Here is a 288,358-nt window from a genome sequence, read left to right as displayed (position 1 = left end):
TATTCAGATCTTTCACTTATTTTTCAATTGGGTTATATATTTTCTTAATATTCAGTTGTTTGAGTTGCTTATATATTTTGGATATCAACCCTTTTTCTGATGTTGAACTCATAGAATTAGGCAGTAGAATGATGGTTACTAGGGGCAGGGGATGGGGGAGTTGAGATAATGTTGGTCAAAGGATACAAAATTTCAGGTGGATAGAATAAATAAGTTCAAGAGACCTATTGCACAGCTGTGTGCAACTATAGTTAATAACAGTGTATTATATGGTTGAAAACTGCTAAGATAGTATTTTCAAGTGTTCTCACCACACAAAAATGATGAGTATGTGCAGTAGTGAATATGTTAATTAGCTCAATTTTGCTATTCCACAATGTATACATATTTCAAAACATTTTGTACATGACAATATATACAATTTTTGTAAATTTAAAAAAAATGGCAGAGAAAAGGCAAATTTGCTCTCACCCTTCGAGCTGGGACATCCAACTTCTTTTGCCCCAGACAACATCAGCTTACCCGGTTCTTGGTGTGCCATCATTTTTTTTTTTTTTTTGGTAGAGATGGGGTGCCATGTTGCCCAGGCTGGCCTCAAACTCCTGAGCTCAAGCAATTTGCCCATCTCATCCTCCCAAAGTGCTGGGATTACAGGTGTGAGCTATCACACCTGTCCTTAGCTGTTCTTTATAATAAAAAATGTGCAACATTTTTCTCCACCTAGTAGTATTATTTTTTTTCTTTCACCAAATTCCCTGTGATAATTGTGGAGTTGGTAGACATCTTAGGGTCTTTTAACAACTCTGGGTAATTTAGATAAACATTTTGTAGTTAATCTTTTCATTTTTATTTTTTGTCTTATGCTTCAGAGGGAGAGTCAAGGGGCCAAGGGGCCAGTGATTATTTCATTGTTTTTGCTTGTTATTGTTGTCTACTTACTTGCTTACTTGCTATGCTTACCTATAGCAAAGTTTAATCCATTCATAATATTCAACTTTTAAAGTTAGAAAAATTACATATAGGCAATCTATTCCCTCTGTTTCCTGCATCCCCTCACCTCTGCACATTTACTTGCAGGTGTTTTTTCCTTAAGGAGAGTCAAATATTTTAACCAGGGTTGTAAGTATACTGCCCAGCCCGTTGCCATGGGGATGATTATGTAATTCACACCAGGCTACTTTGGGTGGTCATAGAAAGTTAAAACTGGAACTAGGAAAAACCAAGTTTCTGGATTTCAAAACTAGAAATATGTCGAGTTTATGCTTACAGTCTCATGAAGAAATCTTTGGTGAGGGAATTAAATTAGCATAGAGAACTTAGGACAAATGGGAGACAAATTTATAGAATCTTAATTGCATTTTATTTTGTTTTTAACAATCATTGAAGTTCCTTTATCCCCTGCTATGTTTCTTTGTGTTGCCTAAACTGGTTCAGATTGTGTTTCTGTGTCTCGTAATCAAAAGAGAGTCCTGGACCTTACCCTTAGACATTGAATTTATTCTTTTACAGTCACCCATACCATAAGCATTCAAGATTTCTATTGTCCAACTGGAAAAGCCAAGAAAGAAAAAATGTCAATGACAATCTCAGTGTCATTGGAGAATAAAACACTGTGGAGTTTTATTTTCATGTAAATTCTTGTGATAAAAAATAAAATATAGAGTGAAAAATCAAGTTTAGTAAGTGTGTTTTCACTTTCTATTCTTTCTGGCCAGCAAATTGATTACTTTGTATTGTTTCTAAAATACTTATAAGCATAAATCCTAATTAAGAGTGTAGCTCTTTTATTGCTATGTTTAATTAAATGTAATGATTTATTGAAATCGTGACACCGTATCCCTGCTCTTATTTAATTCCAAATGGCAGAGTACACTAGATTGCAAGTATTTCTGCAACTGCCAAAGGATAGTGGTTATTTTTTACTACTTTGACTAGTACTTTGATTGCTGCTGCTTTAATCAAGCTTCCCATCTACCTAAATCAGCTATTACATACTTAAGAATTGAACATTTTATACAAAACACTGTGGCTGTATTTTTATATGACTATATAGAGAATTAGAGACATATCATATAGTAGCAGCTCTCACAGTTGAACAACTTCAAAATCATGATCCATCTTAAATAATTGCAAGGATTACATAGAATAATGGATATTTTATGTGCTTACAATTGGCTGGTATTGCACTCCAGTCTCCTTTTAACTTTCCAGCATAAATAGCTGGTAAGGTGGTAACAAACAAATGTGTTTTTAATATCTAAACTGTCAAAGTAAAACCCCAAGCTTAACAACCTCAGAGACACCCAAATGACATGGCTCTAAACATTCAGCAGAGTGAAAGCTTGAAGAGGGATTGAATCAATCAGGACAGGTTATAGGCTTTAGTAATGAATGATCCAAAATTCTCAATAGCTTAAAATAATAAAGATTTATTTTGCACCCATGGTACAAGAAGGATACCACATTACACATCAGAATAACAAAAGAGCACATTGGAGTATAATACCAAGGGTTGGAAAGGACGTAAGGGGAGGGAAACTTCACACTCTACTCTCAGGAGTATTAATTGTTAAAGCTATGGTAGAAAGCAGTCTGGCATTATTTATTGAAATTAAATGCGGCTTTTGCTCTGTGGTTCAGCCAATTGCCAAAGAAAGTCTCCCAAAACCTACAAGAATGCACTAATAATTTTGAATAATAGGAAGGGAATAATATTTAGAGCATAATACTCTTTGTATATATTAAAGCACTTATTCCACAAATACACTATATCTACATATATATATAAGTATCTGTATGAAACTGTGTATTATAGTTCTTATAGGAGGACAGGAAATAGAAGTGATAATGAAAGGATATGAGCAAATTTAAACATAAATATAAAATGTCCAGTGCTGGACTCACGATTTTTCAAAAGTGCTATGAATTGAGGAATAAAATTCACTAAATTGTTTTACCTGATATTAAATCCAAATTTTAAATAAGATGGGGAAGAAAGTGTCAAAATAATACCTACAAACATTTGTGGTTTTTTTTAACCATTTTTGGTCCATTGTGGCCAAAGTTTACGGGAGTTCTGTAGTTCTGGATATAGCCATCGTTGGCCAATATATTATCTGCACCAAGGGAATTCATTAATCCATTTAATAATCAGCAATTTCATTTTTACTTTCTGTTAGTCACCAGGATACAAAAATGAATAGAATTGTTACTTTTCCCTTATTATGCAGGGATAACATAACTCATGGAAAAAAAAGAAAATATGATAATAAATGATCAAAAAACCATAATGTGATATAGTAAACAATAAAATATCAGATTAGGATGTGGTAAGAGACAAATAGAAAATTTAGAAATTGGGAAATTGTGGTTGCAGTGCAGATGTGTATACATTCAGGTACAAAGAACTTACTTCCATTGCTTGTGACTTAGCTACTTTTCCATCAATCCATTTCTAAATAATTTCTTGTGTTTGCATTTTTAATTTTAATGTGGAAAATAAGCGAATACGTACAATTAAAATTCAATATAAACGTACAAAAACAGTAGTCTATGTGTTCCTGGCAGTTCTTCTTTAGACACATACACATACTTACCATACACACATACACACACATACATCTTACATGCATTACACAGTTTTATAAAACTCTATTTTTAATTTAATGTATCACAAATATTCTTACATCATAATCTCACCTCTTAAAAAGCATTATTTTTTGAATTGTAAAGACATTTGATTCACAATGACTTTTTTTGACAGCTGTGCATTTTTAAACCATTTTATTGAAATATGATTGACATACAAAAAGCTGCACATTTTTAATGTTTACAACTTGATGCGTTTGGAGCTAAGTCTGTACCTGTGAAATCATAACCATAACCAATGCCATAAATATAGCCATCATCTCAAAGGGTTTTCTGCTTCATATTTATTTTTTTAAAAAAACATAAATATATTTGTATGTAGTATCTGTGTACATAGCACACAGTCAAGATAAAGAACTTACCATCTGACCAGAAAGTTACCTCCTGCTCTTAGCAATCATTATCTCTAACCGCACCTGTTGGCTTCCCCAACTCAGGCAACAACTGATCTGATTCCTATCACTCCAGATTACTTTTGTCCGCTCTAGAACTCTATTCAAATAAAATTAGAGAGGATTTATTCTTTAGTGTTCAGCTTTTTCTTTTTTCTTTATTTTATTTTATTTTTAAGATGGAGTCTCCCTCTGCCTCCCAGGCTGGAGTGCAGTGGCACGATCTCGGCTCACTGCAACCTCCACCTCCCAGGTTCAAGCTATTCTCCTGTCTCACCCTGCCTATTAGCTGGGATTACAGGCGCCTGCCACCTGTATTTGGGAGGTGTTATTTAGAGGAAACCTATGCCAAGTGTTGTTTTATTTGTATTAATTTATCACAGTGATGAGATACTTTCAATGCTCATTTAACCTCTTTATACACACACACACACACAACTTATATTGCATTCCCATTATGTGTGCATGTGTACATTTGTGTATGTAAACTTAAAGAATTAAAAAAATTAAAAATAATGAAATTCCTTCTATGCCTATCTGTCTTTTATGGCTGTGTAACATCCTTAAAACAGCTTCTTATTACCTTTTGGGAGCCCCTCTTCTGTACTGTGTGCAGACTACATGAATTGGTCAATATCTTAGGCCTAACTTCCCTTGAATTAATGAAACATGCGAGCACTACAAGTTAGATATGTACTCTGTAAGTAGAGGTTGTATCAGAAATTAAAGACACAAGTAAACAGGAACCTCACCAAAATCACTTCTGACATACCAGCAGCATCTCCATTGTCAAGTGTCACTGAGGTTAATGTTGCAAACATGGTGTTTATATTCAGCAAATGCAGTGAGGGTATCTGCAATGTGAGCAGTATTGTGGCATCATTTTGTCTTAGATCTGAACATTTTCAAGTTCACCTACAATTTCTTGGAGCTACAAAATATTATTTTAATAAATATAACTGCTCTCTAAATAAACTCCATATTGTATTTCATTTGCTTTAAACTAAAAACACCTACAGATAAATACAGTAAACCTGAGCATAATCACTGGTATTGTAAGTCAATTGTTTTTCCATTTCTGTCCATTTTTTTCTTGACTTTTTTTCTTTTAGTTCTCTTATTATGGATAGTAATCTATTCTGTAACAAATATAGGGAATATTTTCTCTAAGTCTGTTGATATTATAATTTGATTATTTTCTTAGTTAGAATATAAAATTCTATAAAGTACTTGCATACTTTAAGTCAGATTTAAAATTATGCATATTGGCCAAATTCTCTCCATTCTCCATGTGTGATTTTCCCTGTTCCCTTTCAACCTTATTATCTTTCTCCACTAGTTAATCTTTAAATGTTAAAGAAAGTCTTAAAATAATACTTTTGTGGGAGCAGACTAGTTTTTCCTCTGTAGCTCTGAGATCTACAATTATCATTCTAGCTTTCTATAACTATTCAGTCACCTAGGAGAATCACTTCTCATATAACTCTCTTCTGTTGAATTATTAAAAGTGACTGATACTTACATGAGTGTTTTAAAAATTATTACATACATTTCAGTTTTGGGGGGCTTATAAAAGTTTTGTGATATAGGCAAGGATAAAATTATTATATTAATTTTTAAAATGATACCATAAAATTTTAAGAAAAAATAAAGCTTATATGGTTTCAAAATGAATGTCAACTTTTTATAACATTATTTTTTCCTCTTACGTTTCCTATCATGTGATGTAGAATTTTAATTTCTCTATTACATAGCTCTCTAGATTAAGGTGGTATCTCACAGGGCTCCCATTGTAAACGGTACTTTGTTTCTCTTTTTTTGTAGCAAAATATATTTTATTTTATTTTTTAATTATTTTTACAAAATTGTACACATAAAGGGTATACATTTGATATTTTGATACAAGTATACAATGTATTTTAGACTATATAAATATTTTTCATAAAACATTTTTATATTTTCATTAAGCTTTCAAATTATTTATATTTTATATAAGTATGGACTTATGGATTTTCATATTATTCAAGTAATATAAACTTCTATTATCTTAACTCATTTTCACACATAACTTGGCCAGTGGGACCGGCTTTCAGCTGGCTTCTGTATCTCTTTTTATATGTTTCCATTAGTTTTTAAACCTTTCTAAGTTTCCTGGTACAGCCCTAAATTTCAGTCTCATCTTGTCATTTAACATCCATAGCGCTGAAAATAGCCCTTTCTCTCATGAGCCTTAGTTTCTTCTGGTGGAGAGTGGTAATTCGAAAGCAAGATCTTTGCATAATAATTGTTTGTTACTATTGAGGTGCCACAGCTCCAACGGTCTCTTAGTGGACACAGCTAGGGTATTTATGTATGTATGTATGTATGTATGTATGTATGTATGTATGTATGTATGTTTGCATGTGTCTGTGTACAGATTTATGCATTTACATCTGTATTTTTCTCTACCTGTCTGTCATGTATCTATCTACCACGTGTCTATCATTCATCTGCATATGCAATACCATGAATTCATACCAAACTCAAATTCCAAATCCAATTATGCACAGTTCATTTTTATTTTCTCACTTTTCATATTTTTAATTTCTTTGTCTGATAGAAAGTGATTCCCATTATTACACACACACACACACACACACACACACACACACACACTGAGATTCAATTCCTTTGTATGAAACTGATCATTCTTTGCTATGACTTCCTCCAATCCTCATACACACAAGCGGACATCCTCTTCAACACACTCGTGTTTAAACACTTTATGAGGAATAGTGCCATACATAGACACTACTTCTTACCACTCAAGTTAACATTCTTACTTGGGCTTTCTTCTACATGAATGGTATCTCTCTAGAGTCAAGCTTTGATACTGTACCAATTCAGCATCACATCCCACCTCCCACCACACGGACATCTTTAATTTACATCGGCTCTGATATTCTATTGTAGGCCACCAAGACTTCCACCATTCTACATGTGAAACTCTAACTTAAAAGTTATCAAACCAAATTTTTCAAGAAGGGAAAAAAGGCAAAGAGAAGAGAAGAGAAAGAGGAAAGGAACAGATGCTACATCTTCACATTACAAAAGACCTTAATAGTATGCTAAACAACAACTTTGCAATAGTTTATTTAATTGCTTTGGATTTTGTCTCCAAAATCACTGTATCTTAGAGAGTTAAGTGACTTGTGCTTTAGAACTTTCATTTTTTGAGTTTGCAATAAGAATGGATCCAATTATAGAGACTACAGTTAAGGACTAAGTTTGACCTGTGTAGTGAAATTGTCTGCAAAACAAGAACACAAGAATTATAGCCGTAATAATAGAGCAATTTTTAATGTTGCTGAGAAATTAAAATATAACTTTAAAGTGACACTACACATATTTCACAGAAGGGCTCTAAGATTAGAGTTAGAACAACATAATAATACATCCATGCTAAAATAATAAAAATGTTGCTCTTAAATAGAAGAGTGGAAATAACTGTTACATCTACTAGAAAAACCAATATTAAAGAAAATAAACAAGACTAAAACTCTAAACATACGAAGCTTTAAGCATAGATCTCACTAAGGAGTGACAAGTGAATGATGGTTATCAATTCAAAGCTGAGCATTTAGCAGCCATCTGAATTTATTTCAGGCTTAAAAATGCTTTGTGTTCTCTTGTGTGATTCAGATTTTTAAATTATCTTTTACATCAGTAGTTGTGTCAGTCAGTCCAACAGGAAGCAGATGCTGAGTAGGAGGTAGCAGTATAAACAATTTATTTGGGAATAACACCAGTGAAAGATAAATGGGGAAGGGAGCAGAATTGAGCAGGATAAATCCTCTATCCTCTCGGACACCTGTGAAAGCAAAGGGACATGGAGGAGGATCAGGCAGGGCTTCATACCATGATACAGATGTGAAAGAGTAGCATATAACCCGGTGAGAGCCCTGGATCAAAGATGGCCCATTAAAGGACGCCCATATTGCCATAGTTTACATGCCAACACTTGGCTGGAACCTGCCAATAAAGGAATTGTTTTCAGCTCATAAACTGGAGCTTACCCGGAAGGATGGAGCCAGTCAGCAAACTGCATTCTTTTCGGCTAATCAGGAATTTCTCTCTTGAAAGGCACTCCAAGTGTTGCATCTCCATGGCTACCACAACAGGATAATTTTATCTGAAAAAGACTTTAAAAAGTAATTCTATCAATGCAACAATTTATTCCTCTAATTCATTCAGCATTTATCTAATGTCAAGCTTTCAGGAGACTATGATAAATACAAACTAGTTATTTCTCTCAAGGAACTTAAGACATGATGGTAGGAAATAAAAACAGTTAAATAGCAGTGAAAATGAAATATGACAGATGTTATAATAAGAATATTCTAGAAGAAAAAGGATTGAGACCCTAATCAAGCCTGCAGGCATTCCCAGCACTTTCTAGAGCATGAGCAGATAAACTGAAGTCAAAAACAAGCAATAATTGTTTAAGGAAAGATGAGTTGGAAAAGTAGGTGCAGAAATCAATATTTTAGAGTAAATATCATCTTTGAATTTGGTTTGATATATTTATATAAATATATCAAATGTCTTGCTTTGTCCCTTGCTGAGAGAAGAGAAATAGCAGTCACAAAAGTTAAGAATTCTGCTTAAGAGTCAGGAGACTATGGAGAAGTATACTTATTTCTAGATCAACTTTTGAGTAAGAAGAAAAGAACTTTTTAACACAAATATGAGTGCTAAAGGTAAATATTGAAAGGGTGTGAAAAGCTATAGCATATATTATATGAAGAGAAACCATAGACAAATGAATACCAAAGGATGACTTGGTAATATCAAAAATTACATTAATATAACTTTCCATTTAAACATAATTTTAAAACTTAAGAGCAGAAAAGCTTAATTTGTTTAAAAATAAAATTTTGAAATCAAACCCTTTGAGTGAAACAAAAATCTCATTTAAATATGTTCACTATCATCGCCATCATGTATATATATGTATATATGTATATATGTGTATATATGGGAATATATGTATATATATGTATATGTATATGTGTATATGTGTATATTTGTATATATGTGTATATATGTATATATGTGTATATATGTATATATGTGTATATATGTATATAAGTGTATGTGTATATATGCATATATATGTATATATATGTGTGTATATATGTATATATATGGAGAGAGAGAGACAGAGAGACAGAGACAGAGAGAGAGAGAGAGAGAAAGAGAGAGAGTGAGTGAGTGTGTTTCACTCCCATCACTGAGGCTTTAGTGCAGTGGCACCATCTCTGCTCACTGCAACCTCCTCTGCCTCCGCGGCTCAAGTGTTCTCCTGTTTAGCCTCGTGAGTAGCTGGGACTACAGGCTGGTGCCACCACTGCCTGGCTAATTTTTGTATTTCTTGTAGAAACAGGGTTTCACCATGTGGCCCAGGCTGGTCTGGAACTTCTGAGCTCAAGAAATCCACCTGCCTCGGCCTCCCAAAGTGCTGGGATTACAGGCATGAGCCACTGCATTTTTCATAGCTTGAAAAATTAGCTCCACTGAACAAGTGAGAAAGAACAAATTCTTATTTAATATAAAACTTTCAAGCTCCTGGAGAAAATGCTTCAAAATTATTTTATGAAGCATTTATCTGGCTTATTATTTTAAAGTTAGTGGTGAAAACAAAAGCTATCTTCTCACCTTATTTGTGTGAACCCTGAGGGAGCCAGTCTCTCAAGATGAATCCTGAGTGGCCTAAATTCAAACTGGACCTAAGTGGCCATTTACTGATTAGAGGTCCCACACACACACCTTGAGGTACTGGAAAACCCATGTCTCCTTAATTTTGAGATTTCTTAGCTGCCTGTTCCTGTTTATGCCACCTAAACCAACCAGTAGACTGTGATCTGTGTCTAAAATCAGAACCCAGCAAGCATTAACCAGTTAGAACTAAGTAAGTTTGAATCCTTCATTTGCATAAGCAGACCTTAAGTGGGAACCCTGGGCCAGAACTTTCTCTATAAATGATAAATCCTTCCTTTATTGTCTGGAACACACCTCATTTTACACCACAGTCTGCATCTCCCTGGTTTGCAAACTGCTCCATCTAATCTCTTTTCTTTAAATTATTTTTTCAGAGAATTTTTATTTACACTTGTAAATAAAGATTTTTGAAAGACCAACCTATAAATATTAGGCAAAATATTCTCATTTCTATTTGAAAAACTGGATTTAATCCAGCAATACACGCATGAAGTTTTGGAAATTATGTTAACCTGTTATTCTTCCTTATATATTCTTAAACTAAATAGGGAGGAAAGCAGAAACATAAATTTTAGGAAAACACTTTGATTGACTTTTGGTCTAAAATTTGAAGGCCCTTGAGGTATTACAAATAAGAAAGAGTAAAATAAATAAAAAGCTAAATATTTATGCATATTATTGTAATTATAATGTGGGATTTGTCACCTGATAACTTGATCACAATGCACAAAGGTAATTTGAACAATGAAAAGAGATAATAGTAGGAATAGGGGTTATTCAAATAGCAATAAACCTAGGGAGACATATAATTATTGAAAAATTCACTATGACGGGTCATTTCTGAATATAATGAAAATTATGATTTTTAGTTTAAAATCTTTGGAGAGTTAAAACATCATTTATTGGCTGTGTTTTGAGTAAATAAAAATTGTATGTGCCTTGTCTCTCAAATGTCTTGCTTGGTCTCTTGCTGAGAGAAGAGGAATAGCAGTCACAAAAGTTAAGAATACTGCTTAAGAGTCAGGAGACTATGGAGAAGTATACTTAAGTCTAGATCTACTTTTGAGTAAGAAGAAAATAACTTTTTAACAAAAATATTAGTGCTAAAGGTAAATATTGAAAAGGTGTGGAAAGCCATAGCATCTATTATATGAAGAGGAGCCATAGAAAAATGAATATCAAATGATAATGCAGTAATATGAATTTTATTTTCCATTTAATATATAAATATAATTTTCCATTTAAACATAATTAATTTTAAAACTTAAGAGCAGAAAGACTTAATCTGTTTAAAAATAAAATTTTGAAATCAAAACCTTTGAGTGAAACAAAAATTCCATTTAAATATGTTCACTATCATCACCATAATTTATAAATTTATGCTCCAGATAATACAATAAATTATGAAAAGTAATGACCTATAATTTACAAGAAATGGCATTATAATTATGACTTAAAGATGATAACATTATCTGCTTTAAATTACACTGTCAGACATAAAAGCAAAATGAGTAGTTACAAAATAAATGTACAAAATCTATAGTTTTCTTATATATCTAAATTATCTTATAGAAAATGCAATCAAAAGCAAGACCCAATTTATAATAAAAATAACTCTAATAAACATCATCATAAAAACTAACAAGTACCTTGAATCACCTGTATAAAGGAAGCTACACCACTTCATTATAGACACAAATAGGATCTGATTAATTAAAATATTGTATTTCCTAATGAGAAATTCAACAAGATGTCAATTCTTGTTGATAACAAGAATCTAATTGATAAGTGAATCTAATTCTGATATATATTTTATAAGACTTGAAAATAATTTTCGATTCAGCAAGAAGAATAAACCTTTGACTACATCATTTTCGGCCAAGAAAAGTTCTATCAAGAGAAACTTATTCCACAAAGAAATAAAATATTGCAACAGTATAATAACGAAGAGATTTTGGTTCTGGATCACAGATGAGTAGGCTGCACGATGGAATAGCATTGTGAGTCCCGAGAGTTATAGACATGTGTAGGAAATTATTTTTAATATTTTAATTTCAGAGCAGCAGGAGGAGGAAGTATTTTTTAAATAAACCATACTGCAACAACATAATCTTTTGGGTGAATAAAATGAACCTAGTTACCTTTCTGTTCCTGAATGGCCTCAGACAATGTTCAAATCACTGAAATACAGTAAAGTGAAATAATGGCAGAGATGTCAAAACTATTACTTCAGAGTAATTCAGGTTAAGAGCAACAAATGATCTCATGAATAACTGGCAAGAGAATTAGCTGAAAGGCAGGCACAACCAGGAGACTGCCTAGTTTTCCTTTGTTAGTCACAACATACACAAGGCTTAAGCTTCATATTGGTGAATAATTGCACACCAAAGGAACTAACTTCCTAGAGAGAACTGTCAGTGGGAGAATATGGATCAAACAGTGAAAAATGATAAAATATGTCCAGGAGTTTTGTTTTGTTTTGCTTTTGAAAACTTCAAGCATCTTTACCTAGATACTTTTAAAAATGTTGTCTAATATAGAGTAAACTTTCTGGTCAAACTGAAAATATAAGTGCTCACTGTCCAAAATTTATCACTCGCATTTTATTATGGTTGAGAGATGTCCATCTACTCCTATGAATTTCTCTCATAATTTAATATTGACATTCCATAATCTGTAAATTGTAAAATTTATTATTAGTAGCATTCTGCTATTCAGCTTTTCCAGGTCAACAAGCACATATCACTTTATGTCCAGAAAAAAAATAAAATATAAAAAGATAATTTTAGCAAAATCATGAAAAATGGATTTGAAGAAAGAGAATAAATGCAAGGTGCACAAGTGAAAAAATTATCCATTATTAGAAATGACAAATGATAAGAAATCAACTAAAGAAATTATACAAGCAAAAATTATGATACATTAGAACAATGTTTTAAAGATACAAATGGTATCTATAATTCAAAGAAAGGTACATAATTTAAAATGCTCTTTCAATTTGATGATATTTCTAAAATCATCTGTAGGTTTAGGTAAGTTTATTTATGTTTCGAGGACATTAAATTTTTATACAATTCCTCTCCTATTTAACAGTACTAGTAGGAATGCATTTAAAATATTAGTGTACTTTTTTATTAAGCTTATAATTGACGCATAGCTGTACATGTGTACGGGATACAGTGTGATGTCTAAATACATGTATACATTGCAGGACGATTAAATCAAGGTAGTTAGCGTATCCATCACCTCTAACTTTACCATTTCTGTGTGATAATAACTTTCAACATCCTCTTTTTCTAGTTGTCTTGAAATATGTAGTAGATTGTTATTGGGTGCAGTCACCCTACTATGTAGTAGAACTCCAGAGTTTATTCTTCCTATCTAACTGTAACTTTGTACCCTTTGACTAACCTCTCCCCATCCTTCCTTCCTTAACCTGGGGAAGCTACTATTTTACTCTCTACTTCTATAAAATGAATGATTTTAGGTTCCACATCTAGGTGAGAGCATGCAGTATTTGTCTTTCTGTGTCTGGCTTATTTCACTGAATATTATGTCTCCAGGTTCATCCACCACACCACGAATGACAGGATTTCATTCTTTTTTAAGGCTGATCAGTATTCCATTTTATATATATACCACATTTTATCCATCCATCAGTTGATGTACATGTATGCTGATTCTATCTTTCACTATTGATAGTAGTACTGCAATAAACATAGGAATGCAGATGTCTCCTCTACATACTGATTTCAATTCTTTTGAATGCATTCCAAGCAGTGGCATTACCGGATAATGTAGTAGCTCTATTTTAAGTATTTTAAGAAACTTTCATACTGTTTTCCATACTATATTAATTTACATTCCTTCCAACAGTGTACAAGCATTCCCTGTTCTCCTTACCCTCACAGCATTTGTGACTTTCTGCCTTTTTGATAATAGCTATTCTAACTGAGGTAGGTTGATATCTCATTGTGTCTTTGATTTAAATTTCCCTGACGATTAGTGATGTTAAACATTTGGTCATATTCCTGCTTGTTATTTGTATCTGCAGTTCTACATTTGTTGCATCACTGTTTACAATAACTAAGATTCAAAAGCAACCTCAGTGTTCATCAATAAATGAGTGGATAAAGAAAATGTGGAACATATACACAATGGAGTGCTATTCAGCTATAAAAAAGAATGAGATCCAGTAGTTTACAGCAACATGGATGGAAAAAGAGATCATTATGTTAAGGGATATAAGCCAGGCAGAGAAAGAAAAATACCACAGGTTCTCACTTATTTGTGAAATCTAAATGTCAAAATAATTGAACTCATGGACACAGTAGAAGGATGGCTACCAATGTCTGAGAAGGTTATTGGAGGGGTGAGAGTGAGGGGGAGGTGAGATGGATGATTTTAACTACAAAAAAGTAGTTAAAAAGAGTGATTAAGACCTGCTATTTGATAGCACAAGAGGGTAACTATAGTACATAATAATTGTATCTATCTATCTATATATTTGTTTGTTTGTTTTGATATGTCTTTGTCTAGTTTTGGTATCAGGGTAATATGGGCCCTGTAGAATGAGTTTGGAAGTATTCTCTCCTCCTCTGTTTTACACAATAGTTTGAGTAGGATTGGTATTAGTTTTTATTTAAATGTTTGGAATTCAACAATGAAGGCATCAGATCCTGGGCTCTACTGAGAGACTTTTATTATAGCTCTAATCTCACTACTTGTTATTATTCTGCTCGGATTTTGGATTTTATTCTAGTTCAATCTTGGTAGATTGTATGTATCTAGAAATTTATCCATTTCTTCCAGATTTTCCAATTTATTGGCATATAGTTGCTCATGGTAGCCACAAACAATCCTTTGAATTTCTGTAGTATCAGTTGTAATGTCTTCTTTTTTCATTTCTGATTTTATTAGTTGGGATCATCTCTCTTTTTTTCTTGGTATAGCTAAAGGCTTGCCAATTTTGTTTAGCTTTTCAAAAAGCCAACTTTGTTTCATTGATCTTCGTATCACTTTTTATTTCAATTTCATTATTTCTGCTTTGATCTTTATTATTTCTATTCTTCTAATAATTTTGGGTTTGGTTTGCTCCTGTTTTCTAGTCCTTTAAGATGCATAATTGACTTGCTTATTTGAAGTTTTTCCTTTTTCTGATATAAGCACTTACAGCTATAAACTTGCCTCTTAGTACTACTTTTGCTGTATCCCATAGGTTTTGGTATGTTGTATTTCCATTATTATATATTTCAAGAAATTGTTCAATTTTCTTCTTAATTTCTTCATTAACCTTGGTCATTAAGAAGCATATTGTTTAATTTTGACGTATTCATGTAGTTTCCAAAATTCCTCTTGTTATCAATTTCTAGTTTTATTCCATTGTGATCAGAGAAGATGCTTCATATTATTTGAACTTCTTTGAATGTTTCAAGACTTGTTTTGTGACCTAATGTCTCATGTATCCTTGAGAATTATCCATGTGCTGAGGAAAACAATGTGTATTTGCAGTTCTTTGATGAAATGTTCTGTAAACATCTATTAGATTCATTTTGTTTATAGTGTGGATTAAATCTGTGTATCTTTGTTGATTTTCTGTCTGGAAGATCTCTGCAATACTGAAAGTGGGGTGTCGAAGTCTCCCATTATTATTGTATTGGGGCCTATCTCTCTCTTTTTAGCTCTAATAATATTTCCTTTATATGTCTAGGTGCTCAAGTGTTGGGTGCGTACATTTATAAAATTGTTATATCCTCTTGTGGGATTGACCTCTTTATTTTTATATAGTGACCTTCTTTGCCTCTTCTTATAGTTTTTCTCTTAAAATCCATATTGTCTGATCCTATCTCTTTCTTTACCTCCTCATAAAGGCCAATAATGATTAGATATGCCCTTTTGAGGCTATTTTCTAGATCCTTTAGCATGTTTAATTTTTAAATTCTTTTTTTCTTTTGTCTTTTCCGACTGTGTATTTTCAAATAGCCTGTCTTCAAGCTTAATACTTCTTTCTTCTGCTTGATCCATTCTGATATTAAAGGACTGTGATGCAGTCTTCAGTACACCAATTGCATTTTTCAGCTTCAAAATTTCTGCTTAATTCTTTTTAATTATTTCAATCTCTTTATTAAACTTGTCTCATTGAATTCTGAATTCCTTTTCTGGGTTATCTTGAATTTCTTTGGGTTTTCTTAGCACAGCTATTTTTAGTTCTCTGAAAGGTCACATATCTCTGTTTCTCCAGGACTGGTCCCTGGTGACTTACTTAATTCATTTGGTGAGGTCATATTTTTCTGAATGTCGTTGACGCTAGTAGGTATTCTTCAGTGTCTGGATCTTGAAGAGTTAGGTATTTATTGTAGTCTTCACTGTCTGGGCTTATTTGTAGTAGTCCTTGGTCGGAAGGCTTTCTAGATATTTGAGAGGACTTTGGTGTTGTGATCTAAACTGTTTCTGCTTTAGTGTGCACCCCAAGCCCAGTAATACTGTAGTTTTTGCAGACTCATAGAGGTACTGCCTTGCTGGTCTTGGACAAGTTCTAGAAGAATTATTCAGATTACCAGGTAGAGACTCTTTTTCTCTTCCCTTACTTTCTCACAAACATACAGTCTCTGTCTCTGTGTGTGTGTGTGTGTGTGTGTGTGTGTGTGTGCACATGCGTGTTCTGAGACACCTAAAGCTGGGAGTAGAGTTACACAAGCACCCTTGTGGCCACCACTATGACTGTGCTAGATCAGACCTGAACCCAGCACAGTGCTGGGTCTTGCCCAAGACCTGCTGTAACCACTCCCTGGCTACTGCGTATGTTTGCTCAAGGCCTGTTGGGGTAGAGCAGGTGGGAAAGCCAGCCAGGCTCACCTCGCAGTCCATTCAGTGTGGTGAGGTCCTGCAGACTCCAGTGGGTCCACAATTAGCGTTTGGGAGTCAGGAACTAGAGTCAAAAACCTTAGATGTCTACCTGGTATTCTATTGTATTGTGGCTCAGCTGGTACTCAAACCACAAGATGCTGTCCTTCCCACTCTTCCCTCCTCTTTCCAAAGGGAGAGGTGCCTCACCCCACAGCCAGCACCACCCCTGGCCACAAGGAGTACTGCCAGGCTACCACTCATGTTCCCTTAAGGCCCAGGGTCTTTTAAGTCAGGTTGTGGTGAATGCTGCCTTGCTTGGAACTCACCCTTCAGGACACTGGGCTTCCTTCTGTCCCAGGGCAGGTCCATAAATGCCATATAAGAATCTGAACTTATTTAGGCGAGTTATTCTGAATTCTTTGTCATACATTTCAAAGATCTTCAATTTTTCTAAGACCATTACTGGTGCTTTATTTCTTTTGGTGTTATATTTCCCTGAGTTTTCACAATCTTTACATCTTTATGTTTATGCCTGTGTATTTGAGGAAACAGCTATCTCTTTCAACTTTTTCAGATGTTCTTTAGTGGTGTCAGACATGTACTACATAATATTGAATTGCTGCTCTGCTGTTGCTTCTCATTCTGGGGAGGAAGTAAAATGAGCACCACAACTAAAACCCTGCAATAGAACTAACTTGCTGCCCTGCTGTTGTATGCTGGGAATGGTTATCATCAGAACTTATATGCTGCACTGGATCTTAAATACAGACTTGCAGTGGTTTCTGGGTCTGGGGAAGACTTAAGCAAACACCAGGACTTAGTTGCCAACCTTTAACTTGTTTCCAGATCATGGAAATGCTCCACAAAAGCATCTGGGTTTTCTGAGAAATCCAATCAGGAATTTAGGCCTTCTCACAGATGGTGCTCCCTGCAGCACTATGGTGTCAGCCAATCACTTCACTGTGGCATCCTTACTGATCAGAACGCAGAGCAGCAGCCAAGATCCACATACCAATTTCTGTGATCAGTGCCCTCGCCCCTTGTCTCCAATTCAACCCACGTGGTTTTATCCCTCCTGGTACTTCCATGGGATGGGATCAGATCAGGTGCCCCACAGATATTCACAAACCGGTAGGGAGATTGAATGCTTAACCTCCAATTTCTTCCTCTCACCTGAGAAGTTGTAGATCTAGAGAAATTCTCTGCAAGTGATGTTATGCTGGCTTGGGGGACAGGGACAGGGACAGGGACAATGGTCTAAAGTGACCATTCCTCTTACCAGTCATGGCTTCTCTTATTTCTGTGGGCACATGGGGTTGTTTGCTTCTCTTCAGAGTTCTGGTGTATTCAGGGTGATATTCTTGTCTTTGAATAGTTGCTAGTGTACTTTTGTGGGTGAAGTAATGCTGGAGAATCTTCTATTTTGCTATCTTGCTGACATTACTCCAATGCACTTACTTTTGAGGAGTATATATTTGTATAATTTGTTATTAATTTTTTCTTTAATTTTCATGATTCTTTATTGCAGTTTGATTGGAGAAGATTAAATGCTAATGTTTGAGTCAATTCCAATCAGAACTTAGGCTACAGTCTGTGACTCTGTATTCTAACTTAACGGGAAAAATAATCAGACAGCATGATAAGAAATGGAATTACAGAATTAGCAAGTATAAATGCAAAGTACTAACTAAGTTTAAGTGTTAGTGTATCTGGGAGGCGTTTCTTTTAAGAGATTATGTTAACATCCTATGAAAATGATGTTCAGTTAAAGTCTGTCTAATAATCTACATGTGTATAAACCACTTGAATAAAGTAGCTATCATAAATTTTGTGCATTTTCAGTGCAAAGACTGCATACAAAATAATGAAGTAATATGAATAATAAATTGCTAAAGGGAGATAAACTAATTTTGCAGAGTAGTTACAGGATAAAAGTGCATTTAAGAAAGTGAATTCTGAAAAAGTACTGTATTTTTTCCAGATTTTTATATTCTCTCAGCCTTTTTTTTTATTTTAGAGGAAAGTCTTGAAATATAAGCCATAGCTTTATTACTCTTCCTCTGTCTTTCTTTTTTCTATTGTTCTTTTATTCTTTCCATGTATATCTTTTAAAAGTAATCAATGATAATTTAGAAAAAAAGAAAAGAAAATAAAGATAAAAGTAAACTAAACAACCAAGCCAATATGTGTGTCATCTACAATATGAATATACTTAAAACATTAACATTGTTAATATCTTAGGGCACATCTGTTCACACATAATTTACATACCTATTTATTGAAAACTAATAATGGGATTTTATGTTAAAATTGCATATTTTTTCAGTACATACTTGTGTAATTTAACAATATATTATTCACATATTTTTTATATCATTCACATTTTAAACAAATACAAAGAGCCCCTACTATATGTCAGGAATATCCTCAGCCCTCAAGATACAAAAGACATAAAAATCTATTTTTTTCAGTGCTTACAAAATAAATTTATAAATTATATGATATGTTATATAATTTATACATTATGTATTGAGCAGTTCTAAGTGTTATGGAAGTAGAATGAAGTGGGGTATAGAAGATCAGAGGTGTGGGAAAATTCAAATCTCACATAGGATGGTCAGAGCAGACATTGACAAGAAAGTGACATTTAAGGTAAGCAAGTGAATTAGCCATACGAATATCTGGGAGAAAGCACAGTATGACCAGAAAGAGCAATCATTGCAAAGTCTTTAAGTTAGGTGTTAGCCCAGAGCATCCATCTGTCTTTCCTTCCTTTATTCTTCAATTTTCCGTTTCTTAAAGAATGAGAGACAGAAATATGCTGATAATTTTTCTACTTGGGCTATACAAAGAAAATATATGGATTTTTATTTTTGACTTGTAGGCCTTTTGTTCCACATATTTTCAGAGTATCTCCGAACTCTGAATTCTGCTTTTTAAATTATGAGTTATGCTTCCTGTTCTTTTTTCCATCTTTTTGAAGGTATAATTAATAAAATTTTATATATTTGAGGTGTATAACATGATATCTTGACTGTATATATATGTTCTTTTAATGTCTCTAGAAGACTAGTTCCATGATACTACAATAAGACTAAAATTTGCTATTCATTTAACATTCTAAATAAAAATGTAAATATCTCTGAGAAATAATTCCCTATTATGTTCCGATATTTATAGAATTTTGAAATTACATTAGAGAACTGAACTGGCACTTCAGATTTGCTTTACGCCCACAATAAATGCAGTGAATCATATAATCAGACTTAGGAACTTAGCCTTAATCAGGCCCAAAGCTGGACTCTTTCTATAACACACAGACTAAAGCTCCCAAAGGCAATATCTGAACACTTTTGTATTTTAAAAAATTAAATTCTTACAAAGAAGAGGAATACATGTTACTGTTATTTTTAACTATTTATAGAATAAATAAAGTCTATTTTTTTTAAATGACAAAATTAAAACAAAATTTCTGGTGAAATATTTTCTGTATCTACAATTTTTAATTCCTTCTACTTTCTAATCACTAAGATATTTATACTATCAAGTATATTTTTGAATTTATGACTAGGACAGCAGTCACTTTCCCAAAAGCACACAATCTGAAATAAATATATTGAAATGAATGAAACATGGGTCGTACATTTATCCCATTTGCAATGGCGAAAGTTTATTATTATTATCACTTTTAGTTTCCAATGTTTTGATTAATGTCATTAATCTCTCTTCAAGTGTTGAGATATACACCTCTTCTTGAAGCATCATCTTAACCTGAAGTCACACTATTTTGACCCTGAAATCAAACATTTCTTTAGATGAACATCCATTGAAAACAAATTTTGCACAATCACATGTTCTGGACATTTAAATTATTTTATCTAACAAAAATATCAACCAAAATACATACTTGTAAATTTTAGAGACCTACTCTGGCTAGTAAAAATATATTCTCAATTTAAAGATATTAGAATGTGACCGGACGTGGTAGCTCACGTCTGTAATCCTAGCGCTTTGAGAGGCTGAGACGTGTGGGTCACTTGAACTCAGTAGTTGGAGACCAGCCTGGGCAACATGGTGAAACCCCGTCTCTACAAAAATACAAAAATTAGCCCTGCATGGTGGCATGCACGTGTAGTACCATCGACTTGGTGTGTTGAGGCCAGAGGATCACTTAAGCCCGGGAGGCAGAGGTTGCAGTGAACTGAGATTGCACCACTGCACTACAGCTTGGGTGACAGAGTGAGGCCCTGTCTCAAAAAAAAAAAAGGAAAGAAAAAAAAGAATGCTCACAATATACCCAGGAATGGTCACCAAACCAAAACCAAAACTGGATTTGAGTATTTGTAGCCAGGAAAAAAAATCTAGTTCACATCAGCTCCTTTGCAGCATGGATAGCATTGCTTCCTGTCATTGATACCACAACTGGCTATAAAGATGAAGAGCTTGCAACCCCATTACCAGTCATGTCAAAAGCCAGATGTTTGTTCTACTTAGAACCTTCACCAGGATATAGAGTCTGCAAAGCTCTTTCCTCAGGTTTCTATTTACTCTAAGATTTCTGGGGGCTCATCTGATTGGAGTAGTCAAGGCCACATGCTGGCTCCTACATTTTAGAGGTAAGATTGATAATATGATGAATTTATTATTATTATTATTATTATTATACTTGAAGTTTTAGGGTACATGTGCACAATGTGCAGGTTAGTTACATATGTATACATGTGCCATCCTGGTGTGCTGCACCCATTAACTCGCCATTTAGCATTAGGTATATCTCCTAATGCTATCCCTCCCCCCTCCCCCCAACCGACAACAGTCCCCAGAGTGTGATGTTCCCCTTCCTGTGTCCATGTGTTCTCATTGTTCAATTCCCATCTATGAGTGAGAACATGCGGCGTTTAGTTTTTTGTCCTTGCGATAGTTTACTGAGAATGATGATTTCCAATTTCATCCATGTCCCTACAAAGGACATGAACTCATCATTTTTTATGGCTGCATAGTATTCCATGGTGTATATGTGCCACATTTTCTTAATCCAGTCTATCATTGTTGGACAATTGGGTCGGTTCCAAGTCTTTGCTATTGTGAATAGTGCCGCAATAAACATACGCATGCATGTGTCTTTATAGCAGCATGATTTATAATCCTTTGGGTATATACCCAGTAATGGGATGGCTGGGTCAAATGGTATTTCTAGTTCTAGATCCCTGAGGAATCACCACACTGACTTCCACAATGGTTGAATTAGTTTACAGTCCCACCAACAGTGTAAAAGTGTTCCTATTTCTCCACATCCTCTCCAGCACCTGTTGTTTCCTGACTTTTTAATGATCGTCATTCTAACTGGTGTGAGATGGTATCTCATTGTGGTATTGATTTGCATTTCTCTGATGGCCAGTGATGATGAACATTTTTTCATGTGTCTTTTGGCTGCATAAATGTCTTCTTTTCAGAAGTGTCTGTTCATATCCTTCGCCCACTTTTTGATGGGGTTGTTTGTTTTTTTCTTGTAAATTTGTTTGAGTTCTTTGTAGATTCTGGATATTAGCCCTTTGTCAGATGAGTACGTTGTGAAAATTTTCTCCCATTTTGTAGGTTGCCTGTTCACTCTGATGGTAGTTTCTTTTGCTGTGCAGAAGCTCTTTAGTTTAATGAGATCCCATTTGTCAATTTTGGCTTTTGTTGCCATTGCTTTTGGTGTTTTAGACATGAAGTCCTTGCCCATGCCTATATCCTGAATGGTAATGCCTAGGTTTTCTTCTAGGGTTTTTATGGTTTTAGGTCTAACGTTTAAGTCTTTAATCCATCTTGAATTAATTTTTGTATAAGGTGTAAGGAAGGGATCCAGTTTCAGCTTTCTACATATGGCTAGCCAGTTTTCCCAGCACCATTTATTAAATAGGGAATCCTTTCCCCATTGCTTGTTTTTCTCAGGTTTGTCAAAGACCAGAGTGTTGTAGATATGCGGCATTGTTTCTGAGGGCTCTATTCTGTTCCATTGATCTATATCTCTGTTTTGGTATCAGTACCATGCTGTTTTGGTTACTGTAGCCTTGTAGTATAGTTTGAAGTCAGGTAGCATGATGCCCCCGGCTTTGTTCTTTTGGCTTAGGATTGACTTGGCGATGCAGGCTCTTTTTTGGTTCCATATGAACTTTAAAGTAGTTTTTTCCAATTCTGTGAAGAAAGTCATTAGTAGCTTGATGGGGATGGCATTGAATCTATAAATTGCCTTGGGCAGTATGGTCATTTTCACGATATTGATTCTTCCTACCCATGAGCATGGAGTGTTCTTCCATTTGTTTGTATCCTCTTTTATTTCATTGAGCAGTGGTTTATAGTTCTCCTTGAAGAGGTCCTTCATGTCCCTTGTAAGTTGGATTCCTAAGTATTTTATTCTCTTTGAAGCAATTGTGAATGGGAGTTCACTCATGATTTGGCTCTCTATTTGTCTGTTATTGGTGTATAAGAATGCTTGTGATTTTTGTACATTGGTTTTGTAACCTGAGACTTTGCTGAAGTTGCTTATCAGCTTAAGGAGATTTTGGGTTGAGACAATGGGGTTTTCTAGATATACAATCATGTTGTCTGCAAACAGGGACAATTTGATTTCCTCTTTTCCTAATTGAATACCCTTTATTTCCTTCTCCTGCCTCATTGCCCTGGCCAGAACTTCCAACACTATGTTGAATAGGAGTGGTGAGAGAGGGCATCCCTGTCTTGTGCCAGTTTTCAAAGGAAATGCTTCCAGTTTTTGCCCATTCAGTATGATATTGGCTGTGCGTTTGTCATAGATAGCTCTTATTATTTTGAGATACGTCCCATGAAGGTTACATAAAAGATGTTTACAGCCACAATGTGTAACTAATATTAATTACATCATTAAGTGAGCATTAATATCCCAATGTTATAAATAGAAGACTAAGGCCCATTTGATTGCCTTAGTTCTCCTTGTCACAAAAACTAATCCTTATTGAATGATAGTTCTTATAATATATCATAGTACCCCATTTACAAACCTTTAAATTGTATTGAATTCAAAAACAATTCAGCAAATAAGCCACTTTGATAGTTCATAAGAGGTTATACTGATGACATACTTTATTAAAACTATCTATTAAAAGTTATGATTAGGTGATTAAATAAAGCTATTAGAGAAAATAAAACCATTTAACATAAAACCTAGCACAACCTTAATGACCAATACATGAAAATAATAACAAGCCCAATAAAAAATGTAATTAGGCAGCAAAATTTTCTAGAAAATAATTACCACTTGAACCTGAATATGAATACTTAAGTTCCTTCTTTTATTATTACTGTTCATTTTTATTCTCATTATTCTATATACCTGCAGAGCTTGTTCACAGATTTAAAACAAATAGAATTGGGGAGTTGGAAGACCTCTTGGATAATTTATGGTCCCATACTTCTATTTAATAAATGATGCAATTTAGATCCATAAATATAAATTTGCTTTTAAGAGTCTAGTTATTCAGGTATCTCATAATGCAGTCCAGTTTAACATCTTACGACAGGATTGTCTTTCCATTACCATGGTCTTTCTGCTACTGCAATATCTGGGAAGTCCCAGTGTTCCAGATTATTTTCTGGGTCACAAATCTGGCACTGGCATGTGCTGCATTTTATTGTTAGACAGTATTTATGTAAACCTAAGCAATCAACATTTATTACATATTTATAATTTGAAATATATATTTCTTTTCAATACCAAATATTTTTGCCATAAATGTGGCATCAATAAATATTTGTCTATTGATTAGATTGTTATTATTTAATGCAAAATATTTTATATTATTTTAATGTACTATATAAGTATAGAAATAAAATTACTAGCTAAAAATCTCACCAGAAGCTGTTCTAACCACTCTACATATGTTTTTACTCCTTTAGTTCTTACTCTAGGTACTCTTCTTTCCTTTTCTTTTTCCTGTCTTCTTTTTGGTACCTAATCTAGGTTATTTTTATTTTTAAAAATAACATTTTTAAAGAACATTTCAGCATTATTCATAATACTGAACATAAAGACACAATGTAAGTGTACATTAATATAAAAATGGATAAAGAAAATGTGGTATATTTACACAATGGAATACTACAGCTTTACAAAAGAAGGGAATGCTGTCATTTGTGACATGGGTGGAACTGAAGGACATTATACTGAGTGAAATAAGCCAAGCACAGAGAGACAAATACTGTATGATCTCACTTATATGTGGAATCTAAAAAGTCAGTCTTTACATCCTCCTGTAAAGTCCTGTGTAATATCGTTATTCCATTTCAAAAACAAATAAATGAGACCAGAAACAGGGCAGTTAACTATCTTGCCAAGGACCACACAATAAATGCTAGAGTCAGGTTTCAGAATCAGTCAGCCTGGCTCCAGAGTCATTATTTTCTAATGACTCTTGCCTTCAAAGTCCAGTTAAAATATGTAATTTCCCCCCCCCCGCATATTTTATCGTTTGATAAATGCCTTTATTGTCAACAGAAGTGGAGTTCATCTAAACTCTTATAAAAACCAACGAAAGAAGAATGACCTTTTTATTTTAAATTATAGGCAAGTATTCATACCTCAGGCTAAGGATAAAGTGTTCTCCAAACCACTCCTTCAGATTGCCAAACTCTTCCGTGTAAGAGTGCTCTCTGTAATTTACACCCAATTTTCCTATACTGTTCTCCCTGTGTAATTGACACCAAGTTATTATTATACATAATAAATAAACTCCACGGTTGGAAAAAAGATAGAGTAACAGGTGCTTCCCTTTATACATGTTATGAATATAAATTAGAGCACTATTTTAGTGTAAATGTTGACACCGATCTGTATTAAAATGAGGACTACACCTTTAACCCCACTATTTTAATTTTAATATTTTCTTTCACTCATATGAACATTTAGTAGATAAAAAATTGTGAATACTGCATTATTGCAAAAGTGATAAACTATAAATAGCCTAAATGCCCATCGTCATGTGACCCTTTAAATGCACATGAAAGACAAGGAATGGTACATTTCATGATTGTATGATTCTGACAGGCTCACAGAATTTCTTGTGTCTTGGTCAGCAGACATAAGAAACCGATAATATAAAAGGTAGACAGGCATTGAAAGAAAAATGAAAAAATAGTGGGGCTTACCCTACAGAGCACAGGAGCAATAGCTATTCTGAGTCCAAGGCAATATTACATTGTGGTGCTATCTACTATCCATTTCAATCAAGTAGACAGTCTCTATGTGACAGATTTAAGTGCATATACAGCATGACAGAGAAATGGAGGAGAATCAGCAGGAAACGTGAGGAAGTTGAATGAATGTACATACATATATAAATAATATGTATGTATATTTAATCCCATAGAATTCAAATTTATAATATAATGATAATGTTAATAATTTCATTATTATGGCACCATATAAATGAACCTATAATTCATATTTTTAAATAAAGATAATACCTTTTATTTGTTTAGTTTAGTACAATATTAACTATTATAATATGTGAACATTTTGTGTTATGTAATAACTATCAATAAATTTTTTCTCCTTTTTGTTTAATCTTTGCAGCAAATCATTAGATAAATTCAATGGAAATTAAGTGAAAAAGAATCATAAGGAAAACTTCACTTAGGATGCAATAGAGTTTCAATGAAGTGCTACAGTTTGGAAAATCATTTTAGTAAAAAAGAAAAAAGACACATGTTTTCCATTGGCTAAAATAAATTATATTTAAATAAAGTCTCTTTAGAAATATAAGGTTTATACTGATACAGTGAAATATATAAAAATAAATTAATGTGTACATTTCAATACCAATGAGATGTTCACTTTCATATACATGTGAATATATGTGTGTGTGTGTGTATATAGATATATATAATGATTTATGTAGCACACAACCTATTTCTTTTTTTTAATTTCTCACCCCCCAATACCTCACCCCATAATTTAAATTGTTTTAAGGGCTAGAAGAAGCTTATATTTTGTAAGAAGGCCAATCATAATGGAATATTTTCATGTCTCTAATTGGACTGTTTAAATGTCTAGATTACATTTCTACAAATATGAAAAATGGGTACCACAGACAGGAGGAATTTGAGACTATGGAGGAGAACTTATTTTTCATCAGAAGAGAGACTTGACTCAGATTTATCATTTTTTATATTGTCAACATTTAAAATGTGGTGTTAAGTCCCCTTTTTTCAAGAGAGAAATCTGAGAAGTAGTCAGAAGTCATGAATTCATGAACTTTTTTTTAACTAAATATTGATACCACTTGAAAGCAATGTGCTTTTCAGAGGACCAAAGTCTATACAAACTTTTGCAGATATCAGTACCAAATATTAGGGATCGACTCTTGTACCTCACACTCATCCTGTGTCTGACTGTTACCGTTTCGTTTTATGCACAGCAATATCTCTGTGAATAATGCAGCTAGAAGATTACTTGATGCTATTTACTTTCTGTTTCTGAACACTTTATATACTTTTGCATGATTTAACTTGTCATATGAAACATGAATCTGGGAAAATGAGAAAATTTTAGGAACCAATAAATTTCAGAAACCAATAAATTTTTATAGTTTGGCTTTCAACTCTGCAGGGAAAAAAACTTCATTTGCAAAATTTTCTTCTTTTAAGGAAAGAATCAGGCAAATTTGGATTTATTATAGTTCTAATTGTTTTAAAAATATTTTTCTTTGTCTTTTTCTTTTAATTTTATTTTATTTGAAACAGACAAATAACTTTCATTTCTGATATTGTTATAAGGAAGTAGATAGGTAAGTGCAAAAATGGATGGATAGATAGATAGTATGAATGTTTAAAATAATTTTAGTTTCACAGAGGATGCTTAATTATTGATACCAATTAATAGGAAGATTTGTTTTCTACTTTCAAACCCAAACATACAACACAGAATAGTCAATTGTTACATTTTCTATAAAGTCTCTTTCTGAGGCTCCAAAGCATATTGTGTGTTTCTCCGTCAGGTTATCAATCTTCTTACATACTACATATCACTCTACGTAATATATATTTGCATTTGTAGCTCCGATCTCTCTCCATCGTGGGTTCTTGAGGACTGTGACCATATTTATTCTCCATAGTAACCTCAGAAATGATCACAGGAATTGGTCCATAATGGCCTTTTAAAATAGTGAGCTAAAAAGATTATTAATTTAATAAATTGCTTATTTAGTAATGTAAATAAACAATTACATATAATCGAAAGGCTATAAAGGCTGAGCATGGTGCTCCCTCCTGTACTCCCAGCACTTTGGGAGGCCGAGGTGAGAGGATTGCTTGAGCCCAAGGTTTAAGGCTAGCCTGGGCAACATAGTGAGACCCATCTCTATTAAAAAAAGTAGACTACACAAGGTGCACACACACACACACACACACACACACACACGCACGCAAAACAGCTGTTCAAAGTCATCAGAACCAGATGTAAGCCTTAACTTTTGACCCATTTTCTATGTGACTTTGAGAAAGTAACATTCTCTTTATTAATCTATGCAAATAGCTGATAGATTAAATTATATCTAAGTCTTTTTCTGTTAAAATATTTCATAATTCTTTACTTTTAAATACCTTGCTGAAAATCAACCAACAGTTTACTTGAATAACACTAATTTAAAAGTTAGTATTTAAAAGAAATATATTCATTAATAACAAGTAGAAAATCTCAGTCACTTCTAAGAATGGAGTTATAACTTGCTTTTGAATTTTGTCTCTTCTCTGCAAATTAACTCCTCTGGAATAAGCAGAGAATTTTTACTCCAGCCTGGCAATAGGCATGATTTATTGTGTGTGGTGGTTCAGACTGCTTCACAGGTGTCCTCTGGTTAATGTTGCCAATCTACATCCACTTAATGACCTGCTATTAGCTTAATGACACTGTTATTAATCACTGAGAATCAAAGAATGATATAAAGACAGCAAAGCAAAAAAAAAAAAGACTAGGTCTCTGAAAAGGAACATTATTATCTAAGTCTAATTACAATAACCCTATTAAAAACTGAGGATTCAAGAATGGCTTAGCAAAACGATGAAATAAAGAAAAATGGGATATTCTGTGCTTTAACAAGCTTGTGTTAGAATTCTAACTGATGGTGTTTTATTTGACTCATTTTTAGGCTAGACTGCATGCTTGTTATATTCTCTCACTATGTCTTTTGAGTGTGGCATTTTAGGAGCACTTAGGGACTAGCTTTCTTAAAATTATTGATTTGGTAATTTCTCCTATATAGAACTTGGATCTATTAAACTACAGTTGCAACTAACTATAAGTAACTTAAGCTACCTTAAGAGTTCAAAAGCAGAATTTGGAATGAAGGATATATGGTTGTTTCACAAAATCTTGCAGCTGAAATATAGTGATGATTCCCTTGGCAATGGACAAGATCCAGAAAATAGTAGACCCTTACAATGGACTCAGTCTCTGTTGTTGATTACTTTCTTCTTTGCAGTCTATTAATATTTCAAATCCAAGCATTCTCTATTCTTTGCTCATTACCAAGCACATTTTCACCGAGTAACCTGAATTTACAGGTTACATATTTAATCGTCAGCAAGAACTGGCTTAGAGTCTCCCATGCCTTATTACAGCATCCTATGGGGAGGTCCAATAGATTGATAAGGATGTTTTAAACGCTAGTCAAACTAATGTGGACCATGGGACTGGGCGTAATGTTGACTGTGAGAATGCAGTGCTGTGGACTGTAAAGGATGATGCTCTTCCACAGTAAATAAATAAATATAATATAGTGTTTCAAAGGTGGAAAAGATACCTAAGCATGTCTACTATAGAACTTTTATAATGTTGAGTCTTTATTTCTAGTCTTTCCCCATTTTATTGACTACTCTTTGAAGAGGCGAACTAGCATTCAAAATACATTTCAGATTTTAAGAGATTATAAAAACCATTTAGTCCAAACTCCTTTCCCACCTCATGCAAAGCTTAGAGAGGACCAATCTCCTTGTGCAAAGATTTAAAAATATTTGCATAAGGACCTGCTTATATTTAATACACTTTAAAATGATATTCAAGCTTTTAGTGAATTATGTGTTATTCAATAACACATAAAATATTATATATATAACATTTACAGTTAAGGAGTATACAAACTTCAAATATATAGAGAAAATGTTACTATATCTTACTCAAATGTTCATTGATCCATTAAACAATAAATTATTGATTTACTTATATATTGATTAAATGATTCAAATCTTTGCTAACATGCTATTTTTCCCAGACCTCTGGTTTCCCCTCAGACAGTCATACTTTAAAATGTGAAGAATTTTTACCTCAGTCCAGTATGGACTACAAAGCAATGAGTATCTGAAAACGTCTTAGGAAACCTTGTATTCTGCTATCCGCATTCCTATTAAGTGCATTAACAATAGCTGAGACAAAGTATGGCTTGTATAAAGCAGCAAAATGCATAGTTGTTCAGTTACAAGAAACACTAAATTTCAGTTCTTGGGTAAAAATTGTCCATTTTCATCCTGCCAAAATTACTTCAAAATTAAAAGTTAAAAATAATAATAATAATATTGTGGTTGAGTATAAAACTATCCCCTGATGCCAAGCCCCATCATAACATATTATATACAGTGATTTTATTTTTTTGAGACCCAAGGTCTCACCCTGTTGCTGAGGCCAGAGTGCAGTGGCATGATCACAGCTGACTGCAACCTCAACCTCCTGGGTTCCAGCAATCCTCCCACCACAGCTTCCCAAGTAGGAGAGACTACAGGCTTATGCCACCATGCCTCACTAATTTTGGTATTTTCTGTAGAGACGGGGTTTTGCCATGTTGCCCAGGCTGGTCTCAAATTCATGGGCTCAAGAAATCCTCCCACCTCAACTTCCTAAAGTGCTGGGATTAGAGATTTGAGCTACTGGACAGGACTAATTTGAATTTTAATACATTTTGTTAAAAATCACAATTGAGGTAGGACCTAGAAATGTATGCCATTCGGCTTTGAAAAAATATATGGTATATAATATATATATAGTATATAATATATATACAGTATATACTTATACTATACATTATATATAGTATATACTTATACTATCCATTATATATATAGTATATACTTATACTATCCATTATATATATAGTATATATTTATACTATCCATTATATATATAGTATATACTTATACTATCTAATATATATATAGTATATACTTATACTATCTAATATATATATAGTATATACTTATACTATCTATTATATATAGTATATACTTATATATTGTATATAGTATATACTTATACTGCATATTATATATAGTATATACTTATACTGTATATTATATATATAGTATATACTTATACTGTATATTATATATATAGTATATACTTATACTGTATATTATATATAGTATATACTTATACTGCATATTATATATAGTATATACTTATACTGCATATTATATATAGTATATACTTATACTGCATATTATATATATAGTATATACTTATACTGCATATTATATATAGTATATACTTATACTGCATATTATATATATAGTATATACTTATACTGTATATTATATATATAGTATATACTTATACTGTATATTATATATAGTATATACTTATACTGTATATTATATATATAGTATCTACTTATACTGTATATTATATATATAGTATCTACTTATACTGTATATTATATATATAGTATCTACTTATACTGTATATTATATATAGTATATACTTATACTGTATATTATATATAGTATATACTTATACTGTATATTATATATAAGTATCTACTTATACTGTATATTATATATATAGTATCTACTTATACTGTATATTATATATATAGTATCTACTTATACTGTATATTATATATATAGTATCTACTTATACTGTATATTATATATATAGTATCTACTTATACTGTATATTATATATAGTATCTACTTATACTGTATATTATATATATAGTATCTACTTATACTGTATATTATATATAGTATCTACTTATACTGTATATTATATATATAGTATCTACTTATACTGTATATTATATATATAGTATCTACTTATACTGTATATTATATATATAGTATCTACTTATACTGTATATTATATATATAGTATCTACTTATACTTTATATTATATATATAGTATATACTTATACTGTATATTATATATATAGTATATACTTATACTGTATATTATATATATAGTATATACTTATACTGTATGTTATATATAGTATATACTTATACTGTATGTTATATATAGTATATACTTATACTGTATGTTATATATAGTATATACTTATACTGTATGTTATATATAGTATATACTTATACTGTATGTTATATATAGTATATACTTATACTGTATGTTATATATAGTATATACTTATACTGTATGTTATATATATAGTATATACTTATACTGTATGTTATATATATAGTATATACTTATACTGTATGTTATATATAGTATATACTTATACTGTATATTATATATATAGTATATACTTATACTGTATATATTATATATAGTATATACTTATACTGTATATATTATATATAGTATATACTTATACTGTATATATTATATATAGTACATACTTATACTGTATATATTATATATAGTACATACTTATACTGTATATTATATATAGTACATACTTATACTGTATATTATATATATAGTACATACTTATACTGTATATTATATATATAGTATATACTTATACTGTATATTATATATATAGTATATACTTTACTATACATTATATATAGTATATACTTTACTATATATTATATATAGTATATACTTTACTATATATTATATATATAGTATATACTTTACTATATATTATATATATATAGTATATACTTTACTATATATTATATATATAGTATATACTTTACTATATATTATATATATAGTATATACTTTACTATATATTATATATAGTATATACTTATATATAGTATATACTTATATAGATGAATGTAAAATCTATAAAATTTATAAATATATTTAAAATTGATAATGTAGAAAATATAAGTAAAATTGAAAAACTTATTGGTAAAAGTACTCACCTTTGCAAATGGAATAAAATAATTGTTTTTAAATATTAAAAATAGGCAGTATGGTAAAACCTATCACAACTGAGATAAAAAATGGCTATGTTATAAAGCAATAAATTGAATACATATGTTTACTTAAAGTTAGAATATCTATTTCCACTAGATATTAAAATAATAGCAGAAAGTAGAAATAAGGCTAGATAATGATGCCAAATAAACGCAAATAAGAAGAAATTTCCTTAATATTACATATTTTTAACTATTCTGTTAATTTATTAAAAACTTCAGATGATACAAGACCACATTATTATTTTTTCTGGTTTCATGTACTTTTTTGTTTCCTCTGATTTATTTTATTTTATTTTATTTTTTGAGACGGAATGTTGCTCTGTTACCCGGGCTGGAGTGCATTGGCGCAATCTCAGCTCACTGCAACCTCCGCTTCCCAGGTTCAAGTGATTCTTCTGCCTCAGCTTCCAGAGCAGCTGGAACCTCAGGTGTATGCCACCATGAATGGCTATTTTTGTGTGTGTGTATGTGTTTTTAATGGAGATGGTGTTTCACCATGTTGGCCAGGCTGGTCTTGAACTCTTGACCTCAGGTGTTCTGCCCACCTCAGCCCCTCAAAGTGCTGGAATTACAGGCGTGAGCCACTGTGACCTGCCTGTTCTATTTATTTTTAATGGGAATAATTTTTCAGGATTTTGCTCAAATTATACCTGTAGTAACAACCTTTGTTGGAAACATTGATTCAGAATTAATTTCTACTACTTCTTCCTTTCTCATATATATTTCTATACCTCCCTGATGTTATATCTATTTTCTCTCTTTTTTGTTGTTTATTCATTCATTTTTGCTTGTTTATTCTTCAATTATATTTGGTTGGTTTATATGTATAGATAATACAGTTATCTGGTAAAAGTTCATACAGTTTAAGTTTATATGCAGTGGAAGCTAACTGTCTTATCAATGTTTGCCCCCGGTTCACAGAGGTAGCCACTGTTATCTGCTCCTTGTATTTCCTTATGTATTTATATGCCTATATAAGCATATAGATCTATTAATAGGTGTATATACATGAATTTACATTTCAATGTTTTTTACCAATTTTTATTTAAAATATAAAAGCTGCAGATAGCACAAAGAACAAAGGAAAATGATCTAACAAAGCATTTTGAGTTAAAAACTTTTTACATTTTTAAATATTTATTTCCAGGCTTCATTTTTAAAGATTTACACATTCAACCATTACCTTTTTTTAAAGAAGCTTACCACATTATTTTATTCTTCTCCACTTCATTTGTTCCCGCACAAGTCACACAATTCATATTGTCAGACTTTTTATGCATATCACTACAATCTATTTTATCAGATTTTCTGTATACATATGTGTATAAAACATATAGATGTTTTCTGTTTATATTTGTGTTAAAATAATATGCTATTGATAATTTCTTGTCTAAAAACATATTTTACTGTACATCAATGGTTCATGTAAACAAAGAAGTGTATGTAATTAATTCATTTAACAGTTACGTAGCATTAAATACAGTATACTATTCATTTACATAGCTTCATTTTCATCATTAATGGCAATGCTGCAATTAACATCGTTTTACATAACTCCTTGTGAAGAGGCTTTTTAAAATGTTTGATTGCATATACCTTGAAGTGGAAGTAAGGACTCAATTGTATTATCAATTTGGCTAGTGACTGTCATACTCTTCTCCAACATGACTTATTAGGCTTGAAGTGTCCATCATTACTTAAAAGACTTAAAATCTTTTCTCCCTCACGGAAATGAAGTTAGTGTTTCTGTATATTTTTTTCTCATTAAGGTATGAATGTATATTTTACTGTTTAAATGTGTCATTTTCTGTTTATTTGTGATATTGGTGTTCTTTACATGCTTTTACTGGTTATTCTAACTCTTCTTTTGGGAATTGTTTGCTCATTGTACTACTGTATTGTTTATCCTTTTAAAATTGGTACAAGTTGTTTATACATTTTTAAACTATACTTTGTAGATTCCTTTGGGCAGTATGGCCATTTTAATGGTATTGGTTCTTACAATCCATGCACATCGAATGTTTTCCATTTGTTCGTATGATCTATGATTTCTTTCAGCAATGTTGTATAATTCTCCTTATAAAAATATTTTATCTCCTTGGTTAGATATAATCCTAAGTATTTTGTTTTCCTTGTGCCTGCTGTAAATGGAGTAGCATTCTTGATTTTGTTCTTAGCTTGAACATTATTGGTGTATAGAAATGTTACTGATTTTTGTACACTGATTTTTAACCTGAAACTTTAGTGATTTATCAGCTCAAGAAGACTTTTGGTGAAATTTTTAGGGTTTTCTAGCTATAGAATCATATAATCACTGAAGAGAGATAGTTTGACTTCTTCTTTGCCTATTTAGATGACTTTTATTTCTCTTTCTTGCCAGACTGCTCTGGCTAGGACTTTCAGTATTATGCTGAATAGAAGTGGTGAGAGTGAGCATCCTTATCATGTTCCATTTCTTTAGGGGAATGCTGCTAGCTTTTCTCCTTCACTATGATGTTGTCTGTCATAGATGACTCATTATTTTGAGATATGTTTCTTCAGTCCCTAGTTTGTTGAGAGATTTTGTTATGATGGGATGTTGGATTTTATTGAAAGCTTTTTCTGTGACTATTGAAATTTTCATATGGTTTCTGTTTTAAATTCTGTTTATGCATGAATCACATTTATTGATTTGCATATTTTGAACCAACCCTGCGTCCCAGGAATAAAGCCTACTTGATTGTGGTAAATTAACTTACTGATGTACTGCTGAATTAGGTTTGCTAATATTTTGTTGAGGATTTTTGCATCTGTGTTAATGAGGGATATTAGCCTGCAGCTTTTTTTCTTTGTTGCTTAGTTGCCAGATTTTGGTATCAGAGTGATACTGGTTTTGAAGAATAAGTTGGGGAGGACCTCCTCTTCCCAATTTTTTGGAGTAGTTTCAGTAGGACTGGTACCAGCTCTTTTTTGTACATCTGGTAGAATTCAACTGTGAATCCATCTGGTTCAGAGCTCTTTATAGTTGGTAGATTTTTAATTGTTTATTCAATTTTGGAACTTGATATTGGTCTATTCAGTTTTGATTACTTCCTGATTCAGTCTTGGGAGATTGTGTATTTCCAAGGAATTTATCCATTTACTCTAGATTTTATAATTGGTGCACAGAGAGGAAAAGAGTATCCGAGGATCATTTGTATGTCTGTGGGATTGTTTTTGTGTTGCATTTCTCATTGTGCTTATTTGGATATTTTCTCTTTTTTTCTTTGTTACTCTTCCTACTGAGGTCTGTAGCTGTTGTTTATTCTTTCAAAAAACAGATTTTGGTTTCATGTATACTTTGTATGGATTTTGGGGTCTCAATTTTGTTCAGTTCTGCTCTGATTTCATTATTTCTTTTCTTCTACTAGCTTGAACTGGACCCCTACCTTTTACCAGAGAAAAAAAGTCAATTTAAGATGAAATAAAGACTTTAATATAAGACCTAAAGCTATAAAATGTCATATAAGAAAACCTAGAGAATGTCCTTCTTGACATCAGCTTTGGCAAATAATTCATAACTAAGTCCTCGAAAGCAATTTCAACCAAAAGAAAAATGGATAAGTTGGACCCGATTAAATTAAAGGGTTTCTGCACAATAACACTAAAAGCCCAGATTTCACCACTATGCAATGTATCCATGTAACAAAACTGCACTTGTACTCCCTAAATTTGTATAAATAAAAATTTTAAAAAATAAAAAAAAGAAACTATCAACAGGGTAAACAGACAGAGAGAAAATATTTGCAAACTATGCATCCAACAGAGATCTAATATCCACTATCTCTAACAAACTTGAACAAATCAACAAGCAAAAGATGAACAGCTCCGTTAAGAAGTGGGCAAAAAACATGAACAGGCACTTCTCAGAAGACAATACATGTTGCCAACAAACATATGAAAAACTACTCAAAATCACAAGTCAGGAAAGAAATGCAAATGAAGCCATAATGAAGTATCATCACACACCAGTCAGAATGGCTGCTATTAAAAAGTAAAAAAATAACAGATGTTGACAGGGTTGTGGAGAAAAGGGAATGCGTATTCATTATTGATGGGAATGTAAACTAAACTATTTCAGTGCCTGTGGAATGAAATTTGGAGATCTCTCAAAGAACTTACAAAAGAATGACCATTCAACCCAGCAATTCCATTACTGGGTGTATATCCAAAGGAAAATAAATTATTCTACCAAAAAGACACATACATTCATATGTTCATCAAATCACTATTCACATTAATGAGGACATGGAATCAATGTAGATGTCCATCAGCTATGGACTGGATAAAGAAAATGTGGTACAAATATACCATGGAATACTATGCAGCCATAAAATGAAAGAAGTTATGTCCTTTGCATCAGTATGGATCCAGCTGAAGACCATTATCTTAAGTGAATTAATGTGGGCACAGAAAGCCAAATACTGCATGCTCTCACTTATAAGTGGGAACTAAACATTCGTTATGCATGGACATAAAGATGGGCACAATAGACACTGGGGTCCACTATCGGGGGGGAGGGTGGGATGGGGAAAGGGCTTGAAGAACTACCTATTGGATATTGTGTTCTCTACATTGGTGTTGGGATTATTTGTACCCCATAAATCGGTGTCACACAATATACTCATGCAACAAACTCACACATGTACCCCCTGGACCTAAAATAAAAGTTGAAATGAAAAAGAGTTAGCAAATCAATAGGTGGGAATCAGATACATAGGATGGCTATAATCAAAAAGTCAGGCCAGGCATGGTGGCTCACAACTGTAATCCCAGCACTTTGAGAGGCCAAGGTGTGTAGATTGCTTGAGCCCAGGAGTTTGAGACCAGCCTAGGCAATATGGCAAAAGCCCATCTCTAAAAAAAAACACAAAGGAAAAACAATAGCCAGGAGTGATGGCGAGTGCCTGTATTCCCAGCTCTTAAGAAGGCTGAGGTGGGAGGATTGTTTGAGCCTAGGAAGTGGTGGTTGCAGTGAGCTAAGTTTGCACCACTGCACTCCAGGCTAGGCAACAGAGCAAGACTTTGTCTCAAAAAACAAGTAAACAACAACAAAGGTCAGATAATAGCAAGTGTTAATAAGGATGTGGAAGAATTGGAATGCTGATATGCTACTGACAGGAATGTGAAATGGTACAGCCACCTTGGGAAACTATCAGTCCCTCAAAAATTTCTACCTAGTATTAGAATATGAGCCATCAATTCCATTCCTGGGTATACTATTAAGAGAAATGAAAACACATACCTACCAAAAACTTTTACAGAAATGTTCTTGGTAACATTATTCATAATAGCCAATAATTAGAAACAACCCAAATATTTAGATAAATAAGTAGATCAATGAAATATAGTATATCCATATAATGGAATACTATTGAGCAATAAAAAAGAAGTGAAGTACTAATATATGCTACAGTATGTTAAAGTACGTCATGGATAGAACCTTAAAAACAGTAGGCTAAGTGTAAGAGGCCAGTCACAAAGACCACATATTGAATTCTTCTATTTATTTGAAGTATCCAGGACAGACAAGTCTGTAGAGACAGATGATCTATTAGTAATTGCCTCAGAATGGAAAATTAGGCAGAAATGAGGAGCTATTAATAATAGGTATAAGGTTTTTTTTTGTAAGATTAAATGTTCCAAAATTGAATTCTGAATATACTAAAAACCAATGAATTATATATTTTAAACTGGTAAATTTTACTAGATATGTAAGCTGGATTTTTTTACGTAAATGAAAGAATCTGGGAATTCAGTAAAGTGTATTGGTGTTAAACTTTTTCAGTAAGATGTTTTTCACAGGAGACATCTATGGGGAAAAACAGCTTACGTAAAGTAAATCCTGGAAGGTAAGGATTAACATGGTAGGTTGCAGCAGTTTATGGATGACTGAATATTAGGGCAAGTAGTTACAAAGTAATTGTGCTGGTAACAAAGAGCTATCAAAGGCATTTTACCTGGAGAATGACAAAATCAGAGCTGTATACCTGAAATAGTAATAGCAGGAAGGCATATAAAGAATTAGATGAAGGAGGCTCTAAGAAATTGTGTTCTGGTCAAATATCAAGTAAATGTGACGGGAAAGAGTAAGTGTTACTAACGGAGTATTAAGTTGTTTGATATAAAATGTGATCATTTAAACGAAATGCTAGGAGGAGAAGCGTATTGGGGTAAATAGATTATAAATTTGGTTTTGATTATACTGGATTAATTTGTTGGTGGAATATCAAGATTAACCTACAAAGCAAATTAATTTGAAATGTGGCCTAGAAAGTTACATGATCTGGCATTTTTTAGATTACATCCTGTTCCAGAGGGTGCTAATTAACTTATGTCACAGTTTTGGTATTCTGGACTTTGCAATTGCATATTTTCTTCATGATATTGTATTGACCTTTAATATTATAAGGAGATCATGTTATCATGATGATCATGAGAAAAGTTAAATCAGGCCAGCATTAGTTTATATTTTATTTTTGTGGGATTATAAGAAAGGCATTTTTTTTTTAGCTTGTACAGCCTTGTGCCTGGGTATGGGCTTGGCAAACAACTTGGGCTGAATTTCAGCACTGGCTGTCTTCCTCAGTTGGGCAGCCTTGAGCAGCATCTGTATGACAATACACAGTGATCAAAATAATCAACGGTGTTTCCAAGTTATATTTTTAATGTTGAGTGAAACTACTGTGAACACATAGGACCATATTTGAATTTGACCCATGAAATTAAAAAAAAACTCTAATGTAAGTACCATTGGTAGTATGGGTAAAATAACTACATTAGAATTTCATAGTAAAATGTACTATACTTTAAATCACTAGAAGTTCCTTATGAGTGATCTTGGCTTTTTTTCACAGGGTTACGCTTCACATTACCACCTTGAATATCCTATCTCATGCATAACTCATAGATAATCAGGGCTGGACTCCTGTGGTTTATTGTACTTTGATTTTAAGACTGGTTTAATTGCACATGACTAATGCAAACCACCTTCTCTTTCAAAAACCTATTTTCAATGCAGTGTTTCCTCCTTCTAGCCTTAGAGTTTTCATGTATGTCATCAATCTTATGATAACTGTAATTTTTGTATGAGAATTTAAAAAATAATAAACTGTGTTCAGCCTATACAAGTTAGAGAAAAACCAGGCTAATCTTACTAATATTTATTGCTTAGTGAACTTTCAGACTTCAAAATTCAGGCAAATTCCACATAACTGATTGTACACTGTGAAATTTGTAGTTTAAAAATATATATTACATCAGAAGATGTATTTTCCTACAACTCAAAAGCACCCAGACTGTAATATTATTTATTTAGCATTTTATTCAGTGATTTTTTTGCAGTATCATAATTGAAGTGTCTTTTAATGACATTTTTACATAGTTAAATACATGTGTCTTTTTTTTAAAAAAAATCATCTTAACAAAAAACAGAGACGTGTGGCTTGAAAAGCTAAAATACTTATTATCTGTCCTCCTTTTTATTTTAGCATAGCTTTGTCTTATAATCTTTAGTGTGAATGATATCAAAATATCCCTATGATTTATGGATACATCAGTAATCATTTCACATTTTCCCATTTTACTCTTTTAGATGTGATTACTTCTGTAATTAGACAAACTGATTCTAAATATGCAAATGGGAGGGCAATGGTGTAAGATCACAAGATGGGGGAGATGAAGTTAAATGACCAACAAAGGACAGGAAAGAGGTTTCCAAGCACAAAATTGGTATATATGTATAAGGAATTTCTACATATTACCAATAAATAACTAAGAATGCGATACCTGAAGAATATTCCAAGTGTTCAATTTCCAAAAGAAAAACAAATTGCCATTAAAAATAAAATATTATAGAAATTATAATATTTTATAAATATAAAATAAATAAAAATTTTGTATCACTGGTAATCAAGAAAATGCTAATTGAACCAACAACGTGAGAGTGTTAGATGAATTTCATTAGGGATAGTCAAAAAGTTTAACTGTATCAATTATCATTGGAATATGAATGTATTGGTTCATTTTCATGATACTATGAAGAAATATTCAAGGCTGGCTAATTTATAAAGAAAAGAGATTTCATTGTCTCACAGTTCTGCATGGCTTGGGAGGCCTCAGGAAACTTACAATCATGGCAGAAAGGGAAGCAAATACATCCTTCACATGGTGGCAGGAGAGAGAAGTGCAGAGCAAAGTGGTGAAAAGTCCCTTACGAAATCATCAGATCTAGTGAGAACTCACTCAAAATCATGAGCACAGCATGGGGTAACTGCCCGCATAATCTAATCACCTCTCACAAGGTTCCTTGCACAACATGTGGGGATTAGAATTTGGATTACAATTCAAGATGAGATTTGGGTGAAGATGCAGAACCAGACCATATCATTACACCTCGAGCTCCTCCCAAATCTCGTCTTTTTCACATTTTAAAATGCAATTATGCCTGACCAACAGTTCCCCAAAGTCTTAACTCATTTCAGCATTAACCCCAAAGTCCAATTCCATAGTCTCATCTGAGACAAGGCAAGCCCCTTCTACCTATGAGCCTATAAAATTGAAAGCAAGTTAGTTACTTTCTAGATACAATGGGGGTACAGCCTTTGGATAAATGCACCCATCCCAAATGGGAAAATTTTGTCAGAACAAAAGGGGCTACAGGCCCCATTAAACCTGAAATCCAATAGGGCAGTCATTAAACCTTAAATTTCCAAGACGATCTCCTTTGACTCCATGTCTCACATCCGGGTCATGCTGATGCAAGAGGTGGCTTACCATGGCTTTGTGCAGCTCCACTCCTATTGGCTTTACAGGGTACAGCCCCACTCCTGGCTGCTTTCATGGGCTGGTGTTGAGTGTCTGGCTTTTCTGGTGCCAAGTGCAAGCAGTTGGTGGAGATACCATTCTAGGATCTGGAACACAGTGGCCCTCTTCTCACAGATCCACTAGACAGTGCCTCAGTGGAGACTTTATGCTGGGGCTCCAACCCCCATATCCCTTCCACACTGCCCTAGCAGAGGTTCTCCACAAGGGTTCCACCCCTGCAGCAAACTTCTTCCTGGACATCCAGGCATTTCCATACATCCTCTAAAATCTAGGCAGAGGTTAATAAACCTCAGTTGTTTACTTCTGTGCACTTGAAGGCCCAACAGCACATGTAAGCCACCAAGGTTTGGAGCTTGTGCCCTCTGAAGCAACAGCCTTAGCTGTATGTCGGCCCCTTTCAGCCATGGCTAGTATGGCTGGAATGCAGGGCACCAAACCCTGAGGCTGAACAGAGCATGAGGGCCCTGGACCCAGCCCAGGAAACCATTTTTCCCTTCTAAGCCGCTGAGCCTGTGTAGACGGGGCTGCCCTGAAGGTCTGTGACATGTCCTGGAGACATTTTCCCCATTGTCTTGATGATTAACATTCAGCTCCTCATTATTTATGCAATCTTCTGTAGCCAGCTTGAATTTCTCCTCAGAAAATGAGTTTTTCTTTTCTATCACATTAACAGAGGCTGCAAATTTTTCAAACATTTATGCTCTGCTTCTTCTTGAACACTTTGCTCTTTAGGAATTTTCTCTGCCATATATACTAAACCATCTCTCTCAAGTTCAAAGTTCCACAAATTTCTAGGGCAGGAGCAAAATGCCTCCAGTCTCTTTGCTAAAGCATAGCAAGAGTGACCTTTACTCCAGTTCCCAACGAGTTCCTCATCTCCAACTAAGACCACTTCAGCCTGGACTTCATTGTCCATATCACTATCAGCATTTGGTCAAAGCCATTCAACAAATCTCTAGGAAGTTCCAAATTTTTCCGCATTTTCCTGTCTTTATTTTTGAGCCTTCCAAACTGTTCCATCTCTGCCTGTTACCCAGTTCCAAAGTTGCCTTCTACATATTTTAGTACCTTTATAGCAGTGCCCCACCCCTGCTACCAATTTACTGTATTAGTTCATTTTCATGCTGCTATGAAACAATATCTGAGACTGGGTAATTTATAAAATAAAGAGGTTTAATTGACTCACAGTTCCACATGTCTGGGGAGGCCTCAGGAAACTCAAAACCATGGCAGAAGAGAAAGCAAACACATCCTTCTTCACATGGTGGCAGAGGGAAAAGTCCCTTATAAAATCATCAGATCTCATGAGTACTCACTCACTTTCAGGAGCACAGCATGGGGGAACTGCCTCTGTAATCTTATCACCTCCCACGAGGTCCCTCCCCCAGCATATGGGCTTTACAATTTGAATTACAATTCAAGATGAGATTTGGGTGGGGACACAGAGCCAGACTATGTCAGTGAATAAACAGGAAATTAAGGATAGGTCATGGCTAATGTTATTATAACCACTTTAAATAGAATTTGAAGACCCTGCACTTCTGTTTCTAATTGTATTTTTGTCTAGAAAAATTTCCTATACATGTATACCAGGGATATGTATTAGGATGCTCCCATAGGTGTGGTTTCTATCAGGAAAAAAGTGGAAACAACACAAATGTCTAATAAGTGAAAACATGAATTAAAATGTTTCTTTATATATATTCAAAATGCAACATGGAAAGTAAAATGAATGATGTTTATCTAAATTTGAAAGCTTATACATGGATAGATCTCTAAAACGAAGTGTTGAATGAACAAAGCAAGTTTCACATCACTCTAAAGACCTGTTAGGTATTGAGAGTATATTCCTTGAGAAGAAGATGATGTTATTGTCTAGATCATAGTTTCCACATTGTCTACCTTCTCCTCCAGATCTAATGTAATTCTGTACATTTATGACCTAGTGTCTAGTTTTGGAAAAAAGATCAAATTATGAAGAAGCTCCTTACTCTTCTTAGGGAAAACAAATAGAAAACATAATTTTGCTAACATTGTCTAACTTGTAGTCATTTCTTTAAGGGCAAAATATTTTATCCATAATTAAAACAGATAGATGAAGAATACTTGACAAATACTTATACAAAAGTAAATAAACCAAAAATGTGACGGTGTTAAGTAGAATCATAATATCTTTTAAAATGTTCATATACACCATGGAATACTATGCAGCCATAAAAAATGATGAGTTCATGTCCTTTGTAGGGACATGGATGAAACTGGAAGTCATCATTCTCAGTAAACTATTGCAAGAACAAAAAACCAAACACCGCATATTCTCACTCACAGGTGGGAATTGAACAATGAGAACACATGGAAACAGGAAGGGGAACATCACACTTCGGGGACTGTTGTGGGGTGGGGGGAGGGGGGAGGGATAGCACTGGGAGATACACCTAATGCTAGATGATGAGTTAGTGGGTGCAGCGCACCAGCATGGCACATGTATACATATGTAACTAACCTGCGCATTGCACACATGTACCATAAAACCTAAAGTATAATAATAATAAAAATAAATAAATAAATAAATAAATAAATAATAAAAAAAAAAAATGTTCATATACTGCGAATCTCTAATAAGGTTTTATTACCAGTTAGTAATAATACCATGAAGAACACATAAAATTATGTTAGTCTATTTACAGACAAAAAATTTTGGTTTTCTTGCTGAGGGCAACTACTCCCAAGATCCCATACTCTTAAACATCATCAGAAATTCATTATGGCTTTCCAAGTACAAGTATTATCCATAATTTTAAGTATCAAGAGAGTAACCTGAACTCTAATTAAGAGAACATAAAAGACAGCTTTTTATTGTGTGAGTAAGCTGGACTCATTGCTATTTAAAACTCACTGGCAGTATGTAAGCAGTTTCAACATATAAAAGGGCTGTGTATCACAATTTCATTTATAAGACATTTGTGAGCTTGAAAACTCTTTCTCAATAGAAATAATATAAGAGGCTTTAGTTTGCAAATATTTTACAAAGAGTGATTTAACCAAGAGAATTACTGAAATTAAATGATACCCTCTAAATTATATTATTCTTTAGAAATTGCTTTTTTTCTCTCTGAGAAGCCTTTCTCTCCATTTCTGCTGTACATCCCTATTCCACAATAAAAATAACAATTTTCAAATATAAGTTTAAAGACATCAAAATATTCTTCATAGTGCTTTATGAGTTTACATGTTCATCTGATCTTTCTCCTTGCCCCTCAGGAGCTACCTACTGTATGCATGGGCTCATCTACTATTAGGAATATGCCTTAGCCCAGGTAAGGTGCATGTGACAGTTGTCCTCTATCATTTCTCTTCCCAGCATCATGCTAAGCATTTGTGTCAGCACACTTAAGGTAGGAAATTCAAAATAGTATCAAAGTTGTTGGCATAATTAAGGAACTGTCTGTTTTATAGCATATAAATATCTTACAATGTTTGGAAAGGCACTGTGATTACTCCATGTTTCAGTTGGTCAACTTTTAGTACTGTGTCATTGAAAGACTAATTCACTGCACTGATAGACTCTGTTATATACACTTGAGATAGCGTTATCATATGATCTAGTAAAACTATGTTCTAAATCATTTACTTCTTACACATAGCTAGCTCTATCTATTTTATCCTAGATTCAAATACACATTCAACTTAATATTCAGTCTGAAATAATAATAATAATAGTGGTATTTTTAGTTTTAATATTACCCCCATATTGTAAATGTAATGTCTCATTTAATACTCATAACAATGTAGTGGAATATGTTCTATAATTAACTCAGTTTATGAATAAGAAACTAAGATATAGAAATATTGAGTAATCAAACCAAGGTCATATACTAGCTCTGTGACAAGAATGGAATTTGGATCAAGTCTGGAAGACTCCAGAATATGACTTATTTTCCACTAAGCTATAATACTTTCTATTGCCAAATGTGATATTGACCAAAAAATGAGGTTAAAAAGAACAAGAAAATTTCCTCCCCAAAACACATTTAGTCCAAAATAACTTCTGTTTAAGTTTTCAATAATACAGAAAAGACTACTACTTAATTTCACCTAGGTATTTATATTCATTGAGAAATCCACTTTCACACTATTAATTATTTAAATAAAATATATTTCTAAAAGTCTCATTTAATATTTTCTGGAGAAAAACCTTTCTTGAATAGAAAAGTAATATAATCATCTAATATTATTTTATTATGTAAATATCTTTGCCCTTGTTCGTTGATATCCCCAGTGCCTAGACAGTGTCTGGTACATAACAGTCACAAATAAATATTTGATGAATGAATAAATGAATGATTTAATTATTCATGTCAGTAGGAACTCTGGCTATTCCTAGTAAAATATAATTATAAAAGAAGCTTCCAACTGGTATTTCTATTCTGAACTTATATATCATCTTTGGCTACATAAGTATAAAACTTTGCATTTTTCTATGATTTGTTTTATATTTGAGTAGTATGTGTATTAATATTCCCAGTAGATAAAGTATTTATTTCTGCTCTGGTGTATACAAATACACATTTGTCAAACAATTTAAAATTGTATCCAAATCAGAGAAAGGCTGATGACCAGAATTCTCTGCTCTTCTTCTAGACTGAGGGAAGTCTTTTAATCAATTTTTTGAACTACATTCAAGCAACTGGGTATAATCATTTGCACATCTAACTCCAACTTTTATAATGTTATCCTTTAGTTCAACTGGAACTAATGACTATGGCTTATTAAAAGTGCAAGGTTAACTTTTATTATTTTCTCTCATACTTGAGCTTCTATATTCACTTACTATTGTTTTTTCTATCTTGTCCAGTTTGAAGTCCATTTTCTTTCCCATAAAAGAGAAAAGCTAAATAAGGCACATTTGGCACTAAAAATAGGTGGGAGGTAGGGGAGGAGGAAAACAATGTGCTAGAGGAATAAGGAAAGGAAATAAAACAAGTGAAGGAGGAATGGGATGGAGAGTCTTGCTTATAATCTAGAAGACACTGAATTTGTTATAAAAAGGTTTTGTTCATTTTCTTACTCCATAATTTTCCTATATGACCCTGATTTTGCTGAAATCCTAAAGGTTGAAATAATGGCAGCTTCACTCATCTTACAAACCTGCTTTGAAAATTAAAGCTAGTAAAAACAAATTGTAAATTGTGAAGTGGATTACAAATACAAATATGTAATAGCAAGCACAGTGGGATATGAATTATATTAACTGGACTTGAATTACAGATTTGCCATTATACAGGTTATTTTGCCTATCTTGGCCTCTTTCCTATATTTAAAGATGGAGAAGGTTGTGAAAGTTAAATAGTAACATGCATCGTAAGTTTTCTTACAGGGCCCCTCAAATTTTTAATGAAGCTGAAAATATACTCAGTTATATGATGTAACTTGATTTACTCATTCTATATGTGTGTACTCAGAAAATGTTACTATTATATACTACATATTATGCAAGATAACAAAACAAAGAATTTAAAATGCTTGTTATATAGAATGAGAATTAGAATTTGGTTCTTCAACATTTTTAGAGTCTATGGTAAACATTTTACACTATTTATTAAAACATTGTCCTACAAAAAGGATTGATAAAAGCTTTTCTTGGGTTGAATGGACACTAGAAAAATATTATATTCACCACAAACTATAATGTTTGTCTCTACTGTTTCCATATGGCAAAGAGGATTATTTTCTTTTATCAGAATGTTACTATAAAGTTAGAACATTCTAGTGTATGAGGAAATTAACACATAAGAGGGTTTGAAAATTTAATAAATTGAATATTCTACTGATTACTTTTATACACGAAGTTAATTATTTTCCCCTTGAACATCTCTATATCATCCCTCCAACTTATTTATTTGAAATGTAATAGGGCATATGTCAACATGGCTATATAATAAAGACATACAATATAAAATAAGCACAGTTATTGTGCTCTATTATTTGGTTTATCACATGTTCAGACAGCAAGTGAGTGGAAAATGCAAACAAATTTAATGAAAGCAGTGCAATCCCCAAAATAACTTCCATAATATTTTGAATAAAGTGCTTACCTACTAGCAGAATTTAAGTTGGAGAAATAAACAAAAGGGATGGCAGAGGAATAATACAATTGTTAAGGAATTTTATTCTTCTGGCACCAATGAGAAATATACAGAATAAAATAAAACAAAAATAGGAGATTCCTCCATGAAAACATAGGGGTTGACTTAGAGAGAAGATGCAGTGTAGCAGGATTGGAAACTACAGGCACTTGGGCCACTTCTTCATATAATTTATTTGTGCAGTTGGGGCTTCTTCAGGACCGATCATGTATCTCTTGCATTGAGTGACGGACTATTGTTATGCACACCAGACTCTATGGCTTGGTGGGTCAGTTACCATATAGTTCACAATAGGTAGATCAGGTTGCATGGTAAATATATGGCCCATAGTCAAATGTTCAGCTTCTACTAAGGCCCGGTAGCAAGCTAAGAGCTGTGTCTCAAAAGAAGAATAGTTATTTACAGATGATGTCAGGATCTTGCCCCAAAATCCTAGAGGCCTTCACTGTGATTCACATACGGAGTCCTACCAAAGGCTCCAAGGAGCATCTCTATCTGTCACTAACACTTCAAACACCATTGGATCTGCTGGATCATATGACCCAAGTGGCAGACCTGCTTGTGCAGCAGCCTAAACGAGCTGCAGAGCCTTCTCTTCATATAGGTCCCACTCAAAAAACTAGCAGCTTTTTGGGTCATTTGGTAAATGGGCTGGAGAAACACATTCAAATAAGGCATATGGCACTTCTGAAAACTAGATAGGCCACTAGGTGTTCTGCCTCTTTCTTGGTTGTAGAGAGGATACAACAACTTATTATTCACTCTAGAAGGGATATTTTGACATCCCTGATACTACTGGATCCTTAGAAATTTCACTGTGATGAAAGGTCCCTGAATTCAGTCACTATCTGATATTCAAATGTCTTACCAATCAGCAAAATATCATAAATATAATGGACTGGTGTGATATCTGGTAGAATGGAAAGGCAATCAAGATCCGTATGAACTGAATTATGAACTATAGCTAGAAAATTAATATACCCTTGAGGAAGGACAGTGAAGGCATTGCTGGCCTTGCTAACTGAAAGTGTACTGCTTCTGGTGGACCTTATGGACAGAGATAAAGAAAAAGGCATTTTTCAGATCAATAACCACATACCAGGTACCACACAATATGTTAAGCAATGAAACCACATTGGCTACAGTGACAGCAACTGGAATCACTATTTGGTTAAGCTTATGATAATCCAGAATTCTCCAAGAGGTTGTCATCTGCATAAAGCAAATAGGAAAGTCAAATGAGTAGGTGGTAGGAATCACCATCGCTACATTAAGTCCTTGAGAGTGGCACTAACCTCTGCAATTCCTCCAGGGATGCAGTATTGTTTTTGATTTACTAGTTTCCTAGGTAGAGGCAGTTCTAATGGCTTCCACTTGGCGTTTCTCACTATAATGGTTCTCACTCCACAAGTCAGGGAACCCATGTGGTATTCTGCCAGCTGCTAAATATATCTTTTGCAATTATGCATCTGTGACTGTGGAAATAACCAGAGTGGGTATGGGGACCCACTGTGAAATGGGCCTGAGTTAAAACTCCAGTGATCACCTGACCATCATAAGTTCCTACTCTAAGTAGAAAGTCACAGTAACATTTTGGGTCTCCTAGATTCAGTGTTCAGAGGAAGCGCCCAGTAGTTCCCAAAAGATCTGATTATTTTCTTTTCCCTATGCTCAGTTACTGTAGTAGAAGGCTATATGCCCCTTTGGGAAAAGTGAGAAGGAAAATTAACAGTGTCAGGCCTCAGTAACATATATTAAGGTTGTTTCTCAAGGAGATCTGTCCTCCCTTTCCTTAAACATGTTCTGGGTCTGTAAAATAGGGGATTCTTCCATGAAGGCATAAGGGTTGATTTAGAGAGAAAAGTTCAAGTGTGGGAATTGATTGAGAGGCCTTGACTCTCTGTTTTTATGGTTGAGTTATACTTTTGTTCACTTGACCTGGAACTTTTCTGCTTATCTAGATAAGTATGAATTTAGCAGACTTCCTATCTGTTTCACTTCTAGGAATACCACAGTTAATAAGCCAACACCGTACATCCACATGAGTCATGCTATTCTGAACGCTGCTTTGACTCTGACGTCCATTACTGTAACTATACCCACCTTGCCTCTGGCAGTTGAGTAGTGCTACCTGACCCCTGCCACCCCCAGGACACAAAAATTTCCATTGCATTAAGATTTTCCATTTCAGTAGCTACAGTTCTAGCATACAGAAAAGAGAGTGATTGCAGACCTCTTGGCAGATGCTGGCTGGTGCTCTCCTCACATTCCTTTCTAAAAGTATTGGTGAAAGATATGCCTTCTGGACCTTCCCAGAGTGGGAGGGTAGGTCTTAAATGACAAATCCACTCTAATGCTTCAATGATCTTTGAATGCCTTCCTCTGCTTGAAACCAAGAGAGGTTCATCATCTCCAATTCACTCATGGTGGACCATTTTGATCTATGTCTCAGCAAACTGTACTGCTAGAGATCTTTCTAACTCCATGAGCAGCAACAATAAAAAATAATTCCTGTTTAGTGGGCCAATATATCAATAATTTGGCCTGTTCAATCTTTATGTTCCTTCCACCATTATCCTATACCCTTAATAGGCATTCCCACACATATTCACCTGATTTCTGCTTGTATAAATTCTGAAGATTTTTTTGGTGGGGGAGTGGAATACACTTCCTCACAGGTAACACTTTGTATCTCACCTATAAGGTCCTTCTGGGTCTGGTCTACTTATAGGTCTGGAAACAAAGGGGCTGGTGGGGGGAGAATCAACATTGCTTTACACAGCCACTGCCACAGTGGAGGTAATTACTGCTTTCTCGAGCAATGCAGAGTTAATTCCCTCAGAAAAAGGGAAAATACTTATACCAGTGTGGTTGGGGAGGCTGCTATCACTGACGTTGGGGAGGCCGCTTTTGCTAGGGTTGCAAGAAATTTGATTCTTCTGGCAACAATGAAAGACAAGTCAGAATCAAAATATAAACAAAATAGGGAATCACCTTTGTTATTTTAATTTATTTATATCTTTGCAAGAAATAGCCTATGGGCAGGGAACTGGAAGGGGCAGCATCCTGGAAAATGTTTGTGTGCTACAACAAACATGGAATGTTTTATATATGTGTGTTTATTCTATTTAATATTCTTTATTTCTATAAACAATTCTAGGTTTATTATGCCTACACCTCTAGTATTTTACTGAAAATATGTTTCAGGTTTCCAAGAAATATCTTTTTGTCAATTTATCTTTGGTGTTCACATTTTTAGCATTATATGTAATGCTAAAATCATATTTAATGAGTATAATATTTCAGAAGTGACTAATATTCCTTATTAGTATTAAAGTAACCTTGTATAAATGTTCTATTTATTCCAATGTTGTTTAATAGTAGCTTAGCCCTTATGATATATTTTATGTTTGCTGCTGTTAGTATCTACCTGATAAACATGTGTCAAATATTTTACTGTTAACCTGTCACTATCATTTTGTTTTTAATTTTAAATAGTTTCAATAAAGGACTATAAAATACAGTGACCATGAGTGCAGGCTTTGGCATTATTAGACCTTGTTTCAATCGTGGTCTCAGTACCTCCAACTCTGTGGTTTTATATTTTACTAAATTACTCCAGGCCTAAATTTTCTTGCTTGCAAAATGAGTCCAATTTCACCTACATAATTGAGTTTTATGAGAAAAGATATGTTGTATAAGAAAAGATATGATTCAAAATAATGAATACTCAATAAAGAGCTCTTATCATTATTATATTTTTGTTTCTGAGACTGACTCTTGGTCTTAAGTTATGTTTCCAGTTCTTAATTTTTTACATTCACTATATAATTCTCTTAATTCTGCGTCTTTTAATATATGGGATATATCTATATTGCTTATTTGGACTTCCTTTACATTTATTTTAAAGTTATATAGTTTATGTTTCCATTAGTGAATAGTCATAAATATGTATAAGACCTACTTGAACCTATAAAGTTATACTTGTATGTATGGACTCCAGCCTCATAAATTAAGATGATAAATCTAGCATTATTTTTCTTACCTCTTACTATCAAGTTCTTATATAATGGGTCCTGTCTTTCTAACTAGTAAATTGTAACAAGCTATTTGCTCAATTATTAATAGTTCTTTTGATAATAATTTACCTGCAACATTTCTTAAAAATATTAACTATTATTATTTAAATATCTCTAATTTAGTCATTTCATTGTACATTGTCTTTTGATTTCAACGTTTATCAAGGTTCTACTTCTTCAAATTGACTTCTAATAATTTTGTTGGCCAAAGTCTATTTAAGAGTATTTTGTTTTATGGTAAGACTATTGTGTGAGTAAATTTTCTGGCCCTGTGGGTATATGAGACTACCTTTTGATTACCTTGCATAGGAGTGACAAATTGGGCTTGAAATTTTAGGTTTTCTTCCCCCGACAGATCCTATTTTTTTTAATATTTGGAAGTGTAGAATGATAATCTTTGGAAGAAAATAGCGTTCCCTTCTAGATTATTTTATTTTATATTTTATTTTACTTTAATTTTTGAGACAGGGTCTCACTGTGTTACCCAGGCTGGAGTGCAGTGGTGTAGTCATGGCTCATTGCAAACCCTGACTTCTGGGCTCAAGCGATTTTCCTACCTCAGCCTCCAAAGTAGCTGGGACCATAGGCAGGCACCACCATGCCCAGATTTCTCTTTTTTTTTTTTTTTGGTGGAGATAGGGTTTCACCATGTTGCCCAGGCTGGTCTGGAACTCCAAAGTTCAAGCGATCCGCCCACCTCAGCCTCCCAAAATGCTGAGATTACACGTGTGAGTCACCGTGCCTGGCCGGAAAATTTTATTTTTTATACCATCTTTGCAATGAAGATATTATTTTTATTAAATGTTATCTATAGCCAGTAATTTCTTTTAATTAGATAATTTTCTTAATTTTATTAAATTTGTTTACTTAGCTAATTAATTTCAATATTGCTTTTGTTCTATCTCATCTGATATTTTTCCTAGGAATCCCATTAGATTAAAAGTTAATTTTCCTGTCTCCGTGTCTAACTTTCATCTTATTTACCTTTGGCTTTAACACTTTGGTTTTGCATGAAGGTTTAAAATTTTTCTTCTACTTCACCAGTTTTATTATGTGTAATATCCTAACTGCTCCTTACTTTCTTTTTTATTTTAGTTTATTTAGGCATCATATTTCCAATGTTTTTCAACTTCCTCATCTCAAAGTATTTCTTTTCAGTGACTGTTTAATTCTGGAAACACGGACACAATAGCCACTAGAATCTTTGAAAAAATAAAATTAGAAACGCTTTCCTATTCTTAAGCCTCTTTTGAGATAATAATACACACATGGAAAATGCACAACTCGTTAAGTGCAGGGCCCAGTGTATTATCACACGGTGAACATGCCTATATAGAAATAGATCATTGTCAGGTAATTTTGTTGCCAATGTCCAGCTCTTTCCACAAAGTTGACTGCTCTCTAGGATTCCATTGATTGGTTTTGCCTGTCTTCATTTGTTTATTTTTAAAGGAGTCATGTGGTGTGTATGATGGTGTATCTGGCTTCTTTTCCTCTTGCTTGATTCATCCCTGCTTGCAAGATTCATCCACAATGATGTATAAGGCTGCAGCTTGTCCATTTTAATTGCTATATGATATTGTATTTTAGGAATATAACACACTTTACTTACCCTTTTGTTGTTAGACATTTGAATTGTCTGTAGTTTTTGACTATTTCAACAAGTGCTGTTATAAATATGTACATATTTCTATTAGGTATACACCTAGGAATGGAACTGTTAAGTGATAGGTTACACAAGTTCAGGATTAGTAGATAGCGCTAAATGATTTTCCAGCACAGCTATAGAAGTTCATATGACTGTCAGGAATATTGGTTACCTAAAGGTAATCAAAAGCTAATGCCCAAAACAATAGCTATTTTATTATTCCTCATAGAGTGTGTTAAAAATCCTAGTATTTAAGGATGATGCTCGTGAGAGACTTTGTGCTGTGTGTTTGGCAATATTATTTGGATTAGAGGCTTCTTGTTTTTCCATTACACAGGATTTGGTCAGCTGTGGTCAGAAATGACAGACTGATCTTCTGAATTCAAAGACCTAGTAAACTTAATTAAAGGACAGAATTCATTACATGAAGAAATTATCTAGGAATTCAAAGAGAAAGCTAATTTATCAAAGAATTTATAGTGTAAAATGAATATCTAAAAGTCTTATAGTCTTAAAAGAACATCTGAAAGTACTCAGATATTATACATTTCATGATTGAATTATATTAAGAAAAATATGCATAAGGTTCCTGAAGGTTTCTCTGCCAATGACTCAAAAAAACTTCCACATGTACACTGGAAATCAAAAATGAATAAGAAAATCTCAAGAAGCCTTATTTTCTAAGAAGGGTAGTTCTAATTTGGCACATTCTTGCATCCAAAAGTTGTTTTGATGTACAAAAAGCCAGTTGGAAGCATAAATTTACTAGGTAAGTATTCAAAAGTAGAGAGTGGGTAAAATATGGAGATTTTTATATTATATTAAGTAGGTTGAATTTAATTTTGTGGACAATAGAGAGTTCTTTTAAATAAGGCACAGATATAATTTAGTTTTGGAAAAGTTATTCTAGCATCTGTAGTAAGTGCAAATAGAGGCAAAAAGAATACTTGAGAGACATGCAATTTCTATGTGAGACTATTAAAGTCTCAATTGGGGCAATGCTTACAAAGAAGATATGAATAAAATTTTATTTTTTTTTTTCCTTTTATTATTATTATTATTATTATACTTTAGGTTTTAGGGTACATGTGCGCAATGTGCAGGTAAGTTACATATGTATACATGTGCCATGCTGGTGCGCTGCACCCACCAACTCGTCATCTAGCATTAGGTATATCTCCCAATGCTATCCCTCCCCCCTCCCCCCACCCCACAACAGTCCCCAGAGTGTGATGTTCCCCTTCCTGTGTCCATGTGTTCTCATTGTTCAATTCCCACCTATGAGTGAGAATATGCGGTGTTTGGTTTTCTGTTCTTGCGATAGTTTACTGAGAATGATGATTTCCAATTTCATCCATGTCCCTACAAAGGACGTGAACTCATCATTTTTTATGGCTGCATAGTATTCCATGGTGTATATGTGCCACATTTTCTTAATCCAGTCTATCATTGTTGGACATTTGGGTTGGTTCCAAGTCTTTGCTATTGTGAATAATGCCGCAATAAACATACGTGTGCATGTGTCTTTATAGCAGCATGATTTATAGTCCTTTGGGTATATACCCAGTAATGGGATGGCTGGGTCAAATGGAATTTCTAGTTCTAGATCCCTGAGGAATCGCCACACTGACTTCCACAAGGGTTGAACTAGTTTACAGTCCCACCAACAGTGTAAAAGTGTTCCTATTTCTCCACATCCTCTCCAGCACCTGTTGTTTCCTGACTTTTTAATGATTGCCATTCTAACTGGTGTGAGATGGTATCTCATTGTGGTTTTGATTTGCATTTCTCTGATGGCCAGTGATGGTGAGCATTTTTTCATGTGTTTTTTGGCTGCATAAATGTCTTCTTTTGAGAAGTGTCTGTTCATGTCCTTCGCCCACTTTTTGATGGGGTTGTTTGTTTTTTTCTTGTAAATTTGTTGGAGTTCATTGTAGATTCTGGATATTAGCCCTTTGTCAGATGAGTAGGTTGCGAAAATTTTCTCCCATTTTGTAGGTTGCCTGTTCACTCTGATGGTAGTTTCCTTTGCTGTGCAGAAGCTCTTTAGTTTAATTAGATCCCATTTGTCAATTTTGGCTTTTGTTGCCATTGCTTTTGGTGTTTTAGACATGAAGTCCTTGCCCATGCCTATGTCCTGAATGGTAATGCCTAGGTTTTCTTCTAGGGTTTTTATGGTTTTAGGTCTAACATTTAAGTCTTTAATCCATCTTGAATTAATTTTTGTATAAGGTGTAAGGAAGGGATCCAGTTTCAGCTTTCTACATATGGCTAGCCAGTTTTCCCAGCACCATTTATTAAATAGGGAATCCTTTCCCCATTGCTTGTTTTCTCAGGTTTGTCAAAGATCAGATACTTGTAGATATGTGGCATTATTTCTGACGGCTCTGTTCTGTTCCATTGATCTATATCTCTGTTTTGGTACCAGTACCATGCTGTTTTGGTTACTGTAGCCTTGTAGTATAGTTTGAAGTCAGGTAGTGTGATGCCTCCAGCTTTGTTCTTTTGGCTTAGGATTGACTTGGCGATGCGGGCTCTTTTTTGGTTCCATATGAACTTTAAAGTAGTTTTTTCCAATTCTGTGAAGAAAGTCATTGGTAGCTTGATGGGGATGGCATTGAATCTGTAAATTACCTTGGGAAGGATGGCCATTTTCATGATATTGATTCTTCCTACCCAAGAGCATGGAATGTTCTTCCATTTGTTTGTTTCCTCTTTTATTTCCTTGAGCAGTGGTTTGTAGTTCTCCTTGAAGAGGTCTTTCACATCCCTTGTAAGTTGGATTCCTAGGTATTTTATTCTCTTTGAAGCAATTGTGAATGGGAGTTCACTCATGATTTGGCTCTCTGTTTGTCTGTTACTGATGTATAAGAATGCTTGTGATTTTTGTACATTGATTTTGTATCCTGAGACTTTGCTGAAGTTGCTTATCAGCTTAAGGAGATTTTGGGCTGAGACAATGGGGTTTTCTAGATATACTATCATGCCATCTGCAAACAGGGACAATTTGACTTCCTCTTTTCCTAATTGAATACCCTTGATTTCCTTCTCCTGCCTAATTGCCCTGGCCAGAACTTCCAACACTATGTTGAATAGAAGTGGTGAGAGAGGGCATCCCTGTCTTGTGCCAGTTTTCAAAGGGAATGCTTCCAGTTTTTGCCCATTCAGTATGATATTGGCTGTGGGTTTGTCATAAATAGCTCTTATTATTTTGAGATACGTCCCATCAATTCCTAATTTACTGAGAGTTTTTAGCATGAAGGGTTGTTGAATTTTGTCAAAGGCCTTTTCTGCATCTATTGAGATAATCATGTGGTTTTTGTCTTTGGTTCTGTTTATATGCTGGATTACATTTATTGATTTGCGTATATTGAACCAGCCTTGCATCCCAGGGATGAAGCCCACTTGATCATGGTGGATAAGCTTTCATCCTGATACCAAAGCCTGGCAGAGACACAACAAAAAAAGAGAATTTTAGACCAATATCCTTGATGAACATTGATGCAAAAATCCTCAATAAAATACTGGCAAACAGAATCCAGCAGCACATCAAAAAGCTTATCCACCATGATCAAGATATGAACAATATTAAAGAGGTAGAGTCAACTTCACCTGTTTAACAATTGAATGACAGGTGATGAGAAATAAAGCAATCCTTTGAATTTTGAGGTTGGTTTCTGTATCTATGATAAATTCACTGAGGTTAAAATAAATAAGAAAATCTAATGAGAGCATTATTTCCCATGACTTAGCATGTCTATAAAGTAAATAAACAAAACAATGAAGATAACAAAAATGTTCTTTAAGAGGAATATTGATGAACCTGTAAAATCAGCATAATTTTTGCAATATAAAACACACATGCACACTACTCACACACACCATGCTATTGTTATTACAATAGTTAAAAGGAGCTTCCATAGGTGTGAATACAGTAAATGCAGTAATTTTTGCTGGAAAAATTTAATAGACAAGCATAGGAGAGGGCACTGAGGGTGGGAAAGCTACTTTCATTGAAATGGAATGGGGGTCTTATGTCTCATGAAAAAATAAATTATACTTATGCCACCAGAAAATGATAAGTAGACTCGAGATTAACGCATCATTAAATGCTAGGCCACAAGCTCAATTTGGAGGAAACATAATATGTGAGTGTATGAAATATATATATATATAAAATATAAAATATATAAAACCTGTATTAGGGTTTTTCAGAAAAACAGAATGAAAAGGATGTTCATATATAAAAAGAGATAAATATCAGGAATTGGCTCATGTGATAAGGGAGGCTGAAATGTCCTAATATCTGCAGTCAGCAAGCTGGAGACCCAGGAGATCCACTGGTACACTTCCAGTGGGGGGTCTGAAGGCCTGAGAACCAGCATAGCTGATGACATAACTTCCTGTCTAAAAACTGGCCAGCAGAAGACCCAGGAAGAGCCAACAATTCAGCCTGGCTCTGAAGGTAGGAAAGAACTGATGCTTCAGCTCAAGCCTTCAGGCAAGATACATCCCCTCTTAACTTCCAGTGGGTTGGCGTTTTTGTTCTATTTAGGCCTTCAGCTGATTGGGTAAGAGCCCTGCATATTAGGGAAGATAATCTGCTTTACTTAGTTTATCAATTCAGATGTTAATCCTATCCCAAAACATCCTCTTCGACGTGTCTAGAGTAATGTTTTACCAAATATCTGGGTATGCCACGGCCCAGTCAAGTTGACACATAAAACCAACCGTCACACTTAGCATTTATTAATGTGAGACAAATGTTGAATGTGCAGTATCATAAATTTATATTTACCAGAATAAATGTATAGACAGAAATATTTATCATTTCAAATTATAAAAAAGTGCTTTTATTTTCCTCAAGAAAATGAAAACAAGAGAATCTAAATCTAGATTCAGAATAACACTAAGTTAGACAAGTATTACATTTTTGTGCATGTGCATACTGCAGGATCTGGTAAGGTGAATTTGGCTTTGCACCTGCTGTTTTTGGAAATGGTTGCATACATAAGGTATTTTTCTTGCCAATTTGCATGTGTTTTGCTGTTCTAAGCCAGTAATCTTATGCCAAGATGTTGTGTTAAGCTATCTTCTATTTTTGCCAGAAAACAGAAACATAGCAGGGCATCCTTAATGGCTGGAAAGGCATTGAATTAATCACATACATATGACAGCTGGAGGTTCATATCCTCAGAAGTGAAGTTGCAATTACCAAAAACAAATAAAAAAACCTTTTATCCAATGACCTGCCTTGACTGAGTTTCTAAATTTTTATAATCATTTTTAAGGTAGTTTTGATAGATCAGGGAATCCAGTTACCAGCTTTTACAGAATGCTTAAAAAACTTATTTTTTTTTCTAAAAAACAGACTCAATCATGAGCAAAGTGACTTCATACCAAATATTGAGTAAGAGTTTTTGATCAGAGATAAAACTTGAGTAGTGGTCTTGTTCCATATATTGCAAATGAGACCATAAAACCATGAGATGGGAGGGCATTCCTTCCCAAAGCTTTAAGAGGAGCTAGTCTATCAATCAGTAAAATGTATTTTACTTGCCAAGTTTCTATTAGAAATCATAGTGCTATACACACGTACAAAACTATACCTCTAAGCATTATGCTTGCTTTCCCCAGTACACATAGGCATATTTATGGGTACTGTCATTTGGACTGATAAAGTATGTGCAGAAGGAGAGAAAGGTCATCTTTGCATAAAATATTAGATGATGTCAGTAATTTGAGGACTAATGTTTCAGAAGCTTAGGAATAAATGAAGAAAACACAGGAATGTTCTTCGTAATTCATTTGATGCTTACCATATGGCATGTGCTCAATATAGCTTCCTCATCCCAAAAGAAGTATGGTAGTCCCAGAAACTGTCCTAAGCCAGAAAGTTAGGCACCCGATAGAAAAAGCATAAAACATAAAGGCTGTATTGAGATGATTAGGATACTAGAGTTTCAAAAGTCAAAAACTATAAATTAATGCATTCAATTCACAGACACCACTAACTCACACATTTAGAAATATTTATTGGCACCAAAATAATAGCATGGACACTTTCAGATGCTGGGAATTTAAAAAATATGTAGTAGCTCTATTTTCATAATTTGACTCAGTGATACAGAATACTAATAGCAGACCTCATCCAGAATTCTTAGATCAAAGAAATCGATTTTGAATTTAAATAGAAAACTATTATGAAAATAATTTAACATATTTTAATATTTATAAAAGATTACATCAAAATATATATTATATACAAACTAATTGTAAATATGTTATATGAAAACTAAACATAGACATATGAAAATTTATTATAAATTCCTCCTATGTTTACATTGCCTATAATGTAATGCTGCAAAAAAGACCATTTTAAAGAGAATATATGTTGAGGAATATTATCTGCGATAATTAATAATATGAGGCTAGGTAATTTTTATGTTAGCTTTTGTAAATAAGAGATCCTCTAGGAAATAGTTTGGTATAGACTTTTTTGGTTGTTTGAATACACTTTAAACTGTGAGATGCACTCATCACAAGTCTTTAATTCAGTGGGTTTAACTGCCACCCCAAACAAGAAAAATTATGTTTCCATTGCTACAGAAAGTTTCCTTGTGTATCTATCCAGGCAAATGCTAGACCTCCATGCCTCAAGAAGGCAATCACTTTTTAATTTTTACAGCCATATATTAGTTTTTGTCTACTGGAACATCAATTAAATAGAATCATGCATAATGCACCCCTTTGTGTTTAGCCTCTTTCACTCCATATGGCGCTGAGTTTCAGCCATATTGCTGAATGTATCAGTAGTTGTTTCTTTCTGTTTGTAAGAAATATACCACTGAATGAAAATGCCACATTTTGTTTACCCATGACTCTTTTGAGAAATATATTTTCTAAAATTTTGGGCTATAATAAATAAAGTTGCTATGAACATTCTTCTATATTGTTTTTCTGTGGGCATATTTTTTAGATGACTAATGATGCTGAGATTTTGTATGTTGTTTTTTGTGTTGCCTTTTCCATATCACTGCCTATTTGAACCTTTTACATATTTTCTTTTGCCATCTTTTTGGCTTCAAAGAAATAATGTAACATTAGGACAACAGTAGCATATTTTAAAATCAGAGATAATTAAGTTTAATTAAATACAATTTATTATTTATCTTATTTTGTAGTTAGTATTTTTGGAATCCTATGTAGGTAGTCTTAGCTTACCCAAAATGTATTACAATATCAGATGTGTTTCATGGTGGAAGTCATGGGCTTTAGTTTTTATATTTATGTAAACAATTTGTCTGCAAATAATTTTATTATATGGCACACAATAAGAGCTAGCTTCATTTTTTCCCATATTGACTTTCAGATGTCCCAGCACCATCTGTAACAACAACAACAAAGACTTTATATTTCTCATTGAATTAACCTGACACTTTGGTGAGTCACCAAAACCATATTACTCTGCTTGTAATGGTTTTAGAGTAAGTCTTTTTAAAGGTAGTGGGAATGTCTAATTTTGTTTTCCTTTAAAAGCTCTTTGTCTATTCCAGATACCTTACATTTGACTTTAATTTTAGAATAATACTGTAGGTTTCTTTTAAGAAACATGATAAAGTTTTGTTTGGGAAAGTATCATTCTAAAAATCTATTTGGGGAGAATAAACATCTTTACAAAATTGAATACTTCAATCCATAAAGATAGTATATCTCTCCATTTTTCAGATCTTTTTCAACTTTGCTCTGCAATATTTTGTAGTTTCCAGCATAGAATTCCTGTACATATCCTATTATACTTATTCTTCATATGTGAATTCTGATGCTATTTTAAAATGACATCTTATTTCATTTTTATAGTGCTAACTTCTCATATATAGAAATAACAATGAGTTTTGCTTATTAATTTTCCATTTTGCTACCTTGCTAAATTCACTTAATCCTAGTAGAAATTTTATACATTCCATATAATTTTCTACATGCATAATCAGATTGTTTGTGAATGACAGCAGTTCTACTTCTTCCTTTCATACATTAATTCTTTAATATTGATTTTTTTTCCTCATGGCTTTGCTAACATTTTTGGTAATATGTGGAAGTGGTGAGAGAAATATCTCTGTCTTATTTTTGAGCTTGGGTGGAAAGCATTCAATTTTTTTACTACTGAGTACAATGTGGTTAGACTATTTTTGTAGGTGTATTTTGTTGGACTGAGGATGTTTCAATTTCTTTCTGGTTTTTGAAGGGTTTTTATCAACCTTTTTTAAATTTTTTTTTCTGCATCTCTCAACATATATTTCTTTCCTTAATCATATCTTGTTAAGATGTGTGTTATTCTTTATGCCTTTCTGAATTCTGTTTGTTTGTGTTGTGTTCAAAATTTTTACAGACATGCTGATGAAAGCTATTAGTCTGTAATTTCCTTCTTCAGGTTTTGGTATCAACGTTTCACTAGCTTCATAAAATGAATTAGGAAGTATTTTTATTATTCTCTGGTTTTGGAAACAGTTTCAAAATAAATAAGAAAAATAAAAATTACAATGGAGAAATAAGCAGAAGACTAGAACTTGGATTCCACAGAAAAAGTAAAATAAATGATCATTACTAATTAAAGATATTTTAGCCTTATTAAGTGAGAAAATATATTTTGTACTATCAAAACTGGTAAAAATTAAAAAGTGTAGCATTATCAACTGTTGAAGAGAATGTATATCATAGGAACTTTGTATATTTGAGGAGAATGTATATCATAGGAACTTTGTATATTGATGGAGTGTGCAAATATTGTTACAACATTTTTTGTTTTAATAGTGGCATTATTTAGTAAATTTGAGAATGAATCTAATTTATTAATGCAGTTTCATAGACCAATAAAATATGAGAGTGTCTAAGCCCACTATTTTTCTTCTGGTGCCTTCCTGGCAAGCATTACTGAGTTATACCAGGTAGTATTTGCCACTATAATGAACGATAAATTGACACTAGGACACAGGCTAACAAACCCATGCCCAATAACTCTTCCCTTCTTGAGAAAAAGAGTGAGTCTCTGTCATTTGAAGAGTACTGAGCAGTGTTGTGTATCTTTATTAAACTTTTCTCTGTCAATGTACTATAGCTAGCCTTATTATACTTTTGGGAATCAGGTAATGGGGCCCTCCTGAATTTGTATTAAAAGTGGCCTTTGTTTTGTTTCACATGAAAATGATCTGCAGCACAAGTAGCCATCCAGCAATCCCTAGAAATTTTAGACATTCCTCAATCCCTTTTATAGAAATATCAATGACAATCTCACAGCAAATCTTTATGGCTTGGAACAGTGCAGATTGCAGATAAGGTACAGAGTGCATTTTGGATCAGTGGGGTGGCAAAAAAGGAAAGAGTTAATTTTTCTCCAGTAAGACTGTTAATTTGCTGTAATGCTACATGAAAACTAACTACTCATAGTACATAAGCGATTGATCCTCATTAACTGCGAAGTATTGACCAAACCTGGATCATACCAGGGAATGAATTGATACTTTCCCAACTGTAAACACTGATGTGGTGAATCTTGCCACCAGATTGCTATTTTATACAGCTACAACATTAGGGCTTACTCTAGCTTCCTAATCACACGAGGGTTGCTACTTTAACTAAATACCCTGAACTACATGGATACAGATAGAGGGAAGGTCCTATCATGTTACATTGCTATTGTTTCTTTCTTGATCAGGGGAAAAGCAAAGGAAAGTAGATATTTGCATAACAACATAGCATAAAGGATCTCTACCCAAAGTCAGAGTCCTTTCCTGGAGTCTAATATCTGTCCTTGTTAGCTCTGTGTGAATGAACGTAGGTTAAATTGACGTTAAGGAGCCTGTACACTGGTTCTTGGTCCAGTCTTCAAGAATTGTTCCCAACACAGTCTGTGCCACTTCTCTAGGTTCTGCTTGAACATTTGCATAACTTTTTAAAAAAATGTTCATGCTATTTAAGATTATATAGCAGTTAAAATGAATGAGCCAGAGCTATATACATAAACATATATGGATCATACAACACTTATCTATGGAAAAAATCCAACCTGCAAATAAATGCCTACGGCGTTATATGATCATGGTTTGAATGTTATCCCCTCCCAACCTCATGATGAAATTTAATTGCCATTGTAACAATATTAAGACATGGGACCTTTAAGAGGGGATTAGGCCATGAGGGCTCTGCCCTCATAAATGGATTCATGTCATTATCTCTGGGTGTGTTCCTTATGCAAAAGCAAGTTGGGGTTTCCTCCTCCTTCCCTTTCACCTTCCTTGCCTTTCTGTCTTCCATCATGTGAGGACGCAGCACCGAGGTATCATCTTAAAAGCAGAGGGCAGCCCTCCTCAGACACTGAATCTGCTGGTGCACTGATCTTTGGCTTCCCAGCCTCAATAAATGTGAGAAATAAATTTCTATTATTTACAAATTATCTGGTCTCAGGCATTCTTTTATAGCAGCAAAAATGGACTAAGGCATATACCTTTAAAGGCATTTCACAAAAAATGTGGTATTCCATCTCATCTAAAGAAAAAGCAATAATTTTTAAAAATTAATTATATAAAAGTGGTATAATGTTCATACTGTCACACCAATACCTGAGAATTAAACTGTACAGCTATAGACAAAGGTCTCATGTACAAACAAAAATTTCTACATAAAACAACAAATAAAGTGATGCATTAGAGAAATGATTGGCCACAATCACTTAAGCTTAAAGAAAAATGAATCCTTTATGTTAAAAGGTGGAACAGATTCATTTTCTTCTAAATGAATGTAAGCATTTATAAAGAAACTCGAGCTAATGAGGAATCTTAATGGATGTATTTCACTGTGAGTCTAAATAGGGGTTAGAGCTTGGAGAATGTTATGAAAAGATAAGCAGATATCCTGGTTTCCTATAACTTCTCAATAAATCCAAATTATTTTTGCATGGTTAATGGAGAATTGAAACACATTTTTGTTGTGGGTTTCAGTGGTTTCAAGATTAGGGTCCAAAGACCTTCAAACAAAATTCACTATAAACCAATAACACACTTGTATTTACAACATATATTTGGTGTAATATTTAAGTTGTTGTATTGTAATCTAATTTCATAACCCATCTTTACAATAAGGTCTGTAGGCCTTAAATAATTTAGAGAACAATTTTGTGTAAAGAGCAAAAAATCTCTCTTACAAAGTGGAGTTTTCATATTGCCAAACCCAAAAATTGCAGTGAAAGAGGATTTTTTTCATAGACTCTATATTTAAAAAGACCAAATATATTTTTGTCCAGGAATTTAAGAATAGTTTAATATTAGAAAATATATACTTATCATTCTTTACCATATGGGTCACTGGGGACTCAGCACAATCCCGCTGTAGAGGTACAAATAACAACAACAGCAACAAACTTTAAAACACCCAAGTTTCTAAGAATACGGTAATTTATTAGAGTGATTCATATAGTGAAATGCTATGTAGCTGCTCATTTACATTGTATGTCTGAAAAATAAGGGGAAATACAAAAATATAATGCCAAGGGAAAAAGCATTAAGAGAATAAAAGAAGAGTACAAATCACAAACACAGTATATATACTATGATACAAAATTTATAAAAACATTTATTTTATGTTTACATGAAGCATTTAATATATTAAGGATTTTTAAAGTTGTTATTTCCAGATAAAGATATATATTTGATATTTAAATCAAATATCAGTAAACTTTAGAATTTAAACTCAGTGTGATGAATTTTAACTTCACACTGAATTTAAAATCTTAAGGATTTTTAAAGTTGCCATTTCTGCATAAAGTTATATATTTGATTTATATACCTATTTGATTTAGATATATATATATTTATGCAGAAATGGCAACTTTAAGGATTTTTTTAAATCTGCCATTTCTCCATAAAGATATATATTTGCTATATATATATATATATCTTTATGCAGAAATGCCAACTTTAAAAATTCTTAAGATATTAAATAATTTAAATATCAAAGATTTAAGTATCAAATATATTTTTATCCAGAAATGCCAACTTTAAAAATCCTTAGGATTATTTAAGAATCTTAAATCCTTAAGAATATTTAAATTATATATTGTGTAAATTTGTATATTTTGTTATTGTTTTAAAATCTAAAAACATACTGTCCTTTTAAGACTGTTACATAACATGTACATAAAAATTTGAAAGATATATGTTTCTATAAAAATAGAAGAAAGGCCACGGTATAGTTGATTGAAAATAAAAGATGAAGAAACACCGTCAAGGAGTGTTCAGAGCATGACATGGTATTCCTGCTGTGCTGATCTGACTGCAGTTTTCCTTTCAGTCAATATCTCCACAGGGATGCACCCAGTGATGAAGAATTTGCTCTATGTAGGGCATTCTGCTTTCCTGCTTTCTAGATGCTATGCATAATCTATCAAACCTTTGGTACAAGATCAATGTGAATAGCAAGGCACAAAAGTCTACTCAGCTTTTTTCTATTGACCGAAAAAAGTATATACTTACACCTCAGGAAAGTATTATTATTATTATTTTTTGAAGTGCTGTAATCCTTGTCTTGGCCCTGGTGTTGAGATGTTACTGCTTTGGATTTTATAAACTACCATATCAATTTAAGCTGATATCTTTCAAATTAACATGTTTCATAAATGATTAAAGAACAATGTATTTGATTTGTTTTTGGACAGTTTGTGATTTTCTTTGTTTTTTTTTTAATAATTAAGAGATAAACTGGATGAAGACCTAATTATTCATTACTCAGCCACTTAACATATTTAACCCCATGATTAAAATTAACAGTGAAAGACAATTGTCCCATTTTGCCTTCTTTATCATAAAAACTCTTTATATTATGAGAAAGAAATCTCAAAAACTCTCATTTTTTTCTAAAATGATTGAAAAGAACTCATTTTCTTATATGAGTAAACAAAGAGGAGAAATAAAAGAGATGACTGAGGCAATAGCCCAGTGGAACTGTGGCTTCAGGTCTGAAGAGTAATAAAATGGCCCATGTGCACAGGTGATGATAAAAGCTTTTCTCATTCACCTTACCTAAATAGTATTGCACTTTGGATAGCATCAACCAAAGAAGCTAAAGCCACTTGGCAAGTTCTAGGTACTGTATATCCTGAAAGAATAAGGATTTACATATGATACATATGCATTTAAACAGGTTTGAGTATTTACTATGTGCCAGATACAATATTAAGTGCTTTGAATAAGACATTTCATTTAATTTTCCAAGTGACCCTAGAATATTACATTATCATCTCCATTTTATAGAAGGGAAAAGTAAGGTGTAGGTAATCTTAGTACATTACAGAAAATAAACAAAGAATTTATGGCAGAGCTAGGAATCAACTGTAGGTTCATGTGAGTCCAAAGTCCTTATTCTTAACCAACCACTTACATTATTAAAACAACAAAACAACAAAAAAACTTTATGCCAATATCCTTAATAAACATATATGTAAAAATCCTCAACAAAATACTAGCAAACCAAATCCAGCAGCATATCACAAAGCTACCACTGGAATCAAGTAGGCTTTACTCCTGGGATGCAAAGTTAGTTCAACATATGCAAATAAATAAATGTGATTCATTACATAAACAGAACTAAAGAAAAAAAAGTAATTATTTCAATAGATGCATAAAAGGCTTTCAACAAAATTCAGCATCCTTCATTTTAAAAACTCTCAACAAACTAGGCACTGAAGGAAAATGCTTCAAAATAATAAGAGCCATCTATGACAAACCCACAGTCAACATCACACTGAATAGGCAAAAGCTAGAAGTATTCTCCTTGATAACCAGAACAAGACAAGGATGTTCTGTCTCACCACTCCATTTCAACATAGTACTAGAAATCCTGGCCAGAGTGATCAGGCAAGATAAATCAATAATAGGCATCCAAACAAGAAGAGAGGAAATTAAACTATCCCTTTTTGCAGATAATATGATTCTGTATCTAGAAATAGTCTCTGTCCCAAAACCCCTTCTTCTAACAAACAACTTCACCAAAGTTTCAGGATGCAAAATCAATGTACAAAAATGAGCAGCATTCCTATACACCAAGCATATCCAAGCCAAGAGCCAAATCAGAAATGAAATAGCCATTAAAAGAGTAAAATACCTAGGAGTACAGCTAACCAGGGAGGTAAAGGACCTCTGCAATGAGAATTACGAAACATTTCTGCTCAAAGAAATCAGCGATGACACAAACAAATGGAAAAACATTCCATGCTCATGAATAGGAAGAATCAATATGGTTAAAGTAACCATACTGCTCAAAGCAATTTACAGATTCAATGCTCTACCTCTCAAACTACCAGTGACATTTATTTTTGTTTTTGTTGCATTTGCCTTTGAGGCCTTAGAAATAATCAGCAGAGTAAACAGACAACCCACAGAATGGGAGAAAATACTCACAAATTATGCATCTGACAAAGGACTGGTATCCAGAATCTACAAGGAACTCAAACAAATCAGCAAGAAGTAAATAGATAATTACATCGAAAAGTGGGCAAAGGACATGAATAGACATTTCTCAGAAGAAGACATACAAACAGACAACGAATATATGAAAAGATGCTCAACATCACTAATCAGGGAAATGCAAATTAAAACCACAATGAGATACCATCTTCTGAAAGAATGGTCATAATTAAAAAGCCAAAAAAGCAATAGATGTTGACATGGATGTGATGAAAATGGACCACTTTTATATTGCCAGTGGGAGTGTAAACTAGTAAAACCACTAGGGAAAACAGCATGGAGACTCCTTAAAGAACTAAAAGTAGATCTACCATTAATTCCAGCAATCCCACTATATCTACCTAGAGGAAAAGAAATTATATGAAAAAGACACATGCACACACATGTTTATAGAAGCACAATTTGCAAATGCAAAATATGGAACCAAACTAAGTGCCCATCAACAAATAAATGGATAAAAAATGTGGCACATACAAACCATGTAATACTACTCAACCATAAAAAGGAATAAAATAATGTCTGTTCAGCAACTTGGATGGAGCTGTACACCATTATTCTAACTGAAGTAATTCAGGTGTGGAAAGCCAAATACCATATATTCTCGCTTACAAGTGAGTGAACTAAGGTATGAGGACACAAAGATATACAGAGCAATATGATAGACTTGGGGACTCCAGCTGGGGGAGGTTAGCAGGGAGGTATGGGATAAAAGACTACAAATTGGGTACAGTGCACACTGCTCAGGAAATGGGTGCACTGAAATCTCAGAATTCACCATTAAAGAACTCATCCATGTAACTTAAACCACAAGTACCCCCCAAAAAACTATTGAAATAAAAATAATAAAATCAGTAAATTGAAACTCAAGAATACCTACCAATGACATTCTGCACAAATTTAGAAAAATAATTATTTTAAAATTCATATAGAATCTAAAAGAGCCCAAATAGCCAAGGCAATCCTTAGCAAAGAAAGTTGGAGGCATCATGTTACCCAACTTTACAGTCTACTGGAAGGCCATAATAACCAAAACAGCGTGGTACTGGTACAAAAACAGAGACATAGACCAATGGAACAAAATAGAGAGGGCAGAAATAATGCTGCCCACCTACAATCATTTGGTTTTTGACAAATTCAACAAAAACAGTGGGGAAAGGACTCTCCTCAATAAGTGTTGCAAGGATAACTGGCTACTCATATGCAGGAGATTGAAATTAGACCCCCTCCTTACACCATATACAAAAACTCAAGATGGATTAAAAATTTTAACGAACCTAAAACTATAAACATCCAGGAAGATAATCTTGGATGTATCATTCTAGACAGAGAACCTGGCAAAAATTTCACGACAAAGGTGCCAAAAGCAATTGCAAAAATCCCCCAAAAATTAACAAATGGGACCTAACTAAACTAAAGAGCTTCTGCACAGCAAAGAAAACTATCAACAGAGTAAATGACATAGAGAATGGGAGAAAATATTTGCAAACTATGCATCCAAAAGAGGTCTGATATCCAAAACCTCTAAGGAATGTCAGCAAGTCAACAAGGAAAAAACAGACAACCCCCAAAAAGGGGGCAAAGTACATCAGCAGGCACTTCTCAAAAGAAGACATACACAGGGCCAAAAAGCATGTGAAAAAATATTCAACATCACTAATTGTTAGATAAATGCAGATCAAAACCACGGCGAGAAACCATCTCACACCACCTGGAATGGCTAGTATTAAAAAGTCAGAAAATAACAGATGCTGGAGTGGTTGTGGAAAAAAGGAAATGCTTATACATTGCTGGTTGGAATGTAAATTAGTTCAGCCATTGTGGAAAGCAGAACGGTGATTCCCCCAATAACTTAAAACAGAGTTAGCATTCAACCTAGCAATTCCATTATTGGGTATATATTCAAAGGAATATAAATTGTTCTACCATAAAGATACATGCACATGTATGTTTATTGCAGCACCATTCACAATAGCAAAAACATGGAATCAACTTAAATGCACATGAACGGTAGACTGGATAAAGAAAATATAGTGCATATCCACCACCATATACTATGCAGCCATACATAGAACAAGATCATGTTTTTGGCAAAAAAAATGGATGGAGCTGGAGGCCATTATCCTAAGCAAACTAATGCAGGAACAAAAAAACAAATACTGCATATTCTCACTTATAAGTGAGAACTAAGCAACAGGAACACATGAACACAAAGACAGGCACAACGGAGATCAGAGCCTACTTTGAGGGTGGAGGGTATGAGGAGAGAGAAGGTCAAAAAACTACCTATCAGCTAGTATAATTATTACCTGGGTAATGAAATAATCTGTGTACCAACCCTCATGACACACAGTTTTCCTGTATAACCTGCACATGTACCCTGGAACCTAAAATAAAAGTTAAAAAAAAAAGCAAAAAGATTAAACTGTTATGTGCAGGTAGTCATTGTTTAGTGAAATAATGCTTAATAAAATCATTCCTTAGAAATGCTTAATTACTTATTATTTATACTGAGTTCAAACATGCTAAATTAATTTAATTGTAGTGTTTTATTTTTGTCAATAGAACATGACTCTATTAATAAGGATATTTTTTAAAAGCCTCAAGAGATGACATACAACATTTCTTTAATGTCCTGGTATTATTGGTTTGGGTAAAATGTACATTTAAAATGGAGACTAATATTTCACTGTAAGTAATAAAAAATATTGTTGAATGAGACTTAATAGCAAAAAATAATACCAGTGATTAAGAAAATAAATGTATTTAAACTCATATGTAACTACTCACATGTATAAATTAAAATTCAGAGCTAAGTATTAAATAAATAATTGGGCTACTGTTGACAAATATTGCATGATAGAAGATGACTACTTTCTGTTTACTTTTATATCACAAATACGAAGATAGTGATTTTGCAGTGACATCAGGAATGTATCAAATTTTCTAAGGACATAGGTTAATCCCTTTGTTCATACAATCTTGTAATACATGGGCTCAGATAACTAATCCTAGGATAAATACAGGCACAATTTGATAAATTGATTCTATTCAAGTGTGTTCAGTATGTTGAATAGGCTCATTTTCACTGGTTCATACTTTTAATAACTGTTGGGTGATGCTTCAGTCTCTCTGTTCTATCATATTGTTCTCTGCCAGGTTATCTGTTAAGTATCTGTACACTGTGATGAACGAGGCTTGAAGGATCTAATCTAATATAAACAGTGCCTGTCTTCTGGGACTGGGGAGCATTTAGTGTCCAAGAATCATGTTTTCTTGAATCTGACTGTGGTTTCTGAGAAGATGGAAAAAAGAAAACCCACTTCAGGGTTTTGAGGAAGCCATGAAAACTCATGCTAAACAGACCGAGGGTAACTTTACAGCTTTGATTAACAGGTTTTGGAATGTGTTTAAACATAGAGGTTTTACCCATAATACTCCTATAATCCTAAAGTAGCAAAGACAGAAGATGCTCTACTTAAGAATACAAGCCTTTAATAGAACCAGAGTACAATTTGTTCTTTCATGACTCATGAAACAGAGGAAATCTTTTCCTCCCTTTATTCTCAACCTTTGCCTATGTTTTGGCCTAAGACAAGCCTGTACTTACTATAAAATAAAAAACACAATTCTATTTTTGTTTCCTCCCTTATTTTACTCCCACCATTATGCACCACAACTAAATTGACTGTGCATCTTATTCATTTGTTTGTTTGTTTGTTTGTTTGTTTGTGATGGAGTTTCGCTCTTGTCGCCCAGGCTGGAGTGCAATAGCACGATCTTGGCTCACTACAACTTCAGCCTCCTGAGTTCAAGCAATTCTCCTGCCTCAGCCTCCCTAGTAGCTGGGATTACAGGTGCCTGCCACTATGCCTGGCTATTTTTGTATTTTTATCAGAGATGGGGTTTCATCATGTTGGCCAGGCTGGTCTTGAACTCCTGACCTCAAGTGATCCACCTGCCTTGGCCTCCCAAAGTGCTGGGATTACAGGCATGAGCCACTGTACCTAGCTTTATTCATGTTTGAATCTGAGCATTCAACCCAGTGCCTGGCATTCAGTAAGTATTTGATGAAGGCTTTCATTCAATTCAGTTTCTGGTGATCAGCTCAATAGGCATTTGATAAATTCTTACTGAAGCAATATATGGTACCGTATATATACAAAATATAGATAAAACAAAGTAACTACAGTTACCTAAAGATGTCTTATTTATGATATTTTAGTTTATTTTATTAGATATTGTTGATTATCCTTGTTTTTCTGGAAATTTCATAATTGGATATTCATTAACTTGGTTCTAATTTTGTTAAGTCATATTTTTTCATTAGTAAGCAGACAGCATTTAAAAGAACAGACATTACTCATGGTCTTAAGATCAAATTTTATAATCCAATTTACTGGTAAAGTACCTGTGCCCAGTAATTATTTTGAGTAGTATTTATTTAAAATATTTTTGATGAATTATATGATGGTCTCAGTCTAAATTAAGTCTCAAAACAACATAGTGTTAAGTGCTTCAACTTCCTTATTTTATAAAATTGTTTTCACTATATTAGGCCTTTCTAACTTTTATATGTTTTTAGAATAATCAATTTTTACAAAATTGCTACTGAGATTTGATTAAGAACTTGTGTAAATATAAAAATCCTTTTAGACAATATAGATATGTTGAATATCAAATGATAAAATGATAAAATTTATGAACACAGTATGCCTCTTCATTTACTTAGTTTTTTTTTTAATTTTACTTATGAATTCTTCTTATTTTTTGTTATCATCTTGTATTTTTTTATTATTATTATACTTTAAGTTTTAGGGTACATGTGCACATGTGCAGGTTAGTTACATATGTATACATGTGCCATGCTGGTGTGCTGTACCCATTAACTCGCCATTTAGCATTAGGTATATCTCCTAATGCTATCCCACCCCCCTGCCCCCACCCCACAACAGGCCCCAGAGTGTGATGTTCCCCTTCCTGTGTCCATGTGTTCTCATTGTTCAATTCCCACCTATGAGTGAGAACATGCGGTGTTTGGTTTTTTGTCCTTGCGATAGTTCACTGAGAATGATGATTTCCAATTTCATCCATGTTCCTACAAAGGACATGAACTTATCATTTTTTATGGCTGCATAGTATTCCATGGTGTATATGTGCCACATTTTCTTAATCCAGTCTATTGTTGTTGGACATTTGGGTTGGTTCCAAGTCTTTGCTATTGTGAATAGTGCCGCAATAAACATACGTGTGCATGTGTCTTTATAGCAGCATGATTTATAGTCCTTTGGGTATATACCCACTAATGGGATGGCTGGATCAAATGGTATTTCTAGTTCTAGATCCCTGAGGAATCACAACACTGACTTCCACAATGGTTGAACTAGTTTACAGTCCCACCAACAGTGTAAAAGTGTTCCTATTTCTCCACATTCTCTCCAGCACCTGTTGTTTCCTGACTTTTTAATGATCGCCATTCTAACTGGTGTGAGATGGTATCTCATTGTGGTTTTGATTTGCATTTCTCTGATGGCCAGTGATGATGAGCATTTTTTCATGTGTCTTTTGGCTGCATAAATGTCTTCTTTTGAGAAGTGTCTGTTCATATCCTTTGCCCACTTTTTGATGGGGTTGTTTTTTTCTTGTAAATTTGTTTGAGTTCATTGTAGATTCTGGATATTTGCCCTTTGTCAGAAGAGTAGGTTGTGAAAATTTTCTCCCATTTTGTAGGTTGCCTATTCACTCATGGTAGTTTCTTTTGCTGTGCAGAAGCTCTTTAGTTTAATGAGATCCCATTTGTCAATTTTGGCTTTTGTTGCCATTGCTTTTGGTGTTTTAGACATGAAGTCCTTGCCCATGCCTATGTGCTGAATGGTAATGCCTAGGTTTTCTTCTAGGGTTTTTATGGTTTTAGGTCTAACGTTTAAGTCTTTAATCCATCTTGAATTAATTTTTGTGTAAGGTGTAAGGAAGGGATCCAGTTTCAGCTTTCTACATATGGCTAGCCAGTTTTCCCAGCACCATTTGTTAAATAGGGAATCCTTTCCCCATTTCTTGTTTTTCTTAGGTTTGTCAAAGATCAGAGAGTTGTAGATATGCGGCATTGTTTCTGAGGGCTCTGTTCTGTTCCATTGATCTATATCTCTGTTTTGGTACCAGTACCATGCTGTTTTTGTTACTGTAGCCTTGTATTATAGTTTGAAGTCAGGTAGCGTGATGCCTCCAGCTTTGTTCTTTTGGCTTAGGATTGACTTGGCGATGTGGGCTCTTTTTTGGTTCCTTATGAACTTTAAAGTAGTTTTTTCCAATTCTGTGAAGAAAGTCATTGGTAGCTTGATGGGGATGGCATTGAATCTATAAATTACCTTGGGCAGTATGGCCATTTTCACGATATTGTTTCTTCCTACCCATGAGCATGGCATGTTCTTCCATTTGTTTGTGTCCTCTTTTATTTCATTGAGCAGTGGTTTATAGTTCTCCTTGAAGAGGTCCTTCACGTCCCTTGTAAGTTGGATTCCTAAGTATTTTATTCTCTTTGAAGCAATTGTGAATGGGAGTTCACTCATGATTTGGCTTTCTGTTTCTCTCTTATTGGTGTATAAGAATGCTTGTGATTTTTATACATTGATTTTATATCCTGAGACTTTGCTGAAGTTGCTTATCAGCTTAAGGAGATTTTGGGTTGAGACAATGGGGTTTTCTAGATATACAATCATGTCGTCTGCAAACAGGGACAATTTGACTTCCTCTTTTCCTAATTGAATACCCTTTATTTCCTTCTCCTGCCTAATTTCCCTGGCCAGAACTTCCAACACTATGTTGAATAGGAGTGGTGAGAGAGGGCATCCCTGTCTTGTGCCAGTTTTCAAAGGGAATGCTTCCAGTTTTTGCCCATTCAGTATGATATTGGCTGTGGGTTTGTCATAGATAGCTCTTATTATTTTGAGGTATGTCCCATCAATACCTAGTTTATTGAGAGCTTTTAGCATGAAGCGTTGTTGAATTTTGTCAAAGGCCTTTTCTGCATCTGTTGAGATCATCATGTGGTTTTTGTCTTTGGTTCTGTTTATATGCTGGATTACATTTATTGATTTGCGCATATTGAACCAGCCTTGCATCCCAGGGATGAAGCCCACTTGATCATGGTGGATAAGCTTTTTGATGTGCTGCTGGATTCTGTTTGCCAGTATTTTATTGAGGATTTTTGCATCAATGTTCATCAAGGATATTGGTCTAAAATTCTCTTTTTTGGTTGTGTCTCTGCCCGGCTTTGGTATCAGGATGATGCTGGCCTCATAAAATGAGTTAGGGAGGATTCCCTCTTTTTCTATTGATTGGAATAGTTTCAGAAGGAATGGTACCAGTTCCTCCTTGTACCTCTGGTAGAATTCAGCTGTGAATCCATCTGGTCCTGGCCTCTTTTTGGTTGGTAAGCTATTGATTATTGCCACAATTTCATATCCTGTTATTGGTCTATTCAGAGATTCAACTTCTTCCTGGTTTAGTCTTGGGAGAGTGTATGTGTCGAGGAATTTATCCATTTCTTCTAGATTTTCTAGTTTATTTGCATACAGGTGTTTGTAGTATTCTCTGATGGTAGTTCGTATTTCTGTGGGATCAGTGGTGATATCCCCTTTATCATTTTTTTATTGTGTCTATTTGATTCTTCTCTCTTTTTTTCTTTATTAGTCTTGCTAGTGGTCTATCAGTTTTGTTGATCCTTTCAAAAAACCAGCTCCTGGATTCATTAATTTTTTGAAGGGTTTTTTTTTGTCTCTATTTCCTTCAGTTCTGCTCTGATTTTAGTTATTTCTTGCCTTCTGCTAGCTTTTGAATGTGTTTGCTCTTGCTTTTCTAGTTCTTTTAATTGTGATGTTAGGGTGTCAATTTTGGATCTTTCCTGCTTTCTCTTGTGGGCATTTAGTGCTGTTTTTTTGTTAAATTTTTTCCTAAGTATTTTGTTATAATAAAACTGTAAAATGTGTTTTTTATTTTTAATTGTGTTTGCTAATATATAATTGGATTATTTGAACAGAGATGATGGTTAATGATCAATTGCAAATGCTAATTTTGCAACACTACAGTGTATTTGTACAAAAATATTTGCTAAACTAATTCAGTAATGATCTAATTGAATTATTGATACTGAGATATGAAATAACCTAAAATCAATTGTATTAGTCCATTCTGACACTGCTATCAGGAATTGCCTGAGACTGCATAATTTACAAAGACAAAACAGTTTAATTGACACACAGTTCTGCATGGCTGGAGAGGCCTCAGAAAATTTATAATCATGGCAGAAGGGCAAGCAGGCATGTCTTATATGGTGGCAGGCAAGAGAGAGAGTGTGTATAGCAGGAACTGTCAAACACTTATAAAACCATCAGATCTTGTGAGTACTCACTATCATGAGAACAGCATGGGGGAAACATCCCATGATCTGATTACCTCCCACCAGGTCCCACCCTTGACAATTGGGAATTATGGGGATTACAATTCGAGATGTGATTTGGCTGGGGAAAAGAGCCAAACCATATCTAAATATTCTAAAAAAATTAGAAATATTTTCAACAATGTCTATCTCTGTTTGTTGGAACATAAACTGTATATACTACTATTATTTTGAATATATTTAATTTGAATTTGGCTTGATGTGGAACCACAGACACAGAGGACCAACTGTATGTGTGTATGTATATATATAAAACACACATATATATGTCAAAATTATTAAATTGTACATTTTAATATGTGTAGCTTATTATACACCAGTTTTACGTCAACAAAATATTTGTGAAATTTAAAACTTACTACAAACAAAAAACCATGAACTGTATAAAAATACTTCTATTTACTTTCATATTACCTATTTTTTGCTAACCAGTTAAAATTTCTCAAAATTCATAAATTAAAACATTTTAATTTAGTGAAATAATTGTCTTTCTAAATTATCATTTAAGGATAGAATTTTCGACATTATGTGGCAACCTCAAAAAGCTTTAAACTATGTATCTTGCCTGAGAATTTTTACTGAAATTACCTAAACTCAAAGAATTCAAGGGATGAGAAACATTAAAGGTTAAAATCTATTTAAATAGTGCAAATATTAAAATATTTGTTTATTTATTAGAAGCCTAAACTCCTTTATTCATCACAAAGTTTTTGTATACTCCTTTTAAATATATAAAGCATAGGCCAGAACACTATTTACAGACTACGAACTTCCATTAATTACTGTGTCTTTAGTTAAAATAATAGCCATATTCACAGGAGATACGAGTGAAAAGGAGTGAGGTTCTAATAACCACAATAAATAGAGATTCTAACAGGATTAAACCAGGAAAGCACACTTCTTGCCTGCTAAGCATAATATTATAAATTTTCCAAAGTACAGGGGGATAAATAACATGATTAGAGCGTTTGGCAGGCCTCCGAAATGGGTAAGCAAACATTTGTGTTTACTCAAGTATGCTCCAATGACATGTATTTGGAACCAGGATATGGAAGAGTCAAACTAGCAGAAGCTTTCACATTTTAATTTTAAAATTTCCAGGTTTTTCAATAGAGCCTGCAGTACACTAGCAAACAGCATGTAAAACTGTTACAGAACAGATTGTTTTTAAAAAACAAATTGGCAGGTGACAGCTATGTACTTAATATATCTTTGGTTTAAGAAGACTAGGATAATGATTAGAGGCCAAAGAATCCCCAAAATATAAATTGCTATTTGGATTCTACATGATTTATTGTATTTGTCTTAGTGGTTTTGAGTTGCTTGTTTGGCTTAGAAGTTTTGAGGCTCTAGTTGGAGGTTGGTTATTTGTTTTTGTTTGAAAGAACCTGAAGGGTGACAGAGCTTAGATGCTTTCAGATTCCAATTAGTTGTACAATTTTTTTTCTTACTTGATGTTGACTGAAGTTTTGCTGAATTACATGCTGTGATGATCAAAGACTTCTTACAAGTGGCAGTCCTGCTTGGAGATGATTCAGAAACTGGAGGAGGTATCACAGAATCAAGATGGATGGCTTTAAAAGCTGCAGGGACATGAGGTGACATGTATAGCTTCTAACTCTCTTAGCCTGGTCTACTGTACTAGACTGGACAGGTGTCTGAAGAAAAGTGGATACAAACTGCATGTCACTAATTTTATTATTTGCCAAATGATAAGGCTCTTGAGCATTTACAGTCATGTTTAAGTTTGCTTCAGAAAATTTACTCTTAGCCACATCCATTGTTAATGTGGGCTTGATGCCAAAGGCTGGTCTTCCAAACCATAGTTGCTTTCTTGTTGCAAGTCATATGTAAAGCTTTCATCCAGATATGCAAAGCCCTGACACATGTCTTGGATTGCACCTTCGCTGGGAACCTCCACGTGTTGGGGCTATATTCATTCTCTCTTGGTGTAGTCTGTTGGTCTGGGAAGGCTGCTGGAAGGCTGTAGCACTTGAGGAGGAATTTGTCTCCAGGGCATTTTGGTATATTTATCAGTATGTGTGCATTTTTCCTCTTTAGATTTTTGGTGGCTGTTATACTGAATTGCAAGCTGAAGTTCTCTAATTGTTGGATCTTTTCATCTTTTGTCTTTATTTTCTCTTTGTTTTATTTCATTTAATAAATCTTCATTCTCATATACTTCATCACCATCTTCTGGTTCTGTACTTGATGGCAATGATAGTTGAATATCATGCCAGGAACCATTTCCTTCATGCTGATGCAGGAGATGTTTCAGTTTGAGTAACTGAGTTTTTACAAAGCTCCAATCTTGAACCATGTGCTGGAGGGTCATCTCATCCAGCATCACTGCATTTTCTGGTACATCTACAAACATTTTCTGAACCTGGAAAAAGGGATGTCTCTCCATAGCTTTCAAAATGACCCAAAGAAGATTCACTATAGGGAGAGCCTCTGCTCAAATTACTTTATCTGTGGTAATCATAGTGGTTAGGATGACTGACGTGGTAGCGTTCCTGTCTACTCAATTTCTAGGGTGGCCTTTTCCAAAATTCTTGGTGTTGGTGACTGACCAACACTTCTGCCTGGTCAGTCAAAGCAGTTATATTTTCACGCTCCACATTTTCAAGATGTGTATCATAAGGCCATCATCCTCAAATTCACATGATTCAAGATTATTCAAAATATCTATGCTGTTCATTTCATAGGACTCATAACTCCCAATTGGATAGACATTTCCAGTGGGTTCCAAGCCCTCTTCATTCCACATGTATGTTCCATTACAGCTGTCAGATGGAGAGTCCAAATGAAGAACCAGCTCTGAAATCTATGTCTGGTAAAATCAAATTATTCCCAGAAGTATGTTTTGTATATTCACTCATTAGAGACATTTATATCTATTTATCAGTTTCACTGAAAGATTTTTTTTCATTTTCCTTGAGAGAATCAGATATATTCTGGGGTGTTACTTTTTCATATTTTTCTTCTTTGAGAGAAATTTCCTCTAGAGTTATTCTAGTTCTGTTGAAGTCTTTTGCACCTATTAAATAGTCTCTGAAGTCTTCACTTAAATCATTCTTATCAGAAGATGACAGAGAAGACAAGGAAATATTATCCACATCATCACTCAGCTATCTATTTTAGCATCATGTTTCATGGTCTGGTCATTTTGTGTTCTATAACTTTCATTTTCATTTAATTCTTGGTCCTCATTAGTAGCTTTATCCTTAGCCAAAGCTGCAGCATCATCTTCTACAGGTATGTCAGCAGGGGAATTTTTATTTCCATTAATTGTGATCCATCAAAGTCCCAGAAACTTGAGGCCAGCTCGATTTCCGTAGAGAGAGATGAACCATCCAATAACCTAAAGTGAAAGTTGCACCTGGGCCATTGTAAAGCCAATTTCTTTCCACCAGCAGCATAAGACCTAATAAATCCTTATCCCAAATGTTCACTCTAATTTGGTACTTCTTACTGCTTATAGTTTCTTGTTAGCATACATAAGTGCAGAGGTACTCTAATGGATAGCTGTTAGTACTTAAAAGACTGTACTGTTAGTACTTACAAGATCTATAGTTCCATTGAAGGAGTGTGATCTGATTATAGATAAAGGTGCAAGAAATGAACTCTGAATGGAATGTGAACAGTTGTGTGACCTTACCATTTTTTCACTAGTAATATGCATAATATTGTCTGAGGATTCAGCTAAGCTTTCTCTAGAACTATTTCTAGTAGCACAAGAGCTTGCTCTAGGTCCTTGCATGCTATTGAAACTCAATGGGTTTCCATAAAACCCATTCAATAGTGATTTTTGGAGCACTGACTGAAGAATATGACGTCCTTCCTAATAATGTGCCTTTGATGAATTTACCCAAATTAGATGGTCCAGTAAAAGTCCTTTGGTTTATCTCCTTTGCAGATGACACACAGTGGATGGCTTTGCTAACTTTGATGTGAATAAAGAAACACTTTTCAAATCTCCCTTTATCCTGTTTTTATCAAACATTACTTGAATAGGAACATGTTTTTCAGGATCAATTAATTAATGGTAAATTTTGAGTTTTGTTAGGCTCTTCAGTACCTTCTGTACTAAGTTGGTATTTATTTGCTTTTCTCCAATTAAATGAATGGGTGATGGACAATCAGAGGCATTGTTTATTATGTAACTTTTGATGTTACTACTCTTAGACGTTCCTAATATATTTGACATTGGCTGCACTGTACTTCTGAGAGATTTTGTTCAATACTTTGGTAACTTGGAATCCAAAAATGCCTTCATCAGTGTTTTTCCATCCATGAGCTATGAGGTGCATTTTTTCTTAGAATTTAACATAATCTATAGGAGTGAAACACCAACATTCCAATCTAAGATCACAAAGAATCTGTGAATCAGTAATTTCCATACTGCTAAGGTGTAGTCTAGAAACAGCAACCCTAGCTGGACGAGTAGCCTACCAACATGAATTTGCATTTATTGAAATAGAAACTCAAGCTTAAACAGGAAGGACCGCCTCAAAGGAGTCATTCCTTTTTTTAATTTGTCAAGAAAGTAGGTGCATTTAAATACACATGCACGTGCACACGCACACACGAATGCAGAGATACACACACATATATCTGCATACATAGATATATAAAAGAGAAGGAAATTTGAATCCACAGCAACTGTGTGATCCACCAGTTTTATCTCAGAATGCTTCTAGAGCGTGTCTTTGTTTTGGCTGGTGCGAGGTGGTGCTGCCTCCTTGGCTGCAGCCCCGCTGCGGGTGGCCTAGCTACCTGCTATTGTTGCCTATCATGTTCGGGAGAACATTTGTTCCCGAATTATCATAATGTGATCATAATAAATGCCAGGAGAACACAGGATTCCATTCTGTTTTCAGTCCGATGCATGTCTTAAGCCTTTTGTCAGATTGATTTCTTTTACAAAGTAAGATTAAGTTAGAGGAATCTTAAGTATGATTGAATTCAGATTCATGCACTTCATAGCCCTGCAAACTGTTTTTTAGGACTGCTATAACAAGGTGCCACAAGCGGAGTACCTTCAAATAAATGTATTGCCTCATAGTTCTGGAGGCTAAAATTTCGAAAGCAAAGTGTTGGCAAGGTTTGTTCCTTCTGGTAGCAAGGAAGGGGGAACTTTTCCATGCCACTCACCTAGTTTCAGGAAGCTGTGGGCAATTTTTTGGCATTCCTTGGCTGATAGATGCATCATGCCAACCTGTGTCTCTAACCACAATAAGGTTGTGTTCTCCTCCTGTGTCTATCTGCCTCCAAATTTTCCTCTTCTTATAAGGACAGAAATCATTAGATTAGGGCTCACCCCAATCCCTTATTGTCTCATTTTAACCTTATTTCATCAGCAAAGAACCTATTTCCAAATAAAGTCACATGTACCAAGGGTTAGGTCTTAGACATAGCTTTGTGGAGACACCATTCAACCCATAACACCTGATTTACTTAGCCTCCTTGTACCTCAGGTTTCATGTGTACAGAATTGGGATAATGATAAAACCTACTCCATATAGTTGTAAGGAACAAAAGTATATTAGCGTAATCTTCTAGATTTAGTCTCACATATATTAACCTATAATTAACATTAATTTATTTTTCTTCCACTTTCAACTCCAACCCTTTGGTCTACTTTTTATCTCTTGGATTCCCTAGGAAGATAATCTCCTGATATCCCATTCTATTATTTTATTATATAAACAATCAATGTATTCTTTATACCCAACCAAAATTTCTTGAGGCTTAGATAACCTCTTTGTATAGGTAGAATTGCTTTCAATGAGTATGAGGTACATCAGTGTTATCATGGAGTATCATATTCAAATTGACAAATATTGTCTAGCTAATTGTTTAAATTTGTGTAAATAGAATATTTATGATGTATTAGATTTTAAAATAATGCAAACATGGTTGGGTATGTATGATTATGTTGAGTGAAAGGATATGTATATCATCTGAACCAAGAAGCATCTCTTCTTTTCCATTGTAATTAGATTCTGATTGGAGTACTTCATAAATACAATTCTAATTATCATTTTGCAGTCCTTGAGAATTTAATAATTTGTTGCAACTATATTGCTAATAGTTTTAGTTTTGCAATGTGTTCAACTTAAAGCATATTATGTAAGAATCAATTGCTTGTTTTTTAACTTTTAATTTTGAAATAATTTTAAATCTTTAAAAATGTTATTAAAAAGTACAACTTAAAATATAATAAAAAAAGAAAAAAAGTAAAGCTTCAGCACAAATAGTAGTAAATGAAATAATTGGAAAAACAGTGTTAAGCCCTTTTTAATTATTTAAATTAATTAAATCAGACTTTCTGTTAAAAAAAAAAGTTATGAAAAGAATAGAGTGCTCACATGTAGCCTTCACCCGGCTTTCTCTGACATTAACCTCTTCATGACTACTGCAATAGTCAGAACTAAGAAATTAATGTTGTCACAGTACTATTAAGTAATTATGCAATTAGCTTGGATACCACCAGCTTTTCTTTTGTAGTATTGTGTGTCTGTCCTAGGATCCAATTCAGAATTCCTCATAGGATTTATTCATGTCACTTCAGTGTCCTCCAAATGACGGTTCCTCAAGTCTTTTCTTGTTTTTCATGACTTTGCTATTTCTTAATAATACTAGTAATTTTTTTGATAATATCTGTGAATTTTGGTTTATCTGATGTTTTCTTATTAAATTGAGATCATGCACTTTTGACAAAAATACTGTAGAAGTGATATACCCAATGTAGTGTATCATGTCAGGAATTATGATTTTCATGTTTTATTATTGGTGATATAAATATTATTTAGGATGGTGTCTACCAGCATTCTCTACCATAAAGGTACCACGTTTTCCTTTAGAATTAATAAATATTTTGTGAAGATACTTCGAGACGTTGTAAGTATCCTCTCTGTACATCAATGGATTTTGCCTGCAGTGATTATTGTTGTGATTTTCCAATGATGACTTTCTTTTCCCTAATTCCTTCTGCGTTTATTAATTGTACATACTTTTTCAGGGAGGAGCTATCCCTTCTCCTTCATTTATTTACATATTCAGTTATTCATTTATATCCATATGGGCATATTTCAAAATCTGAGTTAGTATGTGGATTGACAGAGGTCATAAGGATACTGATTTCAGTTTATATTGTTACTGGAAATAAACATCAAAACAAAAAATATGTGCAGTAGAAATAATGCGAATCTTTTAAGGAGCATCTTTAATAAGCTAGATGTGATAAATTAAACCTTAATTCATTTAACGATATTAGTTACACACAATAAAGTTACGCTTAAAAAGATGCCTTTATTTTAATGTATTTTGTTAAATCCAAGAGGTTTATTGCTGAGCTCTCTGGAAAATGATTAATAGAGGGCTCATCTTAAGGAATAAAAGAGATATCTTCTTATAATTAAATCTTGCAGAGTGTAGAAGAGAGAGGGACGTATCAAGCTTTTACACTCATCCATAGAACCTACTTCACCCAGTGAGTAGATTACAGTGAGGTCAAAAGAAATGTTGGGGAATATATGACCCACTAGAAACTGCTTACTGTGGAGATCTTGCTCTCAATATGTTACCTGAAACTTCAGAAATCAGACCCTTCTAGAGGCTGTCAGTTAATTCTTGATTTATCTCTGTTTCCACTAGTACTAATTTGATCTTTGAAATGGAAAGTACTGAAAGTATTACAATGTTCAAAGCCTTCATAGATGTATTCAAAATAATGAAATATTAAGAAAAAAATGATTAAATTATTTGATATCTTCCTAGTTAGAATGAAAGTCAAATTGTATAATAGTAAAATAAAGGTAATACTTTACATTTGCCAAGGCAATATCAGATTTTCTAATGAACAATGCGATGAGGGATACATGATAATCTTACACTAATGTACTATTACAATACTTAGAAAATCTTTTATGGTTATTCTAAAATTATTTTCAGAGTAAAAATTGTACAAAGTAGAAAACTGGTTTCTATTGTCTGAACAATCATGACAAACTCATTCTAGGAATTGCAACTCTAAATTGTCTGATAAAGTGGTTTCTCATTATTATTACATGTTACTAAGTGGACACAATTTTGAGATATTCTACAGTCTTCTAGTCCAACATGTTTTGTTTTTAATACATTTTAAAAATTTTAGGGTATTTTTGGATTTACACTAAAAATGCAGAGATATTACAGAGTTCCCGTATACCCTTACCCAGTTTCCACTATTGTTAACATATTACATTGCTGTGGTTCATTGTCACCACTAAGGAATCAAGATTAATATAATGTGTTATTAATTAAATCACAGTTTATTCAGATTTCACTAGTTTTTACCCAGTATCTTTTTTCTGTTCCGTGATCTCATCCAGGATCCCACATTATATTTAGTTATTATGTCTCTTTAATATCCTTTGTTTCATGACAGTTTCTTAGGCTTCACTTGCTTTTGATGACCTTGACAGTTTTAAAGGATATGGTTTAGACAGTTTGGAGAATGGTCCTCAGTTTGACTGTCTTATTTTTTTAATGGTTAAACTAGGGTTATGAGTTATTTGGAGGATGACTACAGAGGTGAAGTGCCATTCTTATCACATTATATCAGAGGTAAATGTTACCAACATGACTATCAACATGAAGATATAAACCTTGGTTATCTGTTTGAGATAGTGTTCATTTGCTTGTACTTTAATTGGGACTTTATCAATTCAACACATAGATTTGGAAATAACTGACATTTTAATAATCATGGGTCTTCCAATCCATGAAAATGACAACCCCTTTCATTTATTTGGCCCTTTAATTTTTCAAGGTTCTAGTTTGGAGTTTTCAATGTAGAGATATTGAACATTAAATATATTCATAGAAATTCGATTTTTATGCTATTGTAAATAATATGTAAGAATTAATTTTCTAATTGTAGCAAGTGCATAGAATAAAACCATTTTCGTATATTCACTTTGTATTCAATGAGCTTGCTAAATTGACTTGTTAGTAAAAATATATTAATACCTGGTAGACTATTGAGATTGAGAACATTTTTATTCATAGTTTTGCTTATTGAATACCTTCTTTGAAAAAATTGCTGAGATATGATTGACATACAAAAAGCTGTACATATTTAATGTATACAAATGATGACTTTAGAAATAAGTATACATCTGTGAAATTATCACCACAATCAATTTCACGAATGTATCTATCACTTCCAAAAATTTCCTCCCACTCTTTTTTTTATTATTTTTGTGATAAGAATACAGCATAAGATTTAATCTCTTACCAAATGTTTAAGTATATGATACAGTACTATTAAATATAGGGACTATTATCTACAGTAGATTTCTAGGATTTATGAACCTTGTGTAATTGAAGTTTTGCACTTTTTGATCAACACCTACCTGTTTTCCCCTCCCCTCAGCTTCTTGCACCTGCTATTTTACTCTCTGCTTCTATGGGTTTGACTGTTTTAGATTCCGCATGTAAGTAGAATCATGTAGTAATTGTCCTTCTTATCCTGACTTTCTTCAGTTGTAAAATGTCATTCAGATTCATCCGTATTGTCACAAATGATAGTATTTCTGTCTTTTAAAGAATTGAATAATGTGCCATTTATGTAAATAGCACATTTTCTTTTCCCTTTCATCCATCAATGGACATTCAGGTTGCTTCCATGTTTTGGCTATTGTATATAATACTGCAATGAACATAGGAGCAGGCATCTCTTCAAGATACGTATCTTCAAGATGAAATTAAATCATATATATATATATATATATATATATCTCCAGAAGTAGAATCTCTGGATCATATAGTAGCTCTGTTTTCAATTTTTTGAAGACTCTCCGTACTGTTTCCATAGTGGCTGAATCAATTTACACTTCTACAAACAGTGTACGAGGATTTCCTTTATATCCTCAGCAACATTTTTTTACAATAGTTATCTTAACAGCTATGAGTTGATATCTCATTGTGGTTTTGATTTAAACTTTCCTGATGATTAGTAATGTGGAAACCCTTTTTACATACCTGTTGGTCATTTGTATGCTTTCCTTAAAGAAGCATCTATTTAAATCCTTTACCTAGTTTTAAATTGTGATGTTTTTTGCTACTCAGTTATAGGAGTCCCTTTTGTATTTTAGATATTAGCTCCTTTTTTGGCTTGCAAATATTTTCTCTTCTTTCACAGGTTGTCTCTTTACTCTGTTGATTCCTTTGCTGTGCAAAAGCATTTTGGTTTCATGTAATTACACAGGCGTTTTTGCTGTAGTTGCCTGTGCTTTTGTTATCATGTCCAAGAAACTGTTGCAAAGGCCAATGTAGAGTAGCATTTTTCTCACGTTTTCTTCTAGGAATTTTACAATTTTATATCTTACATTTAAGTTTTTAATCCATATTTGAGTTGATTTTTTGTGTATGCTATAAGTGTCCAATTTCACCCTTTCGCCTGCAGGCATTCAGTTTTCCCCACCAATGTTTGTTGGTGAGACTATTCTTTCCCCATTGTGTATTCTTGGCTTCCTAGTGGAAGGTAAGTTGACTGTATATGCAAGAGTTTATTTCTGGGCTCTCGGTTGTGTTTCATTGGACTATATATCTGCCAATTTAAATATAAATATGTACTTTTTCATAAATATTTTGTAATTACCAGGACAGCAATCTGTGCATGTTGTTTTTTTTTTCCTGTGGGGGTAATCTTGTAAAACAATACTCTGTACACACACACACACACACACACACACGGACATTGTGTTTTTTCTTTAGTCAATGTTATTATTTTGATATCTCTAGGAATCATAGTGGTATTCTCCCTTTCATTACAAATATTGTCAGTTTTTAGTTTTTCTCTATTCTCTTGATGAGTCTTAATGTAGACTTATCAAGTTTAGTATCTTTTTTCCAATAACTAAATCCTGACATTTCAAATTTTTGTTGCCTTTTACTATTTCATTGATTTTTTATGTCTATTATGTTTATTTCTTCTACTTACTTTGCATACTTCGGCCATCTTTTCTAGTGTCTTGCAGTTGAAACATAAATCACTGTTATTAAACATATCTCTTTTCTTATACAAGCTTTTAAATCTAATATTCTCTCATAGTTCTGCTGTAACTGAATTTTACCAATATTAATATGTTAAATTTTCTTGTCACTTAATTTAAAATATTTTCTTATTTCCCTTTACATTTTTTTTGTCTTATGGGTTATTTAGAAGTTTTTTTATTTTTTTAATTCTCGAATATTGGAGTTTTTTTAGCTCTCCTAATGCTATTGACACCTAACTTATCTCCATTGTAGTCATACATCAGGCTACATAATTTCAATTTTTGGAAATATGTGGAAATTTATTTTATGATTTGGTCAATATTGGTTAATATTACTTATCATGTGAAAAGAATATGTGTTTTAAAGTTGTTGGTTTAAGTTCTATAAATATTCACTCAGGCAAAGTTGATTTATAGAGCTGTTGACATCTTCTATATCTTTCTTGATTCTTCCTAAACTACCTTTAAAATAACTAAAGGAAATCAATATGTTTTTTACTCTTTTTCCATAGATATATGTAATTGTTTTAGCTGACAGATTTATTTTTGCCCAAAACTTGTCTGCATGTCTGATAATTAAAAGTTTGTGTAAGGAGTTCAGCTCAGAAATTTGTTTTTTCTCTAATTTTGTATAACTTTAATCCAAACTCTAATATATTCAGGGATTCATGATGTTTACAAGATTATAGAAAAATGTTTTGAAGTCTGCATTTACAAAGAACTTTTCTCCTTTGTAAAGAATTGATTTTGGTTTTACTTTCATGTTTAGAGATTGGTGTCAATAGAGGAACTAAATCAGGTATGACTGTTTAAGAGTAAGTGTTGCTGGAGGTCTGAGGCTACCTTGATATGACTGCTCAAACACATTTTCCTGCCCTGGAAAACATTAGTATTGTAGCCACATATGTGGCTAACATAAAATTGGTTTGTGTAGTCTGGGTTTAGTGTGTTTATTTCTGTTTCCTCCCATACCCAAAAGTCTTCTTCTCTTAAGGTCTGAAACAGGAAGGCAATGTAGTTTTGAAGTGTGTTGCCATAAATATGCACTTTCTATATGTCTAGTCTTGTTTATACAATCCTCACAACCACCTTATTCGGTGGATAAACAATCCTGCAGTTGCAATTGAGAAACGAAAGCTCAAAAATGTTAAGTAACTTACCTCAATTCCCACAGCTAATTCTAGAAGTCATTTATTTGTGCATCACCAGAGTTTTTTGGATGATAGTGAAAAGAAAATTTGAAAAATAAGTTACTCTTGATGATGTCTTGGCTAATTGAATAAAAAGTCACAAATATTTTTGAACTTAAGGGAAATTGAAAATGCCTAAAAGAAAGAGAAAAGCTTCTATTTCTTTCTGAATAATTTAGGTTCACATTATTCTAGACTCAGATCAAGTCACAGCTTCAAATTCTTTAATTAGTATGTGTGAGTGCACACACATGCAGGTTTGTGTATGTGGTTGGTTGAGTTTGGACTGACATTATTTCAAAGGATCATATTCTTTGAACCTTAAAAGAAACAACAGCAAATATTTTGGAAGAAACCCTTTAGTTTTTTTATGTGGCTAATGCTCTGTGATAATAATAAGAATCATCTGCCAACACCAAATAAAATTAACTACAACTTTTCAGACCAGAAGTAAGAAAAGAAGCAAAACATGGGAAATCCTTCTCTTTGTTAAAAGAAGGATCATGCTCGGTCGCATTTCACCATCAACCCCTCTGCAAGAGAGCTGGCTAGCTTCAATTTTATTAGTACCATTAATAACCATGGCATGTCAGACAGGCTCTCAGCTATAGGCTAATCTCCTGGGTGACTGGATACCTATATTTTTAGAAAGCTGTGAATGCTACTTTAATTATTTAGAGGTAGGTTGGCTCACATAACTCTATTACACTTGCACAAAGCTTCAACATATTTAGGAGGATTTTGTTCCTAAGTGTATCTTAATGTCAAATTTATTCATCAATGCTTCAATTACTCTAATCAAGGATTTGTTCAGAAAAATTTTCAATCCTAAAAAAATAGATTATTTTCTATTGTTAAGTGCCATGAAAAATCAGGAATAAAATGTTATTCGCAAGCAGCTAAGCACTAATTTTAACCTCATTTGATATTATCTATTGTCACATATTAATAGAAATATTAAAATTCTGTATTCTAATTCTGTGCATCTATAGAATTGATCAAATTGTATATTTTCAAATATGCCAAATATTTTAACTTCCGTATTCCAAAGACAAATGTGATCAATGTCTCATGTATATATGTATAGTTATAATCTTAGCATTTTTGTAGAATGCTACAATAATTCTGGGGAAATTAGAAGTATTTATGAAAATAGCAACTGCTAACTTAAGTAGCTATTGAATGGCTACAATAGATCCATCAGCAATTATTTAGTAAATAACTAAAATTAAGAACCCAAAGTGTTTTTTTTGAAATTGCGTTACATTGAAATGTCACATCAAGTAATACTGATTCTTTTGTTTATATGTGTGATAGTTTTAGACCATGATATGGGTCATGCAGCTTTGCTCATTCCAGTCCTGAGACATATGAGGTACACCAGATGTTGTGGAAATATAAGGACCCATCCCCACTGTGCCTTTTTCTGAATTATCTAATCCACAGTGGTTTTGAGCATGGTAACATGGCTTTGTTTTATAATATTTAGACTTAGAGCCTTTAAAAATTTATTCAGCAACATGTAACTGGAATTTCATGTCTTTTCATTTTTCTCTGTTTCTACTTCTAGTGATTTATTTCTGGACATAAGAAAATGTGGTACTTATACACAATGGGGTACTATTCAGCCATAAAAAACAATGAGATGCTGTCATTTGCAACAACATAACTTTGGTTTTAAATAAATGTCTATAGTCTGCCATTACTAGAGTCTAGAGGTGTCCATGCATTTAGAGTTAGTCTTTAGGGATATATTGTCCATAATGCTCTGTGGAGGTGAATCTTCTGAAACCAAAGGTAGATCAAAGCAAACCCCTTATTAAAGTCTTTCAAGGACTCCCCATTGTTCAAGAGACCTATTATACAACATGGTGGTTAGAGTTAATAATAGAGTGTATTCTTGAAAAATGCTGTGAGAGTGGATGTAAAGAGTCTCATGACAAAAATGATAACTATGTAAGGTCGTGCATATGTTGATTGGCTAGATTTGGTCATTCCACAATGTATAAATGCTTCAAAACAACTTTTACATGGTAAATACACACAATGTTGTCAATTTAAAAAAATAAAAATAAGTAAATGTTACAAATTTATAAAAATAAAAATTAAAAAAATAGGCTGGGCACGGTGGCTCACGCCTGTAATCCCAACACTTTGGGAGGCCAAGGTGGTCTGATCACTAGGTCAGGAGATCGAGACCATCCTGGCTAACACGGTGAAACCCTGTCTCTATTAAAAGTACAAAAAAATTAGCCGGGCATGGTGGCGGGCACCTGTAGTCCCAGCTACTTGGGAGGCTGAGGCAGGAGAATGGCGTGAACCCGGGAGACGGAGCTTGCAGTGAGCCGAGATGGCACCACTGCACTCCAGCCTGGGCGACAGAGCGAGACTCCGTCTGAAAAAATAAATGAATAAATGAAAAAAAAATTAAAAAAGTAGAGACCATCCTCTGTAGAGAATTGACAGCATTGGGGATCAGGGTTATTAGATAATGTCCAAGTATATGCAGATTTTCTGAAGATTTTCTTTCTTAGAGGGGATGAAAGATGAAGTTTCAGCTACCTTCAAAAATATACCCCAAAACAAAGCCTTGCTTAATATAGCAAGTAGCCTGAGGAGCCTTGCTTCCTTGGTTAAAGTCTGAGTATGTTGGCTCCAGACAGAAGTTCCCTAGAAGGCAAATAAATCAGACAGACCAACCAATCACTGAATCTGACAGCTTTACTAGGATCACTCTCATGATTTCTAGTATATGTATCCCTGCCAGCATTACTCTGGCCTTCAGAGTCTATTTGATGTGTGAAGCTGCATTTTCCCCTTACCTTCACCTAGACAGGAGGGATAGACTCAGGAATTCCATCTAATACTCCTTTTGGGCCTGGATATCCTCCTTGAACTGACTTTCTGAGTCTGCTGGAAAACTCGGCCTAAGTCCTGCTTAATTCGTGGGGATCACACTAAATTCTTGTATGTGCCCAGAAGCTTCAGGATCCCTACAGTCCATCCTATCAGCTTTTAACTGTATAGATATATACAGTTATATATAGCTTTATACATATACAGTTATATATACACTTATATATAGATATACAGCTTTACCCTCACCTGGACCCTGGGTTAGCCTGGTGGCTGGTACTGATTTAACTATTTGTAGTGGGTCTTTTTGCCCCTCACCCTCTTCTTCCCCAACAGACTGAAAACATTAAAATAATTTCCTTATCTTTTCATGGAGCTACCTGTGCTCTTCCTGTTCGCACTCAGCACTAAGGAACTCTCAGAACCACACTGAATCTGTACTTGTGATGAGCTTCAGAGATCCTAGAATCCAAGCCATCTGGGGACAGTGCTGATGGACAGGCCTGGGGCTGAGACTGAGGTTTTGTGTCATCAGGAAACTGCTCTTTAAAGCATGGCAGTCCTATATCTTGGACAGTCAGCATGCTAGTGGTATAAGTAATTCCTTGCTTACTGAAGCCATAGACCATGCAGATTCCCATCTACCTTATTGGGATTTGACAGGTCATTAGTTCATACATGTCTTCCCACTGCTGTTGAAGAGCAGGAGACTCTTTGGAGTTGATTCTTTGTCCCCTTATCTCTTTGGCCCTAAAATTAATAAATGTATGACTAACCTTTTTTTTTTTTCTTTTCGTAGAGAAGAAACTCCGATGTTCTTGGAGACATGGCTGCCCTGGAACTTGGTAAACTCACATCCTTTGAGGCAAGGTGAGGATATCTCTTAGTTCTTTGAGTTTTATGCAGAATTCCCAGGAATTTTTGCTAACTTGTTGTCTTATACCAGAAACCTCCTTTGCTCATAACTTGCTTTTCTGTATAATAGTTTTGCTTTAAATGCAATAATTTGGATCAGAATTTATTCATGTCATCACTATTGACATTTTGCAACAGATATTTTTTCTTTCTCTTTCTCTCTCTCTCTCTCTCTGCAAGGCTTTTTAATGGAATGTAAAACATTTACTGTCATCCCTGGTAAACATAAACTAAATGACATAGCACTCCCTATCTCCCTGTTGTGACAACCAACAGAGCCCCAAGACATTGTCAAATGTTCTCCAGGGGGCCAAATTGTACTGTTTCAGAACCACTGACTCCGATATAGACATCTGCTCCCTGCTGAATTTCTTTGAAAGTTTCTATTTTTACACGCACACACAATATTTAATGAGGATCATAAGTTATATAAAAATTCTGTAAGGGTGACAGTGAGAGGCGCATAGTGCATTCCTTGGCAAACAATGCAAAGGTTACCTCTTTGCCATTGTTTTGCTCCCAAGTCCTTTTTGTGCCGCTCTCTGCCTCAGGGAGAAGTCATCTCTTCCTGCTTCTCCTATGTCAAATTCCATGCTGCTGGTCCCTTTCTTTCCTCTCTCCAAGTTCCCATCTTCCCTCCAACAGTTTAAACTCTTCTTGCTTTATATCATGTAGAGCAACTGGGTTTTCCGTACTCCTTACTTCAGCCTAACACGTAACTCATCTGGTGGAGTGGAGATGTCCTGCTCTTAACATAGATCTTCCACCTGCTAGAAAAAGCATTTGGAGTTATGTGTCATAAAACAACAAACCTTGGTTTTTAATCATACCACAGCTTATTCTCTTTATTAAGGTTTTCTGAATTTTAAAATCTATTTTCTAGCTTTTCACTGAAATTGCTTTTGATTGACCTTTCCATATTTTTAAAAGCAAATAATACAGTCACTTATATTGATTATATATGTTTATATTTGCATTTATATGTATATTTGTGTGTATTATTTTCTCATGTTAGGAAGACATAATACAGTTATAATTCTAGCAGTTTTTTTTTTTTTTTTTTGAGATGGAGTCTTGCTCTGTCACCCAGGCTGGAGTGCAGTGGTGCCATCTCTGCTCACTGCAAAGTCCACCCTTCCAGGTTCACACCATTCTCCTGCCTCGGCCTCCCAAGTAGTTGGGACTACAGGCACCCTCCACCATGCCTGGCTAATTTTTTTGTATTTTTAGTAGAGTTGGGGTTTCACCGTGTTAGCCAGGATGGTCTCGATGTCCTGACCTTGTATCCACCTGCCTTGGCCTCCCAAAGTGCTGGGATTACAGGCGTGAGCCACCACGCCCGACCAGTATTTTTTTTTGTTTTTTATTATTAAGAGTATAAAATGCTGAAGTTAAGCATTGCATCATTTCCTTACCATATTTTCACACATTGTACTGCTGATTCAACTTAATTAGCCCTGGCTCAGGACACACAGCCTTCTCCCACCCAGATGGTGATGCTGTACCAGAACAGGCAGCTCTTTTATTTGCCTTTTTTGTTTTGTTTTGGTTACTATATCAACAGCTTCTCCATTATCTCCCTTCTTCACAGAACGTATACTTTGAGCCACATCCTTTTTTCAGTTCTTCCTTGATTTCAGTAGAATTCTCTGTTTTAAAACATTTCTTCACGGATTCTAGTATCTCTCATGCTTTGATATCCACATTTCAGAATAACAGTGATTAAAAGATAATATTTAAAGTATAAGGACAACAAACACACTTATTTTATAAATCAAGGATACTCAGATCAATAGTTACTAAGTCATAATAACATAAATACAGAAAGTAAATTCAAGCTAAATTAAAATGTAATTATTTTTTAATGATTGTTTGATAAATAGCACTGGCTATGACAGCCAAGTCCTCATTGCCCACTGCAAGAAGTCAAATTAAATGTTTAAAATTAATAAATCACCAAATAATACAAGTAGTATTCTAAAACATAAAGGTCAGTAATAAATAGAACAGCAAACAGATTCCTAAAGTTCAAGCTCAAACATATAGCTAATTGTTACACTTAATAAACAAATGAGGAAATAGCCTACCATAAGTAAGAGTGTACGTGTGCATGTGTGCGTGTGTTACAGCTTCTGTTAAGAAGCTATGCAAAAAAGCATAAGATGTACACAGAGTGCAGATAGTGAACAATTAAGAAATAGTATGCAAGACCAATATACTTAAGTTTGAAGCGTATGAAGAAATAAAATATCAAAATGACATAATATTTTAAAGGAAATAATGCAATCACTAAAATATAAAATTCAATTATGCATTCAATGATAGAAAAGCTACATTTACGAGAAAAGTAGTAAATTTTGAGAGGGGTATGAGGTGGTAAGAGTGCATTATGAAATAAATTTTTAAAAAAGAATACAGCTCAGAGAGATAGATTCTAAAACTATGAGAGAAGTGAAGATAAATTGATTACCAAAGGAAAAGCACTAACACTATTTAATTGAATATGTAACCAGAGAAAGAATAGAATGAGGATGAAAGAAACAATCTGAGACTGCTTTCAGAATTGGTTAGAAACTATCCTCTGCTTTAAGGAGCACAATGAATTCTTAAAATTATTTATTTTATTTATTTATTTTTATTTTTATTTTTTTAGACAGATCTTGCTTTGTTGCCCAGGCTGGAGTGCAGTGGCACAACTTTGGTTCACTGAAACCTCTGCCTCCTGGGTACAAGTGATTCTCCTGCCTCGGTCTCCCAGGTATCTGGGATTACAGGCATGCACCACCATGCCCAGCTAATTTTTGTATTTTTAGTAGAGATGGGGTTTCTCCAGCCTGGCTAGGCTGGTCTCGAACTCCTGACCTCAGGTGATCTGCACCCCCCTCAGCCTCCTAAACTGCTGGGATTGCAGGCATGAGCCACTATGCCTGGCCTTAAAATTCTTAAATCTATTTCTAGTGACATCATCATGAACCAAAGTATAAAAAAGCAAAAGAGAAAACTCTAAAGCAACTGCAACATTGAAAACAAAAAGACATTCTGCCTTCTTCAGAAAGCTAACTGTACGTGATTTTTCAATTACAATTGTGTAACAACAGCAAAAAAAAAACCTTTCAAGAGTGAAAGATTTATTCTGAGAAGTCAGCAGTGATGGGAAAGTTTAAGATTTTCCACTTAACTCTTTTTTTTTTGAGACGTAGTCTTGCTCTCTTGTTGCCCAGGCTGGAGTGCAGTGGTGCGATCTCAGCTCATTGCAGCCTCTACCTTCTGGGTTCAAGATTCTCCTGCCTCAGCCTCCCAAGTAGCTGGGACTACAGGCATGCACCACCACACCTGGCTAATTTTGTATTTTTTTTTTTTTTAGTAGAGACTGGGTTTCTCCATGTTGGTCAGGCTGGTCTCACACTCCCGACTTCAGTGATCTGCCTGCCTCTGCCTCCCAAAGTGCTGGGATTACAGGTGTGAGCCACCGTGCCTGGCCCCACTTAACTCTTAATGACTTTGCAACAGTCTGGGGCTGCATAAAAGTCAACCAAACTCTTGTACTTGCAGGTGATATCATACAGCCAGGCCCTGCTGAGATCTACAGCTTTCTCTGATGTTCTGCAGTCCAGGGTCACAGGACACAATACTCCAGACCACGCTGACTGCTTTTGTTGAGTTTCTACTTCACTTTCGATGAGTAATCTACTTCCTGTTAGCATCTGACAGGTCTCAAAAAGAACAGTATTAATCCAGTGGGAAGTGTGTGGGAGCAGGAAGCTACCTCTAGAAGAAATGGTATCATAATTCTCAAGCTTATTTCTCCCACAAAAATGTTTGATTAACTTTGAAAGAGAAAAAATGTGAGGCAACTGTAATCATAAATCTAATCAGTTCTTACCAATCTGGCTTTTCCCCCAACCCAAAATAATTACACATACCATTATCATGTTGTTCAGTATTATGAAACTACTGGTTAATCTGGCCTATTGGAATACTTACAAATAAAAGCCTCTAGGTATCTTTTTCTCTTCAAGAGTGAAATATTTCATCTACATTTTGAATGTCTGCAAAGAAAACTCTTTTCGGGGCAATTCTAAGGGTCTAGTTGTTGGAAGCATCAAATATTTGAAAGGAATAAGAAGGCTTTGACTTCATAATTGTATTTGTAGCTTTGTGGACCCAGCATGATCTTTAACACCATGATGTTGCAACAATCACTGTTTTTACTGAGCAGTGACTGGTGAAATGTACGTTGCTTTTTGTTTTGTGTTTCAATTATTTTTCTACCAATAGTTACATGAAGGTTTCTTTTTTTTTCCTTTACTTGTTTATTAAATACATGACAAAGTTGAGAAGCACATTACCAGGATAAATTGTACTGACCCTCCTGTCTCTCTTCTTCACTAATTAATGTTTGGTTTGGTTAGAAGACAGGAGGGTCTTAAGACCACTGTCATTATCATGAGTTAGGTTTGTAAATGTCATGGTGAAAAAAATATTAATATCTCAAAATGTCTATTTTTAAAATTGATCTTATAGCTTAACAAGCCCACTTAGTGGAATATTTTCCACCATCATTTAACCACTAATGATTCTGAAAGTATTTTATGTCCACATGATCTTAGACCTTCTCTTAATGATTGCATTAACTTACAAACTCAAGACTATCTTGGAGGACACTGAATATTGTTGTGTGTAGCAAAGTATTTACTTTCTTTAAATAACCAGCTCAGTGATAGTTCTCTGTTTCTAGCAGTCTGTGTAATTCTGTTTCTTCAGAGGAATATTTTTCACATTGATACAGGAGAGGGGCAGGGAAGTGCTGGGTAAAGAAGGGCAGGGTCCCTGACAAGGGCTCCACCCTCGGGCCTGGGCCCATGGACCTAAGTGAGGACAGGCACTCTTGCTTTCATGCCTAAATGTTACATTTTCCAAAACCACTCTGGCCTGCCATGCCCCCATCCTGTGCCTATACAAACCCGCAGACCCTAGTGGACACACACACAAGTGGCTGGATGTCGAGAGGAACACACTGGCAGAAGAACACACCGACAGACACCTGCAGGCCATTGACTGTGGAACAATATGGACACCGATTGAAATTCAGCCAAGGGTGATGGGAGGAGATCCCAGCCACTGAAAGGCCCAACTCCAGGGGAAGACTGCTTTCCCACTCCATCCCCCTTCTGGCTCCCCGTTAGTCTGCTGAGAGCTACTTCCACCACTCAATAAAACTTTGCACTCATTCTCCAAGCCCACGTGTGATCTGATTTTTCTGGTACACTAGAGCAAGAACCCCGGGATAAAGAAACACTTCTTTCCTTGCAATAAGGCAGAGGGTCTAAATGAGCTGATTAATACAAGCTGCCTGCAGATGGCTAAGCTGAAAGAGGACACTGTAACACAAGCCCACTGGGGCTTCGAGAGCTGTAACATTCAGCCCTAGATGCTGCCATGGGGTTGGAGCCCATGGTCCTCACGACCGGCCTGCCTACATGCTCCCCTTAGGGGTTGGAGCTGTGGGGCACCGAAACAGCCCAGCCACAGCCCCATCACATGCCCGGCAAGGGGGATAGGGGAAGTTTTCTTGTTTCAACATTTCTTTTTTATTTTTGTTTTTAGGGTGATAAGATATCTTTCTTTCTGTTTACCCCTTTTCTCCTAAAATCAATGCAGGTGAGGTGGGTGGGTAAGGAGTGTTATTTTTAAATAGCCTGTTAGGTATACTTGGGTGGGTGGGAGGGTTGTAAGTATATTTTTATGAATCTTGCTTGATACTGATCATTAGCTCTCAAGCCCAGTCAGCAAAATGCTTTCATTTTTAGCTGTAGAACAACGACCCAGTTGAATTTTTATTTTTTCTATTTAAGAAAATTAAGCACAGAATTAAGAGTATTAAAATGGGCATGTGGCCTCATGTTAAAATGACTAAATCTCCTAATTTGTATTTGTCCCAGACAGTCAAGATAAGAGGGAACATGCACTATCAGATTAACTCTCCTTGGACACAGAAACCGTGCTACAAGCCAGTCTGCCCTGTTGACTGCCATATTTCTGTTTTTGTGTGTGCTAAGTTCCCTCGTACTTGTTTCCATTGTGCTGACTGCCTTTGACACTTGTAAATAGGAAATTGCTGTAATAATGTTAATCCCATCAATTCAGTGAATGGGTGGAAGGAAGCTTTTCCCCCAAACCTTTAGGCAAAAGTTGGTTTTAGTTTGTTTTTCTCTTTTGGCTTTCACTTGAATCTGAAATGTTACTATTGTGGGCCACATTTGACATGTGACAGGCAAGGAGCAGGTGAACAATCAATGGAAAAGTGTTTTTTTTAAAAAAAAAAAAATACTCCTGTGTTAGCTAACAGACTTCTGACCACGTCACTGCCGTTCACAGAGAAGGCTGAAGAAGGTAGCGAGCAGATGCTGTATCAGCTACTACAGCCTTAAAACAAAGTTGGTGTCTCTTTGGATTTTAAAATTGTTCCTGTGCTGCTTATTTTATTTCTTTTTAACCAAGTAAACAGGATATTTTTTCCATAGAGAAGAAAAAAAAAGATTTCCTACTTAAAGAAAGGGAATTAGATTAAATCAATCACAACAGGACTATGAGTTTCCAAAATACAACTATAGAAAAAAGTGCCAGTACTCACAAGCCATGCGCATATCCACGTGAGAAGAAGCAGAGGACTGCCACCAGTCCCCAAGGGACCTAAGAACAAGAGGAGCACAGAAATCAACAGGTGTTCACTGAAAACAGTGACAGGTTACAGCGATAGGCACTGATCTCATCACAATGAAAGATGGGGAAAAAGTATCAATTAAAGTAAGGAAGATAATACTACAAGAGATATATAGGTGTTAACGACATGAGAATAATAGATTTTATCTAAGTGGAAAATGTAACAATAAAATAAAGCGTTAAAAAGAGGTGTTCTAGGAAAATTCTTATGAAAGACAAGAAAAGTCAACCTTACAGATCAAATGATGTAAATATGAGTATTGCCCAGGAATAATTGCCCTTGAGTCAGTTTTGAAGTGGCTTCATTATCGAATGTGAATCATTAAGAAAGAAATTTACAGGCATCCAGCAGAATGAGAAACTTGCATAACAATGGGATTATCAGAAATACATTCATGAACAATTAATTCTGGAAACCAATAAATCCAGGTTTAAAAATATATGAGGAAAGGGTATATGAATATTATTCTCAATCAAATTTTCCCCCCAAGTGTGAAGACTGTGAGACAGCATTTGGAAATATTGCAACTCATGTGTTTCCATATTGAGAAAAAAATAGTAGAGTGTAAAACTCAGCTAACAAACTGTCTTACAAAGCAAAAACATCAGAAGTAGAATAGCTGTGGAAAAGAAACAGAAAAGATCATGAAAGTTTCAACACTGTGAAGATGTTAATTTTTGCAAAATATATCTGTAAATTTAATGTATTCTCAATCAAACTACCAACAGACATCAGTGTGTTCACGTGTGTCTCCAGACACATGAAATAGAAAATTCTGTTTTTTCTCTTTTTTTTGGTGGTTGTGTTATTCCTAACAGCTAAATACTTGAACCAACACAAATATTCATGAATTGATAAATGACTAAATAAATGTGGTATATCCATACAATGGAATATTATTCAGATATAAAAATGAATGAATACTATACATGCTACAATATGAATAAACATTGAAAACATTATGTTAAGTGAATGAAGCCAGACATAGAAGGCCACATATTGCATAATTCCATTTTATAGAAAATGTTCCAAATAGGCAAATCTGTAAAGAATAAGCCTACTATTGGTTACCAGGGACGGGGTGAAAAATGACTGCTAATGGATACAGAGATTTTTTGGGAAGTTGATGAAAATGTTTGAGAATTAAATGGGTGATGGTTGCACAAGTTTGTTAATTTACTATAAACCACTGAATTGTCCACCTTAAAATGGTGATTTCTGTGGTATAATAGTTATATCTCAATTTTAAAGTTGTGTAAGATTTAAAAAGTCCTAGATTAATTCAGTATGAGCAGATAAATGAGAAGAAAGGGGATAGAAAGGAGAATAAAATTGGCTGGCCATTCTTGATTTTACATTTAATTTTGTGTTTTTAAAAACCACGTTGCAATATGTAACAAATGTTTTAATGATTTGTGCCTAATGAGCCTGCCAAAAAGCAGGCAATGGAAAATATTCTGAAGTTTTTAAAGTATCCTGATATTTGCTTGTGATATTTGCAAATTTCTGTAAATTTTATGTTATATCTATATATAAAAGCAAGACTTAGAAGATCCTTGAATGCTACTTTCTTATTATTTTTTGAGACAGAGTCTCACTCTATTGCCCAGCCTGGAGTTCAGTGGTGCAATCTCGGCTCACTTCAACCTCTGCCTCCCAGGTTCAAGCGATTCTCCTGCCTCAGCCTCCCGAGTTGCTGTGACCATGGGTGCGTCTAGTTTTTGTATTTTTTAGCAGAGACGGGTTTCACCATGTTGTCCAGGCTGGTCTCAAACTCCTGGTCTCAAATGATTCACTTCCCTTGGCCACCCAAAGTGCTGGGATTAAAAACTTCAACCAGCGTGCCCGGCCTTGAATGCTATTTTCATATAATATTTGTCAATACTGAATTGTTTGTTTAGTAGGAAATATTTGATGAAAATTCTGATGAGAATGATGTAAATAATTTTTCATTGCTTATTCTCTTTCATATTGCCTTATTGATAATATCACTATTTTTGAATTAAAGTGATATTTGTTCTGTAAAGCAAATGTGGAAATAAAAAAATAGACAGAGGGAAAAATAAATATAAAAGTATACCACCAAAACAACAGAAATCCATCTTACCCCCTACTACAGAAAGAAATGCATATACATATATGATATTATCTTATAACTTCTCATTGTTTATTAACTAGAATTTTTTACACATCCGTTTCATGAATCAGTAAGTATTCTCTTCCAATCTGGTTTTAAAGGCTCTATAGAGCCTGGCCCAATGGATTATGAATAAATTATGTAAACTAATTATTTGCTGTAGGCATTAAGATTGCCTTCAATCTTCTAATATTAATATATGTATAGAGTGGTTCTTTATGCACATTTCTTTGTACAGATATATTATTATATAAAGTTGCATTCCATGCGTTCTCTACTATGAAGAACAGTTTGGAGGTTCCTCACAAAACTAAAAATAGAGCTACCATATGACCCAGCAATACCACTGTTAGTTGTATACACAAAAGAAAGGACATCAGTATATAGAAGAGATACCTGTACTCCCATATTTCATGCAGCACTGTTCACAATAACTAAGATTTGGAAGCAACCTAAGTGTCCATCAACAGATGAATGGATAAAGAAAATGTGGTACAATACACAATGAAATACTATTCAGTCATAAAAAAATGAGATCCAGTTATTTGCAACAACGTGGATGTAATGTGAGATCATTATGTAAAGTGAAATAAGCCAGGTATAGAAAGACAAACATCACATGTTCTCACATATTTATGGGATCTAAAAATCAAAACAAGTGAACTCATGGACGTAGACAGTAGGATGGTTACCAGAGGCCGAGAAGGGTTGTGGGGGGACAGAGCATGAAGGGGGAGGTGTGGATGGCTAATGAGTTAAAAATAATAGAAAGAATGAACAAAACCTACTATTTGATAGCACAATAGGGTGACCATAGTCAATAATAATTTAATTGTACATTTAAAAATAACTAAAAAAGTGTAACTGTATTTTTTGTATCAAAAAAGTAAGTGCTTGAGAGGATGGATACCCCATTCTTCATGATGCAATTATTTTATATTGCATACCTGCATCAAAACATCACATGTACCCATAGATATATACATAGAATATGTACCCACATGCAGCACACCAACATGGCACGTGTATACATATGTAACAAACCTGCACGTTGTGCACATGTACCCTAAAACTTAAAGTATAATAATAATAAAATTAAAAAAAAGAAAAAGAGTAAAACATCTCATTAATAATTTTCATATTAATTGAAATAATAAAAATGAAAATATTTTAGAAAAAAAAGAATATGTACCCACAAAAATTAAAAATAAAGGTGTACTCTGTAAGTGGAATTTCTTTTCTTAAGGTGAAGCAGCCTTAAAGTGAAGCAGTACTTACAGTGAAGTACCTGGGGTGACACCCGAGGTACTTTGTCTCATAGCTACAGAGACCAAGGACACGGACACACAAAGGGTGAGGTTAAGAGCAGACATTTAATAGGTGAAAGAAAGAGAATAGCTCTCTGTTACAGAGAGGGGTCCCAGAAAAATGGATTGCCAATCCATGGAATCTGTGGTAAAACGCAGGGGTTTTTATAGATGAGCCAGTGGGTAGGTGGTGTCTGATCTGCATAGGGAATGAAAAACCAGTTAGGACCAGGTGTGCTATCTGCATAGGGCATGAATCTCTGGCAGCCCCCACACCAATCTTTTATTATGCTGGTGGGTAGCTAATCCATGTTGCTTATTTCTTTCAGCACTGTACATGTGCTGACAAAAAAGGGAAAGTGGACATGCCTGGCACCAGGTAGTCCTTTTTATCAGTGTAGCTTCCAACATCTCCCCATGCAAACTTCCAGCTTCCTTATCTATGTTTGCAGCTCGATCTTTCAAGCTGCTCTTTGTTAGAAAAAAAAGTGATTTCTTAGGTTGCTTTTTATTAGAAGGGAAGTTTTGCTGAGGATGTTTTTGCCCTCACTATCTGCCTAAATAATTTATTACTATCTCCTTTATCAAATGGATATAAATTGGTAGGATCTTTTATAAATTTTCAAACCATCAAGTCCAAGTATTATACCAATTTTAATTATTGAAATACTTGTTAATTTTTCAGTTTATGTAATTCTTGAATATGTAACTGTTGTGTTCATTTTCATATACTCATATAAATGATGACTATTATAGGCTGAATTACATCTCCCCAAAATTCATACATTAAAGTCCTAACCCTCAGTAGCTCAAAATGTGACTATGTTTAGGGATAAGCTCTTCAAAGTGCAGGTTAATTTGAAATGAAGCCATTAGGTTGCACACAAATCGAATCTGACTGGTATCCTTAAAAAGGGAGGAAATTTGGACACACAGGGAGACATGAAAGGTGCCTGCATCCAGATGAAAGGTCATGTTAGGACACAATGAGCAGGTGGTCATCTGCAAGCCAAACAGAGACCCCAGGAGACACCAAACCTGCCAACACCCTGCCCTCAGACCTCTAGCATCCAGAACTATAATAAAATCAATTCTGTTTTTTTTAAGTCACCATGCTATGGTATTTTGTTATGGCAGCCCTAGCAAATTAACTATTATATATTTTTAATTCAACTTTCATTTTTTCATTAGAATTAGGAGTACATGTACAGGTTTGTTACAAAGGCATATTGCATGATGCTGAGGTTTTGAGTATGATTGAACCCATCACCCAGGAAGAGAGGATAGTACCCAATATATAGTTTTTCAGTCCTTACCTCTTTTATTCTCCAGTGTCTATTTTTCCCATTTTAATGTCCATGTGTACCAAATGTTTAACAATGAGAACACGTGGTATTCGTTTTTCTGTTTCTGTTAGTTCACTTAGAATAATGGCCTCCAGCATTCATGTTGTGCAAAGGATATGATTTTGTTATTTTCTATATAAAATATTATATATATCTATATATATAATATTTTCTTCATCCATTCCACTGTTGATGGGCACCTTGGTTGGTCCAATGTCTTTGCTATTGTGAATAGTGCTGTGATGAACATATGCATGTGTCTTTTTGGTGGAATAATTTATTTTCTCTGGGGCATATACACAGTAATGGGGTTCCTGGGTCCAATGGTAGTTTTCTTGTAAGTTCTTTGAGAAATCTCCAAACTGCTCTCCACAGTGGCTGAGCTAATTTACCTTCCCACCAACAGTGGATAAGTGTTCCTTTTTCTCTGTAGCCCTGCCAGCATCTGTTATTTTTGACTTTTTTTAAAAATGTCATTCTGACTGGTGTGAGATGATATCCATTGTGGTTTTGAGTTCCATTTCTTTGATAATTAGTGATAATGAGAATTTTTTCATACGTTTGTTGGCTAGTGGTATGTCCTCTTTTGAGAAGTATCTGTTCAAGTCATTTGCCCTCTTTTTAATAGGATTTTTCATTTTTTGCTTGTTGATTTAAGTTCTGGATATTAGGCCTTTGTCAGATGCATAGTTTGTGAATATTTTCTCTGATTCTGTAGGCTTTCTCTTCACTTACTTTATAGTTTCTCTTACTGTGCAGAAGCTCTTTTGTTTAGTTAGGTCCCACTTGTCATTTTTTTGTTTTAGTTGAAATTGCTTTTGAGGACTTAGCCATAAATTATTTGCTAAGGCCAATGTCAAGAAGGGTATTTTCTAGATTTTCTACTAGGATTTTTATAGTTTGAGGTCTGACATAAGTCTTTAATCCATTTGAGTTAATTTTTGTGTATGATGATAGGTAGGAGTCCAGTTTCATTCTTTTGCATATGGATAGCCAGTTATCCCAACATTATTTATTGTACAGAAAGTCCTTTCCCTATTGTTTATTTTTCTCGACTTTGTTGAAGATCAGATGGTTGTAGATGTGCAGCTTTATTTCTAGGTTCTGTATTCTGTTCCATTGGTATATATGTCTGCTCTTGTAGCAGTACCATGCTGGTTTGGTTACTACAGCCTTGTAGTATAATTTGAAGCTAGTAATGTGATGCTTCTAGCTTTATTCTTTTGGCTTACAGTTGCTTAGGATGTTTGGGCTAGTTTTTGGTCCTATATAAATTTTAGAATAGTTTTTCTCTAACTCTGTGAAAATATATTAGTTTGATAGTGATAACACTGAATATATACATTTTGGTCAGTATGGTCATTTTAATAATATTGATTCCAACACTCCATGAGCATGGAATGGTTTTCTCTTTGTTTGTGTCATCTATGATTTCTTTCAGAAGAGTTTTGTAGTTATCCTAGTTTTTTTTTTGTTTTTTTTTTTTGAGGTGGAGTCTCACTCTGTCGCCCAGGCTGGAGTGCAGTGGTGTGATCTCGGCTCACTGCAAGCTGCTCCTCCCGGGTTCATGCCATTCTCCTGCCTCAGCCTCCCGAGTAGGTGGGACCACAGGTGCCCGCCACCACGCCCGGCTAATTTTTTTGTATTTTTAGTAGATACGGGGTTTCACCATGTTTGCCAGGATGGTCTCGATCTCCTGACCTTGTGATCCACCCACCTCGGCCTCCCAAAGTGCCGGGATTACAGGCATAAGCCACCGCGCCCGGCCTCTCCTTGTATTTTTGTTGCTATTGTAAATGGAATTGTGTTTTGATTTGGTGCTCAGCTTGAGAATTATTGGTGTATAGAAATGCTGCTGATATCTGTAAGTTGATTTTGCATCCTGAAACTTTACTGAAGCAATTTATCAGTTCAAGGAGCCTTTTGGTAATCTTTAGGGTTTTCTAAGTATAGAATCATCTTCAGCAAAGAGAGGTAGTTTGTCTTTTTTTTTTTTTTTCCCCCTGTTTGGATGCCTTTTATTTCTTTCTCTTGCCTGATTGCTCTAAGACTTCCAGTACTATACTCTAGAGGAGTGGTGACAGTGGGCATCCTTGTTTTATTCCAGTTCTCAAGAGGAATACTTTCAGCTTTTGCCCATTCAGTATGGTGTTGGTTGTGGGTTTGTCGTAGATGACTCATTATTTTGAGGTATATTCCTTTATTGCCTAGTTTGTTGAGGGCTTTTATTGTAAAGGGACGTTGGATTTTATTGTAAGATTTTTCTGTCTGTTGAGATGATCATATGGTTTTTGCCTTTAATTCTATTTATGTAGTGAATCACATAAATTATTGATTTGTGTATGTTGAACCTACCTTGGATCCCAGAAATAATGCCTACTTGATTGTGGTGAATTAACTTTTTGATGTGCTCCTGGATTTCGGTGGCTAGTGTTTTGTTGAGGATTTTCAAAAATCCATACAAAACATCAATGAAACCAAAAATTGGTTCTTTGTAAGGATAAACAAAATTGATAGACTGCTAGCAAGATTAACAAAGAAAAGATCGTAATAAGCACGATAAAAAATGACAAAGATGACATTACAACCAGTCTCAAAGAATTACAAGTGATCCTCAGAGATGACTACAAACATCTCTATGCACACAAAATGACAATCTAGAGGAAATGGATAAATTCCTGGAAATATAAAACATCCCAAGATTGAATCAGGAACAAATCAAAATCCTGAACAGATTAATAATGAATTCTGAAATGGCATCAGTAATAAAATTCTACCAAGTAAAAAAGCTCTGAAACAGATGGATCCATAGCCCAATTCTAACAGATGTACAAAGTAAAGTTGGAATCAATCCTACTGAAACTATTCTCAATATTGAGGAGGAGGGAATCCTCCTTAACTCCTTCTATGAAGCCAACATAATCCTGATACCAAAACCTGGCAGAGACAGAACAAATAAAAGAAAACTACAGGCCAATATCTCTGTCAAATATGTGTGCAAAAATCCTATGATATATTTTCATTTGTATTTAATAATATAAATACATATATACAAATAATTTTGTTAGTTACTTGCTTATATTACTTATTTATGGATGCTCATTTTTCTTATACATTTTCTTAGTTATTTATATACCATAAAGTCAATAAATGCTGTTTGGCACATGTGTTGTCTTATAATAAAATTAGAGGTTGTGTTGAAGTGTAGACATTTATATTATTAAACAAGATCATGGAAACATTTTCCTTCATGGTTTAGCATAGGTTTTATGACACACATACACCTTTTAAAATGTTGTCTTTTTAAATGGTTTCAAGGTTTTCTTTTCATCTTAAGAAATTATTCCATCCCACACTTTTTTGGTATTTATATTGAAATAAAGATATAAGAACTTTTTCAACTAAAGGATGATAAATTATTTCAAAAGCATTTTGGAAATACTTCATAATTTTCCCACTAATTAAAAATTATAAATATATCCGTTATTACACTTCACCTATACTCAGAACTGTTTCTCTCCTTTTATTGTGGTCTAAAAATTTTATATTTTTAAAATAAACGATAGCTCATTACCCCATGGTTACAATCTCTTCAAATTTCTCTCGGTTGTTCTATACCCTTTTTTCCCTTTCAAAAGGACAACACAATTGTTTTAAGTCCTAAAATCTATTGCTTTGAATTTTTCATGAAAAACTGTCTATTGAGATAATCACATCATTTTTATCCTTCATTCTGTTAATGTGGTGTAGCACATTTCTTGATTTGCATATGTTGAGCCATCCATGCATCCCAGGGATAAATACCACTTGATCATGAGGTATGATCCTGTTAATATCTGCAGAGTTTGGTTTTCAAGAATTCTGTTGAAGATTTTTGCATCTATGTTCTGCAGCAATACTGCTTGTAATTCTGTAGTGGCCTTGTCTGGTTTTGCATAATGCTGGCCTCATGAAATAAATTTGGAAGTGTTCCTTCCTTTTCAATTATTTGGAAGACTATAAGAAGGATTAGCGTTAATTCTTCCTTAAATGTTAGGCAGAATTCAGCAGTGAAGACATTGGGTCCTGGGGGTTTTTCTCCTTAATCCTTAGACTGCTCAGATTTTCTCTTCATGATTCAATTTTGGTAGGTTGTATGTTTCCAAAAATTTATCCATTTCTTCCAGGTTATCCAATTTGTTGGCATATAATTTTTTATCATAGTCACTTATGAATGATCCTTTGTATTTCTTGGTATCAGTTTAATGTCCCCTCTTTCATTTACAATTTTCCTTTTTTTAATTATTATTATTATACTTTAAGTTCTAGGGTACATGTGTACAACGTGCAGGTTTGTTACACATGTATACATGTGCTATGTTGGTGTGCTGTTTGAGTCTTCTCTCTTTTTCTTAGTCTAGATAAAATTTGGTCAGTTTTATCTTTCCAAAAACAATTCTTAGTTCCATTTATCTTTTTCATTGTTTTTCCAGTCTCTATTTCATTTGCTTGTGATCCAATCTTTTTATATTATTATTATTATTATACTTTAAGTTGTAGGGTACATGTGCACAACGTGCAGGTTTGTTACATATGTATACATGTGCCATGTTGGTGTGCTGCACCCATTAACTCATCATTTACATTAGGTATATCTCCTAATGCTATCCCTCCACCCTTCCCCCACCCCACAACAGGCCCCGATGTGTGATGTTCCCCATCCTGTGTCCAAGTGTTCTCATTGTTCAATTCCCACCTATGAGTGAGAACATGTGGTGTTTGGTTTTCTGTCCTTGTGATAGTTTGCTCAGAATGATGGTTTCTAGCTTCATCCATGTCCCTGGAAAGGACATGAACTCATCCTTTTTATGGCTGCATAATATTCCATGGTGTATGTGGGCCACATTTTCTTAATCCAGTCTATTATTGATGGACATGTGAGTTGGTTCCAAGTCTTTGCTATTGTGAATAGTGCCACAATAAACATACGTGTGCATGTGTCTTTATAGCAGCATGATTTATAATCCTTTCGAGAAGTGACAGCGTGCTGGCAGTCCTCACAGCCCTTGCTCGTTCTCGGTGCCTCCTCTGCCTGGGCTCCCACTTTGGCGGCACTTGAGGAGCCCTTCAGCCCGTCACTGCACTGTGGGAGCCCCTTTCTGGGCTGGCCAAAGCCGGAGCTGGCTCCCTCAGCTTACAGGGAGGTGTGGAGGGAGAGGCTCCTGCGGGAACCGGGGCTGCCCGCGATGCTTGCTGGCCGGCGTGAGTTCCGGGTGGGCGTGGGCTCCGCGGAACCCGTGCTCCAAGTGGCTGGCGGGCTCCACCAGCCCAGGCAGTGAGGGGCTTAGCACCTGGGCCAGCAGCTGCTATGCTCAATTTCTCACCGGACCTTAGCTGCCTTCCCCCGGGGGCAGGGCTCGGGACCTGCAGCTGGCCATGCCTGAGCCTCCCACCCCCTCCATGGGCTCCTGTGCAGCCGGAGCCTCCCTTGATGAGCGCCACCCCCTGCTCCATGGCGCCCAGTGCCATCAACCACCCAAGGGCTGAGGAGTGCAGGAGCATGGCGTGGGACTGGCAGGCAGGTCCACCTGCAGCTCTGGTGCGGGATCCACTAGGTGAAGCCAGCTGGGCTCCTGAGTCTGGTGGGGATGTGGAGAATCTTTATGTCTATCTCAGAGATTGTAAATACACCAATCGGCACTCTGTATCTAGCTCAAGGTTTGTAAACACACCAATCAGCACCCTGTGTCTAGCTCAGGGTTTGTGAATGCACCAATGAACATTCTGTATCTAGCTACTCTGGTGGGGCCTTGGACAACCTTTGTGTCCACACTCTGTATCTAGCTAATCTGGCGGGGAGGTGGAGAACCTTTGTGTCTAGCTCAGAGATTGTAAATGCACCAATCAGCGCCCTGCCAAAACAGACCACTCAGCTCTACCAATCAGCAGGATGTGGGTGGGGCCAGATAAGAGAATAAAAGCAGGCTGCCCAAGCCAGCAGTGGCAACCCGCTGGGGTCCCCTTCCACACTGTGGAGGCTTTGTTCTTTCATGCTTTGCAATAAATCTTGCTACTGCTCACTCTTTGGGTCCACACTGCTTTTATGAGCTATAACACTCACAGTGAAGGTCTGCAGCTTCACTCCTGAAGCCAGCAAGACCACGAGCCCACTGGGAAGAACAAACAACTCCAGATGTGCCGCCTTAAGAGCTGTAACATTCACTGCGAAGGTCTGCAGCTTCATTCCTGAGCCAGCGAGACCACGAATCCACCAGAAGGAAGAAACTCCGAACACATCCGAACATCAGAAGGAACAAACTCCAGACGCGCCACCTTAAGAGCTGTAACACTCACCGCGAGGGTCCGCGGCTTCATTCTTGAAGTCAGTGAGACCAAGAACCCACCAATTCTGGACACAATTTGGGTATATACCCAGTAATGGGATGGCTGGGTCAAATGGTATTTCTATTTCTAGATCCTTGAGGAATCGCCACACTGTCTTCCACAATGGTTGAACTAGTTTACAGTCCTACGAACAGTGTAAAAGTGTTCCTATTTTTTATTTCCTTTCCTCTGCTGACTTTGTGCTTAGTTTATTTTTCTTTTTCAAGTTTCTTGAGTTGCAAAGTTTTTTTGGTTATTTAAGGTTTTTTTCTTAATCTGGGCATTATTTTCCAGTATAAACTTTCCTCTTAGTCCTGTTTTTATCTGTATCACATAAGTTTTGGCATGTTGTGTTTCCATTTTCATCTGCCTCAAGATATTTTTTGAGTTTCTTCTTGATTTCTTTGATGCATTTGTTATTCAGGATTATACTGTTTAATTTACACAAAGTTGTGAATTTTTCAATTTTTTTCCTGTTATTGTTTTCTAGTTAACTCATGTTGTTGTCAATAAAAACAAGAATTGACATGATTTCAATCTTCTTAAATTTATTAAGACTTGTTTTGTGATCTAATATATAGTCTATCCTGGAGAATATTCTGTGTGCCCTTAAAATAACATGTATGGGGCTGCTGATGGATGGAATGTTTTATATATGTCTGTTAGGTTCTTGTGGTGTATAGTGTTGTACCAGTTAACTGTTTCTCTACTGATTGCTTTTGTCTGGATGATATCTCCCTTATTGAAAGTGGTTTATTGCAGACCCCTACTATTATTACACTGCTGTCTATTTCTTCCTTCAGTTCTGTTAGTATTTGCTTCATATATTCAGGTGCCTGCCCAGAGATTCTGGGCAGACTGTCTGGAAGAATCTGTAGGCAGACTTGCTGCTGAAGTCCTTGGGCAGTGTGGACTAGTGCCTGAGTACACAAGGATGGATGTGCACCCTGGATCTGCTAAAGCTGGGGGACATGGGAACTACCTTGGAGGCCGGGGCTGGTGTGGCAATGGGATGGGCTTGGAACCTGGGTCTGTGAGAGCTAGCAGAAAGCCAGAGTCCAAGTGTCAGCCTAGTTAGTGCTTTAGTGCTAGTGCAGACCTGGAAGTTGGGTCTGCAGGTTCTAGCCTGGAGTCTGGGGCTGTAGACATCAGCATGGTGGAGAAGTAGGCCTAAAGTCTGTGTTGACTGGAGCCTGTTTCTAACCTGAGACCTCAGGGGACAGCTTGGCAGTTAATTAGACCTGGAAGCTGGGACTACAGGGCTAAGCCTTATTACTATTTATTCTTACCATTTCAAATAAAATAAAGATTTTTAAATATATATGAATATTATTTACAGATAAATATTTTATAATCCTAATTTCTTCCTAAATATTAAATGGTTTTATATTCATTATATGGGTAACAAACAAATCAGGAATTTATCAATCCCCAAATAAATTGACTGTCTACCATAATAGATTAAATATTTTGACCATAAATTTTCCATTTTATTCCATAGTTAATTCTAAAAGAATTAGAAATGTATATTTTTCCCTGGTGATACATTTTTATCACATATTTCTATAGGTTTGTCAGTAAAGCTTTGTAATTTTTACCACTCTGAAAAGAACCTCTCTACTTGTTTAATAATCATACATGTTGACTGTGGTCTTATTGATCTTTGCATAACAGATCACTGTATGAAATCACATATCTCTACTTGATCGTTACTATCACATAGATTAATTTTAAACTCTGCATTTATACCTTATAATTTCTTAACGAGCAAAATAGTTTGCTATTTCATATTTGTCTATTTTGTATAATTATTCCTTCATCAATGAGCCAGAGGTTTACAAATAAGCAGAAAGTAAACATATTTCATAAATATTCTATTATCATGCAGATTGAAAAGATGCCTACTGCCTCATTTTCCTCTAAGAATTCCTCATGGATATGTGGGAGGGTTGTGTAGAAAACTAGCTAGCTTTTCCCTCTGGACATTTAGTTTAGATGGTTATATTCTTTGCCAGCAGGATTCAGCTCCAAGGTTGAAGACTTCTGAGATCACAGGCATCTGCCAGGTAGTATCATTCATTCCCAAAGGATGTCTGGAAGAAGTTTCAGGACCAGACTGCAAGGAAATACTCCAATTCTCTGACTGCTCAGAGCTCTACATTGGCATTGTTTTTGTTATTCACAGATGGAGCAACTGAGATTTGGCAAAAAGAATTATTGTATTTTTCAAAAGAAAGTTTCTCTAGCTGTTAGACTATGACTCCATAAATAAATGAGGCTAACTCTAGTCCCTAAAAAAATTCAAGCTACCAAGTTGAAATAAAATAGCTGGAAGGGTGCTACTTCTTAAAAAATGACTGGCTATGTTGTCATCTTGTTTTTTCTCTTTGAAATTATTTATCCTTAGAACTTTCATGATCTTTCATGGGTACCAGTATTATTAACTACTAAGCAGCTGCAATCATTAATTGATTCAGAAAAAGCAGTCTTAAAATATTAATGGTGATTGTGGGATTTTTCATCATCTTGTTTTGAAATTTAATCTGAATATTAAGGGAGATGAATCTGCAGTCTGACACTGATATTTTTGGTTTTTATATATGTATTATTTATTGATATGATAAGGGCATATCCATATAATCCTTTGTAATACGGACTTTTACACTTAAGAATAGATTCTCGATTTTATCAGATTCTTTTTGGCATCAATTGTGATTTTTTTTTCACTTGAAGTGTTTATATAACTTATAATAATACAATTTATAATTTCAAATTATATTTATATTTTAACTATACGATAGGTGGTTCTAGGACAGTATCATATTACCTTCACATATATATCTTCAGAAATGTACTAATTTTTATAAAATATTTTAATTTTTGAGCTATTTTTAAAAAGTTTGTTTTCAGATAATTTTAATTACATAAAATATGTTCTAAAATATTTATGTTTTCTATGCCATTAAATGTTATAAATTATACTGTAATTATCTGCTTATGAAGCTTTGAACATATTTGCTTGCAAAGCCATCTGCCACTGAATCCTTTTTCATATTACTTGTGTAGATCTTGGAAAACTTTTTAAATTTCTTCCAATGCAATTTCATTTTTGTTTTGGATTTTATATCCACCATGTCTTTCAGAAAGACTATTGATAAAATTAATGTTTTAGTTTTAATTCTAATTTTCCATTATATTCATTTAGCAAATTTTCCCCTAAAAGACATTTGCATTAATCTCTACCTCAGATAATTTTCTCAATTTTAATTGAAGCTATGTGTATTTGTGCTTTATCCTTCATTATTTTCATGACTCAATAACTCAGCTAATGGCTAATTGTTTTATCACTTTTATATAATCTGCCACACCTCTCTCAAAAAAATGTTCTAGAATTTATTTAACAATTGTCATGTTTTTATTTTTAAATTTTATTTATTTGTTATTTTGGCAACTCTTTTGCTTAAGGTATTTCTTCTTTCTTTTCTCAAGGTTTTTTGTTTCAGTTGTAGAGAATTGCTGTCATTTCTTCCTTAAATGTTTTGTAGAATTCACCAGTGAAATCATCTGGGCTTGATGCTTTCTTCTTTAGAAACTTGTTAATTATTGATTCAATTGTTAACAGATATAGGCCGATTAGGATAATTTACCTTTCCTTTTGTAACCTTTGTTAGATTTTTTTTTTTCAAAGAATTGTCCTATTTCATCTAGATTACCAAATTTGTGGACAAAGAGTTCTTCATAATATTTCTTTACTATCTTCTTTATGTCCATGGGATCAGTAGAAATATGATCTTTGTGTGTGTATGTCTGACAGGAATAATTTTTGTCATCACTGTTATTTTTCTACATTAGCTTGGCTAGAGCTTTATCACGTTCACTGATTTTTTTTTAATGGACCACTTTTGATTTTCTTGACTTCCTCTGTTGATTTCCTGATTTTATTTTATTGATTTCTGCTCTATTTTTTTATTATTTACTTTATTCTGCTTGTTTTAGGTTTAGGTTTAGATGCTTTTCTTCCTCTAGTTTCTTATGGTAGAAGCATAGATCAATGATTTTAGATCCTTCCACTTTTCTAATATATGGATTTGATGCTATAAATTTTCCTTTAAGCACTACTTTTGCTGCATCCTACAAATTTTGATGGTATATTTCCCTTTTCATTAGTTCAAAATATTTCATTTTTCTTTATACTTACTCTTTGACCCATATGTTATCTAGTATTGTGCTGTTTAATCTACAATTACTTAGAGATTTCTTAGCTATTTTTCTGTTATTCATTTCTATTTTAATTCCACTGGGGCCTAAGAGCATATTTTATGATATTTTTAAAATTTTGTTAAGTTGTATTTTATTGTACAGAATATGATCTATTTTTTCTGAATGTCTCATGTGAGCTTGAAAAGAATGTGCATTTTGGTGATGGATTAATTTTCTTCAAATGTCCATTAGAACCAGTTGGTTGATAGTGTCATTCAATTCAGCTATATGCAAACTGACTTATTGCCTGCTGGATCTGTGAATCATGAATAGTAGGTGTTGAAGTCTTCAGCTATAATCATGGGCTTTTCTTTTTCTCTTCCTAATTCTATCAGTTTTTGTCTCATGTACTTTAACTTTCTGATTTTTAGGTAGATACACATTTAGGATTTTTATATCCTCTTGGAGATTGGTATCTTTATTATCATGCAATGTACCTCTTTATCCCAGATAATTTCCCATGTTCTGAAGTCTGTTTTGTGTGAAATTAATATAGCTACTTCAGCTTTCTTTTGATTAGTGTTAATATATTTTTCCCAACCATTTTCCTTAATCTATATCTTTATATTAAAACTGTATTTCTTGGCCAGGTGCAGTGGCTCACACCTGTAATCTCAGCACTTTGGGAGGCTGAGGTGGGCAGATCACTTGAGGTCAGGAGTTCAAGACCAGCCTGGCCAAAATGGTGAAACCTGTCTTTACTAAAAATACAAAAATTAGCCAGGCGTGGTGGTGCATGCCCGTAGTCCCAGCTACTTGGGAGGCAGAGGCAGGAGAACTGCTTGAACCCAGGAGGTGGAGGTTGAAGTGAGCTGAGATTGTGCCACTGCACTCCAGCCTGAGTGACAGAGCAAGACTCCATCTGAAAAAAAAGAAAAGAAAGGAATGGAAAAGAAAGGAAAAGAAAAGAAAGCAACTGTATTTCATGTAGACTCTGACAGTTTTTAAACACCAATTGAAGTGCTTATTGACACATTTAAAGTATTTATTGATATAATTAAATTAAAATCTCTTGTGTTTTTTAACTGTGTTCTGTTCATTGCACTTGTCCTTTGTTTCTTTTCCATCTTTGCCTTTTTGTCCGCCTTCTCTGATTTTAATTGCATGTTTTAGCTATAACGTCTGCTATTATACCAGTCCTCTTAATGTGATGGTATGTGTCGGAGAAGGGGAAGCATTATGTAGTCCTTTGAAATTAAGTATTACCTTTGGGCCTCTAATTTGAGTTTTGAACTCTGACCAACTGATGAAATTGAATTCATCTTTGTAGCTATATTTTGTCTCTATGAATTTTATCCTCTTTATTGTTTCCTAAATCATTCAAATAATCTGATAGTTTTAATCAAAATGATAAAATATATATCTGCTTCACTCAAGGAGGAGAAGGAAAAAGAGAAGGAAGAAACGAAGAAATTTTCATGCCTTCAAATATGAAATGTTCGAAATGGGCAACCTTAATTTTGGAAAACATTTTATTCTTCCTTGAACCTAAATTAGGAAAAGACAAAATCAATTAAACAACTTAATAATCTTTTATTCTTCTTTTAGTTTCATTTCGATTCTGTGATGATTAATATTAAGTGTCAACTTGATTGGATTGAAGGATGCAAAGTATTGTTTCTGGGTGTATCTGGGTGTTTCTTGGTATTGCTGGAAGAGATTAAGATTTGAATCAGTGGACTGGGAGAGAAAGACCTATGCTCAGGAATGCCCACCCACATTCTTCAGGAAGACCCACCCACAATATGGATGGGCACCATCCAATCTGCTGCCAGTATCGCTAGAAAAAGCAAGCAGGAGAAGGTGGGAGAAGCTAACTTGCTGAGTATTTCAGCCTTTATCTTTCTCCTGTGATAGATGCTTCCTGCCCATAAACATCAGACTGCAAGTTCTTTGGCCTTTGGACTCTTGGACTTATACCAGTGGTTTGCAGGGGGCTTTCAGGCCTTTGGTCACAGACTGAAGTCTGCACTGTTGGCTTCCCTACTTTTGAGGTTTTGGGACTTGGACTGAGTCACTACTGTCTTCCTTTCTCCTTAGCTTGCAGACGGCCTATCATGGGACTACACCTTGTGATCATATGAGTTAATTCTCCTTACTAAATTCCCTTTCATATATACATATATGCTCTTAGTTCTGTCCCTCTAGAGAACCATGACTAATACAGATTTCATTTCATTTACAGCTCATCTATGATTATTTGCTCTTGCCTCTATAAATAAGCCAGGATAATAAATTATTCTCTTGATGGAAAAAATTTTTGTTTATAAAGTAATTCTTCATGATCATTCATAAATAGGTTCAAAATTTTTATCAAGTTTTAATTTTCTTTTCTCATATAAAGCCTTTGTTTTATCTTTATATTACTCTTCCTCATAGCAGAAATAGTATCTAATATTTGGCAAATTTTAAAGAGTTATATAGGTATAGACTCAGTATATTTGAGATATATGGAAAGTTAGAAACAATAACCTTTACTCAGACTAAAAAGCATTTCTTTACTGTATTGGTATGAAACCCCTTTTTCCCAGGCATCAAATAAGCATCTCATCTACCTCCAAGACGAGATCAGTAGTTGACAAAGGCAAAAAATGAAGAGTGATAAAAAGTCATGAGAAAAATCTACAGTACCACTGACAGTATAGAAAGACAGATTTCGAAATAGGTGTGTTGTCATCGAGCTGTTACTACAGAGCAGTACTCTTTCTCTCTCCTCATTCACAACAATGAACCAAGGAGCGTTTGCTTTGATGAAACGAAAGTATTTTAAACATGATAAATGAAACTGGCAGGGACTCTCTTTTTATCCAACAGAATTTAGGTCTTTGTTGACATAGTAGCCTTTGGACTTTGTATATGCTTTCAAGGTGTTACTGATCCTTGCTCATCAAGGCAGACTGGAGAGGATGTAGTATTTAAAGGCAGAAGTAGGTTCAAAAATAAAGTGTACTCCTGGTACTGCATCTCTTGAGAAAGTATGGATGATACCTAACTAGAACCCCTGGAAAGTGGGAGGGGAACAACTTTATTTCAATGACTAGATTCATTTTTCTGGATTATTATTCATAAAAATTACTAATTAGTCTATTTTTTAATTTATTGTTATTTTTGTTTTTGCTGTTGTTTTGGAGATGGAGTCTCGCTTTGTCAGCCAGGCTGGAGTGCAGTGACACAAGCTAAGTTCATTGCAAACTCTATCTCCCAGGTTCAAGCAATTCTACTGCCTCAGCCTCCCAAGTAGCTGAGACTACAGGCACAGGCCATCACGCTCAGCTAATTTTTGTATTTTTAGTAGAGATAGGATTTCACGATGTTGGCCAGGCTGGTCTCAAACTCCTGACCTCAAGTGATCTGCCAGCCTCAGCCTCCCAAAGTGCTGGAATTACAGACATGAGCCACCACACCTGGCCTATTTTTGAATGTGATATTTTCTTATAAGAAATATTTAAAGTGAAAACTCAAGTGAAATCCGTAGAATAAAACTTAACCATAATGCACAGAACTTATTCTTAGTAATGTCCTTTTATATTTTTATGTTCTGGGAGCCCATATGCTATAATCTTATGTTTTAACAGAAAGTGTTGTCTTTAGGAATGCTGCCCACTTGACAGCTTGTTTATATTTGAAAATCACATTAACTTTTTCTATAATTCTAAACTCAAGAGAATTAAAACCTTGCCTTAATGAAAGTAAATTTCCTAAATACTTTAAAACAGAAAACTAGACATATATTTCAGAAATACAATCATTAAAAATGAAAGAAATATTTAGTTTAAAAAACAAACTTCATGTCATATGTAAAATTTATTTTCAATCATTCATACTAACGTTTGCATACAATTATACACTAAGAATATCTGAAAATATATAAGGAATTACACATCACTGTGAAAATATCTTATTTTTAAAAAATCATATCCTTTTTATATGGCTCTTATTTACATTTTATTTTGAATACACATGCAATTGCATTTGTCTAATACATTCACGTATATTATTTAGGATCCCTGAAAAACCAGAAGACATACTCAAAAACAATTTGAGGAGGATTTGATCAAAAAGCTGCCTACAAAGATGTGATCAACAAAAACCACATCGTATAGTATTGTACCCAAAAGGCAGTAATAGCAGGATTTCATTAAGACACTGGGTCTTCAAGAGATGAGACTAAGGATATTATTTATTTGGCAAGTCAAGACACATTATTATAGTGTAAATAACAAAAATGGCTATAAGGAGAGGGTCATCTGACAGCTGAAATCTGTCTCTGAAGGGATGCTGCCAGACTGAAGCAGACCTATGGGGAGGAACAGAGTGGGGACTGGGGTAATCAATGCCTTGAATTAACTCCTCTTTCTCCCTCCTATCTAATGCCAAGACTTCCTTTGGCGTAAAGCATCATGAAACCAATGGACAAGTAAACCCTGATGCAGTGTATAAATTTCAGCCTCTCAGGGTACAGAGCAGGGAGTAGGAACATGAAAAGTGGATCTGTAGAGGCAAACAGGAGATATTCAGCATATATAGATATATTTGTGTCATTTTATGTATTTCTATCTGGAATCTTCCAACTTTTTAACCAAAAAGACCAAATATTCTATAACTATGAAAAAGGAGAAGAAGAAAGTTTTATGGTTTTTACTCATGAATTATAGGTCAAGCATTGTGTTAAGCACTTTACAAATGAAATCAGTAACCTTATTCACATTTCACATAGAGAAATAAGGCAGAGATAATACATATCTTGCTTGGGTCCATAAAGCCAGTTAGGATATAAACTCAATTCCAATCTTTACTTAATTCTGAAGTAACTGCTTTTAAAACCTGCATGATAAACCTCCAGTCCTTGCAGCATCCCTGCTTCTTCCTTTTGTTTCAGCCAAATTTGATCACTGTTTTCTAGACCCTTCCTGACAGTTCCAATCTTTGGGTCTTTGTGTGTGCATATTTTTCATAATATTATATATTGTATATATACATATTTTTTGCATGGAATGCTGTTCCTTATATCCAAATATTTTAAAGTTCTATCATTTATTATAAATGTATCAACCAGAATTTCCCAAGTCAAAGACAATCTCTTCCTTCCTGGACCCAAAATGCCTTTACTTTTATATATATTTCATGGCACAAATTTTGGTCATGTTATATAAGTTATTGTGTGTACCTTCTTCTCATTCCCAATGCAAAGTGTGCTTCTGGAGTGTAAGCCCCAGACGTGACCTTATGCGCAAGACTGAATCTGATGTGCTGGGTACCTGTTTTTGTATAATTGCAAGGGGTAGATAAAAATAGCTTGCTCTTCATGATCAATAACTATATTTCAGGCAATAGTAAAGAATGAATGCCATTGTTGTCCCAACTTTATAAGTGAGTAAATTGAGACTCAGAGTGTTAAACCTTCCCAAGTTCATATTGTTGGCACACGACAGGGCAGCATTACAACCCAGCTAGCTGGTTTAGATACCATGCTTAACCACTATGCTATACCACATCTTAGAACAGAATACAAACAAGTCCAAGAAACAGAGAGTATATGGGTGCAGCACACCAACGTGGATGTATACATAAGTAACAAACCTGCACGTTGTGCACATGTACCCTAAAAGTATAATAATTAAGAAAAGAAACAATTCCATTTACAATAACATCAATAATTAAAATACTTAGAAATAGGCAACCAAGGAGATGAAAGAGTTATATACTGAAAACTATAAAGCATTGATGAAAGAAAGAAGAAATACATAAATAAATTGGAAGATAAAAAAAAAAGAAAATCCAAGCTACCTAATATCTATAGGAAGTTGCACCGTTTGATGTGGCAGTTTCAGAAACACTTCCCAATCATAAAAACTCAAGGGTCATTTCATGAGTGTGTGCTATGAAAGGTCTTTCAATATCAGGGATTTGCTTGGTCCACTGCAACCAACTTTTTCTGTGATCACTTGTAACAAAAGGCAACAAGTGAGTAAGCCCTAGAGTAACCTAATTTGCACAGACAGTATTTCAACTTGGAGACAAGTCATTTATGGTAAGAAAAAATTATGTTCTACCTTAAAAAAGTAAATATTTGCTCTTTCTAGAAGTTTGTTTCAGGGCGTAGTAGTAATTAAAATGTACCTCAGTTTCTCCTTCGTTGAGGTAGAGGGGGTTCTGATGGTTGTGAAATGAACTGATGATGACTCACCACAGGGGCTCACTCCTTTTTTCTTTTTTGGAGATGGAGTTTCGCCCTGTCACCCAGGCTGGAGTGCAGTAGCTCTATCTCGGCTCACTGCAACCTCCATCCAGGTTCAAGCAATTCTCCTGCCTCAGCCTCCCGAGTAGCTGGGATTACAGGTACCCGCCACCGTGCCCTGCTAATTTTTGTATTTTTAGTAGAGACAGGGTTTCACCATCTTGGCCAGGCTGGCCTCGAGCTCCTGGCCTCATGATCCACCTGCCTCGGCCTCCCAAAGTGCTGGGATTACAGGTATGAGCCACCATGTCAGCCCTTCTTTCTGTCCCTTCAGTCAACAATATTTATCAGTTGCTATATGCCCTGCACTGACCTGGGTGATGACAAGTTAAACATTTTAGAAACTAAATTTGCTATGAGTGGAATATAAGGTGTATGAGTGTCATAAAAGGAGATAAATTTGAACAGATAGGAAAGGGAAAGTGATCTCATCACTGGAGTGATAAGACTTTATTCTGTAGACAAGTAAGGGGGGGATATTTTTATTATATTTTTAAGTTATAAGCAAATGTGAACAGATTTACATCTTAGGAATGTCACTCTGGCTGTGCTGAATGAAAGGGGTCCATAGCTGCAACCAGGATAATTTGAAAATTTATGAAATGATGCAAGTATGTGATAACAGTAATGTGTGAGCAGTGCTGGCCAAAAGAGCATGCTTGAATCCAGCATGATTGAAATGCTGGAGTGAGCTGGGTGAATAACATAATATGAAACTGTACCACTTAGAAAAATGACCACTCAGGCAGCATTTATTCAATTACTCCACTAATTAGAATATTTTATCTTGCTACTTGTGTTATCAAAAATATCATCTCTGACTACTTAATGACACAGAGATACTGGGTTATTTATTTTTTTATCTATAGGCTGAATATTAAGTCTAATGTTTTATTTGACATAATTTTGTGTACTCTGCTGAAACATAATCCCCGAACTTAAGGGCCATCCAAGCCCCAGTGAAAAACAATGTAATCCCTATGTTTTCTGTGCTCCCAAAACACCTTGTGAATATACTCTTACTGTAGTTATCATACTGCACAATTATTTACTTTTCTTTTTTACCCTGCAGAAGACTGACTCTTCTAGGATTTTATCTTACTAACCTTTGACTAAGATTCAATGGGGGCATATCATTATCTTAATCTGGATCTAAAAATCACAAAACCCTGGTTCGAATATTTGCTCCCTGATTAATTTTCCCATGTCTCAGTTCACTTCTAAATGAAAATAACAATGTGTCCCACTCTATTATGGATGAAGTAAACTAATGTATGAAGAACTAGGCAAACTGTCTAATTAGCTAATTAACTCATGTAATTAGTAGGTTAGGATAATTACTATTAGCCTTTTTACCTAGAATATGAAGACATATAACAGATTTATAAAGAATATTTTAATAGGTGAATAATATTAGCTAAAATATTCATACTTACTGTATGCCGGACACACATCTAGGCACTTTACATGCATTGGCTCATTCAATCCTTACAGAAAAACCTAGAAGTCACAAGTATTATTTTGGTTTGATTTTTCCTTGTGTGTGTGTGTGTGTGTGTCACTACAATTCAAGGGGGCTGAAATTACTACTGTTTTTATGCCAGTTTTACAGTGATAAAAGTGAAACTAAGAGTGATTTTATAATTTACCCAAGTTTACATTACCTGTTAACTGGCAGAGGAAAGTTTAGAATAATGCTCTCTATTGCCTCTGCAGATGGATGCATGGAATGAATGAATCCGTTTTCCTTTTTCTCCCATAGCTCTTAAAAATCAAAATGTTTTATCAAAAAATGAAACAAAAACATCATTGATGTAACTAATGAATGAATGCAGTCGAGAAATGTTCTGTTTTCCTCAATAAAGTGTTCATTTGCCCAGCACTTTGCCTGATACATGGTAAGACTAATAAACTATTGAATGAATGAGTGCCTGTTTATAACTGATAAAATGAATTCCTTTCTAATAGTTTTGAATGATGATTATAATAATAACAGCAACAACAAAAGCAAACCATCTGTCAAAAGGATGTGATTAAGTGTCATGAATTGAGACTAGCATGAAGGTTAGGAAGATGGTGAAAATGCAGTAACAGCAAGGTGGAAATATAAACATCTCCCCTGCCTCTTTGATTACTTACCTTATTTCCAGATCTGCCACTTGGATCCAAGTACAGTAAAATGTTCATGTTCTTGAATGTTCATGGCAAGCACTCAGCATCACTAGCCTCCTTTGGAGGAAAAAATAGTGGAGATATTTATTAAGATTTTACACAGCTGTGACTTTTTAGCAATAGTAAACAGATAAATTATTGCTTAACACAAAAATCTCAATCTTTCTTACACATATTTGTATTTTCCAATAGTGGGAGCCGATTTGGGAAATTTTAAATTATTTTTGAGCCAAGAAAATAAGAGTGGTGAAGTTTTACCTATTCTTCTCTCCTTTGTATGAATTCAATTAAGATTATTAACAGAATATATGTCTGAGCACACATTCAAACTGCGAATGTTCAGCCACATTGTCAGGTCTACATTTCCAACTTGTTAGAAATCAGTATTCAGGACAGGAACATTCTAAACCTCTGTAAGAGACACAAATGGAAAATGTTTAATTTATGCCACTTAGACAGACATAAAGGAGATCACATCAAGCACTGATTATACTACTGCTGTTTCCAGAATCCAGACAGACTGTTATTTTCTTTTTTCTTGTGTTTTCATTCAGAAAGGTTAAAACACTATTAATACTTTTTACTTTAGATTGAAGAACCGATATTTATCTTGGAGCTGGGCAAACATCTCAATTTTTATTGTCAATAAATATTCATTGTCCAATTTCCTCAAAGCAAAATTGGAAGAAATTTTGTTTTCAGTTCATTTTTGACAGTTTTTCTGCTTTCTGAACACAGTGGAAAAAGATGTCTTCCACTTATCCTTTGCTCCTATCATTCACTACACCAGACATACAAATAGTAGGGTTCTAATTCATAATCAATCTCACCTGAATAGTTACTTGTTCTGAAAGATGCTGTGCAGTCAGAATTGTAAACACGAGTGATTTCTGAGTTGAAATAAAACTGACTAAACAACTCCAAGTGATCAAGCATTTTCAGATTAGTAAATATGAGAACTTGGCCTAATTTCAAAGCTGCTTCGTCTTGGCTTATTATCAAAATGATGAATAAGTTAGTATCAAGGATATATAAAAGGCACAAGAGAGTGGACATAGCTACTCACTGGCTCTCTGTTTCCCCATAGAGATAGGCCACAATTTTGATGATTGTAGGGCTTGCAATGTTGGCATCGATACATATTAAAGATACTTAGAAATGTGGGCTTGCTGCCTTTTATGCCGTCAGGCTATGAGAGATTCTGTATCAGTCCTTAAGTCTAATCATTGCTCCAAAGTCTATATCTTGTGGCATCCAAGGAATATGTTTGTATTCTATTTCTTTCTGTACCATTACACCTAGAGCAAACTTTTACCAGTCTTCTACAACTCACCAATTTAATATACTGTCTTACTATCTTCACCAACTTTAGATAAGACACTCCAAAATTAGAATACTCAGTGAATTTTTCTTAAGAAAAATTTTAAAAGGAAGGTGTGATTTCACAATGAGACATGTAGGAAAGGGCAAGGGATGTGAAACAGAAGACAGCTCTGCTCCTTGCTAATTGTGTATTTTGGGCAAGCTGATTAGACTGACAGAGCATTGGGTTTATCTACAAACCAATAGGAATAACTATAAAGCCTACTTGCATATTCTTCAGCACAGTGTTTTCAAGGTTTATCTGCATAATAGCATGTATCTAGACTACATTCCATTTTATGGGTGAATACAATGTCCCATTGTATATAACAGATTTTATTTACCCACTGGGTCAGTTTGGAGACTCATATGGTTTGAATGCTTTCCCCCTCGAAATCTCATGTTGAAATGTAATCCCCAGCTGGGCACAGTGGCTCATGCCTCTAATCCCAGCACTTTGAGAGGCCGAGGTAGGGGGATCACGAGATCAGGAATTTGAGACCAGCCTGGCCACATGGTAAGACACCATCTCTACTGAAAATACAAAAATTAGCCAGGCATGGTGGCAGGCACCTGTAATCTCAGCTACTTGGGAGGCTGAGGCAGGAGAGCTGATTGAACCCAGGAAGTGGAGGCTGCAGTGAGCCGAGATCATGCCACTGTACTGCAGACTGGGCAACAGAGCGAGACTCTCTCTAAAAAAAAAAAAATAGAAAAGAAATGTAATCCTCAGTGTTGGAGGTGAGGCCTGGTGGGAAATGTTTGAGTCATAGAGGTGGTTCCCTCATGAATGAAGGGCTCGGTTCCCTCCTCATGGTACTGAGTGAGTTCTTGCTCTGAGTTCACAGGAGGGCTGGTTTTTTAAAGGAGCCTGGCTATTCTGCATATCTCTCTTGCTCCTTCTCTCTCTATGTAATATGCCTAATCTACTTTGCCTTTTGCCATGAGTCAAAGTTCCCGGAGGCCTCACTAGAAGCTGAGTAGATGCCAGTGCCATGCTTGTGCTGCTTGCAAAACCATGAGCCAATTAAACCTCTTTTCTTTATAAATTACCCAGGCTCAAGTGTTTTGTTTTAGAGATAAAACAATGGACTAATATAGCGGCAATTGGTTACTTTTACTATAAACTATTATGAATAATTCTAATGTGAACATTCATATACAAGTTTTGGTGTGAAAATGTGGGGATTTTGTCATTGGTAATCTCCTTGGAGTTGAGTTTTATTCATTTTATTTTATTGTTTACTAATATTATTTTAAATTGACAATTTATAGCTGTTTACATTTATGGGGAACAATGTGATATTTTGACATACACATCTACAATGTGGTTATAAGTTTTTACCTCTCTTGGATATTCATCTAGAAGTTGAATTGCTCCAGGTTTAGGCTTTTGAAGGAACTCACAGAGTATTTTTCAAAATATCTTCACTATTTCACACCCACACCAGCAGTATATGTAGGAAGTGTTCAGTTTCTCCACATCTTTACAAACACTTGATATCATCTTTCTGTTATAGTCATCATTGTTGGTATGCAGTGATGTCTCATTGTTATTTTTATTTGCTTTTCACCACTAAATAATGATTTCTAGCATATTTTGATATTCTTATTGATAATTTGTAATTCTCAGGAAAAGGATCTATTAAGATCCTTTGCCTATGTTTTAGTTGGGGAATTTGTCTTTTTATTATTGAATTCTAAATGTTCTTTATATATTCCAGATACAAGTTCTTATCAGGCAGATAATTTATAAATATTTTATCTCAATCTGTGAAATGATTTTATATATCTTGATGGTATCCTTTAAAACACAAAGGTTTTTTGTTTTTTATTAATTTTAATCTATCTTTTTTTGTCATTTCAAAATTTGTTGTCATAGCTGGGAAGGCTTTGCTTAACCCAGAATCTCAAAGATTTACTCCTTTATTTTCTTCTGAGAGTATTAAATTTTTATCCCTTTTTTGTTATATTTTATTTTATTATTTATTTATTTATTTACTTATTTATTTTTTTGAGACACAGTCTCGCTCAGTCGCCCAGGCTGGAGTGCAGTGGCGCAATCTTGGCTCACTGCAGGCTCCACCTCCCGGGTGCAAGCCATTCTTCTGCCTCAGCCTCCCAAGCAACTGGGACCACAGGCGCCCACCACTACGCCTGGCTAATTTTTTGTAGTTTTACTAGAGACAGGGTTTCACCATGTTAGCCAGGATGGTCTCGATCTCCTGACCTCGTGATCTGCCCATCTCAGCCTCCCAAAGTGCTGGGATTACAGGCGTGAGCCCCTGCACCCAGCCTTATTATTTATTTTCTTAAATTGAAAGATAAAATTGTATTTCTTCACTGTAGACTACATATTGTTTTGAAGTATATATACATTGTGGAATGACTAAATCTAGCTAATTCATGTATGCATTACCTCACATGGTTCTATTTTTTGTGGTGAGAACACTTTACATTCACTCTCTTAGCATTTCTTAAGAATAGTATATATTGGTAACTATAGTTTATGCATTTCATTTGAAATTCATTTTTGTGTGTAGTGCAGAGAAGGATTCCAAATTTATTCTTTTGTATAAGGATATGCAGTTGTTCCACCACTATTTGTTTAAAAGATTATTTATTCTATTGAATTGTCTTGACACCCTTGTTGAAAATCAATTGACTACATGCATATACAGTTTTATTTCTGGATTCAACTTTGTTTCATTGATCTATTATGTTAATAATGCCAACCTGTCTTTTTTTTAACTTTTATTTTAAGTTCTGGGGTACATATGCAGGATGTGCAGATCTGTTACACAGGTAAACATGTGTCATGGGGGTTTAATTTTGGGATTATTTCATTATCCAGGAATTAAGCCTAGTACCCACTAGTTATTTTTCCTGATCCTCTCTCCCTCCCTCAACCCTCCACCCTGCAGTAGGTCCCAGTATGCGTTTGTTGTTCCCCTCTATGTGTCCATCAGTTCTCATCATTTAGCTCCCACTTATAAGTGAGAACATGTGGTATTCAGTTTTCTGTTCCTATGTTAGTTTGCTAAGGATAATGGTCTCCAGCTCCATCCATGTCCCTCAAAGGACATGATCTCATTTTCTTTTATGGCTGCATAACATTACATCATGTACATGTACCAGATTTTCTTTATCCAGTCTATTATTGATGGGCATTTAGGTTGATTCCATGTTTTTGCTATTGTGAATAGTGCCACAGTGAACGTATGCATGTATGTGTCTTTATAATAGAATGATTTATATTCTTTTGGGTATATACCAAGTAATGGAATTGTTGGGTCAAATGGTATTTGCATCTCTAGGTCATTGAGGAATCACCACACTGTCTTCCACGATAGTTGAACTAATTCACTGTCTCACCAAGAGATTAAAAGTATTTATTTTCCATAACCTTGCCAGCATCAGTTATTTTTGACTTTTTAATAATAATCATGCTGACTGTTGTGAGATGGTATATCATGGTTTTGATTTGCATTTCTCTAATAATCGGTGATGTTGAGCTTTTTAAAATGATTGTTGTTTGCATGTATGTATGCTTTTGAGAAGTATCTTTTCATGTCTTTTGCACACTTTTTAATGAGGTTGTTTGTTTTTTCTTGTAAGTTTTTTAAGTTCCTTATAGATGCTGGATATTAGACTTTTATCCAGATGCATACTTTGCAAAAATGTTCTCCCATTCTGTAGGTTGTTTACTCTATTGATGTTGATGGTTTCTTTTTTATTTTTTTAAATTAATTTTTTATTTCAATTGGTTTTTGGACAACAGTTGGTGTTTGGTTACATGAAAAAGTTTTTTTTTTTCTTTTTTTTTTTTTTTTTTCCTTAAGATAGAGTCTCATTCCGTAACCCAGGCTGGACTGCAGTGGTATGATCTTGGCTCACTGCAACCTCCATGTCCCGGATTCAAGCGATTCTCCTGCCACAGCCTCCCAAGTAGGTGGGATTACAGGCAGAAGCCACCATGCCTAGCAAATTTTTTGTATTTTTAGTAGAGACAGGGTTTCGCCATATTGGCCAGGCTGGTCTCGAACTCCTGACCTCAAGTGATCCACCCACCTCGGCCTCCCAAAGTGCTGGGTTTAGACACATGAGCCACTGTGCCTGGCCAGCTACATGAATAAGTTCTTTAGTAGTGATTTCTAAGATGTTGTTGCCCCCATCAGCTGAGCAATGTAAATTTTACCCAATGTGTAGTGTTTTGCCCCTTGTCAACCCACACCCTTTTCCCCGAGTCCCCAAAGTCCAATGTATCATTCTTATGCCTTTGCATCCTCATAGCTCAGCTTCCACATATGAATGAGAATGTGTGATGTTTGGTTTTTCATTCCTGAGTTACTTCACTTAGAGTAATAGTCCTCAGTTCCACCCAGGTTTCAGTGAATGCCATTATTTCGTTTCTTTTTATGGTGAGTAGTATTCTATGGTGTGTGTGTGTGTGTATTTTTTCTATATCCACTCATTGATTGATGAGCATTTGGGCTAGTTTCATATTTCTGCAATTGCAAATTGTGTTGCTCTAAACATGCTTGTGCAGATATCTCGTATAATGACTTTTTTCTGTCTGGATAGATACCTGGTAGTGGGACTGCTGGATCAAACAGTAGATCTACTTTTAGTTCTTTAGAGACTTCCTACACTGCTTTCCATAGTGGTTGTACTAGTTTACATTCCCATCAATTGTGTAAAAGTGTTCCCTTTTCAACATATCCCCACCAACATCTATTTTTTTTTTTATTTTTTGATTACGGCCATTCCTGCAGGAATAAGGTGGTATCCCATTGTGGTTTTGTTTTGCCTTTCCCTGATAATAAGTGATGTTGAGTATTTTTCCAAATCTTTGTTGGCCATTCATATATTTTCTTTTGGGAATTATCTATTCATGTCCTTAGCCCAATTTTTATGAGATTATTTGTTTGTTTGTTTGTTTGTTTTTGCTGATTTGCATGAGTTCTTTGTAGATTCTGGATATTATTCCCAAGTTGGATGTATAGATTGTGAAGATTTTCTTCCGCTCTGTGGGTTGTCTGTTAACTCTGCTGATTATTTCTTTTGCTGTGCAAAAGCTTTTTAGTTTAATTGAGTCTCATCTATTTATCTTCGTCTTTGTTGCATTTGCTTTTGGATTCTTGGTCATGAAGTCTTTACCTAAGCCAATGTCTAGATGGGTTTTTCCGACATTATCATCTAGAATTTTTATGGTTTCAGGTCTTAGATTTAAATCTTTGACCCATCTTGAGTTGATTTTTGTATAATGTGAAAGATGAGGATCCAATTTATTCTTCTACATGTGGCTTGCCGATTATCCCAGCATCATTTGTTGAATAGGGTGTCCTGTCCTCACTTTATGTTTTTGTTTGCTGTACTAAAAAATCAGTTGGCTGCAGGTGTTTGGCTTTATTTCTGGGTTATCTGGTCTGTTCCGTTGGTTTATGCACCTATTTTTATACCAGTATCATGCTGTATTGGTGATTATGGCCTTCTGTTATAGTTTGAAGTCAGAGAATGTGATGCCTCCAGATTTATTATTTATTATTTTTGCTTAGTCTTACTTTGTCTATGCAGGCTCTTTCTTGGTTCCATATGAATTTTAGGATTGTTTTTTCTAATTCTGTGAAAAATAATGGTAGTATTTTGATGGGATTTGCATTGAATTTGTAGATTGTTTTTGGCAATATGGTCATTTTCACAATATTAATTCTACCCATCCATGAGTACTGGATGTGTTTCAATTTTTTTGTGTCATCTATGATTTCTTTCAGCAGTGTTTTGTAGTTTTTCTTGTTGAGGTCTTTCATGTTCTTGGTTAGTTATGTTCCTAAGTATTTTATTCATTCATTTTTTTTTTGCATGTATTGTGAAAGGGGTTGAGTTCTTGATTTGATTCTCATCTTGGTTGCTGTTGGTATATAGTGGAGCTACTGACTTGTGTACACTAGTTTTGTATCCTGAAACTTTACTGAATTAATTTGCCAGTTCTAGGATCTTTTTGGATGAGGTTTTAGGGTTTTCTAGGTATACCTTTATATCATCAGCAGTGACAGTTTGAATTCTTTTTTACTGATTTTGATGCCCTTTATTTCTTTCTCTTGTATGATTGTTCTAGCTAGGACTTCCAGTACTATGTTGAATAGAAGTGGTGAAAGTGGGCATCCTTGTCTTGTCCCAGTTCTCAGAGGAAATGCTTTCAGCTTTTCCCCTTTCAGTATAATGCTGAGTGTGGGTTTGTCATAGATGGCTTTTATTACTTTGTCTTTTTTTATGTTGATTTTGCTCAGAGTTTTTATCATAAATGCATGCCGGATTTTGTCAAATGCTTTTTCTTCATGTATTGAGATGATCCTGTGATTTTTGTTTCTAATTCTGTTTATGTGGTGAATTTTATTTATTGATTTGTGGATGTTAAACCATCCCTGCATCCCTGATGTGAAATCCGGATTATCTTTTTGATATGCTGTTAGATTTGATAAGCTGTTAGTATTTTTTGAGGATTTTTCTATGTTCATCAGGGATATTGGTCTGTAATTTTCTTTCTTTCTTTATTTTTGTTATGTCCTTTCCTGGTTTTGGCATTAGGGTGATACTGGCTTCATAGAATGATTTAAGGAGGATTCCATCTTTCTGTATCTTGTGGCATAGTGTCAATAGGATTGGTAACAATTCTTCTTTGAATGTCTGATAGAATACAGTTGTGAATCCATCTGGTCCTGGACTTAATTTGTTGGCTGTTTTTAAATTACCATTTCAATCTCACTGCTTGTTATTTGTCTGTTCAGAGATTCTATCTTTTCCTGGTTTAATCTAGGAGGGTTGTATATTTTCATGAATTTATCCATCTCCTCTAGGTTTCCACATTTATGTATGTAAAGGTGTTCATAGTAGCCTTGGATAATCGTTTGTATTTCTGTGGTATCGGTTGTAATATCCCCCATTTCATTTCTAATAGAGCTTATTTGGATCTTCTCTCTTCTTTTCTTGGTTAGTCTAATGGTCTACCAATTTTATTTATCTTTTCATATAACCAAATTTTTATTTCATTTATCTTTTCTGTTTGTTTTTTTTGTTTCAATTTCATTTAGTTCTGCTCTGATCTTCATTATTTATTTTCTTCTACTGGGTTTGGGTTGTCCTTGTTTCTGCAGTTCTGTAAGGTGTGTCCTTAGATTGTCTATTTGTGCTCTTTCAGACTCTTTTTGTTTGTTAGTTTTTTGTTTTGTTTTTTTTTAGACGGAGTTTCACTTTTGTTCCCAGGCTGGGGGTGCAATGATGCAATCTTGGTTCACTGCAGCCTCTGTCTCCCAGGTTCAAACAATTCTCCTGCCTCAGGCTCCCAAGTAGCTGGGATTACCGGTGCCCACCACCATGCCCGGCTAACTTTTTGTACTTTTAGTGGAGACGTGGTTTTGCCATGTTGGCCAGGCTGCTCTCAAACTCCTGGCCTCAGGTGATCCACCCTCCTCGACCTCCCAAAGTGCTAGGATTACAGGCCCGAGCTGCTGCTTCCAGCCTCAGACTTTTTAATGTAAGGATTTAATGCTATCAACTTTCCCATTAGCACTGCTTTTGCTGTATTTCAGAGGTTTTGATATGTTGTGTTACTATTACTGTTCAGTTCAAATAATTTTTTAATTTTCACCTTGATTTCATTGTTCACCCAACAATCATTAGAAGCAGGTTATTTAATTTCCATATGTTTGCATGGTTTTGAGGGTTTCTTTTGCAGTTGATTTCCAATTTTATTCCACTCTGGTCTGAGAGAGTACTTGCTATACTTTTGATTTTCTCAGATTGACTGAGACTTGTTGTGTGACCTATCATATGATCTACCTCGGAGAATGTTCCATGTGCTCATGTATATTCTGCACTTGTTGGGTAGAATGTTCTGTAAATTTCTGTTAAGTCTATTTGTTGGAGGGTATAGTTTAAGCTCATTGTGTCTTTGTTGACTTTCTGTCTTGATAACCTATCCAGTGCTGTCAGTGGAGTATTCAAGTTCCCTACTGTTATTGTGTTGCTGTCTATCTCATTTCTTAAGTCTAGTACTAATTGTTTTATAAATTTGGGAACTCCAGTGTCAGATACATATGTATCTAGGATTGTGACAGTTTCCTGTTGGACTAGTCCTTTTATCTTTATATAATGCCCCTCTTTGTCTTTTTCAATTGCTGTTTAAAGTTTGTTTTGTCTGAAATAAGAATAGCTACTCCTGCTCACTTTCGGTGTCCATTTGCAAGGAACATTTTTTTCCACACCTTTACCTTAAGTTTATGTGAGTCCTTATGTGTTAAGTGAGTCTCCTGAAGACAGCAGAAACTTGGTTGGTGATTTATTATTCATTCTGTCATTCTATATCTTTTAAGTGTAGTCTTGGTAGTGACAAATTCTCTCAGCATTTTTTTTGTTTGTAAAAGACTGTATTTTTCCTTCATGTATGAAGCTTAGTTTCACTGGGTGAAAATTCTTAGCTGATAATTGTTTTGTTTAAGGAGGCTAAAAATAGGACCCTATTTTTAACTTCTAGGTCCTATTTTGGACCTACATATATAGAAGGTCTGTATAGGACCTTCTAGCTTGTAGGGTTTCTGCTGAGAAATCTGCTGTTAATATGATTTGTTTTGGTTTATAGGTTACCTGGTGCTTTTGTCTCACAGCTCTTTAAGATTCTTTCCTCTGTCTTGACTTTAGATAACCTGATAACTGTGTGCCTAGGTGATGATCCTTTTTTGATTAATTTTCCAGGTGTCATTTGAACTTCATGTATGTGGATGTCTAGATCTCTAGCAAGGCCAGGGAAGTTTTCTTCAATTATTCCCTCAAATATTGTTTCCAAACTTTATATTTCTCTTCTTCTTTGGGAACAATTTTTCTCAGGTTTGGAGGTTTAACACAGTCCCAAACTTCTTAGAAGCTTTGTTCATTTTTTTTAATTCATTTTTTTCTTTGTCTTTGATGTATTGGGTTAATTCAAAATCCTTGTCTTTGAGCTCTAAAGTTCTTCTGCTTGTTTGATTCTATTCCTGAGACTTTCCAGGGGATTCTGAATTTCTCTAAGTGTGTCCTTGATATCTGGAAGTTGTGACTGTTTTTATTTAGGCTATTTCACTGAAGAATTTTCCTTTCATATTCTGCATGATGTTTTTGATTTATTTAAGTTGGACTTTATCTTTCTCTGGTGCCTCCTTGATCAGCTTAATAATCGACCATCTGAATTCTTTTTCTGCCAATTCGGAAATTTCATCTTGGTTTGCTTCCATTGCTGGTGAGCTGGTATGATCTTTTGCGGATGTTAAAGAATCTTGTTTAGTCATATTACCAGAATTGTTTTTCTGGTTCCTTCTCATTTGGGTAGACTATATCAGATGGAAGATCTGGGATTCAAGGGCTGCTGTTCATCTTTTGTCCCACAGAGTGCTCCCTTGATATGGTGTTTTCCCCCTTCCCTCAGGAACCAGGCTTTCTGAGAGCTGAACTATAGTGATTGTTTTTTCTCTTCTGGGTCTAGCCACCCGGCGGAGCTACCGGGCTTTGGGCCAGTACTGGGGAGTGTCTGCAAAGAGTCCTGTGATGTGATCCATCTTCAGGTCTTGCAGCCATGGCTACCAGCGCTTGCTCCAGTTGAGGTAGCAGGGGCGTGAAGTAGACTCTGTGAGGGTCATTGGTTGTGTTTTTGTTGAGTGTGCTGGTTTTGTATTGGTTGGCATCCAGCCAGGAGGTGGCACTTTCAAGAATGCATCAGCTTTGGTCTTAAATGGAGGATGCACACTTGCCCTAGGGACTCCTGGTTAAGTATTCAGGTTTCTCAGGCAGTGGGAAGGGCCATAGAGCTCCCAAGGGATTATAACCTTTGTCTTGGCTTCCAGGACTGATAAAGACCACCTTGTGGGGGCAGGAATAGGTGTGTCTAAGCTCAGCCTCTCCTTGGATGGGGCTTGCTGTGGCTGCTGTGAAAATGGGGATGTGGTTTCCAGTCCAATGGAGTTATATTCCCAGGGTGATTAGCTTGCCTCTGCTGAGTCATACAAGTTGCCAGGAGAATGGGGGAAAGCTGGCAGTCACAGGCCTCACCCCACTCCCACACAGCCAGCAGTCCTAAAGGCTGGTCTCACTCCCAGCATTCTACCCCGCCACCCCCTGCCCCACCAGCGAGAGCACTAAGTGTGTTTCCAGGCAGCGGTGACCAGGGCTGACAACTTGCTGTGGACCAGAATCCTCCCTGTTGAGAAAGCAAGCAGACCCACAGTGCTTTGGCATCTCAGGGAGCCTGCTGGGATGATCCAGTTCCTTCAAAGGGGCTGTGGATTATTTTGGCTTCCTGGTATGTTCCTGTGGTAGTTCTTGAAGCAAAAATTCATGATGTGAGTCTGCAAACACTGCTGTGTCTGTTAGAGCGGAGCTGCAAGCTAGTCCTGCCTCCTATCTGCCATCTTAATAATGATGATAGTTTCTTTTGCTGTACAGAAGCTCTTTAGTTCAATTAGATTCCATTTGTCAAGTTCTGCTTTTGTTTCAATTGTTTTTGGAAACTTTGTCATGAAATCTTTGCCAGTGCCTGTCCTGAATAATATTGCCCAGGTTTTCTTCTAGAGTTTTTGTAATTTTGGGTTTTACATTTAAGTCTTTAATTCAACTGGACTTGATTTTTGTATATGGTGTAAGGAAGAGTTCCACTTTCAATTTTCTGCATATGGCTTGCCAGCTATCTCAGCACCATCTATTAAATAGAGAATCATTTACTCATTGTTTGTTTTTGTCAGGTTGTCAAAGATCAGATAGTTGTAGGTGTACAGTCTCATTTCTAGGTTTTCAATGTTCCATTTGTCTATGTGTCTGTTCTTTTACCAGTACAATGCTGTTTGGGTTACTGTAGCCTTGTAGCGTACTTTGAAGTTGGGTAACATGATGCCTCCAGTTTTGTTCTTTTTGCTTAGGATTGCACTGGTTATTTGGGCTCTTTTTTGGTTCCACATGAATTTTAAAATAGTTTTTTCTAGTTCCGTGAAAAATGTCAGTGGTCGTTTAATGGGAACATCATTGTATCCATAAATTGCTTTGGGCAGTATGGCCATTTTAATGATATTGATTCTTCCTATCCATGTGTATGGAATGTTTTTCCCTTTGTTTGCGTCTTCTCTAATTTCTTTGAGCAGTGGTTTGTAGTTCTCTTTGTAGTGGTCCTTTACTTCCTTTGTTAGCTGTGTTGCTAGGTATTTTATTCTTTTTATGGCAGTTGTGAATAGGAGTTCATATATGATTTGACTCTCAGCTTGACTGTCATTGGTGTACAGGATTGCTAGCAACATTTGCACATTGATTTTGTATCCTGATAGTTTGCTGAAGTTGCTTATCACCTTAAGAAGCTTTTGGGCTGAGACGATGGGGTTTTCTAAATATACAATCATGTCATCTGCAAACAGAGACAATTTGACTTCCTCTTTTCCTATTTGAATACTCTTTATTTCTTTCTCTTGCCTGATTGCCCTGGCCAGAACTTCCAACACTATGTTGAACAGGAGTGGTGAGAGAGGGCATTTTTGTCTTGTGCCAGTTATCAAGGGGAATCTTTTGCCATTTCAGTGTAATGTTGTCTGTGGGTTTGTCATAGATGACTCATTATTTTGGGGTATGTTCTTTCAGTACCTAGTTTAGTGAGAGCCCGAATAGCCATGTTACCTGACTTAAAACTATACTACAGGGATACAGTAACCAAAGCAGTATGGTACTGGTACAAAAACAAACACATAGACCAATGGAACACAATAGAGGACCCAGAAATGAGACCACTCACCTACAACTATCTGATCCTTGACAAACCTGACAGAAACAAGCAATGGGAAAAGGATTCCCTATTCAATAAATAGTTCTGGGATAGCTGGCTAGCCATATCCCAAAGATTAAAACGTGACCCATTTCTTACACATATACAAAAATTAACTCAAGATGAATTAAAGACTTAAATATAAAACCCAAAACTATAAAATCCCTGGAAGACAACATAGACAATATCATTCAGGACATAGGCATGGGCAAAGATTTAACGATGAAGATGCTAAAAGCAACTGCAACAAAAGCAAAAATTGACAAGTGAGATCTAATTAAACTCTACACAGCAAAAGAAACTATCAACAGAGTAAACAGACAATCTACAGACTAGAGGAAAATTTTTGCAAAGTATGCATCTGGCAAAGGTCTTATATCTGCCTAATATCCTCTCTCTCCACATCATTGTCAACACTTATCATTTGTCTATTTGGTAGTAGCCATTCGAACAAGAGTGAGGTGATTTTATTGAGGTTTTAATTTAAAATTTCCTTTTGGTTAGTGATGTTGAGAATTGGAACTGGAGAAAATATTTGCAAATCAGACATCTACTAAGAGGTTAATATCCAAAAATATTTAAGGACCTCAAACAATAGTAAATAACCAAATTATAAAATGGGCAAATATCCTAAATAGACATTTTTCATTTTTAGAGACAGGGTCTCACTCTATCCCATGGGCTGAAGTGCAGTAGGGCAATTATAGCTGACTGCAGCCTCAAATTCCTGGGCTCAAACCATCCCGCAGTTTCAGCCTCCCAAGTAGCTAGGACTATGACACATGCTGCCATGTCGAGCTACATTTTTAATTTTTTGTAGAGGCAAGGTCTCTCATTATTTTGCCCAGGTTGGTCTCAAACTCTTCAGCTCAAGCCATCCTCCCATCTCAGCCTTCCAAAGGACCAGGATTACAGGTGTGAGCCACTGTGCCCAGCCCATATATTTTGTTTTTAGAATTTAGTGTTTTGATACAACCTCCATAATTTTGATTCTCAGTATACATAGCATAATATGCTTATTAACATTAGAATTTTCCACATTGTGGCTGTTATATTTAATTTTAAAATGAATATCCATTCAAATAACTTTTTCTTTAGGTTGAATTATGTTTTCTTTATTTTAAAATTCATTTATTTATTTTAATTGATCAGTAAAATTTATGTATATTTATGGTGTCGAACATAAAGTTTTGGTATATGAATACATTGAGGAATGGCTAAATCAAACTATTTAGCATAAACATTACCTCACATACCTATTTTTTTGTATGTGAATACTTAGAATCCATTCTCTTAGCTATTTTTAAGTATACAATATATTGTTATCAACTGCAATCACTATGATGTATAAATATTCATACCCATTGACCCATTTATGTGTTTCCTAAGAATTTAACATAAGAAAACAAACTTATTTATTTATGGTAAATTATTAGACGAAGCATAACTGATTTAATAGGCATAAATATTTATATACTTTATAATATTTCCATATGGTTTTTCAAAAATGGTTTTCAGAATTACAATGCCAGCAGCAGTTCATAATTTTTTTATTCAAAAATCTCACATTTGCTGCTAAATTTCTAAATATTTATTGATTTAATAACTTGAACATTTTTAGCTTTAGATTTTATTAAAAACTGTGCTCAAAAAAATTTTGAAATAATTTCATATTTAAATGATTGAATCATAAGATTATTATCTCTGATTGCTATTTTTAATTTTCATATTTTTGTACAATACATGAATTATGTTTATAATAAAAAGAATCATTCTGTAAAAGTTGCTTTTCTGTTTTCTAATAACATTGTATCACTTTCTCCGTCTACTGTTTATTAAACTAATTACCATTGATTTGATTAGACTGCATATTGCCATATAACAAAAAAATTAATATTTTTTAAACCGTGGGAAAGAATAAAGAGAATACCTTGAAAAAACACTTCTAACAATATAAAGTTCAGTTTATTTCCAGAGAATAATTCTTTTATTCACGAATCTGGAGCAGACACCTCCTTCAATTTTATTTTTATAGAAAATGCCTTTTGCCAGCAGATGTGTTTGTTTATTGCAAAGCTTATAATGCAAAGCAGCTTATCTTCCTGTAGAAATAAGTTCATTTAGTTTACCACACCTTACAGAACAATAGAACTTTCCACTGTTCATCCCTGGAGAAACAAGTTGGAATGGATAATATTTTAAATTCAGTAAAGACAATAAAACATCACAGTAAGCATGTTTTTTTAGGCAACACACATAGCTCACCATTAAAGTTTTAAATGGATGATTTGAAATCTATAAGCTTTTTTATATGTAATTCAGGTCCATTTTCCCTGTTAGTGAAAATATAGATTTATAATTACCCATATTCCCAATGTATCTACACTTTTCAGAATTACTGCAAGAAATACTTCAGATGGAATCTGGCCTCAAAATCTCTGATTAAATAAATGACTTCTGAAAATTTGTTTTATATGCAATTTATATGTAAAGGAGATCACTAAAATAACAATCACTATTCTATACTGCACTTAGCTTGCATGGTCTGCTCAACTGTGAGATCTCTGAAGGCAAGAACCATAGCTTTTTAATTATCTGTTCCCACCAATTAGCAGAGTGCTTTTCACAGCATGTGTCCCATGAATGATTATTGAATCATTGAAAGAATTATGACTAGAGGGTAAATTCCACTGTGCAGTATCTTTCACTGGAATTTATCTTCTGGGAGATCAGAAGCCTTGCTTTTCTTAAAGCTGTATATGAGTTTGTACTTTTTCAAGACGTATTCAATCTTCAGACTCCGTTATATCACCTGTTGCTAAATCTTTCTATCAAATATTATGAAGCCAACACATTTTCTGTATGATAGAAGTTTTCTTAATAATTATATGAAGTTTAAAAATCAACATGGCTCCTATATGAGAGAGAAGTGTGCTACACTACCCAACCATGAACAAGGACCAAAAAAATGACATTTTTTTTCCCCAGATAACAACAAAAGACAATACAGGATTTTTGAAGGGTAGTTTTTGTTATTAATTCTTTGTACCTCCCAAAGTCCCAAATGCTGGCACTCATACATTGGTTCTGGGAATTTTTTGTACTGTCCCTGAACATGCAGAAAGGAGACTCAATATCAAAAGTGAAAAATGTACATCTAAGAAATGCAAATTTAAACAATAATGAGATACTCTATTAGAATGGGCAAAGTTTGGAAGACTGACAACGTCTAATGCTGGCAGGGATAAGGAACAACAAAAATTCTCATCTCTTGATGATAAGAATACAAAATGGAACAGCCACTTTGAAAGTTAGTTTAACAGTTGCTTACAAAACTAAACATATGGCAATTATGCCCCTCAATGTCTTCCCAGATTTGTTGAAAACATATGTCCACATGAAAACCTGCACATGGATGCTTATAGCAGCTTTATTCATAATTGAAAAAAAAATTGGAAATATGCAAGGTTTCCTTCAGTAGGCAAATGGGTAATTAAATTACAGTATATCCACACAATAGTATGTATTGTTGAAAAGAAGTGGCTATCAAGCCATGAAAAGACAAGAAGAAAACGTAAATGTATATTACTAAGTGATAAACTCCAATCTGAGGATGCTAGATACTGTATAACTCTAACTATATGACATTCTAGGAAAGGCAAAACTGTGGAAATAGTAAAAGGACGAGTGGTTGCTAAGAGTTAGGTAAGGGTAATGTATAATGTATAAGGACATATGTCCATCATTATTTTAATAGATTCCAACAGAGGAGTTTCACAGCCCTAAAAATCCCCTATGCTTTGCCTGTTCATTCCTCCCTTACCCTCAACAGCTTTAGAACTACAATTGGCCGTAACTGCTACTTAGGCCTACAGATAGGTTTTGAATGGGATAATATCTGATTTGACCTAAAAAACAATCCTGGATCAGAATGAAATAAAATAAGCCAAATTTCTACCTATAAATAGATTGCGACTAAAAGACAAACTTGCTAACATCAGAAATCTAAAGTGATTTCCATTTTATATACATGATCTTAGAAACTATAGTTTTTATCATTTACAGCAGCTCAAACTAAAGATAGCCAGTTCAGCTGGAAAGAAGTTAACCATAATCTAAGGTGATGGAATGAGAGAAAGACAGAGAAGAAGGTACAGTTGTGGCAGATATTTATTAAGTGGAATAAGAAGTGGTCAATGTTTGGGTTCAAAAAGTGAGGTAAAGGCAGAAGTATAGAATTTAACACAATGAATTTGATCTGTCTTCTATAATTCTATGACAAAAATATTTCAGTAGTGTTAAAGCTAGAAGGGAACTTTGAAAACATCTAATTCAGAATGTTCATTTTGCAGATAAACAGGAAATTGTCCATTGTCACACAGCTCATTACTAAGTAATGCTCTTTATATGTGAACCCAAATCAAGACAAAACTGACTTCTCACTAAACCTTCAGCCTTCTATTTACCTATGTCATGGTCTTTTTTGACTTTCTTGATTGTTCTTGATTGTTCTCAAGTTAATGGACATAATGTCATTTATGTTATTCTTTGAAGGCACAGGGTAAGTGACAAGAAGTTGAACAGATTTAAAGGGATAGAATATCAACTTTATAGTAAACAATCTATATGATTTACATGTCATTTATACAAAAGCAACACAAGTATCATTAGATGAGAGTGTGCTAAATTTAAGGTTTTATGTATAAATTTTAGTTAAAAAACTGGGAATCCACATTCACTTGGAAAAATATTCTCAATAAATCATATTTTTGTCATTTCTTATGGCTTGCTAAGAAAAGTTAATGAATTCATTTGGTTTTCTCTAAAAATGTAATAATAACATAATTCTTAGTGAGAAAAGCAGTGTTATCCCTTTAATTCATTTTATTTCCCCAAACTCTGCATTTATTATGTTTCTCTACTTGCTATTCAGTGATACCTGAGGCACCTTGTTCACTAGGAAATAATGCATTAGAAGGAGTCTGCTTTCTTATTCATTATTCAATGCACATAAGTTTTCCTTTTTAGGGCACATTAGTATAAAGATCAATACAGTGCTTAAATTAGTTGCCCAATAAGCATCATCAATTGAGATTATGAAAGTGCTACCTATGTCTTATGGGAAAAATACTAACCAAAATTAGTCTGAGTCCAATTATAGTCCATTGAATAAAGGTTTCTCACTTATCACTAGATTAAGAGCCTGATTAGGCCCAGTTCATGATACAATATTGAAACAAATAGGTCCTTCCAACCGGATTCACTCAGCCCTAGATGCAAGCCACTTAGAATGAAAATAAATTCAATACTTGGTTAGTGTATTAAAAGACAAACATTGCTTCTGACAGAAAAGAATTATAGACTTTCAGGTTTAAAAGGGACTTGAGAATTTGTTTAGTGTAAATACACAATGCTTCAGTCTTGTGCATGTGTCCTGTGTTCTTGCCTACTGTGCTGAATAATATTCCTTGATTATTTCTTTTCAGTTTTCAGCACATCCCTTGCAAGATTACATATGTAAGCCTCCCCAACAATTTAGAAAAGCTAGAAACTAATAAACTATGCAGTCTGTGTATATCAATAAATGCAAACTAAATTTTACATTTTTATTGCTGAAAACACACAAGCATGCATACAAAAAAAGCGATTAAAAGTATCCCTTAATCTCACGACATTTTGATTGAAAGCCTTTACTCAGGCCTTTTCAGTTTCATCTTACTTCCTTTTCTTTCTTCTTTTTTTTAGAGACAAAATCTTGCTCTGTCATCTAGGCTGGAGTGCAGTGGTACAATCATAGTTTGCTGTAACCTTGAACTCTTGGGCTCAAGTGATGCTCCCACCTCAGCTTCCTGGGTAGCTGGGACTATGAGGGTGCACCAGTACTCTCAGCTAACTTTTTTTTTATTATTTATTTTTTGTAGAGACAGTCTTGCTATGCTGTCCCGGCTGGTCTCTAATTCCTGGCCTCAAACAATCCTCCCACTTCAGCCTCTCAACGTGCTGAGATTACAGCCATGAGCTAACACAACTGACCTTATCCTACATATCTCTTAACAGGCATATAATGTGTCCAAACAAGCTTGACAATTTCATTTTCTTACTTCTGAAATCAATTTAATGTCAAAAAATTTTAATCTCTAATACAACCACCCATAGGTCTCTCAAATAAAATAATGACAATGGATGAAACTAGAGTTAGATTTTAACCTTTAATTACTAATATACACCTTATATTTTAGGTTACTCAGGCAAACTAGCCAAGGCAAGTTTTCACTTTGGACTAAGAAGCCTATTGACTACTGAAACCATTCACCCGTTAAGGTGTTTCCAATGTTGATTGATAAAGTAGTCTGGTGTAATGCAATATATTATAACAAATTACTGCCAAATATATCTGACCATTTTCTTACTGCTTTTCTTAATTTTTTTCTGTTACTTTTTCATTCTATGACCCATATTTTCATTCTTCTATTGTCAATTAATTACAGTCCAATCTGTCACAGCTGTCTCTAGCTTCTCCTCGTCTTACCATTTTTTCACACAGCTACTGTCACCTCTAGGTAGATAAAGTAGAAAATCTAAAAGAAATTTATAAATTCCTGGACACACACACCCTCCCAAGCCTAAGCCAGGAAGAAGTCAAATCCCTGAATAGACCAGCAACAAGTTCTGAATTGAGGCAGTAATGAATAGCCTACCAACCACATCCTCTCCAGCATTTATTGCCTGTCTTTTGGATATAAGCCATTTCGTAACTGGGGTGAGATGATATTTCATTGTAGTTTTGATTTGCATTTCTCTGATCAACGATGCTGAGCACCTTTTTATATACCTGTTTCCCATTTGTATGTCTTCTTTTAAGAAATGTCTGTTCAGATCTTTTATGCATTTTTAAATCAGATTATTAGGGTTTTTTTTTTCTTATTGAGTTGTTTGAGCTCCTTATGTATTCTGATTATTAATCCCTTGTCATATGGGTAGTTTGCCAATATTTTCTCCCATTCTGTGGGCTTTTTCTTCACTTTGTTGATTGTTTCCTTTTCTGTGCAGAAACATTTTAACTTGATGTGATCCCATTGGTCCATTTTTGCTTTGGTTGCCTGTACTTGTGGGGTGTTACTCAAAAAAATCTTTGCCCAGTCCAATGTCCTGAGAGCTTCCCCAATGTTTTCTTTAGTAGTTTCGTAGTTTGAGAACTTAGCTTTAAGTCTTTAATCCATTTTGATTTGATTTTTTTATATGATGGAAAATAGAGGTCTAGTTTCTTTCCTTCGCATATTAATTTCCAGTTTCCTCAGCACCATTTATTGAACAGACTGTCCTTTCCCTGATGTATGTTCTTGGCCCCTTTGTTAAAAATGAGTTCACTGTAAACGTATAACTTTATCTCTGACTTCTCTATTCTGTTCCACTATTGATGTGTCTGTTATTATGCCACTACCATGCTGTTTTGGCCACTATAATGCTGTAACAAAATTTGAAGTTTGGTAATGTGATTCCTCCAGTTTTGTTCTCTTTGCTTAGGATAGTTTTAGCTATTCTGAGTCTTTTAAAATTGTGGTTCCATAAAAATGTTAGGATTTTTTTTTCATTTCCATGAAGAAGATCATTTTTGATTTTGACTACCTGAAATCTATATATTGCTTTGGGTAGTATGGGCATTTTTACAGTATTAGTTTTTCCAATCCATAAACATGAAATATCATTTCATATTTTGGTATGCTCTTTAATTTCTTTCATCACTGTTTTATAGTTTTCGTTGTAGAGATCTTTCACTTTTTGGATAAGTTAATTCCTAAGTATTTTATTTTATTTGTAGCTATTGTAAATGGAATTGTTTTCTTGATATATTTTTCAGTTTGTTCACTATTGGCACATACAGATGCTACTGATTTTTATATGTTGATTATATATCCTGCAATTTTACTAAATTTGTTTTTCAGTTGTAATACTTATTTTGTGAAGTATTTATGGTTTTACAAATATAAGATCATATAATCTGCAAACAAGAATAATTTGACTTCTTCCTTCCCAATTTGGATGACCCTTTTTTCCTTCTCTTGTCTGATTGCTGTAGCTAGGACTTCCAGTACTATGCTGAACAATGACGGGGAAAGTAGGTATCCTTGTTGAGTTCCAGAAGTTAGAGGTAAGGCTTTCATTTTTTTCTCATTCAGTATGGTACTAGCTATGAGTCTGTTGTATATGGCTTATGTTATGTTGAGGTATGTTCCTTCTATACCAATTTTTTTAAAGGTTTTTATCGTGAAAGAATGTTGATTTATCAAATGCTTTTTTAAGATCGATTGAAAAGATCATATGGTTTTGTCCTTCATTTTGTCAATATGTTGTACTACATTGATTGATTTGCATATGTTGAACAACTTTGCATCTCTGGAATAAATCACACCTGATCATAATGAATAATCCTTTTAATGTATTGCCAACTTTGGCTTGCTAGTATTTTATTGAGGAATTTTTCATGAATATTCATTAGTGATATTGGCCTATGGTTTTGTTTTTTTTTAAATGTGTTTTTGTCTGGTTTTGGTATCAGGGTAATACTGGTCTCTTAGAATGAGTTTGAAAGTATTCCTTCTTCCTCTATTTTTTGGAGTAGTTTGAGTAGGATTGGTATTAGTTTTTCTTTACATGTTTGGTAGAATTCAGCAGTGAAGTCACCAGGTCCCTGGCTTTATTTTACTGGGAAACTTTTTATTACAGCTTCGAATTCGTTACTTGTTGTTTGTCTTTTCAGGTTTTGGATTTTTTCATGGTTCAGTGTTGATAGGTTATAAGTGTCTAGGAATTTATCCATTTTTTCTAGATTTTCCAATTTATTGGCATATGGTTGCTCATAGTAGCCACGAATGATCCTTTGAATTTCTGCAGTATCAGTTGTAATATCTTCTTTTTTATCTCTGATTTTATTTGAGACTTCTCCCTTATTTTCTTCATTAGTCTTGCTAAAGATTTGTCAATTTTGTTTAATTTTTCAAAAAACTAAATTTCTGTTTTATTGACATTTTGTATTTTTTCTATTTCAAATTCATTTATTTCTGCTCTGATCCTTATTATTTCTTTTCTTATACTAATTTGGGGGTTGTTTTCTCTTGCTTTTCTAGTTCCTTAAGATCATCATTAGGTAATTTATTTGAAGTTTTTTTTTCATTTTGATGCAGACACTTATAGCTAGCTACAAATTTCCATCTTAGTATTCTGTTCACTGTATCCCATAGCTTTTGATATGTTGGATTTCTATTATCTTTTTTTAAAAATTTCTTCATTGTCCCACTGGTCATTCAGGCCCATACTGTTTAATTTCCATGTGTTGGTATGGTTTCCACAATTCCTCTTGTTATTGATTTCTAGTTTTATTCCATTGTGGTCAGAGAAGATGCTTGGTATTATGTTAATTTGTTTTATGTTTTAAGACTTGTTTTTTGTCCTGGCATATGGTCTATCCTTGACAATGATTCATTTGCTAAGGAGAAGAATGTGTGTTCTGCAGCCATTGGATGAACTGTCCTGTAAATATATATTGGATTCATTTGTTCTATAGTGCAGATTAAGTCTGCTCTTTCTTGGTTGATTTCTGTCTGGAAGATCTGTCCAATGCTGAAAGTGGGTGTTGAAATCTCCAGCTATTATTGTATTGGATTCTATCTCTGTCTTTAGTTCTAATAATATTTATCTTATATATATGAGTGTTGTACTGTTGGTTGAATATATATTTACAATCATTACTTCATCATGCTGAATAGACCTCTTTATCAAACTTTATTCCTTCTTTCAGTTTTTTTGTTAAAATATATTGTATCTGATATAAATATAGTTATTCCTATTCTTTTTTGTTTCTTTTTGCATGGAATATCTTTTTCCATCCCTTTATTTTCAGTCTATGTGTTGTCTTTATAGGTGAAATGTGTTTCTTGTAGGCAAGAGTTTGTGGGTCTTGTTTTTTCAATCATTCAGTCAGTCTGTGTCTTTTGATTGGAGAGTTTAGTTCATTTACATTTAATATTATCACTGATAAGTAAGGACTTACTCCTGCCATTTTGTTATTTATTTTCTCGTGGTTTTGTGGTCTTGTCTTCCTTCTTTGATTCTTTCCTGTCTTCATTTTTTTGAAAGTTATTTTCTCTGGTGCTATGATTTAATTTTTTGGATATTTGTTGTATCCGTTTCAATTTGAGGTTACCATAAGGCTTGCAAGTACTATCTTATAACTCATTGTTTTAAACTGATGACTACGTTACACTAATTGCAGAAACAAATAAAGAAAAATAAAACTAACAAAAACTCTACGCCATAACTTCTCCCTACTTTTAAACATTCTGTTGTTTCTGTTTATGTTTTATCGCACTGTGTATGTCTTAAAATGTTGTAGTTATTATTTTTTGTTTGTTAATTATTTAGTCTTTTTTACCACAATTACAGTGTTATAATATGTTATGGTTTTCAGTGTAGTTACTATTACCAGTGAATTTTATACCTTCAAGTGATTACTTATTACCCATTAATGTTCTTTTCTTTCTGATTGAAGTACTCCCATTAGCATTTCTTGTAGGACTGGTCTGGTGTTGATGAAATCCCTCAGGTTTTTTTTTCTTTTTTTGTCTGGGGAAGTCTTTATTTCTGCTTCATGTTTGGAGGATATTTTTACTGGATTTTTTCTAGGGCAAAAGTTTTCTTTTCTTTTAGCACTTTACATATGTCATGAACCTCTCTTTTGGCCTATAAGATTTCCACTGAAAATCTGATGCCAGATGTATTGGAGCTCCTTTGTGTTATCTGTTTCTTTTGTCTTGCTGCTTTTAGGATCCTTTCTTTATCCTTGACCTTTGGGAATTTAATTATTAAATGCCTTGAGGTACTTTTTTGGGGTTATCTGCTTAGTGTTCTATAACCTTCCTATACATGGATATTGATATCTTTCTCTAGGTTTTGGAAGCTCTCTGTTATTATCACTTTGAATGGTTTCTCTACACCTACCTCTTTCTCTACCTGTTCTTTAGGGCCAATAACTTTTACATTTTCCCATTTTATGCTATTTTTTAGATCATTTCAGTATCTAGAGTTTGCTTCACTTTTTTTATTCTTATTTCTTTTGTCTCCTCCAACTGTGTATTCCCCTATAGCCTGTCTTCAAGCCCACTAATTCCTTCTTTTGCTTGATCAATTCTGCTGTTAAAGGACTTTGATACATTCTTCAGTATGCTGATTGCATTTTTCAACTCCAGAATTTTTGCTTGATTTTAAAACCTTATTTCAATTACATTGTTAAATTTTTCTGGTATAATTCTGAATTCCTTCTCTGTGTAATCTTGAATTTCTTTTAGTTTCCTTAAAATAGCTATTTTAAATTATCTATCTGAAATGTCACATATCTCTGTTTCTCCAAGATTGGTCCCTGTTACCTCATTTATTTCATTTGATGAGGTCGTATTTTCCTGGATAGTCTTGGTACTTATGAATGTTCGTCTGTGACTGACCATTGAAGAGTTAGGTATTTATTGTAGTCTTCTCATTCTGAGCTTGTTTTTATCCATCCTTCTTGAGAAGGTATTTTAGGTATTCAAAAGGACTTGGGTGTTTTCATCTAAGTCTGCTTTAGGGGGCACCCCAAGCCCTGTAATGCTGGGCTGTGCAGATTCATAGAGGCACTGCCTTGATGGTCTTTGACAAGATCCAGAAGAAATATCTGAATTACCAGGCAGAGACTCTTGTTCTCTTCCCTGACTTTCTCCCAAATAAATGAAGTCTTTGTTTTAAGCCACCTGAATCTGGATTAGTGGTGACACAAGCACTTCTGTGGCCACCATCATTGGGTATGTGCTATGTCAGACCTGAAGCCAGCAGAGCACTGGTTCTCATCCAAGGCTCACTGCAACCACTGCCTGGCTACCACCTATGTTTGCTCAGAGCACTGAGGTTCTACATTTAGTAGGTGGCAGTGCCAGCCAAGCTTGTGTCTTTCCCTTCATGGTAGCAAATTACCCCAGGCTCCTGGTGCACCCAGTGGTACCACCTGGAAAGCAGGGACTAGAGTCAGCATTAGCTGAGTTCAGTCCAATTTTGCCTTCTGCTGTGACAGGGGAGCATTGGTTTCAATGAAGTGTCTCACAATTGCTGCACTCTCCCTCTCCCCAAAGCACTGATTCTCTCTCTGTGCCATGGGTCCACTGCCAGGAGATAGTGGAGGAGTGGTGTCAGCAATTCAAGAGTGTCTTTTCTGTCCTCTTCAATGCCTTTTTCAGTGATATGAAGTCAAAACTAGGTGCTATAAGTGCTCACTTGATTTTTGATTCATATAAATTTGATTGTTTTGTGTAGATAGTTGTTAAATTGGTGTCCTTACAGGGGCGGGGCAATCACTGGATCCTTCTATTCAGCCATCTTGCTCTGCTCCTTTTAAATTCTTTTTACTTGGACTGGACTCTTTACCAATCTTCAAAAAAGTATATAATAACCACCTGTCCTACTGTTCTTTCAAAATGTCAACTTTATTACATAATTCAATTCCACTATAATCATATTTACATCTATCAGATTATATTTTCTAATTATGGATGGGACAATGGTTCATTCCTTTGCACCCACTTTTACTTCTGATTGTTGTGATCTATTCTTCATATCATATTATGAAATCTATTTTCGGTAAAAATGCATTTTTTATAACACTCCTGACAGGAACACTGTCTTCCTATTCAGAACTTCTGTAATTCCTTGAGCTGAAAATATGTGTCCATGTCTCTTTCTCTTTACAATGGAAATACCTTGAGAACAGATACACATCCATCATTGTTTCTGCTTCATCCTTTAAAATAATATATGCTCATTTAACCCTGACGTCTCTATAGCAAGGTTAAAGTAATGTTTTATTAAAGCATATAGAATTTATTTATTGTAGGAGTTCAGTTCTTCTCACTCCAAGTTAAAAATTAACCCCAGCTATAAAAATTATCACTTGTGGTCTTCTGTTCCTAAATAAAATGTGTATTAACTGTCTCAGCACCAAGAGCAGAGATGCCTATCAAGCAGCATATTTACCGAATAGTTGTTGCATTTAAATGAAGGTTTGCATTTCTAAACAATTTATTTCTGTATCTTTCTAACCTAATCATGTAATTAAATGTTTTTCTTTCCGTTTTTGTTTCTGTAAAAACAGTTTATTCTTATCACATTGAAAAGGACAATGCCCCCAAATAAATAGCCTTCTTAGAGTTATCAAACAGCGTGTGGGATTAAAAGATGAAAGTTCTTGGTTTCAAAAATCTGACTTGTTTTTCAGGGTCTAGATCTTGAAGATTCAGTGATTGAATTCCTCAGACAGAAGTTCTTATTCAGAATGACTTGCTATTTCATTTCCACGTGTATGCTTTGAGGCCACTTGTCTAAAAAGGAGAATTTTTTTTGCCATTTATAAAACTAAGTCTTAGATAAGAGCCAAGATAGATACATGCTGGGATTCATACCCTAAGGGAACCACAGTGGAAGAGTGAATGTCTGTGAATGCCTCTGAATGCCAAAAGTTTGACAAAAAGTTGTGAAGAGAGGAGCAGTCTTTATGGTGAGCCTAATAAAAATGAGAATTTAACTAAATTAGCAAAGCAATGACATTGATTTTCAAAATGTTCCCTAATAGAATCTAACACTGCACTGGCATATATGACAGAAGAAATATTATTTTAACCTTCAGTAATTTTATTAATTATAATTATGTAATGAAATATGCAGTCCTCATTGCAGTTACATTTTTTCTTGAGGAGCTCAACTGCAAACTTCAGCAAAGCTGCTGACCTTCAGTTCAGAAAACATTGTGTGAATTTCATTATGAATAGTATTGAAAATGTTTGTCAGATGTAAATTGAAAGCAGCATCTATTTATAACACAAAAAACTGATGCAACTTAGTAAGCTGAATGTTCTTTAAAAAGTAACTTTTGAAAGTGTTTTATTTTGTTTAAATTATATTACAAGAGCTTCCTTGGCATATAACAGCCTTGAATCTATTAAGAGGATGGTTACAGGAGTTCAATAGAAACTGTCCAGTATGCACTCCACTATTAAAGCATTTACTATAAATACTGTGGCTGTATAACTCTGTGTGCCTATGACATTGTCTTGGAAATGAAGTTCTTCTTCTTCAAATATATTTTTTTAAATGTTGACAATTATGTATTTGGAATAATGGAACTAACTTGTAATAATTAAAACATTGAAGTTATTATCTATGCTTTCTGGTGTTTGATAGATATGTTTTCCAGAAAAAATAAGTAAATTTGCATTGTTTTCTTGAGAAAACACTAGTTTCTGACCCTGTGTGATCCACTGTTGGCTCCAAATATAGTTATAGGACTTATCCCTTTAAGAGTATTCTAGATCAGTTCGAAATACTGTAGACACTCAAAAAGCAAATGTTAAATTACTGAATGTTGCGAATTATAATGTATATTAATTTTATTTAGAATGTGGCAAATATATACATTAATTGCTTATATTTTCTTTTACATTTTGTTTTCTGTATTCAAAAAGGAAATAGATATCATGTGTAGTACGGCATATGCATCTTTTAGTATGACCCGCACTATGAAACCACTGGGAAATAGCTTTAAAGGAGTTTTAGTAGCTGAACTTGGCATTTGGGGATCATATTTTGTGTTTAATAAGATGAACACAAGCCAAGATTTCAGGCAAACAATGAGTAAGAAATTTCCCTTCATTTTGGAAGTTTATTACAAATCCATTGAGCAGTCTAGAGTGTGTGGAATCGGAGGGCAAGGATCAAGAAAAATGGTTGAACAGAAAAACTTAGGAATCTGGCTACTGATCCAAGTTTACCCTTAAAGGAAATGCCACAGTATCAAGCAAGAGTAAAATTACAAAGTTGACAACAATGGGTTTTGAAATATTTAAGGCAAAATGTAAATTTTAATTCAGAGGTCTAATTTTTTGGACTGTGAATACATGGATTGAATGTATGTTTATTATGTTGTAACTGAAGTTTTGTTTATACTGTCAAAAATAAAGAGGTTCTCCTAAAAAACACAAAAAGGAAATATAAAATATTATATTACTCAGTTTAAAAGTTCTAGAATAGGCTCCATTTTAGAATAAATCAGAATCAACAGAATTTCAGAAAGATTGTTAAGTACATTTTTGTTTCTAGAGACTTAGAGATTGCTGATCAATAGAATTTCTGTTGCTACCCTTTCCCTAGACTCTCACAGCCACCTTCAAAGAAATAGCCCAGTTTTAATACACACTGAGCTTTTCAAAGAAATAAATTGAAAGTTGTACTATTTTAGATAACGTTATTCCAGGCATTTTTTGGGAGTTGTCCACTATTGTAGAAAATATAATCGATGACATTGTTACTTGTTTATTAGTATACTTGTGAACTATTTACTTGTGCATTAGAGCTGCCAATTTAATATAAACAGCAATATCAGTTTGCATTCATAATTGTTCAATTCCAAGTAAGTCTGCTTGTATATGAGCATCTGACTGCTCCACTGTCTTTTCCAAAACAGTAATTTTGAGCATTTATGTATTAAAATACAAATTGTTTTATTCTATCTTTATTTCATTTTATTTCTCTTTTTCATTAAAGTTAAAACATTGCGTTAATTTTTTATGAGACTGGGAAGCTGTATTGTCTATGGATTTTATCTCAAGATGTAAGATTTTTAAAAAAGGTGTTGTCTGTCTCATCAGGCTAAAAATCACTGGGATAGGAGACTCAAAAAAGGTCATATTAGCCTGTTTTATTTTCTATACTATTGTATATTCCCCCAAAGATCTAATTTGCCAAATACATTGAATTTGCTGCAAGAAGTTAAATATTATTCAGATTATAGTAGGTACAATAAACATTGAATGAATAACAAATGGATGTAATGCTCAAGGTTGCAGAAGGATAAATTTTCACCTGAAATTATGGAAATAAGGATTGGTGAATATGAGACCATTAGAAAGTGCATCAAAGTTTGTGAACTCCAAGAAATCACAATGATGACAAACTAAGTAAATGTGAGTTAAGGAGGCAAATAATGAGAGAAGTACTGAAAGTGGAAAGAGGGGTGAATTGGAATGCCAAAGATACATATGCTTGTGTATGTGTTGGTGGGAGTTTGCCCAAGTTTAGGAAAATTAAGGTGAGTTATGTTTTTATATCAATAATACTGGGATAAACAAATGATCTAAGCAAGAGAAAAAGAATTAGAAATATGGACTTCCATTACATTATGTAATTCATATAATGGCTATGAATTCACAACTAGTGTAATATTATGATTTTTTGTGTTGTTAAGAATTCCAGAAAACAGAGCTTGGTCTCAGTTTTTAATAGTAGCAGCCATTTTTTTTTCATCTGGTTTTTGTCTGATGGAAGAGAACAAGAGGTAATGATTTTCTTTAATATGTCAATGATATATCAGTAAACTGTTTTTAAAAAGAAACAATGATTTTCTAGGAAACAACTTTTTTTGCTTGGAGAATAAAACAGTAAGATTTTTAAAAATATATGTTGGTGATACAGAAGAAGGTGCTGAAGCAAAACTTTGATATGGTATTATGCTGAGTTCCAGATAAAATAAAAGAGTTCAGATTCCAGCTAAGGGTTGATTTTAGAACAGAGTACTTCATGACTAACGGCCTTTCATTTATGAAAGAACTGGAACGTTAGATATTAGCAGGACATATAGCAGAAGCTTCAGATAGACTACAAGATTAAAATTATTCCAGTGTATCCAGAGACATGATTGATGAAAATGGATATTTTAAAGAGTAAAATTGTTTGTAAGTTTTATTTCCTTATAAATCAATTGCTATTATAGGACATAATGTGTGATCATTTAGTTTACTTATGTTAATAAACTCATTTTGTTATGAATGAACTTAAGAGTGGGAGAAACACAAATGTATACATGCACACATACAGTTGTTTGATCTGCTGATCTGTAATGTGGAAGCAAATAATGTGAGAAAATGTACAGCTTCTAAGAAAGCCAAACAGCAGTAAAACCTATCATTCATTCGCTTATATCTACAGTGTAGAATGGGTTTCACACACTACATCTCACATAATTCTAATAAGTTGAAACTCACTCATCTATTTGGATCTATATGCTATGTTGTTTATTTTTTGTTATGAACCAAGTTTTTATGAAATGTTTATACTTGAACAAAAATTCCAGAGTCTTCGAATATTATATCTAAGCAATTGAAATGATTTATGGAAAGACTCAAACTGCAAAATGAACACATTAACATATGTACTTATGTATATATCAATATGTACTTATAACATTCCATCATAGTCACAGAAAAGCTAGTTTCTATATACAGTTGTCTCTTGGTATCTGCAGGGGATTAGTTCCAGGACCCCTGTGGGTACAAAAATCTGTGATGTTCAAGTCCTTTACACAAAATGAAAGAGTATTTGGATATAACCTATTCACATCTTTATGTATATTTCAAGTTATGTCTAGGGTACTTCCTATATCTAATACAAGGTAAATATTATGGAAATTGTTATTATACTGTATCATTTTGTTATTTTTTTATTGTTGTATTGATATTTTTCTCATTTTTTGACTTGCATGTTTTCAATCCCCCATTGATTGAATCCATGGATATGTAACTCACAGATACAGAGGGCTGAATGTACATTTCTAATACAGTTTTTAGTTATATATATATATGTTTTTATTCAAAAGTTTATTGAGTTTTTCTCAGCTAATAATCTCTTCATATGATCTCCCAGTGAAAGTATAAAAGTTTCTGAATTGAATTGAACTGTCCATATATCCTATATATTCTCTAGCTTTGACTTTTTGGACTATTATTTCTTTCTTTCACTATTTACAAAGCCCCTCTCCACCACCACTATCTTTACACCATTTCTAGGTTTTGAGAATTAGATATTCTTCTTCCCTGCAAAGAAATGAACCATTAAATGTATATTAGTTAACTTACTGGAGCTTAAAACTCTGCAAGATGATGATACCTTCCAGTGCACATTCCTTTCCTCATAAGCTCAATTATCTAGAAAAATAAAATGCCTAACAAAGATTCTGGCCATATGATTGATTACCTCATGTTGCATTTGATTTTTCCCTTACTTTTTAGTTGATGCCTCAATAATTTGGATGATTTCATTATAAGACATGGCAATTTCATTCCTAAATCTGAGCTTCTCAAAATTTTTCCCCTAGCTCCTGGACCATCTTAAATGCATAAAGCTATGGTGCTATGACATTGAAATACTAGTCAGAGAATAGTATTATAGTTAGGCTAACACAATAAGGAAAAAGAAATTGAACTGAAATGAATTTAAAAACCAGAGAAGAATGGAAAAAGAACAGGAGTGTGATATTTCCTAGCTTGAGTTTTCATAGATTTTCATTTTGGATAAGAGTACTACAGGGGCACTGATTTTTTTCTGTAATAGAAAGATATATAACACACACACACACACACACACACACACACACACATACACACACATATATATAATAAGAACAGCTAATTCTCAAAACCCAGAAATGGTGTAAAGGAAGTGGTGGAGGAGAGGGGCTTAGTAGATAGAGGAAGAAAGAAATAATAGTCCAAAAAGTCAAAGCTAGAGAATATATATATGAAATTAGGTATGCAAGTCTGGATCAGTTTCTCACTAATTACCAGGAGAGATTTTACTTAGCCCTGAGCCAAGCTGCAAAAACTACCTACATGAATCTCTTCATAATGACATTATACATTGAAAAAAATAAAACACTATTCCTCCTCCATTTCTCTTGTGTTCCCTGTCTTACACTTACCACCTGTATATCAAAACCTACCCAGAAATTGTGAAAATTCTCTTTTCAGAAATAAACAAATAAATGGTAGCTGTAGGTTAGTCTTTATTGCTGTGTTGGAAATCTTTCCAATTCAGAAACCAGAAGACTTTTCATGCTTTTGAGTTTAAAAATTGGACAGCACTTTAGTAACATGTGGAAAAGACAATAGAGGACACCCTAGCCCAACTTTTCAGCTAGTTAAGAGTCCTGGGTGGTTTGGACTGGAAAACATAAAGCTCCTAGATTCTTGCTTTTCTTGGATATTCATGTAATGGATACTCTTCTCAAGCACTAAAGAACAGAAAAGTAGTCATTGAGAGGCCCTTCTCCATAGAAGAATAAAATGAATGGTTTTCGCCTAAGAGTCAGCAGCATGAAGACTTTCCCATGCATCATGGTACATTGTTGTCTGAACCTCACATATCTGTAGTAACAGATCTTCAAGTAAGTCATAGGCACAGTTATACAATCTTAAAAAGTGTCCTTCAATTGTGGCCTCTGTCCCTGGCCTTCATATTTCCTTCACATAGTTGGTGGGGAGTTGATTTATTAATGAGGTATGTTGTCCCAGAAACTTGTAATCTCTTTTTATTAAAATAATTATTTAATATTTCCCCTCAATTGATGGGGTGTGCAAATGTTAAGCTTGGGTTAAATAATGCCATTAGCATATGACACTGACACAGACATGTTTTACAACCCAGATGTAGCTCATAAGCCCATGAGTGATCTATGGCAAAGCAGTAAATAAGGTTTACATGATGTCTTTGAATAGGTCACAACATAGTCAGAGAATGACAAATGAAGATGAGCCATAACCTGGTTAGCACCCCAGAAATGATCCTCAGCAAGGCTAATTCATCTGGTCACAGACAAATAACAGAATTTTCTTCTACTCACTTCTCAAATGCTGACATTTTTATCTTAAATGTGAAAGGTTATTAGATTGCATTTTAGGAAGTGAAGAAGAGACATTCAGTCAAAAAAAAAATGATAGCCTAAAATATGTTGCATGCTGAATACATTACTGCTTTGGCTGCCTTCTGCCAGTCTACATCTCATTAATTCCAGATGTGCATTTTATATATAGTAATAACACTTGACTGATTAGATATAAAAGTATAATCCTAAACACAACCAAGCATATTGCTTTCTACAGATAGTTTAGATATAGGTTTCATTTTCAAAGGCATTTCTTAAAATTATCATATTGTTTACAAAATTCATTTTAGTCAAGCTGTAATTTAAAAAAATTACCAAAATGGGAAAAATGCTTATAAATCTTGATTTATTCAGATTTGTCACTAAATATTACATACAAACAAAAATTATACATACACAGTGATATATGTATATATGTGCTAGATTTGATTAGAAAACTAGCATGATTAAAAACAGATAATTGACTTAAAACTTCCCCAAAGCTACTCTTTTCCATAGAGAAATGAAATAAAAGGTAGATAACAAAATGAAACAAACTTTTTCTGTTGTTCACTGTTTTTTTTTAATGTAAAGCTCTACATAAAGTCAATGTTTTACCTTACAACATATGCATTATGCTAATTGCTATATAATAGTGTGACACCGAGTTATAATATTTGTTATTTATGTACTATATATATTACTCCAAGTGAATTCTTCTAGATTAGTTCAACATTATTAAACCACTTAATCCATTTCAGACTAATTAGAACAAAGAACTCTTTAAGAAGCATCTGAGATAATATAGTCAGAAATAGTTTTGTAATTTAAATGTAAATCATGTTGAGTAATAAAAGGAAAAAAGAAAAATTCATCAATTTTTAATAAAGAACTATAGATAATCTGGTAATTTTTAAGAAAATTATCTTGATTAGCTCCATAGTATGTAATAAGAACAGCAGGATATATTAGAAAAATTAGAGTCATTGATCAAATAGTTCTGAGCCAGAATTCTAGCATCAAATATTAGCATTTTGATAAATAATTTCTTTCCTGCTCTAAAACTCAGTGTCATTATTTGTAAAAACAAACAAAACTAGAATTACGATGAACATTACATAGATATTAAATGTAAAAGATCTCACAGAGACTTGCTTCAGCAATGATAGAAATACTGTAGCTTTGCTATACCTATTATAATTATGTGTCCTCTTAGAAATACACCTCTTTCCACACAATTCAATTGATATAGGTTCTTAGTCTACATTTATACCAAATTATTTTTGAAAAAGTATTGTGACTAAATAATTAGGCATAGAAATAACACATAATATTCATATAAATGATGTTACAATAATTGATACTGACCCATAATAGATATAATGGTATAGATAACACATTTTCAAATATATTTTCACATCACTTATTTATTTGCTCACTTGCATGGAGTTCAAAAAGTAGACATATACATTGAAAACCATCACTATTTACATTTAAGCATAGATAATTCCAGATTTGCCTTGTCTTTGTATGTGTCTGTGTGCATGTACATGCATACATCATATATATGTACCTGCATGCACCTATCTATGTAAATGTATGCACATTTTGGATTACATAGAGTATGTTCTGTTATCTGCTATTAATACATGACTAACATGTTTCCAGATAACCAGCTGAATGTTATTATAAAATATGTAGAGTTTAAACAAGTTTCTTGAAGATAATCTGACTCCAGCTTGGAAAATACTCATATTGCCTTACCTACCAGAATGAATATTAGCTATGGTTGACAATTAGTATCAGTTTGGGGAAACTGAATTTTTTTTTAAATTATATGTATTACTCAAGTAAAAGATTGTCAAGACAAGATGTCCTGAAGAATAAGGAGATGTTTTTATTAAGGCAATTGCAATAGGGAAAATGTTCATTACTAAGTGACAACTCAAAAGAAAGGGGGAATCTGAGGAAGACTGGAGGCAGTCTTATCTAAGTCAGAAGGTAAAGGGTGAAAGTGAGTTTTAATAGAATCCAGCTGGTTCTGGAGCACAAAAAGGTGGAGAGATGTCTTAACCATCACTCATTTTCCAAAGTACGGGACTTAACTAAAATTACACATTGTTAAGCCTTATAAACATAGGCATAATAAGGAAGAACCTGTACATTTGTGGCAATGACAATAGCTAATCTGGATGATTTGAGTCAAAATAGGTGTTTTTCTTAATTCAGCACTAATAGTATAGGGAATCGATTAATAGCAACTGCATTCATAGCCCAACTCACAACTACAATGCATCGACGCAAATGTAACCAGAGCTCGACTAAGAGGTACAAGTCTTGTTATTGAGAGAAAGGACTAGCTGGATTTCCTAGGCCTAAGAATCCCTAAGCCTAGCTGGGAAGGTGACCACATCCACCTTTAAACACAGGGCTTGCAACTGAGCTCACACCCGACCAATCAGAGAGCTCACTAAAATGCTAATTAGGCAAAAACAGGAGTAAAGAAATAGCCAATCATCTATTGCCTGAGAGCACAGCGGGAGGGACAAGAATCGGGATATAAACACAGGCATTTGAGCCGGCAACGGCAACCCTCTTTGGTTCCCCTCCTTGTATGGGAACTCTGTTTTCACTCTATTTCACTCTATTAAATCTTGCAACTGCACTCTTCTGGTCCATGTTTGTAATGGCTCTAGCTGAGCTTTCACTTGCTGTCCACCACTGCTGTTTTGCAGCCATTGCAGACCCACCGCTGACTTCCATCCCTCCGGATCCAGCAAAGTGTCCGCTGGGCTCCTGATCCAGTGAGGCGCCCATTGCCGTTCTGATTGGGCTAAAGGCTTGCCATTGTTCCTGCACCGCTAAGTGCCTGGGTTCATCCTAATCGAGCTGAACATTAGTCACTGGGTTCCATGGCTCTCTTCCATGACCCACGGCTTCTAATAGAGCTATAACACTCACCAAATGGCCCAAGATTCCACTCCTTGGAATCCGTGAGGCCAAGAACCCCAGGTCAGAGAACACGAGGCTTGCCACCATTTTGGAAGTGGCCCGCCGCCATTTTGGAAGTGGCCTACCACCATCTTGGGAGCCCTGGGAGCAAGGACCTCTGGTAACATTATCATTTAAACTTCAAATCTATAGCATTAATCTCTTCAATAGGATAGCAAAATTTAGTGCCAATTTCTAAATTTCTATTCCTGTGTAATATTTCAAAGGAATTACAGAGAGGTAATTCAAGTAAATACATGAGTCTATACAGCGGTTTTGACCCAGTGTCCCCTGACTCTGCGTGTCACCCTGCTTTTCTATGGATTACTGACCAGACCACTTCCAGTTTTGGTCCCACATTTGTGAAACTACGATTAAACTTTCCAATCTTTTGCTACCATTGTGACCACTTGTCACAAACACAGAACTTTGTCTCAATTTATTTCTATGGATCTAAATATACTGAAACATTTAACAAGTTCGTGCTGAATCTTAGGGGGAAGTAAAATAGCATTACACTGGGGAGTAACTTCAAAGTGTTGGACTGAGGCTATTTCCTCTTTACTGAGGCCACCTCCATTACATTTCTGATTCCTTGGGTGTTGTTTAATAGCTTGAGAACCTATTCCAATATGTGTCTATTTCTATTTCTTGCTTTCTGATCAAACTTCTCAAGCAAATTTGCCTGCAAAAGAATGTCATATGAAGTGTTTCTTTTTTAAGAACAACACTCAGCTTTCAATAGATGTTTCAAACAAACCAGGTGAGGCACATTTAAAGCAGGTACTGGGCTAATTACTCTGATACAGTCCATATAGGATCCAAATGGCTCAACTTTCTCCATTCCAAGGGCACCTTAGTCTATTTTTGTGTTGCTATAAGAATACCTGAGGCTGGGTAATTTATAAAGAAAAGAGGTTTTTTTGTCTCACAGTCCTGAAGATTTCACAAGAAGCACGACACTGGCATCTGCATCTGGAGAGGGCTTCAGGCTGTTTCCACTCATGATGGAAGGTTAAGGGGAGCTAGTGTGCAGAGATCGCATGGCAAGAGAGGAAGCAAGAGAGAGGGAGGAGATGCCAGGCTATTTTTAAAAATCAGCTCTTGCAGGAACTAATAGAGCAAGAACTCACTCACCCCCAGAAAGGGCATTAATCTATTTATAAGGGATCTGCCTCCATGACCCAAATACAACCCATTATGCCCCACCTCCGACATCAGGGATCAAATTTCAACATGAGTTTTGGAGAGGTAAAATCTAAACCATAGCAAAGAGTTATACAAAACTACAGCAATTACAATATGAAAAGGTACGTGGTATGGTATCACAACCCTTAAATCTCAGTGTCTTAGCATATAATTTAATGCCTCACTTAAAACACCTGTTCTTTGTCATCACCTAGGGATTCTGTTGTGCATCATCCTCATTGTGTGACCCAGGCTGATGGAATTGTCGTCAACTAGAACAATGTTAATTCCCAGAGAGAAAGAATGAAAAATCTAAAATTTTTATACAGAAGAGAACCACATTAATTCTGCTCAAATTGTATTATCTAAACCAAATCATAATGCTCCACTAATGTGAAGGGGTCTGTCAAAGGAAAGATTGCACCGAGCCAGTTAAACAGGCAAAGGAGACTTTATTCATGACAATTGCAATGAAGAAAGAAGCCAGATTCAGTCTGAGCTCAACTCCACTGAAACAAAATGTTAAAGGGGATTTCTTTAAGAGTAGGGTAGAGGAACATTAGGCCACCTGTGTTTGCTAACTGGCTTTATCCAAAGGAAAAGTAAACTTTCTCTGATCTTCTTGGCAGGAGACAGTTTTACACATTTCAGCAAGGCACCTGCCCAAGATAAAAGTTAATGCTCCTACCTTTCCATAGAAACTGAGACATAGAGGAACTATCTTCCTTAATGATTGCATTTGAAAGGAACAGATGCTAGGTCCTGGAGAAAGCTATTCCTGTCTTGTAAAATGCAAGAAGCTTAAAAAAAAAAAAAAAAAAAGACTTGCATTTCAGAGGGGAAGAGATACAAATCTTTTTTTCACAATGAAAAGTTATCTAAAGTATGTGTTCTAAGAAAAGGGAGGGCAGGACCCTAGAGGCAGGAAAAAGCCTGTATGAAGTTTATTCAAGCTGAGAATGTCTTAGATCAGGGAGCTTGCATTCCTAATGTGGATCTGAGAGGGTTTCTGGATCTTTTAGGTGGACAACATCAGACGCTACTGCCAACACAAAACATTTTTACTCTTAGTTGGTGACTCACCTGCAGTGTGGGCTTTTATTGAGCCTCTTTTAAATTTCCATGGCAGAGCTTCTGTTGGCTTCAATGGTAATAAAACCACTAAAAGAAGGATACCTTACCCATATGGAACTCTAACCAGCTTCACCTACCCACTGGCAGAATGTGGGTGAGTCCATCCTCTACTAGTTGCATGTAGTGTAGAATTCTTGTTGACTTTGACCTGGAGTAACCTGGCTCTGTGTTACTAATACTCAGCTCAAAGCCAGTCAGTGAAGGTATATCTCTTTCTGAAAGAAACAATTCATAGACTCCAATTTAAGAACTCGGGGGAACAGATCCACCAATGCAAAACAATACAGACAAATACCTCAGTTATGATGACACAGGGAACCCCTGGAATTATTTATGCCAGATTCTCTGCTGATGTCACCACCCCTTCCTGGACAGTTTTAATCCAAATTCAGTATGCCACCTTTAATAATTTTGTGCTTAATAAAAAAAAACAGACCCTAATTTTCATTTTTAACCCCAATGATCCTAGCAAGGGAGAAGGCATTAGGCCTACTAAGGGTGCTAAAGGCTAATTAAGAATTTGTTAGCTCTGTTTATGCTTAGGCAAACCTGCAAGCATAAGACTGGGGATTGTTGACCACATGATAAAACCTGCTGAAAAGTGCTAAGGAATCAGCCAACTGCAGCAATGGTGGCAGCTCACTCTGAACTGGTAGGACATCTGTCATTTAGCCTCAGGGACGTCTGGTGTTCTCAACAAGAGACCTAAATTTCCTCCCTGGGATCTCCATTGGCAAGTCCCATATATTACTTGTTGGTAACATTTAATGAAACCCATCTCTGCAAATAGGATGTGAATGGGATGGGATGTGTCATGCCGTGTAATTCTCTGAGGTCACTTATCTTTCATAGTCTTTCCAAAATTAGAGACTGACCTAATACAGCTAGAGATATTAGTAACTCTGGAGGTACAATCACTCTGGTATATTTAAGATTGTGATTAGGTCTTTAGCCTTATTACCTTCTTAGGGGTTATTACTCCTTTAAGGGAAATTTTTATGCATATATTCTCTTAATATACAGTACCACATAGGGTTAAGTTAAAAAACAAAACAGGAGGTTTATGGTCAAGAAAATGGTCAATAATTATTATAACTGTTGCCTGGTGGTTTTAAAAGGAAACTTGGCATATCAGTCAAGCTTCTTTAAGTGAGCAACAGAAACATATTTTTGCCTTTCAAAAAGTATACTAATAAAATTTATCTTATTCTTATTAACAGTATTAAAGTTTCTATTGCACATTGAATATGTGCTAGAGAGAGCCATATCTCACTTAACAACTGGGATATGATCTGATAAATGTGTTAGGTGATTTCATTGTTTTGCAAAGATCATAAAGGGTACTCAAACCTATGTGTAGTCTACTAAACACCCCGGCTATATGGCTATATGGTAAAGCCTAGTGCCTCTAGGATCTAAATATTTATAGCATGTCACTGTACTGAATATAGTATTCAGCTATAACACAATTACACCAGGTGTTTATGTATACACGTATTCGTGTATCTAAATATAGAAAAGATGCAGTAAAAATATAGAATCATAATTTTATGGGACTACTGTCATATATGGTGTCCATTGTTGATAGAAATATCATTGAGAGTACATGAATGTACATCCATTGAATGCATAAATACTCAGCTGCATTGGATAACTACATCTATCTCCCACTTTGTCTCTAATTAAGCAAACCATGGCATGTTCACCACAAAAGTTTAATGCTGCTAATCTGATGCTTTTCTTTTTTTGATAATAGTCAATCTAATAGGTATAAGGTGATATCTTTTTGTCATTTTAATTTGCATTTCTTTAATTTACATAGCATCAAAAAATACTTAGGAGCAAGATGATATGAATTAGAAAAACATCATGTGTTCATGGAGTAGAAGAATTAATATTGTTAAAAGTTCCACAATATGCAAAACAATATATAGATTCCATGCAATAACTATAAAAATTTAACATCATTCTTCCCAGAAATAGAAAAAAAATTCTAAAATTTATATTCTAAAACAATTTCAAAACCACAAGAAAACTCTGACTATCCAAAGAAACCTTGACCAAAAAGAACAAAGCTGGAGGCATTACACTACCAGATTTCAAAATACATTATGAAGCTGTAGTAATCAAAACATGACACTGGCATAAAAGCAGACACATCAACTATATTAGTTAATTTTATGTTGCTTATAATAGAATGCCATTAACAGAAATTTATTTAAAAAGGAATTTATTTCTTACAGTTCTGGAAGCTTAGAAGTATAAGGTTAAATAACTTTGTCTAATGAGAGCATTTTTTGCTGGTGGGGGATTGTCTATGGGGTCCTGAGGTGGTGCAGAGTATCTCATGGCAAGCAGGCCGAGTATGCTAATGTGCTATCCTCAGATCTCTCTTCCTCTTATAAAACCACCAGTTTCACTTCCATGATAACCCATTAATCCATGAATGGATCAATTCACATTGATCCATTACCTCTTAAAGGCCTCCTCTTCTCAATTTTGACACATTGAGGATTACATTTCAACATGAATTTTGGAGGATAAAAATATTCAAGCCACAGCATCAACCAATGGAATAAGATAGAGAGCCCAGAAAAAAACTATACATCTACAGTCAAATGATTTTGGATCAAGCTGCCAAGAATACACAATGAGAAAAGAACAGTCCCTTCAATAAACGAAGTTGGGAAAACTGGAAATTCACAAACAGAAGAATAAAAATGGACCCTTATCTTACCTCTTATATAAGAATCATCTCAAAATAAATTAAAGATTTAACTGTATGACTTGGAACTGTAAAATTTCTAGTAGTTTTACAGTTTAGGGTCTTACGTACAGATAAAAGGCTCCTGTAAACTACTGGAAGTTTTACAGTTTCAGGTCTTACGTATAGGGAAAAGGCTCCATGACATTGGTGTAAGTGGTCATTTCTTGACTGTGAACCAGCCATTGGTTTCCGATACACATCTAGTCTTCATCTTCCACTGACTGCTACAGATTAACTTATAGTGCAGCCACAGAGTTAACATCTTTGCACCACTGTTTTATTTCATGGCAATGAATTACATGCTTCCATGAAGAGGTCCAAATGCCCCGTCATGAACTGTAATTGCTTATCTAGGCCTCTAGATAATGGTCTAGACACTTGTGCTCATCCTCCTTTTCAAATGTAAGACTTGCTTTATATGATAGTCCAAAGAGCAAAAAGCACTTTATTCCATAAAAAGTATGCCAAAAGTAGCCCTCGAGTCTGTCAAACAAGAAGCAAAAGCCCACTATTGTACCTTAAGTTTAATAATGTAGTTTCGTTAAAAAAAAATAGCTGTTGGCTGGGTGCAGTGGCTTACACCTGTAATCCTAGCAATTTTGGAAGACCAAGGTGGGTGGATCTCTTGAGGCCAGGAGTTCGAGACCAGCCTAACCAACATGGTAAAACCCCATTTCTACTAAAAATGCAAAAATTAATCAGATGTTATAGTGTGTGCCTGTAGGAGGCTGAGGCAGGACCATTGATCTAACATCAGTGAGAACATTCAACCAACATGATATTCCTTTTTTTAATAGACAAGAAGGATTCAATGCTCCTTGATGTGACCTACCTGTGGGCTACTAATACAATGTCTATGAGTGCTTACCGAAAACTACAGAATATTCCTCTCTCAAAATAGCTAACAAACTATTTGGAATAATCAAATAATTGAGAAGTTTCAAGATAAAATGTCAACATATTAAAATTTATCATCTAAACCAGTAACTACTAACTAAAATGTTTAACTGAAAATAATAATTTTAGTTAGCAGCTTACTGTGTAGACAAACATGAATTTCTCAAATTTTAATTCTAATTAATTATAATTTCATTTTATACTTCAAAGGCAAAAGGGTTCTTTTGTGTTCCATTTCCTAGAAAAACTAAAATATTCCACAACAAAAATATATTGAGGATTCCACTTTCTGCAAATCAAAGTTTCCATCTGCTCTTCGATGATAGTGGTCTTCGGTGTCTATAATTCCTATTAAGGGTTTAAAAATCAAAAAGGCAAAATGTTCATGCGAAATTCAGTGAGATCCCTGGTTTAAACTAACATACATTCCTGTACTTTAAAATCCTTTCAGAAACCTCCAGCCGATGAAATAGGAGAATTCAACACTGAGATTGGGAAAACAGAGCACATTAGGAAGTCAGTAGTACTCTTCTGGTGTTCTGCTTACAGAGACATAGTAGGATTCTATGTTTTGTTTGTTTGCTTGTTTGTGAGACAGGGTCTTGCTCTGTTGCCCAGGCTGGAGTGCAGTGGCCCGATCTCTGCTCACAGCAACCTCTGCCTCCCAGGCTAAAGCAATCCTCCCACCTCAGCATCCCAAGGAACTGGGACTACAGGCACATGCCATGGTGCCAGGATTTTTTTTGTATTTTTGAAGAGATAGTGTTCTCCATGTTGCCTAGTCTGGTGGTCTTCTCTTCTTGAAGTTAAATGTGATTATATAACTGCTTTGGGCAATGAAATATATGAGGAATTTATGCCTATCATAAATTCACCGTGCACAATTCATTGCTCTCTCTGTTCTGGCCTTGTAAACTGTAGGGATGTAAGTCAAGAAGGAGCCTCCATCAGCTTCAATTCCTCTATGGCTATGATTAGCAGAGAAACATGCCTAGGGTTGCCAGATGTAGCAAAAATTGAACATACCCAGTTATATTTAAATTTCATGGAAACAAACTGATATGTTTTTTTATTAATATTTCTTATGCAATATCTGGGACAAACTGAAGCCAAAAATATACTCATTATTTATCTGAAATTCAAACTTAGCTACAGAGCCTATCTTTTATCTGATAACTATCCTTCTAGTCTCACCCTCATCCCCATACATGTAGATTTTGTAAAAATAAATAAATGTATGTATTGATTTCAGCCATTGAGATTTATGCTGTCGTATTTTACCTAGTCTATTTTATCAAATACATTGCTCTATTAGTTGCCTTTCTTCATGAGTTACTAAATTTTGTGTGTGTGTAGCTGATTACTTTTCTTACAAATTCATATAAAATCTTTGCTCATCTTTTGAAAATAGAATTTAAAGTTTTCTATTAAATGGAAAAAAATGGAAAGTCCCATGCCTTTTACTTCTCAGAAGGTGCCTATGGGCTTCCATTTCAGTAAAAATAATGGCTTTGTGGATGGAAGAAATGATATTTCTAATCTGTAGATAACAAACGGATACTGAAAAAAATTACAGAGAGTCATTTAGGTCTTCTGGGGATGGAAATAGGATTCACAAAAAATAGTAGCAACAACAATAGCTTCAGATAGAATAGAGAAAGAGATCACCAAGTCCGGACCTTGCCCAAGTATAGCTTAAGTATATATTGAATCAATAGAAAAGACTGGCTCACCCCAAAGAAACAATTAGAACTACTAGTATTTGATTAAGCTCAGTGCTCTAATCTGTTAATAGCATATCTCATGCCTACAGATTTCAAACATACAAGACAAACAATGGCATCTGATCCTCACTTGTATTATTTTGTATTTCTGACACTAAAGAATTTTAAAATATGATTTCATTTAAATGCTTTGCATGTATTTGGGAAGCAAAGATCGTGCTGTATATCTGATACATGGAGCAATTTGGCCTCTGATAATTTTTTCCCATTTAATAGAGACAGCATTTTTCATTTCTTCCACCCACAATAAATTATTTCCTCCTTCTGCAAAAGTAAAGAGCACACTCCAGTGGAGAGAAATATTTAAGGCTTTACCAAGATATTGCAGATCTTTTTAAAAATGTGAAACAAGATGTTGTCAGAGTCAGACAGATTCTTAGTAATTACTAAATTCCATCACCCGGTCCCGAAAACTTATACTAAATTATAGTGTTTTTCAAAATTGTGATGGTTGGCCAGGTGCAGTGGCCCATGCCTGTAATCCCGGCATTTTCAGAGACCGAGGCGGGTGGATCACTTGAGGTCAGAAGTGTGAGACCAGCCTGGCCAACATGGTGAAACCCCCTCTCTACTAAAAATACAAAAATTAGCTGGGCATGGTGATACATGCCTATAATCCCAGCTACTCAGAAAGCTGAGGCACAAGAATCGCTTGAACCCAGGTGGTGGAGGCTGCAGTGAGTCGAGATTGCTCCACTGCACTCCAGCCTGGGTGACAGAGCAAGACTCCATCTAAAAACAAACAAACAAACAAAAAACAAAACAAAACTGTGATGGTTGATAGTGGTAGCCTATTATGCTTTTATGCATATTAGAACTTTGGAAGAGTTTTGTATCAAAAGCTGCTAGGTATGTATACAACTATCTATCTTACTCCAGAATCTTGTCTGGTGTTGTCTTAACTTTTGTTATAGGTCCAAATCAAAGGAAGCAAAACCAAAAGATATTTTCTCCCTAAACGAGAATCATGTGTTCCATTTTCCCACCCCCACTGTTTTGCCGTCAGTGTACCCATGTCTATACATCTAAACTCAATACACAGAAGTGATTTTTTTTTTATATAAAAGGAAGAAAGAAAATACTTGTCATTAAGTCTCATCATTTCCCAAGTAATTTATTGAAAGAAAGGACAAAGATGCAATTCATTATTGGTATCTATTTACCCCAGGTATGAGCATATCAATTTCTCCATATTCTGAAAAAGGTAAATGTGTTTTTATTTTGTTATCAAGGAAACTATCAGGATATCCAAGATTTCTTTATCTGGGGTATTTTTGTTTGTTTGTTTTCTCTCTTTTTGGTATAAAAGCAGATTCTTAAGTGAATTTCTTCAGAAAACTTCCTTTGGTATTTCTCAATTTTGACTGGGAATATTCAGTTTTTGTTCACTCTAGACAATTTGAGAGAACAAAAATCAGCACATTTTCAACTTCCAGATGTAACTATTTTATTATATTTATATTTATTCTATGTTTTAAAAAACAAAACAAAATAATGAGAATATTATAAAGTGCATGTCATTTTACAGCCTGCACTTAACAAAGAATTATGAGTACGTTTCCTATATGTATGTGTTTTCTACAATGTGCTTCTTAGTGGCTGATTTCCATTTTGTGGAGAAACTATAACATTTCACACTGAAGGATATTTACAGAGTTGCCAAGTTAATGAAATAAGCTAATTAGCTAAAGATATTCTTGTAAAGAAACCCTTTTGGGTGCATACTTACAAGGACCAACACAAAGAAATTCAATAGCTTTATCTTTGGGCACACATAGTTTAAGGTTTTGATTCATATTCCAGATTAACTTCTAAGAGGTTTTTACCTAATTTAAAATGAGGGTATCCATTTATTCCCAGTGCCTGCAAAACCGGTTTTTTAACTTTCCATTTCATCTTTGTTGATAGGTTATGGTAAAATTTATTCATTGTAATTTTAAATGTTTGATTCTTTGTGAGGATGAAAGATTTTACGTTTATGTGCAATTTGTATTTGTTTTCATAATTACCTAAGTATCCCTTTGCTATTTTCCTTATTGGTCGGTAAGAATTTTTTCATATGTTGAGAATATTAATACTGTTTTTCTCATATGCTATACATTATTTTCAATTTATTGCTTACATGTTATTTCTATTTTGGTGTTTTTATTTATACTATTTTAATATAAGTAATTCATAAAAGTGGTAACAAGTCAAGTAATTGGATAAAATCTAATGATTAAACATGATTTTGATTCTGATTTTTACCACCCTAGCACTACATAAACTTTATTTATTTACCAAGTTTAGATGATAACTAATGTTGTCCCACTATGCTTTGTGACACTTTAGATCATGTATTTTCTCTTTTCTTCTGCCGTTCTCTTCTTTTTTTTTTTTTTGTTTTTTTTTTTTTTGTATGTACTTTTCAGCTTTATCATACATGGCCAAATTGTTTTCCAAAGTGGTGGCATCAACAAACACTGTCCCCATCAGTAATCTCAAGAGCTGTCCCCACCTCTGCCTCCTCAGCCTCTGTGGCCTTCTTCCTCCTGGCTCTGCATCTCTGTCCCCGATGGCTTCCATTAACTGGGCGGTATGATAAAAATCCATGAGAAAGCAGAAGCCACCAGTTAATGGAAGCCGTTCTCTTCTTAATGATTATTATATTACTATTTTTGTTTCCTCCATTGATGACCTTTGTTCCTTCAAATAATCACCTTTCCACTTCTGTTTATGTTTCCATCCATTTTATTCACTATCTAAACTCCCTTCCAGGTCAAATGAGAATATTAGGAATCTCATGCTTTATTCCATTTATTACTGCCCTTTTATCTCCTACCTTCTGACAACTACATTCTTACTTTCACAAATTTATCAAGAATGTTGGCCTTCATATGTGTTGTTTAATCTTGTATTTTACAATCACAATTGTGTCTTCCATGCTTCCATGGAAACCAATAAGCAGCATCTGTATTATTTTACCTATGGATAGGCATAATTGAAAACCTACAATGCCCAGCCAAACATTGTGCTAAGAACATTTCCTTCATCCTGGATACTTCTGGATATAGAAGGTTTGAAGTATCAAGGTCATGATTTTACTTGCTGAAAACTATACTACTTAAAAAAATTAAGTTTGTTTAAATTTGTATTATAACTTTTCATGTAGACTTTTGTGTTTCCTGGCATTTCTATTGTTTTTCAAGTTAAATAAAGAATTCGATGTTTTTGCAATATCTGATGTGTTATTTCTGTCTTATCAGTCATAACATATACTATGTTGAATAAGTTCTTCCTTAACGACTTCTCTGGAATAGCTTTCCATTATTGGCTGCAATTCAAACTAATTGTTCTTTAGACCTACCATACTGCTGCTGTTAAGAGTATTCCCTTCATTGCTTTTTCAAACTATGTCAACTTTTCCCTAAATCATGTATCTTTCTCATTTATTAATATATATATTAAGATATATATATACATCTTAATTCTGTCATTTATTTTAAATCGACTTCCATTATTGCCACATTAGTTGAAAATATATCCTCTGAAAGAAGGCTATACCACACTTACTAGCTATATGACCACAGACAATTTTCTCTCTCTTTTTTTTGGTATATAAAAGGGGGTTTCTAGTTTTTAGCAATACCATTTCATATGGTTGTAATGAGAATTAAGTATGCTAATACATAAAGGAGTATGTGGCATGGCAATATTTTTCACGTAAGAATTTATTGAATAGATTTTAAAATAAAATATTATTCCCTCATAGCATTAAATAGAATATCAGAAATACTCTCTCAAATGATAATGATAAAGTTGCTCTTCTTTTCCTCAACTCTTGTGGAAATGCTTCAATTGAGTTTTCAGAAGATTTGATGCTGATATTGCTTCAAAATAAATATATATTATTCTCTTAAAAAATTATTCAATTTATACTGAGCCTCTTTTAAATCAGACATGCTTGTCAAATTGAAGAAAATATATTTTGACATTTATGAAGATAATCATTTTTCCTAAAACTATAAAACTAACATTAATAAAAAGCTGTAATTCTGAAGGTCCTTTCTTTATTCTATATGGTTGTATTGTACTAGGCTTTAGAATGATATATTTGTATAATAGTTCATTAATATTTTACATAATTGAACTTGGTTGCTTAAATCTGTATTTGTTATTTTTTCTAGTGATTGGCTATTTTAATAAAAACCATTGGGAGGTGAGTTACATATCTGTTGCTGAATATCAAATCACCTCAACATTTATCATGTTAAATAAATACACTTTACTTACCTCACATGGTTTCTGAGGGTCAAGAATCCAGGATTGGCTTAGCTGATTAGTCCTGGGGCAGACTCTCCGACAAAATTGCTGTAAAGTTGTTAGCCAGCACTTATATTCTTCTAAGACTCAACTTGAGCTGGAAAAAGGGCTTCCAAGCTCAGTTTAATGGTTGTTGGTAGTCTTCAGTTCCTCTGTGGCTATTAGCCAGATGGTTTAATTTGTCACTACATGAGCCTCTTTATTGGATTGCTTAAAACACAGCAGCTTACTGACAGATCCAAGAGAAAGAGCAAAAGCCAATGAGAGAGACAGACAGTGAGAGAGAGTGGAAGACAGCACCGAGAGACAAACACAGAGAAAGAAAGATGAAAGAGCTCATCTTTCGTGAGAGAGTGAGAGATAGCAAGCCCAAAATGGGAGCTAAAGTCTTTTTGTTAACTAATCTCACAAGTGACTGATCATCATATCTATCATATACTATTGATCATATAAATAAACCCTGGTGAAATGTGGAAGGAGGCTATAAAAGAGTGTCAATATCAACAGAAAGGGGTTATTAAAAGATACCTTGGATGCTGACTACCATAGGAAGCCTGTTATTATGCTATGTAACATTAAAAGGGAATAGATTTTAACCTTTTGCTTGTATCCATTCTTCTGTTAATCCACTGTTTTTTCCTAAACCTTTAATTTTCAACCTTTGTTTAAATTTAATTTGCACATCTTTTTACTTTACACATTTTAAAATATATTTTTTCACAATTTTTTTATATTCATTGTTCTGGAATCCAATAAGCCATTTAAATCTGTGGCCTTGAAAATATATTAGCTTAGATTTTCTAGAAAGTTTATATTTATTACTACTAAAATATGCTTACAGTTTATTATGCACATTAAATACATGAATCTCTCTTCTAAATGTATTATTTTCCATCTTAGAAAGTATGTCATTTCGTCCTTTTTTATAAGGGACTTTTTGCAGTTTGTATTGTATATCAATGATCCAATATTCAGCAGTGCCTATTTTTATATATCATGGATTTTAATGCACTTATTGTTGTTTTATAATACAGTTTTATTTTATTTTCATTCATCTCATTTTATACAGCATTTTGTAATCTATGTAATTCAATCTACTTCATCTTTGTAATTCTCTACTTTTATTCTAGAAAAGTCCTATATATCTCCATAGTTATTTAAAAACCAGTCTCATTCTTAACAATTCTAGATCTTGTAAGACCTTATGTTTGAGCTGTTTTCTCTCATATTCTGAGTCTTCAGTGTGATGTATATTCCCGTTTTTCTGCAATTACCCTAACTGCCCAGACTTAGGCTCAATGGCCAATTTTCTTTCTGTTGTATTAAATAAATACATTCCTATCCAGACTCAATGTTTGGCGACCGAGGTATATGAGTTTCTTTTGGTTCAATTCACTTTTCACTGGAATAATCATTGATATTTGTCTTAACTTCAAGTCAGAAGTCAGCAAAAGATGTTTGAAGCCATATTTAATTTCTAACAGTCATTTCTTTAGTGCAGCTCTGCAGTAGAATGGCAAAAATCTTTTCACCTATTCTGTAATGCAGTACCAATTCTACTCAAGAAAAACTAAAATTACAATGACCTATTGCTAACAGGGCTCTTCTTTTGTCTGTTCCCAACATTTTGTTCTTTTGTTGTTCCACTGCCAGCTTCTCCCTGTTTAGTACACACACACGCACACACACTCTCTCTCTCTCTCTCTCTCTTTCTCTCTCTCTGTCATATAATTTCTATCGGTTATCATCCATAGAGGTACTCTTCCAGAAGAGGTAGGTAGGTAAATATGTCACCAATAATCATCAACAAAATAGAAGGATGGCTGGATGGATTGATGGATGATGGGTAAGATAAATTTTGAGTCTTTGAGACATGAATGCCTAGTTATAGGAATAAACATAAATAAATGATAGATTTTTTTCCCATCAGAGTCTATTGTATGAGTTTAATCCAACATCATTTGAATTCTTAATGGTGATAGTTGTGTGGTTTATTTTATTCAGCTCTAGCTCCCATTTATTGTTAGGAGATTCTATCCAGATACTAATGATATGCATTAGCAATTAGTCTCAGTTTTGATAGTTTTGTAAGATTTTATTGTTTTTCATGTCACACTGTCTAATGAGAACTGGAAAGAGATAACATCAAATACTGTTAGCTAGAATCCATTGCTGAATATGTAATATTCATTCTTTATCCCTACATTTTCTTAAATTAATCCTGTCTTCTTTATTCTCACAGATTATTGACCCCAATTTTAGATGCCAAAGCACTATAGTCTAATAATTACTTCTCATTAGCTATTTCATCAATCTATTCTAATACTTTCTACTAGTTTTGTGATTCTCCTAAAGTAAGCTTCTTTATCCATAATCCCTGAAAACAGCCACATTGTTCTCAGATTTTATAATTTTATTATTCAAGAACATTATGTAAAGGAAATCAAACAGTATATAATCTTTTTGGATTGAAGTTTTCAATCAGCATAGTTATCTGGAGATTCATCCCCTTGTTGCATGTGCCAATAACTCATTAATTTTTAGTGGTGAATAGTGCTCCATGGTGCAGACGTACCACAGTTTTTTTAACCACTTACCTGCTGAAGGACATCTGGGTTGTTTTTAATTTTGAGCTATTACAAATTTTGAGCTGCAATAAATATCCACATGTTGGTTTTTATTTGAACAAGATCCTTCAGTTATCTGCAATGAATGCCATAAATATGGCAATTTGATGTTTCATATTTTAAAATTAACATGTTTAATTTTCCAGAGTGGCTGGAGTATTTGGCATTCCCATCAGTAACATATATGACTGATCTATTTTTCTACATCCTAGCCATCATCTGGTGTTGTTACTTAAAAAAATAAATAAGCATTTTGGTAGACATATGGTGATATCTCAGCATGGTTTTACTTCACATTTACCTAATTGCTAAGATTATGAATATATATTTATTTGCTTACTTTCTGTCTGTGTATATTCTTTAGTGAACTGTTTATCTCTTTTTCTCATGTTCTCATTGGATCATTTTGAATTGTTTGCTTTCTTTTATTGTTGAGTATTGAGATTTCTTTAAATATCTTAGAAATGAGTCTGCTTTTGGATGTGTGATGTTTGAATATCATCTATCACTCTGTGGCTTATCTTTTCATCTTTTTAACTGAGTCTTTCACAAAGCAAAATTTTTGAATTTTGATGAAGTACTATTTATCAGTATTTCCTTTTATGGGTTGTTCTTTTGACGTCAAGTGTAAAAATACTTTGTGTGGTCCTAAATAAAAAAGTTTTCTGCTATTTTCTCTAAAAGTTTTACAGTTCTGTTTTACAGTTAAGTCAAGGACTCATTTTGTGTTAATTTTTGCAAAAGATGAGACACATTTCTAGGTTCATTTTTTGTTTGGATTTTATTTAAACTTTATGTTTACTTTTTTTTTTTTTTTTTTTTTTTTTTTTTTCTGACACAGCTCTGCCTCATTACTGCCAGGTAGAAGTAAAAGTTTAGATTCTCCATTTGCCCATTTGGCCTCTGTTGAGATCCAAGGATTTTGGCTCTTTAAATAAGGTGAGGATGACAATCTGGCTCCCCACATAGTCTCTGCTGATACCAGGGTGAGGTTTCTTTTAGTATCATTGGGAAATTGTAAAAGTTCCTAATCGCCACCTGACACCGCCCCTGCATAAAGGGAGGGCTATCTTGCTACTGTTCAGTGGGAATGAAAGTCCTGTATCCCTACTTGGTGTTCACTGATGCCGTAGGAAGGAATAAGTTTCTTACCTGCCAGAAGGTACTACTAAGTCCCAGCTCGAAACTTGGTCTCCTCTGATACCACACTGGTGTAGGTGTTGGGGCCTTGCAAGGGTGGACATCTAGGCATCCTACTTGGCCACTGCCGCTGTGGGTGGAAATAACGCCATAGTTTGTGTGAATGTGTGTATATATGAGTGGAGTACAGTGGTGATTATCTAACACATTTCTGTCTCGCCAGCCTGCCCATTTCCTAGTCCTTTGCCTGGAAAGAGAAGGCTGTTTGTTTGTTTGTATTTATCTGGGCCCATTGGTGTTTCTGGGTTGCCAGTGTTTATCTGCAAGTCTAGGGTATATGAGGCAAAAATAAAACCCAGAAAACTCAGTGCAATGGCCTCAGTTTTTAGTTGTACTTAACAGGAGGAATAGAAGGAAATTAATTTACCCTAACATTATTTTTATATTTTTAAAAATGTTAAGCTTCTTCATTCAAATCCCACCTCCAGACTTAACTCCTCCTGTTTTAATCAACTGCATCTGATGAACTATTGTTATTTTTTTTTTAACTATAGCAAACTCTCTTGATTATATTCAAGTATTTAACTTCCCATTATTTTTTTCTAACAGTACTTTGATTTGTTCAGGGTTTTCTTGGGTTTGTTTTTGCTTTTAATAGAAATGGAGTCTCCCTATGTTATCCAGGCTTGTCTTGATCTTCTAGCCTCAAGTGACCCTCCTGCTTTCGCCTTCCAAAATCCCGAGATTACAATGTTCAGGTATTTTCTCTCTTCTTCAGGTGTATGTGCTTTACTGAAGCTGATTCTATCCCAGCCTGTGAGAAAATAAGAAGTATAAATGGGGCTAGCCAACAAATGTGGTAGTTCTTTCCCTTGTCAATTATTATTTTAGGTATAAGCTTGTGACTAAATCTGGTAAATGTGACATGAAGGGAAATCCATGAGAGCCCTTTAGAAAAGGTTTTCTCAATCCTAAAGCGGACAAAGAGGATATTATCAGGTGTGGGTGTGATCCTACAACTGCTGAATCTAACTTACATTGATAGAAAATAAATACACAAAGGATAGCATTTGGAAATTACAAAGAATCTAGGATTTTGACAACTGCATTCAGGTATGAAATTAACCATCACGTTTTGTGACATAAATGTATTAAATTTTAAAGCCACTTCAAATTAATATTTTTCTTTGCCACAGAAAATGTTCTAATTGTTTTGAACACTGTGGCATTATCTTTTGAGTAAATGCAATATTAACCATACAAAAAACCTATAATTAATGACCTCAACATTGTTAGAATATATATTTTAGAGAGTAAACAAAAATTTATTTATTGAGTTAATTGCACTTTCATAATGTATATGTAGGCATAACATCAGATTACCCTTATTATATTTTATAGAAGAGGAAGACCAGGGTTCAGGGAATAACTTATTTGTTTAAAGGCGCACAGATTTGAGTGGCATACCAAAATTCAAGTCAGGGCTTGTGGTCTGAATCTGGTGATGCTGGTTTTTAAATGTACAAATTCTATTCAATGGCAAATGCCACCAGTGCACTTCGTGTTTGAGACATTTTTCTATATAATATATGACCTGAGGAATTGGGATCTAGGCAATATTCTCCAGGGAATCAAAATTCGTTTTTCTCTGTAGATAGATTTGTCTTTAATTGTTCTATATGTACAGCAAAGAACCTTGGGGAACTACTAGCTGTTCTTGGGGAGGTACACTAACAGAAGAACAGCTGGAAGACAGTGTGACTCGGCAAGCAGAACAGCAGGCTGGAGAGCAAGGGACCAAAATTACAAATCCCATTTCTCATTCCTATGGAGGAGTGACCTTGAACAAATTCCTGTGTTAGGTTTGCCTCTGCCCCAGCAGATATCAACATAAAAATTGGGGCAAAGTTTCATGTACATTTAATGTATCCGGTCTATAGACCTTAAGGCTGTTTCCATGGAAACCTGAATTCATTTGGAAACTTAAATGTGTTGGCTCATGGCAGATGCTTGTGGCATCTTATTTTAGCACAATGATATCTAACTCTCTTTTTGTGACATCAGGAAAGGCCCTCTCAAAGGCTACAAAACCTTTTAAAATTACAAAAACAAAATTTATTTTAATTAACTTTAAAATGTGGAATTATGGAGTTGAGAGTATGTTGGAGAAATAGGAACTCCTGATTCAGCCCCTCTAATGTCTCATTGAAATGCAAAAATAAATAAATAAATAAAATAAAGTCAATGCATCAACTGTAAAGAAAGCTAAAATATTTTATAATAATATGACTTCTTTAAAAAAGAATTTCCAAGGACCAAAATGTGGAGGAGGTGTGTGTGTATTAGTCCGTTTTCATGCTGCTGATAAAGACATACCCAAGACTGGGAAACTTACATGGGAAAAACATTTATTGGACTTACAGTTCCACGTGACTGGGGAGGCCTCACAGTCATCGTAGAAGGTGAAAGGCATGTCTCACATGGCAGCAGACAAGAGAAAAGAGTTTGTGCAGGGAAACTTCCATTTTGTAAAATCATCAGAGCTTGTGAGACTCATTCACTATCATGAGAACAGCACTGGAAGGACCCACAACCATAATTTAATCACCTCCAACTGGATTCTTCCCACAACATGTAGGAATTGTGGGAGTTACAACTCAAGATGAGATTTGGGTGGGGACACAGCCAAAACACGTCGTTCTACCTCTGGCCCCTCACAAATCTCATGTCCTCACATTTCAAAATAAATCATGCCTTTCCAACAGTCCCCCAATGTCTTAACTCATTTCAGCATTAACTTAAAAGTCCACAGTCCAATGTCTCATCTGAGACATGGCAAGTCCCTTCTGCCCATGAGCCTGTAAAATCAAAAGCAAGTTAGTTACTTCCTAGATACAATGGGGGGTACAGGTATTGGGTAAATACAGCCATTCCAAATGGGAGAAACTGGCCAAAACAAAGGGGCTACAGGCCCCAAGCAAGTCTGAAATCCATCAGTCAAATCTTAAAGATCCCAAATGATCTTTGACTTCATGTCTCCCATCCAGATCATGCTGATGCAAGAGGTGGGTTCCTATGGTCTTGGGTGGCACTGCCCCTGCAGCTTTGCAGGGTACAGTCTCCTTCTTGGCAGTTTTCACAGGCTAGCAATGAGTGTCTGCAGCTTTTCTAGGTGCATGGTGCAAGCTGTTGATGGATCTACCATTCCTGGGGTCTGGAGGATGGTGGCCTCTTCTCACAGCTCCATTAGGCAGTGCCCCAGTAGGGACCCTGTGTGAGGGCTCTGACCCCACATTTCCCTTTCACACTGCCCTAGCAGAGGTTCTCTATGAGAACCCTACCCCTCACCAAACTTCTGCCTGGGCATTCAGGCATTTCCATACATCTTCTGAAATCTAGGCAGAGGGTCCCAAACCTCAATTCTTGACATTTGTGCACTTGCAGGCTCAACACCACATGGAAGCTGCCAAGGCTTGAGGCTTGCACCCTCTGAAGCCATGGCTTGAACTCCACATTGGCCCCTTTCAGCCATGGCTGGAGCAGATTGGATGCAGGGCACCAAGTTCCTAGGCTGAAAACAGCACAGGGACCCTGGGCCTGACCCAAGAAACCATGTTTTCCTCCTAGGCCTCTGGGCCTGTGATGAGAGGGGCTGGTGTGAAGACCTCTGAGGTGCCCTGGAGACATTTTCTCCATTATCTTCGGGATTCACATTTGGCTCCTCATTACTTATACAAATTTCTGTAGCTGGCTTGAATTGGTTCTCACAAAATGGGATTTTCTTTTCTATTGCATTGTCAGGCTGCAAATTTTCTGAACTTTTATGCTCTGCTTTCCTTATAAAACTAAATGTCTTTAACAGCACCCAAGTTACCTCTTGAATGCTTTGCTGGTTAGAAATTTATTCCGCCAGATACCCTACATCTCCCTCAAGTTCAAAGTTCCACAAATCTCTAGGGCTGGGGCAAAAACCCGCCAGTCTCTTTGCTGAGACTTAACAAGCATCACCTTTGCTCCAGTTCCCAACAAGTTCCTCATCTTTATCTGAGACCACCTCAGCCTGGACCTTGTTGTTCATATCACTATCGGCATTTTGTCAAAGCCATTCAACAAGTCTCTAGGAAGTTCCAAACTTTTCTACATTTTCCTGTATTTTTGGAGACCTCCAAACTGTTCCAACCTTTGCCTGTTACCCAGTCCCAAAGTTGCTACCACATTTTCAGGTATCTTTTCTGCAACACCCCACTCCTGGTACCAATTTACTGTATTAGTCCATTTTCATGCTGTTAATAAAGACATACCCGAGACTGGGAAATTTATACAGGAAAAAGAATTATTGGACTTATAGTTCCACATGGCTGGGGAGGCCTCACAATCATGGCAAAAAGTTAAAGGCATGTCTCACATGGCAGCATACAGGAAAAAAGAGTTTGTGCAGGGAAACTTCCATTTTTTAAAACCGTCAGATCTTATGAGACTCATTCACTATCATGAGAACAGCACAGGAAAGACCTGCCCCCATGATTTAATCACCTCCCTCTGGGTTCCTCCCAAGATACACCGGAATTGTGGGAGTTACAATTCAAGATAATATTTGGGTGGGGACACCGCCAAACCATATCAAGGTGTCAATACAGAGAAATAAGAAGAATTTGTCTTCTAAATTCTGTCATATACAGTTGACACAAGGACACAGATTATTTTCCAATGAGAGAGGAAACCAAGTCTCTGTCCCCTAAACAAGATGACTTCCAAATGTTTTCTGTTTTTCGAATAGATAAAGAAGAATATTACCTGTTCCATAGTCCAGACTTTAAAGTCAGACTGAAATTTAGGGGTGCACAATTTACAAGACTATCAAGTTACTCAAACTTTCTCTGCTCTTTTTTCCTTATCTGTAAAATGACAATGATGATTAGTACCCACTTGAGGAGCAATGTAGCACAGTGGTTAAGACAGCAGACTTTGGTTTTAGACTGCCTAGTCTCAAATCCTGCTGTTACCACTTACTAGCCATGTGACATTGGGGTATTACTTCCACTTTTTGTTCCTAATAAGGATGTGCTATGGTCTGAATGTTTCTGTCCTTCCTGACAATTTGTATCATCACTAATGTGATGGAATTAAAAAGTGTTACTTTTAGGAAGTAATTAGAGAGTAAAGGTGGAGTCCTCATGAATGAGATTAGTGCCCATTAAAAAATAAATAAATAAAAGCCCAGAGAGCTTCATGCCTCTTCTTTTATATGAGGTCACAGCTAGAACTTCACAGATATGTGAACCAGGAAATGGGTCTACACCAGACATCAAATCTGCGAGTGTCTTGATCTTAGACTTACTTCCAAGCTTCCAAAATTGTAAAAAATAAATTTTGGTTCTTTTTTTTTTTTTTTTTTTTTGAGATGGAGTCTCACTCTGTCACCCAGGCTGGAGTGCAGTGGTGTGATCATGGCTCATGTAACCTCCACCTCCTGGGTTCAAGCTATTCTCCTGCATCAGCCTCCCAAGTAGCTGAGACTACAGGCATGGGCCACCACGCCTGGCTATTTTTTGTATTTTTTGTAGAGATGAGGTTTTAACCATGTTAGCAAGGATGGTCTCGATCTCCTGACCTTGTGATTGGCCTGTCTCAGCCTCCCAAAGTGCTGGGATTACAGGCATGAGCCACTGCGCCTGGCCAATTTCTGTTCTTTTTAAGTCACTCAGCTTATGGTATTTTTATATAGCAGCCCAAACAGACTAAAACAGGATGGTAATAGTGCCTACATCAGAGAATTTTGGTGAGGATTAAATGAATTAATACTGTGTTCCTAAAACAGTAACTTACACATAGCATATAAAATCGATTAATTTAAATTATTTTTGTTATTAGTTGTTATTATTACGTCATGCTGTCTTAGATATTAAATGAGACAATACGTGTAAAATACTTATACCTGTTCTTGGCCCCAATAAGTACACATTCAACATTAGAAATGACTCTTAGTGGTCTACATGTCTCTTACTAAAATTTCTCTACTTATATTTTGGAGATTAAATTTTAATTGGCGATGATATTGAGTCTGAAAAAGCAGTGTGAGTGCTTTACATGGGAGGTTAATTAAGCAAACAACTAACGTCTGGCTAGCAAAGGCTTATGCAAATAATGAAGAATAAAGTTTCTTTGCATAGCAAGATGTTCAAGATAATGAGACCTCAAGCCCTTACTAGGTCCTCTTACATATATGACTGCTAGACTGAAAAATCCACCAGGGCTTACAGAATTACTCACTCTTTATTGCCAGCTCATAGCATGCTACCTACCATCTGGACTACACAAAATAAATATTTGGTAAATACATACATGAATAAATGTTAACAAAACAACTACAGAACTTTTATAAGGGTTATAAATATTAGTCTTATAACACTGTAAGAAGCATCTACAAGAATGATCTGTCAAAAAGCTTTAGTATTAAGAAACTGAACAGCAATAACAGATTTACTCTTAACACAAGCAAACACTGTATTTATATTTAGAAGTAAGCAGTGATTCATAGGCCCTGGGATAATATGAGCATGAAATTTAAATAAGAAAAACTGAACATTTGTATTTTAGACGAACATTTTGTATTTTGAAAAACAAGACATCATAGAAAACAGATGAAATGCTAAAAAAGTTTTTGTATTTTCAGTGAAGCAAAAAATAACCATCACAGAAATGATAGTGTGAGGGTTAAAACTGAATGGCAACTTAATTGAATTGAAGATGCAGAGTATTGTTCCTGGGTGTGTATGTGAGTGTGTTGCCAAAGGAGATTAACATTTGAGTCAGTGGACTGGGAGAGGCAAACCCACCCTCAATCCAGGTGGGCACCATCTAATCAGCTGCCAGCACAGCCAGAATAAAAAGTAGGCAGAAGAACGTGGAGAGATTAGACTGGCTTAGCCCCTCAGACTACATCTTTTTCCCATGCTGGATGCTTCTGGCCCTCAAACATTGGTCTCAAAGTTCTTCAGCTTTGACACTTGAACTGGCTTCCTTGTTCTTCAGTTTGCAAATGGCCTATTGTGGGACCCTGTGATCATGTGAGTTAATACTTAATAAACTCCTTTTTATATATACATCTAACCTATTAATTCTGTCCTTCTAGAAATCTCTGACTAACACAGCTAGCAAATGAGATAATAAAAACACATGCAGTACAGTCACTGGTTAAGATAAAGACAGAAATCTGGTGAGGAGCCACCATCTTTTCTCACTGCCACCAGAGACACAGACATAGCTTCTGTTCATAAGACACTCTTAAATATTTCTTTCTAAGAAACTAGATTTGTCCACCTCTTTCTTTGGCCTTTTAGCTTCCTCAGACTTTGAGATAGGTTTGCATAGACCTGCCTACATCAAAAGGTGAGCCAGGCCAGGAGCTGACAGCCCAAGACATGGACAAAAAGAATGAAGCGTCTGTGGGGGAAATCCCAGGTGGCACCCACTTCCATGTGACATGGTATGGCTCACCTTTTAGATGCTTGTGCATGAGTCCAGGGATGCCTTGAAAACATCAGCATGTTTAGAGCAATTTTAAGTAGAGAGCTGTCCATCACACTACACGGCGTAAAGAACAGCAGCCAGCAGCCGCTGTATTAAGATGTCCTCTTCTGTGGGCTGCCTCTTTGACAACGGGAGCCCAGCTAGCAGCAGAAGCAAAGTAAAATGACTTCAGTAGGAATTACAATTAGAAAAAAATTTTTTAAAGAGCTATATTGTCAAAAATTGACTTAGTTAAAACTGATATTTGGACTATATGTGTACATGCATGTATTGTCTTAAAGCCTTTGCTCTCTCTCTCGTAAAACTTTTCAGTTGAATGATTCTTGTCTGTTTCTCCATGTGCTTCTCTCTATCCCCCTTTTCCCTTGCTACCTCTGATGACAAATGAGGGCCCTAATAGAGGAAATGTCTGACAGGCTGGGATTCCTTGTGGTAAACAGAAAGGTGCCAAAGACACTGTTTTTTTGGGAGGAATCTGTTTTTTCTCATGAAATCCCAAAAGCTTTAAGCAGAGAGGCTCCTCTCAGGTCTAAAACTCTGTTCTCTTTTGTATTGTATTATTGATCTCTTTAACTTTTGGGGGGATACCAGAAATTGCTTGGTACTGTGAGAGAACTTGACCTTGGTGTGTATTGGCTGGCAGCCATGGTGAGAACTATAGTGTTAAATGTGGCTAATGGTGGCTTGTAGTAAATGATTATTACTGCAGTGGGCTACTTGTTTCTTTGGGTGTTTGGATAAGAAAAGCATGGTGCTTTCTTGGCTCTGTTCTTGAAGGGGCTCCACAATGAAGCCAGTAATCTACCGAAGAAACAAGATAGGTTGAAAAGAGCACATTTTTCCTGGTAATCTTCTTTGTAGATCAATGTGTTTAGGTCTAAGTTCAGTGCCTTTGCCAGGGAAACGTTCTACCTTGTTTCAACTAAACATCGTGTCTTTGAAAACGATTAATAGTGTAGGATAGAGAGAGAAACTGTTTAAAAACTGGCAAGTGAAGAATCTTATAAATCTGTAAGATCTGCCTCTGCCTGGGTGTGTGTCTATATGTTTATAGATCACGTGTATGTTATACATCACTGCTAAAATATATGAAAAAGCTTTAATCAATTGGCTTAAAGAAAAGTAAGTGCTTAAATCGATGATTTTTATCAGAAAACATATGTTAACTCAAATGCCTTTTATTTCACAAGACTTGAATGCTCTTTGGTAAATAAAACTAGTTTCAAATAAGATTTAGTAATTTAAAACCTTAAAGTCATGGTATGTTAAATTAAGTAATCCTAGGTTTCTCACTGGAAATTGGAGTTAATCAGAGTTAAAATCGTAGTTAATATATGTAATTAAAAATACTAGGAACTTTCAATCGTTATTAAGAAATAGAAGGAATAAAATGGAAATTTATGGCATTAAAACAGTAGTCTTAACACAACACTATCAAAAGTTGTTGGTCCAAAGGGAGCCCCTGCTGGCCCCCTAACATTAATGCCTCCAAATCAGTTTTCTGGATTTACCCTAGATTAGAAAATTGTATTTAAAAAAATTGCAAGGCAAATGTTGCCATGAGAAAACCAGCCAACAATTGCCCAAGGCAATGCTGAAGGAGGTTAGTCCAAGGTTAGACAAAGATAAAAATTAACAGAAGTATTAGAATCCCATGTCTCACCCTCCTGCTGGAAACCCAAATCCTTTTTCACAAGAGAGGGTAAAATGGTCTGAGTCTGGAAAAAAGAAATTCGTGACACCATAACATAAAAATGTAAAAGTTGATAAGATTATGAAAATTAAAATATTTAAATAGGCTTTATTTGAAGTAGTTGTGACTCCTTTAAATGTCTATGAAAATGAATATTGTATCTAACTGGAGGCATTTCCTCTACCTAGTTCTATCAGACCAAATGTAGATACAGCCACCCTTTCTGCAATGTTGATTGGACCCACTAATGAAAACTAGTAAGATTTCTGGAGCCTACAGAACGTAGAATAGAAGCTAAAGTGCTGGTCTGGACAAATTCTTCACCTAATAGCCCTTTGTAAAGCATTTACTAGGATTTATGGCAAAAGCCTATGACCACCTCACAGTGATGCCTACTGGGACTGTGGATTAGAGAATTTCCACTTGATAGGTATTTACTGCCTTGCTGTGGGACGTTAACTGAATCACTCCTATGCTAATGGGGATAGCAGTGCCCAAGAGTTCCATGCTAATAGAAATGGTTTATATAGGATCATACTACCTGGAGATCATGAAGTGGAGATACTCACAAGCAAGGAGCTTCTTTTTCCCCTAGGACTAACTCTGGAACTGTATGGGGAGCTTCTGGATTCCACAGTGGCTTATCAACAGTTCTCACCTGACTTACAAAGTACTTCTTGGTTAATGGATGGCAGTTCCAAGGTCAATGGACAACATCTTGTGTAGAAGGCTGGTACTCTGATTGAAGAAGAGTCAAGAAAACCTCTTTTTCTTTCTAGCCATTTATAGCATAGAGAAGATGGGTAAAGTATTTTTTTGTGTGTGTGAGCAAAATTTACCTTTCCCTCTCAGTTCTCCAAAATTTGTAAACTATTTGTGAGTATTCTTATTTTATGGCAATATGGTTATTTGCCTAAGTTCAGTAAGAATCTATTTCCTTTTGTAACAGGATAAAATTGGAAACATTGGTTAATTTACCAAGGCGTTGTCTGGAATATTGTATACTGGAATAGTATCTTTTGTGATATGACCATACTGCTTTGAGGAATTGAAGTCAGCTTTATAGAGTCAATAAAAAGCCCCTTGGAAAGACTAGCCTAGCATGTTGTCTAAATGGGTGACTTATAAGGCTGCTGACCAGTGGTAATTAAAGAACGTCACTTTCTAGCAGGCCCAGGAACCTCAAGATATTTTGTGATCTTGAGAAGAGAGGTATTTGTACAGGGAATACAGTCTAATGGTGAATCTGTGTCTTGGCTACTAGCCTTGAGGCTTTTAAAAAGTCAAATATGAAATTATTTATAAAAGTTCCAGCGGTTGAGTGCAGTGGCTCACACCTGTAATCCCAGCACTTAGGGAGTCCGAGGTGGGTGGATCACAAGTTCAAGACCAGCCTGGCCAATATGGTAAAACCTTGTCTCTACTAAAAATACAAAAATTAGCTGTGCATGGTGGCACATGCCTGTAGTCCCAGCTGCTTGGGATGCTGAGGCAGGAGAATTGCTTGAACCCAAGAGGTGGAGGCTACAGTGAGCCGAGATCACACCACTGCACTCCAGCCTGGGCGACAGAGCGAGACTCCAACAACAACAACAGCAACAACAAAAGTTCCAGGAAAGCTGACTTAAAAGGAACCTATAAGACTAATCAGTATTGCTATACTTCATGCAAATAATCAGGCTAAGCACAGTGAGACCAAAATTTATTTTGCTAATTATTCCTACTATGATTTATCCTTGGTAGAAGTGGGAAACGTAAAGAGACAAATAATTGGATTCTAGCCCTGACCATTGTTTTTGAGTTTTTATTACGTGCCTACAATTTGGGCTTAATCCTGAATTATTTATTGGCTGTAAGAATTATTTAATAATAACTGGGTTTTAACTTTCTTCAAGATAATTTTAATTGGCTACCTAATGGAATACATTCCTTTTCTGTTGGTGATATGCTAGCATCCAAATTCTCTTTCGATTATAATCCTCATACGCATTATATTTCTACTATTCAAATTATTCATGTTATGTATCTCTCATTGTTTTACTTCTTCCAAGAAAACCAAAGTCATGGTATTCTGGAGACTAGAGATGATTCAACAGAACCCGTGAATCTCCCTCATTTGGAATCCCATTGGGCACTATCTGTTTTGCATTGCCAATGCACTGCTGCTAAAGCTGTATAATAATCAGGCACTCTCCCTAAAGGCTCAGGAACCATTGAGGAAAAGGACACGTGAGATTATAAAAGTTGGATTGATGATCACAGGTGGAGGCTAAAGCAACTCCATCTGGGAAGCTAATCTGTCATGTTGGCTTCTGATTAACCCTTGTTCTAGGAAGTCCTCTAAGATTTCCAGTTATCTATTGTTCTTTGTGTAGTAGCAGGTATTTATCACAAATCTTGCCCTTAGGTCAAACGACCTTGATGTTATTGTACTTAAATTGTCCCACATATCCCTTATGAACAACCCCTACCCTATAGTAAAGTGATTCTCAACATTTTTGCCACTGGGGACCAGTTTCAGGGAAGACAATTTTTCTACAGACCAGAGCAGGGCATGTTTTCAGGATGAAAACATGTGCATCACGTTTGTTGTGCACTTTATTTCTGTAATTATTACATTGTCATATATAATAAAAATTATGCAGCTCACTATAATGTAGAATCAGTTGGAACCCTGAGCTTGCTTTCCTGCAACTAAATGGTCCCATCTGGAAGTGATGGGAGTCAGTGACATCTGAAGTGTGCTGCTTATGTCCAGTCTACTTCATAATCTCATTATGGTTGCTGTCGCTGCAGAAAACTCTGCTTCACAAAGATCGGGTGTTGGAAATGGAAGCAGACTTTTCAGTGCTTTTGTGGCAATCTCAGGATATTCTGCCTTGACTTTAATCCAGAATGTATGGAGGTTTGAATTTGTGTCAAACTTAATTTTAAGGCCGCCATCATTTATGATCTCAATCAGTTAATCCTCTTCTAGCACAGACTAAGTGGATTCATGGGTTATTCACAAAATGGATCACAAATCTATTCCTTCCCAGTTCAGGGGTCTTTTGTGGCTGGAAAGTGTGTTAGTCGGGGTACTCTAGAGGGACAGAACTAATAGGATAGATAGATATATATAAGGGGAGTTTATTAAGTATTAACTCACAAGATCACAAGGTCCCACAATAGGCCATCTGCCAGCTGAGGAGAAAGGAGAGCCAATCTGTGTCCCAAAACTGAAGAACCTGTAGTCTGATGTTTCAGGGCAGGAAGCATCCAGCATGGGAGAAAGATGTAGGCTGGGAGGCTAGGCCAGTGTAGTCTTTTCACATTTTTCTGCCTGCTTTATATTCTAGCAACAATGAGAGCTGATTAGATGGTTCCCATCCAGATTAAGGGTGGGTCTGCCTTTCCCAGCCCACTGACTCAAATGTTAATCTCCTTTGGCGACACCCTCAAAGACACACCCAGGATCAATACTTTGCATTCTTCCGTCCAATCAAGCTTACACTCAGTATTAACCATCACAGAAAGTAAAGCTCAGACTCTTTTGAAACCTAAGAATGGTGATCATGCACCTGCTGGGAGAAAGGAGGCCCTGGCTCTGTCTCTTTCAAAATACCTGCTAATGTTTGAAACATGTCAAAAACCCCAATGTTCACTTGTTGCCCCATAATTCCAATTTGGTTTTGAAAGCAGGCACTTTATCTGCTGACTGGAACACACTTGTCAATCTCCCCCGAATTGACAGATTGAGTTTGTTGAGCAGGTTGAATATATTACACAAGTAAGCAAGTTTTGCCACCCATTCTGTGTCACTGAAATGTGCTGCCAGTGGTGACTGTTTTCAAAAGGAATCCCTGGAGCAGGCTTCATGACTCAAAAACTCTGGCCAGTGATCTATCTTTAGAAAGCCACCTCACTTCTGTGTACAAGAGAAGACATGTATTCTCTGTATCCATCTCCTTACAGAGCTGCATGAACAGACATGAGTTAAGGGCATGTACTTTAATGTGGTTGACAATTTTAATTACACCCTGCAAAACATTGTTAAGTTCAGATGACATTTTTTGGCCAGCCAGCATTTCTCTGTGGATGACACAGTGCATAGACTCACATTCAGAAGCGACCTCTTGGACTGACCCAAGCAGTGAAACCAGAAATCCATCCAGTCGTGGCAGCCACTACATCTGTGCATATACAACACAAAATGACCACTTTAGTTTTCCTGATATGTAATCATTCAAAGACTTGAATAGTTGTGCACTGTAGTGTTGGTTGGCAACAAAAGTGCATATAGATTATCCTCATGCACATCTTCCAAAAAATATTATTTATGTATTTATTTATTTATTTATTTTGACAGGGAGTCTTTCTCTGTCGCCCAGGCTGGAGTGCAGTGGCACAATCTTGGCTCACTACAACATCTGTCTCCTGGGTTCAAGCAATTCTCCTGCCTCAGTCTCCTGAGTAGCTGAGATTCCAGGTGGCCACCACCATGCCTAGCTAATATTTGTATTTTAGTAGAGACAGGGTTTTACCATGTTGGTCAGGCTGGTCTCGAACTCTTGACCTCAAATGATCCAAACACCTCACCCTCCCAAAGTGCTGGGATTATAGGCATGAGCCACACACCCGGCCACAATGTCCTGAAAAATATATCTCACATAAACAAGAATTATTGCCTTGTTGTCAACATTAGTAGACTTGTCAACCTGGATTGCTTACCACAGTGACTAATTAATCCTTTCTAACAATTTTGCATCAATATCTGCTATTTGATCAATTTGTCTAGTTATGGTGCTAGCCAAAAGAGGAATATGTGCCACCTTTTGAACTGCAGCCTTTGCTAAATATTCAGGATAAATGTCCTTAGCAGGAGGCAGGGTCAACTCTTCACCAATAGTAAAGGGCTTCTTAGCTTTCACAATGCAGTGAACCTATAAGAATGATGCTCTTGGTGCAGACACATTTGATGAAGTGGTGGCCTTCAATAATTGCTTCTGTTCTTTATGTTAATTTCTTTTTTCTTCTGAAAAACTCCAAATTTGTCTTTTAATGCAGGGCACTTGGTCTCCATGTGGTGAGGTAGTTTTGAAGGTTTTATGACTATATTGGATAGCCGGTCACCACACATTATACAATTTTATATATTTTCTTTTAAATGCAGCTTTCTTTTGTTGATGGGCTTAGTCTTCTGCTATCTCATCATTAAGTCTTCCCCCTTTTCAAGTAAGCTCCTAAGTGATGTTTGGTTTTTACTCATTTTTGCTGGGATTTGCCTGTGAGCTTACCAAAACTGTGATTAAGACAAATGCACAGTGCAGGAAAGAGGGGCAGACAGTAAATAAAATCATAGGGGGGTTATATGTGGACTAAAATAAGTGTCAGATTCTGACTTAAAGCCTGCAACAAATGCAGCTGTACAGCTGAAGCACATCACCTCAGTCGCCACTATAAAGCCTGTCACCAGATGCAGCTTATTGTCATTTGACACTCACTGATAGGCTGTTGACGAGTCTGCGAGGAATTGATTTATTATGGTCTTTGTGCAGTCAACCTCTCTGCTAATGTTAATCTGTATTTGCTGCCTCTCTCCAGCACTAGCATCACCACGTCAGCTCTACCTCAGATCATCAGGCATTAGATTCTCATAAGGAGCACACGATCTAGAATCCTAGTATGTGCAGTTCACAGTAGAATTTGTACTCCTATGAGAATGGAATTCTGCGACTACCCTGATGGGAGGTGGAGCACAGGTGGTAGTGTGAGTGATGGGGAGTTCCTGTAAATACATATGAACTTCACTTGCTTGTCTGCTGTCCACCTCCTGCTGTGTGGCCTGGTTCCATTAATGGCCCGTGGCCTGGTGGTTACTGACGCCTGTTATAGAGAGAGGGTGAAGAGGACTGGGGACTTTCTCAGGCTGTGGTTGCAGAGCAGTCCTGATCATCATTTTCATTTCCTGTATTTGGGCTTTTCTAATTGACTGTCTCTTACCTGCTTAAGGGATATTAACCAAAGCCACATGTCAAGGCACACTGCATAATAATTGTCATCACTGAGTGGTGCTTGTATTTCTTTTCTAGTTATTTTGGACATTCAGCCCAACCAAATACAGTTCTAGTGCTACTTTGATTTCTAGAGTCTATCTTGATCTCAGAAGGAATTCTTTTAAGCACCAGTGAAAATATTTTAGACCAATATTAAACTGCTTTGGTAGCATATGGAGACTAACATGTAAACTTATAGTTCTCCTGCTGTTAAACTATTAGGATTCAAACGGTTTTTCCACTTATTTCTCATGCTACGTACTGTATTTTAATAAACAGGTACAACCCTATTTCCCTCTGACAGAATTCTTCAATGTCAATGTCTACCTGCCTGGATATCCAGGCATTGATGGATAGATGAACACGATAAAATAGCAGTAGAGAATGGAGGTTAATTTACAAAAGTGTTTGGATCAAGTATACAAATCAAGTAAATTTTATATCCTTGCTCCTTATTTGAAAGACATAGATTTTTACCATTTTAATACAACTTGTATATGTCTATTAATATGCTAAATTTTTATTGGGAAAATATTGATGAATGTCACAAAAGTGGCTTCTTTCCCAGTCTAAAATGCTTTCTAGTTGTCTCCTCAAGAAAGCTATGAAGCTTTATTCTTTTCTACACTTTATTTCATAATTATCAGTTGAAGCCCTCAGCCTGGCCATCCAGACTGACATGGGATGGCATTGCACCAAACTTAGCTATCTCTGAGAATCCATTTTCAAACCCAGGAAAATGATCAAAGTGCCTGCCTCTCTAAGAAAGTACTGATAATCACCATCTTTTAAAAATAATGAGAGACCACCATAACTGAAATTATTGCATATTATTACTACCCCACAGTTTTTTCTAAAGTAATCATAGACAGTGTAGATACATTGGTAATAACTAAGCCTCAAATATTGATAACTATTCCCTTTTATGTTATAATTACACTAAACTCAAGATGTAAATTAAGTCAAGTCAGAACTGATTAAAGACTCAGACAAAAACAATAGTTACCTCAAAGGAAGACAATACAGACTAAAATATAGCAGAGCCACTGATGAATATTTATGAAACCTGTGTGGGGACTTACATAGCATCACCTAATTTATGAAAGAAAATATACTTGTATTAATTTATAATAAATGTTAAGATTCAGCAGTGTAATTTGAGTTAAAAAAAACCAACATTTAATTAAATATGAAAATTTCTAAAACAGCTCAGTATTCCTTAACAGATTTTTTAAATATATACAATTATGGCTATAATGAGCCAACAAAAGTTAATCCTAAATAAATAATGGAGAAATTGTCATACATTTTGTAATCTGGAACTAAGGACTAAAATAAACAGACCATTAAGATTTACAGGTCTCATTTTAAGGTTATTTCAAAATCTCTTATTACATTTATTATAATTGTTACAATATTGCTGGGAAGCTATTTCCGTAGATCTCTCACATTTCTACTCATCCTACTGCTGGGAAGCTATTTCCGTAGATCTCTCACATTTCTACTCATCCTACGAGCAGAGGCAGTTACTCCCCTTTGTTCTAGATTAGCTTTCTGAGAATCTTTGTACAGTTATGCAGGTCCACTTTTATTGGATTTTTTTCAATAAATATATTGGAAGAGTTTTTTGAGATTTGTGACAAATCTGAAAAAACAAATGAACTGCATAACCTAGAAATATAAAAAAATTAAGACAAAGTTAGTTATGCCATGAATGTATAAAATATGTATACCTACTAGTCTATTTCATTATTTACTATCATAAAATACACACTGATCTATTATAAAAAGTTAAAATTTTTCAAAACTTGTGCCTATGCTTACAGATTGTACATGGCACCATTTGCAATTAAGAGAAATGTAAACAAACCCAAAGATGCAGCTTAAAATCATAATTGCATAAAATCAGCTGCAGTAATACTGTACTATTGCAATAATTTTGTAGCTACCACCTGTTGCTATTGCAGTAAACTCAAGTGTTGCATCCACTTAAAAATGCCATGTGGCACTAATCATCTCCACATGAGGAGTTTATCTCTCCAGTAAATTGTATATTGAAGTATAAAGTGGTCTCTCACAGTTCTAACTTATATTTCATTATGTTTAGTAAATACCTCATGTAACCCATCAATGTGCCAGTAGTGATGCTAGAAGTGCTCCTAAGAAGGAGAAAGAAGTCACGGCGTTACAAGAAATAGTTGAATTGCTTGATAGGTACTGTAGATTTAGGTCTACAGCTCTGGGTGGCCACCATTACATGATAAATGAATTCAGGTTAAGGACCATTGTAAAAACATAAAAAAGGAAAACTAGTGAAGTGGTCACTACAGTTATGCCATGAGGCATGAAAATATCTTTTTTCTTTTGTATTGAAAATAACTTTTATGTAGGTGCAAGATTACTATTAGAAAGGCATAACCAGGACAGGTGCAGCGGCTCATGCCTGTAATCCCAGTGCTTTGAGAGGCTGAAGTGGGAAGATCTCTTAAGGCCAGGAACTTGAGACTAGCTTGTGCAACATAACTAGTCCTCATTTTTACAAAAATTTTTTTTTCTTTAAATTGCCTGGGCTGGTGATAAGTGCCTGTAGTTTAAGGCTGCCATGAGCCATGATCGTGCCACTGCACTCTGGTCTGGGAAACAGAGAGATAATCTGTCTCAAAAGTTAAAAAAAAAAAAAAGGCATACCTATAGGTTCAAATATGATTTCAGCGAAAGAAAAGTCATCATATGACAACTTAAAGCAAAACGAAAGTAAAGGATCTAAAGCTGGAGCACTTAATGCCAGCAAAGGATAGTTTGGTAATTTTACAAAGATGTTTGGGTCATAAAAATGTAAGGATGACAGAAGAAGGATCTTTTGCCAATCAAGAGGCAGCAGAAAAATGCCCAGGTTTCCACTGAGAAAATCATTGAGGAAAAAGGATATCTACCTGAAAAGGCTTTTAATGAAGACAAAACTATCTTATTCTGGAAAAAAAAATGCCACAGAGAGTATTTATTAGTAAAGAAGAGAATGGAGCACAAAGGTTTAAGGCAGGAAGGGATAGGCTAGCTCTAATCTTCTGTGCAAATGGAGGCAGGTTTACAATCAGGACTGCCCTTATCTATATGCTGATCCTCAATTTTGACAGGGTAAGATAAACACTAGCTGCAGTTCTTTGGGTTTTATAACAAGAAGGTCTTGGCAACAAGAATCTTTTTTTCTGGATTGGTTTCATCAAGGCTTTGTTTTCAAAGTCCAGAAATTCCTTGCCAGGAAGAAACTGTCTTTCCAAGTTCTCTTGATATTGGAATGATGCCTCTGGCCACCCAGAGCACTGTGAGTACAACACCAAAACTGTCGACATGGTCTAATTGCACCTAAACATAACATCCCTAATTCATCCTCTTGATTGGGGTTCATAAGAACCTTTAAGGCTCATTAAACACAGTATTCTATGAACAGAATTACGAGTGCTATGGAAGAGAACCCCAATAGAGAGAACATTATGAATGCTTGGGAGGATGACACCATTAAAGATGCTGTTGTTGTTACTAAAAAAAAAAAAAAAGTTGTGAAAGCCTGAAACAATAAATTCTTGCTAGAGAAAATCGTGTCCAGTTGTTTTCTGTATGACTTTGTAGGATGAATGACAGAGTCAATCAACAAAATCATGAAAGAGATTGTGGATATGGAAAAGAAGGTGAGAGGTGAAATGTTTCAAGATACATGTCTTGGAGAAATTCAAGAACTGATAGAAATCACACAAAAGGAAGCAACAGAACATAACCTAACAGAGATGAGTGCTTCCAAATCAGTCCCAGGTGATGAGAAGGAAGATGAAGAAGAAGCGGTGCCAGAAAGCAGATGACATTGAACCATCTGGCAGAAGGAGAAGGGTTCAGATTATTCATGACTGCTATTGACCTATTTTACAAAATGGACCCTTCTATGATACCAGCACAGAAACTAAAACAAATGGTGGAAGAAAAATTGGTACTGTATAGAAATATTTTTAGCAAAATAAAAAAAAAGCAAAAAGTGAGACAGAAATAATGATGTATTACTGTAAATTTACACTAAGTGTGCTTGCCTCAGCTGCCCTCCTTCTAGCTCCTCCACTTCTTCATCCTCTACCACCTCCCAATGTCAAGGCCAACCCCTTCCCCACTCCTCCTCTTCAGCCTATTCCATGTGAAGTTGGTGAAGATGCAGACCTTTATAATGATCCACTTCCATTTAATAAATAGTAAATACATTTTCTCTTCCTTATTATTTTCTTAGTAACTTTTTTGTTTCTCTAGCTTACTTTATTCTAAGAAAACAGTACATAATATATATATATATATAAAAAACATATAAAATATGTATCAGTTGACTGTTTCAGTTTTCAGTATTGCTTTCAGGCAACATTAGGCTAGTTAAGTTTTGGAGTATTCTAAAGTAATACGTGAATTTTCAACTGTGTGGAGGGTCAGTGTCCCTAACCTCTGCCTTGTTCAAGATGAACTGTAAAGTGAACTTCCTTGGGAAATCATAGCAGTATATTTTTCCAGAGTAAAGGGAGGCATGTTTACTATCCAGTATAATAGATTCAGGTACCTATGGTCAAGTTTTCTCTTATGTAACACAACCCACTATGTGTACAGGCATCCATCTGAGCTCATTTGTATTACCTCTGTGAGTATCTCTGACCCAGTAGTCTTCTGTCTCTAGCAACATCCCTGAAACTGGGGTAGACTAGCTCATTAGCTTGCAAATAGGGTAAAATCTCAGATGCTTCATGATTCTTAACGATAATGGCAGTGATGTGAGCATAGGATGCTGTCAGAGATATGGCTTTCTGGAAAAAAATTAAAAGACAAGGGCTCAAAGACTATGAGAAGGATAAGAAAGACCCCTTGGCATCTGGTATATACTCACCCAAGTGGGGAGAAAAAGTGAGAACTGAGAGTAAGGCTCTGTCACTCTCATAGCTGTTTATGCAAGTGTAAAGACTGAACAGTGAGAGGTAGAACTGAAATAAGCAGCCAAACCAGTGTCTTGATTGCCACTCACTCTACCCTGGGCATGTGGATAAAGGGCTGTTAGTATGACAATGATGCAGCAGGCAGCATCAGCCAAAGACAATGGAATTAAGGCTGCTGGGCCAAGGAGTCTTTTAACTGGAAATAAATGGGGTCAGCAATAAGGACCCTGCTATACAGTACGAAGTTTTATACAGACCAAAAGCATTAAGGTTTTATTTCCGGGCGAATGAGTGGTTGCTGGTAATAAAGGTATATGTGCATTACTCATGCAGTGTCACTCTCCTTCCACATCGTCCTCCCCCTTTCTCAACATTTCCCTCACCCTCTGCCTGGACCTCAGCTGCCCCTGTTTAAGAAAAAAAAAAAAAAAAAAAATGCAGCTCACTGCCATTGCTCATTTAATTTTACATAAGCATGCTATTTGAGACTGAAGCAAATCTGATTGATTTTCAATGTGAAAATAAAATATAAAAACTGTTCTTGGAGTTATTTCTAAACAAAGCTAACATCAGAATCATCTGAATCATCAGAATTATCTATTTTGGAAAAATCAGATTCATCAAATGAATCTTCAGCCAACAACTGTTCGAGAACGATGTTAACATCATGCGTAGGAATGCTATGATTTCTAGGATTTGACATTCTCAGCGATCCAGAATTACTACATTTTGTAAATGTAAATACCATTGCTAAAAACAGAATCGTATAAATAGAATGATGTCTTTTGTTTCCAAAGCCGATATACTAGCGCAAAGAGAAAAAGATAATGAAAGCGAGATATTTTGTGGCAAAGTTATCTTGGGGTGAACGCTGCAGCTGCAAGCACTGCTGGCAAATATTCCCAGGGCAAACTAGAAAGGGGTTAAGAAAAGCAATGATTGTGGGGAGAAAAAGATGACTGGAGTTGAGCAGTAGTTGCCCTGTCCCCAGACGAGACCAATGGCCATGTACATCTGCTCAAGTATGCTGGGTAACTTCAGGAGAGGGAAGGACTCAAATTGTTATGACTGTGTTGGATATAGACACCCTAGTCATCATCCTAAACCATGGGAGGACGAAGCACCTAATTTCAACTATATGTATTGAGTAAAGTTTGCAGTGTATAAAGGAAAATTATATAATCTTATAGGTGGAGCACTTTAGGTTGATTCTTCTGCAACTGAATATATCCAAGAAATTGACATGCTCTATGTTTTTGTTTCCCAATGCCACAAGTGTCAAAGGAGATTCTCCTCATCAAAAAGAGCTAAATGTAGAGGAAGTGTTAGTGTAACAAACTGTCCTGCCATTGCCATCAGTTGATAGGTAAAAATTCAGTGCAAGTGGCTCTACATTTAGACACTCAAAATTTTTACTGCATAGAAATATCCTGCTTTACTGTATCAACAATATCCTGTTGATTGGTAAGTCAGAATCATGAGTCTCAGCAGCCATGACAACAGTGCTATCCAACGTCTGCCAGCAAGAGTAGCTGATAAATCCCAACAAAAAGCAGGAACAAGGAGCCAAAAATAATTTATCGGAACCATGTGGTCATATTCATTATACGCAATATATCTTAAGTACAGGAAAAATTGCTATCTCTTCTGCTACAACCACTACAAGGTAAAGCATCTTATTGGACTCTTGCAATATTGAAAACATCATGTCCCTCACTTGGACAGTCTACTTGCTCCTTTCTGTCAGCTAACATTCAAACCAGCATCCACTGGGTGGTGAACAAACCAATAGGCTCCAATAGAAGCTGTCCAGTAAGCTGTAGTATACTCTGTAACTTTGGTTCTGATAGCTCCAATAGCCCCTTAAAACTACCAGCCTCTGAGATTGATGGTTTGCCTGGAGCTTCTGGAAAAGGGAGGCAGTCTTCACCCAGTGGAGCCTCTTAGGGTTTTGGGCTTGTTTCCTACCAGACCCAGATACCAGCTAAACCCATTTAAAATGTGACTATTAGCTTGCTACTAGGCTTTAGTTGAAACTTTATGCCTGATACATGGAGACTTGTGAATCGCTAGCCTGACATTCTATGCAGTAGGTCGACTTAGACTGACTAACAAGATACAATTGTCAAATGGAAATGGTAAATTAGAATATAGTCAGCCTGGCCCTGGCAGCACCTTGTCATTATATTAAAAAATATATAATCAGCTCTCACTCTGGAGCAAACTTTATTTCCTATTCCACCCACTAAATAAACAAAGATACTGGCTCAGCGAGGCTCTCAGTTCAGCAGTTCCTCTAAATGCCTAGATCATTTGGTTGATATTCAGCTAAGATGAAACTCAGTGGTGTCTACAAGACTGCTGCAGTTCAACCTAATGCAAGCTATTCAGTACTGACAATGGACATGCTTGTTCTACTCAGTGGGAATAACTCAAGGTTTTTCTCATAGAACAATCCAATAGTCATATCAATGAACCTTTCTTTAATTTTTATTGACTCTTGGACTATTGGTACTGGCTTAGCTATTTGATCTACTTGGAAAATTACTGACTGGCAGAATAAAGCAATTCTTTTGGGGCCATGGATTGAAATAAATCATGGTGCTGATAGAACTGTCTATACCACTCATGTAGAGGTCCACAGTAAGGCTGTATTCACTGATTGGATCCAACAGAATCAAGTTGCTCATGAGGCCATACCATTCAGGTTGCCACTATTGCTGCCTATGTCATCATACCAGTTGTGGAAACATATTTCAGCATCATAGACTGGACACAAAAGAAAAATAAACTCATTTTTCAGAGGATACCACTGCGTTGCCAAACTTATGACTCTTGCTAATAGTTGAGTCATTGATATCACTTTGAAGGAGGGCACATTGCATAGGCACAACTCCGGGCCCTTCCTGATAGACTAAGTACATCAGACCACTAACCCATTCTGTAGCTACTCAAAGGCCTTAGGCCTTGACCAAGGTGTCAGCTAAACTTTAAGCAGTTTAGCTTAAAGTTTAGCTGACACCTTGGTCAGTTTAGCTTGACACCTTACAGTCAAGATGCCTGTCTTGACATCCCTGTCATTCTGGTCCTTACTAAATCCAAATGCTTTAATAATAGACACCCTTCCCCATCCTTTTCTCAGATTATTTACTTTAGAAACTTCTCATTATAATTAGTTCTCTGTCCCTTTGAGATATAATTTTTTTATGTCTCTTGCCAGTTTTACAATGCAGGACTGTCTTTCTCAAAGACTTAGGAACCAGTCATTTGAAATATAACCATTAAGAAAATAGATCCCTATCTCCCAGTCTCTTTGAGAAGGTGTGAGCCTAGTTTCCACAGGCATCTTGCTCCAAGTGAAAAACTACCTCCTAACATGAATAAAAGACAAAGTTTGTTTTTCCTTTGGGTGAGACCAATTGGCAAACACAAACAGCCTAGGATCTCCCAACTCCAGCTTTCAAAAACTCTTGCCTTTTGCTTCATTGGAGCTGATTCAAACTATTCTGTGCCTCTTCCCACTATTGCAATAACTTTGAATAAAGTATCTTTACCTGTTTAATTGTGTCCATTGCAATTTTTGCTTTGATAACTCTGTTGACACTTTTTCTGGATAAGATGTAACAAGCTCCAATTTGATCAGCTGACTACAGCCACATCCCTGTGGTGCTTCAAACTAATCTGTGATTGTTTGGCCTTTCAGACCATTTGTGTCTGATAATAGTGAGTAAAAGCGCTGAACAATAGATTAATAGTCAAGCTATTCAATGGACCTTTACTATTCCTTATCATTCACAGACATCTGATATTGTTTAGCATTGGAATTGCTACCTCAAAGATTTCCTGTAAAAATTAACAACTCTAGCTCACTCTCCTCTTTGTAGTTTATACATGTTAGTAAGGCAGTTTGGCCATTGAGTATGGCTGCCCCCAAGAAAGTATAATCCCCTTGAGTCCACTTCTCGGGTAATGATCAAGGTAAAAAGGATAGTTTTTCTGTAGACTCACTTTAAAAATTCATAATTCTACTCTGACCATTCCTGGACATGATGCTTTTTTTAAATTATTATACTTTAAGTCCTAGGGTACATGTGCACAACATGCAGGTTTGTTACGTATGTATACATGTGCTATGTTGGTGTGCTGCACCCATTAACTCGTCATTTACATTAGGTATATCTCCTAATGCTATCCCTTCCCCCTCCCCCCACCCCACAACAGTCCCCGGTGTATGATGTTCCCCTTCCTGTGTCCAAGTGTTCTCATTGTTCAATTCCCACCTATGAGTGAGAACATGCAGTGTTTAGTTTTTTGTCCTTGCGATAGTCTGCTGAGAATGAACCTCAGTAGCAATCTGATGTAGGTCTAGTTGGAACACTCTCCAGGTAATAGCGCAGCCAAAAAGAAGGACTCAGAAATTAAAACCTAAGTCTGCATTGGCCACTTGGATTACTTGTTTGATTGACATAGTCCTAGATCTTAATGATTGCTTGGTTGAGTACACTGCTTGCCGATTTCCCCTACAGTGTTTCATGTGAGCCAAGGTAAGATCTAATATTTCTCTGTACATCTTATAAAAATGCCTTCATCTCATTTGCACCTACCTCCCTGGATTAAAAGTCTGGGTGAAGGTAGCGATGAATGGAGAAAAAGTAAGGTACAACTAATAGAATAAGACCCATCAATACTTTTAGAAGTGAAAGACGAGTAGCATTCCTGGAGTTTGGGGGAGAGGAAGCCTCAGATTCTGGAAGATACAGGGAAACAATGATATTATCTTTATTATTTAGAAGAGCCTTGGGAGATTTCATCATGAAGAAATACACCCCAGTGGGGCACTCTAAAACAATTGCAAACCCTTTAACTGTTTGCTGGGTCTGCCATTCTTCACAAGACAATTCTAATTCTGACTATGATTTAATGGCCATTCCCCTTAACCATACCAAGAAGTCTTTATGTAACTGCCAAAGATGGCTCTAGCTCCTACATCTTCTACTACAAAAACTTGTCAACACCTTTAGCAATATTTTAGTGGAAAAAACAAATTACACCCAACAAGTGGCGAATAAAAACAGGACAGATTGGATTGACTGCTCTCAGCAATCCCTCCAAAACAAGGACTACACTCAATTATTCAGACTCAACTGGGAACCCAGTTCAACTCTACCAGTTGTCCAGGAGGACTGTCAAGCTGTGATAGCCCAACTTATTTACGCCCCACTTGTGTGTTTCAATAATTGTAAATACTTTTTTTTTCAGAGGTACCATGTGTATCCTGAACTGTACTTTTTGTGTAGAACCAAGCATTAATTTTCTTTTCTTCTTAAAATATGGTGACTTATATCTCAAGTGTAGTCATAAGAGAACTTCAGATGTTGAAGGAAACACCATTAATAGATCACGTAGCTCTCAAATGACTGGAAAGGCTCTCCAAAATGAAGAAGTGCCTGGAGATTTCTGAAGGAATAACTGGCTTATTTATGTGCACAGTGTGGGCTGCTATCTTTATGATAAATGACATTTTAAAATGTTTATTTCCACAGGTTTTTGGCAAACAGTTGGTATTTGGTTACATGAGTGACTTCTTTAGTGGTTATTTGTGAGATTTTGGTGAACCCATCACCCAAGTGGTATACAGTGGACCCAATTTGTAGGCTTTTGTCCCTCACCCTCCTCCCACCCTTTCCCCCAAGTCCCCAAAGTCCACTGTGTCATTCTTACGCCTTTGCATTCTCATAGCTTGGCTCCCACTTATAAGTGAGAACATACGATGTTTGGTTTTCTATTCCTGAGTTACTTCTCTTAGAATAATAGTCTCCAGTTTCATACAGGCTGCAGTGAATGACATGATTTTGTTCCTTTTTATGGCTGAGTAGTATTCCATCATATATATATGATGGAATATATATATGTATACCACAATTTCTTTGTCCACTCATCAATTGTTGGGCATTTGGGCTGGTTCCATGTTTTTGCAATTGTGAATTGTGCTGCTATAAACACGTGTGTGCAAGTATCTTTTTTGTATAATGATTCCTTTTCCCTGAACAGACCAATAACAAGAAGCAAGATTGAAATGGCAATAAAAAAATTACCAACCAAAAAAAGTTCAGGACCAGAAGGATTCACAGCTGAATTCTACCAGATATTCAAAGAAGAATTGGTACCAATCCTATTGACACTATTCCACAACATAGAGAAAGAGGGCATCCTCCCTAAATCATTCTATGAAGCCAGTATCATCCTAATACCAAAACCAGGAAGAGACATAACCAAAAAAGAAAACTACAGACCAATATCCCTGGTGAACATAGATGCAAAAACCCTTAACAAAATAGTAGCTAACCGTATCCAACATCATATCAAAAAGATAATCACCATGAGCAAGTGTGTTTCATTCCAAGGATGCAGGGATGGTTTAACATGTGAGTTAATAAATGTGATATGCCATTAAAACGAAAATCACAAGATCATCTCAATAGAGACAGACAAAGCATTTGGCAAAGCCAGCATCCATTAATGATTAAAACCCTAAGCAAAATTGCGTACAAGGGACATACTTTAATGTAATAAAAGCCATCTATGACAAACCCACAGCCAACATAATACTGAATGGGGAAAAGTGAAAAGCATTCCCTTTGAGAACTGGAACAAGACAAGGATGCCAACTCTCACCACTTCTATTCCACTTAGTACTGGAAGTCCTAACCAGAGCAATCAGACAAGAGAAAGAAATAAAGGACATCCAAATTGGTAAAGAGGAAGTCAAACTGTCGCTCTTTGTTGATGATATGATCGCCTCCCTAGAAAACCCTAAAGGCTCTTCCAAAAAGCTCCTAGAACTGATCAATAAATTCAGCAAAGTTTCAGGATACAAAATTAATGTACACAAATCAGTAGCTCTGCTATACACCAACAGAGGGCAAGCTGAGAATCAAATAAAAAACTCCTTTCACAATAGCTGTAAATAATAATAATAATAATAATAATAATAATAATAATAATAATAAAGCATACTTAGGAATATACCTAACCAAGGAGGTGAAAGGCCTCCACAACAAAAACTACAAATAATAAATGGTATTTAGTTAGGAAAGGTGGTATTAAACTTGTCTCTCACTTTAGCTGAAATATGCATTTAGCATTATCTTGGCCCTAGGAGGCATTCAGGCTAACCTTAACTCACTGGCCAGGTGTGCTCTGGAAAAATAGAATTTCTCACTAGCCAGACATGTTCTGGGAAAGAGATATCTTTTTTTTGTGGGTCAACTGAGGCTGTGCAATTGCTAAGGTGTCCTGCTATGCCAAGACTAATGTCTCAAGACAAAAGGAAAGGTAAGAACAGAGTCATAATGAGAAGCTATTTGGTTTTCTATAGTATATCCTAACTGTTTATGGTGGTGGAGGATTTGTTCAGCTGGGTAGGTTCAGGAGTAGGAATGGGGGATCAGAAGGGGTAAGCTTGAGGTCATTACTGCAGGTTGGATCCATCTGGTGGGTTGGATAACTGTTGGCAGTAGTCCTAATCAAGTGTTGAATGAGACAATGTGAATATATTTTGCCCCTTCCTCTGTCACTCAATTTAATTACAGTGACCAAAGGAATGGTGTACTAATGGGAAAATTTGCCTGAAGTCAAGATAGTATTAAAAAAGAGGGGTAGACATTATTGCAGGTCTTATAGGCAGAGACACAGGCTGGCATCTGTTCCAGACAATCTTTTCAAGGATATTTGTAAAGCAAACAGCCAGTCGTAGTGCTTTCCTCTGAAACAAAGCATCACAGATGCTTTTTGTGAAATATCATAAAGATAATGTCTCTTTCTGAAACAAGGGCAGGGATGCTTATTGTACATTTTACAAGATTTGGATTTTCTAGGCTCTGGATTTTTCTTCTGTTATGCATCCCACTGAGTGTGTTAACATCATCTGGCTCTGGTCTCAGCACCCTGTAGAACTAAGACTTCGAAGAACTGGTTATTATTAATGCTATGAGTGATAAAGTATACTTTACCAGGAATCTCAGGTCTCTTGTGAATATTCTTAAGACAGTGAGAGACTAACTTCTCAGCTTGCAAGTGGAGTAAAAATATACAACTTTTGCAGTTCTTGATAATTATATACATGTCATAACTTAGCCCACAGAAAGATTAAACAATAAATACAAAAAAGATAATTATATAACAAATAATAAAAGAAAGTTAAAGCTAAATAAATTGATTCAATTAATCATTTTAATGCAAATTTTTAATAATTATATTTTAAATAAAATATTTAATATTTAATGTTTTTACTTGAAAATTGTTATTGACATATAGAAATAAAAATATGTTAAGGAATACCAAGTACCCATTATTCAGCAATTTAAATTTTGAATAGTTTAAAATACCACATCCTCTTATCCATAAATTCTCTAAAAAAGGTTTTTCTGACTTGTATCAACTCAGATCAATTGGTAGTTTTAAGAAGAATTTTAAAATTATATTTGGGCCTAGCTGGAAAAACTGGCATGGTTAAGGAATTAGAAGCTCATATGCCAGGTATTTCAAATCTCTAAAAAAATTTGTCTCTTTTGAGAAATATATTCAATATATAATTGCTGTGAGCCATCAAAAAATTTAATCCTTTTTATTATAATGTTCTTAAGTACAAAAAAAAGACTACTTATAATTACCTTGTACATATAGCTCTTGTATGATTAGTTTGCTGGTGCTGCTGTAACCAAATGCTATAGACTGGATGACATAAACAAGAGAAGTTTATTTCATCGTAATTAGGGAGGCCAGAAGTCCAAAGTCAAGATGGCAGCAGGTTTGGTTTCATACTGAGGCCTCTCTTCTTGGTTTATAGAAGGTCATTTTCTCCCTTTGTCTTCACTTGGCCTTTCCTCTGCGTCTGTTGTCTGTGTCATAATCTCTACTTCTGATAAGACACTGATTATATGAGATTAGGGCCAACCCTAAAGACCTCATTTTAACAGATTTATTTCTTTAAATAAGTATGTCCAAGTACAGAGATACAGTTCTCTCTAAGACACTGGGGGCTGGGTCTTCAACATATAAATATTTGGGTACACATTTCAGCCCACGCCAGCTCTTAAACAATTGAACAACTGAAGTAAATTTTATAAATTACATGTTGACCAAATGTAAAACCCAATAAATTTCAATTTATGGAATTCAATTTAATATTATTATTATGGTATATCAAAGGATAAAGTCCCTACCTGGAAGCATGACACCTCCCGCCACTTTATCTGGTATTTATTTATCATTACATTTATTTATTTATTTATTTACTTATTTATTTATTTATTTATTTTCTGAAACAGTCTCACTCTGTCTCCCAGGCTGGAGTGCAGTGGCATCATCTTGGCTCCCTGCAACCTCTGCCTCCCGGGTTCAAACGGTTCTCCTGCCTCAGTCTCCCAAGTAGCTGGGACCGCAGGCATGAACTACCACACCAGGCTAATTTTCATATTTTTAGTAGATATGGGGTTTCACCATGTTTGTGATGCTGGTCTCAAACTCCTGACGTCAGGTGATCTGCCCACCTTGGCCTCCCAGAGTGCTAGGATTACAGGTGTGAGCCACCACTCCCCGCCTGTACACTCTTTAAAAAAAAAAAAAAAATTGATTGTGTATATTTAAGGCATACTACATGATGTTATAGGATACAGATAAATAGTGAAAAGGTTACTGTATTGAAGCATATGAACATAAACATCATTTCAAATACTTATCCATGTTTTTTGTTTTTGCGGCAAGAGCAGCCAAAATCTACTCATGTATCATGAATTCCAAGTATAGTACAATTTTATTAGCTATGGTCCTCACATTGTGCATTAGATCTCTAAACTTGTTATTTCTGCATATCTTCTACTTTGTATCCTCTGATTAAAGGCTCTATATTTTTAACGTAATGTGTGTACATATATGTGCATTTCATATAAATATATCTGAATACAAATAAGGAGAGGTATAAGGAGAAACTTCCACCTTTGTGTTCCAAATTAGACAAAAGAAAATTGGGATTGAATGCCATCAAAGACCCACATTCCTGTCCTGAACAAAGTAATAAAATGGGTCAGCTCCATCTGACCATGCATGAAGGAAGATGCTCCAAGATGGTCCTAGACAGACATTTTTAAGTTTTATTTTATTTTTAATTGGCAAATAATAATTGTATGTATGTATAAGGTACAATTTGATTATAAGATACTGATGAAACTTTTCTGTGTCTCCACTTTCCCATCCATCCCCTAAAGGGCTGAGCCAAACTGTATATACCAGAACATACTAGGGCCCAAACTGTATATGCCATTAAAGATTCTATCTTTGACAGCGAGATAAGATGCATGTGTATAATACTTGGGTACCATGTGGCATTGATATTGATAAAGATATTGAATAAAGGGGAATTATTATCCTTTACTCTCCATTTTCTTTTATACTAAAATTTATTTCACAATGCAATAAAATATAATCCGGATAGAGTCTGGCTGAGATCGGTTATAGAGTCCCAAATTTGAACAACAGCAACAATGACAATGGTGACAACAGAAACAATATATATTTTTTTCTACCCAGTGTTGTGTGTTTTTCCTCATCCTCAGAAAATATAAACAGGCACAGACTTGTTTAGTGGTTTGTCCAATGGCAAACTGCTTATGAGAATTTAAATGGAGATATTCTAACTCTAAAGCTCATGTACGTATCTTTTGCACCAGCAGTCAGCAACTTTTTCATAAAAGGCCAGACAGTAAATAGTTTACATATTACAGTTTATAAAGTCTCTGTGGCGTCAACTTAACTCTGCCATTTTATCATTAAAATAGCCATAAATATTACATAAATGAATAAGCCTAGCTGTGTTCTAATAAAGTGTATTTATAAACACTGAAATTCGAATTTCATTTAATATAATTCTCATGAGTCATAAAATATCATAATTTTTAAACATTAAAAAATTCTTAACTCATGGTTGATAAGAAAATAAGCGGTGATCCAGATTAGGTATACAAGTCACACTTTGCAAACCATTGTTCTATACTATATTTATGATGCTATTTTGAACACAGGGGATTTTTTGTTTTTTGTTCTGTTTTAGATTATTTTTTGTCTGGTCTTTGATAAGTTTAGCATTCCTTTACATGTTTTATGTAATGTTCAATAATTTTCTCAATTTGAACAACTGTGATTTTTGTATAGATATTATATTATGACATCATTTGTGTATCATTTTAACTTTTTGCATTATTTAAAGTTAAGTTTTTCTCTGTTCTTTCCTCTTAACCTATTATAGTAGAAAAATAACTGCATAACACCTACAAGATAATTTTAAAAGCAAACGATATAGTACTACAATAACCATCTGTATGATATTTATCACAGTATTTCAAAATACACTTTTATATTTTTTAGCATATTACAAGGAAACAACTAGTGAAGTAATAGTGGACATCTGAGTAATGAATATTTACATCTTCACAATTTTCTGAAATTGTTCTATTTAAATATCATTTTGACTCTGTGTAATATGTTACGTAAAGTTAGAATGGTTTATGTAAGAACAGGAATCACTGCTTTAATCAATATTTAAATTCTCTTTTAATTGAATCTGCTTTAGCTAATATTCTTTCTCTGGGAATTACAATCAAACTAAAGACAAATTCACTCTTGACAAAGGAAATAGCTCAAATTTTGGCACTGGCTTTGTATTCTAGCTTAAAGCAATTTAATGAATTGGAACAGTTAGGGACTAAGGACCTCTCACTAATGACAGCATGATAAAAAAAAATTTAAAAGGTTACTAGAAATAACTGTTGTTTGGAAGAATCAATTTTGCACAACTTATGGCACAATTCATATATGATGTCTGAGATAATTCACACAGGATTTTTAAAAATATTGCTTATCGAAGAAAATTTACTTTCATATTTTTCACCATAATGATAGAAATATATAAAAATGATATTGCTTAGAAATAGAATATTACACATCTTGAGAAGAAAATGATCTGCCTTAGAAAAGTGTGTAATGTGCAAAATTCCATGTTAACACATTTAATAACTTGAAATCTGATGCTTAAATAGCACTTAAAAATTACAAATACATTTTACATTAATTATTTATTGAATTCTTATAAAATCCAAGTAGGCATATATCACTATTATTATTATTTTCATATTTTTTAATCTTATATATGAAGAAATGGAAGCTAAGGCCATCCAAACGACACTTGTGATCACATTAAATATAAATAGTCTTGGTCATTCCTTTCCTCCTATTTTTTCCTTCTTATTTTTCTCTATTTATATAAACTAAGACCAAGAGCTGGGAGGAAGGGATGGACAACTCTCAGAAATATATTCAGAGTGTGAGGTGGATAGAATCCTGTCACTAAAACAATCATCTTTCTGCAATATTTACATATATCAAAACAGCACCTTGTATCCCATAAATAGACACAATTACTATTTGTAAATTAAGTTGTTTTAAAAATACCAAGAAAATAGTAATAACACGTCTCATAAATCACCTCCCTTCCCTTCCAATCCCTTTCTCTGTCCTCTACACAAACCAATCAGCAATTCCAGTCTCATGGTTCTCAAGAAGGGAAATGGTATGCTTACATCCTCTCATTTTTAAGAGAAAACAGAAACTATTTTCTAGCACAGGTCCATGCTAACTTGCTAAGTGGACATCTATTGTTATTTAAGTTTCAGATTTTAAGTGATTTAAAGGGTTAAAATAAAATCATGCACATGGTTGCAAGTTTTTCTGAAGCAGACCATTTTCCTCTTTGAAAGAAATCTGATAACCTGTTGCTAAACAACATGATTATTTTTATATATTTCTATCATGAAATGGCCTTTCAGTCACTTTCTTGATCCATGAAAGGTTTTAGCCATTTTGTTTTCATTAGCTTGACTAGCGTCTATCTCAATTTACAGTATTTCCTGTGAAAATTTCAATAAAACTGCACCTGAGTTGGTATCCCCAGGCCTTACTTTAGAAGAAAATATATTATGATGCTTTAGGCATTTGGGAATATGTTTCTTACCTTATATTGTTGATAATACAATGAACTATTTCTGTTTTCAAATATCCTATTATGTGTCAGGATGATTTTACTTCATCTGAATTTTTTAAGGTCATTTAATATGTTTCTGACAGTCTGTTGATTCTATATTTTATCTGTGTAGCTGTAATTTTACTTTTATTTTGCTATGTCTTTATTGCTACCTCGTAACTTATGCTAGAAAAGCCACGGTTTAAGGGCAGCAATTCATTATACCAATGTAAATTTAATCAAATACATTGATATTGCTGACAGATGGCAAGTCATCAATAATAATAACTGCTTCTGACAATACCAAGTGGCTTTTTTATGACATTTTGTCCCGGAAAGTTTGTACTTACCATTTTGTCATTCAAAGGCTAGTTTCTCCTAGGAATAATGAATATGGATGCTCCATTTACAATGTCATTTTGTTTATCAGAATTCTTCCTCTTCACTCCTTTATAATCTGATCTGTGGGCCTTTTGCTTTTGTTATGGTATTCCATTTGAGTTGGTATACAAATATGTTTAAAGTAGATAATTATATTGATCAACCACAACCAACATTTGAAGAGAGTTATTAAATGTATTAAATACTTGTCAATTTGCCTAAACTACTGCTGCTTTCAAAACGGGAATCAAAGCTATTGATTAAAGTAATAAAAAAATTGACACTAATATACACACAGTATTATGTGAATGAAATCAGAAATGACATTTTTTTCAATTTATGAAAGATTGCCAGTCTTGTAAGCATAGATAATCTCCATGTAAGAAAAAAAATAAGAAAGTAGAATCTCCATCTCCACTTTCAGGTACAGGCAAAGGAATAATACCACTTGTTCTTAGTGCAACCAAATAAAAGAAAGTTTGGATCTTCTAATAAGACATAGGTCTTTTCTCCCCCATCTTCGGGAGATGATTAGGTCATTGGGGCAGAGCCCTTGTGAACAAGATTAGTGCCCCTTATGAAAGAGGCCAAAGAGATTCCCCTCTCCTCTTCTCCAATGAGATTTTTTTTGTGCAAGAGAGTGAGTTTCACCAGACACCGAATCTCCTGGCACCTTGATCTAGGACTTTCCAGCCTACAGAACTGTGAGAAATAAATTTCTGTTGTTTATAAACCAACCAGTCTATGCTATTTTTTTAAGAGTAGCCCAGACAGAAGATATTGAGATAGGTCCTGAAAGGTGAACCACTAAATCCACACACCAGAAAGAAACATATGAGACATCTGTCAAAAAGAAAAAAAAAAAGGCCCAAGCAGTGAAACTTGAGGGAAGTTGAGAAGATGGTAGAGTAAAATGATGGTTTTATAGGTTACGGGGCTTTGGTATGTCATAGGAAGGATCTTGGTCTCAGTTTTCTCAATTAAAAAGTGTGGATATGCTCTTCTCGAGGAGTATCTTTGTGGCATTCTTTGTATTTCCTGAATTTGAATGTTGGCCTGCCTTGCACCACTATTCACAATATCAAAGACTTGGAGCCAACCCAAATGTCCAACAATGATAGTCTGGATTAAGAAAATGTGGCACATATACACCATGGAATACTATGCAGCCATAAGAAATGATGAGTTCATGTCCTTTGTAGGGACATGGATGAAGCTGGAAACCATCATTCTCAGCAAACTATCGCAAGGACAAAAAAGCAAACACTGCATGTTCTGACTCATAGGTGGGAATTGAACAATGAGAACACATGGACACAGGAACGGGAACATCACACACCAGGGACTGTTGTGGGGTGCGGGGGGGGAGGGATAGCTTTAGGAGATATACCTAATGCTAAATGATGAGTTAATGGGTGAAGCACACCAACATGGCACATGTGTATATATGTAACAAACCTGCACGTTGTGCATATGTACCCTAAAACTTAAAGTACAATAAAAAAAGTGGAAAAATTTCTTAACATGCATAGTATCTCCAAGAATTATGCAGTGTTTTCAATGTGTAATATAATCAGTATCTGACGACTGTCACCTACAATTGTTGATGGTATTGTTTTTGTTATCATTTTTTGTACATACCTTTGATAGAATTTGCTATGAAGGCCTGTTATCTTATAATGCAGGTCTTCCATAATGCAAGAGATTGCATTATTTTATAGAGTAGGATGAATGCTGTATTTTCCAAGAAAAAAAGAATGTCAACCACAGAAACAAATATTCTGGCTTAAACAATCAGGATAGAATCTCATTTAAAACATTTCTCTTCAGATATTTAATATTGGAAATCAGATAATCCCATAGTCACAGAATGCCTAGACATCTTCTATAATTGTAAAATAAATGTTTTTGTCTTCATCTCTGCTCTCCCAATTTTACATCCTATTACTGCTCTATTTATTCTCCTCAGAAAAAAAAAAAAATGTGCTTTTCCTTTACAAACCTTTCCACGTACCCTATGTTGTACTATGTCTTCAAAACTTCAATGGAACACTCTTGATTGTTATATAGTTGAATCTTGGCTCCCCCTATGCAGGGTCCTCTAGTTCCTCCTAATCTTCCACTTTACTGACCCAGAAATGCAGAGTGGCTTGACCACTTTGTGACCTAGTCAGCTACATGTTTCTCCTTAAAGGCTCGAACCCAAGATGGATACATGAACACTTTCAGGTACCAATGAAGGTATTTAAGTTATGGTCCAAAACACTAGCCCTGAAAGACACTAGCTCTGGCCTTGAGCCACATTTCTTAAACCCTCATATAAACTTCATAACTCGACCCACTCAACTGGGATATTCCTAGGTAGAACAACCCTTGTCTCCCTGTTCACAACAAGGATATGCTGCAGCTGTCCCTGTAACAACACTCCCCTACTAAATGCTTTGGACTTAAAACCCTGGCATTTAGTGGTTCTTTTTTCAGAATCCCAACCAGCCCCTTCTCAAGACATGTTGGGGCAATTCTGTTTAGAAATTCTCCTGTTCCCGCTTTTGGGGTAACTCCAGCCATGAGTTCAGTTGGGACAGAACACCCTGCTTAAAGCACTGATTCCTCATAAGTCAGTTCCAATGTAACAGGGCATCTCATCTCCTGTAGATATAGGGAGGAAAATCTAGGGGACTGTAAAATTCTCAGAATTTTCCTATTTCATTCTAAACCAGTACTATCTTACCTAACATTTCCCAGTACTATCTTACCTAACATTTCCCCATTCATATCAGTACCACACAAAAAAGCTAAATAATCCACACGCTTCATTTCCGCTCTGTGAACTCCTGGCCACTCTCCTCAGCCCATCCCCCACCATGACTACACCTTCTTTTGATTTCCCACTGCACTTCTCTAATTCTTTTTTGGGTGATGTCTATAATCATAGGCATGGTCTATCCAGCAATCAAGTAGACTCAAGGTTTATACACTTCCAATAAATAATCACTCTTATTGCATCTCAACCATTTCTGCTGCAAGCAACAAGGACTTTTTTTGTCCTCCAGAACTACTCTAGTTATAAAAGTTATAATTAAAACAATCTTATCATCTTTTTACAGCTTCTCATTTTTTCAGCTTTCTCCTTCATTATAACAAAAACTATTCTCCAGCCTCATTAAATCTTCCTTCAAACTTTTTAACCACAGAATTTTCTCCTGAACTTCCAAGTTCCTTCTGTCTTTAGACTCTTCTACATGTATTAATTATCATAGAATCCCTCATTTATACTATTATTGCAGCAGTATGCTCAAGAATCTTTCTTTATGTTTTTTTTATCTCACCAAAGTACAATATATTAATCCTGGATCAATCCAACCATTCTGATAAACAGAAAACCTGTAAAACAGAAAATAACAAAACAAAATCATCCAGAGTAAAATAGACATGATAACGGACACTTTCGAGTTTTCACCTATATCTATGTGGGGAGGTATTTACCCACAAAATAATAACTTGATAAGCAATTTAAGCAAAGTCTCAGGATAAAAAATCAATGTGAAAAAATCACAAGCATTCCTATACACCAATAACAGACAAACAGCCAAATCATGAGTGAACTCCCATTCACAATTGCTACAAAGAGATTAAAATACCCAGGAATACAACTTACAAGGGAAGTGAAGGACCTCTTCAAGGAGAACTATAAACCACTGCTCAAGGAAATAGGAGAGGACACAAACAAATGGAAAAACATCCCATGCTTATGGAGAGGAAGAATCAATATCGTGAAAATGGCCATACTGCCCAAAGTAATTTATAGATTCAATGCTGTCCCCATCAAGCTACCATTGACTTTCTTCACAGAAGCAGAAAAAAAATACTTTAAACTTCGTAGGGAACCAGAAAAGAGCCCGCATAGCCAAGACAATCGTAAGCAAAAAGAACAAAGCTGGAGGCATCACGCTACCTGACTTCAAACTATGCTACAAGGCTAGAGTAACCAAAACTGCATGGTACTGGTATCAAAACAGATACATAGACCAAATGAACAGAACAGAGGCCTCAGAAATAACACCACACATCTACAACATCTGACCTTTGACAAATCTGAAACAAACAAGCAATGGGGAAAGGATACCCTATTTAATAAATGGTGTTGGGAAAACTTGCTAGCCATATGCAGAAAAGAGAAACTGGACCCCTTCCTTACACCTTCTACAAAAATTACCTCAAGATGGATTAAAGACTTAAATGCAAGGCTTAACACCATAAAAACTCTAGAAGAAAACCTAGGCAATACCATTCAGGACATAGGAATGGGCAAGGACTTCATGACTAAAACACCAAAAGCAATGACAACAAACTACAAAATTGGCAAATGAGATCTAATTAAACTAAGGAGCTTCTGCACAGCAGAAGAAACTATCGTCAGAGTGAACAGTCAACCTACAGAATGGGAGAAAATTTTTGCAATCTATCCAACTGACAAAGGGCTAATATCCAGAATCTACAAAGAACTTAAACAAATTTACAAGAAGAAAACAAACAACCCCATTAAAAAGTGGGTGAAGGATATGAAAAGACACTTCTCAAAAGAAGATATTTATGCAGCCAACAAACATATGAAAAGAATATCATCATCAGTTGTCATTAAACAAATGCAAATCAAAACCACAGTGAGATACCATCTCATGCCTGTTAGAATGGCGATCATTAAAAAGTCAGGAAACAACAAATGCTGGAGAGGAGGTGGAGAAATAAGAACGCTTTTACACTGTTGGTGGGAGTGTAAATTAGTTCAACCATTGTCGAAGACAGTGTAGCGATTCCTCAAGGATCTAGAATCAGAAATATCATTTGTCCCAGCAATCTCATTACTGGGTATATACCCAAAGGATTATAAATCATGCTGCTGTAAAGACACATGCACACGTATGTTTATAGTGGCATTATTCACAATAGCAAAGACTTGGAACCAACTCAAATGTCCATCAATGATAGACTGGATTAACAAAATGTGGCCCATATACACCATGGAATACTATGCAGCCATAAAAAGGATGAGTTCATGTCCTTTGCAGGGACGTGGATGAAACTGGAAACCATCATTCTGAGCAAACTAACACAAGAACAGAAAACCAAACACTACATGTTCTCACTCATAAGTGACAGCTGAACAATGAGAACACATGGGCACAAAATGGGGCCTGTCAGGGGGTGGGGGGCTAGGGTAGGGATAGTAGGTGACAGGTTGATGGGTGTTGCAAACCACAATGTCACGTGTAACTATGTAACAAAACTGCACATTCTGCACATGTACCCCAGAATTTAAAGTATAGTAATAAAAAAAAAGAGTAGAAAGAGAAAAGGAACAGAAGGGACAGGAAAAGAAACAAGTTATGATTCTAAAGAAAAAGAATATAGCACTGTAGCCATTCTTTTCACACCCAAACTGAAAAGTTCAATGTAGTGTACCTGGAATAATAGCAATTTTATAAAATAAATCATAAATATAAAAACACATAGAAATCTAATTTTTACAAAAGAAATTTCAATAATTGTTTTTAAGAGTCATAAGGATTACCTTGGAATAAGTTTTCCAAATTACTGCTTTAGGCACAATGTTATTTATAAGTTTATAAATAAATGCTTTTTGACACCAGAAATACTATCATGTAAGGCATGTCATAGTCCAATGTTTCTAGAAATTAACTGAGAGAATAATTAGTTTAAAAATAAATATCTCAGCTCTTGGATAATTGTGATAGTTTTGTATGATGATTTGTACTCTGTTTTTAAACAAATTATATGTAGGAGGACAGATGTTTGTTTTACTTAGCTTTTAATTGTTGAAATTACCGGGTCCTAAAATTAAACCATCTTCAGAAATTGATTAATGTTTCAAGAATTTAAGCTTTTCAAAGCAATATATAGACATTTCAAATGCAGGTAATGTTATATTCCAATATATTAATAAAAAATAGTGCCATAATTACTTTAAAAAATAAGAAAAACAAAATAAAAATATAAAAATTATGTTTTCATATCCATATATACTTTAGGATAGGCAAAATGTGCAGTGTGACAGCATGGGTGGAATCTTGCTGAACCTATTAATAGAGAACTGGGAAGAAAATTTCACAGCAAAATTTTCAAAGGGAGGGACAGGAGAGCCTTCCTTATCTCAGTCATGACTGCTTTGACAACAATATTAGAAAATATGACTCTTTAAGGAAGCAGAAGACAAGGCAATTTTATAACTGGTGAGGGAGAATGAAGAGAATCTTCTCTGATGAAAGTCTCAAAGTAGGGTCTATTTGCTCAGATGAAAAACGAAAGAGAACAAAGAAAAGCAAAAATCCACCTTATAATACGTTACAAATGGAGTAGAGGGATCATCTTTTTTCATCCCTCATCTTTGAAGAAAATGTGGTATTTTAAAAACTAATTACCAAAATCTTTATGAAATATAGTATTCTCTCCATGAGATGTGAAGACAGAAGATAGATTGTATCATTGATCTTAGACAGAATTACATTTATGACATTCATAAATAGCTAGACACTATATACTTGGTGGATCTTTTAGAACTCTTAACAAAAATTTCCAAAGAAGGATGTGGCAAGAGTTTGTTCCCTTGCAGAATGTAAACATTATGGCAATTGGCTATTACATTTATATCTAAATTTCAGCACAATTCTTAGTAGAGGAGCAAAATAGTACTACAGTCACTGAGATCATTCCTAACTCTTTACCACTCTGAGAATAAGGTCAGGGACTTGTACCAGTATGTACACTAACAATTTCAGAGACTTCTAAAATGTAAATTTAAAGACAATTTGAAATTAGCTAAGATATATATTCTTAGGAGGCAGTATCATGTAGCAGAAAGAACACTGTATTTGAAAAGAAACTGTGAATTTGAGTTACACATTGTTCAATCATTAGCTACATTGTGTCTTCATTTATAAAACTCAGTGTCTATTCTGGAAGCAGACATTGTCAAGGGATTGTTGTGGTTGTCAAATGAAAAAATGTGTTTAATTTTTGTAAACTGAGAAGGACTATGGAATACAATATCTCAGTATTACTGGCTACTAAATTAATAAAGGTAGTGTGAATGAAGTAAACATTTTTGGAGTATTTACATGGTATTAAGCAGTTAGCCTATTGTTAAGCAATATATGATATTGTTTGGCTGTCCCAAATCTCATCTTGAATTGTAGCTCCCATAATCCCCACGTGTTGTAGGAGGGACCCAGTGGGAGGTGATTGAATCATGGGGGTGGGTTTTTCCCCTGCTGTTGTCGTGATAGTGAATAAGTCTCATAAGATCTGATGGTTTTATAAAGGGCAGCTCCCCTGCACACACTCTCTTGCTTGCCACCACGTAAGACTTGCCATTGGTCCTCCTTTGCCTTCCACCATGATTGTGAAGCCTCCCCAGCCATGTGGAACTGTGAGTCCATTAAACCTCTTTTTCTTTGTAAATTACCCCATCTTGGATATTTCTTCATAGCGGTATAAAAATGGACTAATACAGCATGTATTATCTCATGAACTTCTGTTAGTCTTTATTTTAGAAAAGAAAAAGGTGATGTTAGTAGAAATCAATAACTCTCTCACTATAACCCATCTAGTAACTGGAAGAATCCAATCTGTCTGACTGTAAACTCATTCTCTTTTTACCTACCCCACACAACATCATAAGAGATTGGAGTTGTTAGGACAGCACTGAGAAAATTCCCTATTTTTAATCCATTAATTAACTTTTTAAAGTGTAATTGGTTGTATAATATGATGGATTAGGCACCTTTGTATGCCATGTTTAATTGTCTTGGCTTTACTTCTTAAGTCCATTTGTGTCAATCAATTATTTGCTGTCTACAAGTACCTTAATACAGGCACATCAAGAATTAAACTCACTTTGTAAACCTATGTGGAATTCATACATGTGTATGAATTCATCCAGAAGTAGCAGGAGCCAAATGCCCAGTGGGCTACCTTTGAATAATGGGGACATAATAAAAGTTAATAACTGTTTCTCTCTGAATTCCTGGAGAAATACTTCTGAGATACACTTTTCAAGACTCCTCAGAAGATATCATAGGTTGGAGTACTGGTCACCCATAGCAATGGCCAATTTGATAATACATTCTTGTATTTGATTTTCTCTCTTTCCCTGTTCACTTCCTCATCCCTGGGATTACTTCCCAAATAAACTCTGCATTACAGGCTTTTGTCTTGGCCTCTGCTTAAGCCAGGAAATGTAGGTTAAGACCTGTTATTTAAGACAAATTTTTATAGCTGAAATCTACTATTTGTATTATTTGGAAACTTTCTGCCAAGATTTACATCTAAAAATCTCTTCAATTATATTAATCTCAGTTTCATATTGCTCTAAGACTTATAGGTTAAAAAATTGATGCTTCTTCAAATATGCTGAAGACTACTTGGAACAGCAGAATTTTACCTTAAGATACAGGAAAACATTGAAATGAAATAGGACATTTTTCTGTTTAATGACCATGTCGCATAAAAATTGAGAAGGGGAGAGAGAAAGAGAGAGAGAAAGTTAGGACCTCAGGAAAAGATTTCAACAGAGTAATGTAATACATCAAGGTGCAAAGAAATAGCCAAGTGCTGAAAAATCAGGCAATGGAAGTGAAGTTCAAAATACAAATTTGTATTGCCCCTAAATGTTCCACAATGTACTCTATAAATTTTAATTTTAATTTGATATGCATACTTAACTTTAACCACATACATTTAGTCATCAACCATTCTAGACTTGTAAATTAACTGAATCCCCAAAAACTGATTTCATAATTCTACTTGTAGGAGATAGTTAAGTAATTTAACACCAGCTCCCTGTTTGATTTTACTCAGTAATATTACTAGTTATGTCCTTTTCACATTTTATTTAAAAATTGTTTATTCATTTTAAATTGACAAAACTTGCATACATTTATGGTGTTGTACAGAATGATGTTTTGAAAATGTGTATACATTGTAGGATAGCTAAATTAAGCTAAATTAACACTGAATTACCTTATATAGTTGTCTGTTTTGTGTTTAGAAGACTTGAAAAATATTCTGTTAACAATTTTTGAGTATATAACACATTGTTACTAACTATAGTTACCATTTATACAATAAATCTCTTGAACTTATACCTCCTACCTAACTGAAATTTAGTAACCTTTGACCATATCTCCCTAATCTCCTTTCCCAGCTCCTAGTAACCACCTTTCTACTCTCTGCTACTACGAGTTTGGCTATTCTGGGTTCCATACATACATTAGATAATGTTGTGTTTGTCTTTTTAGGTCTGATATTTCATTTAATATAATGTCCTCCAAGCTCATCCATGTTGTCACAAATGACAGGATTTCCTTATTTTTTAAGGGTAAATAGTATTCCATTGTGTATATAAACCATATTTCTTAATTCATTAATCCATTAACAGACACTTAAGTCTCACCCCATATCTTGGCTATTTCACAATTCTTTAATTCTAAGTGAGAAAAATAACATAAAATGCATCGCAAAATTATAAATTAAGTAAACATAAGACATTGAGTGGTGCAATGCTTTTTCATTGCAATAATTTTTCATCAAACATGATTGACAGGTTCTTTTCATACAGTGATTACAGTGATTAATATCATTATATTGAATAACTAATATATAAAAGACCAAGATTTTGTCACTTGTGAGTAGAGGGAAAATATTTAAAATAGAAAACATATTTTTGATATTATAAAAATAAAACAATTTGCATATGTATTTGTACTATTTCAATGAAAAATGTCTTTATACAGGAGAAGTATATTGTTAAGTGTAAGTATTGTAAGTATACTGTAAAAGGACCAGTTAAGGGTATATCTACTCATCAGGATATTGCCAATGTATTAAAATATTAATGAGGAATTAATTATAGCAAGGAAGTGATTATTTTATAAGGCCAAGTGACAAGAGAAAATATAAGATTGTATAAGGGAGACAAGTGTATTAATTTATTTGACTGTTGTACCATTTCACCATATATACATATACATATATATATCTCAAAACACATTGTACAACTAAAATATACACAATAAAAAAATTTATAAAAGATTGTTTATCTCCAACAGTATAAGTGTCTATATTTTGTTGCTGAATCCCTCAAAAACATCTAGCTTGATTTTCTAAATGTATTATTTTGGGATGTTCCATCATATGGTGTAGGCTATGTGCTATACTTAAAAGGGGCTCTTCAAAAAGATCGGCAGTCATCCTTCCAAGTACCTGGTCCTGCAGCACAGCCAGTTCATCTCCTTGCCAGTCAAAAGATACATGCTGAGGATCGCTGAGCTAGAAATATTTCAAAAATGAGCACAAATTAAATCAAAAGGGAACATGCTTTGAATTTCAGGTATTGATTTACAATCAAACTATATATTCTTACATGGGTAAGTCCATGAAATATGTTCCAAGATGGGTAATAGTTATGATTTGTAAACATACTAATGGTCAATGATTCTATAGCTCAATATTTAAAAGGCAAGACAGTAGCTATTCAAATAGACAAGGACTAGGAGAACATATCTGAAAAAGGAAAAAAAAGTATTATTTTCTGGGAAAACTGCAAAGTAACCTGTAGAAATAGAGTTTTTCTTTTATGTTAATATTTTATTTATGGTTTTGTTTGTGAAATATGCCTTAAAACCATAGTTTCATGTATTTTGATGAGTAATTTTACTATTCTATATTTATCTTACAGGTGTAATACATAATATAACAAAAACATAATGGTATTAAATGAGGTATTATTTATAAATTTAAAAATACAAGTTAATTGTTCAGTAATGGTTGAGTTAATTAGATTATGGGATATATTTAAAATTAAATAATCTGTAGCTTTTCTTGAAAATAAATAGCTAATTGTCTACAAATGCTTATAATATGCTTTATTTTTTAAAGTTCTGAAAAATCCTAAATATGGCCTACAAACTCCTTTATTTTCTACTGTACTCTCTACTCTTGCTCTAGTGAAAATATTCTTCTCTCTAGTTTAACACCAACCTTTCTCCCTATTGACATAGATGGTCCAGGTTCTGTTCATTCTGGCAGAAAAACTTCTTCCTTTACTTAGCTTTTATTTCCTCAGGACAAAAAAATACCTTGAGATCTAACTTTGCCAAATTCTCAAACTAAGTGTTGCCATAGTACTATAGGTATGTCCTTTATTGTGCTGTGTTTGCACATGTATACTTATTTGTTATTGCTGTTGTTTTATCAATGCCTGTCTTAAAGAGGTGTTTTCATTTGCTTGCAATTGAATTCCTAGCATTTGGCACTCTTTTCAGTGCATAATATTTGTGGCAGCAATTGAAGTGTCCTGCTCAGATCTACAAAAAAAGAGTTTGCTGTTGAGTTATCAACAGTGAAATTAATTTATAGCCTTCAACTGTTCGTGCCTTCATAGTTCATCTCAGATTTTGACGAGAATTTGTTCTCCGCGCAGCTAGTCAGTGACTGATTATGGTGGGAACTACAAAGCTCTCTTCTAGATTATCCTACACTTGATTACATCTGACCATGTACTCAGAGGCTTTCATTGAACAATCCTGTTTCCTCCCACCTTCCTTTTGTAGCTGTCATACCTGCATCACTGTCTAAAAATGCTGCTTTCCCAATCCTGCTTTCTCCTCTCCTCCACCCCTCCTTTTTTTTTTTTTAACATTGTACTGGCAAGAAACATCTTGCTTTTCTATCTTGGCCATCTTGGCCTTAGTGTGTGCTTCCTGGATGGCCCAACGAACATAACATGTACTTAATAATTATTATTAAGTGAAAGGAAAAAAACATAAAGGAAAAACTGCAAGAATGTATTACTTACAAGAAAAGGAGTAAATAAAGCATGTATTACGATGCTGTGCCAATTTTCTGGCAAGACAATACAATCTAAAGATTAGGAGAGTGAGTTCTGGATTCTGAGTTCAAATCTTGACCTGATACTTTCTGGCTGCTGTCTAATATACAAAAAAGTATTCAACTGAGAACAACGGGCAACGGGGAGCAAGTTGGTGGAATAGAAAGCTTCACCAACCTCTCCTCACCCAAGGACACCAAGTTAAAGTTAATATAAGCAGAAAAAACGCCTTCATAAGAACTAACAATCAGGTGAGCACTCATAGCACCTGGTTTTAACTTCATATCATTGAAAGAGGCGCCAAGGAAATAGAAAAAACAGTCCTTAATTGCCGACGCCACCCCTTCCCCATCCCTGGCAGTGGCAGCCTGGTGCGGAGAGCATTGTCGGGCACTGGAGGAGGGAGAACACAGCAATTGTGAGTGATTGAACTCAGTGCTGTCCTGTTAGAGCTGAAATGAAAACCGGACCAAATCACTGACACCTGCCCATGGAGAGCGCATTTAAACCAGCCCTTGCAAGAGAGGAATCACTGATCTCAGTGGTCTAAACTTGAGTGCATGCTAACCTCGCCACCAAGGGCTGCAGCACTCTGTGTACCTAAGAAAACATGAAAGGCAGTGTAGTCCCTAAGGACTGCAATTTTTAGGCAAGTCCTAGTGCTGAGCTAGGCCCAGAGACAGTGGACTGGAGGGGCACATGACAGACTGGGAAAAGGGCTAGCACAGCCAATGGAACTTTCGCATCACCCCTCCTCTAACCCCAGGATTCATAGTTCCTGGCTCCAAAAGACACACCTTCTTTCAATTTGAGAAGAAGAGGGGGGAAGAGCGAGGAGGACTGTCTCTTGCATCTTGAATACTAGCTCAGCCACAGCAGAATAGAGCACCAGACAGAGTGCGGCCGCTAGCTCGCAAACATTTCTAGACACACTCCGGAACAGAAGGGACTCCACTTCCTTGAAGGAAAGGATCTGATCCTGGCAGCATTCATCACCTGCTGACTGAAGAGGCTTTGAGCCCTGAATAACCAGCAACAATAGTCAGGTGCTACATCAAGGACCTTGGCTGAGCCTCTGAGACTTGCTGGCTTCAGGTGAGACTCAGCATATTATCACCTGTGGTGGCTAAGGGGTAAAACTCCCGCTTGAGAGAAGCAGAGGGAAAAGTAAAGGGGACTTTGTCTTGCGCCTTAGGTACCAGCATGGCCACAGTGGGGTAGAGCAAAATGCGGCCTTCTGGGGGTCTGCGATTCCAGGACTTGACTCTTGGACCTGCCCTGGGCCAGAGGGGAGCCCACTGCCCTTACCGCTGAGGGGCACTTTAAACATGAATTCAATTTCTTTACAAAGAACCAGTTTTTTTTTTCATTGATTTTCCTACTGTCTTTCTGTTTTCAATTTTACTGAGTTTTTCTTTTGTTTTTATTAATTCTTTCTGTTTGTTATTTGCTTTGGGTCTTTTGCTTCTCTTTTACTAAGTTATTGAGATAAGAGTTTGGATAATTTATCTGATAATTTTATTTTTTTAATGTATGTATTTAGTGCTATAAGTTTCCCTCTCCACATTGCTTTAGCAGCGTCCTACATGTTTTTATATGTTGAATTTTCTTTATGACTCAATGCATGTTTTGGCTTCCCTTGAGATGTCTGGTCATTTGACCCAGGGACTATTAGAAGTGTGTTAGTTTCCAATTGTTTGGAGATTTTCTTGTGTTTGTGCATTACTGATTTTTACTGGATTCCACTGTAGTTGAAGAACACAATAATTATTTCAATGATTTAATAACTTTTAATAGCCCTGGCTGTGGTTTACTGTTATGTTCGCTGGGTGTTTGGAAAAAAATCTGTGTTATTGTTGGGTGGTATGCTCAGTAAGTGTTGATTAGATCCTGTTGGTTGATATGTTCAGTTCTATATCCTTGCTAACTTTCTGTCTAGCTATTCTATTAACTTTTAAGCGAGATATGTTGAAGTCCCCCAATTATCACTGGGAATTTATTTCTCCTTTCAGTTATATCGGCATTTGCTTCACACATTTTGAAGCTTTGTTGTATGGTGAATTTAAAATTGCTAAATGTTCTGGGTGGATCCCCCTTTTATCATTATGCGTGTCCTTCTTCATCCCTGATAGTTTTCTTTGCTCCAACATTGACTTAATCTGAAGCTGATATAGCCACTATAACCAATCTAGACAGTGTGAGAAAGGACTCCCATTACTACCACATGGAAGTGGAAGATCAGGCTTTTTAGTTGGTCTCCGTGGACACCACAGATGGGTGGTCTTGTTATCACAAGATGGTGATCAGAGAACCAGCTCCGTACTCAGCTGTCTCATTTAAAAATTCATTGTTGTATTTATTCGTTTTATTTTAATTGACAGATAATTATATTTGATTATATAGTTATGGGATACAATGTGATGTTTTGATATGTTTACATTGTAGGATCAATAAATCCAACAGTTAACAAATCCATCACCTCACATACTTATTTTTTGTCTGTGATTAAAACATTTAAAATCTACCCCTTTTTAGTAATTTTGAAATATATAATGCATTAATATTTATCATAATCGCTAGGATGTGTAATATATCTATAAAGCTTATTCTTCCTATCTAATTGAAATTTTGATCAATCTCTCCTTTTCCCATCCACCATTCTTCCCCAGCCTCTGACAACCATTATTCCACTCTCTACTTGTGTGAGTTAAACTTTTTTAGATTCCACATGTAAGTGAGATCATGTGGTATTTGTCTGTGCTGGCTTGCACTTAGCATTGTGTTCTCCAGATTCACCCACGTTTTTACAAATGACAGAATTTATTTCTTTTTTAAGGCCAAATATTATTTTATTGCGTGTATCTATCACATTTTATTTATCCATTCATTCTATGATGGACACCTAGGTTGCTTTAATAACTTAGCTATTAAGAATAATGCTGCAAATAAAGTGAGAGTGCCGACATCTCTTTAGTATACTGATTTCAATCCTTTTGGATATATGCCCAGAGGTGGGATTAGTGAATCACATGGTAATTCTATTTTTAGTTTTTTGGGGGGAATTCTGACCTTTTTTTTTTATAATGGCTGTGCTAATTTATATACCCACCAACAGTGCACAAAGGTCCCCTTTTCTCCACACCTTCACCAACACTTGGTATCTTTTGTCTTTTAGATAATAGCCATATCACTCAGGTAAGGTAGTGGCACCAAGTTACAGCCTGATGAGGGAGGAAGTGTTGGTTCCCCTTTGGTCTTTGCTGGCAAGGGAAGGTAGAGTCACATTTTCTCTGCTAGATGACTGAAGAAAGGCAATTACATTTTAAAAGTATTTTGTCTTGCTAGGCTGCTCTTTCATTGGTCTTTGGCTGCAGAGATCAGGCTTTTATTGTAGCTTTCTGTTTATATCATTTGTGTTTCTGGGTTTCTGGCTTATCCAGTACTAAATCTGGGATATGTGAAGCAAAGGGAAAAATAAAGCAAAAACAAAAGCAAATAAAAAGCAAACAACAGAAACAAAGCAAAGTAAAACAAAACAAAAAACAAAACAGGAAACAGTCTGTATTGTTCCTCAGGTCATGATATACTTAGCTGGTCTGCCTTCTGCCAACTCTCCAGGGCATTCTTATGTATGTTTTGTATAATATGCTCAGGAAGTTTAGATTTAAGTAGCAGAAGAAATAGAGAAAATACTTCTACTTTATCTTTCTGGAAGCAGAAGTCCTGGGAGAACTTTAAATCATACTCAAAGATTCACACCAGACCACTTTATCAGACTCTCTGGATATGGTCTGGTGTATTTTTTAAAGTCTCATGTATATGCTCAATTAATTAAAGAGTTACTTTGCAGTTTTCATTATGTTCACCCTCAAGGTCTATGTGTCTCAGCCTGAAGATCCAATTCATACCTCATATATTTTAGCAGCCAAGATCCCGATTCTGATGCACCATTTTAGTTGAGAATTTCTATACAAAAAACACACTTTTCTAGTGGCTCCCTGTGTTTGAAAATCGTCATTCGTGAAAAACTTGTGCATGGTTCCTCAGTTTTGCTATCTGTTTTCAAAAAGATACTACATTTTCATAATCCCTTCTCTTACCTTGTAAAATTATATATTAACATTTGGATAATGTTATGGCAGTTCTCATATATTACAACTATATGCCAGTCATCATGTAGTTGTAATACATTTGGATAATGTTATGCCAGTAATCATGTATGACATATGGTAGTACTGACATAACATTATCTAAATGTTTAATCTCGCTATAAAAACTTTTTTCCTGCTTTCTGTAACATCATCAATAAAACAGTGTGATATATATGATACATGATATGTATGTAATACATATGACATACAGTAAATATGTGATACATATGTATGTCTCACATGACTTTTATTTTTTTCTTATTTCTTCAGCTATCTGGCCATAGTAGACTAGCTGTGATTGGTTGATGCACAATATATAACACACAGTATATAATTGCACATGATTATATGAAGCATCAAACAGTGGGGTTTTCAAATTAACTTCTAATTACTGGGTCTACTATTTTCACTTTCTCAGTATGCTTTCTCCTATGTCCTCTCTGTAGTTATTTCTTTTTTAAAAACCACTTTTCTCCTGCTTTCAGAGTGGAAGGAGTATTCACCAGTAGTAATTTTCTGTTGCAAGAGGTTGCATAACGCCAAAGCAACTTTAGAGTTGAAATTTAACTAGATTACAAAAAAAAATGGTTAGAAATTATTTTAACACCAGTTTTATTATATCTCTAACTTGGGTCATTTAGTTCTTGTGTTTTTCTTTAAATTATTTTCATGAATAGTTATTAACTTTGACAAAATTATAACATTAGTAAAACTTGTATTTCTTCTAGTGTAAATAAATTCTTAGAAAGATAAGAGAAAAGAAATGAGGGTGGGAGGGAGAGAAAAAGGAAAGAGAAGAGATAAGATCTTTCTGGCTTGAGTATAAAGCTTATAGGGGTAAAGTTTAAAAAGAAATGAAAAACTAAATGCAATCTTCTAGATTTTGCAGACACTGGCTAAAAATCGGTCTCAAAATTCGTAGTAGAATCTATTGAGCTAGTATTGCTAGTAATGTTGATGAGCTCTGATTCTACAGTCAGGTAGGCCTGGCTTGAATTTGAGCTCTTCTGTTTTCTTGGATGTTATTTAACTGCCCGTAGTCTTATCTGGACACTGAAGAAAGTTCTGGACACCACTGACATTCAATAAAAGTGTAAACAATTTTAGATTAATGAATATTTCCTTCCAGAAAGTTTTAGAAAAAAATATCGTATGCCCTAGATAATACTTGTATAAAGGCTGGACTTTTATTGTATTTTAAATATCATAAGTATTATAAGCATGCTTGATATTTACTATATATATTATTGTAGTAAAGTGTAGGAAAATATGGATACCTAAATAATAAAATATATAGCAGTTTCAATTATTATGAGGACTAACCTGTTTTGAATATTTTTAATTTAAATTTTGCTTGGCTCTTCTGCAAAGGCAGAAGTATATGATGAAGAAATTTACATCAGATTTAACAGTAAAGTTATATTCAAAGTACAGCATTCAATCTCTGAGAAGCATTGGAAGATCATATAAGCATGTTGATACTATGAATGAAAGCAAAGAAGTTCTGGGACCACAAAACAGAAGGAACCGATGGTGTCTTAAGAAACCTGTACTATATCCAACAAGATTACAAAACAGTCAGGTCATAGCCATGTCTACCATACTAAATTCTGCTGCATTTAACAATCAGGAAATGTATTTTATATAGACAAAAATTGGATAATATCAAATTCTCCTACCTTGCGTGATGCTCAGATCAAACTCGATATTCATCTGGTGAGATCTTAAGATAGTTTTGCTTACTATGAATTTCAAAACAATTGGCAAAAATTCTGTTGAAATTTTCACAAGGAATTACAGCAACAAGACATTTAAATTGTTAGGAAAGAAAACAGGACTTAGATTCAGCTAGCCTGGGTTTCATCCCTAAATCTGCCATTTACTGTGTTTTTTTGTTTTGAACATGAATCTTCCCTTCTCAAAGATTTTGTTAATTGAGTTAGAGTTCAGAGAAAGCACTCCTAATGTTTTTGTACTTCTTGTATGATATGTTCACAGAAATAGTGATCCTTTTGGATTGCGGTTCACAGAAATAGTGTATCCTTTGGATTGTGGTTCTCATCTAATTCTTCATGTCAGTAACAATATCTTGATTAAACCAAATGCTTTTATAAGATTTAGTGCATGTTAAAGAGTATTCTACCAATTTTTTTTTCTTTTAGCAGAGTAATGGAAAATACAGTTATTTCCCCCCCCCCCCGCTATTTTTTTTTTGAGACGGAGTCTTGCACTGTCACCTGGGCTGGAGTGCAGTGGCACGATCTCAGTTCACCGCAACCTCCAGCTCCTGGGTTCAAGCAATTCTCTGCCTCAGCCTCCCAAGTAGCTGGAATTACAGGTGCCTGCCACCATGCCCAGCTATTTTTTTGTATTTTTCATAAAGCATAAAGATGCTTTATGATTGTGGAGACAGCTGGGTTCAAGTCCCAGTTATTAGTTGTACTATTTTGGAGAAATAATTATTATAAGATTATTTGAAACTGATATGAGATAATGAATTTAAAGTTGTCCCACCACCTGGATAATATGCAATGCATGTTCATTGAAGCTCCTGTTTGTTTGGAAATATTTAAATTTGAGTCCTGAACTTCTCCTCTTAAGAAATTCTGTTACTATCACCTCTTATGATGTGAAATATATTTTATAATACAATATTTTATTCAGCACAATGTTCAATAAAATGTATCTTAAGTCAAATTGCCTGGACTTGAACCCTGACTCTGCTACTTGCAAGATGTAAGAACTTACTTAAGTTTGTACATTTTCAGTGTTTAATTTCCTCATGCACAACATGAGGCACATATTTGCACAAAGGAGAGGTATGATTTGAAGCTTCAATATAAATCACATGGTACCTGGTACATAGTAAGCACTAAAGAATTAACTGTCATTACTATTTGAGAATTGGTGCACATTTTTCACACAGGGGTGCTACTTTCCATTTTATGTATTTGTGATCTTTAAAGATATTAAGAACACCAAAGTTATTTAATTTTGCTAGTGCAAAAATCTGTTTAATCAATTATCCATCTAATTACCCAGATAGCATCTTATCCTTAAAGAATAAAATGTATAATTGCCAAAGCATTTTATAAGTATTTGATAATTTTAAAAGTATAGAGATAAATAAGTCTAATTAAGAGTGGGTTTAATCTGTAAGAATGATAAATAAAAGTTAAATAATTTATTAGTCTGTCTGATAAAAAGTATTTCACATATTTAAATAGTGTAATATTTGAGATTTGATGTTATATACATGCATATACAAAGAGTCAGATAATTCACATGATTCTGTTAATCTAGGGCTATATCACCTACATTTCTAAATCTATGATTACCCAGCTAAAAATTTATCTTACTTGAAGCACCATTAGTGAACACTTTAAACTTGCAATTACTAAATAGAGTGAACTTTTATAAGTGTTTAGAACTAATACTTTTTTCCTAGTGTCACTTTTAATATTTATAGGTAGTCTACCATGAAAATTTCTAGATAATAGTATGAAACCATCCAATACAGAAACAGATATAAAAATGTTCCATTCAAATTTGTCATTGATCTGACCTGAGCTGGCAATGTAATTCAGGTAGTTATTAAGATTATTTTACTCGTCCATGAGTAAAAAGATAAAAGTTATCTTTCAGTAACTTTAGGTAGTATTGGGGAACCAGCCCCCAGCATTTCAACGTAGGTTATTTCTATTTTCCCTAAGTGTTAGCCAGTCTGAGAAATAAAGAGTACAAAGAGAGGAATTTCACAGCTGGGCCTCCAGGGGTAACATCACATATCAGTAGGTCTGTGATTTTCCCTGAGTCGCAAAACCAGCAAGTTTTTATTAGGGATTTTAAAAGGGGAGAGGGTATATGTACAGGGAATAGGTCACAAAGATCACATGCTTTAAAGGACAATAAAGATCACAAGGCAAGAGCAAAATTAGAATTACTGATGAGGGTCTATGTCCCGTTGTGCACTTATTGTCTTGATAAACATCTTAATAGAAAACAGGGTTCAAGAGCAGAGAACCGGTCTGACCAAAATTTACCAGGCTGGAATTTCCCAATCCTAGTAAGCCTGAGGGTACTGCAGGAGACCAGGGCGTATTTCAGTCCTTATCTCAACCACCATAAGACAGACACTCCCAGAGTGGCCGTTTATAGACCTCCCCCCAAGGAATGCATTCCTTCCCCAGGGTATTCCTTGTTGGGAAAATAATTCAGTGATATCTCTCCTACTTGCACGTCTATTTATAGGCTCTCTGCAAGAAGAAAAATATGGCTCTATTCTGCCCGACCTCGCAGGCAGTCAGACCTTATGGTTATCTTCCCCTGTTCCCTGAAAACGGCTGTTATTCTGTTCTTTTTCAAGGTGCACTGATTTCATATTGTTCAAACACACATTTTACAATCAGTTTGTACAATAGTGGTCCTGAGGTGATGTACATTCTCAGCTAATGAAGATAACGGGATTAAGAGATTAAAGGAAAGACAGGCATAAGAAATTATAAGAGTATTATTAGGGAAGTGATAAATGTCCATGAAATTTTCACAATTTATGTTCAGAGATTGCAGTAAAGACAGGCATAAGAAATTATAAAAGTATTAATTTTGGGAACTGATAAATGTCCATGAAATCTTTACAATGTATGTTCCTCTGCCATGGCTCCAGCCAGTCCCTCCATTTGGGGTCCCTGGCTTCCTACAACAATTAATATTCCAGATGTTAGAGATACATTCTCATTTTGTTTCATTCTTTCACATCTGTTCATCTTCTGTGTCTTTTGAAGACTTTGAAGACTGATTCATGTGAGTTAGGGGCAAAAAAATTACATTCAGAAAAGTATAACCACATGCACTCCAAATCAGTCAGATACTATGGAGATGTCAGCAAGCTGTCTTGAATTAGAATAATTTTTTATAAACATTCAGAAAACATTTAATAATCTTCTAATATAAGTAAACAGCTTTGAAATAATCTATATGACCTAATATCAGTAAGTTGAAAATGATTTTACCATTCAATACGGCATTTTTTAATGAACACTGAAGACTGTGCTTTAGTAGCTACCATACCTTCGGGAACTATTTGTATATGGAGGTAGACTAAAATCTAATTACACATATTAATGTTCACTTAAGGTTGGCTCATCTAAATATCTTTTTCAGCTGAGAGAATAAAAATGTTTAAAACCTAGAAACAACTTAAAATGATTAGAATACAGGATTTATTTTAATTGCCCATATATAATTTTATTATTAAAATTGTATATAGTATGACATAAACAACATTTTTTGCACTAAATCAACCAAGAAATATATATAATAACTGAACTAGATGACTAAGTATGTTGGCAATATTTATGAATGGTTTTAAAATATTTAAAATTTAGATCTAAAATTTACCCTTAAAACATAAAGGCATACTTTAAAAGCGATAGTATATAGTCTGTTATTGTAACACCATTTCTGTAATTTTTGAAAAATTGAGAATAGCCAAACTACAAATAAGAATTTGGTTTAGTGTAAGGTAATTCATCTGTACGTGTAACATCACACATTATGCAATGATATATTAAAATAATATTTTGCAATATAAATAATTTAAACATACTCTATCATATCAAAAATAGGTTGAGAAATATAGAAACTGAGCCCCATGAGAGCAGGTGACTAGTGAATGTGCGCCGTTCACTACTGTACACCTTATTTCAAGCACTTTGAGTAGGTGTCAGTCAACATTTCTTAAAGAATGAATAAATAAGACTAAAACTAAATCTGTAGTCGTAAAAGAATCTGTGAAGCACTTTGTAAGGGATGTACATATAATCTGCATTCTAAAATTAAGCAAAGTTATGCACCATTTGGATTTGCAAGTGTTTTTTATTGATTGTCATGATTAGTGGTAAAATAGTCTCTTAGGAAGACAATAAAGTAAGGGAAGACTTCCATTTTGCTAGTGTATGATTTTTCTTTCCTGTGAGATAATTTTTTATAAACAAATTGGTTGCTCATACATAGAACTAGAGCATATACTTCCTAGCAATGAAAAAATTTCTGGGTGTCAGTGAGCTGACTCAATGTTAACAAATGATTACCTCACCACAGAAACATAGACAATACATACCTAAACTATTTATTTTTAGGTGTTGCCTTTTCTATTTTAGCATAGTATCATAATACCTGGAATGGATGTGCTTGGTAAAGGGTTAGAATGCTCATTTCTTTATTGAAGAAAATGGAAGAATAACTTTTTTTATTCAAGAGAAAAATTAAAAAATAATGTTTCTTAGGCATTAATGACTTTGAATAACTTCATTATTCAACATTTTAATTTATTCCTAACAATAGTTTTTGGCATAAATGTTTATTGCATTTTCTGCAATGCTGGAATTTCAGAGAGCCCAATAAATAAACCCCTTTTTTTGCTACTGACTTCTGAGACAGTTGAAAATGAGAAATGAGTCCATTGGATGGAAAAACCTTAGGTTTGTTACTGACTTTAAAACAACAACAACACACTGACCTTACAATAATAAGCTGAGGTGCCAGTGCGTGAGATAATTAGATATGGGGAACAACACTCTTGTCCAGGATTAGGCAGGCTTACCCTTCATAACGGGTCCTGATAGAAAACTGCAGATCTTGCTCTAAAGCAGGCCTTCGCTGAACTTGAAGCAAGGTCAAGAGCAGAGCACAAAAATCCCAAAGGCACGGGTGAAGGGAAGGGGCAGAACTGCACAATCACCAGCTAGACCCTTCACTCCTCTTCCTTTTAGCAGGAATAATGAGAATGTAGACAGAAGTCAAGTGAGTTACAATCTCTCACAAAACAGGGAGAATACATTGTTTTCCTTACTGTGTATCTCAATAGTTTCCCATATGAAGAGAACACAATTACTAATGATGGACCAGTTTTTATTCTTTTCATGCTATTATGCTATTATTAAATTAATCTTGCTTTGACTTTTTTTTGATAAAGTTTCAGAGACACAATAGAGCTAATATAATTGTGAAGAAAAGTTGGGGTTAGATACACCTCAGTTTTATAAGTAGTGGTTTCTTTTTTTTTTTTTTAAGAAGGCACTTGTAGTAAACATATTATATATAAAACATATGGAAAGGTACTATCGAGTTTATTTACACCAAAAGACATTAAAGTGCCTAAAGGTGATATTAATCTCCAAAGTAAATTTTCTGCCCCAGTAAATTTAATTATAACACCGTTCTGGGTCGCAGCATAGGATTTTAGTTTTATTCTTCTTGTTTTAAATGTTATTCTACTAATAGCCCTTCTAGCTTCACTTGGTACCTTGTTTATCCCCTGACTACAGATTGAGAGGGAAGTGGAGAGGAGAAGAGGTAAATAGGAAATCTTCCTAAGGTCTGGGCATTGCTTTTTTGTTGTTAAATGAACATATGTCTGTGGCACAACTACACAACACATTACTCGTTTGACTGCTAATTGCAGTTCTTGTTCAGATGTTCTTCAGAAACCAAACATGAAATAAATAAAATTTAGCTTCTCTTTTCCTGCTAGTACTATCTTCTTTTATATTAATGCATAGTCTACTATGGAAAGACATTTTCAGACAATGTATTAATCTCTAATTTGTCATTTAGCAAGAACTTACTGAGTTCTTTCTATATTCCAAGCATTTTGTTATAACAAACACATGAATGTAAGCTCATAGAGTGTATAGTTTATTCTACTTGATTGGTAGTTATTTGTTCTGTCATATAAAAATACTGAGAAAGTGCTGATACAAAGACAAGTGCATTCCATTTGTTCATATAGATATTTTGTTTTTACACACATGGACACCAGACATATACACACACAGATGCAATAAATGTAAGCTCATAGAGTGTATAATTTATTCTACTTGATTGGTAGTTATTTGTTCTGTCATATAAAAATATTGTGAAAGTGCTGATACAAAGGCAAGTGCATTCCATTTGTTCACGCAAACATTTCGTTTTTACACACATGGACACACAGATGCATACACACACAGATGCACATACATGCAAAGTGTGCCCTGTATAGACTGTTGATGTTCTAGTCAATCTCTAAATGTGTAGAATATGATTTTAAAGCAAATGTATAAAAAATTCTATTACTAGAAATGGAAATTATATTACTTTATTCTAAAGCTATTTAGATGCATCTATTTTTTTAAAAGAATAAATAATTTACTCTTTATAAAAGCATTTGACTAGCATCATACAATGTGACCTCTTCCAACTATTCCATATAATACCAACTAAATGACAATAAAAATAAAGCAAGATATTACTGTTAAAAAGTGAGTTTAAAGGCAATTTATTATGAAAATCTCAGGTTTTCGGTACCTATAAAACTGTTGTTTCTGAGCTTAGCAAAGCATATCTAAGGTATGCTCCTGGTGCATTATGCTGTTCATTACCAACAGCTTTTCCTGAAAAAAAAAAAGACTGAAGTATTGTCATATCTTCTTCTCCCTAAACTCTAGAAAATATGCCAGCTCTCTTTACAGAAAAATAAAACAATGATTCCTCTTGGAGTGTCCACATTAATTTTTTATTACTGTATAGTCTTCCTTTGTTTGGAGATAGAATCAAATAAGATAATTGAGAAGAAGCAGCAAAACTCCCGGGGCTTCCTTCATCTCATGCCCAATACAAACTCCTTCTTTTTAAGTTTCCTTGGAACTATTGCTTAGAATTTCTGCCTCAACTACTGATAGTGTGGGTGTGTGTGTGTGTGTGTGTGTGTGTGTATGTGTGTGTGATGTAGGACATAGTTATTAGTGTAAATGTTTCTGTTCTGAATTTATGTTTTGATGGCTTAACGTTGTTACAAATCAAGGAGTTACGTCTTACCATTAGGGAATCCACTGTACCTAAAAAACAAAATCAAAGCTGGCTGCTTTCTCTTTTCCAGCCCAGGGTGAATCACAAAAGGCTATATCCTACTATCATCTTTGCTCTTTGGCCTCAGAGACTAAGATCAGCTGGGCAAATTAGGTCAGTTTAATTTCCAAGACATCAACGTTAGGTAATAGAGAAGCATTCTTCTTCCACATAACCATCCACATTCATATTCTTTCTATAAAAGACTCCTGCCTTTGCTCCTTATACTGACAAATAAAACTGTTTCATTTTGTATTCAGATTGTGACTACTGTCTTTGTATGTCGTCCACTCTTACAGAAACTATTGATGGCATGATTTAATAGTACCATTCATGTCTTTAAATGTTACCAGATTAAAAAAAGGAGAGTGGCAATTGAAAGGGTGATTTTCACTGCAATTTGTGAGAGCAGAGTCAGAAAGAGGATTGGAGCAGGAAATCTTGGGAATTACAGGTTCTAATTAGTCCCATTATTTACAATGTCAGTTAGAAATGAAGGCAGGAGGAGAAGCAGTTATGGGCTAGAAATCAGAATTGGTCTGGAAGCTGTAAACACTAACCCGTTCTTTAGCTGCTAATCTGAGGAAAAGACTTCAACAAACGCTCAAGACTTTAACACATATACAATGAAAGGAACAAAAGGCAGTACACAGATCTGGATACCCAAATACTTCACTGGAAAATAACTATAAAACAAATAACAACATTATAGGAATTATGAAAATATTCAGTTCAAAGGAATAATGACCTTCATGCTAAGTGCTTGAAGGTAAAGACATTGCCAAAAATGAACTATTATGAAATTCATGTTAAATTTCTAGCAAAGTTGCACCACCTCAGTGAAAGAAACTTATCAGGGTTGAATTGGCTGATTTTTTTCTATTACTATACTTCAAGTTCTGGGATACATGCGCACAACATGCAGGTTTGTTATACAGGTATACACGTGACATGGTAGTTTGCTGCACCCATCAACCTGTCATCTACATTAGGAATTTCTCCTAATGCTATCCCTCCTCGTGCCCCCCAGCCCCCAACAGGGCCCAGTGTGTGATGTTCCTCTCCCTATGTCCATGTGTTCTCATTGTTCAACTCCCACTTATGAGTGAGAACATGTGGTGTTTGGTTTTCTGTTCTTGTGTTAGTCTGCTGAGAATGATGGTTTCCAGCTTCATCCATGTGCCTGCAAGGGACATGAACTCATCCTTTATTATGCCTGCATAGTATTCCATGGTGTATATGTGCCACATTTTCTTTATCCAGTCTATCATTGATGGACATTTGTGTTAGTTCCAAGTCTTTGCTATTGTGAATAGTTGTGCAGTAAACATACATGTGCATGTGTCTTTATAGTAGAATGATTTATAGTCCTTTGGGTATATACCCAGTAATGGGATTCCTGGGTCAAATGGTATTTCTAATTCTAGATCCTTGAGGAACCACCACACCATCTTCCATAATGGTTGAACTAATTTACACTTCCACCAACAGTGTAAAAATTCCTATTTCTCCACATCCTCTCCAGCATGTTGTTTCCTGGCTTTTTAAAGATCTCCATTCTAACTGGCATGAGATGTTATCTCATTGTGGTTTTGGTTTGGATTTCTCTAATGACCACTGATGATGAGCATTTTTTCATGTTTGTTGGCCGCATAAATGTCTTCTTTTGAGAAGTGTCTGTTCATATCCTTTGCCCACTTTTTGATGGGTTTGTTTGTTTTCTTCTTGTAAATTTGTTTAAGTTCCTTGTAGATTCTGGATATTTGCCCTTTGTCAGATGGAGAGATTGCAAAAATTTTCTCCCATTCTGTAGGTTGCCTGTTCACTCTGATGATAGTTTCTTTTCCTGTGCAGGAGCTCTTTAGTTTAATTAGATCCCATTTTTCAATTTTGGCTTTTGTTGCCATTGTTTTTGGTGTTTAGTCATGAAGTCTTTGCCCATTTTGCTGACATTTTTAAAGGAAGTCAGCAAAAGTAAATTAATATGCAAGTGGGAGAAGTAAGAAGGTGCTTTAGAGGGAATAAAAAACAATAGTAAGCCATGAAGAAAACAAAATAGAGATATGAAGGATTAAAGTGAAAATGCATCAGAGTACAAATAAAACAAAACAGAAACCAAAGAAACTAATATGTTAAAAAGCCTGTGCACAAAGATTAAAATGGCTCACTGTTTCTGTGGATTTTCTATTATGTTAAGACTTTGCCTTGTTTTTCATCTGAAGTCTTACTTTATTCTTTCTCTCAATAGAACCTGGGGTCTTGCTCATCAAGCCTACATCTGATTTTGAAGTGGCTATTACACACACACATATATAAAATTTATACTAGCACTATTCTTGTATAAAGTTATAAATTTTATTGGCTAGTTTTCTCTAACAAACTACAAATTGTTATGATATTTATATGCTAACCAATTGCAGGCATCATTGATGCTAGGACATCTCTGAGTCAGCTAAAGTTTCAAATGCAGTTATTGGACCATCGACATGCTGTGGACTCTGGATACAGCTCCTGAAAGATGTGTTTTGAAGACATCAAAAAGATTAAAACTCTAGGTTATTACCATTTCTCTGGTAATACTAACCTGACTTTTCCTGTTGGCCGATTCCCAACTTTACTCCAGAATAAATCGAGGTGAAGATTTGGAAGAGTTGTAGGGTGTAAACAGTTGCTTATTGCCATCAATTATGAAGTCTGTTTGATATTTATTCAAATAAGACTTTCTGGGAAGTTCCTGGAAGAAACAATGATGTTCTTTACATCTATTGTTTTCGTGGGCTAAAACTTCGTGATATAGAAAAGTAATATTAATATAGAAAATAAATTGTGTGATTGTAAACGATTTCTGTTCTTAATATGTAAGCATACATGAGTCTGGGTATTTAGTGTTATTTTTATTATTGTTGTTGTGTTCCTGTTTTCATCCCAGACCAGTGTGAACTGAGTTATAAAAATATCATAAGATTTAATAAAACAAATGTATGTGTATATCCAATTTGTCTTTCTGTTGCCTAATTTTTAAATGTAAGTCAAACCAATGTAATTATAGCAAATTAAGTTATATTGAATTTGATATGCATGTGAAAGCACGGTTAATTTAAGAAAACTTGGCCAGGCGCGGTGGCTCAGGCCTGTAATCCCAGCACTTTGGGAGGCCGAGGCAGGCAGATCACGAGGTCAGGAGATCGAGACCATCCTGGCTAACACAGTGAAACCCCGTCTCTACTAAAAATACAAAAAATTAGCCAGGCGTGGTGGCAGGAGCCTGTAGTCCCAGCTACTCGGAAGGCTGAGACAGGAGAATGGCGTGAACTCGGGAGGCAGAGTTTGCAGTGAGCCGAGATCTCACCACTGCACTCCAGCCTGGGTGACAGAGCGAGACTCCGTCTCAAAAAAAAAAAAAAAAAAAAAAGAAAACTGATTTATAGTCCTTTGGGTATATACCCAGTAATGGGATGGCTGGGTCAAATGGTATTTCTAGTTCTAGATCCCTGAGGAATCACCACACTGACTTCCACAATGGTTGAACTAGTTTACAGTCCCACCAACAGTGTAAAATTGTTCCCATTTCTCCACATCCTCTCCAGCACCTGATGTTTCCTGACTTTTTAATGATCGCCATTCTAACGGGTGTGAGATGGTATCTCATTGTGGTTTTGATTTGCATTTCTCTGATGGCCAGTGATGATGAGCATTTTTTCACGTGTCTTTTGGCTGCATAAATGTCTTCTTTTGACAAGTGTCTGTTCATATCCTTTGCCCACTTTTTGATGGGGTTGTTTGTTTTTTTCTTGTAAATTTGTTTGAGTTCATTGTAGATTCTGGATATTAGCCCTTTGTCAGATGAGTAGGTTGTGAAAATTTTCTCCCATTCTGTAGGTTGTCTGTTCACTCTGATGGTAGTTTCTTTTGCTGTGCAGAAGCTCTATAGTTTAATTAGATCCCATTTGTCAATTTTGGCTTTTATTGCCATTGCTTTTTGTGTTTTAGACATGAAGTCCTTGCCCATGCCTATGTCCTGAATGGTAATGCCTAGGTTTTCTTCTAGGGTTTTTATGGTTTTAGGTCTAATGTTTAAGTCTTTAATCCATCTTGAATTAATTTTTGTATAAGGTGTAAGGAAGGGATCCAGTTTCAGCTTTCTCCATATGGCTAGCCAGTTTTCCCAGCACCATTTATTAAATAGGGAATCCTTTCCCCATTGCTTGTTTTTCTCAGGTTTGTCAAGGATGAGATAGTTGTAGATATGTGGTGTTATTTCTGAGGGCTCTGTTCATGCTGCTATAAAGACACATGCACTTGTATGTTCATTGCAGCACTATTCACAATAGCAAAGACTTGGAACCAACACAAATGTCCAACAATGATAGACTGGATTAAGAAAATGTGGCACATATACACCATGGAATACTATGCAGCCATAAAAAAGGATGAGTTCATGTCCTTTGTAGGGACATGGATGAAATTGGAAATCATCATTCTCAGTAAACTATCGCAAGTACAAAAAAACAAACACTGCATGTTCTCACTCATAGATGGGAATTGAACAATGAGAACACATGGACACAGGAAGGGGAACATCACACTCTGGGGACTGTTGTGGGGTGGGGGGAGGGGGGAGGGATGACACTGGGAGATATACCTAATGCTAAATGACGAGTTAATGGGTGCAGCACACCAGCATGGCGCATGCATACATATGTAACTAACCTGCACATTGTGCACATGTACCCTAAAACTTAAAGTATAATAATAATAATAAAAAAAAACTGTAAGGATCCTTTCCACAAAATGTCCAATTAAGGAAGTAATCTATGAAAAAGGAAGTATTGAATTCATAAAGCAAATTTGGGAGGCTCTCATTCGTTAGAATTCAGTAAGCAAAAATTGAATTAGAAAACAAAAATTATCACTTTAAATTTATTCCTTTACATCACATCAACTCATTATTATCTACATTTTAACCTGATTTTTAAAAATTTTTTCCTTATAGAATTTATCAGTATCTTATAAAGCTACTTCTCAATTCATTTTATCTGTCTCTCTTTTCCCACTAATTTGAAAGCTGCCTTAAATCAGAAACTTTGTCACCTCAGATTCTATAATAGCACTTTAGGCAAAGTAGATGCTTATTATATATGTGTTAGATAAATGAATGAAAGAATGACATTTTCCTCCCGACAGTGAATTATTTGAGAATAAGAGAAATATTTTAGCTATGCATTGTTTTCCTTATAGTGTGTAACTGAATGGGTAGATTTTACTAAGATGTGAAACTTTTATACATTAAATAAGCAATTGGAGAGTTGTGTAAAGCTCAGACAAACTATTTGATGAAGTAAGGTGTAGTAAATGGGACATACATATCAGGAAAAAATAAAATGTGCATAAAATAAACATGGTAAGAACAAACAAGATAAGTTCCAGGAAGTAAGAATCCAGTGATTTACACTCCATTAATAATTTCTTTTTCGTTGAACAGAATTAGCTTCCAACAAGGAAACTCCTGGTTGCTTCCTTATGCTGCCTAGAGATAAAATATTCAATTAGGCAAGTTAAAAGTAAAACTAACAGGCCGGACACGGTGGCTCACGCCTGTAATCCCAGCAATTTGGGAGGCTGAGGCGGGCAGATCACAAGGTCAGGAGATCGAGACCATCCTGGCTAACACCGTGAAACCCCGTCTCTACTAAAAATAGAAAAAATATTAGCCAGGCTTGGTGGCGGGCACCTGTAGTCCCAGCTACTCAGGAGGCTGAGGCAGGAGAATGGCGTGAACCCGGGAGGTAGAGCTTGCAGTGAGCCGAGATCATGCCCCTGCACTCCAGCCTGGGTGACAGAGCGTGACTCTGTCTCAAAAAAAAAAAAAAAAAAGAAAAAGAAAAACAGACAAAAAACCCAGAATGCTCAGATTTTAGTGGATTGACATTTACAGCAAGAGTCCAGAAATAATATTTGTAATTATTACACTAAATATTCCTTTAATTATCTGTCATTATTATCATGTTTATTTTCTTCATCTGACCTGATAGACCAGATAATATTACTTTTTTTTTTTTTTTTTTTGTTGAGACGGAGTCTTGCTCTGTTAACCAGGTTGGAGTGAAGTGGCGCGATCTTGGTTCACTGCAAGCTCTGCCTCCCAGGTTCACGTCATTCTCCTGCCTCAGCCTGCCGAGCAGCTGGGACTACAGGCGCCTGCCACCACGCCCAGCTAATTTTTTATTTTTAGTAGAGACGGGGTTTCACTGTGTTAGCCAGGATGGTCTCGATCTCCTGACCTCGTGATCCGCCCGCCTCGGCCTCCCAAAGCGCTGGGATTACAGGCATGAGCCACCGCACCCAGTCACAATATTTCAGCTCTGTTGATTGTCACCCGTTTCTTCTTTTTATCTTCACACAAATACTTGATACCTAGCACAGGTAGCATGCATCCATCTTTATATTTGTGGGTTTCTTCAATGTTGTGTATATTTCTGAGTACTCATAACCACCAACTCTCCATTTATTTTGTTTATTTATTATGCTGTACATGAGATTCACCCAACCTGGAAGAGAGGTATTAGAGAGACCAGTGTGATCTAAAGTCAGAAAGACTCCGGGGAAACCAAGGACAGAAGAATAAAGTCACCCAACTGCTTTGTCATGAACCACATACAAGATGGAACACTTCCATTTGTCATTAAAAGAGCTGCAGAAAATTGCCCATTCTGAGGATTCAGGTTAGCTTTTTCTCTGGTCAGTTAATTGTCTCCAGCAGTTTCTAGCATGTCCTTCTAGGGGCAATTATAACCTTTCACTTTGCCTGAAGCTCTGGCTGCTCATATTTATCTGAAGCAGAGAATGACAGCCTTGACACTCAGAGGTTTGGTGATTCGGTGGAAAAGAAAGCCTCAGCATGTGTACCTGGGAAGGACTGGACAGTGCTGAAACCTATCATTAGATTATAGTATATTGTATATTATCGTGTGGCAGTGAACTTTCTTTTTTATTATAGTACAAAATGCACAACATAAAGTTTACCACATTAACCATTTTTAGGTGTACAGTTCTGTAGCATTAGTTATATTCACATTGTTCTGTAATAAGCACTATATATATCTCCAGAACTTTTCAAGAAACATTCTCTATTCTTTCTTTCAGCTTCTGGCAACCATAACTCTACTTTATATCTCTTTAAATTTTACTGCTCTAGATACCTTACATAGTGAAATTGTATAAATTTGCCTTTATGTGACTGGGTTGTTTCACTTAGCATTATGTCTTCAGGTTCGTCCATGTGTAGCATGTGTTCAAATTTCCTTCTTTGGTAATGTACTTTAAAATATTTTAATACAAACAGTGTCATTTATGTGAGTGTATAATATTTTCATCAGACATCGTGGCATTTAGATAGCATGTGGAATGACCAAAGTAGAAATTCACAATCGAAAGATAGCAACTAAGCACTACAAATATCATTTTGTAAATAACCACCAGAAATATTTTAGTGGGAAAATTAGTGTTCTTCAAGTTATGTTATTTGTAACGATAAAGGCACAAATAACCTTGGTATGACAGCCCAACAGTCTTTGGATCGGTCTCTAGGTCTAGAATTCCAGATGGCCTTTCTTCTACTTTCTCCTCTATTCATGGAGTGTTCTTCCTCTTAATCAGACATTTATTCTTGTACCTCCACAAACTGAGCCCTTTCTACAAGGGACTTGTAATAATGTCTAAAGAAATAATGAGCATTGTCCTGAACTTATAAGAACAAATTGTAGAAGTATTTATCCTGCTTTTTTGACAGAATTTGTTACAAAACTTCCTTTTACAGTGATAAGTCAACTAGTAATGAGAATAAAGGGGAATCATTTAAAATTTCCACCAACCTTTATTTCCTAGATGCAGCCTATAATTACTATAATAATTTGACATTTACTGGCCAGATTATCATCGATGTGTTTATAGCACTATATATACTCTTAAGTATGTCAGACCTGCATCCATTGCCATTGTGGAGGCATTCTGTTGGACAGCAGATGACAATTAAAGTAAGCTTAAAAGGGAGGTACATGCCCATAATACAGACTGGGCATGATTGCAGAAGACCAGGCATCACTCTGTCAGACAGAGAAAGATGGGCAAGATTTCTTCTGACAACTGCTGCATTGATCCTGGTATCAAGTTCACAAGACTACATGGGGGAGAAGAAAATGATCTCTAAATTTAACAGACTGAAGAATTATACTTTTGAAGACCCAAGTTGGTATATGGCCTTAATTATTTAGAACTCTTAATATTAATTATCACAATGTTAAATACTACAGTTTTGTTGAAGGTATATTTTCTAAATTATGCTTAAGTATTGCCTGGCGATTTGCTGTAGGTTTTTGGCTTGGAAACATTTTTCAGATTTAAAATGTTGCTGGAATGGTAAATTTTATTAATCAACCTGGCAGGGCTATTGTGTGAAGCTGTTTGGTCAAATGCTAGTCTAGATGTTTCTGTGAATGTGCTTTTTAATGTATTTAAAATTTAAATCAGTAGACTTTGAGTAAACAGATTGTGTTGCACAAAATGAGTTAGGCCATATCCAATCAGTTGAAAGTCTTAGGGACAAAGACTGAGGAAAAGGAAGTCTCTTCAAGACTGCAACATAGAAATCCTACCAGAGTTTTCAACCTGCTGCCCTGTAGAATTTGAATTCAGTACTGCGCTAAGTCATGTGAATTTCCAGCCAAAATTCACACTTGCCAGCCCCCATAATCACACAAGCCCAAAAGGTAACATAGCAGAAAATCTAGATTCCCTTGGGGTTAGAGATGAATTTTTAGATGCAATACCAAATGCATGATTCAGTAAATAAATAATTGATAAGCTGGGCTTCATTAAAGTTAAAAATTTCTGCTCTGCAAAAATCACTGTTAAGAGAATGAGAAGACAAGCCACAGACTGGGGAAAAATGTTTGTAAAAGACCTATGTGATAAAGGATTACTATTCCAAATATACAAAGAAATCTTAAAATTCAACAATAAGATAAAAAACAAACTCCATTTTTAAAAGGGCCAAGAACCTAACAGATACAGCAGATATATCCAAATGGAAAAAATAAGCATACAAAAAGAAGTCTTACATCTTATGTCAGCAGAGAAATGCAAATTAAAATAAAAGCAACATACTTCTACATACTATTTAAAGAGTCAAAATACAGACCTCTGACAGTACCAAATGCTGGAGGGGGGTAGAACAAAAGAATCTCATTCATTGCTGGTCAGAATGAAAAATGGTACAGCCACTTTGGTAGACAGTTGGGTGAGTTCTTACAAAACTAAACATATTGTGAAACAATCTAGCAATTCCTCTTCTTAGTATTTATACATAGGAGTTCAAAACATGTCCACACAGACACGTGCAAATTGATGTATATAGCAGGTTGATTTTTTTTAATTTTTTTTTATTATACTTTAAGTTCTAGGGTACACCTGCACAACGTGCAGGTTTGTTACATATGTACACGTGTGCCATGTTCGTGTCCTGCACCCATTAACTCGTCATTTACATTAGGTATATCTCCTAATGCTATCCCTCCCCCTTCCCCCCACCCCACAACAGTCCCCAGTGTGTGATGTTCCCCTTCCTGTGCCCACGTGTTCTCATTGTTCAATTCCCACCTGTGAGTGAGAACGTGAGGAGTTTTTTTTTGTCCTTGCGATAGTTTGCTGAGAATGATGGTTTCCAGCTTCATCCATGTCCCTACAAAGGACATGAACTCATCATTTTTTATGGCTGCATAGTATTCTATGGTGTATATGTGCCACATTTTCTTAATCCAGTCTATCATTGATAGACATCTGGGTTGGTTCAAAGTCTTTGCTATTGTGAATAGAGCCACAATAAACATACGTGTGCACGTGTCTTTATAGCAGCATGATTTATAATCCCTTGGGTATATACCCAGTAATGGGATGGCTGGATCAAATGCTTTTTCTAGTTCTAGATCCCTGAGGAATCGCCACATTGTCTTCCACAATGGTTGAACTAGTTTACAGTCCCACCAACAGCATAAAAATGTTCCTATTTCTTCACATCCTCTCCAGCACCTGTTATTTCCTGACTTTTTAATGATTGCCATTCTAACTGGTGTGAGATGGTACCTCATTGTGGTTTTGATTTGCATTTCTCTGATGGCCAGTGATGGTGAGCATTTTTTCATGTGTTTTTTGGCTGCATAAATGTCTTCTTTTCTCTAGTTCTTTTAATTGTGATGTTAGGATGTCAATTTTAGACCTTTCCTGCTTTCTCTTGTGGGCATTCAGTGCTATAAATTTCCCTCTACACACTGCTTTAAATGTGTCCCAGAGATTCTGGTATGTTGTGTCTTTGTTCTCATTGATTTCAAAGACCATCTTTATTTCTGCCTTTGTTTCCTTATGTACCCAGTAGTCATTCAGGAGCAGGTTGTTCAGTTTCCATGTAGTTGAGTGGTATTGATTGAGTTTCTTAATCCTGAGTTCTAGTTTGATTGCACTGTGGTCTGAGAGACAGTTTGTTAAAATTTCTGTTCTTTTACATTTGCTTAGGAGTGCTTTACTTCCAACTATGTGGTCAGTTTTGGAATAAGTGTGATGTGGTGCTGAGAAGAATGTATGTTCTGTTGATTTGGGGTGGAGAGTTCTGTAGATGTCTATTAGGTCCACTTGGTGCAGAGCTGAGTTCAATTCCTGGATATCCTTCTTAACTTCCTGTCTCGTTGATCTGTCTAATGTTGATAGTGGGGTGTTAAAGTCTCCCATTATTATTGTGTGGGAGTCTAAGTCTCTTTGTAGGTCACTCAGGACTTGCTTTATGAATCTGGGTGCTCCTGTATTGGGTGCATATAAATTTAGGATAGTTAGCTCTTCTTGTTGAATTGATCCCTTTACCATTATGTAATGGCCCTCTTTGTCTCTTTTGATCTTTGTTGGTTGAAAGTCTGTTTATCAGAGACTAGGATTGCAACCCCTGCCTTTTTTTGTTTTCTATTTGCTTGGTAGATATTCCTCCATCCCTTTATTTTGAGCCTATGTGTGTCTCTGCATGTGAGATGGGTTTCCTGATGGGTCTTGACTCTTTATCCAATTTGCCAGTCGGTGTCTTTTAATTGGAGCATTTAGCCCATTTACATTTAAGATTAATATTGTTATGTGTGAATTTGATCCTGTCATTATGATGTTAGCTGGTTATTTTGCTTGTTAGTTGATGCAGTTTCTTCCTAGCCTCGATGGTCTTTACAATTTGGCATGTTTTTGCAGTGGCTGGTACCGGTTGTTCCTTTCCATGTTTAGTGCTTCCTTCAGGAGCTCTTGTAGGGCAGGCCTGGTGGTGACAAAATCTCTCAGCATTTGCTTGTCTGTAAAGGATTTTATTTCTCCTTCACTTATGACGCTTAGTTTGGCTGGATATGAAATTCTGGGTTGAAAATTCTTGTCTTTAAGAATGTTGAATATTGGTCCCCACTTTCGTCTGGCTTGTAGAGTTTCTCCCGAGAGATCAGCTTTTAGTCTGATGGGCTTCCCTTTGTGGGTAACCCAACCTTTCTCTCTGGCTGCCTTTAAAATTTTTTCCATCATTTCAACTTTGGTGAATCTGACAATTCTGTGTGTTGGAGTTGCTCTTCTCAAGGAATATCTTTGTGGTGTTCTCTGTGTATCCTGAATTTGAATGTTGGCCTGCCTTGCTAGGTTGGGGAAGTTGTCCTGGATAATATCCTGCAGAGTGTTTTCCAACCTGGTTCCATTCTCCCCGTCACCTTCATGTCCACTAGTCAGGGACGTAGAATTGGTCTTTTCACATAGTCCCATATTTCTTGGAGGCTTTACTGGTTTCTTTTTCTTCTTTTTTCTCTAAACTTCTCTTCTTGCCTCATTTCATTCATTTGATCTTCTATCACCGATACCCTTTCTTCCAGTTGATCGAATCGGACAGTGAAGCTTGTGCCTTCGTCACTTAGTTCTCGTGCCATGGTTTTCAGCTCCATCAGGTCATTTAAGGACTTCTCTACATTGGTTATTCTAGTTAGCCATTTGTCTAATCTTTTTTCAAGGTTTTTAACTTCTTTGCGATGGGTTCAAACTTCCTCCTTTAGCTCGGAAGTTCAAACTTCCTTCTTTACCTCCGTTAGCTCCTTTTGATTGTCTGAAGCCTTCTTCTCTCAGCTCGTCAAAGTCATTCTCCCTCCAGCTTTGCTCCATTGCTGATGAGGAACTGCATTCCTTTGGAGGAGGAGAGGTACTCTGATTTTTAGAATTTTCAGTTTTTCTGCTGTTTTTTCCCCATCTTTTTGGTTTTATCTACCTTTGGTCTTTGATGCTAGTGACGTACAGATGGGGTTTTGGTGTGGATGTCCTTTCTCTTTGTTACTTTTCCTTCTAACAGTCAGGACCCTCAGCTGCAGGTCTGTTGGAGTTTGCCGGATGTCCACTGCAGACCTTGTTTGCCCTGGGTATCAGCAGCGGAGGCTGCAGAACAGCGAATATTGCTGAACAGCAAATGTTGCTTCCTGATTGTTCCTCTGGAATTTTCATCTTAGAGGGGTACCTGGCCATGTGAGGTGTCAGTCTCTCCCTACTGGGGGGTGCCTCCCAGTTAGGCTACTCAAGGGTCAGGGACCCACTTGAGGAGGCAGTCTGTCTGTTCTCAGATCTCAGTCTCTGTGCTGGGAGAAACACTACTCTCTTCATAGCTGTCAGACAGGGACATTTAAGTCTGCAGAGGTTTCTGCTGCCTGTTGTTCAGCTATGCCCTGCCCCCAGAGGTGGAGTCTACAGGGGCAGGCAGGCCTCCTTCAGCTGCAGTGGGCTCCACCCAGTTCGAGCTTCCTGGCTGCTTTGTTTACCTACTCAAGCCTCAGCAATGGCAGGTGCCCCTCCCCCAGCCTCACTGCCACCTTGCAGTTCGATCTCACACTGCTGTGCTAGCAGTGAGCGAGGCTCTGTGGGCATGGGACCCTCCGAGCCAGGCGCAGGATATAATCTCCTGGTGTGCCATTTGCTAAGACCATTGGAAAAGCATAGTATTAGGGTGGGAGTGACCCGATTTTCCAGGTGCTGTCTGTCACAGCTTTGCTTGGCTAGGAAAGGGAATTCCCTGACCCCTTGCACTTCCTGGGTGAGGCGATGCCTCGCCCTGCTTCGGATCATGCTCGTTGCGCTGCACCCACTGTCTTGCACCCACTCTCCGACAAGCCCCAGTGAGATGAACCCAGTACCTCAGTTGGAAATGCAGAAATCACCCATCTTCTGCATCGCTCACACTGGCAGCTGTAGACAGGAGCTGTTCCTATTTGGCCATCTTGGAACCACCCAGCTTGATTCTTAAATTCATTACTTGCAAGCACCAAAGATGTCCTTCAGTGGGTGAATGTATAAAATGTATAAATATTTCAGACAATGAAATATTATTCAGGGCTTAAAAAATGAGCTTTCAAGCTATGAAAAGATAGAAAGGAACTTAAATGTATATTATTAAATGAAAGAAGCCAATCTGAGAAGGTATATGACTCCACCTATATGATATTCAGGAAGAGAGAAAACTAAAAAGAAAAATATTAGTCATTGCCAGCAGTTGAGTTGGGAGGGGAAAATGAATAGGCAGAATACACTACATTTTTAGGGCAGTAAAACGACACTGTATCAATCTATAATGGTGGATTCTTGTTATTATGAATTTGTCCAAGCCCATAGAGTATATAACACCAAGAGTGAACTCGAATGTAAATAATGGGCTTTAGATGATGATTTGTCAATGTAGGTTCATTATTTGTAACAAATGTACCACCCTAGTAGGAAATTTTTAATAATAGAGGAGGCCAAGTATTTGTGGGGTCAGAGGGAATATGGGTCACATGTGTACATTCCTCCCAATTTTGCAATTTTGCTGTAAACCTAAAGCTGCTATAACACATATGAAGGGAGTCCTGCTATTTGAGACAGCAGGAATGAACATGGAGGAAATTATGCTAAGTTAAATAAACTAGACATAGAAAGACAAATACTACATGATCCCATTTATATGAGGAATCTAGTATAGCCAAACTCTTAGAAACAAAGAGTAGAATGGTGATTACCAGGGGCTGTGGAGAAGGGAAATGGGAGGCATTAGTTTAAGAGCATAAAGTTTCATACTCTACAGCATAGTGCCTACAATTAACAAAACTGTATTATACCCTTAAAAATTTGCAAAGAGGGTAGATCTTATGTTAAGTGTTCTTATCACAAAAATGTAAGTAAAAAAATAAAAAGGGCAAGAAGAAACTTTTTGAGGTAATGGATATGTTAATGCAAACATTGTGGCGATGGTTTCACTCAACTTCACACTCTTCAGGTTGTGCATATTAAATATGTACAGCTTTTTGCATGTAAGTCATACCTCTATCAAGTAGGTAAAAAACATGCCCACATCCAAATCCTGGTTCTTCCATTTGTGTGATTTGAGTCAAATTATGCAACCTCTATCTTTCATGGTTTCCTTGCTTGTGAAATGAAATTAATAGTTTATAGGGTGCTTGTAAAATGATATAAACCATATAGAACACTGAGCACAGTGCTGGTGCGTAGTAAGAACTCGATACATGGGAGCTAAAAGAATGATGATTATGCAGTAAATTCCCAATGTCCTTCTCCTCTGTTTTAGTCTGACTTTTACAGAATAAACTTCTTACAGATCCTCATGGATAATTATTAATAAATATTGAATATTTGGAATGGAATTGATTCTTATAAAGTTAATATTTTTCTACTCTTGAAAATGTTAAGTTAGATAAATTGACATTAACTGAATATGCCTTGGGGGAATGATCAGAATTTTCATTGTTTTGAAATATAAAATGTGATTCTAAAATAATATGATTATTAAATATTTATTATTTGCAGTACAGCAGCCATAATTTTAAAAATATGATTTAAAAGTAATGTCAAATAACATGGAAAAGCATTGAAAAACAATATCTGTCAGGAAAACAGACAAATAAATAAATCAGCAAATTTGACTTATCCAGTAACTGAAATTGAGTTTGTTGCCAGTAAAATGCTTCTTCCAAAGATGAGTTACTCCTGGCAGTTACTACACTTGGGATTGCCAGGCCCTAACTTAGAGCTTCAGGTTTTCAGCCTTTCACCTGTCTGCTTCTAGCCAGTCAGTTGTTAGATAGGATGCATGTCTTCTCTCATCCTGGATGTCTTCCCATTGAACCATATCAGAATCACTTGTAAAAGACCATTATGATTTTCTGGCACTGGTTGAAGAGCAGACAAAACAATGTGTGTCTGTGAGTATGTGTGTATGCATGCATGCATGCAAACCCTTGCGCATATCTGTATGAGTGTTTGGTCTAGGGGAGGAAAGAAAATCTGCATGCCTTGGGATGCCTAAAGGGAAGGGTAGAAAACTCTGTAAACAGCTCCCAGGGAAAATATATCTTCAGAGATATTATTAGGGGTAGTATGTAACTGAAAATTCGGCAAAGTAAAAGATCATTCCTAGAGATATTAGACTGGAGCAATAAAGCTGGATAAGCTAAAAGAAGGAGGGAAGTATAGTTAATCTAAAGAACTACTGTGTTATTGCTAGACACAAGATAATTCCTAGGAATAAGCTGATTTTGATAGATGCATTATTTTTCTTCTTCCTTGAAATAAATTTGTGTTTGTCATTTACTGGTTTTGCTGATAATTTATGCTCATTTTATGAGATTAGAAATTTTTAATACATCTTTTTTTCCCCAAAATTCAACCACCTAGAGATAATCACTGTTAATATTTTGTGTTCATCATCTAATTTCATATATATTTCTAATCAGAATTTAAAAACTAATATTAATAACTCCACAAATGAAAAGTTCCAAATACAAGTATATGCCATTTTATTATACTTAGAAATTCTCTTCCCCATATCAAATATTATTTATAATATAAATATTTTAATATAATTTTAAAGAACTTTAATATGAAACAGTTCTATATTTACAAAAATTACAAAAATAATATTAAGCATCCCCATAAACCTGGAATGCAGTTTCTCCTTTTATTAACATTTTAAATTATGGTACATATGTTATAATTGATGAACCAATATTGTTATATTATCATTAAAGTCTGTGTTAACTTCCTTTTTCAATTCTAGGATACCTTCCAGAATACTACATTACATTTAGTCATCATATCTCCTTGGGCTGCTCTTGGATGGGACAGTTTCTCAGATTTTTGTTGTTCCTGTAGACCCTGAAAGGTTTGAGGACTACTGGCCAAGTATTTTGCAGGACGCCCCTCAGCTGGAATGTTTTTCTTATGACTAGACTGGGGCTATAGGTTTTGGAAAAGAAAACCACAGAAATGCCATTTAATTACATGAAATCTAAAGTTTTTATGATCAACATGACTCAACATTATTGATATAGACTTTGATCACCTGGCTGAGGTACTATTTGTCAAATTTCTCCACTTTAAAATTACTCTCCACTCCCTCACTTGCCACATTTCATGCTGTATTCTTTAGAACAGAAACACTGCTTGAAGTTCATCCTTAAAGAGTGGGCAGTTATGTCTGCCTCCTCCTTAAGAGAAAGTATTTACGTAAATATTTGGAATTCTTTTGCAATGGAGATTTGTATCTTCTTAATTTATTTATTTCATTATTTGTATCAGTAGATACTCACAAATAACTGTTTTCTACAAACACACATAGTTTTATTGTGCTTTGCTTTATTGCTCTTTACAGATACTGTTTTTTATAAATAGAGGGTATGTGGCAACCCTACATTAAGCAAGTCTATCAGTGTCATTTTTCCAACAGCATGTGCTCACTTTACGTCTCTTTGTCACATTTTGGTAATTCCTGTAATATTTCAAAATCATTATATTTATTATGGAAATCTATGATCAGTGATCTTTAATGTTACTGTTCTAATCATTTTGAGGCTCCATACACTCCCATATAAGATGTGAACTTATTTGATAAATGTTACGTGAATTCTTACTGCTCCACTGATCGGTTGTTCTCCTGTCTCTCTCCCTTACCTTTGGACCTCCCTATTTCCTGAGACACAAGAATATTGATATTAGGCCAATTCATAATTCTTACTTCCCATTGACAATGTAGTTGGTAAATTAAGATCTCTGATGATTAATGGTTTTACACCTCCTAACACATCCGTTCTGTAGCCCATGGATCCAGGAGTAATTTTGACTTAATAGTCTTATTAAATAAGAAATATATTTTGTAAGGCCATAACTGCCGTAGATAGCAATTCCTCTGATGGAGCTGGGCAAAATAAATGGAAAATCTTCTAAAAACGATTTACCATTCTAGATGTAATTAAGAACATTCATGATAATAGGAAGAGGTAAAATATCAACATTAACAGGAATTTGGAAGAAATTGAACGTAGAATATTTTTCTATTTATTTGTTTTTTATCTGATTTCTTTCAGCAGTGTTTTGTAGTTTTCCTTGTAGAAACCTTTTATTTCCTTGACTAGCTGTATTTGCTTTTCTTTGTGGCTATTGTAAATGGGATAGTTTTCTTGATTTGCCTCTCACCATGGACATTACTGGTGTGTAGAAATGCTACTGATTTTGTACATTGATTTCTATAGCACTTATCATTTCTAGTAGCCTTTTTTGGAGTCTTCAGGGGTTTCTAGGTATAGAGTCATATCACCCATAAAGATAGATAGTTTGACTTCCTTTTTTTATATTTGGATGCCTTTTATTTGTTTCTCTTTCCTTATTGTTCTGGCTAGGAGTTCTAGTGCTACATTTAAGGAGGGAGAGTGGGCATCTTTGTCTTGTTCTGGTTCTCAAGGGGAATGGTTCCACCTTTTGCCACGCTGTTGGCCATAAATTTGTCATAGATGTCTCATTATTTTGAGGTATGTTACTTCAGTGCCTAGTCCATTGAGCATTTTTATGATGAAGGGATGTTGGATTTTACTGAAAGCTTTTATTTGTGTTTATAGAGATAATAACATGTTTTTTGCTTTTAATTATGTTTATGTGGTGAATCACATTTATCGATTTGCATTTGTTGAACCAGCCTTGCACCCAAGAAATAAAGCTTACCTTATCATGCTGGGTTAACTTACTGAAGTGTTGCTTGATTTGGTTTGCTACTATTTTATTGAGGATTTTTGCATTTGTGTTCATCAGTGCCATGCTAATCACAATAGCAAAGACACAAAATCAACTTAGGTTCCCATCAGTGGTGGGTTGCATAAAAAATGTACATATGCACCGTGAAATACTATGCAGCCATAAAAAAGAATGAAATAATGTCTTTTGCAGCAACATGGATGGAGCTGGAAGCCACAATCCTAAGTGAAGTAATACGGAAAGAGAAAACCAAATACCACATGTTCTCACTTATAAATAAAAGCCAAACACTAAGCACACATGGACATAAACATGGGGACAATAGACACTGTGGACTGCTAGAGGGGGAAGAGGAATAGAAGGGTATGAGTTGAGAAACTACCTATTGCGTACTATGCTCAATACTGGGGGGCAATAAAACCATGTAACAAACCTGCACATGTAACCCCAATATCCAAAACAAAAGTTGAATTAAAAAAAAGTTAATTTCAACCCTCATGGATGTCTTTGAGGGGTTCAAGACTTCAGTGGTGGAAGTAACTGCAGATGTGATAGAAATGACAAGAGAACTAGAATTAGAAGGCGAGCCTGAAGATGTGACTGAATTGCAGCAACCTTATGATAAAATTTACAGATGGGTTGCTTCTTATGGATGAGCATGAAAAGTGGTTTCTTGAGATTAAATCTACTACTGATAAAGAACTGTGAACAGTGTTGAAATGACAAAAATATTTATAATATCATATAAGTTATTTGGTAAAGTAACAGCAAAGTCTGAGAGGACCGACTTCAATTTTGAAAGAAGTTTTACTGTGGGTGAAATACTCTCAAATAACATTACATGCTACAGAGAAGTCTTTGTGATAGGAAAAGTCAATCAATGCAGCCAACTTTATTGTTTATTTTCAGAAATTGCCAGTCACCCCAACCTGCAATTGCCCCTCTTATCAGTCAGCAGCCATCAACATCAAGACAAGACTCTCTTCCAACAAAAACATTTTAACTCACTGAAGGCTCAGAGGATAGTTATCATTTTTAGCAATAAAGCATATTTAATTAGGGTATATACATTGTTTTTCAGACTTACTGCTGTTGCACAATTAATAGACTATGATATAGTATAAGCATAACTTTTATATGCCCTAGGAAATCAAGGAGGTAATGTGACTCTCTTTAATGCAATATTTGCTTTATTGTGATGGTCTGGAACTGAATCCAAAATATCTCTTAGGTACGCCTCTATTAGACTTATTAATCTTTACCCTTGTGGAAACCACTTTGTCAAATAGAAGATAGAACTTACATATAATTCCCTTACCCTTAGCCTTCCAAAGTTACTTAATTGAACAACTTTTTCTTTTCACCCTATTCAATGAGGTTGTTTCGTTTGTTTATACCACAGCTAGAATGTTTTGACACATTCTGCGCCACCTTCTGGGATTCCTCAACCTCCTAAATATATACTTTAATAAATTTGAATGTATTAAAATTTTATCTTTATTCTGTAAAGTTCTTTGTGGTTTGGAAAATAGTGTCATGTAGCCACAATTATTAAACATAATAGTTTCACCACTCTAAAAATTCTCCTGGGCATCTCCTCTTCAATACTTCCTACATTTCATGGAACACCTTACAACCACTGATATTTTACCATTTCTATAGTTTTGTCTTTTCCAAACTAGTATATAATTAAAATCAATTGGAATGAATAAGGTCAACATAAAAATCTGGGTGCATATTTTTGTGTAGATATGAGTTTTCAAATAAGTTTGACTAATATTCAGAAATGTAATTGCTGGGTCATATGATAAGTCTGTATTTCACTTTCCAAGAAACTGCAAAATGTCCTCCAAAGCAGCTGTATAATTTTACATTACTACCAGCAACGAATGAGAGTTCCTGTTGCTTTATATTCTTATTGGCAATTGATATTGTGGATTTTTAAGGGGGTTTTATCCCTTCTACAGGTGTGCAGTGCTATCTCATTTTTGTTTTAATTTGTAATTTTTTAATGAAAATTTAAGTATATTTTTGTATCTTATATACTCTGGTAATGTAGATGTTCAGATCTTTCACCCAATTTCTAATAGAATTTTTTGCATTTAAGTGTTAAGATTTTTTTTTTTTTTTTTTTTTTTTTTGAGACAGAGTCTTGCTCTGTTTCCCAGGCTGGAGTGCAGTGGTCCAATCTCAGCTCACTGCAAGCGTTTCCTCCTGGGTTCACACCATTCTCCTGCCTCAGCCTCCCGAGTAGCTGGGATTACAGGCGCCCGCCACCATGCCCAGCTAATTTTTGTATTTTTGGTGGAGACACGGTTTCACCTTGTTAGGCAGGATGGTCTCGATACCTCATGATCCACCCACCTCGGCCTCCCAAAGTGCTGGGATTAGAGGTGTGAGCCACCATGCCTGGCCTTTTTGAGTATTTTTTGATAAATGCCCTTTATCAGCTATGACCTTGGGTTGTCTCTTTATTCTCTAAATGCCCTTTATCAGCTATGACCTTGGTTTATCTCTTTATTCTCTAAATGCTGCGTATTGCAGAGCAGTGTTTTCAATTTTAATAAAGTTCATATTGTATTTTTTCTTTCAAGGATCGTGTTTTTGGAATTTTGTTTTAAAACTCATTGCCAAATTATGATCATCTTGATTTTCTCTGGTATTTACTGCTTAGAAGTTTTAAAGTTTTGTGTTTTGTATGACCTATTATGAGTTCGTTTTAATGAAATGTGTAAGGTCTGTGTCTAGGTTTTGTATTGCTTTGTTTTTGTTTTGCTAATGAACATACAATTTTTCTGACATGATTTGGTTAAAAAAAAAAAAAAGACTCTTTTGTCTTCAATAAGTTGCCCTTACTCTTTTCAAAGATAGTTAACTGTATTTGTTATTCCTGGGACCTGTATCCTGTTCTAGTCAGCTTTTTATCTTTTCTTATGCCAAAACTATGTTCTCTCGGTTACTGTAGCTTTACATCAAGTTTTGAAATTGTGTAATGTGCGTCACACAAATTTGTAATTCTTCTTCACTATTTTTGGCGATTCTAGGTCTTTTTTTCTCTCCATATAAATTTTAGAATACATTTGTCAATATCTGTAAAATATCTTGCTGATGATATTTTGACTGGGGTTTGATTGAATCTGGAGATCATTTGGGAAAAATTGATAGGTTAACCATATTGTGTCTTTCAGTACATGGACATGAAGTCCCTCTATATTTATTTATATTTTCTTTGATTCCTTTCATCAGAATTTTGTATTTACCTTATAAAGAGCCTGTACATATTTTGTTAGATTTATACCTAATCATTTCTTTTTTTTAAAGCTTTTATTTACTTATTTATTTATTTATTTATTTATTTATTTATTGAGACAGGATCTCACTGTGTTGCCCAGGCTAGAATGCAGTGGCATGATCATGGCTCATTGCAGCCTCAACCGCCTAGGATCAAGCTGTTCTCCCACCTCAGCCTCCCAAGTGGCTGGAACCATAGGCACGTGCCACCATGCCCAACTAATTAAATTTTTTTTTTTTTAATAGAGACCAGGTTTTACCATGTTTCACAGACTGGTCTTGAACTCAAGCTCAAGCAACTCAAGCTCAAGCAATCCACCCTCATTGGCCTCCTAAAGTGCTGGGATTACAGTTAACTTTTATTTTAGGTTCAGGGGGACATGTGTAGGTTCTTTATATCAATATGTTTTGTGTCACAGTTGTTGAGTGTATAGACTATGTCATCACTCAGGTAATAAACATTGTACCCCATAGATAGTTTTTCATTTCTCACCCTCCACCCTCAAGCATGCCTTGTTGTCTGTTTTGCCCTTTTTTGTGTCTATATGTACCCAATCTTTAGCTCTCACTTATAAGTGAGGACATGCGGTATTTGGTTTACTGTTTTTGTATTAGTTCCTCTAAAGTAATAGCCTCCAGCTGCATCCATGTTGCTGCACAGGACATGATCTTGTTCTTTTTTTGGCTGCATAGTATTTCATGTTGTATATGTACCACATTCTCTTTAGTCAGTCTACAAATGATAGGAATCTGGGTAAATTCCATGTCTTTGCTATTGTGAATAGTGCTGTGATGAACATCTGCATGCATGTTTCTTTATGGTAGAATAATTTATATTCCTTTGGATACATACCCAATAAGAAGATTGCTGAGTCAGTGGTAGTTATGTTTTAATTTCTTTGAGAAATAAACAAACTACTTTCTACAATTGCTGAACTAATTTGTATTCTCACCAGAAGGGTATAAGCATTCCCTTTCCTCCACAACCTTGACAACATCTTTTTTTTTTTTATTTTATTTTTTAATAGCCATTCTGACCGTGTGAGATGATATTTCATTGTGGTTTTGATTTGTGTTTCTCTAATGATTGGTGATGTTGAGTATTTTTTCATATGTTTGTAGGCTTTATTCTGGGGATGCAGGATTGGTTCAAAATATGCAAATCAATAAATGTAATTTATCACATAAACATAGCTAAAAACAAAAAACAGATAATCATCTTAATACATTCAAGAATGCGTTTGATAGAATTCAACATCCCTTCATGTTAAAAAAACCTCGACAAACTTGGCATTGAAGGAACAGACCTCAGAATAATAAGAGCCATCTATGACAAACTCACAGCCAACATCATACTGTATGAGCAAAAGCTGGAAATACTCCCCTTAAGCGCTTAGTTTAATTTGGTCCCATTTGTCAATTTTTGATTTTGTTACAATTGCTTTTGGTGTTTGCACAGGAGAAGAAACTAGCAACAGAGTGTGCAGAAAACCTACAGAACAAGAGAAAATATTTACAAACTATGCATTAAACAAAGGCCCAATATCCAGAATATAGAAAGAACTTAAACAAAATAACAACATCAACAACAACAACAAAAAAAAAAACATTAAAAAGTGGGTAAAGGACACAAGTAGTATTACTTTTTTTAATATTCAGAAAACTTGCTATACTTATTAATAAAATCCAAGGTTTTAAAATTGATTCTTTAGAATGCTCTTGATAGACAATCATGTTTTTTCTAAACAAAGATAGTTTAGTGTCTTGCTTTTTAATTTATATATGTTTTCCTTATTTTTCTTGTCTTACTGTACTAGTTTTGACTTGCAGTGCAATGTAGCAGAGAAATGGTGAGATAACATATCTTACACTTGTTCTCAGTCTTTGGTGGAAAGTATCCAGTTTTTCACCATTAAATATGATGCTAACTGTAGGTTTGCAGAGGCATTCTTTAGCAAATTAAGAAAGTTCCCTTCTATTCTAGTTTGCTGAAATTTTTAAGTATAAATGGTTATTGAAATTTGTCAAATGTTAGTTCTGCATCAATTAATATAATTATTTGACCTGTTGATACAATGGAGTACATTAATTGGTTTTCAAGTGGTAATCACCCTTAAATACGTCGGGTAGATTCCACTTGACAGTGTTGAATAATTGTATTAGTTCATTCTCATGCTGCTATAAGGACATACCGGAGGCTGGGTAATTTATAAAGGAAAGAGGTTTAATTGATTCACAGTTCCTCGGGTATCGGAAGGCCTCGGAAAACTTACAGTCATGGAAGACAGGGAAGCAAAAATGTTCTTCTTCACATGGTGGCAGGAAGAAGAAGAATGAGTGAAGGAGAAGAGTGGAAGCCCCTTGTAAAACCATCAGATCTTGTGAGAACTCACTCAGTATCATGAGAACAGCAGCATGATCCAATTACATCCCACCAGGTCACTCCAATGACGTGAGGGGATTATGGAAACTACAATTCAAGATTAGATTTGGGTGGGGGCACAGCCAAACCATATCATTGCACTCCTGGGCCCTCCCAAATCCCATGTCTTCACATTTCAAAACAGAATCATGCCTCCCCAAAAGTTCCCCAAAGTCTTTAATCATTCCATCATTAAACCAAAAGCCCAAGTCCAAAGTCTTATCTGAGACAAGGCAAGTCTCTTCCACCTATAATCCTGTAAAATGAAAGCAAGTTAGTTACCTTCTATATAGAATGTGGGTACAGGAATTGGGTAAATAATCCCATTCCAAATGGGAGAAATTGGCCAAAACAAAGGGGCTACAGTCCCCATCCAAGTCTGAAATTCAATAGAGCAATTATTAAACCTTAAATCTCCAAAATAATCTCCTTTGACTCCATGTCTCACATCTAGGTCATGCTGATGCAAGAAGTGGACTCCCACAGCCTTGGGCAGCTGCACCCCTGTGACTTTGCAGGGTACAGCCCCCTCACAGCTGTTTTCATGGGCTGGTGTTTAGTGTTTGCAGCTTTTCCAGGTGCACAATGCAAGCTATCAGTGGACCTTGAATTATGAGGTCTGGAGGATGGTGGCGTTCTCACAACTCCACTGGGCAGTTCCCCAGTGGGGACTCTGTGTGGGCGCTCCAACCCCACATTTCCCTTCCACACTGCCCTAGCAGAAGTTATCCATGAGGGCTCCACCCCTGAAGAAAACTTCTGCCTGGACATCCATGCATTTACATACATCCTCTCAAATCTTGGTGGAGATTCCCCAACCTCAATTCTTACCTTCTGTGTACCTGCAGGCTCAACACAGTTTGGAAGCTGCCAAGAGCTGGGGCTTGTACTCTCTGAAGCAATGACCTGAGCTGTATCTTGACCCCTTTTAGTCAAGGCTGGAGTGGCTGGGACACAGTCCCAAGGCCACACACAGCAGTGAGGCCCTGAACTTGGACCATGAAACTATTTTTCCATTATAGGCTTCCAGGCCTGTGATTGGAGGGGCTGCCATGAAGGTCACTGGCATGCCCTGGAGATGTTTTCTCCATTGTCTTAGTGATTAACATTCTGCTCCTTGCTACTTATGCAAATTTCTGCAGCAGGCTTGAATTTCTCTGCAGAGAAATGGGATTTTCTCTTCTATCTTATTGTCAGGCTGTTTTTTCCAAACTTTTATGCTCTGCTTCCTCTGGAGTGCTTTACCACTTAGCAGTTTCTTCCACCAGATCCCTAAATTATCTCTCTCAATTTCAAAGTTCTGCAAATTTCTAGGGCAGGGCCAAAATGTTGCCAGTCTCTTTGCTAATGCATAGCAAGTGTAACCTTCACTCCAGTTCCCAACAGGTTCCTCATCTCCATCTGAGATCACCCTAGCCTGGATTTCATTGTACATATTACTAGCAGCATTTTGGTCAAAGCCATTCAATAAGTTTCTAGGAAGTTCCAAACTTTCCCACATCTTCCTGTCTTCCTCGCCCTCCAAGTCTCTAGGGGAAACTCCAAATTTTCTCACATTTTCCTGTCTTCTGAGCGCTCCAAATTGTTCCAACTTCTGCCAGTCACCCAGTTCCAAAGTCGCTTCCACATTTTCAGGTATCCTAATAGCAGCACCCCACTCTCTTTGTGACAAATTTATTGTAATAGTTCATTCTCACACTGCTATAAGGGCATATTTGAGACTCAGTAGTTTATAACGGAAAGGTTTAATTGACTCACAGTTCCACAGAGCTGAGAAGGCCTCCAAAAACTTACAGTCATGGCAGAAGGGGGAGCAAACACATCCTTCTTCACATGGTGGCAGGAAGAAGAATGAGTGAATGGGGTGGGGAGAGAAAGCTCCTTAAAAAAACATCAGATCTCATGAGAACTCACTCACTATCATGAGAACAGCAGCATGGGGGAAACGCTCCTTTGATTCAATTATTCCCCATGGGTCCCTCTCATGACATGGTTGGGATTATGGAAACTACAATTCAAGATGAGATTTGGGTGGTGACACAGCCAAACCATATCAATAATTATATTGATGAATTCAGTTGTTAATATGTTGATGAGGATGTCTGCATTTATATTAATGGGAGACATTTGTCTGTGGCATCCTATATTAATTTCGCATGGCTGATGTATCAAATACCATAAACTTTGTGGCTTAAACAACACAAAATTATCTCACAGTTTTAGAAGCCAGCAGTCCAAAATCAGTTTTATTGGGCTGAAACCAATGTGATGGTGGGGCTATACTTCCTCCAGAGGCTCTATGGAAGTATCTCAGCCCTCTCTTTTCTAGTTTATAGTGCCTGACTTCATTCCTTAGATTATAGCTGCATCACTCCAATCTTTGCTGCATCTTTACATTTCTTTCCCTTCTGTGTGCATCAAATGCCCCTCTTTCTTCCACTTGTTAAAATATATGTGATTGCAGTTAGAACCAATCCAGATAATTCAAGATAATAAATTGTCTCCCCATCTCAAGATATTTAACTATATTTGCAAAGACGATTTTTTACCCTCCATATGAGATAACACTACAGGTTCCAGGGATTAGGATGAAGATATCTTTTTTTAGAGGGTGGAAGGAAAATTTTTCAGCTTATCTTTTTTAGTTCCTTTTTGTGATACCTGTTCCAAAAGGCACAGGTATCTCATATGCACTATCTTTCTACTCCTGCTTGGCTACGTACAAATGGACCTTGGACCTAGATCACTTTCTTACAAGGAGATAAAGAGCTCACATAGCCCATGCTGGGTTTATCACCTTGTGCGGAAATATATTTCTCTATTGCGAGCTTAAGGTATATTCTTCTGTTCTGCTTAAGCATGTGGGTCACATGGCACCTGGCCAACTGCACTATATATCTGTCCTCCGTGGGGAAGGGACAAGGTTTTTCTAATGAGGTACAAGAGTGATGCATGTAGCCAAGTCCTTGTGTTGGCTGCCAGAGAGGGACCACTATCTGTGGAGGACTCATGCACATTATTGAAGCTGATTTTGCTCTGCCTCTTCCCTATGTAAGTAAAGTGTAGCTCCATTTAGTACTTGACTGCATTGTGTTTTCTTTGGTGTCTTCAATGCCAAGATACAATAGGAAGAAGGTTTAGAGTGTTCCCCTGGAATTTATAACCATTTTAAAGTCTTCTGCTTAACAATTCTGCTTAACAATTTCTTTATCAGGTTTTACAATTAGGGTAATGCTGGCTTTATTAAATGAGTTGGCTCCCCTGCTTCCATTTTCTGGAATAGATTTTCAAGAATTGGTATCATTTCTGTCCCAAATGTTTGGTAAACTTCACCAATAAAACCACCTGGATCTCATCATTTCAGATCCAGTGAAACTACTAGATCTGGTGTTTACTGGTGTTTTATACTTAAATGTACTTTCTGTACTTACTTTCCTAAAACAGAAGATTTGAATGTTGATTTTAGATCTTTCTTCTCATCTACATGAATTTCTATATGCATTCACTGCTATACATTTTATTCAGCACTGCTTTCCTAATATCCAACAAATTTAGATAAACAGTATTTTCATTTTCATCTACTTCAAAATATTTAAAATTTTTCTCTCGAGACTTCTTTACTGATCCATATGTTACCTAAGTATGTCTTGTTTAATCTTCTAATATTTAGAAATTTTCCAACAATCTCTCTGTTATTTCTGCTTTAATTCCATGGGGATCTCAAAGAAAATGTACTTTCTATGATTTCTGTTACTTTAAATTTATGAAAAGTTGTTTTAAGGTCCACAGTGTTTTTTTTATTTTATTTTGGTGAATGCTTTATGTGAGCAAAGAGAATACGTACTCTTGCTGTTGTGGATTGAGTATTCTAAAAAGAGCAATCAAATCAAGTTGATTGCTGATACTTTCCGAGTCAGGATATTCTTTCTGATATTTTTCCTGCTTCATGTATAAATTACTATAAAGGGGTTGTTGTAGTTTTCAACTAAAATAGTGGATTTGTCTATTTTTCCTTGTAATCATATCAGTTTGTGATGCACCTATTTTGATGTTCTCTTATTAGGTGGATACATGGTTAGAATAGTCATTTTTTTTTTCTTTTTGGAATTGACCCCTCCATCAATATGTAATGCCTCTTTGTTTCTGATAATTATAATTGTTCTAAAGTCTGCTTTGTCTGAAATTAATACACGATAGTAGCTTTCTTTTGATTAGTGTCAGCATGGTATATCTTTCTTCATTCCCTTACTTTAAACCTATCTCAGTCTTTAAGGTAGGTTTCTTATAAAATCATATGGTTGAATCTTGTTTTTTATATCTTGTTTTTATATTCATTTTGAAAATCTCTTAACATATTTAGACAATTCACATTAAATGTCAATAACATTAGATTAATACCTACCATGTTTGTAACTCTTTTCCATTCATTGCATTTTTTTATTGTCTTTTTTGCATTTGCTATTTTTCTGTGTTCTTTGGTTTTAATTAGGCATTTTATTTTATTCTATTTTACTCCTTTATTCTATATAAATTGTACTTAAAAGTTAGTGGTTGCCCTAGATTTTGGAAAATACATTTATAACTAATCTGACTCTATACTCAAATAAGACAGTATCTATTCATATATAGTGAAGGCAACTTATAATATTTTCATAACCTGTTTTCTACTTGTTATGATATTGTTATTTATGTCATTTATCCATGTGATATAATCACCTAATACATTTTTACCATTACTACTTTAAATACCATTACATTTTAGTTAAATTAAAAATAACAAAAATAAAAGATTTTATTTTTTCCTTCACTGACATTCTTTTTTTGTTCCAGATTTCTGACCTATATAATATTATTTTCTGTCTAAATTTTTATAACATTCCTTACAGAACAAGGCTGCTGATAAATTGCTTTCATTTTTATTTGTCTTTATTTCCGCTTTACTTTTGAAGGATAATTTCATTAGATATAGAATTCCTGGTATTTTTTCCCCCAGCACTTTTAAGTATTTTACTGCATTGTCTTCTTGCTGGCATCAATGTTTCTGTGACAAGTTTAATTATACTTGTTCTACTCTAGGTAAAATGTTTTCTCTAGCTTTGCAAAAAGTTTCCTCTTTGGCTTTATTATTATAACTGCAGTTTGAAATAATATGCTTATATGTAGAATTTTTTAACTTTATTTTGAGAGAGTCTCTCATTCTGTCACACAGGCTGGAGTGCAGTGTCATAATCTCAGCTCACCGCAAACTCCGCCACCCAGGTTCAAGTGATTCTCCTGCTTTAGCCTCCTGAGTAGCTGGGATTACAGGCATGCATCACCATGCCCAGCTAATTTTTTTTTTTAAAGTAAAGATAGGCTTTCACAGTGTTGGCAAGGCTGGTCTCGAACTCCGGACCTCAAGTGATCCTCCTGCCTCGTCCCCCCAAAGTCCTGGGATTACAGACATAAGCCACCATGCCCAGTCTCAGTATTTATTTTGAGTGGTGTTCACTGAGCTTTGAGTCTACAGTTTGGTTTGGTCACTAATTATTTCTTCTGCTTTGTTCTACCTTTCTGATCATTCAGTTATACATATGTTACAACTTGTAAAATTGCTACAGTTCTTAGACCCTCTTTTCTGGTCTTTTTTTCTTTCTTATTTTTCTTTGCATTTTATTTTTGGAAATGTATATTGATATATTTTCAAGTTCAACACACTAATGAACCCATCAAAAGCATTCTTTATTACTTTTATAGTGTTTTTATTTCTAATATTTCCTTTTGATTCTTAGAATTTCTTCTCTCTGCTTGTATTAGCCATTTACTCTGTACGTTGTCTACTTTTACAATAGGATTTCTTAGTATATTAACATAGTGTTTTTAAATTTTCTTCTCTGATAAAATGTATTTTATTTTGATTCTGATTTTGATGTTTGATTTGTCCTTTAAGCCTGAGTAATTTTTCTTGTATCTTAAGATGTCTTATACATTTTGTTCAACTAGACATAATATATTTGGTAACAGGAAGTAAATAGATCTTTTGTGTGGGTTTATGTATTAATCTGTCTAGGAATTGGGCTGTATTATGTTTGTTATAGCCATAGATGCAATTTACTCTAGTGTCTGTTTTTGTCTTCCTATTTATTTTTGTGTTTCCCTAAGAAGTCCTTCTTCGATAGTCTATATGACTTGTATCTCTTTGATATTATGTTGTATTCCTGTTGTATTAAGGTGTGAGATAAAATAACTTTGTGATAAACTTTGTGATAAAATAACTCTATGAATTAACCAAAGTCCTTTATGGAACCTATGTCTTTGGGACATGGCCTTTACAAGTGTGTTTTCCTTGTTTTTGGCCTCTTAGGTGAGATGGGAAAGCTAAATTTGAAGAAATGTCCCTCCACAAGGTGGTAGTCTTTTCCTCTAGAGAGCCAGGCTTTGTTATGTAGAAAACTCGGCATATTTCGAAGTGGTTATTCATCCAGATCACCTGCCAGGCCCTGGATTGAAGCTTTCTAGGCTCTTCACTATGAGCACTTGATGGGAATACTGGAGGCAAAACCCAGTCAAAATGTGGTGACCTTCCTAAACTGTAGCTCCAAAGACCTTCTCACACTTAAGCTATTCCACATTCAGCCTCCAATAATTCACCAAAATTGCTAAATAAGTATTCTTATCAGTTTCTGCTCTAGCTGAGTATGCCCCAGATAGGGCAGTCTTGACTGTGGTGCTGAATTCACCTGTCTTTTCAGATTGCGTGATAGTAGTTTACCTTGAGACTTGGTTCTCTCATTGGTCCAAAAAAGATAAGCTATTGATTTTCAGTTGTATTTTTTCTTTCTTGTGAAAACTTTCAAGTTATTTTCATTTGATAGCTAAAAATGGAAGTATAAATATTATTCTTAAAACATAATTTTAATGGTATATGACCCAGGCATATTATAATAAGTATTTCAAATCCCTATTAATGGACATATAGTTTGTTTTCATGTGTGTGTTGCTCTTATTCATAGCTCTGTCATAAATTCTTGTGCACACCATGATAATTCTTCTAAGATAAATCTCTAGAGATAAAATTATTGAGTCATAAATAGTATAGTTAATGTATTTGATATATATTGTCAAATTGCTTCTGCAAAGTTTGTCTAAGCTTTCTACTCTACTGCTGGATCTTGAGAAAACCTGTTTTTTTTTTGGCAAATATGGGATGCTATGTTATCTTTATATCTGTCTCGTTTTGCTAGGTGAAAAATTCTATATCTATAATTTTATTTTTATTATGTTGGTTATGGTGATGTTGGATATTTAGTTTTAATTACTGGTAACTTTTTTCTTCTTTTTGTATTTTGTGTTTATGCCCTATGCTGCGTATATCAATTTTACTATTCAGGTACTTGACATAAAAATATAACTGTGTCTGGGTCTTTGTGTGTGTGTGTGTGTGTGTGTGTATTTGTGTCTGTGTGTGTGTGTAAGGATGGAAGAGGGGAAAGAGAGAGAAAGATGAGAACTTCTTAGATTAATTTTTCTCTTGGAACTGGCCCTGTATCCAAAACTGCTTACAAAAATCTAGACCCAGGCCAGGCGCGGTGTCTCACATCTTTAATCCCAGCACTTTGGGAGGCTGAGGTAGGCGAATCACGAGGTCAGGAGTTCGAGACCAGCCTGACCAACATGGTGAAACTCCGTCTCTACTAAAAATACAAAAAATTAGCCGGGCGTGGTGGCCCACGCCTGTAGTCCCAGCTACTCAGGAGGCTGAGGCAGGAGAATCGCTTGAACCCAGGAAGTGGTTGCAGTGAGCTGAGATTGTGCCACTGTACTCTAGCCTGAGTGACAGAGAGAGACTCAATCTCAAAAAATAAATAAAAAATAAAAAAAATCTAGACCCATGTACTTGATGGTGTTATCTAGCTCCAAGTGGTCATAGAGCTAGTCACCAAAAGGCTAGATATACACTAATAACCCTTACTCAGCTTAAATCTTAGAAAATCAATACTCTATTCTTAGCCTGAAATACAAAACCCTGGGTTCAGTGAAACCCCAGAGAAAAGACATCAGACACCACAAATTGGTAAGGTACTAAAGATAATCAGTCTTTAGTCTGTCAATGTGCCCTCTTGCCTACATCTAACTGAAATTTAGAAAGCAAGATAATTTATGAAACTAATGCAAAGAAATTAGATTTTCTAGACATGAAGCAAAGTGAAAAAGGGTAGAGAGGGAAAAAAGTGATGTTTTCCATTTCAAAATACAAGCTTCAATGTGGGCTACCATGCTTAATATGCAAGTCCACATGACAACTATAGAAATTGTATTAGTCCATTTTCATACTGCTATGAAGAAATATCTGACACTGGGTAATATATAAATAAAAAGAGGTTTAATGGACTCAGTTTCACATGGCTGGGGAGGTCTCACAATCATGGTGGAAGGCAAATGAGGAGCAAAGCTACATTTTACATGGTGGCAGACAAGAAAGCATGTTCAGGGGAACTGCCCTTCATAGACCCATCAGATCTTGTGAGAACTCACTATCATGAGAACAGCATGAAGGTAACCACCCTCATGACTAAATTAACTCCCAGTAGGTCAATCCCACAACACATGGAGATTATGAGAGCCACAATTCAAGATGAGATTTGCATGGAGACAGAGCCAAACTATATCATTCTGCCCATGGCCCTCCCAAATCTCATGTCCTCACATTTCAAAACACAATCATGCCTTCCTAACAGTACCCAAAAGTCTTTACTCATTCAGCATTAATACAAAAGTCCAAGTCCAAAGTCTCATCTGAAACAAGGCAACTCCCTTCCGTTTACGATCCTGTAAAATCAAAAGCAAGCTAGTTACTTCCTACATAGAATAGGGGTTCAGGCAATGGGTAAATAAACTCATTTCATGTGGGGAAATTGGCCAAAATGAAGAGGCTATAGGCCCCATGCAAGTCTGAAATCCAGTGGGGCAATCAAATCTTAAAGCTCCAAAATGATCTCCTTTGATGCCATGGCTAACACCCAGGTCACAATGATGTAAGAAGTGGACTCCCATGGCCTTGGGCAACTTCACCACTGTGACTATGCAGGATACAGCCCCCATCCTGGCTGCTTTCACGGGCTGGCAGTGAGTGTCTGAGGCTTTCCCAGGCACACAGTACAAGCCGTAAGTCAATCTATCATTCTGGGGTCTGGAGGAGAGTGGACCTCTTCTCATAGCCCCATGGGGACTCTGTGTAGGGCACCAACCTCACGTTTCCCTTCTGCACTGCCCTAGCAGAAGTTCACCATGAGGGCCCTGCCCCTGCAGCAAAATTCTGCCTGGATATCCATACATTTTCATGCATCCTCTGAAATCTAGGTAGAGGTTTCCTAACCTCAATTCTTGACTTCTGTGCATCTGCAGGCTCAACACCGTGTGAAAGCTGCCAAGGTGTGGAGCTTGCACCCTCTGAAGCCACGGCCCAAGCTGTATCTTGGTCTTCTTTAGCCACAGCTAGGGAGGCTGGGATGCTGGGCACCAAGTCGCTAGGCTAAACATGGCAGGAGAGGCCCTGGGCCTAGCCCATTAAATTATTTTTTCTTTCTAGGCCCCTAGGCTTATGATGGGGAGGGCTTCCATGAAGGTCTATGACATGCCCTGGAGACGTTTTCCCCATTGTCTTGGTGATTAACATTTGGCTGTTTGTTATTTATGCAAATTTCTGCGGCAGGTTTGAATTTCTCTCCAGAAAATTGGTTTTTCTTTTTTCTTGCATTGTCAGGCTGCAAATTTTCCAAACTTTTATGCTCTGCTTCTTCTTGAACACTTGATCACTTAGAAATTTCTTCGGCCAGATACCCTAAATCATCTCTCCCAAGTTTAAATTTCCAGAAATCTCTAGGGCAGGGGCAAAATGCTGCCCATCTCATTGCATAGCAAGAATAACCTTTACTCCAGTTCCCAAAAAGTTCCTCATCTCCATGTGAGACCACCTCACCCTGGACTTTATCATCCGTATCACTATTAGCATTTTGGTCAAAGACATTCAACAAGTCTGTAGGAAGTTCCAAACTTTCCCACATTTTCCTGTCTTCTTCTGAGCCTTCCAAACTGTTCCAACCTCTGCTTCTTACCCAGTTCCAGAGTTGCTTTCACAATTTTGGGTACTCTTATACCAGTACTCCACTCTACTGGTACCAATTAACTGTATTATTCCCTTTTCGTGCTTCTATGAAGAAATACCTGAGACTGGGTAATTTATAAAAGTTTAATGCACTCACAGTTTCATATCACTGGGGAGGTCTCACAGTCATGGCAGGAGGTGAAGGAAGAGCAAGGCATGTCTTACATGGTGGCAAGCAAGAAAGCATGTTCAGGGGAACTGCCTTTTATAAAATCATAGATCTTGTGAGACTTGTTTACTATCATGAGGACAGCACAGTAGAAACCATCTCCCGTGATTAAATTACCTCCCACCCCACATGGGAGGTACAATTCAAGGTGAGATTTGAGTGAGGACACAACCAAACCATATTAGGAATTAATCAGAATAGTTTGATAGGGAGTACCATGAGAAGCTAAGGGTTATCTAAGAAGGCATAGAGAACAAAAACTAAGATACAAAACCAGACAATGCAATAAATGTAATCATCAAAAAATGTTTCCAGAAAGGGAGATTCTAACAATGAGACACTAAGGCGATTTCAGCCATCCACAGAAGTAAAATGGAGATCTAATGTTAGACAACCTCTTATCATCTCTTCCCACATGGTTCAGAACACGTAACTGTTTTTGCATCATAAGGGAAACACTGTTGGCATAAGGAAATGTTTAAAAATTAATTCACATTGCCTGTCTGGTCCAGTAAAATGAATTCACTTCTATACTACTGGGCGTAATGAAAACTGTTAGTACCCTCTGGGGAACAATATATAGCAAGAACCTTAAAATGCTTATACTCTTTGACTGAAAATAACCAGTTTTATTGGCTGTTTCATCATATTTATTTCTAATTAAAATGTATTTGCTAAGTAATACTGCTGAAAATATCTAAGTCTGAACCTCAGGAAGGAGATACTTAATATCATACCACTGGAGCCTAGTTGGATTGAGATTACACTGGCCATGCTGGTATAGCAGGGCTAGGGAGAGAACTGGAATATCTGGCACCAATGCCAAATTGTGCTTGTTAAATATAAAATAATGCTAGAGTTGAAAGTTTGATGATAACAACCAAAAAAAGTTTATCAAAAAAGAAGACCTAAGAGGTATATAGAGAGCTGAGGTCCTGAGCCCAAATTGTGGAATACTCAGAGAAGACATAAATAAAGAGCACCGTATCAAATGGGCAAAGGGAAAACATTTTGGGAAAAAAGAACCAAACGATAGTTGTTCTTGACAGCTGAAATATGGCACAATGCAAGGGTAGGGGAAGTGGGGAGTGGAGATATGTGAAAGAAGGATTCATGTAATTGGCAAGAGCCAGAGACCAGGAAACCCGTATGTGTTGACGGACAAGCACAGCGAGACTTATAGGGCTAAATCAACTTCATAAGAGGTCTGAACAGTAAATGTGGGTATGGAGTGTAGAATCCAGGATTCTTAGAAAAGTTCTCTTGTTACAGAGAGTCAAGGTGACATCTAATAGTTGAAGCCCAGTAAGCCAAAATTCATAGGTAGAAAGGTATGATGAATAAAATCTGCTTTAAGCTGGTTAAATTTGTAATAACTGAGATTAGAGAAATTATATGGCACTCTTCATTAAAGCCAAAGTACTTAAATTCTGACACATTGATGAAACCCTAGTCAGCAAGAAACATTATAAACATTTGGGCTATTTTTTCTCCCAAAAGGGAGTAGAAGATAAAACTAGATATGATGCATTATCTTAATTAGACAAGCAACAGAGTATAATGGAAAGTACAAGGACTTTGGAGGTAGAAAAGATCTGATGTCAAATCTCCACTGTGTGATTTCAGACAAGTTATATAATTTCTCTGAGCTTTCTCTTTAATGTCAATAGTAACAATCAAATCAACTGTTAGTGTTAATGAGAGAATTAATAGTATTATGTATATGAAACTAGGAAATTCTACATGTATACCAGCTATTTAATTCGACTATGCATAACTTTGATGCAAAAACCAACTCTCAATGAATTACTTCTAGGCGTTAGTCATGTTCTATAATATTTTACTGTTATTTACAAACTAAGTTCTTTTATCATGAGAAAATCCACTCATTGATTAGAGCCAGAGAAAACTATGTATATTTTGTGTCTATTTACACTTGCCTAAAGATAAAGACAATGACAATTTTATTAATCTCTTGGCAGCTACAAAATTCTAATCTATATTGAAGCTGATGAATGTGAAGACACCTCATCATCAGTTCTTAAGTCAATTATGAGAAAATTATGTGTACTTTAGAACTTTTGCTCAAAGCTTTGTTATAATACATACAAAAAATAGAGTATATATGGAATATGAATGTACTACAAAGAAGCCTGAAGCTCATACTAAAGCATTGGAATAAAACTTTGAAAACATTCTATGTTAACTCATAGAAGGCCAGATTATAGATTTCGGGGATACTATCATCAATCTTTAAAGGTTATGGTTATAAGAAAAAACAATAGAAAGTGAAGGAAAATATGGCTGAGTAGGTGCTTCCAGGAAGTACTGCTCCTGCTGAGAGGGACCAAGATTTCAACTAAACTAACATAATTTGAACAAATCATTGGAGACAATATTCCAAATGTGGATGGAGAAAAGACGCAGATACTGAGGCTGAAGAGAGAGGAAGCTGGGAACTCCTCGTGGTGTGCCTGAATACTAAGGCTGGCTCCTGGCCCCAAATGGCTCCTGGGGAAAAGCTGAGTGACGGGACTGGGGGACTGCTCATTCTTGCCATAGACTTTTGGAATCTTAGCTGCAGAGGACCCCATACATTCCACAGATGTTTGAGCTGACAGGGGAATCTCCCCAGAGATTAGATGGATACAGGGCTTTAGCAGGTATGTGGGATAGCTCTGGCAAAGTCCAGACATAGGTGTCCATCCCCAGGGCTCCCCATCTCTATCTGAGAGGCTCTGGTCCCAGCTAACCAGCAGACTGGGAGAGGCAGAGCCAGCTTACCTGAAGGGCTGGGGCATGTTTGTCCTTCAGATCTCCCAGTGCACTTGGGACTCAATCCCAAGAATCTGGAAAAGGCAGTCCTGAGCAAGTCCTGGTGCCACAGGACTGTGGCCCATGGCTTGGGAGTGTAGAACTGGTATCTGTGCCTGGCTCTCAAGCAGGGGAAGAACCCACACTCTCAGAAAACGAGGGGCGGGTCACACAGGTAAACAGAAGGGTGAGTTGCACAGCCTGCATACCTTCCTTCACAGGGCTGTTACAGTAAAAGTGGGGCCTGTATCACTGCTGGACCTTTGCCCAAGGGAGCTCCATGTCCCAAAACACCTAACAACAGCAAGAGCAAATTGTTGGCACAGTGCCAGTGATGGGAAATTTCTATCCCAAGCCCCAGGAGCAGACCTGGTGAGGGAGTCACTTCTCTTCTCCTCCCGTCACAAAGCACAGCTATAAAAGCTAGGATACACAAAGGTGGCCTGGTGGCTAAGAGCATATCTACCACCCATTACTCTCAAGAGCCTTCTACTGATCATAGCCCACACTACAACATCAAAACCACTACTAATTCTCCCTTCTGCAAAGCCAAGGGCAATAATTCAACAATAAAGACCCATATAGAGCCTTAGCCCCCTGAAAACATCCAGAAATAAAGCTAATGAACTAAATTCACACCACAGTTAAAGGAAATCCAACCCTTACAGATGAGAAAGAAATAGCACGAGAACTCTGGCAATTAAAAAAGCCAGAGTATTTTCTCACCTCAAAATGAATCCACTAGCTCCTCAGAAATGGTTCTTAATCAATCTAAAATTACCAAAAGGACAGACATGCAACTCAAAATCTAGATAGCAAGAACGCTCATCAACATTGAGAAGAAAGTGGAAACCCAATCCAAGAAAGCCAAATAGTTCAGTAAAACAGTTCAAGATTTGAAAGTAGAAACAGCCATTTCCAGAAAGACCCAAACTGAACTTCTTGAGTTGAAAAATTCACCACAGGAATTTCATAATACAATCAGGAGCATTAACAGAAAAATAGAGCAAGCTAAGTTAAGAATCTCAGAGCTCCAATTCTTTGAATCAACTCAGTCAGCAAAAATAAAGAAAAAATAATTTAAATGAACAAAATCTTCAATAATATGGGATTATGTAAATAGAACAAATCTCTGACTCATTGGCATCCCTAAGAGAGAAGGAGAGAGAGTAAGCAACTTTTGAAATGTATTTAAGAATGTATTTCATGAAAAATTTCCTAATCTCACTAGAGAATTTGACATGTAAATTCATGAAATATAGAGAACCCTGGCTAGATACTATATACAGTGACCATCCCAAGGCACACAGTCATCAGGTTCACTAAGGTCAATATAAAAGAAAAAACTTAAAGGCAGCTAGAAAGAAAGATCAGGTCACATAAAGAGGAACCCCTATCAGGCTGACATGGGACCACTGAGCGAAACATTATAATCCAGAAGAGATTGGGGACCTATTTTCAGCATCCTTAAAAAAAAAAAAAAATCCAACCAAGAGTTTCATATTCTGCCAAACTAAAACTCTTAATTGAAGGAGAAAGAAAATCTTTCTCAGAGAAGCAAATGCTGAGATAATTTATTTCAACTAGACCAGATTTACAGGAGGCCCTTACAGGAATGCTAAATCTGGAATCAAATGAATGGTACCTGCTACCACAAACACTCATTTAAGGACATATCCCACAGACACTATAAAGCAACTACACAACCAAATCTACATAACAACAAGCTAACACCACCATGACAATGAAAATGTCACATATCAATACTTACCCTGAATGTAAATGCACTATAGGCCCCACTTAAAATACACAGAGTGGTAAACCAGATACAAAGAGAGGATCCAACTATCTGCTGTCTTTGAAAGACCCATCTCACATGGATCAATACCCAGAGGCTCAAAGTAAAGGGATGAAGAAAGATTAACCATGCAAATGGAAAACAAAAAAGAATATGAGTTGTTATTCTTATATCATACAAAATGGACTTCAAAACTTTAACAATTGAGGACAATAAAGAGCATTGCATTTTGAGAAAGGGTACAATCCAACAAGAAGACTTAACAGTACTAAAATATATGCACCCATCATTGGAACACTCAGAGTCATAAAACAAGTTCTTGTTGACCTACAAAAAGACTTAGTGACACAATAATGATGGGAGGCTTCAACAGCCCACTGACAGCATTACAGAGATCACTGAGACAGAAAACTAACACAGAAATTCTGGGCTTTAACTCACCACTTGAGCAGTTGAGTCAAATAGACAACTACAGAACACTTCACCCAAGGACCACAAAATACTCATTTTTCTCATTGGCACATGGAACATATGCCAAGATTGACCACACACCAGGTTATAAAGCAAGTCTCAATACATTCAAAAAAATTAAAACCATACCAGGCACACTTTCAGACCATAGTGCAATAAAAATGGAAGAAAAAATATCAAAAAGATGACTCAAAACTACACAATTACAAAGAAATTAAACAACTTACTTCTGAATAAATCAAGTAAACAGTGAAAATCAGGCAGATATTTTAAAAATGCTTTGAAATTAATGAAAACAGGGATACAACTTACCCAAAGCTCCAGGATACAGCTAAGCAAACTTAAGAGGAGAGTTCATAGCACTAAATGCCTTCATCAAGAAGTGTGAAAGATCTCAAATTAACAGTCTAACTTTGCACCAAAAGGAACTAGAAAAAAAGAACAATTCAACCCCAAAGCTAGAAGAAAATAAATAACTAAAATTAGAGAAAAACTGAATGAAATTGAGTCAAAATAATCCATACAAATAATCAATGAAACCAAGAGTTTGCTCTTTGAAAGAACAAATAAAAGCAATAGACCATTAGCTAGATTAAAATGAGAAGATCCACATAAGCACAGTCAGAAGCAACAAAGATGATATTACACCTGACCACACAGAAATACAAAAGATCCTCCAGAGTACTATAGACACAAATTAGAATACCTAGAGTAAATAGATACATTTCTGGAAGCCCCTAATCTCCCAAGATTGAATAAAAAAGAGACTTGCACCATGAAAAGAACAATATCAACTTCTGAAATTGAATCAGTAATAACTTACCAACCGAAAAAAAGCCCTGGATCAAAGGGATTCACAACTGAATTCTACCTGATGTACAAAGAAAAGATGATAGTAATCCTATTGAAGCTATTCCAAAAAAAATGAGAAGGAAGGTCTCCTCTCTAACTCATTTTATGAAGCCAGCATCAGTCTGATGCCTAAATATGGCAGAGAAACAATGAAATTAAAAAAAAAAAACCTTCAAGTTAATATCCTTGATGAAAATGCAGGCAAACATTCTCAACAAAGTATTAGCAAACCAAATCCAGCAGCACATCAAAAAGATAACACACTACAATAAAATAGACGTTATTTGAGGGGTGCAAGGTTGATTCAGCATATGAAAATTAATAATTGCAATTTACCACATAAACAGAATTAAAAGCAAAAACCATATGATCATCTCAATAGACAGAGAAAAGACTTTCAATGAAATCTAATATACCTTCATGATAAAATCCTCAACAAATTAGTCATTGAAAGATCATACTTCAAAATAATATTAACCAGCTATGGTAAACCTACAGCCAACATCACACCAAATGGGCAAAAGTTGGAACCATTCCCCTTGAGAACTGGAACAAGACAAGAATTCTCACTCTCAGCAGTCCTATTCAACATAGTACTGGAAGTCCTAGCCAGAGCAATCAGGCAAGAGAAACAAATAAAAGACATCCAAGTAGGAAAATAAGAAGTCAAACTATCTCTCTTTGCTTACAATATGGCTTTATCCCTAGAAAATCCTAAAGACTCTGACAAAAAGCATATAGAACTAATAAACACTTTTAGTAAAGTTTCAGGATACAAAATCAATGCGCAATAATCAGGAGCATTTCTACACGCCAACAACAACCAAGCTGAGAGTGAAATAAAGAACCCAAGCGCACTTACAGTAGCCACAATGAAAATGAAATACCTAGGAATACGGAAAACAAACGAAGTGAAAGATCTTGATAAAGAGAACTGTAAAACACTGCTGAAAGAAATCAAAGATTACACAAAGAAATGGAAAAAGATTCCATGCTCATGTGTTGGAAGAATCAATTTTCTAAAAATGTCCATACTACCAAAAAAAGTAGAATATTTTGTAAATAATTGTTCAGAATTCAGAAACATATAGCTCCATTATACTCATATAATCTTCATTACAACCATCTTAATAACCTGTAGTTACAAGAAAAACAAAAATGTTAAGTTGTAGGAATCATATTCTCCAAATTATTTTAGATTAAAGACCACTGACAAAGGAATCACTAGAGATGTTATTCCACTATCACTGAATAGTATATTGTTACCATCTGTTAACCTACAACCTTGGGTAAGATGGGATAAGTTAACATCAGTGGCAACATACACATTCAATGGAAAATAGCCTTAACACAATAACAACAATTTTGGTTTATTGAAACAAGTTCACACATTGTCATTAAAAAGGCATTTTGAAATTCACTGTATTTTTATTACCTTAGTTCTGTTGAACATGTGACATGTCTGGTCTGCTAAAAACATACAGACCTTTAGTTTTGATTTATATGGATTTAAATATACAGACATATAACAGTAAAATAAACTTTAGGTGTAACAGATTTATAGATAAAGTATCATTTGTTTATGGTTGTATACCTATTTTGAAAAGAAAAGAAAAATATTAGAATGAAACAGATAATTTTACAAGTGTTGATATCTTACCAGCAAATCAGAAATTTCAAAGATTTTGAAAGCAGATCTATTTTCTCTGCTTTGTATTAAATTCATTTATCTAAAATGTTATTACTCCTGGCTTAGAATCATCTTGTGCAAATGCTCTCTCTTTTTTCTCTTTTTGGTTTGTCTGTTTGCTTGTTGCTCACCATGGATATAATATATAATTTTCTTTTCATCTAATTTCATAAAACATTTTTTATAATCCCCTCAGAGATTGTGAAAGTGACTGATAAAATATAATGGTGTTCACAAAAAAATAAAAAATAAAAATGTCCATACTACCTAAAGCAATCCATACATTCAGTGCTATTCCTATCAAACTACTAATGCCATTCTTGACAGAACTAGAAACAATTATTCTAAAATTCATGGAACTACCAGAGAACCCAAATAGTTAAAGCAATCCTAAACAAAAAAGAACAAAGCAAGAGGCATCATACTACCTGATTTTGAAGTATACTTTAATAATACAGTAATCAAAATAGCATGGTATTTGTACAAAAACAGATTTAATATAAAACTGAGAAATAAATCTGCACACCTACAACCATCTGATCTTCGACATGGTCAAGAAAAACAAGAAATAGTGAAAACACTCTCTATAAATGGTGCTTGAATAACTGGTTAGCCATAGGCAGAAGACTGAAGCTGGACCCATACTTTTTTACCATATGCAAAAATTAACTCAAAATGAATGAAAAATTTAAATATAAGACCTCAAACTATGAAAATTCTAGAAGACAATCTAGGAAATACTGTTCTTGACAGGAACCTTAGCAAAATAATTTTTGGCTAAGTCCCCAAAATCAATTGCAACAAAAAAAAAGACAAATTGAACGTAATTAAACTAAAGACCTTCTGCATAGCAAAGAAACTCAACAGATTAAACAGACAACCTACAGAATGGTTGCAAATTATGCATCAGACAAGGCTTAATATCAAGAATCTATAAGGAACTTAAAGCAACAAGGAAAAAATAAATAATCCTATTAAAATGGGCAAATGACATGAACAGACACTTCTCAAAATAGGATATACAAACAACCAACAAGCATGAAAAATGCTCAGCATTACCAATCATCAGAGAAATGCAATGAAAAGTACAATGAGATACTGATTTTGTTAGGCTTTGTGTCCCCACCCAAATCTCATCTTGAATTGTAATCCCCATAATCCCCATATGTCAAGGGAAAGACCAGGTGGAGGTAATTGAATCATGGGGGTGTTTTCCCCCATGCTGTTCTCATGATAGTGAGTTTTTATAGAATCTGATGGTTTTCATAAGGGGCTCTTCCCCTTTGCTTGGCTCTTCTTCCTGCTGTCTTGTGAAGAAGGTGCCTTACTTACTCTTTGCCCTCCTCCATAATTGTAGTTTTCCTGAGGCCTCCACAGCCATGCTAAAATGTAAGTCAATTAGACCTTTTTTCTTTGTAAATTACCCCATCTTGGCAATTTTTTATAGCAGTGTGAAATTGGACTAATACAAATACCATCTCCCACCAGTCAGAATAGCTATTATCAAAAGGGGGAAAAAAAGATGCTGGCAAGGCTTTGGAGAACACACAACAGTTATACACTGTTGGTGGGAATGTAATTTAGTCCAGTCACCATAGAAAGAAGTCTGGAGATACTATTGACCCAGAAATCCTGTTACTAGGTATATAACTAAAGGAAAATCAATCATTCTGCTAAAAAGACACATGCACTCATGTGTGCATTACTGTATTATTCACCATAGCAAAGACATAAAATCAACTTAGGTGCCCATCAATGGCAGATTGGATAAAGAAAATGCAGTACATATATACTATAGAATATTACAGACCCATAAAAAATGAAGAAAATCATGTCCTTTGCAGTAACACAAGGGAATTAATGCAGGAACAGAAAACCAAATACCACAGGTTCTCCCTTATAAGTAAAAGCTAAACATTGAGCACACATGGATATAAACTTGGGAAAATAGACACTGTGTACTACTGCAAGATGGAGTGGGAATAGGGGAGCAGGTTGAAAAACTGCCTTTCACGTACTATCTTGATTATCCGGGTGATGGGATCTGTACCCCCAACCTCAGCATCACACAATATTCCAATGTAACAAACCTGTACTTATACCCCTGTATTTGACATAAATGTTGAAATTAAAGTATATGTCTATATATTTTTAAATATTTTTATTTAGAATAAGTTTATTCGGAATAATTGTAAAGATAGTACAGCATTATGGTATACCCTTTACCTAGTTTCTCCTAATTTTGACATTTTACATAATCGTGATATTTATGACAGCTAAGAAACCAGCATGGCTATATTTCTATTAACTAAGCTCCAGATTTATTTGGATTTCACAAGCTTTACCACTAATATTTTTGAAAAAAAAAATCAGTTTAATTTTTTACTAAGCATTACTATGAAAGCTCAGAATACAAATTTTGTCACAGTACTGAAAACTGAGACTTCGAACAAACTGTAACAGAATTTCAGTCAAAAATTCTCTCTAAAATTTTAAGTCAGGAATATACTAGGAAGCAAGAAGTAACATGAGTTTTGTTACAAGACAAAGAACAATTGAAACCTAAGCTCGGTGCTCTAAACAAACTAGAAAACTAAGTAATCACTTCTCAAATTCCCAGAACATTTTTGATGTTAAAAAAAGGTTATTTCATAGGTTCCGTTTCTTCATTAATCTCTCTCATTTTATATGTATTCTGGTTCTGTAATTCACAATTATGCAACAGAATCATTTAAAATCTGTATCAGGAGAAATGAGCAAAATAATGCAAATAGGCAGTATGCAATATTATTGTAGGAGAATATCTTAACAAGTTATCTTCTGGGTTAATTTGTGAAAATCTCTCAATAGTAAATTTAAAGAAAAATATAATCTTCCAAAATTATATACTAGAAGAAGTAAAAGAAATAAATTATTGAAACAAAAAGATAAAGGTACAAGGCTTAAGTGGTTTGGGAGGAAGACATAAATTTTCGAAGAAAATTTTGTATAAATTGTCTTCTTCATCCTATAGAGATCCTTTCCAAGGCCGGGCATGGTGGCTCATGCCCGTAATCCCAGCACTTTGGGAGGCCAAAGTGGGAGATTTGCTTGAGCCCAGGAATTCAAGACCAGTCTGGGCAACAGAGTAACACCTTATCTCTGAAAAAATACAAAACAAAATTAGCCTGCTATGGTGACGTGCCTGTAGTCCCAGCTACTTGAGAGGCTGAGGTGGGAGGATCGTTAGAGCCCAGAAGATCAAGGCTGCAGTGAGCAGAGGTCCGACTACTGCACTCCATCCTGTGTAACTGAGCAAGACTTGGTCTAAATACATACATACATACTAAGATGCTTTTCAAAATCTTATGAAATAACATAAATGTTTTCTAAAAATTTCTAAATATATAAAGGTTTTGCTGAGAAAAATGTTCTAAGTTATGGTTTCTTACAACATAAATTTTGCAAATGAAGCATTTTATTTTAATAAACATGATGATTTCTTTAGTGATTTTTTCTGTTCACTGGATTTTCAATGGTGAATATTAAATAACTAAGCCAATAATTTACTATCTGGCTTAGTGAGACGCTTTAAAATTCTTAGAAGCATTATAAGTCTTGTTCTTTTTCTAATAATACTGAATGTTTTAAAATGAAAGGAGCACCAGCTCTCCTGTATTGATAATGGGCATGTTTCAGAAAGGCGAAAAAGTTGACAATTATTAAGTATAGATTGCATGCCCTTTGCATTATCAAATTTCTCATTTACTTTTTTTGGTGGACCATGAAATTAATGACAAGACAAAGTGTATGAGAAGCTGAGAAACTGGCAGGATACAAAAGTTACTAACTGATTAATGTGTAATTCAGATAAGCTTGTCTGACCCCAAAGACAGTCCTCATAAGCACCACAATTAACACCATTTCAGGTGTTTATGATTTTATGCATTTAGTTAAGTATTTTCTATTATTTTTTTTTCTGGAAATGTGTCCTAGAAATGCGTAAACACATTAGAAGGTATTCCAAGATGAGCAATGTAAATGTTGAAAGGACAGAACAGATGTCCTTAAGAGAAATGCAGGAGTGTGTACTTACAGCTGACAATGAGGGAGGAACTGGAAAGCTATGAATAAATCTTTGCAATGGCAAGTAACATGAGAAATGAATTACTTAGTAGAGGATATTAATATTATAAATGGGAAAAGTTTCATGACTTTTAGAGAAAATCATTCAAAAGCACATGCTTTTAAATTATTTTGAAATTTTATTTCTGTTGTTTCTTATCAGTGAATAAGAGTGAATTTTTCCACAATAAAATGTTTGGAAAACATAGCAAAATTTTAATGATAAAATAAAAAATATTGATATTTTGACTCTCTTAGAATAACTACCAGTAGTATGGTGATATATATCTTCCAACTTATTTATATGCATATATCCATACAGACTTATGCATATAGGATTATAGTTTTAATATTCAAAAATAGAGAAATTCTCCCCAAACTTTTAATTTTAAGAATTTCGAATCTATACAAAAATTATAAGAACACAAAAACCCATATATACCCAGATGCACCATTTCTCTCTCTCTCTCTCTCTCTCCCCCTCTCTCACACACACACACACAAATCTATTATCTGTATTTACTCATATATATGTGCATTTATATGTGTGTGCATGTGTGTATGACAGTTTATGGAAAATATGGCATTTCTTCTCTAAATACTTCAGATCATGTACATTATTTTTCTCTTAAAAAATCACACACACACAAACGCAAACACTGATGTAATTTAACATCAATGTAATATTGATAGCTAAATGACAGTCCATATTGAAATTATTCTGCTTGTTTCAATATTATCCTTTATTGCTTTTGGTTTGCTTGTTTTCATCCAGGATGCAATGATTCAGTATACATTTTATTTATTTGTCATGATCCTCCAGTCTTCTTTAATAAATTAAAGCAACGAAGAAAGAAACAAAATGCAGTTCCCCAAAACTTTGTATTTTGTGCCATGAAATATTTTATGCATGCAACCCACTAGTTTTGCAGAATTTCTGTCAGTTTGAGTTTGTTACATTGTTTCCTAATGATTAGGTTGATTCAATTTTTTTTCTTTCCAGATACTATTAATACATAGTGATATCTTTCCCTTCTCTATGCAACATACCAGATAACAATGAAGTCAAAATACAGGTCAAACTCTGTTACTTCTGTGTTATAGATTTGATCACTGTGTTAAGGTGGTACCTCCCAGATTTCTACATGGTAAAAAAATATTTTTCTTTTTGCAATTAACAACCATTATTTGGGCCAATTCTATGAAACCGTGTAAGTATTATACTCTTTAACAGTCTTTCTCCCCATGGTATTAACATTTATTGATCATCTTTGCCTGAATCAATTATTATTATGTTCCTTTTTAAATGAACTATGTTATAGTTAGGAGAAATAAATTCTGGTGCGCCATTGCACAGTAGGATGATATAGTCAACAGTAATGCAATGTATATTTCAAAGTCACTAGAAGGGAAGATTTTTCATGTTCTTGCCAGAAATAAATGATATTTGAAATGCAGATATGCCAGTTACCCTGATTTGATTATTACAGTGTATATAGTACATCAAAACATCACAACACCCCTCCCAAATATGTACAGTTAGTATGTCTCATGTTCTCACTTATTTGTGGGATCTAAAAATCAAAGGAATTAAACTCATGAGCATAGAGAGTAGAAAGATAGGTAACCAGAGGCTGAGAAGGGTAGTGAGAGGCTGGTGAAGCAGTGTAATTGTATTGTCTGTTTCCAAAATGATAAATGCTTGAGGGGATGGATACCCCATTCTCCATGATGTGATTATTTCATATTGCATGTTTGTATCAAAACATCTCATGTACCTGCACACGTATGTTTATTGCGGCATTATTCACAATAGCAAAGACTTGGAACCAACCCAAATGTCCAACAATGATAGACTGGATTAAGAAAATGTGGCACATATACACCATGGAATACTATGCAGCCATCAAAAATGATGAGTTCATGTCCTTTGTAGGGACATGGATGAAATTGGAAATCATCATTCTCAGTAAACTATCGCAAGAACAAAAAACCAAACACCGCATATTCTCATTCTTAGGTGGGAAATGAACAATGAGAACACATGAACACAGGAAGGGGAACATCACACTTCGGGGACTGTTGTGGGGTGGGGGGAGGGGGGAGGGACAGCATTGGGAGATATACCTAATGCTAGATGACGAGTTAGTGGGGGCAGCGCACCAGCATGGCACATGTATACATATGTAACTTACCTGCACATTGCGCACATGTACCATAAAACCTAAAGTATAATAATAATAAAAAATAAATAAATAAATGTGAGAAAAAAAATCTCATGTACCTTATAAGTATACACACCTACTATGTACCCACAACATTAAAAACTAAAAATTAAAAATTAAAGGACCCCCCAAATTTTAAAAAATTACATTACACGTTTTTTAGAATGTTGATTTCAAAACATCTATCTCCCTCATGATTTAGTTGCAATTGTTTTGTAAAGTGCTTTTACCTTCCCCCCCATTTAATTGCTATTTGTTCATTTGATATATATAATTAAATTATGGCATTATTCATTTTTATGTTAAAGTTGTTTTGAATTTCTCAGTGGGAGCTCCCCAAGGTCTTCTTTTGACATGCTTGACATATGGTCAACATATATATTTTCACTGGGCTTGAGTATATTTTTATATCTGTTTTAATATTCATAAAAATAGCTACAATTATTAAAATATATTTTTGTTTTTCTCTACTTATTCTCAAACATTTATACCATGGATTCTCTATTCCTAACATTTTCATTTTCCTATTTCTCTCATTATTTAATATGTATATTTAAATATTTTCATTTTGTCCTGGCACATATGCTATTTTTAGGACCCTTGCATATATAAGATTGTATTTTCGTTTACTATCATACATCACATATGTTTATTTAAGTTGAGAGTAAAATACATGACACGTTGTTTTTCTTCAAAATTCTCACAACAGAACTTTATGGTCTTCTAGTGTTTGTTATTGCAAAGGAAATTCTGAAATTAAAATAATTTTTGTTCCTTAGAAGACTGTTTTCTTATATTTACTTGTTTTTCTAAGTTCGGAATTTTTTTTTTTGAAATAGGAAAAAGCAAGTCAGAATGTATTTATTTGAGGAATTTTTTTTCTCTGAGTTTTTTAGAGGCTGTGACCTATTTCAGTCTTTTTTTTTCTCTTCCATTGTATTCATGATTGTTTCCATATTTTGAATTATATTTTTATTTTCATTATCTATTTTTATGATCATGCTTATCATACCATACATTAATTTTTTCTGTATTATTCTATTCTTTAGACTGGTAGATTTATGTTGTTTTATTATTTTCTTCTGTATTTTGGAAGTTTTTTTTTGAGAGGGAGTTTCGTTCTTGTCGCCCAGGCTGGAGTGCAATGGCACAATCTTGGCTCGCTGCAAACTCTGCCTCCCAGGTTCAATCGATTCTTCTGCTACAGAGTACTTTAAGAAGTTATATTGAACTTATATTCTGCCATATGAATTATTAGCAGATTTTCTTGGTTTATTTTTATCCTTGTAAGTTATCGTTCATATTATACCTCCCCAAATGCAAGAAACTGCTGGTAGCCCCTGCTCTTTTATGCCTTTTTGTTTTTAATATTTTTGTAAGATGTTAGCATTCAAATTATTGTAAGATATTAGTATTTGATACTTCAGTGATTTGGTAGACAATTATGGAATTTTTTTAGTGTTTATTTTTTTCATCGACTTAAATAGTTGTTAATGAGGAGTGATTTATTTGGAATCTTCTATACAGATTCCATTTTCATTCAGAACTGTAGTGATCCATTTTGAATTTTTCATTGAAAGATTGTACTGAGACCTCCTTTTACCAAGTCACAGGGCTAAAGTGTTCACGGAGAGGTCAACTAAGCCATTCTCAGCCCAAGCTCTTCAAAGTATCATTAATATTGACTCTTCTCATTCAGAGTAGCAGATTCGACTCTTATTCTTAAAATAATTATTTCCAGGATCTTGTAACTGTTATAGGAAAGACTGTCTCTCTGATTTATAATCTAATTAGAGCCCTTTCCTCTTGTGTCTAAGAAAAGGAAAACTGCTTCTCATCTATCGTGCAGGGCCATTTCATACACTCGAGTCTCTTAGTAAATCCCGAATCATTCTTTCTTCGTTTAGGTCAAAGGAGAACAGTTTCATTTACTTTATCTCATAGGGGCTGTTGCCCAAACTTTTCATCACATCTGATTGTTTTCATCTGAAAAAACTCCATTTCATACTTCACTGTGATGACCCAAACAATGTCAAGAATTTTTCTAATAAGGTTCAGGGGGCTGTGTGTATCTTCTTAGAGAAGTACTTTCTAGTCTCCTTTTACCACTGTTGTATGTTGCACGAAGAATGAAGCAAATAACTAGAATGATTCTAGTTTCACAAAACCATAAGGTATATATATTGCTCTTGACTGTTTGAATATGTTGTGTTTTAATTTCTTAAACATAAATTTGGAATCATTGCCTTTTTAGCACCCCCTGATTTTAAATGAATCGTGAAGTATCATTTGTATTTTTCAGATTGTGTAAGTTACACAATTAAAACATACTGCATGTTGGATTTGAGAATTTGATTAATATACATGAAGCTCATAACAAGTAATAGTCTGCAAAAGTGTTTTAAACTTTGATATTTGCTGGGGAGATCGATATGCTTACAAGCCAATGGAATATGAATTATTTACATTATTTACATTATTTAGATTATTTTGATTCCATATTTTCATTAATTATCTGGAGCAGATCATTTGAAATTTCCCATCACCCTAATTTCCTCTGAACACAGTTGCTGCTACCAAACATAAGTCCTAAAGTTTCCAAACTCTAGATTATTCAACCACTTAACATAATAAAGATTTGGGAATAGGCTTCTGCTGTCTTTCTTTACCAGAATCTGTTTTTAAATTTTCTGCTTCTCAGCAATAAAAAATAGACACCGCTCTTTGTCCAAACATTTTACATTACATAAGGTTTTCTGCAGCAACTTCCATGTAGAGGTAGAGTCTTCCAAACTTGACTGTATATTTACCATACCAGTGATTTTCTACCGTTGTATGTTTCCTTGTTACTAATCAGCATAATTTTGTGTCAGTTTGAAGAACTCCCTGAAGCATTTCTTGTAAGAAAGATCTACTGTTGATGAACTCCCTTAGCTTTTATCTGTCTGGAAAAGTGTTTATCTCTCTTTAATATCTGAAGGACAGCTTTGCCCAGCAAAGTATTATTGACTGGATTTTTTTCCTCCAGTACTTTGTATATCATCCTACTCTTTTCTAACCTACAAGATTTCAGCCTGTTGATAGCCGTATGGAGGTTCTCTTGTATATGAAAAATTTCTTTTCTCTACTGTGCTTAAAAATTTTCTCTGTCTTTGATTTTTTGCCTCAAATCTGGATGGCTTTGTGGTTTTCCTTGGCTAAGGTAATCAGAAGTAATGATATATGCCAGTTTAAAGCTAAGGCCTCAAGAATTATTGCACACTTTTGCTTACTCTGTGGAATCTTGGAACCACTATGTGAAAGTGTTCAAGCTAACCTGAGGAGAAAAGATCTCATAAATCAGAGCCACAGCAGCTTAGTTGCCGCTGATGATACTCCAATCAGCAAAGGCAACCCTTGCCTAGTTCACAGCTTACTATAATCCACAGGGGACCCAGCAGAGACCAGAAGAAGCTTCTGACTAAACCACTTTCTTAAATAATCTTCCTTCTACTCTTTCAAATCCCTCCCAAATTACCTTCCCTAGACACCCTTCTGTATAGATTTCCCAAGACTTCATGCCTCCTTATCCTGATATGGAAAATATATTATTAATTTTAAAAATAATTATAACACTTGAGTGGCCTGACCAACTATTAAGTGTTAATGTGTTTATTCTCCCTACTTTTTTCTCTCCCCTCCTTTCAGTTAGATGACTACATCATGGGCATCTTTTTCTAAGAGGGTTTTACAGCAAGGTTTAAAAGTGTAATAGGAACTAGTCTTGAGAGTTACTGGATTGGTGCAAAAGTAATTGCAGTTTATATCATTACTTTTAATGGCAAAAACCACGATTACTTTTGCACCAAACTAATTGTTTTATCTAGTCTAATTATCTGATATTCTGAGGTGAAGCAAAATCATCATTTCTAGCATTCAATACTACAATGATTATTTTATTGCAATTTTCTAATGGAAGTGGTGGTAATGAGTAATTTGAGATGGTTTGACATAAATAGATGTGTTCTAGTCGTCTTTCCTCATCTATAAAAACAAGCAAATAGATTTCTTGCAATTATTAAATGAAATAATATGCTGAAACATTTAGAATCTGTATTAGTCATGGTTCTCCAGAGAGACCAACCAATATAATAGATAAACAGATTGGACAGACAGATAGAGAGATGGTTGATTTGTTGGTTGGTTGGTTGGTTGGTTGGTAGGTAGGTAGGTAGGTAGGTAGATAGATAGATAGATAGATAGATAGATAGATAGATAGATAGATAAAGAGATAATTTAGTATGGGAATTGGCTCACATAATTATTGAGGCTGAGAAGTTTCACAACAGGCCTTCTGCAAGCTGAAGACCTAAAGATGCCAGTAATGTGAATCAGTCCAAGTCTGAAAGCATCAGAACCAGGGAAATCGATGGTGTCACTCTTAGTACAAGGCTGAAGGCATGAGAAACTTGGGGCACTGGTGTAAGTCAAAGAGTACAAAGGCCAGATAGCCTGAATTTCTCATCTTCAAGATCAGGAGATAAGTGTCCTAGCTCCTGGGACAGAGGGAGAAAAGAAAATAATTCACCTTTCATCTGCCTTTTTGTTCTATCTAGGAACCCAGCCTGGATAGATGTTAGGTGGTACCCATCCACATTAAGGGTGAAATCTATCCCCTCAGTTCACTGTCTGAGGGGCCAGTCTCCTCTGTGTGTTTCACAGCCAGAAATGATTATTTACCACTTCTTTAGGTATTCCTTAATCCAGTAAAGTTGACACCTAAAATTAACCATCATGATACTAACAGTCTAATTTAAGTGGATAATAATTTAACTACAAATGCTCATAAAAACTCTACCATTTTAATGCCTCCTCCACCAATTTTTATCTCAAAGGTCAGCTCCCTTCACATAGTATTCTCCTGGTAAGAGATGGCACTTTAACATTTCTATTTTAATAGTATTTCCCATATTATTTATGAAGTTGATTTTATAAAACTATTGGTTTTCAGGAAGGCTAATCAATACAATGATCAAGTATTGAGCAGAAGATAATAAAAATCATCCAAAACTGTTCATAATTACTATAAAATTATTCTTTTTATTATGGTTAAGCACCAGCCACTGAAAATACAGATGGAAACCAGTGATACTTGTTGCCCAAATATTGGAATTGTTAACAGTAAAGATTAAATAGATGATATTATAGATAAAGTGACCTTTTTGATGCTAAATTGACTTCTAGATAATAGGGAAGATGCTCTGAAGGTGAAACTTTTTTAATAGCTGCTAATCTAACTTAAACCAAGTATAAGGCAATAAAACATATTGAATTAATCAAGTCAAGGTCATGAATCTTTTATATAAGGCCATTTTTCGGCTAAAGTTAAAGCTCTAAAGTAATCTTTCTTCAAAGTTCTTAATAACAATATATTCTTTATTTCTCATAAATGCTATGAAGTCATTGCTTCACATTCTGACTTTATTACTTGCTTTATTGCCGAACTCTGAAAAATGGTGGTAAAAATTTTCATTGATTCTGTATGATTTTTAGATTTGCATAATTTTGTAAGTTGCATGAGAAATGAGCACATTTAAGTGCAATCAACTATATATATATATAAAATCACTTATTTCCTATCAGAATATATATCAGTTTGGTTAGATTAACTTAATTTAGTTAACCATTACTTTTTTAAAAAAACAGTGGTTATCAAATGTTTATTTTGAAATCAGCTTAATTGCTGGCTTTCTTTTTCTTAAGTGATACTACTCTCGAAATTATCGTTACCTAGAAATGAAAAGTATGTTTTCTTTCATCCCAAGGTGACTTAGAAGATAAAATACAGATAATATTGTTAGACTTACAGGAGTCTGTGAACACTTTTATGGGCACTACTGTGTAAAATTACTCCTCCTTGCCTTGGCCCATAAGCAAGTCTTTATTTTGTATGGGTGAGTTTCTGGTTTGGTTTTTAACCTAACAAAACAGGTTACCATTATTTTTTACAGAAATCTATAAAATTTCCTTTTTAAATCTATTTAAACATTGTTAAAGTGCTGAGCTAGATGAAATCCTAACAACTCTGTGATCTTTTATATTCTTTAATGTAATAAAATAAAATAAATTAAATAAACAAAAATAAAAATATGATAATGCTAAAGCTTCTACTGAGATTGACCTGAGGTTAGTATGTTACAGAGAGTATATAGGGGAACTGAAAGTCAATTATGAGTAGATTTCTTCAAAAATTCTTCATTGACCACATTGATTTCTGTAATTTGGCTTTCAACATGACAATCGGATCTACTATTGTTATTCTCCACAGATAATGCCCAACAATTTGCCTTCCATCCACAACTCATTTTCTACCCATATAAATGGATAACTGCTCTCTCTCATCAAATTGTTTGCTTCATTCCCTAATAACGTTCCTTTATATTTCTATGGAGGTATATGTAGTCCAGTAAAGATACTTTCCTATAGGAAAAGTGTCTGGATAGGAGTAAATGCTTTAGATTATTGATCATTATATTATACTATTTTAATCCCTGATCCATATGTGATAAATGATCTCTATCATTTGATTCTTTTGGCTCATTTATACATCATTTTTTCCTACAGCATAGTGTATTACCATTTAAAATACAATATAAAAGTATCACTCCCATAGGTACCAGCTAAACAGGAAGCGAACACATTTCCCTTTGTGCCAAAACTGTTTTGAATTTGTTTTCTGCTATTATAATAGAAAAAGCTCTAAAAAGTATGAAAGTAGTCCATGTGTTTAACAAACCCTACGTTAGCAAAAATAATAATAATAAAATGTACTAAA

General features: G+C 35.1%; 1 long non-coding RNA gene and 1 pseudogene across 1 annotated transcript; both read right to left on the bottom strand.

Moving 5' to 3' along the window:
• Positions 1-78,145: 78,145 nt before the first annotated feature.
• On the bottom strand, positions 78,146-80,802 carry LOC100461513 (serine-rich coiled-coil domain-containing protein 2-like; annotated as a pseudogene).
• An 11,592-nt stretch (positions 80,803-92,394) lies between these two features.
• LOC129047962 (uncharacterized) lies at positions 92,395-203,772 on the bottom strand. Its single transcript, XR_008509901.2, has 12 exons — positions 203,728-203,772; positions 188,168-188,240; positions 187,217-187,402; positions 184,727-184,806; positions 182,343-182,515; positions 174,858-175,659; positions 123,320-123,472; positions 123,029-123,118; positions 122,326-122,389; positions 99,149-99,207; positions 93,013-93,284; positions 92,395-92,457 (listed from the first exon to the last, which is right to left on the bottom strand). It is a non-coding gene; the product is annotated as an uncharacterized LOC129047962 (long non-coding RNA).
• Between the last annotated feature and the right edge of the window lie 84,586 nt (positions 203,773-288,358).

This window comes from Pongo abelii, chromosome 13 (genome assembly GCF_028885655.2).
Source record: "Pongo abelii isolate AG06213 chromosome 13, NHGRI_mPonAbe1-v2.0_pri, whole genome shotgun sequence".
Taxonomy (NCBI): domain Eukaryota; kingdom Metazoa; phylum Chordata; class Mammalia; order Primates; family Hominidae; genus Pongo; species Pongo abelii.
Note: the sequence above shows the minus strand (reverse complement) of the source record. Positions and strands in the feature narration are given on the sequence as shown.